At 48.5% G+C, this 252,976-nt stretch overlaps 78 protein-coding genes and 1 non-coding gene across 79 annotated transcripts in view; 26 read left to right on the plus strand and 53 right to left on the minus strand.

Annotated features, from left to right (window-relative positions):
• Positions 1 to 3,106: 3,106 nt before the first annotated feature.
• Positions 3,107 to 5,581, minus strand: EDB91DRAFT_1054154 (KRI1-like family C-terminal-domain-containing protein; the record flags this gene model as incomplete). The annotated part of the gene is made up of 8 exons (XM_041313808.1): positions 3,107 to 3,574; positions 3,628 to 4,016; positions 4,080 to 4,282; positions 4,337 to 4,594; positions 4,642 to 5,063; positions 5,117 to 5,178; positions 5,230 to 5,418; positions 5,479 to 5,581. The coding sequence occupies 8 exons, from the start codon at positions 5,579 to 5,581 to the stop codon at positions 3,107 to 3,109; spliced, it is 2,094 nt and encodes a 697-aa protein (XP_041176649.1).
• A 601-nt stretch (positions 5,582 to 6,182) lies between these two features.
• Positions 6,183 to 7,838, plus strand: EDB91DRAFT_1248851 (uncharacterized protein; the record flags this gene model as incomplete). The annotated part of the gene is made up of 6 exons (XM_041322985.1): positions 6,183 to 6,317; positions 6,574 to 6,844; positions 6,891 to 7,324; positions 7,372 to 7,437; positions 7,498 to 7,684; positions 7,735 to 7,838. 6 exons carry the CDS (start codon positions 6,183 to 6,185, stop codon positions 7,836 to 7,838), a joined length of 1,197 nt encoding a protein of 398 aa, XP_041176650.1.
• Positions 7,839 to 9,626: 1,788 nt separating this feature from the next.
• On the minus strand, positions 9,627 to 12,452 carry EDB91DRAFT_1135690 (MFS polyamine transporter). Its single transcript, XM_041318813.1, has 14 exons — positions 12,190 to 12,452; positions 11,964 to 12,136; positions 11,830 to 11,913; positions 11,683 to 11,774; positions 11,511 to 11,626; positions 11,434 to 11,464; positions 11,322 to 11,385; positions 11,159 to 11,270; positions 10,987 to 11,103; positions 10,743 to 10,903; positions 10,592 to 10,686; positions 10,481 to 10,541; positions 10,321 to 10,387; positions 9,627 to 10,192 (listed from the first exon to the last, which is right to left on the minus strand). The coding sequence occupies exons 1-14, from the start codon at positions 12,411 to 12,413 to the stop codon at positions 10,123 to 10,125; spliced, it is 1,467 nt and encodes a 488-aa protein (XP_041176651.1). The 5' UTR covers positions 12,414 to 12,452; the 3' UTR covers positions 9,627 to 10,122.
• Positions 12,453 to 14,424: 1,972 nt separating this feature from the next.
• EDB91DRAFT_1202864 (cytochrome P450) lies at positions 14,425 to 17,222 on the plus strand. The gene is made up of 13 exons (XM_041320678.1): positions 14,425 to 14,622; positions 14,675 to 14,769; positions 14,820 to 14,908; positions 14,960 to 15,003; positions 15,065 to 15,202; positions 15,259 to 15,403; positions 15,459 to 15,730; positions 15,778 to 15,844; positions 15,897 to 16,157; positions 16,220 to 16,474; positions 16,540 to 16,572; positions 16,631 to 16,659; positions 16,714 to 17,222. The coding sequence occupies exons 1-13, from the start codon at positions 14,496 to 14,498 to the stop codon at positions 16,890 to 16,892; spliced, it is 1,734 nt and encodes a 577-aa protein (XP_041176652.1). The 5' UTR covers positions 14,425 to 14,495; the 3' UTR covers positions 16,893 to 17,222.
• Positions 17,223 to 20,487: 3,265 nt separating this feature from the next.
• On the plus strand, positions 20,488 to 22,887 carry EDB91DRAFT_1248854 (cytochrome P450; the record flags this gene model as incomplete). The annotated part of the gene is made up of 14 exons (XM_041322986.1): positions 20,488 to 20,614; positions 20,670 to 20,764; positions 20,822 to 20,910; positions 20,961 to 21,004; positions 21,066 to 21,207; positions 21,260 to 21,372; positions 21,456 to 21,589; positions 21,641 to 21,728; positions 21,776 to 21,842; positions 21,891 to 22,151; positions 22,206 to 22,460; positions 22,528 to 22,566; positions 22,622 to 22,650; positions 22,709 to 22,887. The coding sequence occupies 14 exons, from the start codon at positions 20,488 to 20,490 to the stop codon at positions 22,885 to 22,887; spliced, it is 1,662 nt and encodes a 553-aa protein (XP_041176653.1).
• Positions 22,888 to 23,129: 242 nt separating this feature from the next.
• EDB91DRAFT_390506 (major facilitator superfamily domain-containing protein) lies at positions 23,130 to 25,504 on the minus strand. Its single transcript, XM_041327085.1, has 10 exons — positions 25,135 to 25,504; positions 24,969 to 24,988; positions 24,806 to 24,913; positions 24,665 to 24,750; positions 24,604 to 24,616; positions 24,332 to 24,553; positions 23,902 to 24,279; positions 23,739 to 23,855; positions 23,544 to 23,684; positions 23,130 to 23,485 (listed from the first exon to the last, which is right to left on the minus strand). Exons 1-10 carry the CDS (start codon positions 25,294 to 25,296, stop codon positions 23,293 to 23,295), a joined length of 1,440 nt encoding a protein of 479 aa, XP_041176654.1. The 5' UTR covers positions 25,297 to 25,504; the 3' UTR covers positions 23,130 to 23,292.
• Positions 25,505 to 30,147: 4,643 nt separating this feature from the next.
• EDB91DRAFT_390571 (uncharacterized protein) lies at positions 30,148 to 32,170 on the minus strand. Its single transcript, XM_041327086.1, has 13 exons — positions 31,992 to 32,170; positions 31,893 to 31,925; positions 31,823 to 31,842; positions 31,756 to 31,770; positions 31,669 to 31,707; positions 31,590 to 31,618; positions 31,517 to 31,530; positions 31,429 to 31,464; positions 31,203 to 31,262; positions 31,010 to 31,144; positions 30,725 to 30,956; positions 30,613 to 30,667; positions 30,148 to 30,557 (listed from the first exon to the last, which is right to left on the minus strand). The coding sequence occupies exons 1-13, from the start codon at positions 32,062 to 32,064 to the stop codon at positions 30,354 to 30,356; spliced, it is 945 nt and encodes a 314-aa protein (XP_041176655.1). The 5' UTR covers positions 32,065 to 32,170; the 3' UTR covers positions 30,148 to 30,353.
• A 249-nt stretch (positions 32,171 to 32,419) lies between these two features.
• On the minus strand, positions 32,420 to 33,712 carry EDB91DRAFT_1347384 (uncharacterized protein; the record flags this gene model as incomplete). Its single annotated transcript, XM_041325921.1, has 5 exons — positions 32,420 to 32,956; positions 33,012 to 33,137; positions 33,193 to 33,288; positions 33,346 to 33,474; positions 33,515 to 33,712. The coding sequence occupies 5 exons, from the start codon at positions 33,710 to 33,712 to the stop codon at positions 32,768 to 32,770; spliced, it is 738 nt and encodes a 245-aa protein (XP_041176656.1). The 3' UTR covers positions 32,420 to 32,767.
• Positions 33,713 to 35,022: 1,310 nt separating this feature from the next.
• On the minus strand, positions 35,023 to 36,390 carry EDB91DRAFT_1053968 (L domain-like protein; the record flags this gene model as incomplete). The annotated part of the gene is made up of 4 exons (XM_041313794.1): positions 35,023 to 35,377; positions 35,427 to 35,619; positions 35,667 to 35,767; positions 35,816 to 36,390. 4 exons carry the CDS (start codon positions 36,388 to 36,390, stop codon positions 35,023 to 35,025), a joined length of 1,224 nt encoding a protein of 407 aa, XP_041176657.1.
• Positions 36,391 to 38,678: 2,288 nt separating this feature from the next.
• Positions 38,679 to 41,103, minus strand: EDB91DRAFT_390670 (uncharacterized protein). Its single transcript, XM_041327087.1, has 7 exons — positions 40,977 to 41,103; positions 40,674 to 40,927; positions 40,246 to 40,619; positions 39,744 to 40,196; positions 39,118 to 39,693; positions 38,936 to 39,062; positions 38,679 to 38,880 (listed from the first exon to the last, which is right to left on the minus strand). Exons 2-6 carry the CDS (start codon positions 40,924 to 40,926, stop codon positions 38,946 to 38,948), a joined length of 1,773 nt encoding a protein of 590 aa, XP_041176658.1. The 5' UTR covers position 40,927; positions 40,977 to 41,103; the 3' UTR covers positions 38,679 to 38,880; positions 38,936 to 38,945.
• A 1,323-nt stretch (positions 41,104 to 42,426) lies between these two features.
• On the minus strand, positions 42,427 to 42,779 carry EDB91DRAFT_1028100 (eukaryotic translation initiation factor 4G1, eIF4E-binding domain-containing protein; the record flags this gene model as incomplete). The annotated part of the gene is made up of 2 exons (XM_041312666.1): positions 42,427 to 42,523; positions 42,580 to 42,779. Coding segments are annotated over 2 exons (297 nt in total), but the record flags the coding sequence as incomplete, so codon positions are not given.
• Positions 42,780 to 42,961: 182 nt separating this feature from the next.
• EDB91DRAFT_1135750 (uncharacterized protein) lies at positions 42,962 to 44,251 on the plus strand. Its single transcript, XM_041318814.1, has 3 exons — positions 42,962 to 43,610; positions 43,657 to 43,900; positions 43,966 to 44,251. The coding sequence occupies exons 1-3, from the start codon at positions 43,154 to 43,156 to the stop codon at positions 44,084 to 44,086; spliced, it is 822 nt and encodes a 273-aa protein (XP_041176660.1). The 5' UTR covers positions 42,962 to 43,153; the 3' UTR covers positions 44,087 to 44,251.
• A 1,190-nt stretch (positions 44,252 to 45,441) lies between these two features.
• On the plus strand, positions 45,442 to 48,962 carry EDB91DRAFT_1237555 (uncharacterized protein; the record flags this gene model as incomplete). The annotated part of the gene is made up of 20 exons (XM_041321598.1): positions 45,442 to 45,468; positions 45,519 to 45,736; positions 45,916 to 46,057; positions 46,121 to 46,205; positions 46,301 to 46,398; positions 46,446 to 46,483; positions 46,529 to 46,549; positions 46,596 to 46,637; positions 46,682 to 46,737; positions 46,784 to 46,876; positions 46,926 to 47,018; positions 47,068 to 47,167; positions 47,218 to 47,255; positions 47,315 to 47,493; positions 47,608 to 47,802; positions 47,873 to 48,111; positions 48,176 to 48,252; positions 48,325 to 48,472; positions 48,549 to 48,641; positions 48,701 to 48,962. The coding sequence occupies 20 exons, from the start codon at positions 45,442 to 45,444 to the stop codon at positions 48,960 to 48,962; spliced, it is 2,244 nt and encodes a 747-aa protein (XP_041176661.1).
• A 54-nt stretch (positions 48,963 to 49,016) lies between these two features.
• Positions 49,017 to 50,784, minus strand: EDB91DRAFT_1003880 (tRNA A64-2'-O-ribosylphosphate transferase; the record flags this gene model as incomplete). The annotated part of the gene is made up of 7 exons (XM_041312276.1): positions 49,017 to 49,153; positions 49,228 to 49,750; positions 49,819 to 50,037; positions 50,088 to 50,313; positions 50,388 to 50,500; positions 50,555 to 50,595; positions 50,643 to 50,784. Coding segments are annotated over 7 exons (1,401 nt in total), but the record flags the coding sequence as incomplete, so codon positions are not given.
• Positions 50,785 to 51,276: 492 nt separating this feature from the next.
• EDB91DRAFT_1284881 (uncharacterized protein) lies at positions 51,277 to 52,832 on the minus strand (the record flags this gene model as incomplete). Its single annotated transcript, XM_041324780.1, has 5 exons — positions 51,277 to 51,833; positions 52,179 to 52,195; positions 52,229 to 52,282; positions 52,386 to 52,704; positions 52,758 to 52,832. The coding sequence occupies 5 exons, from the start codon at positions 52,830 to 52,832 to the stop codon at positions 51,696 to 51,698; spliced, it is 603 nt and encodes a 200-aa protein (XP_041176663.1). The 3' UTR covers positions 51,277 to 51,695.
• Positions 52,833 to 58,771: 5,939 nt separating this feature from the next.
• On the minus strand, positions 58,772 to 60,223 carry EDB91DRAFT_1336823 (uncharacterized protein; the record flags this gene model as incomplete). The annotated part of the gene is made up of 7 exons (XM_041325553.1): positions 58,772 to 58,921; positions 58,955 to 59,171; positions 59,245 to 59,301; positions 59,368 to 59,435; positions 59,507 to 59,594; positions 59,623 to 59,704; positions 60,112 to 60,223. 7 exons carry the CDS (start codon positions 60,221 to 60,223, stop codon positions 58,772 to 58,774), a joined length of 774 nt encoding a protein of 257 aa, XP_041176664.1.
• Positions 60,224 to 63,729: 3,506 nt separating this feature from the next.
• On the minus strand, positions 63,730 to 65,260 carry EDB91DRAFT_390992 (serine hydrolase FSH). Its single transcript, XM_041327088.1, has 9 exons — positions 65,121 to 65,260; positions 65,023 to 65,056; positions 64,928 to 64,970; positions 64,649 to 64,872; positions 64,583 to 64,599; positions 64,493 to 64,529; positions 64,368 to 64,429; positions 64,133 to 64,317; positions 63,730 to 64,084 (listed from the first exon to the last, which is right to left on the minus strand). The coding sequence occupies exons 1-9, from the start codon at positions 65,153 to 65,155 to the stop codon at positions 63,963 to 63,965; spliced, it is 759 nt and encodes a 252-aa protein (XP_041176665.1). The 5' UTR covers positions 65,156 to 65,260; the 3' UTR covers positions 63,730 to 63,962.
• Positions 65,261 to 65,530: 270 nt separating this feature from the next.
• Positions 65,531 to 67,029, minus strand: EDB91DRAFT_1329223 (serine hydrolase-domain-containing protein; the record flags this gene model as incomplete). The annotated part of the gene is made up of 10 exons (XM_041325314.1): positions 65,531 to 65,678; positions 65,729 to 65,948; positions 65,997 to 66,181; positions 66,233 to 66,294; positions 66,362 to 66,398; positions 66,456 to 66,472; positions 66,524 to 66,741; positions 66,797 to 66,839; positions 66,900 to 66,933; positions 66,965 to 67,029. The coding sequence occupies 10 exons, from the start codon at positions 67,027 to 67,029 to the stop codon at positions 65,615 to 65,617; spliced, it is 945 nt and encodes a 314-aa protein (XP_041176666.1). The 3' UTR covers positions 65,531 to 65,614.
• Positions 67,030 to 67,922: 893 nt separating this feature from the next.
• EDB91DRAFT_1135834 (mitochondrial carrier domain-containing protein) lies at positions 67,923 to 69,443 on the minus strand. The gene is made up of 6 exons (XM_041318815.1): positions 69,159 to 69,443; positions 69,037 to 69,105; positions 68,789 to 68,987; positions 68,517 to 68,738; positions 68,306 to 68,461; positions 67,923 to 68,251 (listed from the first exon to the last, which is right to left on the minus strand). Exons 1-6 carry the CDS (start codon positions 69,363 to 69,365, stop codon positions 68,022 to 68,024), a joined length of 1,083 nt encoding a protein of 360 aa, XP_041176667.1. The 5' UTR covers positions 69,366 to 69,443; the 3' UTR covers positions 67,923 to 68,021.
• Positions 69,421 to 71,392, minus strand: EDB91DRAFT_1135839 (uncharacterized protein). The gene is made up of 7 exons (XM_041318816.1): positions 70,752 to 71,392; positions 70,619 to 70,699; positions 70,400 to 70,584; positions 70,219 to 70,344; positions 70,093 to 70,163; positions 69,528 to 70,028; positions 69,421 to 69,471 (listed from the first exon to the last, which is right to left on the minus strand). The coding sequence occupies exons 1-6, from the start codon at positions 71,134 to 71,136 to the stop codon at positions 69,749 to 69,751; spliced, it is 1,128 nt and encodes a 375-aa protein (XP_041176668.1). The 5' UTR covers positions 71,137 to 71,392; the 3' UTR covers positions 69,421 to 69,471; positions 69,528 to 69,748.
• Positions 71,393 to 72,094: 702 nt separating this feature from the next.
• On the minus strand, positions 72,095 to 72,910 carry EDB91DRAFT_391266 (uncharacterized protein). Its single transcript, XM_041327089.1, has 4 exons — positions 72,618 to 72,910; positions 72,510 to 72,557; positions 72,179 to 72,455; positions 72,095 to 72,117 (listed from the first exon to the last, which is right to left on the minus strand). The coding sequence occupies exons 1-2, from the start codon at positions 72,791 to 72,793 to the stop codon at positions 72,545 to 72,547; spliced, it is 189 nt and encodes a 62-aa protein (XP_041176669.1). The 5' UTR covers positions 72,794 to 72,910; the 3' UTR covers positions 72,095 to 72,117; positions 72,179 to 72,455; positions 72,510 to 72,544.
• A 126-nt stretch (positions 72,911 to 73,036) lies between these two features.
• EDB91DRAFT_1054177 (SNF2 family N-terminal domain-containing protein) lies at positions 73,037 to 77,305 on the minus strand (the record flags this gene model as incomplete). Its single annotated transcript, XM_041313812.1, has 7 exons — positions 73,037 to 73,517; positions 73,573 to 73,647; positions 73,698 to 74,961; positions 75,018 to 75,429; positions 75,478 to 75,550; positions 75,601 to 76,679; positions 76,733 to 77,305. The coding sequence occupies 7 exons, from the start codon at positions 77,303 to 77,305 to the stop codon at positions 73,037 to 73,039; spliced, it is 3,957 nt and encodes a 1,318-aa protein (XP_041176670.1).
• A 148-nt stretch (positions 77,306 to 77,453) lies between these two features.
• EDB91DRAFT_391375 (uncharacterized protein) lies at positions 77,454 to 78,652 on the minus strand. The gene is made up of 3 exons (XM_041327091.1): positions 78,168 to 78,652; positions 77,976 to 78,115; positions 77,454 to 77,911 (listed from the first exon to the last, which is right to left on the minus strand). Exons 1-3 carry the CDS (start codon positions 78,378 to 78,380, stop codon positions 77,554 to 77,556), a joined length of 711 nt encoding a protein of 236 aa, XP_041176671.1. The 5' UTR covers positions 78,381 to 78,652; the 3' UTR covers positions 77,454 to 77,553.
• On the minus strand, positions 78,651 to 80,469 carry EDB91DRAFT_391320 (kinase-like domain-containing protein). The gene is made up of 5 exons (XM_041327090.1): positions 80,016 to 80,469; positions 79,734 to 79,963; positions 79,465 to 79,680; positions 79,045 to 79,406; positions 78,651 to 78,993 (listed from the first exon to the last, which is right to left on the minus strand). The coding sequence occupies exons 1-5, from the start codon at positions 80,347 to 80,349 to the stop codon at positions 78,891 to 78,893; spliced, it is 1,245 nt and encodes a 414-aa protein (XP_041176672.1). The 5' UTR covers positions 80,350 to 80,469; the 3' UTR covers positions 78,651 to 78,890.
• A 562-nt stretch (positions 80,470 to 81,031) lies between these two features.
• EDB91DRAFT_1284911 (uncharacterized protein) lies at positions 81,032 to 82,758 on the plus strand (the record flags this gene model as incomplete). Its single annotated transcript, XM_041324781.1, has 6 exons — positions 81,032 to 81,512; positions 81,612 to 81,738; positions 81,787 to 81,809; positions 81,868 to 81,989; positions 82,046 to 82,154; positions 82,211 to 82,758. Exons 1-6 carry the CDS (start codon positions 81,401 to 81,403, stop codon positions 82,756 to 82,758), a joined length of 1,041 nt encoding a protein of 346 aa, XP_041176673.1. The 5' UTR covers positions 81,032 to 81,400.
• Positions 82,759 to 83,479: 721 nt separating this feature from the next.
• Positions 83,480 to 84,810, minus strand: EDB91DRAFT_1082448 (uncharacterized protein; the record flags this gene model as incomplete). Its single annotated transcript, XM_041315492.1, has 5 exons — positions 83,480 to 83,496; positions 83,643 to 83,850; positions 83,904 to 84,370; positions 84,433 to 84,609; positions 84,723 to 84,810. The coding sequence occupies 5 exons, from the start codon at positions 84,808 to 84,810 to the stop codon at positions 83,480 to 83,482; spliced, it is 957 nt and encodes a 318-aa protein (XP_041176674.1).
• A 448-nt stretch (positions 84,811 to 85,258) lies between these two features.
• Positions 85,259 to 87,027, minus strand: EDB91DRAFT_391482 (DnaJ-domain-containing protein). The gene is made up of 4 exons (XM_041327093.1): positions 86,403 to 87,027; positions 86,200 to 86,350; positions 85,815 to 86,139; positions 85,259 to 85,740 (listed from the first exon to the last, which is right to left on the minus strand). Exons 1-4 carry the CDS (start codon positions 86,810 to 86,812, stop codon positions 85,412 to 85,414), a joined length of 1,215 nt encoding a protein of 404 aa, XP_041176675.1. The 5' UTR covers positions 86,813 to 87,027; the 3' UTR covers positions 85,259 to 85,411.
• Positions 87,028 to 87,580: 553 nt separating this feature from the next.
• EDB91DRAFT_391477 (ER lumen protein retaining receptor-domain-containing protein) lies at positions 87,581 to 88,835 on the plus strand. The gene is made up of 6 exons (XM_041327092.1): positions 87,581 to 87,748; positions 87,805 to 87,873; positions 87,940 to 88,096; positions 88,152 to 88,409; positions 88,466 to 88,561; positions 88,621 to 88,835. Exons 1-6 carry the CDS (start codon positions 87,727 to 87,729, stop codon positions 88,655 to 88,657), a joined length of 639 nt encoding a protein of 212 aa, XP_041176676.1. The 5' UTR covers positions 87,581 to 87,726; the 3' UTR covers positions 88,658 to 88,835.
• Positions 88,836 to 89,903: 1,068 nt separating this feature from the next.
• Positions 89,904 to 91,660, plus strand: EDB91DRAFT_1135870 (legume-like lectin family-domain-containing protein). The gene is made up of 11 exons (XM_041318817.1): positions 89,904 to 90,096; positions 90,200 to 90,261; positions 90,319 to 90,349; positions 90,407 to 90,454; positions 90,510 to 90,572; positions 90,619 to 90,712; positions 90,766 to 90,799; positions 90,853 to 91,039; positions 91,093 to 91,114; positions 91,164 to 91,266; positions 91,316 to 91,660. Exons 1-11 carry the CDS (start codon positions 89,989 to 89,991, stop codon positions 91,587 to 91,589), a joined length of 1,026 nt encoding a protein of 341 aa, XP_041176677.1. The 5' UTR covers positions 89,904 to 89,988; the 3' UTR covers positions 91,590 to 91,660.
• EDB91DRAFT_1135872 (armadillo-type protein) lies at positions 91,661 to 95,519 on the minus strand. Its single transcript, XM_041318818.1, has 9 exons — positions 95,335 to 95,519; positions 94,953 to 95,282; positions 93,795 to 94,692; positions 93,673 to 93,746; positions 93,506 to 93,616; positions 93,141 to 93,452; positions 92,611 to 93,085; positions 92,281 to 92,555; positions 91,661 to 92,225 (listed from the first exon to the last, which is right to left on the minus strand). Exons 1-9 carry the CDS (start codon positions 95,434 to 95,436, stop codon positions 92,046 to 92,048), a joined length of 2,757 nt encoding a protein of 918 aa, XP_041176678.1. The 5' UTR covers positions 95,437 to 95,519; the 3' UTR covers positions 91,661 to 92,045.
• Positions 95,520 to 96,419: 900 nt separating this feature from the next.
• On the minus strand, positions 96,420 to 99,347 carry EDB91DRAFT_1135874 (peptidase S8/S53 domain-containing protein). The gene is made up of 11 exons (XM_041318819.1): positions 99,200 to 99,347; positions 98,395 to 99,129; positions 98,051 to 98,338; positions 97,894 to 98,001; positions 97,713 to 97,841; positions 97,547 to 97,663; positions 97,291 to 97,491; positions 96,977 to 97,242; positions 96,889 to 96,924; positions 96,690 to 96,833; positions 96,420 to 96,637 (listed from the first exon to the last, which is right to left on the minus strand). Exons 2-11 carry the CDS (start codon positions 98,858 to 98,860, stop codon positions 96,473 to 96,475), a joined length of 1,920 nt encoding a protein of 639 aa, XP_041176679.1. The 5' UTR covers positions 98,861 to 99,129; positions 99,200 to 99,347; the 3' UTR covers positions 96,420 to 96,472.
• A 61-nt stretch (positions 99,348 to 99,408) lies between these two features.
• EDB91DRAFT_1135875 (peroxiredoxin) lies at positions 99,409 to 100,337 on the plus strand. The gene is made up of 2 exons (XM_041318820.1): positions 99,409 to 99,677; positions 99,736 to 100,337. The coding sequence occupies exons 1-2, from the start codon at positions 99,423 to 99,425 to the stop codon at positions 100,051 to 100,053; spliced, it is 573 nt and encodes a 190-aa protein (XP_041176680.1). The 5' UTR covers positions 99,409 to 99,422; the 3' UTR covers positions 100,054 to 100,337.
• Positions 100,338 to 100,407: 70 nt separating this feature from the next.
• EDB91DRAFT_391786 (uncharacterized protein) lies at positions 100,408 to 102,150 on the plus strand. Its single transcript, XM_041327095.1, has 6 exons — positions 100,408 to 100,673; positions 100,730 to 100,903; positions 100,954 to 101,006; positions 101,068 to 101,149; positions 101,202 to 101,287; positions 101,338 to 102,150. Exons 1-6 carry the CDS (start codon positions 100,499 to 100,501, stop codon positions 101,977 to 101,979), a joined length of 1,212 nt encoding a protein of 403 aa, XP_041176681.1. The 5' UTR covers positions 100,408 to 100,498; the 3' UTR covers positions 101,980 to 102,150.
• A 666-nt stretch (positions 102,151 to 102,816) lies between these two features.
• EDB91DRAFT_391757 (uncharacterized protein) lies at positions 102,817 to 104,544 on the plus strand. Its single transcript, XM_041327094.1, has 6 exons — positions 102,817 to 103,171; positions 103,231 to 103,404; positions 103,455 to 103,507; positions 103,577 to 103,658; positions 103,711 to 103,796; positions 103,851 to 104,544. The coding sequence occupies exons 1-6, from the start codon at positions 103,015 to 103,017 to the stop codon at positions 104,490 to 104,492; spliced, it is 1,194 nt and encodes a 397-aa protein (XP_041176682.1). The 5' UTR covers positions 102,817 to 103,014; the 3' UTR covers positions 104,493 to 104,544.
• Positions 104,545 to 105,034: 490 nt separating this feature from the next.
• On the minus strand, positions 105,035 to 107,741 carry EDB91DRAFT_391883 (peptidase S8/S53 domain-containing protein). Its single transcript, XM_041327096.1, has 9 exons — positions 107,084 to 107,741; positions 106,740 to 107,033; positions 106,584 to 106,691; positions 106,404 to 106,532; positions 106,036 to 106,353; positions 105,728 to 105,987; positions 105,643 to 105,678; positions 105,449 to 105,592; positions 105,035 to 105,392 (listed from the first exon to the last, which is right to left on the minus strand). Exons 1-9 carry the CDS (start codon positions 107,544 to 107,546, stop codon positions 105,228 to 105,230), a joined length of 1,917 nt encoding a protein of 638 aa, XP_041176683.1. The 5' UTR covers positions 107,547 to 107,741; the 3' UTR covers positions 105,035 to 105,227.
• An 892-nt stretch (positions 107,742 to 108,633) lies between these two features.
• On the minus strand, positions 108,634 to 111,336 carry EDB91DRAFT_1054178 (uncharacterized protein; the record flags this gene model as incomplete). The annotated part of the gene is made up of 5 exons (XM_041313813.1): positions 108,634 to 109,002; positions 109,059 to 109,489; positions 109,542 to 109,889; positions 109,945 to 111,051; positions 111,111 to 111,336. 5 exons carry the CDS (start codon positions 111,334 to 111,336, stop codon positions 108,634 to 108,636), a joined length of 2,481 nt encoding a protein of 826 aa, XP_041176684.1.
• Positions 111,337 to 111,914: 578 nt separating this feature from the next.
• Positions 111,915 to 113,090, minus strand: EDB91DRAFT_1248879 (uncharacterized protein; the record flags this gene model as incomplete). Its single annotated transcript, XM_041322987.1, has 5 exons — positions 111,915 to 112,438; positions 112,507 to 112,645; positions 112,709 to 112,812; positions 112,863 to 113,006; positions 113,060 to 113,090. 5 exons carry the CDS (start codon positions 113,088 to 113,090, stop codon positions 111,915 to 111,917), a joined length of 942 nt encoding a protein of 313 aa, XP_041176685.1.
• A 1,911-nt stretch (positions 113,091 to 115,001) lies between these two features.
• EDB91DRAFT_1054175 (uncharacterized protein) lies at positions 115,002 to 116,228 on the minus strand (the record flags this gene model as incomplete). The annotated part of the gene is made up of 1 exon (XM_041313811.1): positions 115,002 to 116,228. The coding sequence occupies one exon, from the start codon at positions 116,226 to 116,228 to the stop codon at positions 115,002 to 115,004; it is 1,227 nt and encodes a 408-aa protein (XP_041176686.1).
• A 1,084-nt stretch (positions 116,229 to 117,312) lies between these two features.
• Positions 117,313 to 119,425, plus strand: EDB91DRAFT_1054061 (carbohydrate esterase family 9 protein; the record flags this gene model as incomplete). The annotated part of the gene is made up of 10 exons (XM_041313799.1): positions 117,313 to 117,438; positions 117,504 to 117,568; positions 117,673 to 117,804; positions 117,860 to 117,878; positions 117,934 to 118,283; positions 118,334 to 118,832; positions 118,886 to 118,931; positions 118,982 to 119,099; positions 119,150 to 119,245; positions 119,296 to 119,425. The coding sequence occupies 10 exons, from the start codon at positions 117,313 to 117,315 to the stop codon at positions 119,423 to 119,425; spliced, it is 1,581 nt and encodes a 526-aa protein (XP_041176687.1).
• A 469-nt stretch (positions 119,426 to 119,894) lies between these two features.
• On the plus strand, positions 119,895 to 121,295 carry EDB91DRAFT_1135950 (uncharacterized protein; the record flags this gene model as incomplete). Its single annotated transcript, XM_041318821.1, has 4 exons — positions 119,895 to 120,166; positions 120,501 to 120,744; positions 120,809 to 120,955; positions 121,005 to 121,295. 3 exons carry the CDS (start codon positions 119,898 to 119,900, stop codon positions 120,872 to 120,874), a joined length of 579 nt encoding a protein of 192 aa, XP_041176688.1. The 3' UTR covers positions 120,875 to 120,955; positions 121,005 to 121,295.
• Positions 121,296 to 121,785: 490 nt separating this feature from the next.
• Positions 121,786 to 123,490, minus strand: EDB91DRAFT_1248883 (uncharacterized protein; the record flags this gene model as incomplete). The annotated part of the gene is made up of 3 exons (XM_041322988.1): positions 121,786 to 122,520; positions 122,576 to 122,843; positions 122,910 to 123,490. 3 exons carry the CDS (start codon positions 123,488 to 123,490, stop codon positions 121,786 to 121,788), a joined length of 1,584 nt encoding a protein of 527 aa, XP_041176689.1.
• Positions 123,491 to 126,208: 2,718 nt separating this feature from the next.
• Positions 126,209 to 128,936, minus strand: EDB91DRAFT_1135971 (uncharacterized protein). Its single transcript, XM_041318822.1, has 13 exons — positions 128,509 to 128,936; positions 128,070 to 128,456; positions 128,006 to 128,015; positions 127,875 to 127,954; positions 127,782 to 127,821; positions 127,472 to 127,733; positions 127,294 to 127,386; positions 127,095 to 127,219; positions 127,025 to 127,045; positions 126,801 to 126,972; positions 126,698 to 126,751; positions 126,620 to 126,646; positions 126,209 to 126,555 (listed from the first exon to the last, which is right to left on the minus strand). Exons 1-13 carry the CDS (start codon positions 128,857 to 128,859, stop codon positions 126,447 to 126,449), a joined length of 1,731 nt encoding a protein of 576 aa, XP_041176690.1. The 5' UTR covers positions 128,860 to 128,936; the 3' UTR covers positions 126,209 to 126,446.
• Positions 128,937 to 130,061: 1,125 nt separating this feature from the next.
• Positions 130,062 to 130,574, minus strand: EDB91DRAFT_392580 (uncharacterized protein). The gene has a single exon (XM_041327098.1). It carries the CDS (start codon positions 130,357 to 130,359, stop codon positions 130,093 to 130,095), a length of 267 nt encoding a protein of 88 aa, XP_041176691.1. The 5' UTR covers positions 130,360 to 130,574; the 3' UTR covers positions 130,062 to 130,092.
• A 1,039-nt stretch (positions 130,575 to 131,613) lies between these two features.
• On the minus strand, positions 131,614 to 134,071 carry EDB91DRAFT_392416 (glutaryl-CoA dehydrogenase). The gene is made up of 13 exons (XM_041327097.1): positions 133,831 to 134,071; positions 133,748 to 133,776; positions 133,642 to 133,691; positions 133,569 to 133,593; positions 133,474 to 133,516; positions 133,301 to 133,424; positions 133,138 to 133,247; positions 133,066 to 133,091; positions 132,895 to 133,013; positions 132,775 to 132,841; positions 132,246 to 132,719; positions 131,919 to 132,006; positions 131,614 to 131,863 (listed from the first exon to the last, which is right to left on the minus strand). The coding sequence occupies exons 1-12, from the start codon at positions 133,922 to 133,924 to the stop codon at positions 131,947 to 131,949; spliced, it is 1,221 nt and encodes a 406-aa protein (XP_041176692.1). The 5' UTR covers positions 133,925 to 134,071; the 3' UTR covers positions 131,614 to 131,863; positions 131,919 to 131,946.
• Positions 134,072 to 134,228: 157 nt separating this feature from the next.
• EDB91DRAFT_1248886 (uncharacterized protein) lies at positions 134,229 to 135,693 on the minus strand (the record flags this gene model as incomplete). Its single annotated transcript, XM_041322989.1, has 3 exons — positions 134,229 to 135,034; positions 135,085 to 135,352; positions 135,403 to 135,693. 3 exons carry the CDS (start codon positions 135,691 to 135,693, stop codon positions 134,229 to 134,231), a joined length of 1,365 nt encoding a protein of 454 aa, XP_041176693.1.
• A 1,174-nt stretch (positions 135,694 to 136,867) lies between these two features.
• On the minus strand, positions 136,868 to 137,713 carry EDB91DRAFT_1248887 (ribosomal protein S5 domain 2-type protein; the record flags this gene model as incomplete). Its single annotated transcript, XM_041322990.1, has 2 exons — positions 136,868 to 137,267; positions 137,349 to 137,713. 2 exons carry the CDS (start codon positions 137,711 to 137,713, stop codon positions 136,868 to 136,870), a joined length of 765 nt encoding a protein of 254 aa, XP_041176694.1.
• A 26-nt stretch (positions 137,714 to 137,739) lies between these two features.
• On the minus strand, positions 137,740 to 142,048 carry EDB91DRAFT_1136016 (uncharacterized protein). The gene is made up of 16 exons (XM_041318823.1): positions 141,691 to 142,048; positions 141,600 to 141,644; positions 140,815 to 141,548; positions 140,581 to 140,767; positions 140,398 to 140,532; positions 140,176 to 140,342; positions 140,029 to 140,114; positions 139,902 to 139,973; positions 139,790 to 139,853; positions 139,659 to 139,730; positions 139,532 to 139,603; positions 139,472 to 139,481; positions 139,278 to 139,421; positions 139,158 to 139,227; positions 138,717 to 139,105; positions 137,740 to 138,659 (listed from the first exon to the last, which is right to left on the minus strand). Exons 1-16 carry the CDS (start codon positions 141,784 to 141,786, stop codon positions 138,081 to 138,083), a joined length of 2,922 nt encoding a protein of 973 aa, XP_041176695.1. The 5' UTR covers positions 141,787 to 142,048; the 3' UTR covers positions 137,740 to 138,080.
• Positions 142,049 to 142,707: 659 nt separating this feature from the next.
• On the minus strand, positions 142,708 to 143,981 carry EDB91DRAFT_392619 (uncharacterized protein). The gene is made up of 8 exons (XM_041327099.1): positions 143,872 to 143,981; positions 143,772 to 143,816; positions 143,670 to 143,723; positions 143,556 to 143,615; positions 143,344 to 143,504; positions 143,275 to 143,295; positions 143,005 to 143,209; positions 142,708 to 142,954 (listed from the first exon to the last, which is right to left on the minus strand). Exons 1-8 carry the CDS (start codon positions 143,896 to 143,898, stop codon positions 142,949 to 142,951), a joined length of 579 nt encoding a protein of 192 aa, XP_041176696.1. The 5' UTR covers positions 143,899 to 143,981; the 3' UTR covers positions 142,708 to 142,948.
• Positions 143,982 to 145,319: 1,338 nt separating this feature from the next.
• EDB91DRAFT_392752 (uncharacterized protein) lies at positions 145,320 to 146,635 on the minus strand. Its single transcript, XM_041327101.1, has 2 exons — positions 146,052 to 146,635; positions 145,320 to 145,994 (listed from the first exon to the last, which is right to left on the minus strand). The coding sequence occupies exons 1-2, from the start codon at positions 146,525 to 146,527 to the stop codon at positions 145,406 to 145,408; spliced, it is 1,065 nt and encodes a 354-aa protein (XP_041176697.1). The 5' UTR covers positions 146,528 to 146,635; the 3' UTR covers positions 145,320 to 145,405.
• Positions 146,636 to 146,686: 51 nt separating this feature from the next.
• On the plus strand, positions 146,687 to 148,022 carry EDB91DRAFT_1136024 (3-oxo-5-alpha-steroid 4-dehydrogenase-domain-containing protein). Its single transcript, XM_041318824.1, has 3 exons — positions 146,687 to 146,727; positions 146,785 to 147,912; positions 147,977 to 148,022. Exons 1-2 carry the CDS (start codon positions 146,703 to 146,705, stop codon positions 147,615 to 147,617), a joined length of 858 nt encoding a protein of 285 aa, XP_041176698.1. The 5' UTR covers positions 146,687 to 146,702; the 3' UTR covers positions 147,618 to 147,912; positions 147,977 to 148,022.
• Positions 148,023 to 148,385: 363 nt separating this feature from the next.
• EDB91DRAFT_1136025 (retrieval of early ER protein Rer1) lies at positions 148,386 to 149,554 on the plus strand. The gene is made up of 6 exons (XM_041318825.1): positions 148,386 to 148,666; positions 148,725 to 148,734; positions 148,808 to 148,813; positions 148,869 to 149,058; positions 149,119 to 149,253; positions 149,302 to 149,554. The coding sequence occupies exons 1-6, from the start codon at positions 148,487 to 148,489 to the stop codon at positions 149,369 to 149,371; spliced, it is 591 nt and encodes a 196-aa protein (XP_041176699.1). The 5' UTR covers positions 148,386 to 148,486; the 3' UTR covers positions 149,372 to 149,554.
• Positions 149,555 to 151,095, plus strand: EDB91DRAFT_1136034 (P-loop containing nucleoside triphosphate hydrolase protein). Its single transcript, XM_041318826.1, has 5 exons — positions 149,555 to 149,593; positions 149,643 to 149,805; positions 149,865 to 150,655; positions 150,707 to 150,822; positions 150,873 to 151,095. Exons 3-5 carry the CDS (start codon positions 149,891 to 149,893, stop codon positions 151,039 to 151,041), a joined length of 1,050 nt encoding a protein of 349 aa, XP_041176700.1. The 5' UTR covers positions 149,555 to 149,593; positions 149,643 to 149,805; positions 149,865 to 149,890; the 3' UTR covers positions 151,042 to 151,095.
• A 211-nt stretch (positions 151,096 to 151,306) lies between these two features.
• On the plus strand, positions 151,307 to 152,421 carry EDB91DRAFT_1284984 (uncharacterized protein; the record flags this gene model as incomplete). The annotated part of the gene is made up of 4 exons (XM_041324782.1): positions 151,307 to 151,714; positions 151,780 to 151,812; positions 151,916 to 152,067; positions 152,124 to 152,421. 4 exons carry the CDS (start codon positions 151,307 to 151,309, stop codon positions 152,251 to 152,253), a joined length of 723 nt encoding a protein of 240 aa, XP_041176701.1. The 3' UTR covers positions 152,254 to 152,421.
• A 3,113-nt stretch (positions 152,422 to 155,534) lies between these two features.
• Positions 155,535 to 156,576, minus strand: EDB91DRAFT_1237581 (uncharacterized protein; the record flags this gene model as incomplete). Its single annotated transcript, XM_041321599.1, has 3 exons — positions 155,535 to 155,718; positions 155,819 to 156,420; positions 156,475 to 156,576. 3 exons carry the CDS (start codon positions 156,574 to 156,576, stop codon positions 155,535 to 155,537), a joined length of 888 nt encoding a protein of 295 aa, XP_041176702.1.
• Positions 156,577 to 166,003: 9,427 nt separating this feature from the next.
• Positions 166,004 to 168,093, plus strand: EDB91DRAFT_1054107 (uncharacterized protein; the record flags this gene model as incomplete). Its single annotated transcript, XM_041313803.1, has 5 exons — positions 166,004 to 166,051; positions 166,110 to 166,266; positions 166,319 to 166,345; positions 166,395 to 166,412; positions 166,463 to 168,093. The coding sequence occupies 5 exons, from the start codon at positions 166,004 to 166,006 to the stop codon at positions 168,091 to 168,093; spliced, it is 1,881 nt and encodes a 626-aa protein (XP_041176703.1).
• A 933-nt stretch (positions 168,094 to 169,026) lies between these two features.
• Positions 169,027 to 170,651, minus strand: EDB91DRAFT_393993 (uncharacterized protein). The gene is made up of 4 exons (XM_041327103.1): positions 170,302 to 170,651; positions 170,170 to 170,249; positions 170,004 to 170,116; positions 169,027 to 169,954 (listed from the first exon to the last, which is right to left on the minus strand). The coding sequence occupies exons 1-4, from the start codon at positions 170,482 to 170,484 to the stop codon at positions 169,269 to 169,271; spliced, it is 1,062 nt and encodes a 353-aa protein (XP_041176704.1). The 5' UTR covers positions 170,485 to 170,651; the 3' UTR covers positions 169,027 to 169,268.
• Positions 170,652 to 170,851: 200 nt separating this feature from the next.
• On the minus strand, positions 170,852 to 170,959 carry EDB91DRAFT_t72. The gene has a single exon. It is a non-coding gene; the product is annotated as a tRNA-Leu (tRNA).
• A 60-nt stretch (positions 170,960 to 171,019) lies between these two features.
• EDB91DRAFT_1136170 (uncharacterized protein) lies at positions 171,020 to 171,990 on the plus strand. The gene is made up of 2 exons (XM_041318827.1): positions 171,020 to 171,630; positions 171,680 to 171,990. The coding sequence occupies exons 1-2, from the start codon at positions 171,206 to 171,208 to the stop codon at positions 171,798 to 171,800; spliced, it is 546 nt and encodes a 181-aa protein (XP_041176705.1). The 5' UTR covers positions 171,020 to 171,205; the 3' UTR covers positions 171,801 to 171,990.
• A 1,464-nt stretch (positions 171,991 to 173,454) lies between these two features.
• EDB91DRAFT_1202959 (uncharacterized protein) lies at positions 173,455 to 177,680 on the plus strand. Its single transcript, XM_041320679.1, has 9 exons — positions 173,455 to 173,534; positions 173,595 to 174,318; positions 174,373 to 174,632; positions 174,691 to 174,917; positions 174,968 to 175,424; positions 175,478 to 176,027; positions 176,084 to 176,279; positions 176,334 to 176,956; positions 177,016 to 177,680. Exons 2-9 carry the CDS (start codon positions 173,682 to 173,684, stop codon positions 177,561 to 177,563), a joined length of 3,498 nt encoding a protein of 1,165 aa, XP_041176706.1. The 5' UTR covers positions 173,455 to 173,534; positions 173,595 to 173,681; the 3' UTR covers positions 177,564 to 177,680.
• EDB91DRAFT_1136176 (FAD dependent oxidoreductase) lies at positions 177,681 to 180,118 on the minus strand. Its single transcript, XM_041318828.1, has 7 exons — positions 179,925 to 180,118; positions 179,772 to 179,868; positions 179,271 to 179,711; positions 179,056 to 179,155; positions 178,401 to 178,615; positions 178,032 to 178,128; positions 177,681 to 177,889 (listed from the first exon to the last, which is right to left on the minus strand). Exons 1-7 carry the CDS (start codon positions 180,094 to 180,096, stop codon positions 177,704 to 177,706), a joined length of 1,308 nt encoding a protein of 435 aa, XP_041176707.1. The 5' UTR covers positions 180,097 to 180,118; the 3' UTR covers positions 177,681 to 177,703.
• A 3,028-nt stretch (positions 180,119 to 183,146) lies between these two features.
• On the minus strand, positions 183,147 to 186,493 carry EDB91DRAFT_1347424 (phenylalanine ammonia-lyase; the record flags this gene model as incomplete). The annotated part of the gene is made up of 8 exons (XM_041325922.1): positions 183,147 to 184,295; positions 184,360 to 184,466; positions 184,527 to 184,768; positions 184,824 to 185,076; positions 185,207 to 185,296; positions 185,354 to 185,754; positions 185,810 to 186,378; positions 186,432 to 186,493. 8 exons carry the CDS (start codon positions 186,491 to 186,493, stop codon positions 183,548 to 183,550), a joined length of 2,472 nt encoding a protein of 823 aa, XP_041176708.1. The 3' UTR covers positions 183,147 to 183,547.
• Positions 186,494 to 190,835: 4,342 nt separating this feature from the next.
• On the minus strand, positions 190,836 to 192,035 carry EDB91DRAFT_1223545 (uncharacterized protein). Its single transcript, XM_041320938.1, has 3 exons — positions 191,741 to 192,035; positions 191,606 to 191,685; positions 190,836 to 191,546 (listed from the first exon to the last, which is right to left on the minus strand). Exons 1-3 carry the CDS (start codon positions 191,783 to 191,785, stop codon positions 191,057 to 191,059), a joined length of 615 nt encoding a protein of 204 aa, XP_041176709.1. The 5' UTR covers positions 191,786 to 192,035; the 3' UTR covers positions 190,836 to 191,056.
• Positions 192,036 to 193,740: 1,705 nt separating this feature from the next.
• Positions 193,741 to 195,245, minus strand: EDB91DRAFT_1136215 (uncharacterized protein). The gene is made up of 3 exons (XM_041318829.1): positions 194,759 to 195,245; positions 194,630 to 194,709; positions 193,741 to 194,571 (listed from the first exon to the last, which is right to left on the minus strand). Exons 1-3 carry the CDS (start codon positions 194,801 to 194,803, stop codon positions 194,088 to 194,090), a joined length of 609 nt encoding a protein of 202 aa, XP_041176710.1. The 5' UTR covers positions 194,804 to 195,245; the 3' UTR covers positions 193,741 to 194,087.
• Positions 195,246 to 195,331: 86 nt separating this feature from the next.
• Positions 195,332 to 196,803, plus strand: EDB91DRAFT_394391 (Fcf1-domain-containing protein). The gene is made up of 6 exons (XM_041327105.1): positions 195,332 to 195,815; positions 195,870 to 195,937; positions 195,989 to 196,054; positions 196,112 to 196,260; positions 196,313 to 196,385; positions 196,437 to 196,803. The coding sequence occupies exons 1-6, from the start codon at positions 195,714 to 195,716 to the stop codon at positions 196,663 to 196,665; spliced, it is 687 nt and encodes a 228-aa protein (XP_041176711.1). The 5' UTR covers positions 195,332 to 195,713; the 3' UTR covers positions 196,666 to 196,803.
• A 1,681-nt stretch (positions 196,804 to 198,484) lies between these two features.
• On the plus strand, positions 198,485 to 203,419 carry EDB91DRAFT_394546 (uncharacterized protein). Its single transcript, XM_041327106.1, has 6 exons — positions 198,485 to 199,145; positions 199,201 to 199,644; positions 199,701 to 200,291; positions 200,347 to 200,735; positions 200,789 to 201,789; positions 201,838 to 203,419. Exons 1-6 carry the CDS (start codon positions 198,599 to 198,601, stop codon positions 203,339 to 203,341), a joined length of 4,476 nt encoding a protein of 1,491 aa, XP_041176712.1. The 5' UTR covers positions 198,485 to 198,598; the 3' UTR covers positions 203,342 to 203,419.
• Positions 203,420 to 203,497: 78 nt separating this feature from the next.
• On the minus strand, positions 203,498 to 204,412 carry EDB91DRAFT_1054083 (uncharacterized protein; the record flags this gene model as incomplete). Its single annotated transcript, XM_041313802.1, has 2 exons — positions 203,498 to 203,710; positions 203,762 to 204,412. The coding sequence occupies 2 exons, from the start codon at positions 204,410 to 204,412 to the stop codon at positions 203,498 to 203,500; spliced, it is 864 nt and encodes a 287-aa protein (XP_041176713.1).
• Positions 204,413 to 205,095: 683 nt separating this feature from the next.
• On the minus strand, positions 205,096 to 206,709 carry EDB91DRAFT_1237589 (translation initiation factor eIF 4e-like domain-containing protein; the record flags this gene model as incomplete). The annotated part of the gene is made up of 12 exons (XM_041321600.1): positions 205,096 to 205,392; positions 205,450 to 205,491; positions 205,541 to 205,578; positions 205,631 to 205,703; positions 205,762 to 205,904; positions 205,953 to 206,005; positions 206,059 to 206,126; positions 206,175 to 206,246; positions 206,294 to 206,328; positions 206,379 to 206,457; positions 206,514 to 206,552; positions 206,617 to 206,709. 12 exons carry the CDS (start codon positions 206,707 to 206,709, stop codon positions 205,096 to 205,098), a joined length of 1,032 nt encoding a protein of 343 aa, XP_041176714.1.
• Positions 206,710 to 207,115: 406 nt separating this feature from the next.
• On the minus strand, positions 207,116 to 209,089 carry EDB91DRAFT_1082481 (uncharacterized protein; the record flags this gene model as incomplete). The annotated part of the gene is made up of 7 exons (XM_041315493.1): positions 207,116 to 207,291; positions 207,519 to 207,627; positions 207,751 to 207,822; positions 207,864 to 208,122; positions 208,214 to 208,717; positions 208,853 to 208,927; positions 208,986 to 209,089. 7 exons carry the CDS (start codon positions 209,087 to 209,089, stop codon positions 207,116 to 207,118), a joined length of 1,299 nt encoding a protein of 432 aa, XP_041176715.1.
• A 4,656-nt stretch (positions 209,090 to 213,745) lies between these two features.
• EDB91DRAFT_1136252 (kinase-like domain-containing protein) lies at positions 213,746 to 215,473 on the minus strand. The gene is made up of 6 exons (XM_041318830.1): positions 214,874 to 215,473; positions 214,746 to 214,811; positions 214,509 to 214,691; positions 214,387 to 214,455; positions 214,116 to 214,331; positions 213,746 to 214,057 (listed from the first exon to the last, which is right to left on the minus strand). Exons 1-6 carry the CDS (start codon positions 215,126 to 215,128, stop codon positions 213,815 to 213,817), a joined length of 1,032 nt encoding a protein of 343 aa, XP_041176716.1. The 5' UTR covers positions 215,129 to 215,473; the 3' UTR covers positions 213,746 to 213,814.
• Positions 215,474 to 215,640: 167 nt separating this feature from the next.
• On the plus strand, positions 215,641 to 216,663 carry EDB91DRAFT_1054047 (ribonuclease H-like domain-containing protein; the record flags this gene model as incomplete). The annotated part of the gene is made up of 8 exons (XM_041313798.1): positions 215,641 to 215,745; positions 215,806 to 215,891; positions 215,943 to 216,001; positions 216,053 to 216,224; positions 216,315 to 216,357; positions 216,404 to 216,468; positions 216,521 to 216,552; positions 216,602 to 216,663. 8 exons carry the CDS (start codon positions 215,641 to 215,643, stop codon positions 216,661 to 216,663), a joined length of 624 nt encoding a protein of 207 aa, XP_041176717.1.
• A 563-nt stretch (positions 216,664 to 217,226) lies between these two features.
• On the minus strand, positions 217,227 to 219,121 carry EDB91DRAFT_1285050 (aminotransferase). Its single transcript, XM_041324783.1, has 7 exons — positions 218,728 to 219,121; positions 218,593 to 218,673; positions 218,475 to 218,541; positions 218,097 to 218,417; positions 217,895 to 218,041; positions 217,678 to 217,845; positions 217,227 to 217,622 (listed from the first exon to the last, which is right to left on the minus strand). The coding sequence occupies exons 1-7, from the start codon at positions 218,890 to 218,892 to the stop codon at positions 217,240 to 217,242; spliced, it is 1,332 nt and encodes a 443-aa protein (XP_041176718.1). The 5' UTR covers positions 218,893 to 219,121; the 3' UTR covers positions 217,227 to 217,239.
• Positions 219,122 to 225,433: 6,312 nt separating this feature from the next.
• On the minus strand, positions 225,434 to 226,381 carry EDB91DRAFT_1237592 (uncharacterized protein; the record flags this gene model as incomplete). The annotated part of the gene is made up of 4 exons (XM_041321601.1): positions 225,434 to 225,547; positions 225,578 to 225,661; positions 225,778 to 226,233; positions 226,286 to 226,381. 4 exons carry the CDS (start codon positions 226,379 to 226,381, stop codon positions 225,434 to 225,436), a joined length of 750 nt encoding a protein of 249 aa, XP_041176719.1.
• Positions 226,382 to 229,797: 3,416 nt separating this feature from the next.
• Positions 229,798 to 230,666, plus strand: EDB91DRAFT_1082486 (uncharacterized protein; the record flags this gene model as incomplete). The annotated part of the gene is made up of 4 exons (XM_041315494.1): positions 229,798 to 229,900; positions 230,001 to 230,164; positions 230,214 to 230,370; positions 230,437 to 230,666. The coding sequence occupies 4 exons, from the start codon at positions 229,798 to 229,800 to the stop codon at positions 230,664 to 230,666; spliced, it is 654 nt and encodes a 217-aa protein (XP_041176720.1).
• Positions 230,667 to 231,205: 539 nt separating this feature from the next.
• EDB91DRAFT_1248911 (uncharacterized protein) lies at positions 231,206 to 231,725 on the plus strand (the record flags this gene model as incomplete). The annotated part of the gene is made up of 3 exons (XM_041322991.1): positions 231,206 to 231,298; positions 231,357 to 231,532; positions 231,587 to 231,725. The coding sequence occupies 3 exons, from the start codon at positions 231,206 to 231,208 to the stop codon at positions 231,723 to 231,725; spliced, it is 408 nt and encodes a 135-aa protein (XP_041176721.1).
• A 7,355-nt stretch (positions 231,726 to 239,080) lies between these two features.
• On the minus strand, positions 239,081 to 240,675 carry EDB91DRAFT_1136298 (WD40-repeat-containing domain protein). Its single transcript, XM_041318831.1, has 5 exons — positions 240,467 to 240,675; positions 239,930 to 240,410; positions 239,738 to 239,869; positions 239,375 to 239,687; positions 239,081 to 239,324 (listed from the first exon to the last, which is right to left on the minus strand). The coding sequence occupies exons 1-5, from the start codon at positions 240,576 to 240,578 to the stop codon at positions 239,313 to 239,315; spliced, it is 1,050 nt and encodes a 349-aa protein (XP_041176722.1). The 5' UTR covers positions 240,579 to 240,675; the 3' UTR covers positions 239,081 to 239,312.
• Positions 240,676 to 240,932: 257 nt separating this feature from the next.
• EDB91DRAFT_1054140 (uncharacterized protein) lies at positions 240,933 to 242,645 on the plus strand (the record flags this gene model as incomplete). The annotated part of the gene is made up of 3 exons (XM_041313804.1): positions 240,933 to 241,031; positions 241,088 to 241,775; positions 241,996 to 242,645. The coding sequence occupies 3 exons, from the start codon at positions 240,933 to 240,935 to the stop codon at positions 242,643 to 242,645; spliced, it is 1,437 nt and encodes a 478-aa protein (XP_041176723.1).
• Positions 242,646 to 242,916: 271 nt separating this feature from the next.
• EDB91DRAFT_395260 (laccase) lies at positions 242,917 to 245,533 on the minus strand. Its single transcript, XM_041327108.1, has 12 exons — positions 245,308 to 245,533; positions 245,202 to 245,253; positions 245,082 to 245,150; positions 244,864 to 245,024; positions 244,735 to 244,808; positions 244,657 to 244,684; positions 243,880 to 244,606; positions 243,802 to 243,822; positions 243,601 to 243,749; positions 243,520 to 243,543; positions 243,402 to 243,466; positions 242,917 to 243,349 (listed from the first exon to the last, which is right to left on the minus strand). The coding sequence occupies exons 1-12, from the start codon at positions 245,475 to 245,477 to the stop codon at positions 243,189 to 243,191; spliced, it is 1,701 nt and encodes a 566-aa protein (XP_041176724.1). The 5' UTR covers positions 245,478 to 245,533; the 3' UTR covers positions 242,917 to 243,188.
• A 2,326-nt stretch (positions 245,534 to 247,859) lies between these two features.
• Positions 247,860 to 250,325, minus strand: EDB91DRAFT_395113 (laccase). The gene is made up of 12 exons (XM_041327107.1): positions 250,062 to 250,325; positions 249,964 to 250,015; positions 249,844 to 249,912; positions 249,633 to 249,793; positions 249,504 to 249,577; positions 249,425 to 249,452; positions 248,647 to 249,373; positions 248,569 to 248,589; positions 248,368 to 248,516; positions 248,281 to 248,304; positions 248,163 to 248,227; positions 247,860 to 248,115 (listed from the first exon to the last, which is right to left on the minus strand). The coding sequence occupies exons 1-12, from the start codon at positions 250,226 to 250,228 to the stop codon at positions 247,973 to 247,975; spliced, it is 1,680 nt and encodes a 559-aa protein (XP_041176725.1). The 5' UTR covers positions 250,229 to 250,325; the 3' UTR covers positions 247,860 to 247,972.
• Positions 250,326 to 252,094: 1,769 nt separating this feature from the next.
• EDB91DRAFT_1347436 (Cupredoxin) overlaps positions 252,095 to 252,976 on the minus strand; it is a gene marked incomplete at its 5' end in the record, with an annotated part of 1,557 nt that continues 675 nt past the window's right edge. The window contains 4 exons of the mRNA XM_041325923.1: positions 252,095 to 252,655; positions 252,708 to 252,772; positions 252,826 to 252,849; positions 252,907 to 252,934. Coding sequence (XP_041176726.1) covers positions 252,516 to 252,655; positions 252,708 to 252,772; positions 252,826 to 252,849; positions 252,907 to 252,934 — 257 coding nt within the window. The 3' untranslated portion in view covers positions 252,095 to 252,515. The remainder of the gene's footprint in view (positions 252,656 to 252,707; positions 252,773 to 252,825; positions 252,850 to 252,906; positions 252,935 to 252,976) is intronic.

A 252,976-nucleotide genomic window follows, 5' to 3' on the forward strand; every position in this document is an offset into this window, starting at 1 on the left:
TCTTACAAGACATGTGGCCTGCAGATCAGGTATTTCCATGGCTGAAGCGACGTTATGCTGCGCGTGGGTAATGCCTGATAATGTGTGCAATTGATTTGCCCATAGGTTTCCCTATATATGCTGCTAAAGAGGGGCTTCACAATTAGCGACGTCATAGCGGTTGATTGCCTTTTAAATTTAAATTTTTAGCTTTTAGACATGACAATAGTTCTGTCCTGTAGGAGGTAAATCTGCGTCAATGCGAGGGAACACCTGGGAACACACACGTACGTGCACATACCGCCCTAGAGCAGAAGAAACCTGGGTGACAGGTCGGCAGCTCTAAGGTATGACGATCACGAGCGGAGGTGCATCGGAATCTCGGGAGTACTTAGTACTATCTGGATTCTGCAAAGGGTACCTAATATGCAAAATGGTCAGAGCACCTCAATATTGTACTCGACTGGCGTCGAAAAGATTCAGGCATATGCAGAGTACCGAGAAATGATGTCCTGTACCAGTAGAATCAAAGTTTCTTGGATGTTGTAGCTGCGAGTGATGAAATAGTTGTGTTTTTGCAACCTTGCTCGAACACAAATCACCCAGATCTTGAAGATCCTACAAAGTTATTCGCAAAGTTTTACCCGGAGTATAATGGGTATTCCGTAGTAGGGATACCAGAATCCAAATTCAATTTAATTTTCTTGGCACTTGCGTCGAGGTCCTACATATGGTGGTAGAACGACAGCGTGTACCAGACAGACCGCGGAAGATGTGTAAGAAATTCAGTCCCTCCTCGCTTGTATTTCGCACAAACCCAACAACCTCATCGCTACAGAGAGTAGAAGTAAAGTTGACTACCCCGGTACTGTGCTGAGGTGTGACAACCCGTGACTGTATTTTGCAGATTGGAGGGTAGACCCTGAATTTTCTCGGGTTTCCTCCGACACCACATTACATGGTCCTAAAAATCAGTAAAAATGAGATCTATGTAGAGGAGATATGAATCCACAATGCCACAAACTCGCCAAAGAACACGCAAAGTGGTTGAGGAGCTACAGAATTTTTGCTAATATTTTTGCAGATTGCTGAAGATGACATTAGTTCATTAACATTGTCCTTGTCACGATATCATTGATACTAAGTATCAGCGTTCTCGAAGTAGTGGTTTCAGGCCATTCAGACAATACCGGTTCAGTCTTTACTTTCGACTTTATCAAGATCTGTTGCAAACAACGCTTATTTCAATACAACACTAGAATTCAAACAATCGAGGTTAACATGTTTATATATGCGCAAAGGCAGAAAGAAAATGGTTATGCATGCGCTTGTGCGCAACGCTTAGTTCTTGCAGGTGCAGCTACCGACCACACAGTTGCAGCTTTTGACAGACATTTAGAACCCTGCCATTGAAACGTAGTGCAAGAAAAGACTTACGTGGAGGTGCAGTTGCATTGCTCAGTGTTGTAGGACAACATGGTGATGATGATATGTGCGATTGTGCTGCAAGGATGTGTCAGTCGCATAATGGTTCGTGGATGCTTCAGACAACCTACTAGTTGGGAATAGAAAGGTTTGTTGGAGGAAAAGCCTGGCAAAGGGGCTATTTTATATTGCTCACTATTGGAGCCGTGACCAGATAAGACAATGACTGCGGTCCATATTATCTCCTCCCAGGGTCATAGAAAAGATCAGCTGCTTCTCAAGCGTGATGCTGAACATGCGCCGGCTGCCGCATGAGAAAGGTCAGAACGCCACGCTAGAAATAAAACGATTGTCAATAAACCCCTGTTTAGGCTCCTTGGCCGGGGTGTTGGTATCCTGTGCAGAGGACGCAGCGCACGTGTGTGGGGTAAGGAGCGCCCGACGGATCAAGTGAGAAACTTGAAATCCGTGTTAACCAGAAGTTCCATGTTGATCTGTAACAAGAGTGAACTTCTGTACTCACATCTGCCATGGGGCCACTGAGCGATATTTGAACTTTGAGACGATGGACACACCAAGGACATCAACAGTGGTCTCGGATGCAAGGGCCAATAAATAAACTCCAAATGCCGTCTATTCATGGTGTCAGTATCAAGATATACAACCGCACGTGCCACATTGTTAGAAAGCATGCAGATCATAGCGGTCCTGAGATCACGAGGCTTAGCACGTTATCAAGACGAAAGAACTGAACGTAACCACCATTGCAATAAAGGCACATCTCAGGGTGGACAGAACATTGGTTGGATCACTCCTAGGCCTATGCTTTCCTGCATGCTTTGAAGCGCACTCAAGAATTGCCCGACCGCTTATCTTTACGCACTTATGTTGAAACCTGACTCCATGAGGCTAGCCTAAAATGTTTGGAGCGCAGACGAGAATAACAACAAGTTGTAGATAACACGAGCATCCAACCTTCCCCATGCGCACCGGGGCTTCCTCAAGCCTTTCTGTTGGAAAGGGAGTCCCCAGCCGAGAGTCTCTTGGATGAGTATCTCAGATTATACGACTTGTAAGAAGGTGTTGACCCCGTGGAAGTGAGGGGTACCGTTGTAATGTTGAGCGGAGGGCACGAGTCAGCGGAGGTCAGCGGACTTTTGATGAGGCTGAATTGTCACTGGCACGAGGGCTTGACCGAAAGCGTTGCGGGCGACAGTTTTTTCTTTTCTTTTTTTGATTCCATTTATGTCCATTGAGAGATGACTCTATGTAGGACAATACGTGCTAGTCTAGGGACATCCATGTCCCGTCGCACCTCTGTAGTCGCGAATGCCCCGATGTGAGACGTGCCCCATCGGTCCGCCGTTCTGCGGGCGACAGTTTGCAAGGGGAAGGCCAGCAGAGTGTCGATTTTCCGTCCAATGTTTGAATATACAGCTGGTACTTGGTTATTGAAATATCGACGAGCCATGTAGCAGTTGCTCGAGAGAGTGGACGCTGAGGCAGACGTGATGAACCCTTACTATTGCCTCCGAGGACCGATAGACAGAAGCTAGTAGCACAGGATTCCCTGGTGACTACTCTCTCCTAGGAGTCCTAGGCAGATTTTAGACGAATGAAGATAATCGTTCAATTTGGGATGTCATGCTATCCAAATTTCCATCCTTCTTGCAGATATCTGTCATTCTGCCTGAACGCCCGTTTAAAGCTTTCTTCTCCTCTTCTTTTTAGGTGGCTTATTTTCTGCCGGCTCTTCGACATCATCCTCCTGCTCCTCAAATATCATCTTCTGCATTTTAATGGAAGCCTCCCCCACTCCGTCGACCCCCACTCTCCCCTCATCACCATAACCGCCCGCTGCAGCACCAGCACCAGCGGCAGCTTTCATTTTCTGCCGCTCCTTCTTCCCCGCCCGTTTCTTTGGTATCGCATCCTCTGACCTGTGACTCGTCCCAGTGGCCCCTACACGTTCCTTCAATTTCTCCCTGAACTCTTTGAGGCGCTCTCCACGGTTATTATCCCACTTCTCCGCGCGGTAAGGTGCATAGCGCTTCACGCTCACGTATTGATTGAGTTCCTGATCCGTGGCCATGAGGACTTCCGCAGGGGTAAGCGCAAATGTTTGCGGCGTAGTCGTGGTGTATTTAAAGCGCGTAGGCATTCCTGCGACCTGCGACAATACGCGTGAATAAGAATTTCCAGAAAGCGGAAAAAAGGGCCTACCATGTCGTTAAACTCGAGCCCGTAGACTTCATCCATGTATTCATCAAGTTTGCGCTTCCTCATCTCCTCAGTGCCATCCCATTCCTCTTCATCATCGTGTGTACGCACGACGTCTGCATCCATGGCATCAATGTCCACTCCTTCGTCGTTGTCCTCGTCTTTCTTCTTTTTCTTTTTCTTCTTCTTCTTATTTGAAGACGAAGATGATTCGGCGGGCTGCGAAGGTGGGATGATATCATCGATATTGACATCATCATCCCACACGGGCTTTTCTTGATCCAGGTCAGAGTCGTCGCCATCACCGTAGAGCCCCGTCATTTGCTTGTCATGCGCTTCGGGGTCCCAGTCCGCATCGAGATCGAACTCCCTGAAGGCTACAACATTTGAGCCTGAGAGCCATAATAAGGTGACAAAAACAGCAAACCTTCAGCAGTTGGGATCAACCTCGACACCACCTTCACGCCCGATGCGCTCGAGTTTTCGGCGGACTTCCTTCATTTTAAGAGCTTTCAACCTTCGCACCTCCTCACGCTGCTTCTCGAGTTCTTCTTCCTGGCGCTGCTTCTTTCGCTCGCGGCCCTCCTTCCGAGTTGTGTCAGTTCGGCGTACTGTGGAGGCGATGTTTCGTGGGAAGGTCTTGATAGTAGCTGCGTCGCTGGTAGGCGAACAGCGTAAAATACAAGGAAATGGAAAGGGTAATGGTACTCACGGTTCTTCGAAACGGAAGTTATATGAAGTCTCGAAAGCGTCGGCGATCTCCACGAAGTCATCGTCATCGTCCATGATCTCCTCGTGTACATGTTGTTCTCCGTCCGTGGCATCCCCTCGTCCGTCATCTGAAGCCTCGAGGTCAGATTCAGCTACAGAGTCTTTAGCTTTGCCTTTTTTTGACGTGGGTTTAACGATCTCCTTGTATGTGGGTAACCTTCTTGCTGATTTGTCGATCCATCCGCGATTGAGGATATAGCTGAGAAGATTTAGAGGTGACTCGATTCATGAGGAGGCATGACTGACTTCATCAAGAACTCCTGATCAGCCTCTTGCTTGGACATCCCCTTCGCCTTGTCACCCTTTTTCTTCGTCTTGCTCTTCTCTTTGTCACCGGCGCGTTCTTCACTGTCCTCAGTCCCTGCATCTATCCCCGAATTCTCGACCACTACGAGACCTTCAAGATCCTCGCCAACAGCGTGCTTGAGGTATTCTCTGTATTCCTCTTCTTCATGCTCAAGTTCGTCCTTTGTCTTCTCTCGCGGGACAAGCAATCCGTCATCATCACTCTGATCAACGGCAGTGTGGAATGCAGCGCGGGTTTCGTCACGCAGTTGACGCTGCTCCTCGGTGTGTGTGGGTATGTGAGGTTCTGGAGTGGGCGAACGGGAGGTGTTGGCTTCGAGAGCGGACGCGAGAGCTGCTTGCCGGATAGTAAGAGGTTTTGACTATGAACGAAAGGCATGAAGTGTAGGATTGCATATATACATAGAATTCTCACTTTATCCTTGGTTTTCCGCTCTTGCACCTGGGGGGCACGAACGGCGGTGCGCTTCTGCTCCTCTAATAAGTATCAGAACTGGGGGGGTCAATACAGACGCAGTTTCGATGCACCTTCGAAGATACTTTTCTCCGCATTGTATATGGCCGGATCCTTCTTCCTGATCCTTGCTAGCGTCCTCAATATCGCAGCACCCACTGCAGGCGTGAGCTCTTCCCCATCCTCATCTTCAGATTCTGCGTCCTCAGAGTCTGTCTCCTCATCCTCATCCCCTTCAAAGTCGGACCCATATTTTTCTTTTACTGGCAGTCATGTTTTAGTCTAATTCTGTCACGTCAGACAGGAATGTGGTTTGGACGCACATTTTGCGAGCTCCTCGCGCTCTTTCTTGTATTCAAACGCCTTTGCATAGTGTTCATTGATGGTGAGGGTTTGAATGTCCTCGGTATCGGAATCGGAAAGCATGACTAGTCTGCATCTACTCGAAGTTGCTTGGAGCTGACTTGGACAAGAGTTACAATTCCATAATTCTAATATGACCAAACAATGCTCCTGTTTTCATTTACAACTTGGGATGAATGATGCGAAGCTTTCGCTCGTGCTTGAATTCATAGAGTACAGGCGACTTTGAGCCTGACGAATCTCCCATGCTGCCACGCCATGATTGTGTCTGGATGTCAAGGCGTTAAACCAAAGGCGACTTGACCCAACTCCAGACAATTGGATTGGTGCCAAACCTAAGATCCCCCAGCAATTCTCCATACCTCCATGGAACACGACAGGTTCGACGAACTAGTACATGCCAGGCGTTGATATGGAACGTTGAACATTGACTGTCGGCGCTCCCCGAATTTGCTTCATTCCAATAAGATTCGTGGAGTACGGGAACTCGAGTTCACTGGGATTCAGTTTCGAAGTACTGTTTATTGAGGCGATGTCAAAGGTGCGTTAGATCGTATTTAATCCGCCCCGGTGTGATCATAATGCGCTGGCCCTCCTCTACACCTTGACCTCTCTTATGGAAGCTTCTTCCGAACCAAAAGAACAACATCGGGAGACTGCGAGTATGTCCAGTCTTCTTGCAGATGACGCACTCCCTGACACCGACTCGATAATATCTAACGCTAAGTCCACTGCTGTGACTGGAACTGATTTCTATCAGCGTGACCTGACGAGTCGCGCATATGCCCTTGCTGGAGTGGTATGCTCGAGTATCGTCAGCTGCTTTTGTATCGTTGCAGGCACTGTCATTATTTCCACTGGCGGAATTACGGGTATGGTTCGAGTGACACCGAAGGAGCACAGGAATTTGCAGTTACAGATACTATGCCTGACAATGAACTTGATCGTCACATTATGCACGGAGTCCATAGGCTTCGTGCACAGCATCTCGTTGCGCTCTGCACTAGCCTCAGAATCCCGGCTTGTTTGCAGCACTAATCTGCGCATCACCGCAGCTCGTGGATGACGCAACCCTAACGGCCCACTCCTTAACTGGCCTCATGGCCGTCCTCATCATCATATCCTACAGCTCAGTGTCACTCTCCTGGCAAGAGTCTGGGATTATCATGGGGTTCCCTATCCTCATTTTGGGCATCGCACTTTCTCTGCAGGTAGCGATCGCATTGGCAGGGATGCAAGCTGTCAAAATATTCACATGGAGCTCCTCACCTTTCGACCTTATCGCTGCTCTAGTCCATCACACGCAATTGACTCCAGCTTCTCTCTGTTGCATGCGTAGTGTGTCCGACCGGGAACATAACTGAAGGTCCAGTGAAGCCGTCAGAGGTCCAGCCCTCAGCGTGGAGTGCTCACCGTAGCATCCGGAACGTTGTATTGTCTCTTTGGGTGCTCGTTGTAGCATGTGCTGTATGGGCCGCGTTCGTCAGGTGCGAACAGAACACCCTCACTACGTCCAAATCGTGGTCATTCTCTGATTGGAGGGTTGGCTATTCCTTCAAGTACACTATCAAGAGTGTCGGTGTTCTGATGTGGATTCTGGCGTTTGTCAACCTGGTGGTTGTCCAGGGACTGTTGACATTTGTACTGCATTCCGCCGAGCTCGTGAACATTATTCAAATTGAAAGGCAATGGAGATGTGCTACAACAGGGAAAGGACTTCACAGGACGAACCCGCTGCAGGCATTTTTCATTAATCCCCTCGGTATTTTCCTTTTCATCCTGAAGGTTGTGCTACGTGGGTCATTCGTTGATCGGTTGTCTTGAACAATCAACGCTATAGACTGAATGGTTAGGCTGTCGCTCTCTTCGACGTTTCCGCAAATGCCAGGATTGGGGAGCCCCCTATATTCATCACGTATGTAAACTAGGTTAGTATTTACTGTCCAACAGTCGGTACAACGTCCTCACACACTCACCAGATCTTGAACTTATTGATAGCGCTGTTGATATTTGCCTGTGTTTTCACTTTCGCCACACTGTGCCGACCACGCGTCCCCCAGCCGGTCGCATACGGGCACCTCCAGACACTCGCCAACCTCGTGGACGAGTGGTCGGAGGAGATGTGGTGGGGTCACAAGGAGGACGGGTCCCCGTATTGTCTTGCTGGTAGGGCATTTTCATGGTCACGAAGATGCTGTATTGACGCTCTTACACAGAGAGGAGCAATCATCCGTTGCCGGATGTGAAAATGGACTGTCTTTATGCTGGTTCTTGTGTCGTGTCTCATTCCACCCATCCCGGGAGAAGTACCCGCTGTTGAAAAGGTATTTCTTGATTTATGATTTATCTTTGTTGTCCGGCTGGACGATACATTTAGTGACAGTGCGCACGGTCAGCCACGCCATCGAATGAGACATCTTCGTGTTGTCTGCCGCGCAGGTAGCTCCGTTTGTCGACATATCATAGTGGGCAAGCACCACACTTTCCAGCTGTTATGATTTTCGCTTTGTCTGTACCGAGGACTGATCTACTCGGTCAATAGTCTAGATCTTCAACGTGTTCGGATACCATATACCTTCCTCGCATCTCCTTTACATGATACTTGCATTTCTCTTGCTGTACGAGTACATTAGTGCACGACTGTATGACTATTTTGATTCTGATTCTGAGACGTGCTGCTATCACTATCGCTGCTGTCTCGTACCTTGCCAACAACTTCATCAATATCTTCGTTCCATTTTTACTTCACCCTGATGCATCCGCTATGCTGCAGTACAACTTCCTCCTTTCCCTTCTCTCGTCTAAGCCTAACTTGACATGCTAGGCACTGTTATTGACTCTGGCAAAACTGACGCCTTCATCCAACCTTTATCCAACCTATGCACGTCGTTCGGGCACTCGCAATCGGTTCCATCGGACCCTGTGATACTGATAGTTTGTCATATGAAGACTCTCGAGCATGTCCGAGTCATGGTGAGTGCTAGGCTGCTCTTACTAAGATCTTGCCAAGCCTGAGCACGAAACAGTTTACTTAGTAGGAGCAGGAAATTATGCAAGCGGGCCCAAGGCTGTAGCGATCGACGTCAACATCGTTGAACGACCTCGAAAAACCAAGAACATATTCGGCACCAACAACCATAGAACTCTCATCTTCATGCCGCTTCCTCGGCGGTGTGAGTAGTTCAAAACCACTTACTATCAAACTCAATTCGACCGTGCTCGAAGTCGAACCTCGAAGCTATAAAATCTATTATTTTCACGCACCGCTATCAGTGTACATCTCAATAATATATCAACTTTTGCTTACAGCTATCTTCATATCGATAGACCGGAATTTGAAATAGTAGGGCGGTACAAATGTTCCGGCGCGCGCGCATATTTGCCACCATCTGCACATGGTGATGGTAGTACTATACTACTAGTACCAACTGTACGGTGACCTTCATTGTCAAGCAACGAAGCCCTTGCCGTGCAAGACGCTACAATGTTGTCAAAGCAAGTTGTGCTCATCATCAGATGAGGCTTCACTTAGTTTCTGATGTCAGGAGTGCGCTCGACAAATGAGAGAAGGTACTGTTCAAAATGTCTTCATGCTTTCACTTACTGCAACATCCTGTGCTGTAAGTAGACGTGGACGACCGCTTTCCAGAGGTCTTTGAACAGCAGAGCCTGTGAATTGCGAGAGCCGAAGCACTCGATTGACTGTTCGATGGCTGCATCCTGTCACTTGTGCTATGGCCTTCGACGCCACGCCGCGTGTGGACATAACAACCCACTGCTGTTCGGGTGCCTCTGATATATGTCGACGGTTTCCGTGTATGATGGCGACGGTCGGCAGTCGTTGTACTAGTATTCCCCAAGCGACTTACAAAAGTAGCTAGCATGAGCACCTCTGTTTGGTATCGCTCCAATAACAAATAAAAGCGGCGAAGTGAATATTTCAAATTCTGGCCTATCGATATATTGAAGATAGCTGTACATATGGGTGGAGTAAGAAACGGCATCATTTGATTTGATTTGATTTGCAATATTGCTTCCGCCCTAAGCCAAGATTAACAGTGACTTAGTCTACTAGCTTGACCCTGAACAACGCGGCATGTGTAAGAATGCTTCACGGTGCGTAAAATGAGAAAATATGAGAAAATAATTAGGAAAAATAGACGACGCGATCACGTTGACTTCAAGACCATGCACAAAACTGCCAAGACCCGTAAACACCATTCGCAGCTCAATTCCCGTGCTCTGCAAACGTGAGCGAGCTAGGGACGGTGGGAAAGACAGGAGACATATAATTCAGACGGTGAGAAGGCGGACGGGAGGGCTCAGAGACCAGCAGTCGTTCAAGTGCCGAGAAAGACGAGATCCTGGATGGGTGATGTCAAGAAATGCCGAGGGACTAGAAGATTCACAACTTCAGGCAATAGAGAACTGGCTAATTAATAATCTATTTGTATTGTTATGCGTGATGAAAGCCAGTGTAAATATCGAATGAAAGTGGCATAGACAGAGAAGGACAGTTATGAGAACGAATGCCAAAAACATGAATAACGTGAGCTGCAAAGGGTGTTGTTACATTGTCCCTCGTTCATCATTCCACACGAGGCTTAGAGTGTTCGGAACGCGTATCGACTGTTGTTCCTTATCCGCTCCCCGTAGCGCCAGAATATCCAGGGTCTGCAGGACATGATCAGCAAAGATGACGATGGGAGGAACAAAGCGGAACAGTACGCAGGAACGCCGATTACGATTGCCACGACCTGCAAGGACAGTATCGCCCTTGCCGAACCCGAGTGCAGTTGTACATCGATGGAGCAAACAAGGGGAATCCAAAGCCTGCGAGTGACCTCAGACAGTTGGCAGCAGCGAGCGCTGAATACGAAAGACGTGAGATAGGATGCAATGGAAGCGCCAGATAAACATGAATACGTACCAGAAGCGGCATAGAGCGTGAAAGGAGTCAACGATGTAAGTTTGGAATGCACTGGAAATTCAGAACAATGCCTGCTCCGACAAGCACGCTGCCCTATAGAAGCCGTCAGTATGGGGGGGCGGTACTTGCAGGATCAAACTCACAACATCGGGACCTATCCATAATGTACGCTTTTCAACACACCAACCTCCTATCAACATCCCCATTGGAAGTAGGAGAGATCCCGGGAACATAGCGGCTGATGACAGTGAATGAGCACTCAAGCAAGGAGACATTAGAAGAAATACGACGAACGCAATCTGAATTCTGGTTTTCCAACTCCACCATTCTTATTCTTGAAATAAACGTAAATCTTGTCCATCGACTTCGCATTGACTTGGGACGCCAACATCAACCCTACGCCAAGTGCAATGTAATGAAGGCCGGCGATTCCGACCGATTCTCCCGTAAATACCCTGGAAGATCGTTGGATATGTTGTCAAAAAGACTGAGAGGACTGTGAGATCATACTCGGGAGAGAAAACCAGGAACAAGCGACTTACGGTAAAGGATTCCGTATAGATACGCCATGTAAATACTGAGGAGCACTACGATCGGCTCATTGAAAAAGAGTTGGAAAGGGCGTTTGAGCGCATTGGACATGATGGTCTTCCAGCTATAGGAATCGCTGTCGTCAGATAACATCCTACCAAAATTATACAAGGACTTACTTGCGGGCATCACCATCGAAAACGGTGCGGACTTCTCTGTACGGCCCCTTCTCGGTATCCATCGTTTTGCGAAGCTCGACTGCCTTCCATTCCAATAGGACAGGGGCATAAGCTGAAACAAAATCAGTAAGGATGAGCGAACCGTGGCCAGTCAATTACTCACTCTCTTTAAGAAAAAACATTCCCAAAAGTTGAACAATTGCATCCGCAATGGAAGTAGCATAAAACTACCATAGAAATGAGAACAATCCTCAACTAGTGGAAAGATCACATACCACCCATTTCCAAGTTGAACGTTCAGCAATCCTGGGAAGAATTAGATAATGTCATTAATTTCGGAAAAATCACAAACCAGGCGCCAGTGACAGGTCCTACAACAGGTCCCAATAACGGAGCCAAGGAAAAAACAGCGATGGCTTTTCCTCTCTCCTCCGGTCGCCAGATATCACCGAGAACGCCACCACCGACCTGAAAAGGAAGACGTTCAGAATGAATACTTCCTATTAAAGACATTTAAACCTTACCGCCATGGGCGCGCTGCCTCCGAGGCCAGCGAGGAATCGGAAGGCAATGAACTGAGCTTCAGACTTTGCGAATCCACAGGCAAGATTCCATCCTACGATTTCAAGCATGAGGATGAAATGATATGTCAGCTTGAAAAGGTCACATACCAAGATACCACGCATTTGCCAATTGTAACACGCGCGATCGCCCGTATATTTCACTCAGTGGACCCAGAAGGAAAGGCCCGAACGCTGGTTGTAGTTCAGTTGATGAGCGGGGTAATTTTACCAAATTGCCTTACCATATCCCAGGACGAAGACGGATGTCATGATTGATATTAAGATGTCGCTTTTCACCCCAAATTCATCAGCCACCTGGAAAGCGGCGGGCGCGATGATAGAGGAAGAAACTGGACTGATAAATGTGAAGAGCGACACGATGACGCTAGCACCCCATTTTCCTCTGTGGCTCCAACTGTGCAATCACTGTAAGCCCAATTAAAACGCTGCTATGCTCACGCGACGCACTTTTTAGGATTGGTGGGGTCATTTGGGCCGTCCCAGTCAACAATTAAAATGTCTTTCTCGTTGCTCGTTGTCGTATGCAACTTGCCGTCACCGGTGTCATAGGGTTTCTGAGAAGCACCCTCTTCATCGTGGAGCGTTGGTGTGTGGGATGCATTGTCTGGTAGCACATTTGGTCCGTCAATGTCAACATCAGGTGTCATGGGTGAGGGGGGTTCTGCAGACATGACTCAATAACAAACAATCCTCATGGTTCTTTCATGCCTGTTTACTTATAAGTGGTGCAGGGCTGCGCATGGGAGCCGTGTTAAGCCCTTCACGGGCAATTAGTAACAGCCTCCGGTCATTGGCGAGGGTGGATCAACTTCTTGGTCTTTGCGCTAAACCTAGTTAAGCTGCTGGTGCCCTGGTTTTCGATACCGACATATATAGATCGGGTCTCATAAGGCCATAGCCGGACCAAATACAGAAGGACCTCGACCACCGCTCGGCGAATAGCTCGGCCAGAGTCGAAGTTCGCTACTCAGCACAGTTTGTCGTACTAGCACGCCGCCGCCACATGAATATTCCAGAGGACCTCAACTGCGTCCACCACCAACACCCGGTGATGACATTCACCCATAAATCGACCGGAAAAAGCCTGACACTGCTCTCAGGGCATTCTGCACTGTGTGCAAGCCTATCTGATTTCGGGTTAGGGCCAGTTGGACCTGACTAGACTGCCGACCTCCTTCCGATCGGGCGCGGTGACTTCTGAATCATGGCCTGCAGCTTCCTGTGTATCAGGATTCCGTCTCATCCTCTGCATGCATTGTCAACATCGACTTTGTTTAGGTGCTGACCACCTAGGGTCATGACTCATCGAAGAGGTTGGTCCGGCGCCCGGTTTTGAAGCATTGGCCGCAACACGAAGAGATCATGTGTCATTAAGGAATAATGAAATCATGTATGATTGAGGAATGGCCAAATGATTTTGAAAAGGCACAGCCAATGACGATGGTTACTAGACAGGAGTAGATTTAGGTGGCAAACAAATGGAGATGCGGCGGCGTCGTGCAACCTCGCTCAACCTGTTCGCGGCTGTATACAATCGGTTTCGATGACGAACACAACGACGACGACGACGAAGACATAATGATATTACACAATCGAGATTTGTAGAGTTTTCGGGGTCCAAGCCTTTATTAAAAGTTTACCGCAATCATTATCAAGTTGAAAGACTGAAGCCGTTCTATTCCAGAAGCGAAGCTAGTTATGGCAACTCAGTGGTTAAGCGAACCGAGCAACTTGCGAGCAGCCTCAGCATCGGAAGCGACGCCGAGGCCGAGCAGGTTCGATTGTCAATTGACAACATCAGTCTGGACTGTGGTCTACGTTCATCATGGGGCGATAAGGGTCATAGCTATAACGTAGTGAGACATGGATCTTGGAGCGGCGTAGTGAGACAAAGCAGAATTCGGGTGTAGACCCATGCCCGAGTCATGCCCGAGTCGTCATTTCTCAGGCCTGTACTTTAAGCTTATCAACGGATAACCTTCGGCAACAGCTTTACGAGTGACAATACAGTCATTAGGCCGTTGTCCCGGCGGCAAAGTTTCCCGGAGCTTTCGGCTTCAATTTGTGTCGCAAGAATTGAAATTTCTCAAAAGATAGTATGATACAATCGCGGCACAATGGGAGACTAAGCACGGCGTCCTAATAATAGTTTCAAGTCTTCAAAGACTCTAATCGCGTCAGTACTATGTTTCGTCGAAAAGGTGCTCATAGCAATTGACGTGTGAAAGTCCGAATGCCGCCGTGACACGTTGTCACGTCACGTACGCGATGTCTATGATATCAACAGGCACGTTGTCCGTCGTCTACCCCTACTTGGCGGAAGTCAAGTAGGCTCCCGCGATGTATGTAGAAAGTCGATGTACATATGGTCATAGCAATCGAGACGTGCGCGTTTAAGGGGGCGCTACGACGTTGTCCTCGGACCTCTTCAAGTCTTCTCCGACTGCTTGGATTCGACGATTGCAACGTGATTGACGGGCTAGAGAAAATAAGTGTATACTATTCACAGTAAAATGATAGGAGCAAAAAGGCGGGCGCTACCGAGCGCCCCTCCCAATTGAGTAATTCCTGGCATTGCCAGCAATATCGTACGTGAAAGATAACCTGCTATTCGCTATTCGTTCTGCTCCGAGTTTAATATTTCAAACGGTGCTGTGATGGCACGCCTATGGTTTAGCAGCTAAAACCGGCAATATATATATCATGACAGCAGCACCGCTCGTCCCTGACGCGATTTGTCCCCCCAGTTTTCTATGTCCCTCTTCCAAGTCTGCGTGGTCGGAACATGCTCTCTCGCTGTCTTCAAGGGCCTCCAATTACTACTGCGAAAATCTCATAGTTTTGATCTCGACGGGCCCGACAAGGGTCATTGGTTGCTAGGTTCTTTAATCTTGTCATCTCCCTCATTTTGCACCGTCTGACTTGCACACAGGCAACGTTACCAAACTATTCGAAGGTGGTATCGAATATTGCGTCGATATTGTAGACAGATATGGTGGGGCAGTGAGACTTCATGGGCCATACGGTGTAAGTCCCTTCATCAGGTTACTGGCCCTTGCGAACCCTCCCCTCTCCAGGAACTTGTCTATCTTGCCGACCCACGCGCACTATATCACATGGTCGTCAAGGACCAGCAGATGTTTGAAGAGACTGACGATTTCATCATGTCAGTATCTTTCTCCTTTTCTCTCATTCCGGTTGACTCGGTACTTTTAAGGTCAAACAAACTCATATTTGGCAATGGCCTGGTAGGCACTGTCGGTGCGGCACACCCCGTCGAAATTAACCGACTCCTATTCTGACGGTATGTGCTTATTCACAGGAGAGCAGCATCGCCGGCAACGCAAACTCCTCAGCCCCCTCTTTTCAACGACAAACATGCGACGCCTCCTACCCACACTGCACCCAATTGCTGAAAAACTGGCATCCACCCTCGTAGCCAAACTCCCCGCTGACGGCTGTACGTACTGCGCTCTCCCATCTAGAAACAACCATCCATTGACATAGATGGCACAGCACAAAAAGAAATCGACGTTCTTCCATGGCTCTCTCGCTGCGCGCTCGATGGCATTTGTCAATGCATCCTTGGGTATCCCTCTAACAGCCTCTCAGCAGGAGATGATGAGGGTGATGAATACGTCGAAGCGCTGCGGAACCTGGGGTGCGTCCGTTCATTGGTCGTCTTTCTTTCGAAACCATAACATAACATGCTGTAGGCCCCTGATCTCAAATCTCCAGATGCTACGACGGTTCGTGGTGCTCGTCAATCGCTACTGCTCGCCATACTGGGCAACAAAAGTTCTTGATTTGGTCACAGCACCCTGGCTCCCGACGCAGCTTATGAGGGACGTGCGGGAGTTGCGCCGCATCGTGGAGACAATGGATAGTGCCAGTCGAAGGGAATTTGCAGTGAAGAAAGCAGCTGCGGAGGCTGACGATGAATTATGCGAAGACAGTCGTATGCCACCGTCAATGATGGATATCATGCGTAAGTCCCATAAACAATCGAGAACATCATTGCTCACATGCAAACAGTAAAAGCCAACTCCGTGACATCCAACACAGACCAGCTAACGGATGCTGAATTATTCGGACAAATGAAGTAGGTCTTCGGACCATCCGCGCGTCCCAAACGTCGACTGATTTCGTTACAGCGTCATGGTATTTGCTGGCCTCGACACGACTACCGCCGCGCTAGCCCGCTGCATCTACTTGCTAGCCATGAACCCCCACATTCAAGCGAGACTCAGGAGCGAAATTCGGGATGCCATGAAGTCCTCAGAGCATCAGGACGAGGACGACGCCACCCCATTCGCTGGACTGTCCTACGAAATTCTCGACAACCTCCCGTTCCTCGATGGTGTCGTGAAGGAGACCCTCCGTCTTTACCCCTCCTTCCCATTCATGCTGAGGAAGTACGTCCTTTCTTCTCCTGTCACTCTTCATGCAGATATCTAATTTCACGCATGGTGCACAGAACGACCAAAGCAACCACCCTCCCTGTACACTTCCCCGTGCGCACACGGGCCGGTGTGGAAACGTCCACCATTACAATGCCGCAGGGGAGCCATGCAATCATCTCCATCCTCGCTGCGAACCGCCATAAAGAGATATGGGGTCCTGACGCGAATGAGTGGATCCCTGAGCGGTGGCTTGCAGAGGAGCAAGGACGATCTGCGCCTACCCTAGGTGTCAAGGACGGTGTTCGGTTCCCCGCCGTGTACTCCAACATGTGAGTATTGACAGTGTTGTCTTCCCCAACACTTCATTCAATATATGGTACTAACTCGTGCACAGGATGACGTTCCTCAGCGGCAACCGTTCCTGCGTGTTAGTCCTTTCCCTCTCATATGATCATGTCCATCTGACTAATCTCCACAATTCTTAGCGGGTTCAAATTCGCCGAGATGGAAATGAGTACGTCTGTACCACTCCACGTGCAGCTGACTATTAACACTACTTTTCCACCAGAAAAAGTCCTGGCAACTCTCCTCGTACGTCTGCACTTTGCGCTCCCGACGGATAAAGAAATCCAGTGGAAGCTCTGGGCGTTCCATGTCCCTGTTGTCAAGCCCCCCGCTGGCGATGGCGTGACGCAGCAGGTCCCGTTGAACGTGCGCCTGGCGAGGGAGGAAGATTTTAAGTGGTAGGTTATGATAGAGCATTGCGTGTGGACAGTGGCTTCTTTCACGACTTTCTATAACGTCCTCCTATCTTATGCGCACGCATTAGCGTGTATAGAGCTGTGTTTTGTTACCATTTCATGCAGTACATGGTGGTACTACTTACTGTCTTTTCGATGCGCTCATACTACTATATTCAGATATAGATGATGTTTGTTGGTACCACTCCATGCAACTACATAGTAGAGCTGTACGATTCACTGTAAGAGTTCTCAGGTCTTAAATGACGATAGCATGACGCGAGACAATGAAACAAAAGAACAGACGACACGATCACGTCGATGCAAAGAATTTCACAAACACGCAATAGTCTCCCTAGCCAGACCCAGTAGAATGACGATAGTCATCCCTTAATCACGCAAAGAACTGGCACGATCTGCATCTGCCACTCGCCGTGCTCTGTACTATCATTCCAGATAATATGCAAAATCTCCAGAGAGCTCGAACATTATATTACACTGAACTTACTCAGGCATATCCAGACTACCTAGAAACGATGCACTGTACAAGTAGAATGGTAATTTTGAATGTGATCTTCCTACAGGGATATTAATTGTATGACTTTCCGTAGTAATTAGACTTTCAAACTTTAAAAGTCGGAGTGTCGCCTCGCACTTCGTCACGATTGAGAAACACTATCTAAACCGCAGACCGATTGCATCTAGATTCTGATGTCAAGTTTCGAGTTTGTTGTGAGCTGTTAGAAATTCAGTAACTCAGCGTCAGTACCAACATCGTCGTGGAGTTTCAAAGGGATGTTTAACATGTTTTGAATAATAAGTAGAAGGAGGCCTACCCCCTCCCCTTTCAGATATCTGTCTAGAACTGGGTGTTTTTGACCCGCAGGACTTGCAAAATACTGACGTTTAACGGCGGCACGAAGGACGTTAGAACATAGATTTAGATGAGCATTCATAGTAGTAAAGTTACACCTGGAGCATAACAAATACATTGCAGGGAGGTCGGAACATACATTCGGTCGAAGTTATCCTCTTGAATCGAGATGATACAGAGGAAGGATCAACGTCTTGTACTGCATAGGACATATTAAATCTCCTCTTGCTGAAACTTGACTTTGCAGATTACTAGCAGGAAGACCCCTGAATTTTGAGCCATAATCAGACAGTCCAACATCCACATGGTCTCAAAATTCAGGAAAATCAAAATTAGATGTTTTGCATATTACATGGAATGATAGTCATGACTCCGACCCATGATGGTCGGAAGGAGGAAGGCATCGGCTTTTGGAGGTTGTAATTGGAAATCGAGAGCTGTGTGAGTGCTGAGAAAGACAACAACGTGCATTGGATGGCGCCACTGAGGGGTTCAATATATCAGAGAACCGCTGATCGGGAGATTACTAAGATGACGCAGGAAGAAGATGCTAGGAAAGCGGAAGGTGCGGAATGTAAGTGAGTGGTCTCACAGATTCTGCAATCTGGACAAGGTGGAGGGTAGAGAGGAACCTATCATGGCGTCGCGAACGAGGGTGAGGTTGGTGACAGCTTCAAGGGTTTAGGGAGAAGAATAAATTGTCTAGGAGGGTGCGGTGACTGTGACCCCAAGATGGAATTGGATATAGGGAGGTGATGTTGGTGAACGACCAAGGCAATGCTTTGGCTATGAAGAACCAATCGATCAGCTCGTGCAAATGATAAGAGTCATAAGACATACGGTACCTGGTATGTTTTTACCTCCGGTTTGCAAAGACCGAAGGCCATCAGAGGTCAGAGCTCATTTGAGCTCATCGGGTCCGTACTGGTACCCCAGGGAACATCGATTAGCTGCAAATATAGACAGATAGAGACTTGACGATAACCAGTCTGGACTACGAATTTGAGAGATAAGAATGTTGACGTGACTAGGCTACTCGACCTGTCTGTGGTAGTATACCTACGCCAGGCTGGTCACGAGCCTAAGACAGATACCGGTGGCTGGGTGGACTCATCACATGTGCGTTGTTCCAAGCATAGGCTAGTCCGAGTCGTGCACATTCCGTTTGACCGTGGGAGTGTAAGCCCGTTGGCTTACCTGAGTTCCCATAATCAGTATAAATACTGTCCGAGATAATGAAGCATGCTTCATTATCACTGCCTTTTGGCGTAACGTGGTTCAACGGGATGGTCTAAAGCAAGTGGAACAGGACGAGCAGAAAGGTGCATTTAAGGTATCTTGCTACAAGCACTGAGGATGCTTTCCTGGCGATGAAGCTGAACATAGGAGGCATGCAAGGAACTTGGTGGATGCCAATGTGATGCAAATCATGCGTCTTGGAAGCGAGAGATACGATATACAGATTCACGTTGTAATGTAGACTTCAATGGTGTGTTTTCGCATCACAATGCATATTGCATTAGTACTTAGTGAAATTGATTTCGAGGCATATGGCTCACCACGAGTGAGTCTGATACGAATAAATAGTGCCAACATATACATGCTCGGGCAAGGATATACAGTGCTTCCACTCAGCCTGCCAGCACCACTGGAATCAAATCATAGTGCTATGGTGTAAGGCTGTCACTGAGTTCGAAGGGGAAATGTCATGAAACGAAGCGGAAACGAAACGAGTGCGAAGGTAATCGAGACGTATAGCAAAACGTATAGGACGGAGAGTGTCTGTGAGGCTTTCGGTCGAGCTTGGAGCGGGGAATCAGCGTCTGGGATTCTGCTGCTCAATCTAAGTGTACATGAGCTGTATATATATATTTTCGAACGAGAAACTAAAGCAGAACGAGTGTAGGTATCATGCGGCGAGGTGAAAATACTCGGTGAAGGACGGGAATCTGCACAAGGTAAAATGACGAGATAGAATGGAGAGGGAATGTATCCACGTAATTCGGATTGCGAAGAGTGTTACTCTTCGCATCAGTGAATCACATGGACGACGTCGACGCGTAGGTACGTCGATCGTCTTCATTTTGGAGCTTGGTCGGAGCTTCAAGGAACAATCCTTACATTAATGGAGAAGTACTCAAGTTGCCATGTCTGCCAAGCGGTGCAGTCGTGAACAAAGTCAAAATCAAAACTCACTGACTGAAAGCAAAAGTGGCGCAAAATCCAAAACGCAAAACGTTACGATTTGTCCAGTACTCCAAACCGCAGCAGTCGTCGCAATATTGGCGCCTAAATGGTCATAAAGATAAAGGTGAAATCATATCTCGGTCTTCGCACAGAGTCCCAAAAACAACCGATGGTTTTCCTGATGCGCTCATCTTCCTATGCAGTGCCCCTTTTTTGACGATCAAAGTGGGGGAAGGGCAACATGCATCAGCATAACTATGCATTGCATCACGAATGCACCACCACCATGCTGCAGGGGAAGGGCGCTATAGTTGGTTGCATGTGTTATGCATTTTGGATATGACACGAATCTGTGTACAAAGTGTTCGTCCGTACGTACGTGGTCATATCCCTACCATCCGCCATGTCGTTCGACTTCAAGTCGAGATTAATATCATTGGAACAGTGCTGTGATACACGCAACCATGCGTACTTCCTAAGCCCAGGCTAACACTGGCCGTATATATATCAACAGCACGTCTTACCTCCCTGTCAATTTCCCATGTCGCTCTTCCAAGTCTGCGTGGTCGGAACCTTCTCTCTCGTTCTGTACAAGGCCATCCATGTGCTACTGCGGGAACAGCAGGGAATCGATCTCGATGGACCCGACAGGGGTCATTGGCTGCTAGGTTCTTCAATCATGTACTCCTCGTCATTTGGCCTCCGTGTCTGACTTCCACACAGGCAACGTCAACAGGCTGTTTGAAGATGGGATCGAATATTGCGTGGGCATTGTAGATAGATATGGTGGGGCCGTCAGGCTCCACGGACCATACGGCGTAAGTCCCTTCGACACGTACATCAGGTTATTCATTTACGAACGCTCCTCTCTTTAGGAACTTGTCTATCTTGCCGACCCACGCGCATTATATCACATGGTTGTCAAAGACCAGCACATGTTTGAAGAGACTGAGGATTTCATTATGTCAGTATCCTGCTACCTTTCTCATACTGCATTGACTGGGTGCTATCAAGGTCGAACAAACTCTTATTTGGCGATGGCCTGGTAGGCACTGTCGGTGCGGCACATCCTGGTAAACATCAACAATTCTTATTCTGACGGTTTTTCCATATCTACAGGAGAACAGCACCGCCGGCAACGCAAACTTCTCAACCCCCTCTTTTCAACGATAAACATGCGACGCCTCCTGCCCACACTGCACCCAATCGCTGAGAGACTGACATCCACCCTCGCAGCCAAACTCCCCGCTGACGGCTGTACGTACTGCGCTCTCGCACCTAGAAACAACCATCCATTGACACAGATCGCACAGCACAAAAAGAAATCGACTGTTCTCCCATGGCTCTCCCGCTGCGCGCTCGACGGCATTTGTCAATGCATCCTTGGGTATCCCTCCAACAGCCTCTCAGCAGCAGATGATGATGCGTACGTCGAAGCGCTGCGGATGATGGGGTGCGTCCGCTCATTTTTTCCCTCATTTTCCCAAACTATAACATAACGCGCTGCAGGCCTCTGTACTCAAAACTCCACCTTGTTACGACGGTTCGTGGTGCTCGTCAATCGCTACTGCTCGCCATACTGGGCAAGGAGAGTCCTTGATTTGGTCACAGCACCCTGGATCCCGACGCAGTTTATGAAGCACGTGCGGGAGTTGCGCCACATCGTGGAGACGATGGATACCGCCAGTTGAAAGGCGTTTGCGGAGAAGAAATCGGACGTGGAAGCTGAGGATATGTCATGTGAAGACAGTCGTTCGCCACCGTCGATGATGAATATCATGCGTAAGTTCCATGGACAATCGCGAACATCATTGCTCAAGCACACACAGTAAAGGCCAATTCCATGTCATCCAAAGCAAACCAGCTGACGGATGCTGAGATGTTTGGGCAAATGAAGTAGATCTTTGGTCAATCTTCTCAAACATTTGACTGAGTTCGTTACAGCTCCATGGTATTTGCTGGCCTCGACACGACCTACTGCCGCACTTCGTACGCTGCATCCACCTGCTTGCCTATGAACCCCCACATTCAAGCAAGGCTCAGAAGCGAAATACGCGATGCCATGAAATCTTCGATGCATCAGGACGACGACGACACCACATCCGCTAGACTGCCCTACGACGTCCTCAACAACCTCCCGTTCCTCGATGGCGTCATCAAGGAGACTCTCCGTCTCTACCCCTCCTTCCCAATTATGCTCCGAAAGTACGTCCTTACTTCGCCTGTCACTTATGCCTACTAATTTCGCGCACGGTACAGAACAACCGAAACAACATCGCTCCCTCTACGATTCCCCGTGCGCACACGGGCCGGTGTAGAAACGTCCACCGTGACGATGCCGCAGGGTAGCCATGCAATCATCTCCATCCTCGCTGCGAACCGCCATAAAGAGATATGGGGTCCCGACGCGAATGAGTGGATCCCTGAGCGGTGGCTTGCAGAGGAGCAAGGACAGTCTGCACCTACCCTAGGCGTCAAGGACGGCGTGCGGTTCCCTGCTGTGTACTCCAACATGTGAGTAGCTGACAGCGCTTTCCTTCCCCCCGAATTCATTCAGTATATGGTATGCGTGCTAACTCAGTGCACAGGATGACAGTTCCTCAGCGGCAACCGCTCCTGCGTGTCAGTCCTTTACCTCCCATGCCGTCCTTCTGACTAACCACCACAATTCTTAGCGGGTTCAAATTCGCCGAAATTGAAATTAGTACGTCCATACCACCCATGTGTAGTTGACAATCATAACTAACACTATTTTCCACCAGAAAAAGTCGTCGCGACACTCATTGTGCGTCTGCACTTCGCGCTCCCGACAGACAAGGAGATACAGTGGAAGCTCTGGGTGTTCCATGTCCCTGTTGTCAAGCCCCCCGCTGGGGATGGCGTGACGCCGCAGGTGCCGCTGACTGTGCGCCTGGCGAGGGAGGATGATTTCAGGTGGTAGGTTATGATAGAATGTTGTGTGTGGCGTCTTTCATAACTTTCTGCAATGTCCTGGCTTTCTGAGACTCCTTTCTTGTGCCCGCATACCAGTATATGTAGAGCCGTGTGCGGTCACTGTTTCATGCAGAAGTATACTCACTGTCTCTTGCGCTCATACTACTTAGGATGACCGTAAGGTCAAGTGCACAGCGACAATGACATTTTAGAATTGAGCATCCCTTAAGTCGGGCAAGGAAACTTTCCGAAAGAGTCGCCACAGTGAAGTGGAAGTGGTACGGCACAATATTATAATTCGGCTGCTCTGGGATTCGAGGACTTATCTCCTCAGTGGGATTGGGTAAGTATTTGGTCGCGGAATAGCTGATCAAAGTATTCTTCCACATGCGTCGCATCAATCCCATGTAGACTACACCAGATATCTAAAACCAACGGGGCCCTGAAGCTCCTTCGTATCCTGCTCGTCCCTCTCCATCCGCTCATTCAAACGCTTCAAATGCAAATACATTACACCAAACATGGCTGTTGACACTCCAAGCGCTGCGAAGCAGATGGCGTAGGAATACCGATATGAAGGGCCCCAGTTGATCGGCCATACGAACCTATTAGAGACGCGTGAATTTGTGGACGATCAGCGAGCGAGAGATCGATGTCACTAACGACCCGACGATGTTCCCTGCCTGCGCCAGTCCATTAATCATAGCGATAGCAGCAGCTCGCTTCGCAGGTTCTCTGGCAAAGGTGTTGGCCATCCACCCCCATAGCACCATTTGTCCGGCACTGATTTGAGCCATCAGGAACCTGTACGTCTCTGAGTACAAGAGCCACTGCTTCATGAACGATGATACTGCTCACATCGAAATATAGCGCGCAGTCGTGTTCATCGTACAGAGAGATATGATGAATCCAAGGGCAGCTGTTGAACTCGACGCCACAACGTATATGTAACGCTTTCGCTTCTTATCAGAGTACCTGATCGTCCATGAGACGCGATTTTCAATAGAAACAGATCACTGACCTTGAAAGAGCAAATGAGGTTATCGTGGAGAGCACCCACGGAGGAGCGACGAGCAGCAATGTTACACTCGTATCATATCCCAGAGTCGCAACGATCGTCGGGAAATAAATGACGAATGACAACGATACAAACTGAATGAACAATGCGAGTGAAAGCCACCACACCTTCCAGTCGGACACAGCATCCCACAGTCCTTGCATGGTTGTCCGTTTCGTAAGATCGCCAGGCCTTCCATAGCCATCTTCTGCGAGACGAGATATAGCTAGCGTTCTTTCCTCCGGGGTGAGCCATTTGGTGTTGTGAGGGAAATCAGGTAGTAAGAACATCGCACAAATCGCGACTAAGACGGTAGCGCTGCCCTCGATGTAAAACAACCATCTACAGATATATATTTCAGCTTCAAAGAGTAACAGAAACGTTTGTTTCTCACCTCCACGCAGCTTGACCAAGTGTTCCCTGCATGCCTGAAAGTATACCAGACGCAAAAACGGCTCCGAACCCAGCGCTGAGCACACTTCCACAAGAAACGAGAGTCGTTCTCACGGCGAGCTCGTCTCGCTTGTACCATCCAGATATAAGAAACAGAACGCCAGGGACAAAGGGTCCTTCAGCAAAACCAAGAAAGAAACGGGCGAGAAAAATCCCCGTATAACTTGGGTCGAATAATTACAGACTAGAATGATGCGAAATAGAAATGCGTACTTCTTTGTGATCCCTGGGCGCAATTAGCGTTCGTTTTTATGAATGACCAGCGTCGACGAACCTGTTAATGTTGATATTACGCCCCAAATCACCATAGTAGAAGGAATCAGAATAGCAGGTCTTTCTAGCCAGTGCAGAAACATGTTCCTGAAAGAAAGAGAATTCACGTTGACCTCACCCCTAGATGATGAATGTAACTCACGCTGGCAGTTGCATGAGAATGTATCCCACATATACGATGGACAAGATCGTAGCGTATTGTTGTCCTTGCAAGTGCAGGTCTTGCTCTAAACCTGCCAACCTAGCACTACTGTAGACATCATAAGATTACATACTATGAGGGAGTATGACGACGCGTAACATACCTAGCATTCGATCTGTCGACCTAACCAACAGCACGCAGTAAGTACCAGGTTCGAACGAAAGAAAAAATATGACGAAAAATGTCCAACATAGGGTCTATGACCCCAACGGACTCATTCTGATGCAAAAAAAAATACCGATAGAGTTCGCCAAAGAGGTGAAACTCACAAAGTTCAGGGCATTCAAAAGAACGATCACGGACATACGCAAATCGAGCTTCCTCACCAATCTCCTCTCGAGATCACGACGGGCACGGCTTGAGGGTATGCTAGAAGACTCATCGATCATGTCAATGGGATCAGCCGATTTCGCATCGCTGATAGTAGACATCGTTTAAAAACACAAACACAGCAGGAAGAGTCGATAATTCTCTTCTCGGTGACGCTACGTGAGAAGAACGAGGCGGAATTCGCTGCAGGGGAACCATGGTCGTCTCAAGGTCATCGATTAAATATTAACGGGCGTCCCACAGGAACCTTTGACAAAGAAGGTTCGCTTAGTGATTATCATGCGTGCGTGGCAGTGGAGTAGGGAGAGTTGATGATTGGCTTGACGCAGAATAGTGTTGCGTAAGCACGGACGGAATTGTTGGCAGAACCTGGCAGACCCGCATTGGGTAGTATGTATATCGTCGGCGGAGTAACAATCCGGATTATAATATATGAAATGGAAGCATTCAACATACTTACTTAGGGCCTCGGACACGCCTGAGATTATCCACTGACCCCATTCAGTGGTGGCCTGTGTGGGCGTAGTAAGTACCTGACGAGGATGGTGTATGGCATAAGACGTCGGTGATGTCTTTCACAAGGGGAGGTAAATCTCACCTTCGGCTTCTGTCAAAATTGGTTATCCCGTGAGATACTGAAACAGAAATTAATGAGTGGCGGCTTGCACGGTCACACTCTTCTGCCCCTCTTTCACAAACACAGGGACGTGGACGTCCCGTTCGGTGGGGGAGAGAATTTCGAGACCGTCTGCCACAGGGGAACACCATCGTGTGTGTTATCCTAGGGGATGAAAGATCATGCAATGATTATAAGGCAGGGCCGACTCTTTCAGAAGGAGAGGAAAATTCACTTTCGAAAGTTTCCAGCTTCTGCCTGAGGACTGGTAGCGATGGCGCGCAGGCTGGAGAACCGCTTCTCAGGCATGGGATGCCGACGCGAATATCAATGAGTCCCGGCCTGAGTTAAGATCGCCTCTGCTTGTTCTGTGTGTCAGGAATGATGCGATGATGGAGGAAGAAATGATGGAGGGGACTGACATGCAGGATATATCGATACACCTTTAGTTGAAGATCAGTGATTCATGATCATACGACCACAACAGTCGACATTCCTCACCAGAACAAGTCCTCGTGACGCTCATGCTGCGTCTGTACGTCTCGCTCCCGGCGGAGCGCGCCGCGCAATACAGAAAGGCGTGTGAAGGAAGTTAATTGGAAGCTGTCTGGTGAAGTAGGTTGATTTTATTTGGTCAGGCGCATCAGTAAGGTGGCGAAAGACGATAAATAGGAATGCAGGCCCTCTTTCACAACCACAGGGAGGTAGACATCCATTGGTGGGTAGACGGTTTCCGCAGTCTAGTGTCCAGACCATCTGCGCCAGTCTGTCTGGCGTGATGGGAGGAGTGCATTGTGGAGGGGACTGACATGTCTTTCAAAAGGAGAAGAAAAATAACTGTCGATAAAATGCCTGAGAACTGGTTGTTCTTCCAGTTCTAAGGACCAGTTATCAGGCATGGGAGACCGACGCGAATATTATTATAATGAGTGCCAGCCTGAGGCCTCAGCGATGACAGTTCCTCCTTCACATGCACTGGCACAGGGAGGGAGACGTCTGTTCGGTGCGGGAGACGCTTTCTGCATTGTAGCGTCCAAAATGTCTTCGTCTGTTTGTCTAGCGTGATGGGACGAATGAATCGTGCAGGGGACTGGAATGCATGAGATGTCATAATCCATACGTCTGTAGCGGACGATCAGTAATTCATGATCACAAGACCATAACTAACGCCACACCAGGGCAAGTTATCGGGCCAATGTGCGCGTAAGCCATGAACTCTAAGGCCGCCGTGCGTGAGATGACGAGGATGATGCAGACATTGATAATGTCTTTCGGAAAGAGAGGGGAAATCACTTTCAAAAGTTTTGAGTTTCTGCCTGAAGACTAGTTGTCCTGCTAACTCTCGCGATTCACGAGAGTGCTGGCCTAAGCGATGACGTTCTTCTCCAAGTCAGGTCCTCCTTTACACGCACAGGGAGGTGGGACGTCTGGTGAGCGGTGAAGACGCTTTCTGCGGTGTAGTGTTCAGACCGTCTCCGCCTGCTTTGCCCGTCAGGTATGGTGTGATGATAGAGGAGGGCATCGTGGAGGGGACTACATGGCACACAGGATAAATCGCTACGTCTGTACTCTGAGTCTATAGCCGACAATCAGTAACTCATGATTACACGACCACAACTAACTGCTCACCAGAACAAGTCATCATGTCAGCGTGCCTTTTCCCGCGAACCCTGAGGCCACCATGCATAACGTGACGAGGATGATGGATGAAATAATTCAAGGCATGGTTGACGTCTTTCAGAAAGAGAAGAAAATTCACTTTCGAAAGTTTTCAGCTTCTGCCTGAGAACTGTTTGTCCTGCTAACTCTCGCTCTGGTTCGAGAGTTTTGCAGGACAACCAATTCTCAAGCATGGGATGCAGAGGCAAATATTAGCGTTGAGCATGCCGGCTTGAGCGGTGGCGGTCTTCTGCTTGGAGTCCTCCTTCACAAACACCAAGAGGTGGACGTCCGTTCGGTGGGGGAGACGTTTCCTACAGTGTGGTGTCGAGACCGTCTCTGCTTGTTCCGTCCGTCGGGCCTTCAGGGAAGGGCGGGTGGAGGAGATTGAGTAGAAGCTGAACGTGTGACACGGTGTTGTGGGCAGGTGAAGAAGTTTGCTTTTATTTGGCCATGCGTGCTGCAGGGCAGAATCTGGCATGATCCACATCCATCAGTCGCGTTCAATCTCTACAATGAGCTCGGCAGCAGATCTTAAGCTGCGTGCTGGAGCAGGAAGAGGTAATTTGTCGACGAATCGCAAATAGGCTCAACTTATAGGCTTTTAAGTCGATCTACTATGGCCAAAATGCGTCTGTGGGATTTGTATATCCTCGAGCTGAATGCCTTGACTCGGTATTGAGCATCCTTCGCTCCAAGCCCCGATTCATAAGCCTCCATCCACCGCTTCATTCGATGTTCCCATTTTCAAATAATGTTAATCCCACCGGAGTCCAAAGCTTTCGGCATGTTTTCTTTCAGCGTCATGAAAGTGTAATCACAGTTCTCTCGAAGAAACCTCTTCACTCGTCCTTGTCCAGCAGTGTGCCCTGAGTCAATGTAGTGGTGGAGGTGCATATCATCCTCAAGGAGCGCTGTTGATTTCTTGCGAGCTTTGGCAGCACGAGCACTGGCACTTTGCAGGCAGCGTTTTGTCGCAATGCGCGAGGCATTCGTCGTTACTACAGAAACTGCACTAGAGCAAAACGATATATTTATTTTATTAACATTAAGCTCTGAGCTTATGTAATGAAAGTTTAAACATGGTGTCGCGGAGTTTTTCGTCAACCAATTTGGCCACTGTCCAAAGTAGCGGTGACTAGGTGATGCGCACCGTAGGGCTTTGGTTCCTTTCTATCTAACGGGTTTGTCGTTGTTCCCTTGGACTCACTCCACGCTTGACTAGGCACCACTCAACGTACACAAAGACTTCAGACGTACATTGTATAGGTAGACGGAGTTCCATAACATTGGTTCCACGGAGTTACTACGTTTCCGGACACGTTCAGTGACCTCTCTCCGTCGCCCGGACTTTCCTGCACCAGTATGCCACGAAGGCGCTAGGTCTCATATTCCACCTTTGCCTTCTGCACCTATGCACCTTCAACCGTGATTAACATGTGGACGGCATTCCCGGCATCGCCTACAAGGTGCATCTCCATCACTACATAGTTAACTTGTATTCAAGGTTCATACGTTTGCAGTCCACATACTCTAGATCGGTATAGTATTACCCGACCCGTGGTTCTGCCTGTACTACCCTTCAATCCGTCAGGTTCAACCACCCTGATAGAACTACCGAGTACTTCGCGTGAAAAAAAACAAATGTTCTAGGACATAAAAGCAAGCCGTTTTCCTACTGCCAGTATCAGAGCTATTATCCCCCTTGACGCATCCCATATTTCATAGCACAAACCATACGTTTCTCATTCATCATCGCTGTTGTTGCTACTTTGACAACATCCATGTCTGTTAGTGCCACATGCCTGGCTAAAAACTACCTTTGCGGGCCCAGCAGCGACAGCAGTGATCCATGCTGCTCAGGTCTTACTTGTTATGGAGGTATGAGTATGGGTCATTCGCTTCGCATCCAGGATTCATCCCCATGACTCACCCTTTGCGCTATGTACTAATAGAATGACGACTCAAGAGTCGTGTACTACTGCCATTAACCATCTCCCGATGAGCTTGGAAGACTGAACATGTTGCAATAGTGAGTCGTGTTTCCGCTTTCGCGTTGGTACAGTGGTTGATCTCACGATATGCAATTCGTTATGGAGTTGATCAATAGTATGCTTACTCTTGTACAAACCTTCCTGCTCCCTCGACCAGACTCTTGGATGTATCAGAAAACCACCCGCGTGGATTCTGCGGCATTGATAAAAGACATCCATCTTATTTGACTTGCGCGTATTTTTTTTGCATAAATCACAGGAAATTTGGTGTATTATTTAGCCGACATGAAAGTACCTGTATGTACGTACATGTCCTTGATACAAAAAATATTTAGCCTCACTTTCCTCCTACCCTCGACACTGATCTATTATCGAAGCGCGCTAACGAGTATTTTTTGACTGTCCCTTGGACCACAAACCATGATCACGATGCTTAAGAAGGACTGATCGCGGAGGATGGAGATTTTATTAGAGGATACGCTACTGCTTCTCCTCGAGTTTTATACCATACATCTACCATATTTGAATGTTCGTTGACTTGCATAGTATATACCGCCTCTAAACGCTGGACACTTGTGTGCTCAAGACAAATACCGAGTCTCGAAGTCTCGAAACTGGGTCCACGACGAGCTCGAACTACTTGAAGCAGCATCACAACATCCCTCCTCGACAGACCAAATAGTGGACATCGCTCTTGAGCCAGGCATCACAAGGCGCTGTTCTTAAATCGTTGAATGGGGTATACTACTGTATAGGTGAACGAAAATTCCCTGCATAGAATCATGGTATATAGCCTCTTTTATGGTCCCAATTCCATCCTCAAAATGCAAATACTCCCACTCCCTGCAGGGTACACGACGGATGTTAATTACACCAACCGTTTGTCGTGCTACACACTGCGACTAGTCGACACGTGTACGCGGCCCCGGAAAGCAATTGAAGTTATGACGGATCCTGTATCAGAGCCAGCCACGAGCTCAGCGTGATATTCTCGAACGCTAAGGATGAGGCGTGGTCCCAGCACAAACATCTGGAAAAGCGTAAAAAATTGAAGTATCCCAAGATAAATCTGAGTTTCCAGGGAATATTGGTTCTATATAAATGATGAGCCATGGTCGCATGTGATGGTCAGCGAGAGACTGGCATACCGCTTCGATCGGTGTAAGCAAATAACCAAGCTCGAAGCAAGAGTTCGCAAGAAAGCTAGAGAGCGGAGAAGTTCAACGGAAAAGGATAACCACATCAACATTGAGAGCTTACACCGCAAAGTAAGCCACGTGAGATTTAACTAATACCTTGAAACAGTCCCCGATAATCCCTCCTGCTGAGTGTCGTCGCAGTTCACGGAAGTGTTTCACAGCAATCCAGACTGAGAGACACAGTGCGAGGACCTCCCATACAGTGGCGAGTATCCAAGTCAGGGAATCCAGAAGTAGGGCATTTCCCTCGTAGCTAATATTGCACACATAGTTGCCGGAGAGAATGAGCGCCTCTGGTATTCGTCAATCAGCCTGACGCATGTCTTTCACCCATAATTAAGCTTACCCCCTGAAGTCTTCCTCACGAATAATACGGCGGTCACTCCGTCGAAGGTGTTGGCAGCCACGAAGACGAAAACGAGAAGTGTTAAAACCTTGCCGGATTTCTGAGACATGGCATGCAACCGAGTGATCATGATGACTTGCGTGATGTTTCAGTCAAGTCGACATCACTGAGGTATCGCAGCTGCATAGCTCACCGCCCAGTAGTGCATTTACGATTGCGCTCAGCCAATTTAAGGCTCCATATATTGCATAGCCTGACAAAACCAGTTAGCAATCAGCCTCGGAGGATCACGCACTCGACTCGAACTTACAGCTGCGGCAGTCATTATATGGCACCAACAAGCTGATTAAGAAGTTCACTTACCCCTACATGGGAATGCTGTTGATTGGACGGTAATGGCAGATATAACTACATAATACTCACTGCATCTGTTACCGGGATTGTTGGAAGACCGACTGTATGTCGCCAGTCAGAAGCAAAAAACGTGGTGAATGTTAGGAGACATACTCGGAATCTGAATGCTGATTGTGAGAGATGGTTGATTAGCGCAAACGCCAACTGCTTAGCCTTCCAAACATACACAATATATACTATTCCAAGATAGCGCACCTAGGATATTGTCAAGTCAGCTAGCCACGCTTGTCATGCAAGTTACATACACTGAGATAGAGAACAGTCATCATGGACCAGCGTTGCCTCTGGCGCGAATTAATTATATTGTAAAGTTGTCCTTCAAGCAGGCTCACCCAGATCAGTTCGACCTATAAAATCATTCTTAGCGAAATGACTGGTCCGGCAATGACATCAACCTACCTCTTGTCCGAATGTCAGCACTGGAAATGTCATCAGGATATCAGCAGTTCTGGAATACTATCTTACTCACCCCAATCGTACACTACCCCAGCGAAGGCAGCAACTGTGAAACCGCAGGCAGGGTTAGATCAACACGCTAGTGTCATCATCCGACTGGCTCTCCACGAACCTGCAAAATAGCTGGAAACATCATATGACTGGATGTACGGCCACCAGCTGGGATCATTTGAGACTACGGTCATACTATTCGAGGATGGATGTGAGGGAGCTGTGAACTTGGTGGTTGTGTGGAGATGGGGTACGGTCTTGATATACCCAGGCCACAATCCACACTTTTATGATAGAGACGAGCATTATGGGATAATATTTGCTCCCGTTTGTTCACGCGATTGCCAAGGATTGCCAACGCATAGGTGTTGGGGCAATTTACACTGATTGATGATATTGCATGCGCCTAGTCTCCCGTAGTCAGACCATAATAGAAGGAAGACAGCCGTACCTTGATTGTGGTACGTGCCTGTAATACGCTGTAATACCCGGTCTGCACGACCGACTAAGAAACTTACCTTACAACGACGCGTTTCTAGCTGTACGCACCCAAACGAATAATTGTTGAATATCGAGGGGCCTTGAGGACTCACCAACGGGAATATGAGCTCAAAGTCCTCGTCAATGGTGATTTCTGCCGCGTAAGTCTCTCTCCACTTCATCTTCATCTCCTTCTAAAGACCACCATAGATAGGTTCGTACTAACAACCATCAGGTGATTGCATAATGACTGTCAGCACCAACGACAAAACAGCCCCCAAGATCCACACGACTACGCAGTCACAGGTACTCCAAACTCACCTCACACATACACCACTGACTGGTTCCATAACGAGCTAACAAAGCAAAAGAAAGATAGAAAAACGGAAATAGTTCTCCACTCCATGCGCTATTTCTCTACGAATTGGTGGATCGAACGGACACACCGCCGAGAAACAACCATAAACGAGTCCACCGTGTGGGGTCGTCAATGATTAGAGCAGGACGTGACTGCGTACCCGCCGTGGGAGTAGCAGATGGCGTAGTGGCGGCTACCCGGACAGCCTTCCACCGTCCTCGTTTAGGCCGCCGAGTAACATGTAATGCCTGCGCAGAGACTATCGGACCCAAGCGATTGGAAAGATACGCAAGAAAGATTAACCCCTTTGTCCTGAACCCCAACAACTCCTACGAGACTGATGCCGTGATGAGAAATGGAAGTTGGCCTTGAGCGTGGCTGGAGGTGCGTCTCGTCAGTGTTGGGATGATGAAACTCTTCGGAGAAGAACTAAGGGCATAGAGGTCAGAATAAGAGCAAGTGAATTGATGTGATGGCGACACACATGAACACTGTCTTGGGTATCATCAATTAGGTGCCCTTGCCCTTGCAGCGGTGGACGACCATCCTCAAGCTGCAGTAGACCTCGTGTATCTTCCGCCTTCAACATCATCGTTACAATCATCGGAAAGGGCGGAAACACGCAAGAAAGACTTACCCATGCATTGTCCAGTATTCCAGCATCTTCTACAAGACTCAGGCTGTGATGAGAGATGGAACTTGGCCTTGGGTTTTGCTGGAGTGGTGTTGTGCCACCAGTGTTGGGATGATGAGGCGTTGCGGAAGACTGAGGGCATAAAAGTCAAAATAACAGCTGTTGAACCGACACCGTAATAGGCAACATACATGAACGTATCGCCAATTTCTTGCAGCGGTCGATGGGCGTCCTCAATGGGAGGGAGACTTTGGGCGCTAGCATTCGTGTTAAGACCGGGTGCGTTGGCAGTGGAGGATGTGGGCAGTGGAGAGGATACGGAGGGAGGGCGGGGGATGTGCTTCTTGAGCGCATCGAGCGTCACTTCCATGCCATCTTGACTAGACGACCATAACTAATACTCCTCACCAGAGCAAGGTGCCGTGCGTGAAACACGGAGATGACGAAGACAGGGCATAGAATAAGGCCTAGGCATCTTCGATAATGTCTTTCTGAAAGAGAAAAAACCACATTCGAAAGTTCTCAGCTTCTGCCTGCGAACTGGTCGTCCTGCTAACTCATGATCCATGACGAGAATCGCCAGGACAACCCGTTCTCAAGCATGGAATGCTGATGCGGATATTAAGTTTGGGAGTGCTGGCCTGCGCGCAGCCTGTCTGGGAGGAATGCATCGTGGAGGGGACTACATAACACGCAGGAGATATTAATACTGGACTCCATAGCTGACGATCAGAAATCTAACTCACGATCACAACCACAACCACAACCACAACTCACCAGAAAAAGTCATCACGCTAATATCATGATGTGTGCGGCCGTGCAAGCGCGTGGACCCGCGATGAAGAGAATGATAGATTTGATATTAATAATTTCAAGTTTTAAGGCATGATTGAATCTTGATGTCTTTCGAAAGTAGTTTTTCTCTCTCCTGGACCCAAAAACAAAAACTACTTTCGGAAGTTCAAGCCTTCTGCTTGAAAACTGGCGACCCATGTCAGTCCTTAACACACAGGACGGGCAGCGTCACCGGTTCTCAGGTATGGGATGCAGTCTGCAGACGTGGCTGTTGACTCTTCTACATGTCGACGTCCGTTGGTGGGGGAGACATTTTCCGCAGCGTAGTGTCGTGTCGTGTCGAGACCGTCTCTATTTGTTCTGTCGGCGCGATGGTGGAGGGGAGATATCAATACGTTTGGACTCTGTAGCTGACGATCAGTGATTCACAACACGACCGCACGACAACAATTGACATCAATCCTCACCAGAAAAGTCCTTGCCACGTTCATGCTGCGTCTGCGTCTGGCGCGATGCGGGAGAGCGCGTGGAGAGGACCAGCCGCACGTTCAACTTGAAGGTTCACAGATCTGAACATTGAAGCTTTGAACATTGAAGCTTGAACGTGCGGCTGGTTCAGGTTGCTTTTATTTGGTTGTGTGCCCCACGAGCATATCAAATGGCATTTGCAGTAATAGTTAGAGCTACACGATTAACAATCGAAAAAATGTACGATAGTGCTACACAAAAGTCTCGTGCGTATACGTAAACGAAATAACTGTTCATAAGAACCAACAAGCAATAAAACGAGTGGTGAGTAATAGGTATGTCCAGAAAGTAGTAATGCTACAACGTCATAAAAACAAGAACGAAAGCATAAAACCCCCCCATAAAAAAATAAAACGATCACAAGAACTGACAAGATCCACATCCACCAGTCGCGTTCAGTCCCGTGTTCTGCAACGAGCAGTTCTTGAGCTGCGTACTGGAGCAGAGCGAGCTAGGGACGGTCCCAGTGAGCGCGGTATTGTTCTGGAGGGAGAGGATCTGTAGCGAGGGTGGGAAAGTGTTTGGGAGGGGCGGTTGGAGGTTGTTATTGGAGAGCAGGAGTTGAGTGAGTGCTGAGAAAGATGAGATGGTGTTTGGGATGATGCCGGTGAGGGAGGTGCTTGATAAATCGAGGAGTTGGAGAGACGCTTGGAGTGTTGAGCTGGAAGAGAGTGATGAGAGGGGGTTGGTGATGTTCTGGGAGTTGACGACGCTGGGGAGAGGGTTAGAAAAGGTAAGGAATGCTAAGAGAGGGGACTTACAGATTCTGTAGTGGGAGTTTCGTCAAGGTGGATGGGAGAGAGGTGCCCATCATGGGGTTGCGAACGAGGGTGAAGGTGGTTACAGCTTTGAGGGAGGAGAATAAGTTGTCTGGGAGTGCTGTGATGGCTGTTGCCTCGATATGGAGGTTGGAGAGGGAGGTGAGGTTGGTGAAGGAGGAAGGCAGCGATCCAGCTAGAAAACGGTCAGATCATGTAAATGGGTAGGACGTGATGACGTACCTGGTATGCTGTTACCTCCGATGACTTGCAACGTCTGGAGTCCGGTGAGTGCTCCAAGTTCGTTGGGTAAAGTTGCTGGTACTCCAGGGAACGTCAACTGGCTGTAAATAGGTCAATACTGGTGCTTGGGATGTGTGAAGGGGACTCACAGATTTGAAACTCTACCAGAGCTATCGCAAGTGACACCGTTCCAAGCACAGAATTTGACGTTGTTGACCCAACTACCATTTCCGAGTGATGCTTGACCTTGGGAGTTGGCGGTGTCGAATATGCCGCGCAGACCACAGAACTGGATAGCGTTGAGGATCTGCTGTGCGTTCTGGGTATTTGAAGATAGATAGGTGGATGGGACCGTCTGGAGGGTGGACAAGCAAGTGGAGCATGGGTAGGATGATGGGCTGGAAGGTGCGTCTAGGGTGTACTGGGACAAGCACTGTTGGGCATTGGCGGAGAGAAAGTTGGGAGTTGTGGTATTTGTCATTAATGGGGAGTTGTTGATGGTCATGGTCATATTAAGGACGCGTATGTTGAGGAAGATGGTATCTCCGATCAAAAACAAGAGTATGATGATGAGAAGAATTAAGCAGCACGACCTGCGTCTGCGTTTCTTCTTCTTGTCTATCTGACAGTTGCATTGACGCTTGTGAACGTGAAGAGGAGGCCATTGGGAAAGCTGGGCTTCAGGATCAGGCCTAGATTCAGGAATGCGAAAGTCGAAGAACATTTTGGTGAAGCGATCGCAGAAGGGAGACATGCCGTCTTTAGTAGAAGCTGGAGAGAACTTTGACTTTTCAATGTCAGAGTGAGGATGAGGTGGATTAATAGACAAGTGTTCACGGAACTTTGAAGACATGGCGGTAGTGGTCAAATTCACTGGGCGAACAAGAATTCATGGCAATTGGCATTGATCTTCTAGTTACACGAGAACAATGACTATGAGAATTATTGTTTATTGTTTGTACATTCAATTATCATATACCAAATTAGGATGATCGCTCAGGGGCACGCGCTAACCAATGAATTATCCACTGGCTACTTCAAACCACTGAGAACGCGGTAGTGGACACACTTGGATGCAGAGAATGTGACTGAAATGGTGGGTCTAAGCTTGATATGGGTGGACAATCTCACCGTCTCCACACCGCGCTTGAAACTCATGTGGACGCGATAGCATTTCCATCGAAAACGTCGATTGGTAGGTAGCGAAGACTGGCCGCTCCTTGTTCACTTGAAGATTGAAGAGTATTCGAGATGCAAGAACGCTGCGCAAGAATCTACGGTCTAAAATTAATACGATTCATCTACATATATTCGACCATGTTTAACAAAGTTCTTCAGTCAATGGAGAAAAAGGACTCACAAGCAGGCAGCAACCACAGATCCTTTGCGCAACAATTCTCCACAAAGGAGTTCAACAAATGAAAAATTCGAAAAGAACCAGCTCGAGAGTAGTCTGAATCGAGTTTCATGATCCACGAAGGATACGCGAGCCACAAAGTAAACTCAAGGACAAACTAGCACCACCGCATAATGATAAAATCAGTCGCACCTCATACCCAAAGAGGTGGTTAGCCTCTCGCCACTCATACGCAAGGAGGTATTCGCCTCCGAGCCTTGGCGGCAGTTCATGATTACTCTCGCAAGTGGATAGAACTTATGCTCGCCAAAGTTTTTCAGTGACTCCCACTCAGGCAGCCAACCAACACAATGGCAGCACGATCTATGCCGCCAGAGTTTACCGGTGGCCCGCGCTCAGGCAGCCTACCAACACAATGGCGAACCTTGTTCATCACCACGTACCTATGGCAATCCTGAGCACCTTTTTCACAGGCGCGCGCGCGATAGTGACGATTGACTGTAAAATAACAGATTCGCCCGATCCAAACGACGCTTTCAAAGCCTTCATTCTCGCCCTCCTCTGCTATAGATAGAATCTTCGGGATAGGAGAAACGAAGCTGCTGTTCTGGAACGTCGTGCAGCTGATCACAGCTGGGCTGCTAGAGCCAATCGAAGGAGACTGGAATCCTCAGATTTTAGCCCACTCGGAAATTTAGCATCCCTGTGCGTGACGAGCATTCGTGGCGTTCGAGCTGGTTGAGGAGAAGAATGGTTTCCAAGTCCGCTTGATGCTTTACATGATCAAGTCACGACACTCGCTAAGTATGACTCAGATAGGAGCTGCTCAAGGGGCGCACAAGAATCCACGATTCAGTGGTTCGCTCAGTCGATGCTACGTGGAGCAGTTTTTAACACGGTCACCTCGTAGATCACCTTCCAAGAATTATGCAAATTTTACTTCCTCTCTCCCATGTGAAATTATAGGAGACATACATTCGGTACTGTATCCAGCTGCATCTCAAAGATTCGGCACGACCTTCGGTTGATGTCAAGAATAATGTTCTCTTCCCACCCAGATTCAACAGAGGAGCTTCATCTTAAGCTATCGCCTACGATCCTCGGTCTCAGATGCAAATAACCCGCATCACGTTCTCTACTCGCTGTGAGCAGTATCATGGTTGCTCCTCGAAGGGTCTTTCTATGCTAGTAGGGTGTCTTGTTCATCATGATCGTCGCACTGAGCAACTGGAGCACCGTGACAGGATGCATGCTGGTTAGCAGCAACCTTGCTTGTAATAATAGTCTGAGACTTGATGTAGACGGTCTATGTCAGCGCGAGTAACTCGGGAGTTTACAATTCTTTCTTCATTGGTATGTACTACGAAACAATGAAATACATTATGTAACTAATCATATCTTAAATATCCTCCATGCTGAGAGCGAGAGTAGCGTTGGTCGATGAACCACGTCCAAGAGCATCAAGATGTTGATGAGACCGCGACGGTAGCTGAAGCCTGCGTAGAACGTGATAATGAAGATACTGCCAGTGTCACACAGCGTCCAAAACAATGGACATTGTGTGGCACTAAACGCCGTTGGCGTTGAACGACATCCGAGTTGAACAGCGCATCAAAGCGCAGAGTTAGTGATGTAATGGCCGCGGCGCAGGCGTTGGCTGTTTCTCTACTACGAATCAGCAGACTGAACGGATACACCGCCGAGAAACAACTAGAAACGAGTCTAACATGTGGGGTTGTCAATGATCAGAGCAGAACGTGCCTGCGTGCCCGCCGTACCAGTAGCAGGTGGCATAGTGGCGGCTACCTGGACACCTTGCCGCCGTCCTTGTTTAGGCCGCCAGGCAACATACAATGCCTGCACAGAGATTATCGGACCCCAGCGATTGGAAAGACACGCAAGAAAGACTTACCCCTTTGTCCTTAACTGCAGCAACTCCTACGAGACTGATGCCGTGATGAGAGATTGAACTTGGCTTTACGTTGCTGGAGGTGCAGCACCTCGTCAATGTTGGTATGATGAGACTCTTCGGAGAAGGACTGAGGGTATAAAGGTCAGAATAAGAGCAAGTGAATTGATGTAAAGGCGACACACATCATGATGAACACTGTCTTGGGTACCATCAAAGAGGTACCCTTGCAGCGATGGACGGACATCCTCCCCACGTGCAGTCTCCTCACGCAATCGCTTCGAATCCTCGCTCTCAATCCGAACCGAAACCGACCGTATCCGTCGGCTGCTCACAACAGGAGACGCGGGGGCGATGGGGACTAAGGGCGGTTGGGGGCTGTGCTTCTTGAGCGCATCGAGCGTCACTTCCATGCCATCCTGACTCTTGATGGTGACTTTGGCTGAGGGACGCCCGAGAGGGACAAAGGCGCTGGCATTCGTGTTAAGACGGGGTGCGTTGGCGGTGGAGGGTGTGGGCGGTGGAGAAGATACAGAGGGAGGCGATTGGGGAGTATGAGGGGGGTGCGGGACAGCGTGTACCATGGTAGGTGTACCAGGAAGTTGGGGAATTGCGGAACGAGGTGACATGGGAAGAGGTGTGCCGGGTTGATGGGGAGGATCGGCATGAGGGACATGCTGCTGGTGAGATTGTTGGTGCATATGCTGGGAGGGCATAGCATAATACCCCCAAGGAGGTTGTTGTTGATACGGGTCCATATACTTGGATCACGTCAAGAGGATTGAAAATAAACGTAAGGTGGGGCACTCACATAGTATCCACCCCATTGCATGGGCTGAATAGGAGCTACACCTCCAGGAGGGGCTTGATGTGGGTGGGGAGCCATGCGAGGGCTGGCAGGGATATTAGGGCCACCGGGACCCCCCGGCCCAGGACCGGGTCTGGATTGGGCTTGCATATTTGGCACGGCACGGGGAAATGCAGGTGAACGTGGTGTGCCAGCAGGCTGCTGTGATTGACGCATACCAGGCACGAATGGAGTAAAAGAATGTGCGCCCAGTTGGGAAGGTTGCGGGGGCGGCTGTGACGAAGATGACGACTGGTGATGTGGAGGGAGGTTAGAGTGTCGCGTGGAAGGAGAAGCCATGTCGGAGGGAGGTTGGGAAGACGATGAGGGATTCCGGAAAAGCTTTGCGATATCTGCCTTAGTTGGTTTGGGGGTAGATGCAGTTGAGGGAGGTCGTTGTTGATACGGGTCCATATACTTGGGCCACGTTAAGAAGATTGAAATAAATAAAGAATGAAGGACTCACATAGTATCCGCCACATTGCATGCGCTGCATAGGAGCCACACCTCCGTGAGGGGCTTGATGTGGGTGGGGGGAGGACGACGAGGGATTCTGAAAAAGCTTTGCAATATCTGCTTTACTCGGTTTGGGGGTGGATGCGGTTGATGTTGAGGGAGGAGTAGTAGAGTTTGAGGGAGTGGATGATAAAGCGGGTCTTGCAGGCTTCGATGACCCTGTGGTCGATGTGAAAGCGGGAGTTTTGCCATTTACACACTTGGAAGAGGTAGCTGGCACGGATCCGAAATATTTTACGACTTCGGTTTTTACGGCGGGAATGGCGGCTGATGATGAAGATACTGGGGCCCAGGCATCATCTGTTGATGCAAAAACAACGGATCCTAAGAACAAGAGTTAGTATTTGAGATGGTAATGAATTGATAATAAAATCAGACCTGGTCGTACTGAACCCAGACTATTTCGAGGGACAGAGACGCCATCTTTTACGGATACACCCTGGCATAACGCACTTGGACGTCTGGAGTGAGAAGTAGTTATTAGGGAAGCGACATGGTTTGGAGCAGGAGACTGCGATCGCGGCGAGGGGACAGCTGAAGATGAACTTCTCTGCGGCGGGCCCTTTGCCCAAGCTGATTGCCTAGGGAGCGGCGTCGGAGTCCCTCCAGATACAGTGAAAACTTTGCTCATTCTGCAAACGGTACAGTCACAAAACAATGTATATATATAGTTGAACTCACGGATTTGCGTAACGGCGGTCGTCGGCGTTGGCCCTCGTTAAGACAGAAACAATCGATGATATTGTCGCGCGTGGTGGTCATCAAGTATAACCAGGCGAAAACAAAAGATCGGTTTATGAACCTCATGAGGCTGAGGCTGTATCACCAGGCTCACCCCCTACACGTTTCCCCTCAGCGTTGCCGACTTACCTTACGGAGCTAAGTAGTTGATTGGGTAGATTCAATTATGATATACCAAATTAGGATGATGTATTGGTCGCTCGTGAGTCGTGGCACAGGCACGACTTCAGCATTTCTCGTGGTCATCGATTGTGGGCATCCAACAAGACTGATCGCAATGCGCATCCTCACCAGTGGCAAATTATTGATCTGGGAAGTTGGTATCATATCAATCTTGTGATATGGTAAGTAAAGGATGGGAATGCTGTAACAGACGAGATGGAATATTGCGAACTGTACAGAGACAGGTAGAGGGTTATTCGAGATGTTATATAAAACTGGGTGGGGGAGGATCCAGACGAAGTTTACAACAAGATTTCTCCTGCTGATATAGTGCCTACTCCTCGAGAAGATGGAGCTGTGGTGTGCGGTTCGATTTTGGACGTGCGAAGAGAACTTTTCAACTTCATCACCCAAGGCTTCAATCGTGTCATTGAATTCAACAAAGACACGCGATGCCGTCCGAGTCAGTATATCGCGCTTCCGAGGACGTCGACATTGAGAACAGCGACTCGCCGAGGGAGGAATTGGAAAAAGTATCATCCGAGTCTTCAAGTCCTTCAATAGTAATCTTTGCAAGTTTGAGACTCTATGGCGAGCAAATTGCAGATCCTCCTGTTCGCTATGTAGACGTAGCGTTAACAGGATCTTTTGCAGAACCCTCAGATTGTCCTTGTTCAACTTGGGACACCGTCGACTTGTTAGGCTCGCCCCGTTTCTCACCACGTTTGGTGCGCACGCGTTTTTTGGGGGCACCCCTAGGCTGGCCGGGCGTGTGCACCATCGGGGAGCGGTTGAATTGAGGAGCAGTAGCACTGCTAGTTGGAGCAGAAGGGACGGTAGATGACAAACGCTCCTCGCCTGTGAGCTTTTTTCCTCCTGGGGATTGGAAGTTGCCCATCTGGAAGGGAGATGGCATGGAGGGTTTCTGGAAACCGCCGATGCCCAGACCTACAGAAGCTGGATGGGTGGCAGAAGCGGACAGAGCAGTAGCACTGCTAGTTGGAGCAGAAGGGACGGTAGATGACTTGGGAAAACGCTCCTCGCTTGTAAGCTTTTTTCCTCCTGGGGATTGGAAGTTGCCCATCTGGAATGGAGATGGAATGGAGGGTTTCTGGGAACCGCCGATGCCCAGACCTACAGAAGCTGGATGGGTGGCAGAAGCGGGCATCAGAGGCTTTTTTTTGCGAGGACGTCCAGAACCACTGCCGGCCATTGCAAACGAGAGCGGATCGACGGGTTCGATGCCAAGGACATCGAGAGCAGCAAGTGTAGGTGGCTTCTCTTTGCAAACGTGCATGAATTGCATGAGGAAATCACGATCGTATCTATGTATATGAAAACATGTTTGAGAGAGTGTAAGTGAAAAGGCAAAACCACGAACCTGAACCGACCGTCCCTGACGTTCGCATTGAGCTCAACCTTAGGACCCTTGATACCCTCAGGGTATACCACCTGACTGAGATTCTCGATGACGCGTGCGGTGAGGAGTGCGGAGGTGTGAGGCGCGGAAACATTTGTCTTTGCCGAAGCAAGGTCTTGGGGGCTAGTACGTCTTTGAGGAATCTCACTAGGAGGAGGCATCGCACCGGAACTACCGCGGGCTGATGACAGATCGACGGGTTCAATGCCAAGGACACCGAGAGCAGCAAGGGTTGGTGGCTTCTCCTTGCAAACGTGCATGAACTGCATGAGGAAATCACGATCGTATCTATGTACATGGAAACATGGATGAGAAACCGTAAGTGAGAGGCAAAACCACAAACCTGAACCGGCCATCCCTGACGTTTGCATTGAGCTCGATCTTAGGGCTCTTGATACCCTCAGGATACGTCACCTCGCTGAGATTCTCGATGACACGTGCAGTGAGGAGTGGAGAGGTGCGGGGACTGGCAGGGATAGTCGGGCCACTGGAATCCCCCGACCCAGCCTGAGGACTGGGTCGGGATTGGGCTTGCATGTTTGGCATAGCACGGGGAAACGCAGGGGAACGTGGGTTGATAACAGGTTGCTGTGATTGGCGCACACCGGGCACAAATGGAGTAAAAGAATGTGCGCCTAGTTTGGAATGCTGTGGGGGTGGCTGTGATGATGAATGTGGAGAGGGTCGGGTGGAAGGAGAAGACGTGTCGGAGGATGGCTGGGAAGATGATGAGTTTTGGAAAAGCTTTGCGATATCTGCTTTAGTCGGTTTGGGGGGAGATGCGATTGTTGATGAAGGAGCGCTTGAGTTTGAGGGTGCCGATGACAAAGCGAGTCTTGCAGGCTTCGATGACCCTGATACGGAAGCGGGTGTTTTGCCATTTACATGGTTGGCCCGGGAACGGGTAGGGGGTACGGATCCGACGACTTCGGTTTTGATGACAGCCGGTGATGAGGCTGAGGCATCATCTATTGATCCAAAAACAACGGATCCTAAGAGTAAGAGTTAGTATTGGAGGTGGTGGTGATAAAATCAGACCTGGTAGTGAACCCAGACTATTTAGAGGGACAGAGATGCCATCATTTACGGATCCACCCTGTCTTAATGCACTTGGACGTCTTGAACGAGAAGTAGTTTTTGTGGAAGCGACATGGGATGGAGCAGGAGACTGCGATGGCGACGGCGGGCCCTTTGCCCAAAATGATTGCGTTGAAGGGAGTGGCGTTGTAATCTTTACAGATGCAGAGGAAAGTTTGCTCATTCTGCAAAGTAAGACGCGCAACTTGAACAACAGGTAGTCGGATTGAGACGTCAGTAACGAAAAGAAAGGTGTATAGTTGAACTCACGAATTTTCGTTGGGACAGTTCGTCGTGCGTGGTGGTGATCGTCCAGGCGAAACAAAAGGAAGCTCATGAACCTGAGGCTGTGAGGCTCACCCCCTACACGTTTCTTCACTTATCTTTCTAGGGGTCAGCATTGCCGACTTATGACCTTGCGGTCCGTGCGGAGCTAGTTAATTGGGTTGCTTCACAAAAAATTGTATTGATGCAATTTTACTTGTCACTTGCAGGTTGCCTAGTGTTGTAGGGATTCTTGGGGTATTTACGAGCTACGAGCGTAATGTGCAAGAGGCGTGCCAACATGTTGAACCAAGGGGGGGTAGCACGTGCGTCGTGGATGCAGTTGATTTTGATTTTTAAACAACGTGATCATGAAATTCAGGACCCACGATACCGCCAATACACGAGACGTTAATCATAGCATGAACGAAAGCATCGGAGTGGCCTAAACCTGACAATGCCTGCGTATCGCGAGCAAGGCAAGAGGTGGTGAACTACACTACGACAAAGTCTGAGTCCCCCTCCTTCGAACTTCGTGGGGATGATGTGTGGAAGTAGATCAACATATGGAAGTAAGCAAATACGCAGCCCCCTGCGAATAGGGCTATGTCCAACATAGGGTCTACCACCCCAAAGGACAATAAATTTAATGATAAAAAAAGAAGCAAATACGCGGCTCGATGTCCTAGTCAAAGTCGCCTCACTGAACGCGATAATGAAGATACTGCCGGTGTCACACAGCGTCCAAAACCATGGACATTGACTCGGAGTGGCGCCAAACGCCGTTAGCATTGAACGACATCCGAGTCGAACAGCGCAGACTTAGTGATATAGTGGCGCAGGCGTTGGCTGTTTCTCTACGAACCAGCGGATCGAACAGATACACTGCTGAGAAACAACCAGAGACGAGCGCACCACGTGGGGTTGTCAAGGATTAGATCACAACCTGACTGCGTGCCCGCCGTGGCGGTAGCAGCCATCTGAGAGACGGCCTAGTTTACGTTCACATTTGAAACTTTCTTCAGCCATAAGCGTGCGCTCTCATTGGTGGAGGCGACGCTGGGCGCTCGGCTACATACAGGCTTCTGTTGAAAACAAGTTTTGACCGGTTCGACTTTTTTTAGATGAGGTAGCGTAGTGGCGGCTACCTGGGCATCCTGCTGCCGTCCTTGTTTAGGCCGCCAAGCAACATAGAACGCCTGTATCGGGCCCCAGCGATTGGAAAGACACGTAAGAAAGAATTACCCCGTGTCAGTCACACCTACGAGACTGATGTCATGATGAGAGATGGAATTTGGCTTTACATTGCTGGAGGTGGAGGATCTCGTCAGTGTTGGGATGATTTTCGGAGAAGGACTAAGGTCATAGAGGTCAGAATAAGCGAAATAGCCTCACCCCCTAGTACACGGTTATTGTTTATAATTATTTGTACATTCAATTATGATATACCGAATTAGGATGATTGTATTACTTGGCATCAACATGACCAAGACCATCGCAGACGCAGAGGTATGCATTTTTCAATAAATGATTAAGACCGATTCAAACAGCTACCGAAGAATATTTACACTAGAGCTGTGACATACGAAGTAGAGAACGAGTGGAATAACGCGTTCAAGTTATACCTTGAAGCAGCTGAAGCGTTTCTTCATATCAGCCGCAGTTCCGATTCAAGATACAGGAACAACGCTGCCAAGGCGCTCGAAAGAGCAGAGAAGATCAGACAATACAAGTCAGATCTCGCCCCCATTTCAATAGATCAATTCTCAAAACGCGAGTCTTCTATTCTCTCAAATTCTCTTATCTCACTTTAAAATCAGAACACCAACTTTCCATTCTCAAAAAATCATCTCTCATCAATGGTAATCATATCCCCCTGTGGACCTCCACTTTTGAATCAACCCCTAACGGCCAACCATCCCTTGGTTCCGTTTCTCCTTCATCCCAATGGAAGAGACCAATCGACGTCATTCCTACTGCATCACTAACTTCCCTCGTTCTCCTTCCAAGCGATATCATCCAGACAATCGTCAACGATTGCTCAGTATGCGCTTCAATTGCAGTTTGCATACAACATCACCTCCGCTTCAAATCAAACGTATGTCTCATCATCATCATCATCATCATCATCACCACTCTCACTCCCTAACACCACTTCTAGCTACTACTCTCCTCCTTGTACCCTTCCATTCACGACGGCAGATATGACCTCAAAGTCCTCGTCAATGGTGATTTCCGTCGCGTAAGTTTCTCTCCACTTCATCTCCATCTCCTTCTAAAGTCCGCCACAGATAGGTTCGTACTCACAACCACGTCAAAACTTGGAGCTAAATAGCCCTAGTCATCGACGACCGTCTCCCCTTTGACCACAACAACAATCTCCTCGGAGTATCCACCGGCCCAAAGAACCAACTCTGGCCCTCATTCGTAGAAAAGGCCGTTCGTACATTCTTGTCTATTATCATTCCCCGCTGACTTGCATCCAGTACATGAAACTCATGGGCGGATACGATTTCCTCGGCTCGTATGTCTCTCCTCCACTATTCGTTTCCTTACTAACACTCCAAAGAAACTCTGCCATAGACCTCCAGTAAGTCCCACACCTACCACCCGACCTTTCTTACACCCCACACCAGCGTCCTCACCGGCTGGATTCCAGAGCACATAGATCTACAAAGGTACTCACCACTTCACCTTCCATTGCTTCTCTAACAATACCCAGCGCATCCTTTGAACGCGAACGAACCTGGTCCCGCATCATCACCGGCTTTCCAAAAGGTACCCACCCCTTTCACCGCCCTCATCCAAATCTCACTTTTTTCAGGCGATTGCATCATGACCGTCGGCACAAACGACAAAACAGCGCTCAAGATCGACAACGTCAATCTCCTCCCCTCACACGACTACGCAGTTACAGGTACCCCAAACCCCACCTTACCCATCCAACACCTAACTGACTCGAACAGACATCAGAGAATCTCATGACGAGCGCTGGGTCACGCTTCTCGACTCGCGTATATGCACACCGTCGTGCGAGTGTGATAGTAGTGCATGTCCTAGTACGCTCTCTTTTTATTTATTCTTGCAATTACTAATGAATGAATGAAGGGGTTCTTGATATGCGCTGGGACGATATATGCGCGACTTTCGAAGGGTTATACATCAGCTGGACACCCAGCCTCTTCAACAACACCATCGCTTTCCACGGGTGTGTCCCACCACCCAATCCTCATAAAAAACGCGCTAATGGAAGCACAGATCATGGCAGCCCGAAAACTCGGAAGATATACCACGAGGTACGCCCCGCCCTCCTCACCATTAAACTCAAACTCAAACTCAAAACTCACGCCCACAGCTTCAACCCACCACCTCCGCCTCAACTACCAAAAAGACCCATCAGACGCTAACGAAATCGAAATCTGGGTCCTCCTCACGCGGCATCTCCGCGATACGCGCCGAACGAGCGAATACATCGCGCTTAGTGTGCAAGAGGATGATACGATTTTTGGGAATCCGGAAGACGTCGCACTCAAGGTGAGTAGTCCTGTCCGTTTCCTGTCCGTTTCCTTTCCCTGTTTTTTTCTCTCTTTTGTTTTTGGGAGCACCCTTTTTAATTATCGATTCTGATTTACTGACGCGCGGTAAAAGAGCAACTACACAAACAGCACACACGTCCTCTCGCGCATCAAACTCTCCCAAAACCAGACCTCAGGCTCCCTCTATTTATTAGCATGCTACGACGGCCAGTTTGAGGAGGTTGGGTTCACGATCACTGCTTATTCTTATTCTTCTATCGCTATTTCGTGGGATACTGTCGTCCCTCCACCTCGTTATACGCACAAGGTAAGGTTCCCTTCCTTGGAGTTGGAGTTGTGGTTGTAGCGCCCGAAACGATGTTGATGGATTGGAACAGATCGACGGGACGTTGACTAGTAAAACTGCCGGGGGGAACTGTACGCATCCGACGTATATGGTGAACCCGCAATATCACCTCCGACTGCATAACGCCAGCCCCAGCCCCAGTACCTGTAAACGCCACAGCGCGAACGCGAACACGAACAGTAAAACCCAAGTCATACTCACCGCACATAGTACCAGGGATATTTCCTTGAACGTTACTGCTGTATGGTCTCAAGGCGAACGCATATCAGAGTACGTTTCTTTTTTCTCGTATCTCCTAGGTAGCTGTCTGACGCGTTAAAATTCTCAATTCAAGATTGACTCAGAAAGAAGTAGTAGCTCATTCAGGACCTTACACATACGGGCATGCACGCGCCGCTGCTCATCTTGCTGGTACGCCTCCTTTCCTTTGTTTTTATTTTATCTTTTTACCTCGGGGAAAACGCGCTGATACTTCCTCGCAAGCTGGCGACTACACAATCATACTATCAGCCTTCGAACCAGACCAGACGGGGAAATTCACGCTCAAAGTGGAGAGTCCATCTCGGTTTGAGATCAAGCCGATACTGCAGGAGGGTGCGGGGATGTATGCCAAGACTGTTCGTGGGGAGTGGTACGTCTTGCTGTCGTTCTTTTTGTCTGAATTAAATCTTGTGTTTTGTCTGACGTAAATCTTGGTATTTGTATAGGAATTCGACGACAGCTGCAGGGGCTCCCAGTCAAAATCGGTATCACCGCAATCCAGTCTATGAGTTTAACATCCCATGCGCTTCTGAATTTGGGTATGTCCCCCCCTCCAAAAAAATCACAAAAGACCTAACGCTCATTACATTACCCACAGCGCCCGTCTCCAACTCCTCCACCGCGCCCCAGGCGTATCCACCAACCTCTCCCTATTCCCTAGCTCAAGCTCAAACCTCCAACGACCCATCACATCCTCCGGACCCTACTCCGACGCACTCTCAGGCGTAGATATTCCCAAGCGGCCTTTGGCGGCGGGAAAGTATTACCTCGTGCCTTCGACGTACCATCCTGGGGTGCAGGCTCAGTTTAGGGTTATCATTTATAGCACTGTTTCAGGGATCGAGGTTTCTTTGCGGTAAGGAGGGCGGGGGAACAGGAATGGGTGGTTTTTGAAGGAATTTGGGCGGATCGCGGGGGGCGGAGAGGAGGAATTCGTTGACGCGTTTGAGAGTTGTGCGTGAGGGGTTTGCTTGTGGACAGCTTGTGATTATCCAGTGTAGCCGGGTTTTGATGTCGTCTTTGGCTTTATTAAAATGCAACATCAGGGACACTTTTCTTTTTCTTCTTCTTGGGATAGTTGACACGACGTACTAAGAACATCTTCCCGTTCATACCCACATCCACCGCAAAATTCCCCCGACTCATTAAAAAACATCGTGAGAGCGACCAAGGCGACGCCGATACTCATGTCCGTGCCTTTTTCGCATGAGACGCAGACGCGGCGCAAGTTCTTGAGGTGGAGCGAGATGAAGGGGATGGCTTGGGGAAGGACGGAGTGGAGGAAATGGTGTTGGCCTTTTTTGCCTTGGGGGGTTTGGATGCATAGGACGCGGGGGTGATCTTGATCTCGATCTTTGAAAGCGGGCAGTGCATGATCGGCGCTGGTTAGACAGACCACTGCGACTGCGTCATCGTCCAGCGCCTTGGGGGAGGAGAGGAGGTCGTGGTTGGTGCATACCGAGAGTCGACCGCGGACGTGGTGTATGGGGGTAGGATGGAATGACACGTTTAAATGTGAATTTAAGTTTGTGCGTGCGTCGGAACCGTTTGTAGAGGATGTGAGAGTTCGGACTAGGTTTGGTAGTTCGTTTCGGTTGGCGTGGAGGATATCTGATTTGTGGTTCCAGAACTGAGTGGGGGTGAGTCCCTGTCAAGGCACCCGCATCAACATCAACATCACCATCACCATCAACAATAAGATCAAGCTCGACTCACCATACTCCACAACTCGTGATCATCCCCCGATCCCTGGATATACGCAAAACCCGTGACGCGTCTCTCTATGCCATCCAAGACTTGCTTCGACGCGGATATGCATATGATAGGGTAGAACCGCCGTTCAGCATCGGGGAATTGTGGGAATATAGTGGTGCTGGGCGTTATCCAGATCGGCCGGAGGGGGTATTGCAGCTTTGGGAGGACATAGAACGAAGCCTGATTTCAAATGCTTGAGACTCGGGAGAGGATGAGGGAAAAGGACTAACAACAAGATCATCCGCCCACCCATCCAACTTCTTCTCGATCTGATCATGCTCCTGTGCGCTGACCACACCAGGGGGAGTGTACAACTTCGTATTCCAAATACTCGCATCGATATCGGGCGTAGTTTTGAGCACGGCTCGATTGATGACTGCACACCAGATAGGAACGGTTTTAGAGAGCGCGTCTGGCATGCGTTTGCCTGCTCTTGTAGAATCCACCAAGAGCAGTCTGGATATTCAGATAGGTTAAACTTATGACGCTTAGGTATTTTTGATGACTAGGCATGTGGGAGGCGCACGAACCCTGCGTGTGCGCAAATCAGAGGCAATACGTGCAAATTCGGCCTTCGAAGGTTGAAGCTCCAATTTCCGGTGTGTCCATCGGTGGACTTGAAATATGCGCGTTCTTCCGATGCCTGGGTCGGCGATTCGTGAACGGTAGCATTGATGGAGAGAAGACCGGGACTTACGGTGTCTGGGTCTGTATACCATGCTCCGCATCGCATGTTAGCTAGTGGACGCATGAGGCGTGATCGTAATGATGATGGTGTCACTCACGTATGAGAGGTAGACTGGGGTAAGATCGGCGGACTTGGTCTACGAATGCAGCGTCTTCTGCTATAGAATGAATTCGGTTGTATAGATCTTGCGATTCTTTACGTAGTTCATTGAAGGCGAGCGCTGCGCCGTCCTTGTCCTTGTGGCCCATCATGGACTTTGGAGGCTTTGGGTGATTGATATTGAGCCGAGGGGGTGGAAGTTGTGTAAGCCTATCAGCAAAACACTTTGCTTTGTGGGTTAGCTAGGGCTGTACAGAACCCACAGAATTCAAAGTGCATGGACACTTACCAAACTGTGACAACACGTACTTCTTCGAGTTATGTTACCCGTCTCCAGTGCATCGGAAAGTTGACATTGACCTTCCGACGATCCCTATTTGGTATAGCCTCTGGTGAACCGAATTGATTTCTATTAGATCTACCCGAATTTTCAGCCGCTGTTGCTGATGCAAGACGCATTGGTCAGTTCGCGTCATTAATCTCGCTTTCCGTATGGGGCTCGAGAATGTTACACTGGTAAGGCTCCGAGTGACTTCACAATTGTATTGAATCCCTGCTTACACCACATCTGACTCCTGAGAGAGCCTCTCTTTACGTTGAAGCCTTTCCCTAGCTTTCGTCAACCTTAAGCGAGCGCTCGAGGACTACTATCATTCCCACCAATATGCAAAGGGTACCTGATATGCAAAATGTTCATAGCACTTCAACGCCATGGTCGGCCGGCGCTGAAAAGATTCTAGCATATACAGAATGCCTATAGATGATGTATTGTACAAGTAGAATAAAATTTTCTTGGATGTTGTAGCTACGAGAGATGAAATGGTGGTATTTTGCAACCTTGGTGGAATACAAATTACCCAGATCCCAAAGATCCTGCAAAGGTATTCGTAAAATTTCACCTGAAGCACAACAAATACCTTCTATAGATGTCAGAACACCAGTTCGATAGAGGTTATGCTCTTGCATTGAGGTGCTACAGTGGTAGTATCAACGACATGTACAGAAGCGTGACACCAGACAGGGGAGATGCATATGTAATTTAATCTCCTCCTCATCTGTGGCACGGCACACGCGGCATCGGGTCTACACTCCAGCTGAGTGCGCCGATACTCTGCCGAGGTGTGACAAGCTGTGACCAAATTTTGCAGATTAGAGCAAGACCCTGAATTTTCTCGGGTTTGCTCCGACACTACAACACAAAATCTTAAAAATCAGTAAAAATCAGAGCTATGTGGAGGGGATATGAATCTACAATGTTACAAAGTTTCGAAAGAAAATGTGGAGTGGTTGAGGAGCTACAAAAGTTTTGCAGAAACTGTGGGATTGATAGTACTAGTCCAAACGGGGAGTGTAGTTTGGATCAAACTGGCGCGCTTAGCTTTGTAGGTTGGCAGTGCCAGTGTGCAATACATTTTCTCCGTCGGAATCGATCGGATCCAACCAGGGAGTTCCCGAGTGGTGTACGTATCGCTTCAACGTCTTCTTCAATTCAGTCAATGTTTGACAGTTTTTGACTACACGGTAGGAGACTAACCATGTCAGGTAAATCACCTAGTCTCCCCTAGTCAGTTCTCAGATACTTACAAGGAAGATACCTTCTCCTTCCGAGCGCCATGAACGTCAGGTCGCTCGATATCACTGCATAAACTCATGCCCAATTACTTTTACAAGGAATGGGCTATCAATTGACGAAGGCGTGCAACGCATTAGCAAAAATTGTACCCATCGCAGGAGCTTTTACCGGACAAAGACAGGACGAAGACGCGCAGAACTGCAGAACGCGCAAATAACATCAAGGCAGCCTCATGAGGTGCCAGAGGTCCTGGCGCAGTGGCTGGAGTCCTGGCTGCATCCCGCCTCAGAGGTTTGGCCTGGGGTTTCCCTGGTTTCCCTCGCATCAGAGTCTGTGCCCGGTCCAACGTGCTACAACTACCATTGGGAAGAGCCTCCGCAAGATTGTCTTCCGTATGCTTCAGGTGCGCATTTGTCTCATTCTTGCAAATGAAGTCAAGGAATTCGAGGTAATTTTTAGATATTTGATCAACTCGGTAGCGGTATGACTGTAAGGGTCATAGTGGGTGTTACTGATGTGGGGGACCGTTCTTTGGCACACCCCCGATCTTGCCATGAAAAGGCGGTGGGCACCGACCCATTTCGTCGTCTTCGTGAGCAGGGCCCAGGCTGTCATACTACAACATCACCACGGGACGGCACCTCCAAATTGACCAATGCGGGCTTGACAACCACGGTAGCACAGCTGCTGCCTGCAGGCTGAGCCGCATCAACTAAATTCAAGGCTCTTGCTCGTGACCCTTCTTTGCCAAGGGTACAAGAGGAGGCGTTGATTATCTGCCCACTATATCATCATGGCAACGGAAGTCCCTCGCCAACCGTGACGCTGAGGCAGACGGCGCCACATTCACATCCGCTGTTCACTTCCTCTAACATAGTCAAGAGATTTCATGCGTTGCCTAGATTCACAGAAGCATGGCACTTCGACGTAAGATTATCTAGCGCTCAATATCTGATTGATTTATTACCTGCCAGTGCTCGAAGCTGTCGGAAGCATATTTGACATACTTCTATTTTTCCATTCATCCGTTTGGGCTCCTGACCTATCAGTACACGTGTATGCCGCAATGGCGATATGCTTCGATATGTCGTGAACGCATCCTCAAAAGGGGTTTCATCCTGTCAATTATTCAATCAAGACCCGAACACTTAGGACTCTGTGAGAACGTCAATTGGCGACAGCTGGGCAATCTCCCGAAATCTCCTCTCTATCAGCAAATTTGAGTTTCACTTGTGTTGCTATTGGCAAGCATTAGCGCTATTAATGTTGCATTGGGTGAGCTGCACGGGCCCGGATCATCGGACCCGCATGGACCCATGAACCGTTACGATATTTAATAGACAACCTGAAACAACAACCAGTGAGCGCTATGAACCAGGCAGAATCACGAACCGTCCCACGGCGTGTCTGGATAGTCGGAGCGCTCAAAGGTCTGATTATCGTTTTCAATTGGACTCTAAACGTTGCCTCTGATAATTTCGGTATATTTACAGCCATGACACCCTTCCTGGTGACACAGGATGCAACACGATGCAAGCTCGTCCCGGCCTCCGTTCATATTCCTGAACACGATATCAAATTATTATCACGACCCTGTGCAGGAAATAACTCATCATGAAGGAATTCGAAAAACCACAGGATGCTGGAAAGTTCCCCTGGCATAGTATACTGCACGGAGTTTCAGGTTATCGTACGATCGATGACACGGACTCAGCGGGCACCTTCTCACCGATCAGACGATCCAAAAAATGACGTGCAGAGGTGCTTGTTGAAGCTTGGAGTCGGCGGACCTGCTGCCAGTCATCTTCTCATGGTGATACTGATAGCACCTGCAAATGAACCTGCATCGGGTCATTACGGAACGACTCGACGCTCTTTTTCGAACAATTCCAAGGCATGTCGGTACAGGATTCCTGGTGCATGCATGTAATGCGACGCCACAGATCTCTGACTTGGCATGGCGAATTAATTTCTTAAGATCACCGCACTGGTCGCGCTATTCCGCTCATGCCACTTCGTCGCCGCCCGTAATAGTTGGATTCAGGCGGTCTCACGAGTGTTTAGTATTCTCATCGGCCTACATCATTTCATTGGCCATTAGGAAGTTCTCCGATTTATCGTTTGGGCTGCGTGGGATACAATCAACTATTCCCTGGCAATCAAACATCTGCGGCCCCACACAAGGGCATGATAGCGCTTAGTTTCGAGATGTTCCCTGCTTGCCCTTTCCAGCTACGAACCGTCGTCGTCGCCCGGGAAAAGGTTGCGAAGCCGAAATTCGCAGGCGACGTGATGGGCTTCCTATCAAGAATGCACAGTACGTGGTTCTTCACCTCAGTCTGACGTTTTTATCATTGGCGGCATGCTTATCCTTAATCAATATCACCAGGCCAACGTCTAACATCGGATACGACATTTGAATGAATCCGGTGACTTTCGTCAAGGAAGTTATTGGACCAATTCACTTTAATATGGTAGGCGGATCGGCGTTACAGCGAAGACATTTATCGTTCTCGTCAGATTAACTTTGCATGGCCTTGTTAGAAGGCTCTCTAGCGCTTGCCAGATGCCGCTCGGAGTTCTGGTATAAAATACATAGTCACAAGCCCCGGTTGTCACTGAAAAGGTCCTCTCATTGGCCACTAATCCATTATCTCTGCCACAGCAAGAGCACATGTCTGTCTTTACCGTCAGTCTTAGCTGATCATCATGCTTTGTCTGTCACTAATGGTAGTGTGGCATTTCATAGGGTACTCCCACCGCACCCGTAAACTCTGATCACACCGTCTGCTTGTGGGATATCGGGTGGGGACCCTGCGGCGCATATATCCATATGTCGGACCTTTCAACACATCTGCGGATGCACGGAGTGCAGGGGCCGGCAAATTTGATCATGCCTTGCGCCTGGGGTAACTGCGGACAAGCCCCCATGAAACGGGAGAGCATCCTCCGACACATCGAGGAGGTACACTTGCACGTAACATATCTGTGCAACCAGTGTGGTGCTACTTTCTCGCGCAGATATACGCGCAACGCTCATTTCTCTAAAGCACATTTACACGCATCCTAGGAGCAGATCATTACTTCTTTGTGCATAAATTTCGTCAGACTTCTCGGAATTGTCTGGGTGTTTTCTCATACCTTGGTATATCGCCCTCGTTCTGGATATACTATCAATACCCGACGACTTCCCACTAATATTGAATACTACACTCTTTAACTATAGCATATTTTCATAGTATCATACATTCGTGTCTTGTCCACATGATGATGTTGTATCTTGACTTTACAAAACGTCTCGAAAATGGCTGAATGTTGTCAGTGACAATCTTATGGGCTGGACATTGTCGGCAGTGCCAGCCTTGCTCAATTGCCCGGCGGAAAGTAAAACATTGTAGTGTAGAAGAGAAATAGCTTGCATAATCATACACACAATATACCTGGTAAGCTAACTAGACTCTAGCCAGCTCTGAGGTGAGCTCATACATTAGTGCCCCAAAATTCAAACTTTGAAGGTGCTCGCTGTGGGAAATGAAAACCCTGAAACTATGCTCCGTATCGCATGGCCGGTGAAATGTGCGATGGTGGTATCACTCACGGATGAGGGCAAACTGGGGCAAGATCAATGGATTTGGTCTGCAAACGCAGCGTCCTCCGTGATGGTGTTAATTCGGTTGTATAGATCTTCCTTACGCAGCTCACTTGCTGCGTCGCCCTTGTGGCCCATGGTGACCTGCGATTGGCGTCAGAAGTAACGGGTGATGACTGTAGCGATCAATAGAATGGAACGACCGACTGCCTTCGACTACCTAGCTAGTGGCTCGTGTGCTTGAACCAGAGAGCGATTGGAAGGTTGAACTTCAACATTTGATCACAGTCGGGCTCCAATGAGGTTCGATTCAGATACGTTATGATGCTTGAGGATTTTTGATGACTAGGCTTACGTATTGAAACGTACAAATCCTGCGTGCGCGCAAATCAAAGGTAAGACGTGCAAATTCGGCCTTTGAAGGTACATTGAAGCTCCAAGTCCCAGCGTGTCCATCAGTGGACTTGAAATACGCGTGTTCATCTGATGCCTGGGCCGCAGGATGGGCGATTCGTGAACGGTAGTAATGACGGAAAGTCGTCGACTTGGACCTACTGAGATGAAGAGGACCACTCACCCCAGCTGAAATCATGCTCAATCACCAAACCGTCCTTCACATTCACAACACTCGGGCTCATGTCTGCGTTCCATTCGCTATCACGGATGAAACTTGCTCAGCATGAGTACCTGAGGCTGCAAGTAGAATAAGCCAGCCGTCCAACACACTCGACTCGCCTCGATCCAGATCTGATCTCCGGGTCCCAGGACCAGCTACAACCCATACCTCCCCAATATTCCTTGAACCAGCATTCGACATCTACAGCTTCACTCGCTTACACTCTCCTTCAGTAAGCGCAAGCGGACCATCGTCCACAAACACCGCGAGCTCTGTCCTGTTTCCCGTTCGGACATCCTGAGAATATTCAAGGGGACGGTTTGTGTGGTCTTTGGGTGACTCATGACGCACGCTATCGACAAAACCATTGAGAATACTAGGTGGCGGTAATCAAGGAACAAGTGCTGAAATAGATACTACGTGGGGTGGCGGATGGGAAGCTCGGGAGAAAGAAGGTAAGTATGTAGACCATACCCATGATACTGTTTCTTAACGGCACTAAAACGGGCGCCTGCTGAGGACAGGTAGTGTGTTATGAGAAGTAAGAACGGAAACGAGGGGTTAATACTACACACTCTTCGTCAGAAAGTCCTAATGATCACTGCCCATTCTGCCCGGAAATAGTAGAAACCGTCCCCCATTTCCTGTTCGACTGCCGTCAATACGCAAGAGAACGCCACATTCTCTCGAACGCTCTACGCCGCAAAGCAACCTCACTCACTTATCTACTAACCGCCGACGACGCAGTCAGACCGCTCATGCGATACGTTAACGGTACAGGAAGGTTTAAAACCACGTTCGGTGAGATCCCGGAAACATAATACTGTACACAACTTAAGCACGTTTCATATATCAACAGGAAAACAAACGCACATAGTTAACACACCAAGCAAATAGATCTCCGAGACCAAAGGGAAATACTAGCGCCGGCCGCCCAGTCACTGTAGAAGAAGAGAGGTGAAAGGAGCACAACTCGGACAAGCAGACACCAGGATCGAAACCGCGACCAAGCCAAAGTCTCGCGCAACATCCGACCGACACCCTCCCCAAGCAACTCATTAACTACATCATTCCCTCTGTACGAAATCGGTGTCGGCCTTTGCCCGATAATATACCGACGGAGTACGCGTATATCCACTCAACAAACATAGATTACCACAATACGTACGATAGTGTAGCGGGAGTAAACCCCCCGTGTATAGGTTGTGTCCGACATAGGGTCTTCGACCCCAAAGGACAATAAACATGGATTTAAAATAAATAAATAAAGTCCTAATGATAAGGGTGTAGATGAGATGTGTGACGTTTACCCATGTCTGATGTGCGGGAATAATTGCCTGCAGGGGATTCGGGGCCGTACTACGTCACACTTAGTAGACTACTAATATAACTAGTAGCTACAGGCCGCCAGCAAGACGACAGGACCATGAGTCGCAATGAGAAAGGTCAAGTAGAATTACTGACTTGATATTGAATCCCCATCGATGAAGGCAAAATCCTGGCCATGAACGTTGCTCTCTAAGTTGGCTGACCCAATGATGTCCTGACTCCTCTCCGATCCTCCTCCGAGTCGGCGTTAGACTTAGTGCTGGACGGGCTGATATCACGCACTGCCATAGCACTTCTGAGTTCTGCCGGCAAAACTACCCGCCAATAGTTATGCCTACTGCAACACCCCAGCCCCGGTTCCTAGTGCTGCTACAGTAGACTTTCTCATAATGCATAGCGTCGGGACCACAAAATCTTTCATTAGAACCGATGTCACATTTTGTGACTTCGCGTGACTCCTTACAAAGGTGTAACACATCTTCAGTATCTGCTTGACGAAAATAAGAGTCCATTGTAAGTAGTCTGCGTTCCGTAAAGGAGCTCCTCGCGTCGTAAGTGAGCTCGAAAAAGATGGATTTGCTTCACGAAGTCCAGTGGAACTGTGGAGTCAGCATTTTTCCCCGTCTTGTCTGGTTCGAACGCTGATGATACGATTGTGTGGTCGCCAGCTTGCGAGACGAACCATCAATGCGGTTCCCCTCCAGGAAAAAAAAGGTGAAAAAATCATACACCAGCTAGATGACCAGCGACGCGCGCATGACCATACGTATAAGGCCCCGAATGAGCAACCACCTCTTTCTCATTTAATCTTCAATCAATTATGTAAATTCATGAGTCAGTCATCTCCAAAACAATGAGGTAAAGAAACGTATACTGATATGCATCCGCCCTGAGACCCTTCAGCAGCAACGTTCAGCGAGATATCTCTGGTATTGTTCGCATTAGCATTGCGTTTCAGGTGCTGCAACTGCAAGAACATCTTACCTTGTGCGTATAACGAGGTGGCGGGACTACGGTATCTCACAAAATCGCAAAGGAAGAGTAAGCAGTGATCGTAAACCCAACCTCCTCAAATCGGCCATCATAGCATACTAACAAGGAAAGCGAGCTTGAGGTTTGGTCGATTTTGATGCGAGAGGACTTGTGTGCTGTTTGTGTAGACAGTATTGTCTACATATCAATGGCATATCCAACTCGACGCACCATGCTCCACAGCTCATGATCATTCCCCAATCCCTGGATGTACGCAAAACCCGTGACGCATCTCTCTTCCAGGACCTGCTTTGATGCGAATATGCATAGGACAGGGTAGAACCGCCGTTCAGCATCGCCATCGTCATCCGACTCGCGGAATTTGGGGAATATGGTAGTATTGGGCGTTAGTATCCAGATCAGGCGGGGGGTAATTTCAGTCTTGGGACTCGACATAGAATGAAGCCTTATTTCAAAACACTCGAGACTCGGGAGAGGAGGGGGAGGTGAATAGGACTGACAATAAGATCGTCTGCCCACTATCCAACCTCTTCTCGATTTCATCATGCTCTTGTGCGCTGACTACACCAAGTGGCGCGATGTCGCGCGTGGTTTTGAGGACAGCTCAATTGATGACTACACACCAAACAGGAACGGTTTTAGAGATTGCATCTGGCATGCGCTCCCTCTCGTAGAATCCACAAAGAGCAGTCTGGAAATTCAGATACGTTATGATGCTTGAGAATTTTTGATGACTAGGCTGATTTATGAATACGCACGAACCTTGCGTGCGCGCAACTCGAAGGCAATACGTGCAAATTCGGCCCTCGAAGGTTGAAACTCCAATTTCCGGTATGTCCATCGGTGAGGCCTCGGTTATGCAATGATGTATCACTCACGGATAATCGACGAGGAGCAGACTGGGGTAAGATCGACGGGCTTGGTCTACAAATGTATTACGCGGTTTATTGAAGGCGACCGCTGCGCCCGTTGTGCATCATGGGCTATGGAAATAGGCGTTGGGTTAGCGTGTTACAGCAGAAACAACGACATGTGGACCCATGTGTACCCCATTTCGTCAACGCCGCTGAGCACTTACTTCGGACATGACAGACTTAAGCAGACTTATCATTTCGTATTTTCGTATGGGGCCTCACGGGATTCATTCGAAAGGCTCACACTAACCTTTTGTGCGCATCTGGAAGGGCGGATGACTTCACAATTGAATTCCTGGTACACCGCCAATCTCAAATATATCCTCTTTGTGCCTTAGTCAGTCTCGTTGATCTCTGAGTTCTGAGCTTTCCATATGAGCTGAGCTCAGCATTGAACTTTATCTGGAAAGGCCCCGAGTGACTTCGCAATTGAATCCCTCTGACAGAGCTCACACGGGGTGGGGTCCCTGCAGATCTTTCCAGATCTATTTCTTGGAGTTGGATTCTGTTCCGTGGAGCCAGGACCTTGGACTGATGAGATATCGGTTACTACAAGGTCGGACATGTACCACTATTCGGACAACCGATAGCGGGAGATAGTGGGTTCTAAAGCTTGAATGTACAGTAAGTAATATATAGATTCTCACGAAATCTGTTGACCCAACATTATTCTTACACTATAGACAGGATAAGGCTGCCCATAAACTTGAAGATATGCATTGAACCCCTATCTCGGTTCCGCGACATGCAAGAGAATTCGCGATTACAGAAAATACTGAAAAGAGGCTTATCAAAGTATATCTGGGCTCGATTAAGATAGGATATTCGAACCGAATTGAAGTCATGCCTGCATGAACAAGCGGCGGACATATGATTGCAGTCGACTACTACTGGATGATTGTTGTGCGGCATCCTTGTTTGCCAAAAGTACTGGGGGGACACCATCATTATCTGTCCACTATACTTATCATCATGGAAACGGGGAACCCCCTTAACGGAGTGAGTTATTTGAGTTCTTATAGGATACCAAGATCCATCTCCGTGATCATAGGCTCAGCCCAGTGACGCGTATTCAGAGAGAGAAGGAACGCAGAAAATGGAGGACCCGTGTTGCCCGGATGACTCGCGGAAACATGTGATGGAACGTCCACGTCGTAAGATCATTTACCACTTCGTTTTTACCTTCTTGATCTTGGAATTACTGCGGAAAGAAAGATTTTTTTGCTAATGACGGTACACCTTCATGGTTAGATTGGTGACGGTCCAGCCCGTCCACCAGTCTACTTCATGGTAAGTACACGCCCCCTTCCCTATTAGTAATATACGACACTCTCCCTGTCGATATCACGTGAATTCTGCATCCCTTCAGTATCATTTCATTATTTAATCAAGACCCGAGCACTACTACTGTTGTCATCCCCTATCATCGGAGACGGATATAACCGGATATAACTGCGATTGTGAGGTTGAGGTCATCATATACTACTTAGGGCCGTTGATGGGCCGTAAACTTTGTCTCTGAGACTTTTGGTCACTATTCACAGGTAACACAAGATGCAATTATTTGCAATACAACGCAAGACCCCCTGCCCCCTGGTCCATATTCCTGGGCTCGCGGAACCAAATTGCCACTGATGCATGTGCAGGAAATAGCTCCCCGAATATTTGAGCTCGAAACACCACATGATACCGTAAAAGAACGGCCGTCGGCGACTCCACCCTCTTTCTTGAAAAATGCCAAGACATGTCGATACAATGATTCATGGTGCCGAGAACCTGATTGGGACCGCCCACTGATAGTGTTATTCCGCTCGGCGTCCCGCTTCGTGACCACGAGTGTGGGCATTCCGATTGGCTGCATCGTGTCCTCTGCCATTGGCACGGTCTGAGCTGCATGGGGGTATAGGCGACTAGCCATCCTTGGAAAGATCTGCGGCTCCACGCCAGAGCACGCGGTGGTTTATTCCTTCATTCTAGCTGAAACCCGTCTTCACCCGTGCGGCGTGAAAAGATGTCTGAGGCCGAATTTTCTCAAAAGTGCAGTACGTGATCCCGCGAGCGTTTACGTCTGTCTGACGTTTCCATGTTACTAGTAGTAGTATCACTGGGCCACCTTCTATCGTCGAATCCGACATTTGAAAAGTGATCGGAGATGAATCCACTTACTTATGATCGGCCTTTAGAAAAAAGGGATGTTTACTGTTTTTAGCATTGCATTGTATTGCATGGCCGCTTTAGAAGGTGCTCTAGCCCCTGCCAGATACAGCTCGGACTTCTGGTAGAAAGTATATGTATAGTCACAAGCTCTGACAAAAATCCCCTCATGAGCCGCTAATCAATTCTCTCTGCTATCGCAAGAGCACATGTCTCACCGTCAGTCTTAGCCGGTCATCATGCTATTATTTGTCTTGTCATTAACAATGGTGTGGCATTCCATAGCCCCTTACAATAATCCCACTATCGATTTTTTCTGCTACCGCAAGAGCACATGTCTGTCTTCTCTGTTAGTCTGAGCCGATCCTCATGCTGGTTATATGTCTGTCACTAACGATGGCGTGCCATTCCATAGGCCCTCGATGATCCCACCGCACCCGGAAACTCTAACCACACGATCTGCTTGTGGGACACTGGCTTAGGAATACCCTGCGGTGCATATATCGACGTATCGACCCTTTCACAACACTTGCAGATGCATGGAGTGACGGGGCCGGCAAATGTGGTTATGCCTTGTGCATGGGGTCACTGCGGAAGAGCTCCCATGAAACGAGAGAGCATCCTTCGACACGTCGAGGAAGTACACTTGCAGGTGAAATATCTGTGCAACCAGTGTGGTGCTCCTTTCTCGCGCAAATCTACGCGCAACACTCATTTCTCCAAATCTCATTTACATGTATCCTAAAGGCAAATTTTGGGGGCATACATTTTTCACTGTCATACCTAGTCATCTCGACGAATAGTATTGGGTACTATATTCAATCTCTCTCATGGTTCTGGAATATCATAGAGATTCATCTAGAAATAATATGCCGACCTTCATTTTTATGATTTGATGTGTAGGATATCAGCCGCGTCTCAAAAATGGGTGAATGTTGCTGACAATCATATGGGTCAGACACTGCCGACTCAATTCGTCGTATACAGGAGAACATATTCACTGAGAAATTAGGCAAACCATATACTGCAGAGAGAGATAGCTTGTATAATCATACACACGCCTATAAGCCAGCTAGACTCTGTCAGAGGTGAGCTCATAATTTAGCACCCCAAAGTTCAACCTTTGCTTGTTGTGGGAAATAAAAACCCTGAAACTCCGGGTATCCAGAATCCTGAAAGCCAGAGTACGGTTGCCGAGGAGTATCAGGTTACTTTTGGAAGTTAGAAATTTTAGCGTGATACAGAGTCTAAAGTACTGACATCCAGGGTTTCATATCTTAAAACTACAGTCAACGTCGGAACTGGATGATGAGCTGCGCAAGATTTACACCACACCCCGGCATACTTATTCTATCGTAGAAGGGTGCGCGTGACGCATGTGTTTGTCAAAGTCGGCCAAGAGCATGCCTGGAGATAAATTACAACAGAATCTTATGGCCCTCGGAAGGTACACGAACTCTCCGTGCTCGCAAATCAAAGGCAATATGGCGTGAAAACTCAGTCTTCGAAGGTTGAAGCTCCAATTCTCGCCGGTGCGACTATCGGTGGACTTGAAATATGCGTGTTCATCTGATGCCTGGGCGGGCGTCCGATCGTTGAATAGCAGCACGGATCGAGTAGATCCGCAGTATCTGGGTCTGTATACCATGCACCGCATAACATGTTGGCTGGTATAGATGCACATACGAGGCGTCGGTTGTGCGATGGTGGTAATGGTATCACTCACGGATGATGAGAGGTAAGATCGACGGACTTGGTCTACGGAGCGTCTTCTGCTAATCCGGTTGTATAGACCTTGCAATTCCTGACTGAATACCAGTCCTGCGTCGCCCTTGTGGCCCACGGTGAGCTGTTGTTTGCGTCTGCTCTCTGCTACCTAGTAGCTGGTCTGCTTGAACCAGAGAGCAATTGGAAGGTTTCAAAGCATTTGAACCTCCAACGAAGCCTCAACCATCCCGAGGAAAACTTTGTTGCTTATTCTGCGATGGGAGGAAGGCTGAGTGGTTTGGTAGGAGACACTTCATTGACAGAGCTTGTCCGCTATCTCGCTTTACGATGACCAACATTATTTGGCCCTGTGAGAGGTAGCCCTTCTATCATATAACTCTATTGCAGTTTAATGCCAGGGGTATTAGTTTGAGATGCGGGGGTCAGTCGCCGGAGGCAGGCTGAGAAGCAGACCTCGGATCTGGGGAAGGAACCACTCCAAGAGGATCAGTCAGGTAATTACGGAAGAATTCCCTCCAGTTCGCCTTTGAGGGCACGAAATGGCCTATCTGGGTGTCAGAAACGAATCACAACGCAAAGGGAACCGGCTAACCGCCAACGTGCTCCTCCAATCTCTTGTTCTGTGAGAAATCAAGCAGGACCTTCGATCGCTCCTCGATGACGATGACATCGGTTCTCCCGAGAACGTGGAGGGTGGGAGTGGAATACGATGTCCCAAAAATTTCTGCACTCAGAGACCCAGGTGCCTTGAAGCCTGACACAGCAACACAGAATTTGCTACGTTAAGGATCAGCACTTGTATCCCTCAGTAAAGAATACTTGCGTACAACGGGGGGTGAGGAGGCTGTCCGTCGATGAGAAAAGGAGGGTATGAGTGAGGCCGCTCTAGCTGAAGAAGTATGAAGGCTCGACATGAGTCCTACTGGCCCAAAGACATCGCAGATGCACGTACAAGAGCGGAGAGTAGAGCAGCCATAGCTGCTCCTTGACTTTATTTTGCCCATAAGCCAAAAGACATCCCAGAGGGCCAGCGAAATATCACCTGAAGCCAAACACACCCTACAACCAGTCAACTTGGCCCAATGTGACGTGCGCAAGATATACTCACATCATACCGATCACGCTGAAGAATATCTCTAAAAATGAGTAGAGAGTCTTCCAACCCGTGGGCGACTGTTCTCTCCGGGTTGGATTTCCACCACCCTCGGGGTGTGGTTGAAGGATCAGAAGATGTCGTGTCCGCCTCGGAAGCTCCGAGAGCCGCCAACGAGGCTGTAGACGAGGCGCCATCAAGGTCAACGGGATGCAGGACGATTGGCCCGTCAACAAACACTATATCTGTCCGTTAAACCGTCCATCGGCATGGTTGCATGGATTCCAAGCGCACCCATTTCAATATCTTTTCCCATCGATTTCCTCAAGGCTCCAAGCTAAATCAACCTGTAAGAGGATGAGTGTATGCACATATACGAGGAAACTCACGCGTTTGCTGAATATACTTGCATTCTGCGAGTATCTGAGGAAGTGGATCAGCCATCCATCCATGCCGTTAGTAACTCTTCAAATTGGCTGGTACTTGCCCATGCAGCATTAGCACCTTTTTCGGGGCAGCCATGATCAGCTCGCCTCTAGTCTACTCTAGTCAAACCTGAAGGAAGACCGTCGTTCCTTCTGATGATATCCGCTTGCCTGTGTAATTCATGCGGTATGTTTGGCTCACGTAATAACGCAGACTATTTCGGGCCGTTCTCAGGGAGGGCTGTCGACTAGGCAACCCCTAAGTAGACCAACCCAACCATTGGCAGGTCAATCTAAGCCTCAGTCACTGGGTTGTAATGGCAAGTCGATGTCAACTTGAATCATGAATCGTGAACAGTACTTACTATCAGTTGTAGCTTTCCGTTGGATCCGATCCGACATATTAGATTTTGATCTCAAACTTGGACCTTACACTGGAGAATTTCTGACGAGACTCGTAGGCTAATCCTTGTGTGAGTCTGTTTTGTGGTAATCATGTCGTACATTCTTGTCCTTAGCTATTTTCAAGTCTCCAAAGACCAACAATTATATAGAATTATGCAAATTTAACTTGTTTTCCTGATGAAGAGGAAGAAAGACGAGTCATTATGGGGGGAGTTCTGCAGGGATATTTCATTGACGGACGCTGCCTTATTAGCTTTTCTATTACCTCATGCCCAGTCTCGGGAGCCGGTGTTTTGGGCCTGTAGGAGGTATAACACATAACTCTATTACAAGTCGAGGTATTGGTTTGAGACGTCGGAGTAACAAGTCACCGGAGGCCTCTTGAGAGGCAGATATCAATTCTGTGGAAGTAATCACTCCAAGAGGATCAACCAAGTAATTGCGGAAGAATTCCTTCCAGTTCGCCCCCGAGGGCACGAAATGGCCTGTGCGGGTGTGAGAATGAGTCACAGCGCAAAACGGAATCGGCTGACCGCCCTGGTGTTCCTCCACTCTCTTATTATGTGAAAGGTCAATCAGATCTTTTGTCCGCTCCTCGATGACAACGACATCGGTTCTCCCGAGAACGTGCAAGGTGGGAGTGGAATACGACGTCCCAAAAATTTCTGCACTGAGAGACCCGGGTGCCTTGAAGCCTGAGACGGCAACACAGAATTTGCTACATCGGGAGTTAGCAAATCTATCTCTGAGGTAGGACGTGGTTGCGCACAAAGGCGGGTGAGGAGCCTCTCCGTCGACAAGAAACGGAGGATACAAGTGAGGCCGCTCTAACTGAAGAAGTATCCATGAAGGCTCATCATGAGTCATACTAGCCCGAATACATGATAGATGTACGTACGAGGGCGGCAAGCAGCGCAGCCATAGCTGCCCCTTGACTTTTATTTTGCCCATAAGCCAAACAATATCCAGTAAGAGGGTCAGCAAATGATTACCTGAAACCGAACACACCCTACGAGCAGTCATCTCAGCTCGATGTGAAGTGTACATGAGACATACTCACATCATATCGATCACGCTGAAGAATATCTCTGAAAAGGAGTAGAGATTCTTCCATCCTGTATGTGACTGTTCTCTCTGGGTTTAATTTACACCAACCTCGGGGTGCAGTTGAAAGATCAGAGGATGTCGTGTCAGAAGCTCCGAGAGCTGCCAATGAAGCTGTAGACGAGGTGCCGTCGATATCAACAGGATGTAGGACGATTGGCCCGTTGACGAATACTATATCCGTCCGTTAACCCGTACATCGCTAGATATGCATGAATATCAAGCCTACCCATTTCAATATCTTCCCCCACCGATTTTCTCAAGGCCCCGAGCTGTGATAAATCACCCTGTAAGATGGTCGCGTTCCCACTGGCAGGTACCAGGATACTTACGCGTTTACTGAATATAGTTGCATTCTGCGCGTATCTGAGGAAGTAAATCAGTCATGCATGCATACCGCTGGTGAACTCTGGTTGGTACTTTCCCATGCAGCATTAACACCTTCCTTGGGGCACTGGCCATCCTCAGCTTTAATACGAGCAACGAGCAAAGACTGTGAGAGAGAAACAACAGACTCCGTCCCAGTGGGAAAAGACTCTAGTATTAGGGTAAGTACCTGCGAGATAGACGATAAACTACGTAGGAGTCAGTAAGGATGGAGTATAGCAACGACCGTATGAATCTCACCTTAGTCTTGATCGGAAAATACTGCCAGTACGGTAGAATGCCGCGAGACTATATACCAGCTCTGTAAGCGGTGAGGTAACAGTACGAGGGAGTACGAGTATGCTCAGATCAGGAAAATTTTCTCGTACCAACTTACTATAGACGATTACTAGAATGATTAGTGTTAGTTTGACCTAGGCTTACTAGTCTGGCACGAATTAGCTTCCGTTAAGCCTAGATTCACTAGTCTAGCACAAATGTACGGAGCTGATGCCGTGGCCAGTTGTGCTTATGCGAGTCTAATAAGTCATTGCGAAAAGAATTATTCAAGGTGGGACTTACAGCATCTCATGTCGAGCCATCATCCAACAAGCTCGCTTCTGGTCTCCCCTAGTCGCAATGAGTCGTCCCTTCCACCGCAATACTGGGCTGAGTGACAGGCTGTCCGGCGCCATTTGACGAACGTAGTAGAATAAGCATACCACCCAAAATACCAGGCTCATTCCCATCTGAGTCATTGGGTCAGAATGGCGAATCGATATCAATCATGAACAGCAATTTCACTGGAACATCTGTTGGATCTGAAATCCGGTTTCATTCCTGGGCCTTCTACTGTGGAGAAGTTCGGCTGCGAGCAAGCTGCGAGACTAGTGGTAGTAATACACCAACAACAAGATGTCCTCACCCGAATATGGGTCGGGCCGTTCAGGGCCGTTTCCAGCGTCTACTCACCACAAATCAAGTCACAACTCACACACCCTTCATTTAACCAGAAACCATGTACACATCCTTGAGACTTTCGGTATCTGCAAGTAAATTCTCTCCCGGATATATCAACTCTTCTTCCATCACTCTGAATACCGATCTTGCGACGGTGAAACCTTCATCGTCTCAATGATCCCTCTCACTTTCTCGTACACAGCGAACACGATCGCCTGTCCAGGAGCCACTCGCAAAACCCGCGGCGTAATACCTTTGTAGAACGACCGCACACCTTCCTGTTTCCACATCTCCTTTCCGATCGCTGAAATCCGCTGGAACGCCGAGGTTCCTGGTTCATACGTGGCCTTTTGCAATCCTATCGGCGTCGTGGATTATTTTGCTGTAAGCGATCGCTATAAGATGCACTTACGAGTTTTGATTGTGTCTATCGGGGCGTTCGAGAAGGGCCCCATGGCACCTGATATAAGTCCAATGACCATGTGTTGGTATGAAGGTAAGTCCTTCAAATCAGGCTGGTATTTATGTGCCAATTTCTTAAGTTCCTGATATGCAGTGAAGTTCGCGCCTACGACCACCTGGTGTGTAAGCCTCGTATCAATGATAGGACCCATCAAACCGACCTTGATTTGTGGCTTGTCGCAAAGCAGTGAGCGAGACTCCTCTATAAAGGGCCGAGAAACCCTCTTCGCGTACAATAGTGTAGACTGCATGGCCAGCATTACGATATCTCGGTGCCTCCAGCGGATCAGCAAGCGAGTGTTGTTGCGCCTGCAGACGGATCTTTACCACTTCCATTGGACAGACGACCGCGACCGCCTCGGTCGTACCAGCGGCGAGCCCAGCTAAGCCAAGAAGTCAACTTCCACCGCGAAGAAATGCCTAGATAATTCACCGATGAAGATATTCCCCACCCTGGTGTTTCCTGTCGATTTATCCGCTAGCCACTCCTTGTAAGTCTCAAAGCTGGCAAATCGAATGGCCATTTTTGGGACTATTCCAGAGAGGACAGCGCCAAGGCCCTTGTAAAGTGCTAGTGGTGTCTCGCGTCTGACAATCATAAGACCCGTCGCCAAAAATCCTCGTGGCTTTGTCTGGCGGGGGTTAGTTGACGAGCGCCGCACAACGTTGCTCGTGACATACCCCAGGGGCCATCCCGGATTTGGAGAGCTGCATCCGCACCTTTATGGTGTCCAGCGGTTGGCAGCAGAGCTGTGGCCCTTGGTTGTTATATGGAATGCACCACATTGAACATGCACACTTACCGCTTCCATCGCGCCAGCGATCCCTCCAGCCGTGATGTGTGTAGCAAAGCCTACCGGCTTCTTGTCCCCATTCCTTGACATAATTTGTGTGTCTAGTGGGTTAGGTAGGGAGGGTATTAGATGCCAGCGGATGAAAAGCTGGCTGAATAGAATGAGGGCCCCCCACATACGGCCGAAGAAATGTATGACTTGTAGCGGCTTTAACATGTGAATATTTGATTTTGATCTACCATTTCCGGACCTTCCCGCGTTAGCACCGACCAATACTACTTCATGTTGTTGGATCATTGATATGCCCATGAGAGTTACAAGGTGAACCCACTCGCTTGCCCCGCTCTTTATCCGCTCGACTCAAGCATTGCAACCAGGGATTTCCGAATGATACCTGCAAACGCAGTGACGGCTAAGTCGAGACACAGCCACACAATGAGCTACAGAATCAGATGAGTGACAAGTAAACGAGAGTCTATTGTGGATCTGATCCATAAAGCATGGAGCATGCTAAGGTTCCCGACGTATGAAATGCGACTACTACTAAGGTATTTAGGGAACCGTTGAAATATAAACGGAATACGCGTCTATCATGAACGTTAACTGTCGTTCGCGAACACATTGCTTTGGGTTTCTGATATGACAGAATGCGTCGGGCAAACATCTTTACTGAAAGGCATCAAAGGTAATGGAGTCGACACAGGGGTTGCAGGCGGAGGCGTATTTGGTGGAGTGGTTTGAGGGGTCTCCTCGCCAGATGCTTTAGGTTCTTGTTCAGCTGGAGACTCGTTTGATGCACGAAGGGACTCGAGATCATCATCGTGAACTTGGCAGAAAGGACCCCTAAACATCTTATGCTGGGCGTATGCGAAAGCAGGTCTGTTCATGACCCATGCCAATATGTCAGACTTACAGTGAAAGATATAGGAGACTGATGACATACGTCAATGCAATGGAGAGCGCAATGATAACCAATGTAGTCGTGGGCGGAAAGTACCCATTAGTCACAGTGTCCTGCAATCTGATTAAATTGCGATCTCTTTTGAACAAGTTCAAGGTGAGTACACACCAGGACGTGATATCTGTTTCTGTCAATCAAATATCTGAGGCCCCGACTCATGCCAGATTGCTGATTAATAGCCAAGTCAGTCCCCAGAGCGCAAAAGAAAGTCCCGACCGACGCCGATCCTAGAAGCTATTTGGCTCAGTCAGGATGCAGGAAGACCACAAGGCACGAAGTCGACTCTCACCAGTCCAGCTCGCTGTTTCCAAATGACAAGAACTGCAGTCGTGAGGCCGCAGAATCCAACGAGTAGCCAGTTGACGAAGAACGCAGTGGGGTCGGGTACCAATAGAAGGCTGCGTAATAAAACTATCCGTATCCCGATGGCGAAGCCACCCTGTATGCCTAACTGGAGGACCCCTGCCATGCGGCCTACTTCCAAAAGCCCAAAGAGAAAAGCCCAAACAAAAAAGTGCAAGAACTAGAACCGTCAAGGTAATGTCCGAAATACCAACGTTGTCTAATGTATTAACAAAAACAGACCACGCTATAGACGGGTTAGGAATGTCAATACGCATAAATTGCTGGTCACTACTCACATGCGACAGCAACAGATAGGCCTATGGCTGTACCGGTGGTGAGGCGCCAGCCCCGAAAGCCGGCTAGCACGAGCGGAACGCCAATGGTGAACGAGAACACAATCCACAAGACAGCAGGCAGTGAGAATCCACTACCGCTGCCATCGGTTGCGAGTCCTTGAGGGATTTCATTTCCAGTGAGTGGGCTGTAAACCACGGTGGTACCGTTCGTGCTGTCGATAATTACATTAGGATCTTGAAGACGTTGAAGTTGTTGAACAGCCATGGGGTACGTGGTCTGTGCCATAGCTCCCTGTAGCAGGGTGCTTGCGAGAGCAGCGAAGGTTAGGTACGGAATGAGTAGTTGTTGGCTATGGGGACATTTGCAGCGAGTTGAGACCACCATGGGTCTCCTGCTTCCGCCAACAGCGAAGGTTCAAATAAAGGCTAATTATAATATAGCAAGGAGCTAGAAGAGGCCAGAAGTCAGGCCAAGATAATTCAAATGAGTGACGATCACAAATGAGTGGGGATTAGCGTCTTGAGTGCGCTTTAGACGAAGACAACGGAACGAAGAAAAAGACTGTTGTGCCTTCGGAAGCCTTCCAGAATCTAACGTTGCCGCTGTTGCTTGGTATCATATTTTGATCCGTTGTTGCAACCCCGTTGACCGAAATCGAAGCGAAGTGAAAACCCTTAAATTCCAATAGACGGAGCTTACGTCAATATCAATTCCCTACACTATTATTAACACAGTAAGCAGTACTCTCGTCTCTTGCCCACGCTACATATACCCCAAGCCACAGGGAGCAGGGCTCTTAACCGCGTACTGTACTGTCCAGCGTAGAATGAACCCATCGAACAATACTTCTACATATTCCAGGTGTTAAGGACCTTGGTGCGAAGAACTTGGTGCCTTCCCATGAACAATCAAACCAAGTAACTTGCTGCCGAGATCTGAAGATGGGCCCAGCCTCGCGGGGCATCGTCTTACACCGGCCCATCAGAGAAAACAAGGGTGACGCCCATACCATGATCACAATCGAAGATCATCTAGTGCTGGCAGCATCGAGTTGCAATGAGTTACTGGTGCACATCGCCTGGATCAATTCCTGGCATATTTTTGTAGTTGCGGATGCTCTTCGCAGCGGCTTCCTGTCAAGAAGTTATCGGCACCTTTGCCTGCGTCATGCACCTAGAAGGGCTGAATGATCATGCTTTGAAAGTGCCTCTGGGATCATCGTTAGATGTCAACGACCTTTCTCATCCTTTCCTTCGACATGAAAATTCGTTTGGGATGGTTGGGGAAGCACATGTTTGCAGAAATCATTGAAGCAGAACATTCGCGCTCCTTTAGCCAGCACGTCTTCAGCTATTTTTCTGGCCGCTATACAAGTCGAGCTCAGTCTCAGTCTCTACTTGAGCAATTGATGCTGAAGGGACGCGACCTTATGAATCATACCACGAAGCAACGACAATTGATACAAAATAGGCGTAGAGAGCTTAGCGCATGAGCCAATCACAAGAACGCTATGCGAGGGCGAACTGAAGGTGGACTAATGGCACCCAGGCTGTGGGATGCTCATTGAGAAAACTGCATGGTCATCCTTCAGGCATGCACTGCACCCAAAGGTGCTGCAAAAGGTTGGCTGGAGGCTACAACCCTTTGCGGAAAACAGCCTGGGCAGCCTCTGCCAGCGCAAGTTCCTTTGCCTCCTCCTCAGCCTGAAAGAAGTGTCAGAAAATGGCAGAGACCGTATGTAGAATGTGGAAACTTGCATTTGTTTGCTCGCGTTGCTTTGCTTCAGCTTCTTTCAATGCCATGTACTATAGAAGTCCATGTAAGTTGCCATCTCATCTCATTGGAGAGGGCTAAGGTTTTCTCACCTCTGCATAGATTGCGTTAGAAATTTGGGGTGAGAATGGTGGTATATATGCATCATCTCACCTCTCCCTTTGGCTAGTGTTTCGCGGTGCACGGCATAGCCCATGAATAGTCCATACACGCTTAGTGCAGCCAGTCCACTGACGAAAGTGCGGTGCAGGACGTCTGCTATTATCATCTGTGCGCGACCTGTGGACTGCGAGGATGAAAGTTCGAGAGCGTAAAAGCTGGTGAAAATGCCAGTCGGTCTAATTTTAACGTTTTATGTAATGTAAGTGTTATGCCACAACTCAACAACAATTGCAAGTTGAACGAGTTCCGAGCCCAAGGCTGACCGAACGTTCAGTATTTTTTTGGTACGGACACATACAAATTGATAAATAGAAGTATCAGAGTAGATAGTTTAGAGAAAATGTTGCCATCATATCCGCCAATCTTTGAAAAAGTCGTAATCCATCCGGACAAAGCTGATCATGTAGTCCGACACAGCCCCTCCTTCATCCTCTTCCTCTGCAGCTTGGTCCATCGCGGAAACATCCAAAATTTCCGTACCAGTAGGATGACCGTCCTCCGCACTACTTGGTAACCTGCCTTCGCTCAGGGGAGCGTCTAGCTCTCCCTCAGCACCGAAGTCAGCTTGATCAGCGCCCTCCATGACGTCTTCTTCTCTCGCGGCCACAGCGGCAGCATGAACATCTTCCTTGTCCTCAAACTCAACTAGTGCTTTCGATAGAGCACCTTGATCATCAAACAGGGATCGCCAGTCAAATTCGCCTTTTTGAATGACAAGATCATCCAAAGAGCGTTTCTGATTAGCTTTCAACAACATGGCTTCTTCAACAGTGTGCGCAGAGATAAATCGGTAGATGTGGACATCTCTTATCTGACCGATGCGATGAGCACTGAGGAAATGTTTGATCACTTATGAACGAGGTATGCATTGAGGAAACATCTTACCGATCCTCGCATTGTTTGTCCATTTGGGGGTTGAAGTCGCTGTCGTAGAAGATGACGGTGTCTGCCCCAGTAAGACTAAAGAGGTGGTTAGCAATCACCAAACAAGTGAATTTACAAGCACTTACTTGATACCTACTCCACCCGAACGAGAGGAAGAAATGAAGCAAAATATCCTAGAATCTGCGTTGAACCGCTCAGTGATATATTGCCTGTCTTCGATCTTGGTGGCCCCATCAAGACGAAGATAGAGATAGCCATGGAAGTTGAGGAAAATTTCCAGGATGTCCAAAATCCTTGTCATCTGTGTGAAGATGAGAACACGATGTCCCTCCAACTTCCTCTGTCGGAGAAGGCGACTGAGTTCCTGCAACTTGCCACAATCATATTGGAGAAGCGATGGATCTGGGAATGCTATCTGCAGCTTGACGCTCGCGTGATGCAGGACACTATCAAAGTCAGAAGATTGTCGGGATAAAATGTGCTCGTATCCTGCCAGGGCGAAACGAGGTAGGTCCAAAGCAACCGCGGCTGGAGTGACGAAAGCGAACCTCTCGACCACAGGCTGTAGCTCTTTAGTCCGGTCTGTATAAGTCTTGACCGCCGAATAAAGAGGCAGAGCCGTATCCATGAAGCGATTCCCAACATCCATTGTGGAAAGGGGGAGGATTGGTCGATGACACTGCTTTGCAATGGTCAACAGCTCTTGGCTGTAGACGGGTAATCGGGTACAGCGCAGGCTATTGAGGTAACTGATTTGTGCCCAGCGAGCGATTCGGGCAACCCGCTGTTGGTATGCATGGTAAACACGATATCCTTGAATAGTACGAGTATCCTTTGGTGGCGGCTCCTCAGGCATTTCCGAGACGAGTGGGAGTCGATGCGTCGCATCAAGGCGTCGTGTCTCCAGAGCAGACATCAGAGGGACGTTTTGCTGATCGATAAATCGCAGGCCAAGAAGATCAAGATTAATCTCGTCTTCGTCACTCGCGCGGAGAAGCTGCCGCCGAACTAGTAGCTCCTTGATCTCGAAGTCTGCAGCGACGGAGCGCGTCATAGCGAAGGATGTTACAATCGGACGGACTTCAAAAAGGTCCGGATGATTACAGACTTTGCGGAGCTGCATGAGAATATTTGCGATCTTCTGGTACACACCAGATTGTAAGGCGTCTCTGGTATGCGCACGAGCCATGAACTCGTCGTAGAGAAACCGCTGCCGCTTGGATAAGGGGCACAGAACAAGATGCTCGTACTTGCTCGGGAGCTCTTTCTCCACGTCACGTTTGAGACGCCGGAGCAGATAGGGACGGAGAACTGTGTGAAGTTTGTTCACGCGTTGCATATTTTCGTCATCCAACAAGGTACCCATTTCAATCGCTTTCTCCAAGGGATCTACGTATCAAAAGTAAGCGATGATATGTTACACCCAAAAACGCGAGCATGCGCACTTGAAAACCATTCGCCAAATTCTTTTAGGTTGGCGAAGTTGGTACCAGACATTAGGAATTGCAACAGCGCCCACAACTCAGTTAGATTATTTTGCAGCGGGGTGCCAGTGAGGAGAAGACGCCGAAAGGAGCGGAACATTAAGAGAATGTTCCATCTTTGCGACTTGAAATTTTTGATCATATGCGCTTCATCCAATATCATGTAATACCAAGCTTTGCGCTTGAATATGTGAGCATCGCGACTGGCAAGCGTGTACGAGGTGATGCAGACATTGAAGTGATGCTTATTGTACCACCCTTGGCGGAGTTCCTTGCGGCGTTTCGTTGATCCATGGTAACTCAGAGTCTTGAATCCAGGCAGAAACTTCTTGAATTCCATTTCCCAGTTCAGTAGAACGCTTGTTGGGACAATCTATATGGCTGGTTGGTAAATGAAAAGGGCAAGACGTGAATCACATACAATAAGATGCGGACCCCATATTCCACGGTCACAAGCCAGATGAGCTAGAAGCGATATTGTCTGTATAGTTTTCCTAATGAACAGAGTGAGTTAACACGTTAAACAAGGAATCAAAAGACATACCCCAATCCCATTTCGTCAGCAAGTATGCCGTTTAGATTGTTGACATGAAGGCTTGCAAGCCACTCTAAACCGGACTGCTGGTACGGACGGAGAACACCCCGCAATAATACGGGAACTTTCACCTTGTTTTCAGGGTTCCAATGGACTGGTGCAACGGCGTACGGTTTGAGATACTCTGGTATGTTGTCCTCTTCTTGCTCTGCATCATCAAGTAATTCGGACTCGTCGACTATCATGCCAGGGGCAGGGGATGAGGGGTGAGAGGATGGTGTTTCGGCCACTGGGAAGCCCGTATGATCATCCTTGCTCTCGGGTAGAGTAACTGTACCCATATCAACGTCACCAGTATCTGAAGCCAACGTGTCCGGAGCAGATTCGGCGACTGTCATCCTCATCCCCTTGTCACCATCAATATTTGATTCGGAATCCTCTTCACGACCAGTGACAGTGCTGGCTGGTGAAGGCGCATCATTGAAACTCTCGAAATGGGGAGATCTGTACTCTTCGGTCGTCTGTTCATGCAAGACAGAATCGGTGTCGGTAGGAGTTGGTAGACTGAAAGGAACAAGTGAAGGGGATCCCACAGCCAATACAGACAAGGCGGCCTCTGACTCTTCTCCATCATTCATCTCGGCATCCAGTACATTGACACCTGCTTGGGAGGTGGCGCTTGAAGTATCCTCACCTCCAAGCTGAGTGAGTGGTGGCCCCAGCAATGCCGACGCACTGGTTGCGTCTTCATCTTCATCTTCCTCCTCTTCCTTGAGACTTTCTTCTTCCTCAGCGTTCTCTGTATCTCGGTCACTCGCTTGTAACGAAGATTGCCGGTCCACACCATCAGCATCTGCCTCCTCATCCATTTCAGACCCCGAACTTTCCGAGCCTTCAGAGTCGAATTCACGATCCAGGAAGTGAACAGAAACGCTACTCGATCTGCTGCGAGACATATCACCCCTGGCGAGTTCCGCCTGCTGAGTCTCTAGTATATGACCAGACCGGTCAAGGATAGCATCCAGATGCTCGTGACCACGGCGCCTTTCCTCAGCCTCTGCGCGCAGTCGATGCTGTTCCCGGATGTGCTATGTTGTGGAAAATTAGAGTGATATTCCCAAACAAGACGTAGTGTGCGTACAAAGACAGCCTTTTTCCATTCTTTAGTGACCATCTTGATGGTCGCCTTCGCCAAGGCACGAAGTCGTCTCTCTTCCTGTGTTTTTGCCTTGTCTTCCCGCTGTGCGCGTTGATCCCAATACGCTTTGACGCGAGTCGATATCTGCGCAGCGATGACTCGACCTTTCACTTGCTCCCGTGGTGAACGTTGAGTAATTGCTTCTAAGACCGCATCCCAAGTGTCACGATCTCGCTTTGATTCTTGAAAACTCATGCCTCTCTTTGTTTTGGACATCTCATGGAATGTCGCGCTGTCAACGATGAGCCGACCTTGCTTGCGGAAGCTCTCCATTTTGTCCAGTAGCGCAGCCTTCTTCTGAGCCATTGAATTTAGATCATCCTCGTGTAGATTATGCTCATTAATGGAGACGTATGAGTCCAGAAATTTGGAGAGCGAGGAATGAAACTGTGGTCCGGGAGGATGCTGGCGCGGATTAGAATACATTGGAGGTGGTGGTCGCACTATGAGCTTAATGCGTTTGACCTTAAATTGTGGAGGCGGTGGTTCAACTTCACTGGGAAGTCGGGGAACCATTGGTCTTCGTGTCACCACAGGAGGATGTCGCTGAAAGATGTTTGAGCAAGGAAACCACAAGAGGTAATCAACACTCACCAAAGACTTGCGGCGAGCAAAAATCTCCGATGACACATCATCTGGTCCAGTTGACTTGAGGTCCAAGACATGAGGAATATCTACCGCTTCCGACGCGAGCCCCCCCTGGTATTTCCGCTTCTTTTTTGCGGAAGCGGGGACGGTGGGAGAACCAGTAGGAGAAGCAACAGCTATATTTCTCTTCTTGCCACGTGTAGGCCCCACCGAGATAGAAGTTTCGCCATCCACAGGCAAAATCGGGCCCAGAGGTCTAAGCTTTGGGGGTTGAGATATAGATTTCGCTTTCCCAGACTTATTCGGCGCAACTGATTCAATGGGCACAGAACCATTGACGGGCTCGATCGCTTTCTGCTTTCCTTTTGATTTAGCGGAGAGGGGCAATTCGGGTTCAGGATGCACTCGAGAAGTCGTGGAAGGTAAAAGTGGTGTGGTGAGGTTTTGAACGCGCTCGATATGGGCCCTCCTTGTAGCACGCGATGGACCCGCCGATGTAGAGGCTCGTTCGAGCAGGTCATAGTTCGATTTATACTGTGAAGACAAGATAGGTCGGTCGGTAAGTGTGATGATCTTCGCGTCCTCCCTCTCCACGCACCTCTTGAAACACGATCGAATTGTCCTGCTTGGCCGTCTGGGAACCAATAAGTGCGAAAAAAGCGGAGAATAAGAAGAACTTACAGTCGGGTCATATTCGATGAGGGTCACGAACTTCTCCAAGTGAAAGACCTCCCGCACCTAGTCCGGATATCAAAAAATAAACCCCCAGTGACAACATGAAAGGACTGACCATGGTATCATGTTTATCCATAATCTGGTCCAACTCAGCCTGCTTTTGCAGCAGCATCGTTGTCCTTTCAACAGCAACATCTGCCTGCGACACCGCCTGCGCACCCATGGTAGCCCCGTTCTGCCCACCACGACCCTGCCTTTTCCCATGCCCCAAGCCACCCTTATAACCTTTCTCGCTTTTCTTCGACGACTTTGAGTGTTTTGTCGGCATGTTTTGCAGCCATAAACGTGTATACGCCTAACACCTAACCTGAGCGCCCACGCAAGTCGATCTCCGCAAATCCCGAACGGTTTAGCGAGCTTCTTGGACCTCTAGGTCAGTGGAAAAGAATGGGACCGCTCTGATGAAAAATTGTGGGACTAAATTCTGAACTAGCTGGTCGTTTGAGGTTTCGGGGAAGCGGCAGCCCATTTTTCGACATCATGTTGATGTTTGTTCCGAACAAATAGGAGTACGAGCGCGATGCAAGCTTACTGTTACTAGGCACGTACTTGCAGGACTAGAAATCACACCCGGGATAATGTAGTTAATGTTCGGATTGAATGGAGGAACGAACAAGAAGGTTACTACTGTGAACAACCTGCCATAGCTAGTATCCAATGTACATACAGAGTGCAGGGGTGTCGGCGTGTGGTATTATGTACAAACAGCAAATGCAGTGTGATAGATGGTGCCAAAACAGAATAATGTAGTGATAAATGAAAAGAAACAAAGTCCCATTTAATGACTGGTATACTCAAAATTAGGGAAATCCTGTCCCCATGGGTCTTGACCTGGAAGTCCATACAGTGAGGCAACGTTGTCCTCAGGATACTGTTCAAAGCTACACCAGATTGAGTCTCGAGCTTAAGATCAGAGAGTGGACAGGACTTACGCGCTCGCGTCGCCGTCTCCTGAAATCTTAGGCAGGTAAGGAGCAGTGATCTCTCTATTCCGTAACTTGTCCCAGTCGACCTCGCGGAACCACGGATGTGCGAAGACATCACCTGCGCCATGCCGCATGTTTCCGTACCTCTTGGAAGGCTCGCCCTCCATTAGTTTCAGGATGATGTCTGTAGCATTACCATGAAACGGTGGCCAGCGAATGAAAGCTGGACCACGAGTGATTTTTTCGTAGAGTACAACGGGGTTATGGTCGGGTTGGTGATAAGGAGGAAGTCCTGAAAGCATCTCAAATATTAGCACGCCTAGGGCGTACCAATCAACGCTCTTGTTATACCGTTGCTGCCCTATGATCTGTTGGCGCAAGGTGTAAGTCGGACTTGAAACTTGGAAGATTACCACAGGCGCTTACTTCGGGCGCAAGGTAATCAGGCGTGCCACATAGCGTCCATGTCACTGATGAGCAGTGCTTTGAGAATCCAAAGTCTGCTATTTTGATGTGACCGTCATGGTTGAGGAGGATATTCTCTGGTTTGAGGTCACGATATATAATGTCGAGGGAATGCAGGTGATTCAAAGCAAGTGCAACCTCGGCGGCGTAAAACTTGGCCACGGGATCTGGGAAGCGCTTCCAGGAAGGCGTCGGAACGTTTTTAAGGAAAGGATTGAAAAGGGACTCACATTCGACCGTCGTAGCAGGGTGAAAAGTTCACCACCAGGTACGAAGTCCATGACCATGTATAAGTTTGATGCATCTTGAAACGCGCCCCAAAGGTTAATGATGAAAGGGTGTTGAACTGCTTCAAGCATTATCTTCTCGTTGTTGGTATGCTCGACTTGTTTCGTCCGAAAAATCTTCTCTTTGTTCAACACCTTGATGGCGTAAAAGCGGAGATTGTGCTTGCTCCTGACTGAGAAAGCTAAATGAGACGGTGCCATAGTAAATAACTTCAAGATACATACCTAAATGTACTCTTCCAAAGGAACCCGTCCCAAGGGTTCGTTGTATTATGAAATCAGAGAGCCGGTAAGACGCTTTCGGCCTCGAAGACACACGTGGTAATAGGAGTGGAAGAGACTCGGTGTCAAGGTTGTCCCCCCGCTTGCTCCATTCGCTGGACGACGTTCGCTGTGTTGATATAGAGCCGCGATGGTAGTCTGCAGCAGTCGATATGGGAACAATTGATTGAGAGGTCGGTGTGTACAGCAAGCCTGCAAGTCCAGTCGGACTAGAGTCAGCGATAGACTGCTTCTGGTGGCCAAAATGCCCAATCTTATCAGCCATTCGCTTGATCATACGAACGAGATATGAGTTGTAGAAAGAGGATAATGAGAAGATACTATGGCACAGAAGACTGAAAGAAAAATATGAGGACAAGAAGTGGACAATCAAAGTCTCACAAACATTGAAAGCTTGACATCGGATATCCGTAATTACATTGTTCTTACTCGACCAAATAAGTCACAAACAAAAGTCATAATACAAACAAATTGATGTAATACAACAATTCTTTGTTCAACGATCTCCTGAACGACGATCAACGTACACACGTTCTGCCACCCTGTTCTCAACGTCAAAGTTATTTAACAAACCAGGGACTTGCGTCACTAACTGCCCTGTCTTCTATGATCAGGTGAATGAACTGACCGAGCTGTTGGGAGCGTACCAACTAACTCCAACCGCGTGAAACCAACATCAAAAGCGCTACTCCTCGACTGACCCTGAACTGAACTTCCATGGGTCTTTGTCAATTCACTCCCCACCGTGGTTCTCTCCTTGACCAGGCTGGAGTATACATGTATAACTTACATGCGTGTAGGGGGCCACAGTCGACTCGGGATCATCTCTTTGCTCCGCGCCTTGGACCCCATAACGGCCACTCCTATAGTGGAATGAAAAGCGACCTAAGTTGAATAGGACTACAGAAAGGTCTGCGCTTCAAATCGCGTCCCACTCTCTTTTTTTCACTGTGCCCCTTTGTGCGTCGATATTCCACTCGCACACCGTGTAGGAGATCCTGAAGTGTCTGACGTCTAATGATTGTCGATTTGTCTTAGCATCGTTCTCGTTCTTTCAGTTTCATATATTAGTTTGCATATCATTATTCCTACTCGAAGAACGCGCTAACATACGAAGATAGCAGATCTGGGGTATGAGCGCTTATGAGCACTAGCTACGTGCCGCATGCAGGCAGTACATACACGTACATAAAAGAAAGTGTGCGCGCTGCCGAATATGTCTTGTCAAAATTAATAGAGCCAGCGGACGCAAATGATGCCGTGCGGACTTCCAGAGTTCGTGCGTTGCTGGTCATCGACGGTCGTGCTTTGATCCCGACACGCTTGACATGTTTCGAAACTGCTGTGCTCCTGGACCTGGTCATTTTCTTGGACAGTTGAGTTCTGTTGGGTTTCGACGGTTGCCCAGTCCCACAAAGGTCGATCATCGGTTCGCAATCGGTAAATAATATTGTTAGTCATGGGCGTATAACATGTTCACCTAAACACGCGGGTCTTTTAATTTTCATTGGGGTTTTGCCTCTTGGGTTCTACCGTCAGTACGAGCTTCGTCTACCAGCACATCGCCGACACCTGGGGCTCACTCACTAGAAGGGTTCAGTGCGATTGGCACTGGGGTATATCTGCAAGATATCCGTGAAAAATGCCAGGATACTACATCACCGAAGTGAGTCTCTGTCCATTATTTAGCAATATTAGCTGATGGGGTATATAGCGTCATCTTGATATTTGGATGGAGTGAGGCCTCATAACCTTTGCGTTCTTGTAGTCCGTGTCTAATGAGCCACATCCACAGTGGGAGGACAACTTCGGCATTTGCAGCATTATACCCGTGCATATGCCAAATTATATCCGAACGCATCTCAGATCATTGTTCAGTGCAATTCCGACCTGTTCTGGACTACAAATCGTGCTAGGGTGAGCACCTCACAGTAGTTGCTCACCATTGACTTGTCATCTCACAAAATCAAAAGAAACGGAGTCTCAAGCCTGTCATTGATGCCTTAGAAGCACTGCATTGCTTGCCATCTTCCTCTTCTCCCCAACGGTCCCCCCGCATACTCACACATGCATTTTCCAATGGTAGGTTCGCCCAGGTTAAACTCGGAACAAGCTAAATCCTTGTATGGCAACGCCAGGAGGTTGCCTGCAAATGACTCTTCTTGGACACATGCTGCAGCAGAAATATGGTTCTACATCACTTCCAGAATCATTCACGAGCGCATTGATCCTTGACTCGTGCCCAGCAGTGGGCAATTTGGAATCAATCAAACGCGCAGTCTGCACTGTTGTCCAGAATCCAATTGTCAGACTCATCGTACTCGCCATCGTACACACGAAGCACTCCGTCTGCTTCGGCCTCTCTCTGCTATTCGATAAGCGAATGATCATGCTGGAAAACCTGCAGATAGAAATGTGGAATCCCCGCATCCTATCATGGATGGGCCTCCACACGCCCCGCCTCTACCTTTTCTCGCCCAAGGACAAATTGGTTTCGTGGCAAGAGGTCATGCGCCATGCTGAGACTGCGAAGGAGCGTGGAATGGTTGTATGCTGCGAGCTGTTTGAAAAGAGCGAACATGTAGCACACGCGCGGGTCGAGCCAAAAAGGTATTGGACTGCGGTACAGGAGGTGTGGGCTGTCGCAACCAAGGAGAAGGGGGAGGGTCAGAGGATATCTAACTGATTACATATTTATGTTGAATGATGCGAATTCCCTCCTGCAATGGCATTGCCGGTCACATTGCCACAAATAAACGATGGCAACTGATGGAAGTATTATCGATGAACCAGCATGAATCAGTCTTATCTTGAGAACCCCAAAACTCGCATCTCAGTTCCACTGTAGCACGTTTGGGTCTTGCCGCCGCGATTTGCTCCGAACACCCGTTCAATTGGCTCATGCATGCGTCCAGCGGAAGGGTTGTCCGATCAACCGAGGCTTCTGCCTCCCTATCCGCATTCGGGCCAACAATAACAGAACATCCATATCTGACAACATTCATGATCCTTCCCTCCTGATGGCCATATCTATAGTTATTGGCCATGAAAGATTCGTTCTGAATATCTGCCCGAGGCCAGCTCGCATCCATCTCCAAGCGATCTAGGTGTACCGATGGTGAAACGAGCGGGCATCGGGTGCTGGATCTGCGCCTACCTGTTGCCTTGCCTCCCTCCTGCCTCATCGTAGTCATTAGCGAGCGTTCGAGCCTCTTCTCGCAGACGCGACAACATGTAGTTACGTCTCAATTTCTGTAGGCCATGTGATCGCCAGTATCTGATAGGGGTCTTCAGTGAGACCCGGATCAGTGCGCTGCATTATTGCGTCATCACTACAATGTTGGTGTGCTGGGTTCATATGTACCGAACACACTTGTGCTACTACGTATGTCATACTGACACAATAATTAGGGCAGCGAAACGGCTGCACAAGAAATGTGGTTACTACAGAACTAATGATACAAAGGTTTCCAAGGTATTCAATCGAAGGTCGTACACTCATGTTGCTTTGCAGAAACCTAATTATATGTTAGTTTGACGGTTTCGACAGGTCAGTAATCGTCAACTCACTAGGCTCCCAACCCAAATGTTGCAACTTTCCGCTCTCAACATTGCGGATAAACTGCGTCATCATCTCTTCGTATGGTTTGAACATGGCATCGAACTCTGCATGTGTAGAGGGTGGCTTGCGTGATGGATGATGTGATGCCATAACGTGATTTATGTCTTTTGCCAATTGCATTGCTGAAGATGATGTCGTCGCAGGAACATCACACAACTGGGGACACAGTCAGTTACCGATATATCGTGGCTGCTGCACAGTGTGCTCACAGGTCTGGATCCTCGTGAAGGAATGCGCGTAAACGGCGGATGCAGTTCATCAAGCTCGTCTGTGTTAACTGCGTCGGCACTGACTGCGATATGTCGTGTCAAGCTCGTAGGAGATACATCTGCTGTGTGTGTTGGCCATGTGTCCAATAAAGGAGATCCTGTTGGGGAAGACTCCTCCTTTGTTGCAATCAATGGCAATGACACGCCACGAACACGGACAGGTGATAGTGACCTTGCGGGTGTGGGAAGATGAGGGTGCGGTGCAGTGGGTGATGCACTCATGGACTGTTCCGAGGCCTCTCTTGGCGCGACCTTTGCTTGATGGTATAAGACCCACTTTCTCACTTCCTCGAATTCTGCCTTGATACACATGGCCCAGATTCCAATCATCTCTTTCGTGGGTGACGAGTTGTTACGCAGCAATGGCCTTAGTACTTCGAGTTTCTCTGATGATAAACTTGGGAACACTGTTTGACAAGATAGCGTGAACAAAATATATGCGCGTGTTCAAGAGAGAAAGAACACGCACGTATGCTATCATCGTCTTGCGTTGATTTCTTCCTTTCAGCGGCGCGGTGGCGTTGGAACCAAGTGGTTATAGTGTTTATGATCGGCATGTCCCACATCCCCGGTAATCGTCGCACCTGGTCGAGCAAGTGTTGTCTTTGATATGTATCTGGGTCCAACGTACAATGCTCGGCAAAATCTGAATGAATGGGAAGGGTCAGCACGCCTCTAGCATTGCCCCTGATATGCACCATGCCTCAGCGGATGCATAGCTGGGCGGTCTCGCTGTGTGTCAATGGGTGGTGGACGAACCCTTCAGGAGCTTTGTAGCTTCGGTCGTCAATCTTTTGCGTTTAGCACCTGCTGCTGATGTCTCAGCGAGTTGACTATCTGTCTCCATGTTGTCGAGTGGAGGTTGGAGGGGAGAAAAAGAGATTGCTTGTAATTTCAATGGAGCGGCGGACCTTTGTATAAGTAGCAGTGTAAGCCACTTTGTAGATCCTTATGTAAATCCAACTGCACGGCACGAACACTAAAAATGACGCAATTTTTTCGACCCTGCTTTTCAAAATTCACCACAAGGACAACAATGCCGTGACCTCGTGCGGGGGACATGCGAAATCTTGAGCAAATCTGTCCTATTTTCTTCAATGTTGATCGATAGGGAGGGTCACTTGAACTTGGTAATCTCTTAATAACCAAGTTCGATTGACACAGTCAATTCAGGTCTCTTATATAGTTTGCTTTTGGACCTGTAGCCATGCCTTGTCATTTTGATGCTTTTGCATGCAGGTGAGTCATGTGTTGTCCTCATGGTAGGCTCAGATCACCCTCATTTTATAGGTCACTAACTGCATCCAGGCACTTCGGATCTACACGGGATCTCTATCTATGGTTCCCGCCAGTCATGAGTTAGTTCCCAAACAAGTCGTTTTTTTTTCAAGCAACCACTTTGTGACAGACAATGTCAGAATTTTTAAATGTAAAAACTTCTTGTAATATTACAGCGATAGGGATCGAGCACGGTTGTGCAGCTTCATTTGACACGTATCTGGGGGTGGCGACGCCAGTTTATCTGCTATACCTTGTAATCGCCAACCTTGCACTCTCTTCCTTCTCTCCTTGTCAACAGCGGCATCCCATGCAGTCTTTACAGGCCCGACTTCCGTTTTCAGTTTATTCTCCACAACAACATCCTCCATTTCCATTGTCAAAGCACGCATAATATCACTCTTGAGCACCTCGCGCGGCCGGGGTGGCATGCTTGTTTGAGAAGTGACCATAGGTGTCTCATGGATCGCGCGCAGTTCCATATCTAGCATAATCGATACTGGAGTCACAGAAAATTGTGGTGTATATCAGAATTTAAGGGTTAGATGCTTAGAAAGGTAATGGTTCACTCACACTCCCGTTCTGTTGTCTTTGCCAGGGCACCAAGCCTCTCGGCCAAAGCGCGTACGATCTGCTGATCCACTGCGGGATCTCCCCGCATCAGTGAGGGAAAAAGGACTGGTGCCACACGCGACAATGCAACAGACAGGAAGAAGAAGATCTGATGGAGGAGGAGAACATGTTGGTATACCACCCGTTTAGGAAACAGAACATCGAGGATCGTGGCATGCGAGGGTGCTGCATCGATAAACGGACTCGGTGATAATGCGGAAGGTGAGGGGGCAAGGAGGAGATAAAGTTCCGATGCAAACAGGCAAATAAAAAGCAGATAACGCCACTAAAAACAGGCACAAAGAAGCTGGTTAAAAGGGGAAGCGCAAGTATGCTTTGTACTGACTGCTGCTATAGGACTGGGTTTTCCAATAGCTGAAAAAAGAATGAGACCAGCGCCGGTCATGATGTGGTACAATGACGAGCTCAGTAGTCCGCGCCGGAGATACTCGCGCATCGTCGTACACTCTTTCCACTTCAGAACATCAGGTCCGAATCTGAAACAGAGACTTGAGATGACCAAGCCGTACCGCTCACAACAACACCCACCTATCGTATGCGAACCTAACGACAGGGTCCTTCAAGGCTTCAAATGCATCTCTAACCTCGATGAACAGTGCTTCTCCCGATGGACCCACTCGATCTGGATGATATTTCCTTGCGAAGCCACGGAACGCCATCTTTAGTGTGGCATCAGTGGAATTCGGATATATGCCGAGAAGCTCGTAAAAGTTGTTTGCGATGCTTCCGGAAGCGTCCAAGAAGTTGTAGATGAGATAACAGAGGACAACTGCTGCAAAAGTAAGTCGATAGTGTAATGCATAAGCGGGCGTTCGCGGGTCAGGTGGAGGCCAGTGAAAGATACTAAAAGATGTGTGGTGAATTACACGAAGGGCTTGTTTTGTTGCGAAATCTGGGAGGTACGACCAGCCAACAATACGGAAGAGCGCTGCTGACATGAATTGGGATCTAGAGAAACTGTAGTCGCATCAGTCAAGCTATAAAGATCAACATCGATGAAAACAAAAAAGCTCAGGGCTGCAAGCAGCCAGATAATCTCATGTCCTTGACTATACTGAGCACCACATGTCCGCTGGAACTCGTGCCTGCTATTTTTCCGCACATAACCACATACCCAAACATTTATCTCGAGTCTGGGTACTTTATAATGTGCGTACCCGTACAAGGACGGGCAGATCTCGCGTTTAAAAGAAATCCACGTCTAGAGACCACCCATAGCAGACAAATCTCTGCTGCCAGGGCTCGGCTAAAACGCCACAATTCACCTGCAACTTTGCAATCACCTAAGACTGCAAAGACTGCAAATAACTGCGAGGTGAGGGCTCTGCCTTTGCTGACGGGCTATAGGCCTTTCAGCCTCGCCAGCCAATGAGAGCCACGCAATGTCGGTCTGGCCTTACAATGCAATGCGGTGAGCTGGGGCAATGCAATGGGAAACAGACACTTTTGGGGCTCAAGAGCCAGGGACAGCTTGCATCACAGTATTATGTCAAAGTCGACCCTTTTACTTGGACATCATGGCGAACAAGAGAAGAATATGACCACTTGCCTATCTGTATGTGTTACGGAAATGCTCGCCGGAAGCTATTTTGTCGTCAACAGTACAAGGTTATATGCATGGAATCTGTCGTCCAGGATGAAACAAAGGTCGCGGGGAGTTTGCGGGGAGTTGCTGGGACTGAAGAAGGAGAGAAGGCGTGCGAATATTTTACCTCATACCAGCAACAATGTTTGGACACGTCGGTATACGTCGATCCCTTCTACACTCCACGACGCTCAAATTTTTGGACCATCAATTGGAGAACCGCAGTACGCTTGTTGGAAGATATAGGAGAAGTAGTCACGTCAAAACATGAATTTATTTCGGTTGCTCGGTTCGCGTTCGCGCTGCTTTAAAGTTGTCCAGGAAGTTGACAGGTCGTGGTTGCAGGGGATTTGGCCCACTTGGCCTCTATATTCATCCTTATCCATAAAGTTCACAAGACCAGGTCATGCAGGGGTGGGTTCTTTACTTTAGAGCCGCTATTTTGTTCTTACTCAGACGTGTTGCTTGTACGCACACCAGGTATTTCCTTCAAGACGCAGGCTCTCTACGCCCTCGTATTTTTGACGCGTTACATTGACCTGCTATTCCGCTGGATATCTCTGTACAACTTCGTGATGAAGCTATTCTTCATAGGCAGCAGTTGCTACATCCTCTACCTCATGAAGTACCGTTTCCGGTGCGTACTCACTGGTGTTCCCCCATTTCATGAATATTGACCTTGGTTTTGACAGACCAACGCACGACCCTTCCATTGACACGTTCAAGATTGAATATCTCCTTGGGCCATGCATCTTTCTGTCATTGATATTCAACTACAAGTTCGAGCCAACCGAGATTCTTTGGACGTTCTCCATATATCTCGAATCTGTCGCCATTTTCCCCCAGTTGTTCATGTTGCAACGTACCGGCGAGGCGGAGACAATCACGACACACTACCTTGCCGCTCTGGGTATTTATCGTGCTCTGTACCTTCCCAACTGGATATATAGGTACGCTCGCTTCCAGTGGGTTCTGTTGTTCATGACCGGACGGTTTTGCCTTACAGATACTTTACGGAGGACGTGGTGGATCCTATAGCTGTGACAGCTGGACTGGTGCAAACCGGGCTTTACCTCGACTTCTTCTACGTCTACTTTACAAAGTGGGCCTTTCACATGTTTCCCGCACCAACTGTATACTTACCAATGACGTCAATCCCAGAGTCCTCCACGGACAGAAGTTCGAGCTTCCGGCATGAGTTTACGTATCTTGGTCTGTCGGAGTCCGCCGACGTCATCGAGCAGAGCTTTACATATCACGAACCGCTCTTGGACATTCATGTATACTTGGGAGACCATAGAATCTTGCGTTACATGGAACCGAAATATCTCATTGAGCCAAGCAACAAGTCGGGCCTGTTAATTTTATGGGTCGAGGTATTATGAATCTACTCAAACAACCCTGTTCAGGCATCCATTAAGTGATGCGTTTCGAGCTTTCTATCAGTGATGCACCGGGGTAATGTGGGGGTATTTCTTTTATGATCTGTCAGGATGCCTTCTAATTAAACAGCTACCTCTCTCTGCACGTTTTGTAGCATTCACTGTGATTGAATGGTGAAACAACAGGGATGTGCCTCCGACAAGACCACGAACTTCTCGCGCCAATCAGTGTGGAATTACCCAGCGTGGTATTGGTACATACTGGGTAGTTTTGGCGACGCGCGACATGCAGGGCGCTGGTCAGGCTTGGGTGGGCTACCGTCTTTCTTTGCGGTAAGTCCAAACATCATCTTGAACCCTAACGGTCGCTTGTGTTTCTCCGCCCGTTTTTTATTGACCCAGTATCCGTCCAGGTTTCCTCCAGCATTTTCCGCTCTAGCCCTTTATAGCCTCTGGTGTCTGTCGCCTTCAGCTCAGAGTTTCCTGTTTGCCATATCAACTTCTGCATAACTTGCAGCTAGCGGCAATTAATTTGCCGATGAGAGAGATGGACATTGAATAAGGACTTCTGCCTTTACGAGACCGGTGTGGATTGGCCTATCTCCAACGACCTGGGCCTCTTTCCCAGCGGCACCCCTTGTCAAGGTATGCACGATGAGCAACAGATTTGAGAAAGCGCCCGAAATCCTGTATAAGTTCATTAACGTCCGGCGGACCCTCATAGTAAACAATATAACATTGTCCAATTGGGCCTACTACAATGGGCTGGTGGCGATTTCACTTGAGCGCAAGGGTGGCTACATACTCTTCTGTATGTGAAAGTTCTCGCAACTTCCGTTGCCGTCGGAACGACAGAGAGGTCATAACCGAGTAGATAGGCAACCGGGAGATCATGGATATAATGACCCAGACTCTCAATGTGTTTGATACTTGTTCTCTTCTTTCGTGAATCGAAATTCGTTCCAAGTATTTTGTTGGATAAATGTATTGCTTGCACATATTTACATTTCGGCATGCTCGGCAGACGTGGCACTGAGTATGCTGCACTTACTTACATTGTCTGTTACGGTCGCGGCAAAGACCCTTTCGCGCACAAGCAACGCGCGACTCCGAGCACCCACACTTATTTCTCTAGCTCTCAACCTCGATGACACGGTACTTTTCCGTGTGCTATCTTGCATATGTACTTTTTGCAAGCTTCTCATGTGTTCTCGGTAAAGCGGACACGACCGTGAACAACAAAACAATTGACCGAGTGAGTCGTAACATCTGAGAAGTGTACCCTTTCTTGGGGCTTGCTTTCGCTTCTCCATCAGTGGGCGAATTCGGAATGGCTCATTGTTTTTCATCTATCCAAGACTATACAGCTTCGCACACATTCAATATTTCCTCCATACATAGATCAAGACCTGCAAAATCGGTGAGACATGAATGTCATGCCCAGCAAATTGCAGCCTTACACCTGTGTAATTTTCAGTTGGTGGGATTTTGGCGCAGATGCATACATCGTGAGCCCAGTCACTTTTCAGCTACCACTCATATTCTAATACATGCATGTCATGTAGAATACCAACAAACATATTCGTCTTACGCGCGCGAGCCCATCTCAAATGGTGCGAATAGACAAGTTACGCGACGCTCTCATCGATGAACATTTTTTTCCACTAGGGATGGCTCTGGTCGCGCATGCCGCTGACTGCTTCCAATTTTATTATCGAGGTAGAATTCAAAGTAAGTGCCAATACCCTGATGTCAGCATGTCCAAACGGGATTTTAGGTCACTGGTGAATCGTCGCACCTGTACGGAGATGGAATGGCTATTTGGCTCACCAAGGAGCGAGCGGAACCTGGCCCTGTCTTCGGCAGCAAAGGTAAGTTCTAGTCTCACCTTGGTCATCTTTATCTGACATTTATGCCCTCCCAGACAACTTCGAAGGGCTCGGTATCTTTTTGGATACGTGAGTCGACGAATAAACATATTTCGCGTTGCCCTTCTCACCTGTGATACAAGTTACGCAAACTCGCGGCACCCTTATGGATTTCCCCGCGTTGTTGCGATGATGGGGGATGGACAGACACCTTATGATCAAGCACACGATGGTGAGGCCAACAGCCTAGGCTCGTGTGGAGCCAATTTCCGTCGTACGAACGTGATCACGAAGCTCAAGATCACCTACGTGAAGGATACCTATCTTGATGTGCGTCTTGATGCTTGCGCTCTCATAACACTTGTTTCTCACGCAAATGATAGGTCAAGGTCCACTATCGAGCCTGTGCGCATTTCTCCTTATGAACGGATAATTAAAACTGACAGACACGCAGGGGACGACTGGTCCGATTGTTTCCGTCTCACGGACGTTAGTCTTCCCCCCTCTCCATTCATCGGCATCTCCGCAATGACAGGCGAAGTATTCGATTCGCATGAGTGCGTATCACATTCGCCAGTAGTTACCTCCTACTAATACGTTTCTCAGTGTCATTTCCGTAACGACGTGGTCCGCTATTCTCTCCGCCTCCGATGCGCAGCGCAACAAGATTGGCGGCAGCGGTAAGGGTTCCTTTTCGCGCAGGCCTGGAACCGAATCGCAAGGCGGCTCCTGGTTCAGCTTCATTTTCAAATTGCTGCTCTTCGCCGGTGTCTGTGTAGGCGCTATGTATGGGTACAAGACTTACACGCTTAATAAGAGGAGGGGTTACGGTGACTCTGCATTTGGGGGCTTGGGTTATGAGAGTCGGAGGCGCTTCTGACAGTTTACGTCCGAGCTCCTGTACATCTTTACCTTTACTTCCATCAATGCAATCGCTAGGAAACGGATGAAATGGTTTGACAGGTCTTCGGGATGGATCCCATCAGAATTGTATCGTATTGATGTCAGTTGAACTCAGTGTTGTACGGGATGTGTATCTACTACATACTATCTACTAAGATGTAATGCCGATGTCAGAAAGAAGAGCTAAGTACTACTACGACTAATGCTACGTAAAAAGATATACAAGAGGCAGGCTGTGAGCGAGAGGACGTAGGTATGTATGTAACTACAGAGACGCAGACGCAAGTTGCTGGTTTGAAAGAAAATACTACTACTACTACTAGAAGTTCCCAGAAACAACAGAGATAAGACACAATGAACAAAGGATGCCGAAATACAATGAGATGTCGTGTCATTTTGATGATACATACGTCACAACACATGGCAAAACAGTCTATACACCGTATCGTGAAGCAAGGCGCTCCTGGATTACAGGAGGGAAGCTCGCAACCTGCGCAGCCCAGCCTGCCTCATCGTGGTGTCTGAAACCAGACAAAAGCTGTTGGAACATCGAATTCAGCTCCGCGGAGGGCTGATGCCACCTGATGATGGCATTGCAGAACCAGAGAAGGCTCTGAGTAAAGATTGGTCAGTTTATCGCACACTCAGGATCAGTCACTTCGACGGACCTTTGCAATGCCCGCCGGGTTGGTCTGCACGAGAGTGCATAGACCGCGGAACGCAGAGTCTTTCTCTTCATTATCACGAATCTCATACAAGGCCAAGCACCATGCTTGTGCAAACTCGGGCAAATGGGGAGCGACAATATTGGGGTGCATCAACCCAATCCGCCCGATGGACACGGCGGCGTTCTCGTGAAGACTACGTGGAGCCTTCGGGTGCAGCAAGATGGGGATGAGACGTGCAATGAGAGGATTTACCCATTGCTGGAACTCCGGGTCATCTAGAAAACGGTGAGTCATAATGACCCAATGTTGAAAACGGGGGAGTCCACTCACCACGCCCATAGCGCAGCGCTACTTCCCCGACAGACCAAGCTGCGTTATTGCATGCACTGATGAACTCGACCTTAGGCTCAGGGTCAAGCTGTTCAATAAGCTCTGCCATGATGGCAGGTAGATGAGGACGCAGGAGCTGGAAGCTGCCCATCGCAAGGTCTCCAACGAGTGCATACGCACTCTGGCGGACAGGCGCCTGAGGGTGCTTGAGACACACCGTCAGTAGCTGAAGAAGGTTTGGACTTGTCTGTCCAATGAGAGGCTCTAGATGCATGCCCATGCCCTGTGCAAGGCCCGATAGGAGATCCAGTGACACCACAAGGAAGGACTTATCAGGCTCATCGAGCTCCGGGTTCTGCTGGTATGCTTGGTACTGAAGTAGAGACTGGTGAATAATGTTCACGCAGCGCTGGAAGACAGGTAGTGCGTAGGGGGCAAATGCCGGTCCCATGGCAATGGTGACGGACGCAAGGCACTGGCATACCGAAGCATGAGGACTCTTAATATCAACAAATCGATCCGAGACATACCTCGAGAAGCGGAATCAAATCGTCATCATCGTCCGACAATTTGGACCATCGAGACGTCAGAGGAGGCATCAAGATTTCCACGTATGTGGGATTCTGCAATGCCCTGCCCACAGCATCTGCCAATGTGCCAACAGCATCATAAAGTATGAGCGTGTTCTTGTGCTGATATTTTTCGAATGCAAACACCAGATTCCGGAGGACAGGTTCCAGATACGGCACGAGCTCGGGCCCAGCATCTTCCTCTAACGTTGCGAATGCACTACATCCTGCTTCTTGTACACGCTTGTTGTCGTCCAGGACCATTCGCAGCAGCTGCAGTCTTATAAATTGACATAATCACACGTGAAATATATAAAAATACGCACGCCTTCCATTGTCGGGACAAAGAACGAATTCTTATGCTGCTCCGATATAGGTTGCGTACACCAGCTGGCATACCGACCCAAGGTCCAGCAAGCGATTGACCGAACAAGAGGCTAAACGGTTAATTATCGTCAATCTTGCCCCTCAAAGCGAGGTAGTAACGGCATACCTTAGGGTCGTTGAGTGTACTGATTAGATACGGGACGAGGGTTGTCAGGTGAGGCTCGATTGCGTCAATGCAGCCTTGAGAACAAAGTCAATAGGCGATCTTCAGATAAGCAGGAATCACACCTTCTGCCATTGCGCCCAATGCCAAGATGCCACTTTCCCTCTCCAACCACTCAGTACTCCAAAGCTTATTTTTCAAGGGACCAAGCAGCACGTTCAGTAACTCCGACCCAAACCTCACAGCCAGCACATCCAGCGCAGCAGCAGCGCATTTCCTCAAGTTCCACTCCGTAGACATCTCATCAGCGAAATCGTCGTCATCAAGATCGTAGTCATCCTCGTCCTCGTCGTCCAATGTCTCCTCCCCGTATGCCCCTCGCTTCCGCTCCTGTCCATTAGGTTCTGCCTGATCCCGGTCCAGACCGTGCGTTTTACCTCCATAATGCCGTGGCTTGATGTCGGTTTCTTTGTCAGGGACGTTGGTATCTTCTGTGTCCCCATCAAGCCATAGAAGGTCATCCTCTCCGTAGATCATGCAATCGAGCAATACAGGAGCAACACGTCCCAGGAGAGGGTGGAGGAATGCTGCGAGGTCAGGATCCTCCGCAAAAGTAAGCCAGAACTCGCAGGCTTCGAGGGCCACACTTTCATTCTTATCTTTGGTTGAGTATAACATGTACTCCGCGACATTCGACATTTCCGGCATCAGCTTCTCGGGACGGGCTGCAAGGAGCAAAACAAGAGCCTGACAGACGTGCCTTCGGACAGATGGATCCTCGTCAGATGCGCGCTTGAAGAGGCAGGCGATGAACGCATCGATGTGGGCGAAAAGGGACTGAGAATTGATCGGCACGAAATATGAAAGACAGGCAACGGCATGTGACCGCATTTTCGGCATCGGATGCTCTGATAGCATGAGGAACTTGGGGATCATGTAATCCAGAGGGCGCGTTCCATTAATCTCAACATCCATCTTGCGAGGGAAGTCCTCGCAAGCTTTCTCGAAAACGCTAAAAGCAGCCTGCGTAGTAATTTTGAGTATTCGCACTTGAATAGTGACATAGATAACCATGGAATATGAAACGTCGCGTGCTTGGGGACTGTTCGGGCTAAGCATAAAATCACGTTCAATCAAATGAGGCATTCGATGAAGGAGAGCTGCTGAAAAGCCAGAGCTGCACCCGCATGAACTTTGCCTGATTAGCAGGCGCCTCAAAACTCGTGGCAAAGCATTCGCGATCCCATGTTCCAGCCCCGAAATATCATGACATGAACACTCACCTCCTGAAGAGCTGGATCAGGCGAATCTAGCATATTCACCAACTGCTGCAGGCAATCCGGCCAGTTTCTGGGCTCAAGAACACCAAGGAAAGCAACAATATCATGTCCGGCAGCATTCCTTATCAAAGGAGGAGAGCTGACGAAGGCTTGAAGAACAGCCGACTTTGCATACTCGGCCACATCCGGAGATACGTTAAGGAGTAGACGCGCGTTGTTCTTCAACAGATACCCGGCTATCGTGCGGATTTGGTCGTCCTCTTGGGGGAGTGCGGTCAAGATGTATGCCAGATATGCAATATAATCCGGTACACGTGTAAAGGTGTTCAATTTCTGATTAAGCCACAGTTAACGCGCAGCGGATCATCGAAAGGAAAATTCATACATGGGTGATGGCTCGCTGTACATTGCCTTGTGTATCAGTTGAGTCGCGTATAGTCTGTAGGATCTCCTGTAGACCTGCAGGCTGCGGCGTCCAATTAGACATAATGTAAAGCCGTCAACGCGCGTGAAGTGCAGATTTAGGGGAACGCGCCGCAAGAAAGAAAGGGCTGGTCGGAAACTCTTAACCAAGTGGCAAGAACCCTTTCTGCCACAGCCAATTTACTTTGTGTACACTTATTTGTTCCTCGTGCGAACTGATTGCAATGTACACAAAGGACGTCAAACGGTCACAAGTACTCCTGAGAAGCCATCTAATACTACTCCTCTGGCAGTGGCAGGGCACTAGTGCGCAGCGATCTGCTAGATTCGAAGCTGATTTTCTGCCAGCCGGGCAAAGTTGGCCTGTATATTTCGTTGAATCTTCCTTGATCAGTGATGATGCTGAACCCTGTTTGACAGTGCCTCCCCGAATTTACGAACCAATCATCGATAGGCTGCCTATCTAGACACGTACGCACTAACGTGCAGATTGCCCTTCTCGCGCGATCAACTTAGGCTTATTGTAAGTTCTTAGCTCAGAGGTCACAACCCGCTTACACGCAAGTTTGTAGTACTCCAGAATTCGTGAGGTGGTGGCTAGCAATTAGTTACCGGCAATGAGATATTCCTGAGTGACTGGAAACCTTTATCATATATCCGCACGAATCCCACATTCAGATGCACCGCACGCCTGATTAAACTACTCCCCGGACCAGTGGACAAAGATTATCAAGATGAATTGTGTTCTTGTGGAGCTGCAACTTAGAAGGCGTACTTGAACGGTACGACGGGGGTCTTACGTAACTGCTCCATTGCGCTTCAGCATTTCCATTGTGCGCACTGACGCTAACTTAAAAGCGGGTAGTGTTTGGACATACTTAGTGTGAGTAGAGAATGCACATAGAAGTGTTATCAAATGGCGATCATTCCTTGATCATCGCGCGATTCATTTGACTCGCCGAATTCTCGGGATACTTACTAGTCTTCCAAGACCGTGTACGTAGTAATTTTGGTATACTTATTGCCCGCCTTGCGCATATTCAGGAATATTTTTTTTTAGCTCAGATTCATTTACACTATCAGTATAGCTACTCAGTATTCTATGGAAGAGACAGCCACTTCTCGAGCAATATAGGGAAGTTGGGAGTACCAAGACCAGTAACTGGGTCCCACCCAGCGGTTGCGTTGTAACCTTCGGTACCACAGCCCGGATTTGACCCTTCGGTGATATCATTGAATGCACCCGCGAAATCAGCAGAGTAGATCTAGCATCATAAATTATCAACTGATACAGGGACAAAGAGGACGGGAACATACCGTAGGGTTGATAAAACCAATCGGGGCCTTCCCTACGGCGAGACGGGCATCGTTGATCATTGTGAAGATAGCGCCACTGACTGGTGAAGAACAGGAGGTTCCGTACACAAGCTCGAATTGACCGTCGACAGCGACAACGTAGTTCTGACAAAAAAAGTTATACCCTGTTGCACCCATGCGATTTGGGACAGACACTCACAGCTCCATTGGCAGAAATGTCAGGGAAAGCACGCGACTGATAACTGGCTTGAGTCGATTGTACACATCACATTGACTCTGACACTCACCATGCCAGTTGAGTTCCAGATAGTTGCAGGGTAGTTGGGGGGATAGTTCTCCAGATAGTAATCGACGGCGGTCTTCTGGTATGAGGGCATCGCGAAGTAGTTACTGAAACCTCCACCAGAGTAAATAACTTCCATGCAAGCCATTTCAGGCTGAGCCTCCAGAACAGTTGCGTTTGGCTTGACCATAGTGGCGCCAACAGATGTAACGTAGGGGCAAGCACCAGGGAAACTGGGGTTGAAGATCATACCGTCTGCGCTTTGAGTGCCTGTTGTCGTGTGAGAAGCCACGAATGAAAATTCAACTCAAGGCATACCATCGGGGTTCAAGCAATAGCCGCCGTTACCAGCCACACCATAGTCTCCAGAGCTGTACAGGACAGTAACACCCATCAGGCCAAGCTTCGCATATTCTGCACACTGACGCTCAGTGTAGAACGGTGTGAGATCAGCCTCGTTGTACCCGTATGATGTTGAGATAACGTAGGCGGGTGTAACAGTACCACAGTCCTCGGGACCTGTCACATCATTCAAGTTTATTGCATTTGGGATCCAGCAAAGTCGCGCACTTACCCTCATACCCTCCCCCGTATGGGTCAGGATATTCTGCATCCTGAGTGTAATCATCGCCGCCCTCGAACGTGCAGTAGGACCCGTCGATGGCGTCGAGGAAGTTGTTGAAAGAAGCCCCTGTCAGTGATAAGGTTAGCTACATGCATGCAGTGTGTTTTCGTCCTACCTTCGACCATATCACCAGTCTGGTAAAGAGTGACTGGTTGTTTGCCAGTGACCAAAGTCATTCCATATTGGAGATCGAGGTCTGACTCGCCGTTGTATTCGAAACCTTGGTACTCGGTCTGTGCATACCCTACAACATGTCTTCATGATTTTGGCTAAGGAAGGATGCTCGAGATAATCACCTCCGTCAATGGATACCATGTATGGCTCCTTTCCGATGAGATCAGTAGAAAAGTTCATGGCGAACATTTGCAGGTCGGATTGCAAGTACGCCTGAGGAGTGTATTCCACTGGGGGATGAATTAGCTCACGAGGCGCCCAAAGGAATATAAACCATACCGATGCCGTAGCTGTTCTTGTCAGTGGCCACAGGCTCGTACGCAAGACCATACAGAGCCCTCAAGCAGATAGGAGTGATGTACTCGTCACACTGCTCGAGCTCAGTCACTAACTGTGAGATGGTGCCAGCGGTCTTCGGGGTAATTCCTACACCAGGCTGGCCAACCGCGCGGGCAGGTTCCAGTTCACCGCCAGATCGACGCTTAATTTTGGTGTCAAAGTGAACGGAGGGCAAGACAAAGTCGACATGAGTGCTGATGTGCTCAGGGAGATGGTATGCTTCGCAACCTAAAAAGAGGCACGTGAGTACCACAATATTTGGAATCCTTCACGAAGACACTGACCGACGTGTTCCTGTCCGGAAACATGGGTGTAAACATGATATTCGGTGTTCATAAGCCGTTCCGCTTCCTCAACCGAAACATCAACGTTAATCCAACCCTTGGTGGGGCTCACGCGGATGCGCTCGCTCGCCAACCCATTCTCAATAAGCCAGTCTCTGACGGTGGAAACACTTTCATCTGAGGGTGAGAACTTTCGGGAGATCTCCCCTGCAGTCCAGTGCTTGCCGTAGTTGGATGATTCTGGGTGAGAGATGTCGTAAAGATATTCACCGATGGACTCGATGTTACTCTGCTTCAAAGCAATGCGCAGAGGCAGGGTTGCCGCGTTCCCGTGCCTTCGGGTGAGAGACCACCCAGTAGGAATGGCGCTACGTTTCTCATGCGCATTGTATGGGCTGGGAGTAGGCACCGCTAGGGAGACTAGCGCGAGGCTGAGGGCGACGAGTGCAGTGAATGAGCAGCGCATGTCGGACGGGCTGAAGCTGACAACCAAAATTGATCACTGGCCATATCTTTTATAACTTCCTCGAGAACAGAGGCAGCATGGTTGTGTGCCAGGATTAGACTGTAAGCATGCGAGGCAGAGTATCTCGATGAGACTCTCTCTCGAGTACTCCCACACTGCGAGCTGTTTCCCCGAGACACGCATGGATGAAATGTTTCCGTTCACAGTCGAAGAGAGGCACCAGACATGTCCCTGTTTGCTTCGAGTTAGCTAGATCCCTATAGATCGACCTGTTTCATGGACGAAGACAAATTGCCATAATTGTTGACGAGTCAAGTAGTACCAGCTTTCAGCAAGTACCTTTCAACCGGATTATCTTCGAATCACTTATAAGTTGCCTGGGAAGGATGCATAAGGTAGCTTGCACAGATAGCAAAAGGAAAGGTTCCCAGAAGTAGATCCGGACACAAGCTGTGACAAAGATTTGGATTCTGGTTGCGGGAGATGCTGCATCGACACAGCCACACAAACACTCCCGGAGGCAACTGGATGACTCATCTCTAACTCATCTTCAAACATTGTCATGGACTGGAACACTCTTCCAGACAATTTACCGGTGCCTGTAGACGATGGAGCTGCAGATCATCTTACAGCACAATGTGATCCCGCAGAGATTGCTCATATAAATCTCCCAGCCACCTCCGGTTCCCCTGTCAATATCTACACGGAATCTTTAGAAAGACCAGTTCTCTTATTCATATACCCTCGCACAGGGCAACCGGGAGTGCCCAATCCGAATGGCTGGGACGATATTCCCGGTGCTAGGGGATGCACGCCAGTAAGGGGCCTCACCATGCGTTTCATCGGCAAGATCTCATATTCTTTGACGCTCGTAGGAATTGTGCAGTATCAAAGATTCAATCGAATCTTTACTGCAGCTGACACCTCGCCCTGCAATTTTTGCACTGAGCACTCAGGGTACTGCGTACCAACTAGAGGTTGCAACCCGTTTGAGTCTTCCATATCCGATCTTGAGTGACGAGGGGCTTGAGTTGACTCGCGCCTTGCGTTTACCTACTTTTGAAGTGCAAGGGGAGACGTTGTTGAAGCGCATAACTCTTCTTTTTGACAAGGGGAGGGTGGTGGGGTTGCAGTACCCAGTGTTTCCTTCGAATCAGGCTGCACAAGACGCACAGAAGCTCTTTAACCTTTGAGCCTGAAGTACTATCCGTTATACCACTTCCCCAGTCATAATTACGGAAGTTTTATGACTGATCTGCTGTCGGTTGATTTTGCGTGATTTCAAAGTTCACAGAAATGCTGTCCTACAAAGGTATTGTCAACTCACAGACCTCGCACTCCAGTTTTATCGCGCGCCGGTTCATGTACTTGCGCGGAAAAACCTTCTCCCCAACGCTGTGGTCGGGCATGCGGTTCGGGCCGCCGAAGCTGCCGAAACTTAAGAACACATTTTAGTTTTGCACTTTGCACGTGGTTTCTATTCACGCCCATCCGTCCTTAGTGAAAAGTATCATATGCAAGACGCAAGCCCGAAGTTGGGCCAATTCTTTCTAGTGTTCTAGTTATTCCCATCGGCAAGAAAACTTATCCAAATTCTATTTCAATACGTTTACCTTTCAACATTTAACTTGGGACACAATGTCCGACCAGTATTCTCGGGACAATTGGCGCCTTCTGGCCCGGATACCACAAATATTGGTCGTTGACTTACAGAAGTTATCGCGCAGACAATCGTTATTGTTGTCGGCCACCAAATATGTCTTCCTGGTCTTACTACTGGTCAATTTTCGGTCTCTACCGTTTGCCTGGCACAGTGAGTAAATATTCCTTGCAGCTGTGATATATACCAAACGTAATGACTGTATTCAGTTCGCGTATTCCTGCCAGTTTTGCGACTCCGTCTCCAGTACTACCTCCTACGCCTTCGCATCATTTTCAAGCCTAAAAAGGTACGGGCGAAGATCCTTGCGGACTGGGGCGAGACTTTATGTCCAATTGGTGCAAACCCCTTTAAACTCGTGACCGTTCAACATGGCTGGACGAGTACGTCTCAGTCTAACTGTCTCCTGAGGTATCAACTCACTTGGCTTTAGCTGTGGACGACGCCGATTACAATGGACATCTTAGCAACTCCAGTTATGCGAAGGTAAGGACTCGGTACGCTCAGCCATCCAAATAACGCAGTAATGAAAAGACTTTTTGCTCAGGCTCTTGATGCAGCCCGTTTGAAACTGGTTCTGAAAGCATTCCCTGCATTCGCAAGGAGTGGCGGGTGGATGGCTCTGGGTTGTGCGTGAACTTCACTCCACAATGTCTCAACAAATATTCATTCTACGTCTAGCTACTCACTTTCATTTCGTTCGAGAAATACCGTTCCTTGCAAAATACGAGATACGTCTCTCCATTGGGGCATGGGACCATAAATGGGTGAGCTCTCGGCGCTTATATATAGGAACCGTCTAACAATGATTGGCAAGATGTTCATTATTGCTCGCTACGTCTCCTTCCGGGGGAGCAAACAGGCGGACTCATCAAGCCAGCAACCAGAGACTAATAACCATGGTGTCACACCGTCAAAGACACCAACGACATCAACTGACTTTCCCCGGATTTTACTGAGTACACCTGCGGAGGACTTGGCCACTCCTGCAATCCCCGATGATGCCAATGAGGCGGACTCCAACCTTCAAGCAGAAAAGACGGCAGAGGCAATGGAAGCACTAGCTGCTGTGCAGTCGCGGATGACCGAGCCCGACGGTGCCGTACTTCACTGTGTGGCGATTTCATACATTTGCTTTAAGCATGGCCGCATCACAGTGCCTCCTGGTGTCATTCTTGCATGCGAAGGTTTCTCGAAGCCCCCCAGCATTGCCTCTGTGCCATTCTCGCCGCAGAACCCGCCCGCTCACTGGGAGAAGGCACAAGCATTACGTGTCGCTCCATCAGGCAGTATGCCTGCATTTGCTAAGTTCCTCAAAGGAGGCTGGCGCGATGTGCCTGAAGGTGAGAGGTGGTGGGAAGACGCGCTGGATGGGCCGATAGAGGAGCAACGAACGGCAAATCTCAAAGTCCTTGATAACATCAGGAAAGGGATGGAAGGAGCGAGATCCATCAGGTAATTACCTAGAGGATTTATCCTACCGTTGAAAGCTAGTTCGACATTCACTACAGCCGCGTATCTTATATCTCACCTCGACCCAGGTTGCGAATCCACCCTCTCCCACTTTATCACCAGTCCAAGACTACAAGTACGAGATGGCGTCGCAGAACATATGGGTGTCTGAGCACGAACTGTGCAAGAGTTCCCTCAGGCCTAGACGGCCGAGAGTGCCCTAACTATATTTGCTGCGGCTGACGCCTTGCCATGTACCTATTGCAACGGTTCGGCCATCTCGGGGCTTGAATTGACGAGCGCCGTTTCACTTTGAGGTGGATGACTTTGAAGTGAAGATCAGGCTACTTCAAAGCTGCGCATAACTCAACAGCCTGCCCGTCGTAATACTTTCTTTCGCAACAGCAAGCTCTTTGATCAGACAAGTTGCGTAGGCTCGTGTTGGGTCTTCGAGAATGCTCGTAAAGAAGTCTCCAACCCGCAAAACTTCTTCCCGCGGTACCGGTGCAGCAGATTTAGCGAGTGTGGCGAAACGCACTACGGGGCCCTTCCCAAGGGGTTCCTCTACAATCGCCAGTTCAAAGTTACTGCTCTCAGCTTGACAGTCACTTACAACTTGGGGAACGTCGGTGGTCGCTTTCACCATGACGGCAACACCTGGTGACTCGCACCGCTTACCGGGTAGTCCCTCACGCCCCAGATCTGGATCTATGATCAGCGCCAGTCAATACTCGTGCACGGCGCCAGCGTTGCCACTTGCAGCGTGTCAAAACCCACATTAATCTACAATGCTGGCTCGGTGACGTCATGCAGTCTTCTCTTTGTGTCCACATGCCTGTAGCTCTTCCCATGGCGTCCCAGCAATTCCAATGAAACTACTTATCAATGATTCATATGCAAATTCCGACTATCGTATCTGGTCTACCTATATGAGACTACGTATGCAAGATGCAAGCCCGCTATGTCTTTCTAGTACTACCACAAAAGCCCAACCCAAGCTGTTCAACATATATTCCTAGTTACTTACACAACTCGGGATACGATGTCTGGCCGGTACTCTTACGACAGTTTGCATCTGCTGGCCAAGATGCCGACACCAGTCGTGTTATTGCGCAGACAATTGGTGCTGTCAGTCACCAAGTATACGCTCTTGGTCTTGCTACTGGTCAATTTTCGGTCTCTACCGCTCGCCTGGCACAGTGAGTACGCATCCTTTTTTGGCCGTGACGCGCCTCAAAGGCAAGCCTGCGGTATTCAGTTCGTCTGTTCCTGCCAGTTCTGCGACTCAGTCTCCAGTACTACCTCCTTCGGCTCCGCATCATATTCAAGCCAAAAAAGGTGAAGGCAAAGATCCTTAACGATTGGAACGAGGCTTTATGTCCAATTGGCGCAAGCCCCTTCGAGCTCGTAGTCGTTCAACATGGCTGGGCGAGTACGTTTCATTCTAACTTTCTAATGAAGCATAGGCTCACTTGGCTTTAGCTTTGGACGACATCGATTTCAATGGACACCTCAGCAACTCCAGTTACGCGAAGGTAGGGACCCGATGTACTTGGTTATCCAAATAACGCTGTAATAAAACCCTCCTTTCACTCTTTGTTCAGGCCCAAGATGGAGCCGGCCTGAATTTGATTCTGAAAGCCTTCCCTGCATTCACAAGGAGTGGTGGGTTGGTAGCTGTAGGCTGTGCGTGAACCTCATTCCACGCAGTTTTCGATAAGAGTCATTCCTCATCTAGCTACTCACTTTCATTTCATTCAAGAAATACCATTCCTTGCGAGATATGAGATTAGACTCTCCATCCGGGCATGGGACCACAAATGGGTGAGCTCCAGAGGGTTCTAAATGAAAAGCGTCTAACGATGATTGATATTGAAGTTGTTCATTACCGCTCGCTTTGTCTCTTTCCCAAAGAACAGACGTGGACGTATGGACCGTTGTACTATGTCTGAATTAGGCCAGCATCTGGGATCATCGAAAACACCGACGACATCGAATAATTTTTCTCGAATGTTACGCACACCTGCAGAGGATTTGGTCACCCCTCCGACTCTCAGTGATGAGAGTGAGGAGGACTCTAACCTTCGGCCAGGAAAGGCAGCAGAGGCAATAAAAGACCTGGCTGCCGCACAGTCACAAACGACCAAACCTGACAATGCCGTACTCCATTGTGTAGCGGTTTCATACGTTTGCTTTAAGCATGGCCGCATCACAGTGCCTCCTAGCGTCATCCTTGCATGTGAAGGTTTCTCGAAGCCCCCTAGCAGTGCTTCTTCCGCGTTGTTTTCGCCGACGAATCCGCCCACTCACTGGAAGAAGGCACAAGCACTGCGCGTGGCTCCATCAGGCAGCATGCCTAAATTTATCGAGTTCCTGAAAGGAGGCTGGCGCGAAGTGCCTGAAGGCGAGAGGTGGTGGGAAGACGCGCTGGATGGGCCGATAGAGGAGCAACGAACGGCAAATCTCAAAGTCCTTGATAACATCAGGAAAGGAATGGAAGAAGCGAGATCTCTCCGGTAACTACTATGTAGATATTCGTGAGGTTTGAAACTAGTCTAACAGAGCCTGTTGCCTCGAAGCCGAGTCGGATATTGAGCATAGCCTAAGACTTTCCTCAATAGGACCTCGATCACACTCCTGTGGATTGCACTAAACAAGTTGCGAGCCCTTCGGGCCGCCCCTTCCCCATTGTATCGTTGCACAACATAGGGGGGGGATGTGCAGGACCGCCTGGAAGGCAGCGAACGTACGTCCTTAATATCGTTCAACTTGTCTCTAAGAATGTTGGAGATTGCAGTCAGCAGAGTCATATACGCAGACCGCGAGGATATACCGTCTCGACCTGCAGCTTTGGGAACTGGGGATCGAGTTTCTGCAAGTTTTATAACTGAATGGCTAGTACTAGCTCCTGGACTCATTCGATTTTTTAAATAAATAAAAAATACTTATCAGTAGCTTCGCTGCTGCCCCTGGCTTTGCAACAGCGTAATTGGGGCTTGGGTGTGCAGAGTACCTCGAATGTAGTAACTTTTGCGTCTTCGATAAGTGTGTAGTTCAAAACACTGTGATTGCGTTTGATTTCCCGCCAACCTCATCTATATGCGATGGTCACCTGTCCCTTTAGTACATTCAAATACTGTTTAAAATACACAAGTAGCGTTGGGGTAGTGGCTTTATTTCCAAAGGTCGAGCATCATGCCACCTCAGATCTTCTACTTCCATGTTTAAATCCGTTTGTAGTCACCTTTTCAAAGTCTAAGGGAGCAATAACCACTTCGCAAGAAGCTTCGGGAAATTGGGAGTCCCCAGTCCAGTCACTGGGTCCCAACCAGGAACAGCAGTGTATCCAGCGGTGCCACATCCTTGATTTCCGCCCATGGTGATGTCGTTGAAAACACCAGCAAAGTCAGCCGAGTAGATCTTCATTACAACAGCTAGTGAGAAAAAGGCAACAATGATCTAAGGCAGGCACTCACAGTTGGGTTGATAAATCCTATCGGACTCTTTCCAACTGCCAGGCGAGCATCGTTGACCATCGTCAAGATGGCTCCACTGACTGGGGAAGAGCAAGACGTTCCATAAACCAAATAGAATCCGCCATCAATAGCAACAACGTAGTTCTGTAAATATGGTGTGAGCACTTGCTGAATCCTCAACGACAAAGTCTTACAGCTCCATTGGCAGAAATGTCAGGGAAGCCACGGGACTGCGAAAGGAAATTAGATGGTATCATCTACTACTTGAGCGGCACATACTGTTCCTGAGGCGTTCCAGATATCAGGAGGATACTGAGGGTAGTAATTCGTCAAATAGTACTCGACCGCTGACTTCTGGTAATCAGGCATCGCGAAGTAGTTGCTGAAACCACCTCCAGAGTAGATGACTTGTTCACAGGCCCCTTCTGGCTCATAGACAGTCGAATTAGGGTTGACCTGAGTGGCACCAACAGATGTGATGTAGGGGCAAGTTCCCGGGAAACTGGGGTTGAAGATCGTGCCGTTCAAGGAATAAGTCCCTATGAATGATATTAGCATCTTGCTACAATGATGCTAGGAACACTTACCGTTAGCTGTCAGGCAGTATCCACCATTTCCAGCAACTCCATAGTCACCAGAGCTGTAGAGGACAGTAACGCCCATCAAGCCAAGTTTAGCATACTCCGAGCATTGGCGGGCAGTGTAGAAGGGTGTCAGATCAGCTTCGTTGTACGAATAGGAGGTCGAGATAACATTGGTAGGCTTTGCGGTGCCGCAATCTTCAGGGCCCTCATAGCCTCCGCCATATGGGTCAGGGTAAATGGAGTCTTGAGTTGGGTCGTCTCCGCCATCATAGGTGCAGTACGTGCCATCGATTGCGTCAAGGAAGTTGTTGAAAGAGGCACCTTCACACATTTTCAGTAAGGATGTCCCAGTGCTCCATGAAAGGACTTACCCTCTACCATATCTCCAGCCTGATATAAGGTGACTTGCTGCTTAGCGGTGACGAGGTTCATCCCGTACTCGAGATCGAGATCAGATTCACCGTTGTATTCAAAGCCAGTGTATTCGGTTTGTGCATAGCCTGGCGACGAAATAACTATCAGAAATCCAAAGAGCCATGATTTTAACATACCTCCGTCTATTGACACCATGTAAGGTGCCACTCCGACAAGGCCATCAGAGAAATTGCTGGCAAACATATCGAGGTCACTTTGCAGGTAGGCCTGCGGGGTATACTCCACTGTGGCGAGTCAACATCATGCGAAAAATGACATGTTGTATAACTTACCGATTCCATAACTATTCTTGCTGGCTGCCAGCGGCTCGTAAACCAACCCATACAAAGCCCTCAAGCAAATCGGGGTGATTTGTTGATCACACGTTTCCAGTTGATTCAGGAGACTCTGGATCTCTCCGGTGGTCTTTGGGGAGGAACCACTTCCTGGTTGACCGACAGAGCGCCCGATCCCTTCGGACGAACCGGAGCCGGAACGCTTGAAGATCTTGGCGTCAAAATGTACAGTAGGGGTCACAAAGTCGACATGAGACTGGACATGCTCAGGCAAGTGGTATGAATCACACGCTACATAATAGGTCATGTTCACGAACAATTAGATTGAAGGTACTACTCACCAACATGCTCGTGACCGGTTTCGTGACCGTACACATGGTACTCAGTCTGCAAGAGACGCTCAGCTTCCTCTACAGTGGCTTGGACTTCGATCCAACCTCTGTTACGAGTAAGCTTGGCACGGGAGGAGTCAAACCCGTTCTCTTCGAGCCAGGCACGGACGGCCCCGATGGTTTCAACGCTAGGCGAAAACTTTTTGAAAACTTCCCCGGCGGTCCAATGTTTGCCATATCCGGCAGACTCTGGATGAGAGACTTCCATGAGGTAGTCACCAATGTCGTCAATGTTACTCTGCTTCAGAGCGAACCGCAGAGGGATGACAGCGGCACTGTCGTGCTTTCGGCTGTATGACCATCCAGTGGGGATGTGCCCACGTCTCTCATGAACGCGGTAAGGCGAAAGGAACGAGTCGGCAGAAGCCAACAGCCCGAGGGCAAGAACCACAAAGGATGGAAGTAGGCGCATGCTGATGATCTCGAGCGCACTCACCGAGAAAATCTGTCACCGATTTATAGCATTGTCGGGGGAAAAGTCGCTCGAAACCCGCAGAATTCCAGATAGAGATAACAAGACGACCATGCGTGCAGGTCGCTACTCATCGAAGGATCTATATGTATCATTATGCCTAAGAATATATCTATCAGCCCTGTTCTCACAGATGCGTTGATTGATCACGATACCCCGACGACCTAATGCTGGATGAGTTCTAAGTGGATCATTTTACAGCCCTTTTCTGTGAAAATGTGTCTGCGAAATCAATTACCAGCCCATTGATGTACCTTCACATGATGATGAAGAACAAGGGGTAAAGCATGATACTTCCTATTCTGAGTGGTGAGTGGGACGTCGCCCGCCATCATGTGTTCGAATGTACCCAAGCGGCCGCCTGATAAGCTTGAGCAGGCCTACCAGAAGCTGATCCTGAACACAGTCGCGTCAGACATGTGAGTTTAACTAATAGCTGATGCTCATGGCAACCCGCGCATGCCCAAGGCAAGGACAATAATAATAATAGTGTTCGTCGGACCATGTCTGTAGCACGAGGAGAGGGTCATGTGAGCAAAATGGTAAGCGAACCTGAACCTCGACTTTACATGCATGCGGCCGAATAGGATGTCTGTTTCCCCCGGATCTGTAGTCCGTAGGATGAGAAAGAGCCTGAGTGCTGCATGATAGCCTGTGTTCCTGGACTCACGACTGTGACAGCGATTATCGCAGTGCCGTGGCAACTTGAATTCAGTCCTTTTCCGTTTGGGCGAGCGTTCGTGCGTGTCGCGTAGCCAATGCAACGACTTGAAACAACGGTGGCTCGGTTAGAGGCTTTCACTTGGGAAGGCAAGAGTTGGATGGCATCCACTAATGAAGCGAGAAGGTTCCAAGTACTTAAGTACTTACTTACGTAGATTTCTAGTAATGGCCTCCGCCAAGATTGCCAGCACCCCTCATAAACCCTTACACACTCTTTGAAGAGACCAACTATAACGATTGCACAACCCAATACCGTATCATAAATATCAATAATGTCATTAACAACCCTATCGACCCCTCAAGCTCAAGCATGATAAAAATGAGACCGAAAAACGGGTATCACACCACCAATACTCTCATACGCCGGCGGTGCCTCCCCGGCCTCGCTCTCCATTCCCGACACCAGCCGTTCATACTGTGCGCTTCGCCCCACAAGCGTCTGCGCGTGTGGTCCACTGTGCCTCGCCGGCGAAAGGTTCTCTGCAGATGACGCGGCGGAGTCGATCGAGACCACGCGGTTCAATGACGTGTACAGCTCACTGGCGTCGGGACCGCAGTGCGTGCTGCGCGCGGGTCTGAGGTCGCATGGGCAGGATACGCGTTTGCTGACGAAGTCGCGTTCTAGCGCCTCGTAGTACCTGGGTAGAGACGCCCACGCTGGGGCACAGTGGCACTGGAAGCACAACTTAGTCAAAGGGTGCGTTGGAATGGAATATACAAAAAACTTACAGATAAGATGTGTACAGGCGTTTGGATCAGGATGTCAAATAGCTTGTGTTTCTTCGTCTTCGGGTCAACCGACTCGTCGTCGCCACGTTCTACGCGAAGGACAATCTTGAGTGTGTGATTGATGGTGATGTTGCTCTTTTTGTTCCGATTGGAGAAATGAATGAGGGAGCAGTGTTCCGGAAGCTGCAGTTCGTGGTGGAATGACCATGGTCCTGGTCCCATGACAATCATGGCCATCTCGTTCTCGTCGTCGCCAGCGTTCAGGAGTCGGTGCAAAGGTGACTTCCTGAATGCCTCTGGGTCGTCGGATATGAGAGGTAGTAACGGCTGGCTCTCGTCGTCAACCTCGTTCTGGAGTGAAAGCAACTGTATTCGACGTGTAGGTTGTGAGCGTACGGCCCGCTTCATTTGTGTGTGGTACTCAATCCGTTCTGCACAATACTTCAGGTTTGATAACAGGTAAAAGCGTACACAGTTACTCACCATCGATGTAGACAGATATTCGATGCACCTTGGCTTTCGTGAAAGGCATGATCGTGAGATCAATGGGTATGGTGCCGCCAGTGTGGAATCTGCGTCCCGATATTGCTATCAGATACTGCAGCTGCGATTCCCACTGGCGCTCGATGATGATGTTTTCCGAGTCCTCGGTATCATCTTCTCCAGGTGCTGCGACCACAGGAACTTCGCGTTGGGCAGTCAGCTTTGATGTGAATGCACCAGGTCGGTGCGCTTCAGCTTTCAGCCTCCAAATCATGGATCCGTGGTCACATTCGATGGTGGGAGGGGAGTTGTTTGGTATGGTAAATGAGATGGGATAGGTATATGTTCCTGGGAGCGAGAATAAGCACCGTCAACACACAAAGCGGTATATGTCAAAATCCACCTTTCTTGAATTCCTTCCAACCCTCCCCCACATCTTTATGCTCTTCCTCCAGCCCTAAGAGTTCTCCCACTTTTCCTAACGCTGTGTAATGCTTGTGCTTCTCATTTTCATGCGACGACAGCTCCGGCAACTTCCCCTTTCCTCTGTCTAGCGTCCTACCTCGTTCGCCATCACGGTTTCCACTCTTGCTTCTCCTCTGGGATTCAGCACGTGGGGAACGCGACCTCACACGCTCCACCATCGTATCGATCGCATTCGCAACAGCAGAAAGCGAAAAACGGGCATGCTTTCTCCCACGATAGATATCCTCGGGTGTTGCTGCGACATTGGAAACGACGGTTGAACTTTGCGACTCTGCAGGAGACGTGCGTGTGCGGGAGCTGAACCGGGATGTCTGGCCAGGCAACTGCTCGTTTTCAGAGATGTCTTCAATACTCGGTCGGCGGGAGAGGGAAATCTCGCGGAACGAGTGTATGCTTGACGCAGAAGAACCAGCAGTGGGCGTGTAAAATGGGCCATGGGAACCTAGTGTAAGGCGTATAGACATAAGAAATAAAAAGCAGTAAGTAATTGACTTACTCGGTTGGCTTGCCTCTATGTTATTCCTGAGCGCTTGTCGAAGGTCTTCCAGCGTCTGGGCTGGACTGTCTTCTGGTTTGGGGTGACCAGAAGATTGAGAAATCGAGCCCGAGTGCGAGTGTGTAGGCGAGGGACGATGGTCTACAGTAAACGAGGAGGGGTCCAGGGGTGGGCTATAAGGAGGAGTAGGAGGGAGGTGAACAGTGTCTTGGTGGGGAGGAGCATAAGTCTCGCGCTGAAGAACATTGTTGTCACTGAAACAACGCCCACTGCTTGTGGAAGAAAATTGACGTGGATCCACGCTAGCGCTCCTGGTGTGGAATGCTGGAAAGTCATTGGGATGTGGTCCAGGTGGGACTAAACTGTGCTCTGCGGGGTAATGAACTTCATCATGGTCACGGCCTGGGAGTCCAGGGCCAACTGAAGCAGTACGTCGGGCAGATGGTGACGATGGTGCTTGAAATAAGACAGTAGATGCAGAAAACACCTTTTGTTGTTCTGTCACCTCTATGCGGCGCGCACCAACCCCTATTTGCATACAAATGAGTGAGTTACGCTTCTATTCTATGAAATCAAGGTACACGCACCTTCAAACGACGAAGTGGTGGCTTTCCCCTGCAGTTCAATCTCGATGCTGGAGATGCGAGTAGGCTTCACGATGTTCAGGGTGAGCAGCCCGCGAACCATTGCAGGTGCTGCATTGTCTTGGACGTGGTCCCGGCCAGTCGGATCGGAGGCGCGCAGGAACACGACAGATTCAGTTAACCTGATGCAGAGAGTGTTTTTCTCCTGCCAGGTCCGATTCTGAACCATTTTATCAAATGACCAACTCGTACTGCCTGATGGGCTGATTCCTGGGATGGCAAGGATATGTCCACGATGCAGATTCGATGAGTTGATGGGGATGTACGAGGCAACACGCAATCAGTGATCTGCAAGAACTGTGGAATCGCACAAGTAAACTTGTGGGAGTACTTGGTCTCGTCGGACTAGTCAATCGTGAGCGTGTACTACGGAAGCGGCTTTGAAAACTTTGACTGCGTCTGTATGATACATAAGTAGGGGATAGAAATAACTCTGAGACACACGATGTTCTGGGATTGGATGATCCGCGTCGGCCGAGTCACAGGTTATCAAGATGCGGCAATATTGATCAAAATGTCACTAGTCACTGGTTGCATATCTGGTTGCCGAACGATTTATAGAAAGCTTATTGCGAGATACTCGACAATTATGTAAGTATGCAAGGAGACTGATTATAAATGTGGATGTGGATTATTGTAAGTAGTAGAGAAGGAACGACTGTCTTCATTCGTCTACTAAGGGGAAACTACTTATAGTATGGAGGTGCAATGGAAGAATGTCATGAAATGGAGAGCAATGAGTTGCCATCAATAGGGATCAGGGAGCAAAAGCACCCCCATCGTAAGGACAGCGAACCCGAGGCACACAGTCGCAAAAATGCTGACCTCCTTCGGTTGCAATGCCCACGCGTACGTCATAATACCCATGATTGCAAGCAGGAACCCAATCCCAGCGAGGAGAATACATAGCGTGTGCACGCGGCTCAGCATATGCGATGAAATAGTGGGACTCCAAAACCCGACCTGCTCCAGATGTGGGTCCCTGGCAAAGATAGGAGGCTCTGCAGGCTCTGATCCCATCCGCCTCAGCATTGGGGAGTTGTATTGGGTGTCCTTGGTGTTCTTTGTCTGTGGTGAATCCTCTGGGTCAGATCTCTGGGTGTCAAGCTCTTGGGCATCTCTCTCGATGTCTTTGACATGGAATGTGCCGGTCAATGGAGATGCCGAAATTCTGAATCCCTTAGCTTTGCCTTCTGCGAATAATTCTTCACTTGAGGCTTCTTTCAGTTTATATCGGATCAAAAGGAAGGCTGCCAGGAATGATAGGATAGCTGTGTAATACACGTGTTGTGCACGAGTCATCGACTGGACCCAGGTGATGATACCCCATCCGACTTACCCGCGTAAACGTGCATGATCAAGGCACCCAAAAATCCTGCATTCGCAGCTTTGAGGAGACTCGGCAAAGCGTTCTCTCCGTTCGGATCAGTATTCACTGGTACTAACATCCCTGCTTCTATGGATGCAAAGAATGTCGTCTGTAACAAAGAGGTCGTCGTTCATCAGATGAATACAGCCCACAAGGTTAACCAGAACTTTACAATGACACTGATGAGCTGCAGTCGCTCCTGCCACGAGTTCACGAGGTTCTTCATTGCTCGCTTACGAGCCTTTTCATCTTCCTCGTCTTGCTCCTTCTGCGTTCCTGCACGGAAAGTCAGGGAGAGCTCTTCGATTCGAGGCACTGTAACATACGTTTTCTAGAAGGAAAGACGTCTGCAATTGCAACATCGCCATCGTCTTCCTCTGGGTGTCCGCTGAGCCCCAGTCGCCTGAGCACGCTGGGCGTCTCTGTGCGGGAACGAATCGGTGGCTGAATGCTACTCACTCGGACTGATTCTATTTGGGGACGTTTGAGTACCTCAATTCAGGTAAAGTTAATAAAACTTCACCTTCAGCCGTATGGGCTCGTCGTGAGGTCATAATAGTGCTCTGCGCAGTCGTGAGGACTCAAAGGATATTGGGTTGAGGATAGCCGCAGGAAGGATATGCAACTTGCTGTCCTGGATCATGCGTTTAAAACGTCAAAATGCCAACAACCCTTGGAGTAAGCTATACCATGTAGGTCGCGTTTGATCCGATTCCGAGGCGCCAAATGTCGGTTGCTCAGCGTTCCTGCTCGTGGTGACAAACGGTTACTTCATTTGAAGACGGCTCCGTTGTTGTTAGATTAATGGTGATGTAATTGAAGGGTCGCTGTCCTTCTCCGAACGGTTGGGCATTTTGATATTGACCCGTAGTTCGCTACATAGCACTAATTGTTTGTCATCTTGCGCAGTCAGAGGAAGAGGGAAACCCTTCAGTACATGTGTAGTCTGAAAGCGGAACTGGCATTGATCCAAACGCTTTACCCTTGGCAGGCAAAATTACGTGTCCGGGGAACCGGAAGTACCGCAATGTGTATTATGCCGCTGACGTCCAGGCTGTGTCAATTCTTGGAAATTACGATGGAGCTACATGGATATGATCCCGATGCCGCGATGTCTTGGAGAAGCTTGAAGATGGGCCTGCAGCCATATACTTATGTGACCAAAGATAGTAAGTAGCCCGCGATGGCATGTCCGAGTCAGTCACGGTGGATTAACGGGCCGCGGAATACGCTGATTCAGATCATCCTTCACGTACTGACAGTCTGACACGCAGCGCTCACCTACATTCTAACACTGCTTAGTACGCCGTCTGGCGCACTTGGCAGTCAGGCCGGCGCACGCTGATTGCAGGAAAGATCGAAAGGGCCAGGTGGAGAAAGACGATAGTGACAACTTGAAGGGATAGTTGGGCCGCCCCTGGTCACGGCATTACTAGTAGTAGTAGTGTTCTAGAGGAAAGAGTAGTCTGCCTTGAGGCTCCTAACTTCGTACTGCAGCGAGTCACAGCCGGTTTGTAAGGGACCTGAAGGAACGACGTTCAAATCCAGAAACTTACGCCAATCGGGATTCATAGAAGGATTTGATATATTAGTGACAATGGGTGGGGCGTTGTGGCGCACAGCCTACAGGGTCCAGGCGCCTACTGAACGGCTCTTGCAAGTTGCCGCGACTTGTACTTGTACATGTTGCTGGTTTGTCAACTCATGTACGGGCTGCGATGCAAGGGTATTAAAGTACCTAGTAACATCCATCTCGAGGTCGCTCAAATAATTCGATCAAGAAGACAAACACCGTCTTGTCATGGACGTCCCCGTCTCCTGCCGACACAGCGTCGATTCTGTGACGAGTCTGCTCTGCGTAGCATTTCCCACCTCGCTCAGTCGGTGGCTCTACGCATCTGATATATCGTTTATCGTTCTCGAGTGCTGCATTTTATTATCGGAATGCATGTCAACGTTGAACAACAATACTTCTGTCCGAGTTGAGTGTATTTTTGAAAATTTTCGCTATCGATGGCAGAGTTAAACGAACGATGTTACTGAGGATCTGTTTGGAATATACATTATAACAACTTTGATCACTGGCCGCACAGTGATGGCAGCCCCAACCCAGGCCACCAACCACGCCTCTCCCTACCCCCTTCACAAAGAAAGCGAGATGAGAGTCGCGGAAGGAGGCCATGAAGATCATCCTATCAGTGTCTTTGTGGGCTGCCTCTTGTCTTATCAGCTCGGGCGCAATATCGCGATTTTTTGACTCGCACGCTCGCGCCGTGTGTTGTCCTCGCGCGTGTCGGGTTCTTCAATGGGCCGCTTATCTCGGGGAGTGCTATGCTAGGTTTTCTATTGGCATCGCTGTTGAATTGTCGAGTTCCCAGACCTGTCTATGTATTACATGCTATACTCTATGTTTCGTACCAAACGAAGACTCTACACCCAGTCTCGCAAGCTGACACTGACAGCGTCTATGCACTCATAACTTTCCTCCACCAATTTCCAGGGCCTTGAGGATTCGCCACCACCGCTGGACCCTGCCAATCTTTTCTCCAACTACCCATGTGTCCATTAACAATGAACAGACGCCCATCCTCCTTTCTCAGCTCTTCCGCAGCGAGCCAAATGGTGCTGTCCTTGATATCCAACGACCGGCTTGCATCATGATCAGCAGCCTGTTCTTTGTCTGCCCCGACTAGTATCTGTGGGAAAATGGTGATGACGATCACCTCCATCCTTGGCTCCTGCAAAATCGCCTTTACGTCTTCTATGAAGAGTTCGTCATTTTCGATGTTTGCGTGTGCACGACGGGGGAGTGCGATATGCGTCAATGAAGGGAAGACTTTTAGAAGTGCAAGCGGCGAATACCATGCATAAGCTGGTTCCGCGATGCAAAGGTGGGTAATGCGGTGGAAAATCGTAGCCGAGGATGGATCATTCGAAGTACTGGTGGTCTCGTGTCGCATGATGGGATCTGCGGTTGAAGGACGCGTGGTGCTTGGTGTCGCGGAGAGAGAACGGATGGGTGTGGAAGGTGCCGAGGCTCGCCATTGAGCAATTGGAGGGATTGTGCAACACGTTTTGGCGAAATCGACATAGGAGCCGAGGAGAAGCTCAGTGGTATTATTCGGCGCCTCCCCTCCTTCTGATCCCCCTGGAGTTTTCCTAACGTCACGCAGGACGGGTGCCCACTGAGAAGGGATGGCTATTGTGCGTGCTCCAGAGCATGCAGTGATAATATCGGCAATGTCGCTGTTTAACACTTTTGTGTTTGAATTTCGCAACGTGAACACAGATGCGAGATCGATGCACACCGGGGCATATGTAATTGCAAAGCGCTTCACAGCATTTTGCAGGAAGGCCAAAGTGATGGCTACGTCTCCCGTTCTTCCGGACCTACTCGCTTCTCGAGCGTCCCTGACAGTTCTTCGAAACAAGAAGATATCCTTCTCTCTATTGAGAACTACAGTGCGATAAAGCACAGTGTTCGCGAGGTTATGGAGGTGACATGAGGTAAGAGCCACGGCGTGGATGCCGCTTGGTATCTCCTCTGCTCTCCTGAGTCTCCTCCGACTCGTGTTGGTGACGCCTGCGACAGGAGATTGCTCTAGTTTGCGGTCAGGCCTCGTGGAGGAGAGAACGACCTTGGAGATGATCTCTAAGAGCAGTTCGTCTGGGAGTGTTTCCAGAGTCGTCATTGAATAATTTTTTGTGCTGTCAAACAATGTCGACATCCCGGTGAGCTTATCGTGGAACTGCTCTCTATAAAATGGATCAAGTGTCGCGTCTCTACAGTGACGGAACTAAGGAAATCGCGGGTTCCTACCAGTCGAGGCGGCTGGTGGGCAAGGAGTAGAGAAACTGATTGAGTCACTTACTCTACAAGCCTCATGTCATTCCGAATTCGTATCCCGCTCGCCATGGAGGGGGCGCTCAAGATATTCCATACGGCAATTCACAGTAAAGCAGAATGACAACGCGCATCTGGATTTAGCAGGCCGAGTCGGATGCGGGCCATCCCGTTAGTGGCGCTTGAGTCATTGGAACGCATAGCTTCATGACAAATACACCGTGTTCCGTCGAGTTTCACTGGCGGGCGCAGGGCTGCGACGTCGTTCTGTGCCCTGCATTCCTGGGTGCCGTTGGCCGCCACTATAACGCTTCCAACTATTGGGAGTATGCAAGAGTGATAAGTAGCGCTTACACGCTGATATCCGGTATGATTTGGAACCTACTCCACGCACCCATTGGACTCGCCATCGATCTGGCGATCGATGCCCACGAAAGGGATTTATTCCCATGAGCACGGCAGATATGAAATCATACCTGTGTGAGGCGTGCGAAGTGCGATAGCTTTTCAAGTCACAGTTGGGCATTGTGTAGAGCATTCGAGCATATTGGTCGGTGCGCCGATATCTCCGCGGGTCATCTGCTGTCGATTCGATAAACTATCTTGTACTGGTTGCATAAGATAGTTTATTGAGCGTATCACTAACCGGGCCTGAGCGCTGCCAGATAATCCAAGGTTTCATTCCTTGTAAAAATAGTGACCTATCACAACATTCTCTTCAGTCTGAGGTTGCCACGCTTAGAACTAAAATAGAGCTTACGAGTTCAAAACGTGTTTCTACTTGCGCGCTAGACGGGGCAGTCCACATGGCATGGCGTAGACCGTCGGGGATCATATCCGTCCAGTAGCAGTAATGTAAGTAGCTCTCAGTACTTTAGTACCATGCGGACCCGGTACTGTGCCAGCCTCTTGCACAACTACAGTCATCTGCTATGGCGGCGACGACATCAAATGGCCTTGTCTGCTTCACAAATTGCCTGCTCCCGCAAGAAGATGGGGGTTTAATTGAAAAGGATTTGTGGATTGACGAACGGCGCGGCGTCATACTAGATGCGCAGGTGGGTCACCTTGCATAGACTACAGAAGTTTGTCTTGGTCAGGTTCAACGATATATTGTGTCTAGCGAACCTTTTTCCTACGCAGGGAGCGTCCAAATACAATCATTGATCTGGGGGGAAATATCTTGAGGTGGGTGTCCTGGTTAACATGACTTCCCGCTTTGTCAATGCAATTTGTTTAACCGATCCTTGTTACGTATTTTCTCCTGCTGACGACCAAATTATTTTGAACAGTCCAGGCTTCATTGACATTCAGATCAATGGAGGGTTTGGTTTCGACTTCTCTGTTTACGAAGGCGACGATCAAGCTTATCGAGATGGTTTAAAGTTGGTCGCAGAGAGAATTGTTGAGACGGGTGTAACTGCGTGCGTATTACATCTACCATCCACCCCTTCTTAGCCCCTTATTTTCTGTTCTCAGCTTGGTCCCCACGATCATCGTAAGCTTCCGGTCCTTGTGTGTTTCATCCGCATAATATATGTGCATTATAACAGACGCAAGACAAATCTTTTTACCCCAAGCTTCTCAACCTGCTTCGTCCATGGTCGCCCCCAAACGCTGCACACCTTCTCGGGTGGCATGCCGAGGGGCCATTCCTTCAGATGTCCAAGCGGGGTGCACATTCACCTGCGTTAATCATCCCTGCCTCAGAAGGGTTTGAAACTTTTGAGTCGATTTACAGTCCAGAGAACCTGGCGGAAGCGGAAGACTGGCTCATGTCAGGCGACAGCGATCACAACACTGTGGGTGTGCGCATGATCACAGCTGCGCCCGAGGTCGAGGGCGTTATGGAGGCCATCAATGAAGCCAGCAAGCGCGGAATCTGTTTCAACATTGGACACAGGTATGCTCTTGTTGAAAATGAAGATGCTAAGTTGTGCCTAACGAGGGTAGTATGGCTACGACGGATATTGCAACTGCAGCAGTACGGAATGGTGCGAGGTGCATCACGCATCTCTTCAACGCAATGCCACAACTTCACCATCGCGATCCATCTATCATTGGTTTACTTGGCGCTTCTCCTTATCTATCTCCTTCGTCTTCTTCAACTTTCTTGCCATTCCCTTCCGCCATTATCAATGCCCTCAAGGCCTCGATGCCGTCACTTCCCAGCACCCAAGAGCCTTTGATTGGTCACATATCAGAAGCATTTGATGAGATCAAGACACCCCCTCAGACACCCATGCTCCTTGCGGAACAGGCTCACAAGAAGTCTCGCCTTCCCACAGACAACTCCATCGCGAGCCCTGGCTCTGCCGCTATCACCGCCATACCCGAGAGTAAGCAATCGAGTAAAAATGAGCCGAAGAACAATGTGACGACTATACCATTCGATCGACCATTCTACGAGATTATCGTGGATGGGATTCATTCTCATCCCAACTCCGTGAGAGTGCGTTTTCACTGTCGATGTACAACTGTGATTGTGTTTGATATTTTCGGCAGCTGGCGTACAGTGCTCACCCTGACGGGTGTATCCTGATTACCGATGGTATATGCCCTTGTTTATGGAGTTACTTTACTCTACTGATTCCCCCACAGCGATGAAGATTCTCGATCCGCACCTCAAGGATGGTGTTCACGACTGGCGCGATGGCCGCCGATTTTACAAGGAAGGCGATAAGCTTTACGTGGAGGGTACCACCACCCTTGCTGGAAGGTTTGTTTACGTTACTTACCATCTTTGCATATCTAATGACTGAACGTCAGCGTGGTCACCCTCGACAAATGTGTACGGAACTTCGTGCGCTACACGGGTTGTTCCATCGGTGAAGCCATCAGATGTGCGACTTACAACCCTGCTAAGTACGCACAAAAATTGAACCTGTGGGCCTTTGCTTAATCCCGTTATCTAGGTGCCTGAACATTGAGAGCAAGAAGGGTACACTGCGCGAAGGAGCAGATGCAGACTTGGTGGTACTTGACCACCAAGGTAATGTATTAAGCACCTGGGTGAAGGGCAAGATTGTGTGGGCGAGGAAGTAGTCTCATTATCATTTCCGGTGGTTGTCTAAGGTGCTGCCATGGTTCCCGTCAAACCTTAGGCTCGGGGCACACTTGAGTTACCCTGCTAAGCCCGGATAATGGGTTATGCCATTGTATCATGCCTTATGATTATGCTGTACTTTTTTGCCAGATATTGGGACTCAAACTATGGCTCGGGTCAATAAGCGTCTAGGATACCTTGAACTCGCAAGCAAACTCACATGGCCATACTGCTGGAATGCACACGTTTCTCACACAGCTCTGCGACGGCGTGTTGCCACTGCAATCACGCTTCCGACAGGATCGTATCTCATCGCAGTCTTCATGGTATGTCCCATAGCAGAAATGTCCGCAGGGAATGTGTTTTTAGAAGTTGCCCGTGTTCAATAAGTATTGTGGAGATTGTGCCAGTCCGAATTCACTGGAAAGTTAAAGTACAACGTCCAAGAAAGGGACCTTTAAAGCAGCACCTATGGCCGCCCAAATATCTGTTCACAAGACGCCTACCTTCGCGCCTCCAAAATATACTTTTACCCCCTGTCGCCTCCGTAGAACTCTACATACCTCCACCAAGCAACCGATCACCCTGGTAGTATGTGGCTCCTTCAATCCTATAACATACCACCACCTTCGAATGTTCGAAATTGCGGACGATTTCATTCGGCAGAACACTGATTTTGAGATTATCGGTGGATATCTCAGTGACGAATACCAGCAACCGGGACTAGTTAGTGCACATCGGTTAGTGCGGCTCGGTTGTTTCGTCCCTGTGAATCGCGGCACCACCGTGACATATGTGGTCTATCCGAGAAGGATTGCATTTTTTCCTAGAGGGAGCGACCTCGATGGTCTCTAGATCAAGTCGTCGCACCGGGCCAATCATGTGCGTTTCTTTCATAAAGCTCGGGGCACTAAGTGTACGTGTCTTTAGTTCTTAGACGGAAGACACCTTGATATATGCATTATGATGTGTGTCCGCCGTCCGGTGTTCCGAGATCTTGGGAGGCAAAGCTACTTATCTTCAAGCCGCATCTATCTCCTACTAGATGCGATACTGATATCATCCATACAACAGGGTCAAAATGTGCACGCTCGCTACAGAGCAGGAGTCATCGTGGTTAATGGTCGATTCCTGGGAGGCATTCCAGAATTATCAACGTACGGCTGTTGTGCTTGACCATTTTGATTATGAGATCAATACGGTTCTTGGCGGTGTATCCACTCGGGATGGTGAACATCGCAACGTTCGGATCATACTTCTTGCTGGTTCAGACTTGATGAGCGCCATGTATGAGTCAGGCGTTTGGTCTCATGATGATGTGGGTATCTACTTGCGTTTCAAACATAGTAGCGTGTACTGCAGGCTAATGTACTGACTCCTAGCTCGATGATATACTTGGACGCCTGGGCTCGTTTGTCATTGAACGCATGGGGTCCGCCATCGATTAAGCGATTAACAGCCTAGTGCGCTGGCGGAACAACATATACCCTATCCCCCAGCTTGTCCAGAACGACGTTTCCTCGACGAAGGTTCGGCTATTCTTTCGTTGGGGTTCCTCAGTACATTATCTCCTCACAGCGGCTGTTATCAATTATATAGAGCAGAACAATTTATACCCGAACGACGGGCTCGGCCCGGAGAAAGATGAACATGGGAAGGACAGGGAGAGTGGAGAAGCTCAGGCTGATACTATTGGCTCGGAAAGCGCAGATGAACGCGCTACTCAGTCAACATTGGGAACGGAGAGAACAATCAAAATTGCACACCCACTACCTTTAGATAACGAGGCGGTGGGATCTTGTGGTAGAGGTCGTCTCACGGCGTTAAACATGGGAAGATAAACTAGTGAACTGAGTAAATGAAATCGATATTTGACATTTTGTGTCAGTACGTCAGCATTAATGAGCGTCGGAACCGCGAAGGTAATCGTCAAAGGTAGCTAACTTTCGTCCTGCTTGCCAGTGGGCGAACCCCCAGACATATAGCTTCCTCGCCATGTAGTGACCCTGGGCATATGCGCAAGGGTTTCACGTGTTCGTGCCGCGATGCAAGATGATCTGCGGAATGTCTGTAAAAGGAATGGAAGCCGGAGGTAGCGGGCTTTGCCACCTTGAGCAAACCTTCAATGAATCGACGAGTGACTTATTCCTCAATATTCAATATTTGCCAAGCCGACTCCAAAATTATCCAGTATACTTTTGAACGAATAATGTGAGCAACTGCTTCGAGGCCAGCCCAAGCGAGTACAAGTGGCTACTGATATAAATTCCAATGCGGTAATCCCTGTTTCAAGGCGTGCATAATGTAGTAAGTAATGATTATCGAACGTAACGCGATTGGCCAGCTGTACTGGTGACTTTCAGCAAGTTGGAACCTCCCACTCTCCTTCCATCCCGATAGCTGACATGTTTCTCATGGTCACTCGCCCACGGTGTTTAGAGAAATCGTTGCGAGTGCCACTCATAAACCCTGGTATGTGTTCAAATGTGGCATCCGATGGATGCTGGCCGAACGCCGGTCCGCAGCTGCCATACGGCATTCCCGAGTCGTGGACTCCACTCAGGAAAGGATCCAAGTCAAAATCACTTGTTAACGGTACGAAAGAAGATGCCGGTGCCGACGAGGAAGTGAATGATAAGGCAGCTGAGAAGCCAGAGCCATAGTTATTTGGGGCTGACTCGAACCACATGGGCACTGAAGATGGGCGTGCACGTTGTGCATCCTGGTTGGAGTTGATATTATGTGATTGGGAAGGGTGGATTCGAACCTGGATTTTTCCAGTGTTGACCGGACTGGCGTCGAAGGAAATTTCGAATCCCCCAAGAGCTCTGATCGCTTCGGAATGGATCTCGAGTTTGTGAGGGGATGAAGAACCAGTGCTCGAAGAAAGCTTTGCAAGATCGCCGAAACCAAGGTTCATCATCGCTCCCCCGTCAGGATGTGGTGCCCACTCAATTTCGCTTGGGATGATGGAGCTGTAGTCGAAGTTGCAAGAGGGCTGTAGAACCGAGGGATCCGACGGGGGAATGAAGTATGTGGTGGGAAGTGATCTAGGAGACAAGGAAAGCAGGGACGGAAGTGTGCACAGGAGAACCTGCTATAGGGTCATTGGTCTTATAATTCTGATTTCCAAAAGCTAGCTTGCCTACCATCAGGCCGAGACTTGCTCCAGACCTCTGGTGGGAGGGTGTCGGCAGCGAGGCAGACGGTGAGACCGGAGTCAAACAATGGTCGTAATTCTCTGTCTTCACATGAACATCACTCCTTCGTGAAAGCTCGGCCTTCAGTTCGCGCCCCCTTTTTTCAGATGCAGAAAGGCGAGCGCGCAACTGTTCTATTTCTGAGAGCAACCCATCGTGTCCCCTTTTGGAAGCAGCTTGGAGTCGCGCATTATCTTCTTCCAGCTCTTTGACGCGACTATATCGGCAAGCGGGTATCATTTAGCATCCTGTGACACATCTAAGAATTTATTTGAGCACTTACATCTCCATAGCCTCGAATTCCTCCCGCTTGCGCTGCCGACTGAGGAAAGCAGCAGCACGGTTCTTAACCAGACGTGCTTCGCGTTTGCTCAGCCCCGATACATCAGGCGGTACAAAGTCTTTCGTGGTGATACGTTCTCCACCAGTTCGCGGTCTCTTCGATGGGCCCGCGATAGGGAGGGAAGATAGCCCTTCTGCGGGTACTTCAGTGTCAATGGAAATGGATGGTTGAGAGGGCTTTGAGGGTGGTGGAGAGATAGATGGTGAAGGCTCAGGGAAGTCAAATACTTGGTGCGTCGGTAAACACAATTGTTGCTCCTTCTCACGCACAGAGTCAGGACTTGTGCGCGTACCAAATATCTTGGATGAGGGTCCCGGAGAATCGCTCGTATTTGAGCCGATAGATATAGGCGGAGAAGGTGGCAAAGGGTAGTAACTCCACCCTATATTGTTCATTGCACTTCCAGAGTATGATGGGGGGCACTGGTCCCAAGGTGCGTTTGATGGCGAGATGGGGGTGATCAAAGTTACGTCGCCATCAGTTATTTGGGACATATGCGAAGATGTTGAATGGCGGGGCATGAGATGGAGGGGGCTAGGTGAACCAAATGATGTAGTGCTATGGAGGACACGATGCAACGGAAACTGGGCCAACTTTTTGTACGCATGAAGTGCGCCCGGATTTATATGTATCGCCTTCATAGGCAAGTACGATCGTCAGGACATTTCAATTACCCGACCAATCAACTCCAATCAAGTACTCATCTGATTTGAAAATGTCGGTTCTCACATGCACTTGCGTTGATTTGAATTCAGGACTGAGATCTAGTAGCCAAGTCCATTTCTGCACCCACCCAAGCGACTATCGCCGCCGCTCTTGACTCTTGCAAGCGGCACAGGACAATCCTGAAGTCGGCAAGTCTCGGTTCGCGGATGAAGACGGGGGCTCAAGATTATAGACCACATACATTGCCTCCGTCCGACAGTCGGGCCTAAAATGTCTGAAATCGAGAGAAACAAAAGTTGACAGAAGAAGTACTCGTTTCCTCCACGACGCTCCCGATCAAAGGCTTGGGAACCGTCCTTTTATTAAATTACGAGAGCCGTTATGGGGGATCCCACGTGCGACTAACATGAGCAGTTAGATCTACTCTCTTCTTCTAAGTGTCTTGCCTACGTACCTGACCGTGGAACATGGCGGCGGCTTAACAGAAATGTCGCAGAAAATTAAACAGAGACAAATAGCGGGTCACGCGACCCTTACCGAGATACAGGGCTCGGTCGGCGCTGAGACTCGGTACTCAGCGCTCAGCGCACACGGGCAAATTTTACGTCTAGTGTTCACAAACACATTTCGGAGTTAGTAGTACACTTACTCTGCGCTCACCGCATCATGCGAAATTCCCCAAAAGGACGGTTGTATATCTCCCTCTGAACTTTCAAGTCTATCATAATGTCCCTGCAGAATACAGGTAAGTTGCATCGCACCCAAGTTTTCCATGGAAGCACATACCTTATTTGATATCTTGTCGACTGCAGCCGCTGATATGGCACAGGAAGTACTAGTAGAACCCTTATCGATGCGCCTCGATTGCTGCTTTTGGAAGTCAAGCCCGCCTTGTCGCCTTATCGATGCGCCTGCTCAAAAATAAGATTACGCTGCAATATTTCATACTTCCATCCCATCATTGGTTTTGACAACAAAACATGTGTTCATTCCCCAAAGCTGCCGCGACCGATCCCCCACAAAATTCCATAACAATCCGTGTTTGCATGAAATCGGAACTTCGTGTTCTGAAAGGGCAATGTGGATGCAGAGAGATTGGTTTCCAATAACAAATGTATGAAGTAGACATTAGATTTCCCCGCAGTTTCTTAGCAGACAACACAACGTTCTTGGGACCAAGAGCTCCAATCTCTGTGAGGTTTGGTCACAATCATGTCGATCATTCTTCGACGCAAGGAGTAATCACCGTATGTATGTGATTATAATTAGGTCAGCTACTGCAACCAGACCTGAGAATATGACATAGTAGTTAGCCCGCGGATTCGGGATCAACCGTGTCCCTAGCTATAGAACGTCAGGTCTCAAGACCAACGCCATACGTACAAGTCACCAGGCCATCAGCAAAACCTTTTGGCAAAAACCTTTGGCGAATTCACTCGCTTTTGAGCCTGACGACTTACGACTGCGTCGCGATCTATTGCGATTGGCGGAGAGCGTCTCGAAATATCTCACTCCTTGAGTGATTACCTGTTACTACATTATAGTACTACATATCAACGTCGAATGAAGCATATAGAACGACTCCACTTTAGTTGCACATCGATGTCCAGGCGACTGCTCGTAGCGATCGGTTGCGAAGGACTCAGCGATATGATCAAATTCTCTTCGAATCCACAAACTCGACCGCTTAGGGGAATTCAGCAGAAAATTCAGACGTTTTTACGACTGTTTTCAAAAAAAGCGGTGTCAACTCGCAAGCTTGGCTCGGAGAGCAGCTATTGTTGCCGGAGGAGGTGAAATGTGCGAGATATCGCCGTACTGAAAGGATGAAGGGGATTGGAGGGGGAAGCAACCAGCATAGACACTCCCCCTCTACTGTGCCGAGCGTGCTGGCAGTTCTCGCATATGGCATCAAAACTTTGTTTTACAATTGACAAGAAGAGACACCGAAAACTTTTTTGAAAACAGACTGGGGATTCATAGTAGAAGATCCCAGCCGTTTTCACATCACCCGGTAACCTCTGGTAACTCATTTTGAGCGCTCATTTAGGATAATTCGCAAGAACGTACCGTTTGGGGTGACAACTGAGTCCTCTGCCCCGCAGATCGAGCTGATCTGAGTGAGTAATGACCAAAAAAAATGACATCAATATCTTGGCCCTATATTCGCCAAGTCCAGAAGAGTCCAGAGTATTCAAGTAAGTCCTGCAGTGAATTCGAGGTCTCCCATTATGGTGTCCGGCTAGAATATCGAGCTTACTCAGATTAGAACTAACGAACCTCCGATGTGAAGCAAAGCCCAGTACCATACAGACCAAATATCGGGGAGCGCTAAGCGAGATACGCCAGTCGCGAGGCAAAGGCATGGAAGCTTTTCAAAGAAGACACTCACCGATCCGGAGCGCTTATGGTATTGGAAGGCTGGGAGAACTTGGGAAAACCTACGGGCCTCCCCGACTTCTGTGGAGCGAACCTGGGGTGGCGGCTTGAAAAAAGTTAGTCTGGAAGTGATCACGACTGAAAAAATAGCTTGATGTGTGCGAGCACCCGCAGGCCCGTAGGGCATCGGTTTTGTGTTACAAGAGGGCGATATGATGCGAGCGGTAATGATATTGGAAAGCGCAATTGAAAAATATCTTGCCAAGCTGAAGACCGGCGACTATCATTTGCAATATCATTCAGGCGAAAACTACATATATTGCATTTCCGCGGAAGTAACTACGAAGTTAGCAGAGAACGGCGTCGGGATATACCCCCACGCACAAGCATTGCAGAATATACAAGTGGGAATTTTGAAGATCGCCGGTTAGATCATGCGTCAGCGTTCCTCAGCGTCGGGTGGACGTAAAGCAGTCCGAGTACTTTGAATACATCACGTTCCGTTCTGGGATAATATAATCTGGAATCATGGCGTCGTGATCTACAAGGCAATGAGAATCAGCCCAAACGCTATGAAGTCTTTTATTTTGGGTCACTGGACTGACATTCCAGAGCTGTCGAATTTCATCCCCCTTGATGAGCCGTGTTAACCAGGACCAACATGGAGAAATGCGAATACTTGCTTTTGCTGCTTCGCCCACAAACGTAAGTCTCTTTGGAACATTGTCGACCCAGTCCTAGATTGGCGCTAGCATCACTTGCGAAGTGGTCAGGTTTGGTGCTTACCAACCGACCACTGCGGTCCAAAATACTTCGGGTGCAGCAAAGATCAGATCGACTCGTCGATAAATTCTCTGTCGCGATGGATTGTGAGGCCATACGAACACAGTTAGAGCCTTTTCCAAGGAGTCCCAGTGACGAGTTCGCAGCACGTTGTGCTCGTGAAATCCCGAAAGATCTATACGATTGTCAAATTAGACAACCCCACTGTGATAATGCTTGAGACATACGCATGACATGCGTAACGAAGCCTGTAATTGATTAGTATGCGGTCATAGTATCTCATCGCAGATAACTGACCTTGTTCGTGCAGTCGTTGCACAAGTTTTCTACACAGACCCTTCACTTTCTGGGACCCTATTTTCCAATCTGTATGGGTGATGACTATGTCAACATCGTTGCTTTGTGGCTTTCCTCGGCGGTAACTACAATGTGATGCCCACGAAAGACCAACTCGATCCATGACAGCTACTGGCTTGGACGAACAAGATAAACATACCCTCCAGCAATCACATTTTTGCATCCTTTCTGGACATGACTGAGTTCTCGCATGACGGTCCGATTGATTTCTTCCACTTCTTCGCACGGAATGCTATAAAGGCACAGTTGTCAATAAACTCCCGTCAGTAGGGCGGCACGATGTCTTCATCCTAAGGGATGTATAAATAAATGCTCACGTCTGACTCAAGTCATGTCGTAGAGCCAGCCCGATCTTAATCGACTTTTCCACTGCAGCCTCTGTGTTGGCGCTTGATTCAGCTTCAAGCAGCGACATAGTCTCTTCGTCAGACAGGCCTGGTATAACTTCATAGTATCGTTCAAGTTCTTCGAGTGTGCGGAGGCCAAGGTCGTAAAGGCGCCGAGCAGAGTGGGGTCCAATGCCATGTATTGTGATGAAAGCAGAGAGGGACTGAAACCGCGGATCTGCCAAAAATTTCTCTGCATCTGCATCAGCGCCAGGTAATGAAGCGAGATAATGGCACGAACGCGCTTCTGTTATTCGGCCTGTCTTTAGAAACTCCTCGATCTAAGATGGGTGATGATGAGAAGTGGACGTTGAAGAAGATGGCGTGACAGCACCATTGAGAGGACTTTCTCTCCCAAGAATGGTAGCTCATGGAGATCATGTAGATTGTGTTCCGTTATGACATGCGGGTAAGCTGCGTTTTTGATCCAGTTCGCTATGCATTGAATGGGTTGCAATTACGAACCCTTAATAACCTGGGCACGATGGGTTAAGAATATGACTAGACAATGGGAATAATTTGAACTGACAGAAATAGCCCTAGAGTAGCTGAGCATGCTTCGGTCTTCTCCTTCAATATGCCTGCTACGTCGAATGATATCAATTTCCTTGACCAGACCTTGATTGGGGCAAACGAGTGGCGACGGTCGTAGGCAACTGTATTTTGCATTGCACGACAATGACTCCGCTTCAGTAGCATCTATTGGTTCATCAGGTTCTGTCTGCCAAGAGCTTTCCTTCTCTGGTGAGGGAAGGTGGATCGAACTACTAGATGAAATGTCTTGGACAGTGTCTGGACAATGTTGCAAGGCTTCGTCTTCCAAGTTGTGGACTGCAACATAATTGCCGCATGAAAGGGGCTGACCGGACTTTACGGAATCTCGAAGCCATGATGGTGTTACGATGGCCTTCGTTTTCTGTGGATGACATTGTACAGTATTCTGTCCAATCGACAGTGTGAATGCATACCGCAATTCTCCAATCAATGTGCCTTTCCAGGCGTTGCCTCATTTTAATTGCGGTGACAATGATGTTCGCCTTTTTTACATCGCCAGTGAGTTCAAGGTTGAGCTTGCTAACGACACCTGGGCCTTGGTTCCTCTGGGAGTCAACACGCTCAATTGTATAGTTCTCGACTAGCGCGGCGAGCTCAGACATTGTTTCCGGATGTATTTTGGCTTGTAAGATGTACACCAGAAGGGGTTTCTCCTCCCCAATATTCCATGGCGAGCCGGAACAAACTCGTTTGGAATGTTGGTCGTGAGAAAACAAGGATTCATCATCACTGGTATGCGAGCTCAATGGCCGCTTGAAAGGCATCTGCAAGGATGACAGAGTTGCAACGAACACAATTAATGTTACAGCTTTGTGCGAATGAGAAGTATAGCGAAAATGACGCTCACAAGAAGTTTTCCTGCGTCCTACCGGAGATTTGAGTTTTCCGCTTAGCACCGTAAAAGGAAATCCTCCATTTGGGGAGTAGTGGGAACAAGGAAACCCCCTCGGGACCTGTCTGAGCTCACACATTCTCTTCAGCCTCGCGATCGAAAGTTTGCTGAAATGGAGACTTTCTGGCATCCCTAGATAATAATCTTATATCTCGGAGCTTTATTTTAAGGTTCGTCAAGCCTTGTAAGAGCCAAAGATTCAGTAGGTAGCAAATCTTAATAGTTAGACTCAGTTGACAACTACGGTACAGAACATGTACAAGCAGCCTCAGAGCGGGCTCCTCGAGCAGAATATTATAGTTGTTCTATCTCCTTATGATGGTTGCAATGCGGGGCCAAAAGCGGATCCGGGTGTCAACACGCTACATGACGGCCAACCTTGTCGGAGTGGAGTTACTTATCACTGATCTTTGAAATGAATAACCTGTTTGTTTCGCTTGCGAGGCAACGGCCCGTTGAAGATTTCTCTCACATGAAGTATGTAGAGGAGACTAGAGTTCAACTGAGTACAGTCAGTAAGAGCCAGGGAGTCAAAATAGAGACCCATCAATTTCCCGATTCCGAGTCGGATGCTGATCCAGGCTGATCCTCATACCTACGATGGTCGCGGGTCACGGTGCGCCACCCGGAGGAGCTGTTTCTCGTCAATATACGTCTGCTCATTTGCACTTAACAAATAATTGGCGCGATAAGCATGAGGTTGAAGTAGATACCACGTGTTTCATGAGCAGATCCATTGTGATCGTTTTCTCACTCACTCGAGCTTGTCGTGCGAGATTTACTTACTATCATTTAAGCAATCTACAAACATTTCAGCAAATATTTAATAGCTCCTCAAACACTCTTTCTTTTGCACATTTGCGCCTTTATAGATTCCTTACATGGACCCGAATTTTATCTATTATGAATGGGATGCGACGTTGTGCCAGAGGAAAGCTGAGAAATTTCATGGTCTGCCTGCCAGACCCGTCACACTTCTGACCGGCAGGGTGCACAATGGTGCGCAACGGTGTGGGGTGCGGGAGGTCCTGGGTGATCAGTAGCGGCAGGTGGCCGCAAGAAGGTACGGGAGGTCGAGAAGGTGCAACGAAGATGCGGGGAGGTATTAAAAGGCGTTGGTAGTGGGGAGTATGAAAGAACACTGAGACAGGGCGTAAAGATAGTCAGTTGCTATTCTGCAGCCTCTTGAGGGTAGAGAGGATGCGGGAGGACGTGGCTTGCTGCAGTAGAATACAGTATGGTCCGGGATGGTCCGGGCGGCATGTGTATATGAATCGCGGGGGCCTGCGGGGACGGCACTGGAGAAAAATGAAATTATACAAAATGAGGATGTGATACGAACATGGATATTCGAACCAAATGTTCGTGACATTCGAATAGGTCGTGATCAAATGAAGACGCAAAGAGCATCATCGCATTTCGCCGTGCCCTCATCATAGTATTTTAGTCATGTGCTCTAGAGGGCAGTCTTATTTGTTATCATTTCAAACAAATTTCGAAGGGCAAAGTTATCAAAACCATATTCACATGTGCCGAGCTCAGGGTAGAGCTAGCGTGTGCCTAGCGGAAAGTTAAATACTGCTAAGGAATAGTGGATGTTGAGGAATAAGCACACCTAGATGCTGAAATATGGACTCATCATGAATGTGAACATTGCGTATCCGGCGGGTAACGTATGATCTTCCGTTTATTCGGACTATATCACGCAGGGTTGTCGCAGCACAGCCCGCACATGTGTTAGGTCCTCGAGCTCCTAATACCGAAAGATCGTGCGCATTATACATAACGTCTTGTCGGCATTACGCTCGATTATGAGACGACGAGCGCAATTCACGGAGAACCAACCGCGTCACGCGTGAAGTTTGAGCGCAGGCGTTGGAGGGAGTTTTCCTTTCTTGTCTTGAAGCCTTCCCAGCACTTCCCAGCCTCAAGATCAGCTCGGGATTTGTTTACGTTTTCACACACACCTGTTAAACTTAACACCACGCGATTCACCGGAGTTCGAGAGAATTCAATGTCGCCGCCGGTATGGTTCCACGGACCGATGATTTGACCTTATTTGACCCCGAGGATTTAGACTCTTTTTCATAATCTTCGGGATATGTATGCGTACCTCCCATGTATATGTACTTAGATCCATCCTTTCCTTCCCCACCGCTTGGACTGAAGTTACCCCTTTCAGAGCCGTGTCTCCATGACAAAATTAAACTGTGTAATTACATACCTTTCTGTGCGCTCCGAGAAAGAAAATTTCAAATGCAGTCTGAACATTACTACTGCTGTGCTGACACGGCAACGCAGATAATGCAACCATGAGTAGCCATTAGTAGGTACAAAGCTAAACGCCAGGGCGATGTCATACCCAAGTTGGGCAAAGGTGGCCAGTGGGGGCCAATGACTGTCACGATCAGTCTGTCGTCACCTGTCGTCCCACCGAATCGGAACCGTTGGAAGACATGGCCAAGGGCGGTATGATCGTCGTTTCATAATTGCCGTTCGAATTCGGGACCCTGGGCTCTGCGGATAAACGGAACCGACGCGGCGTGAGATAGACTGAGACAGATGACTTCCCGCCTGATGTTATGTTGATCCTGCGGATAGCGACGGGTGCAATTAAGCGCACCAACGACTGCAAATGTCAAAATTCGAGTAACATTTAAGAGAAACCAAAGGTCAGGACTCGGCAGAGGTTAGCAGTCACGCAGGTAGGATCAAACCGCTCAAAGGCTAGCGGCGCGGCTGAATCCACCACAATACACAATGTCAAAGTTTGGCTTGTGCACTACCATCGGCACTTTGTGAATAATAAGCAGGCTCATGCATTTGACAATGCTTCCAAAGAGATAAGATGTGAAGTCCTTCATTGAATTCTGAGCCTGTAAATATCAACTTAGTTATGATCTTCGGATGGATAAGACAATAGCGACGTGCATATGTTGCAATAAATATATCGATGGGATTAATTAGCAAATGCTTGAATGCCAGTCATTGCCTTTCCAAGGATGAGCCCGTGTATATCCTGCATGAAAAGAGGGATTGGGTTGTCGGCTCAGGAGATCGTGAAGATATGGTGTTAAAAGGAAAGAAACTAACATATGTCCCTGGAAGGCGAACACGTCAGCATTCGCTCCCAGTGACAGCGGGCAAGGCACGGACCTTCGTAAGTATTCACAACCTGCAAATTTGCGACATGTCTACCGACATGGTACCTTAAACATGCAGCTTAGCTTGCGCATGACATTCACATGTACTGTAGACATACTCATCTGATGATGCATTTCCTCCGAGAATATCCAAAATGATTCGGCATTGTTGGAGAGCCTTTCCACAGTTATTACGCTTCACCATACTAACCATTTCGGCGGCCAGCTTATTTGCGTCCTTCAGTCTGCCAACCTGAAGGCTAGCCTGCAAGCCGAGAGCCACCTCAGTTTGCGCGTCTACGAGCTTCTTCTGGACGAGCTGGAAAGATGCCAACGGTCGCTTAAATTGCTTGCGCTCAAGTGCATACGCGAGGGTTTTTTCGATACAATCCTCGAGAGCCCCCATTACACCCCATGAAATGCCATACCGGGCACTATTGAGACAGGAGAAAGGGGCACTAAGACCTTGTCCATGCGGGAGCAATGCATCGTGCCCTAATCTAACAGAGTCCATGAAGATGGAGCCGGTCAACGACGCCCGAAGTGCAAGCTTATTCTTAATGGCTGGCGCTTCCAAACCTTTCAGACCCTGCCAGTTGTGTGGAAGTGAGATGTGATGATGGGACGAGAAACGTGGGTCTTGCCTTCTCGAGAACGAAGCCTCGGACCTTGCCATCCCATTTGCAGCGAGCCCAGACGACAAAAATGTCACTATCTCGCCAGCAGATCAGTGGAAACCATGGAGCTTAAACACCGGAACCTACGCCACAGGTGCATTTGATATCCAAGTCTTGCTTCCATTGAGAACGAAACCACCATCAGTTTCTTCAGCAGTTGTCTCCATGCCAGCTGGGTCTGAACCATGATTTGCTTCGGTCAGTCCCTGTTAAAATTGTTACCTTGAACTCAAAATTTTATGTGCTGTGATTTCATACAAAACAGCCAACAATTTCTCCCTTAGCTGTATAGTATGAGCGCCAGTTCTCAATCGCAATCAGATGTCCCACCTAACCGAGGAAGATACTTCTCCCTCTGTGCTTCAGTACCAAACTCATTGATGGGGTGCATAACAAGCGATGATTGGACAGATGCTGTCGACCGGTAGCCAGAGTCGACGCTAAACATGTGCAAGGGTGAGATGGCGAGGATGACTAAAGCCGCGGTACAAACCGCTCAATTTCTCTAGCAATGAGGCCATACGCCACGTTGCTCACTCCAGCACAGTCATAGCCCTTAATTGTCGGTCCAAGCAGCCCCAGTTTACCCATTTCAGGGAGAATGTCATGATTGAATTCTGCATGTCATGATGAAAGAAAGAATAAAGGACGAACGATGTGCCTTACTTTCTGTCCGCCAACCTTCCAGCACACGGGGAGCGAGATTCTCCTACTAGACGGATTATCACACATCGTTCTGAAAGTACACATGACAGACTTGCCTGGCAGTACTCGCGAGCAGTATTACTTTGTGGGTATAAGCGATCGAAGAAGACGCGCCAGCTTAATACGTACCGTATGGCAATCTCCTCTTCCGTTAGTAGAGATTCCAAGTTCAACGGATCCTATTGAACATGCAGTAGTCTTACCCGGGTCATCACTGAGTGCGAACTGGACTTACTTCATGGTTATATTTCACATACCCTGATGCTATTGGATCGATATGAGTTCCCACCTTAGCCCAAAAAATATTATTTCACTAACCTGCGCGACTCCCGTTGAGCGTAAACCGTGTCATATGGGAAAAATAGTATCCCAGTCGGTGAACGGAACTACGCGCATGAAACGAGGTAGTCATTCTTGGTATCCTTTCTATAACTCTCGATAGCTATGTTCGCTGGCAAATTGACGGTAGAGACACCTCGTTTGAACTCAAAAGTTTGAAGTTAGCTTGAAGCTTGCTTGCTCTTGAAAGACGTGGGGGATGCGTTGCGGGGTCAAATGCCAAACCGGAGCGGAGCTACAGACTTATAGCCGAATTGCCGAACTACCGGCTGACGCCGGTCAACTAAGTTTGCACAGACAATGGCATGGCACTGAAGGACATAGCAACTTGTAGCAAGAACAGACAATCTATGAAAGATCTATGTCGCCAGGATCGATCAGAACCACTTCCCCACCAAGTTCCACAACTTTTCCTTCGCGGGAGCGGTTCGGTTCTCGCCCACTGGTTTGTTTCCTGCCTTTGGCTTGACTTCAAACCCAGAACCACCTGTGGCATCGCTTTGGGACTCTGCATCGACTTGAGAATCCTTCAAAAGGGCCTCAACACTCTCTCTCAGTGTCTCTGGATTTGGATTCTCGAGTTCAGCGGATTCGGCCTCTCTGGCACGCAAGGCAACCTGCTGCAAGACTTGTTCGCGGGCCTGGGTGCGAGCCTGTTCAAGCAAACGTTCCTTGCGCGAAACCTTAGGCGTCGAAGGCTGCGAAGCCTTGGGCATTGTGCGCTTTTTAAGAGGGATGGTGTCAGGAGAAGGTGGAGCTATTTCCGTTGGTTGTGGCGTCGATAGTGGTACCCAGGCATCCACTTCGCGTCTAGTCCTCCTTCGACTCTTCTGAGACAGCTTCATTGATGTTAATGAATCACTTGACCGTTCCGAATCTGCTGTCATGGAATCCTCTTCTTGAGTCTCTACTCGTGCTTCCGCTTCCGCTGCAGCCTCCATTTGTGCAAACGAAGGGTCGGGTCGGTTCAGTATTTGGCTCCACTTGTTCAGCGCAATGCGCATTTGCTCATGGTCTGGAGTGGGCGGTGGTTCTTCGGATTGAGATGCGAAGGGCGATGACATATAAAGAGGCTTCAGAGGATGGAAGCCTCTCCACTCATAGAAGCCGTGTCCTATTGCAATCCTTTTACCCTTTGTGAGGTTCAATGGACTGCTTTCGCCTTTGAAACGCAAGTCACTTGCTGCCCACGTCGTGAGCATTCAGCAATGTCGGATGATGAAGTAGACACACCAGCTCGCTGAACATTGAGTTCGATCACTCTCTGCTTTGTTGAAGGGCCTTCAGCGAAGTCTATTGAGGGACTGGGAGAATCAACATCCTTCGCATCAAATAGACCTTGAAGATGTTCAAGCCCTGGGCCCCCTTCAGGAATAGTAGGGTCTTGCGTTACGGCCGGAACACTCATGATGATACCCTTGTCTGGAATGAGGCTCATTGAGTCCTCAGAATGAAATGCAGCCCAGCATAACATCTGGTACTCGGAGTCCACTTCTCCATCCTAATGGCGCGTCAGCAAACCGAGTTTTGAAAGCTCTCCATCGCACATACCCGCATGAACCGGTATTCACGTATACGTCCAAGTTTGCGCTCTACCCCACGAATAACAGCAAACGCGTCAACCATCCCACCTGCGAGCGGTCTGGACATGCGGATGCAAACTGTACGCCGGGCGGGGCCGACGTCTTCCTCATCCCCATCTTGCAATTGGAATCGCCTTGACCACGGAGGAGTCACTGTTGAAGCCGCGTAATTGCCCTCTTTGACAGTATCAACGGTCGCATACGCTCTCCACTGCAATGCATGATAGCCAGTCTGTCGCCCGACTCTCAGAGTAAACATCCGAGAAATTCTGAGTCGGGTTGCACAGCCACTCGCCGCAACAAGTAAAATAAAGAAAATTATCTAAGCTACTTACCTCCCAATTGAAAATCGTTCCTTCGTCCACCTTGTAGACATGCTCTTACCGCGATTCTGGGAGAACGGGAAGACCATATGTACCATCTTCAATATTCTCCTTCGTCGTCCTTCATGAAGTAATTGAGACTGTCCCCATCGTCTGAGGTATTTGGTGAAAGACTAGCAGTTTAGCTTATCGAACCCTCCGCGGCAATTGCCTGGGAGCTGGCAGGGGATGTCGCAATTGCCGTTTTGGCTTATGGTGCAGTGAAGGCGATTTTTCTCTGCGATGCCTAATGATTTTTGTTTAGGCATGATTACCCGTCCCCATTGGCATATCTTTCTCCGAAGTTCTCTCGGACAATGGTAAAGCCAATATGATTAAGTGGGCTTCGTCTGTTAGGACGTAGGCCGAATTTCGTTGCAAAGGTGGGTAACATACCAAAACTTCTTCATGGCGATTTCGCTTGCCGCCCCAGTCGTAGTTGCATGGGTTGACGAACGGCAGAGCATATAGCCAAACCTTGCGCTACCGATTTCCATTGTTGCCAAGTGACTTTCTTCACACCGACTTAACGCTTACGGCCTGTCTCACAGGGTTATATTTACCGCATTACAAATGAGTATGTTACACCGGCGGCGCTGGAGCTCTAGGTGTAGTGAGGAAAAGAAGTCGAGAAAATCAATTAGGTGTCTCCTGTGCCTCAGTTGTTAACTCCCGACATCTAGAGGTTCATATGCTTCTGTTCTTCATTCTCGTTATCTTTCTCATCATCATTGAACGTGTCTTCGTTTAGGTTTTCCACGATTCATCTTAGCGCCTTGATTCATTCCCAAAGCTCTTGCAGTCTCCATCCATTTTTCAACATGCCATCTCAGGTCCTCCCTCTCCCAGCTTCTCCCGAAGTTTTCAGGATTACCTCAATTTGCAATAACCTCTGGATACTACGAATACAAGTTTCACAAATGGCACCAGTCCCTCAGCCAGCTGAAAAGAGTCCCCTCTAGTACACCCTCTTCGATTTTCTGTATGCGTTTTCTGGTACACAGGTACCTCTTATTTTGTTCTGCATCCAGATCCATCAATACTCGTATTATTTGAACCTTTTGAATTGCGCTACCCTTCAGCTTCAGTACTTGCCGTTGTTCTCTTCTTCGACAACAGAGACTTCACACTTTTGATGGCACTTTCTCTCGCACCAATAAGTCTCTTCGCTTTTGCAATGTCGAGATCCCTCTGCATAGCTGTGTAGTTGGGTTGTCTGCTTCTCCTCCCTTCTGCAGAATCGATCTCGTCCGAGGCAGTTCGAGTTGAGATGCCTCCAGGTGTCGCCAGTTCAGCATTCTGAGTCAGGTTCCTTAACTCTTGCCGTAGGCTTCCTAGAATATTGTCGAGCCTCGTAAGCGTCGAAGTGCAGTCCTCCATTTCTTCGACTCGTTTGAATGTACGACATACTTCACTGGCGCAGGTCTCGATGTGAGCGAATCGAGCTGGCCCCAGAAGGGTTCCTCCGAACCTGCGAGTGAATGATGAGTAAATGTATAAATTTCCCCTAAGTCTCCTCCACCGTAAAATAGACGAAGTGACTGAAACTTACCATCGACTAACGATAACAACAGCATCAAGTACACCCTCGTGCTGCATGACCTTGGACACCTTGCTCCCGGCCCATTGCTCCCCATCGTCGTCATATCCCGTTATCACCTCGAAGTCATCGGGACCCCCAAGCCCCGTCTTGCCGTGTTTCAGCGTCATGCATCTCCAGGCAGATATCTCATACGCCTTCTTCCCAGCGTGAACGACATTTCGGTGATGGGAGATGGCAGCTTTAGCTTCTTCAGGTGTCCGAGCGCGATATACGCTGCCTACGAACGCTGACCCACGGTCACGAATCTCCTGTGAGGTACCCAGACATTCTGGAGCAGGGCGTTCAACCTTCACATAGGAATCCAGGTTAGACATACAGCGGGTTCAAGATGATAGTGACGTCAGCCAAATAAGTGCTTGATTATTAGTAGCAGTTAGGAAGTTCGCATACACAAGCTATAGGTAAGATAAATGCAACAAGTACAGCAAAGAAAATGCCAGTCACTATTCGGCAGGCCCTCCCGCATCGTAAAATATATGCAGTAAGCCTGTCCGTCCAAGTAACCATTGCACTTGCTTTATCCTAGTTCAAGTCCGAATTGTATGTGCGTGATCAAAATGAAAGTGGGATAACAGATAACGACGGCATGAAAGATTGAGGAAAGGCAGAGTAGGCCCAGTCGTAGCGCACATTAGAATGAATGGTGGTACTTGTGAGATAATTCATAAAAGTTTTGATTGTTCATCCTCGGTAGGCTCCTCGTCCAGACATATTTTGTGATGGAGATTCGCTGGAGTAACTCGGGGTTTGATGGTGGTGGGGATACGGGCGATGTAGAGGTGCTTCTCTGTAGCCTTCTGTGGGAACCCGGTGCATTCCAGGATGGGGAGGATATTGCATTTGCGGTGGCGTTGCCATTGGTGCGGGTGACCCGTATCTGACTGGCGGGGTCATCCGATCCGGAGAGTATCCAGCAAGTGGAGACGGCGGTGGTTGCTGCCGGGCATCGAAGTATCCATATGATTGATGATCTGTCAGAAGAGGCAACTGATCCACACTGTGGTTCATGCGTGCTAACTCTATATCACTTTGAGATTGCGATGGACCCTGGGCAAGGTAACGGTCGAATGCGGGAGGTGCCGGAGATGCACGACCTCCGCCCATTGAAGCCGCGTAATGATGGGCCTTCTGGTGGTAAAGTGAAGCGTTATCGCTGCTTCCAGCATTGCCCAAGATCGCAGTCGATGTAATGGACCGTTGATCCCAGTCCAGTTCGCCTCGGTCACGCTGGTAAAGGGCAGGATCATACTCCAGATCGCGCTAAATTGGCATATTTAGTATGATGTTCGTTTTGAGACGCAGACATAGGAGGTTCACCTGTTCAACAGCGGCAATCTTCAGGCCACCCTCGATAACCTGAGCGTCCAATTTTTGACCACCATATTCATCAAGCTTGGCCTTGTCACTGCCAATCTTTCCCTTGTAGACATCTGCCAGGAGCGGCATCATCCTTGCATGAAGCATCGGAGTAAATAGCTCTGCATGGAGCGCAGGGTGACCGAAGCGCTTCTCCAACCCTTTGCCAGAAGCATCTGACCTTGAGGAGTGGACTTGTGCTTCGCGAAGCTCGGTCTCCGAGGGCATGTAGTACAGGAACTTTTTGTAAAAAGTCTGGTCAAGCTGAACCTTGAATATGATTATGAACAGGATTGGGGGGACCGTGGTAAGCCACATGAAAGACTTGAAACCGTATTGGAGGCCGATGGCTACAATAGTGTAAGATGGCAGCCGCAGCCTCTGATGGTTGCAATGACTTACTCAGGGCCATCAGCAGTTGCATGAGAATTACAGAGGCGAGCAACCGGTTGATCATCATGTTCCAAAGCCGCTGCACTAAAGTTAGCAATCCGAATCACAAGCTGAGAACAGATAACCCACTCCTCCCGACTCGACCTTCGTGATGAAGACGAACATGAGTTGATACTTATACACCCATGAACCTATCCAGAACACAATAGCACCAGCAAGGACGACCAAGGGGGCTAGAGGCGCGAAGACCAGGGCAACAGTGGCCATGAAGAGCTGCAAGACGTGAATTGGGTGTCAGATCAGGTCGCCGAACTTGAACTTACGATATTCGCGCTATTGATAAAGACATCAGTATCACATAGGTGTCGAAGTAAGGCACATACTAGTAAATAGCATATTCGAACTCTGGCGGCTGTGTCCACTCTCTGATATCACGGGGTGTACGGCCAAAGACACTGGGAACGTGTATCAGCGTATGCGCCATGCAGACAATAACGAAAATTGACGAACTGGGTCTTGAACGACGTCCAAAGGAGATTCAGGATCTGCGCCAGATCAAAGATAACCAAGAAGCCACGAAGTCTGAAATCGTGGTGACATGCATAAGCATATCTGCATGTGAAGCACAGACGCAGACTTACGGGAAGTATGTTAACCAATACGACGACTGATTGATATACGTCTGGTTGATCGTACTCGGCAAGGCTATACAAAAGATGAATAGAGCCCATAATGTATAACTGGGTGACCCACTATGCAGGTTATCGATGATATCCTGGAAGCTGGTATGGGAGCCAATCTCCGTCACAATCTGTTCAGCAGCAACTATAAGATCGGCGTCAGTGTTAAAGAGCAATTGATGGCAAGAACAATTTCTGACTGAATCCGACGCCAATGAGAGTGAAGATGATCAACTGGGAGATAGCAAGGAAAGCAAAGTAGCGTGCAACGACGGCACGGTCAAGTCTGCCATAGAATCCATCAGAACCAGGTGAATGATAAACAAACAGCGACGAAAGGAGCTTACCGGCTGTGAGTAAGAGCACCTTGGAATTTGCTTAACCAACGCATGATTATGGGAAGGAAAAAACCGAAAAGTGCCGAGATGGCAGGAGGCGCGACACCAGAAACGAAAGCAAATGATCCTGGAGATGCAGTTGACCATTCCGCGAGGAAACCCACGTAGGCAGATATCTATAGAGACATCTTTCAATTGACCGAATACTAAACAAAACGCAAATAATCGTACTGAGCTCAAGTTTGCCAAGATAGAGATGATGAACAGGGGGATGGTGTTGAAGAAGCAAACGACCACCAAGAACAGAGCGCCGATGAGTTTGTTGCGGACAATCTCGGAAGTTGTCTTGTTGAAATTCGCCCATATCTAAGAATCATTCAGTATCATTCAGAGGTCAGTGTTAAAATAACGCACAATATCCTTAGGGTTCGGCGCGAGAGCGATATCAGTACCTTTGGGGTGCTTCTTTCGAAGTAAGTTAGCGACAATGTGTGCGTATGGGATCGCTGCCATGGATGCAAAACCGTAGTTCTCTGCTTTGCGACTATCAATCTGCTGACGATAATCCTCAATTGCTTGCTCCGTGCGTTTCAGTTTTGCGCTGGATATTGTTAGCAATGTCACGACAAATGGAGCACATGTACATACGTATAGAAGTCTATGGCGTCCCTTTTGACACCACCCATGCCCATGAATCCACCTATCCGAATTGTGGGCCGGTCTTTAGCTATTTTTCCACCCTTAAGGTATGTCACGAGAACCTGCTCGAGTTCGCGAACGGCGGTGTTATGGTATTCAATGAGCTCCGGTAGACGTCCGACTTTACGACCAATGTGCACCGAGGTAGTAGGGTATGGGACTTGAACGCTTTCGAAAATGGCGCGGATGCCTTCGTCAGTTTGGTATTTCCTGGGTACACGCATGACTGCCAGTGTCCGCGCATAAAAGGATTGCATATATTCAGGAGAGCGAAACCATTGTTGCCGGAGACGAAGCATCTCCTTCCAGTGCCGCCATACGAAGAACATGACGAGCGCTGAGATCGCGTACGAGACTACGACATGTGCAAAGAGGAAAGAACCCTTGACATCCCGGATAGTCAGCATGGAGAGAATATCTCGATCCGTAGAAGGGACGTTCTTGAGGTTGTAGGCCACATTGATAGGGATAAGAATGGCACAGCACGCGAAAGCAATGGATGTGTAAAGTGATCGGGTCATGCGAGTGAATCTGAGAAAGGTGACAGCATCCAAACCAAGCTTGTCAACAAGCTCGGGCTCCTTGGTGCGTATGAGGGGTGGCAGCCATCCCAAAAGGGAGTCAGATATCCGCGGTGGCTTCTTGTCACCAACGTGATACTTGACCTTGGGTTCGTAGATGACCTGCACAATATGTAGGATAGATACACCTGGTGATATGGTGAAAAGACACACCTTGTTCTTAGGTCGCAATACGTTGAATACGATAACTGTAACAACCTGAAAGGATTCAGTATCATCCTAGGAGAAGACCTAAACAAGTTACCGAGATTATTGACATCAGGGCTACCTGAGAGCCTACTGCAGCTGGTGTGATCGTTCTGGAGGCATTTGCGTTTATGATTTGGCCAATGTCGGCCATGGTGGAGAAAATGAAACGAGTCTAGCGACTCAGTGATGGAGAAAGAATGTCAAAAGGTCGGATTGTGGTGTAGTAGTGGAGAAACGTTGTTTGGCGGGAGATTGATACCGGTGTGGATGCTATTGTTCCGAATGTACCTTTTTTGAGACAAAAACCAGTTGTAGTCCACACAACAACTCTTTGTTTTCTACTGAACTTCTACGCCAGTTGTTGATGGTATCGTGTAACGAAGCAGACCACTGAAAAATTAACTTTTAAGAGCTGCCTTGTGGCCCTTGTACCTCCCAAACCACCGGTCAAACGGCACCACTACACCACATTCCCTTTTAGGCACCGTGTACTTGACCGCCACATGCCATCTTCGGGATCATCAATCTGTCTAGACTCTAAATCTATCGATGAACGCTGTCCGGCATGAGCGTTATGGACGCTCGGAAGACTACGAGCGTCAACTATGACGATCTACGAAGCGCCCAGGGAGAAATCCCTATGGGACCCAGTCTACGATCCAGACAAAAATCGATCCCAATTGACCATGTCTCCCTGGTTACGTCTGGTTTGGGGTTCAAACCTCCATCGGTGAGTGGAATCCAGACAGTATCTACCGCAACACTAGATTCGCACTCCTTTGGCCAACCTCTGGTAACCTCCTCCCCCATTCCAGCGCAGGAATTTTACTAATCCTGTCTTTGCAATTGCAGTGCGCAAGGGGAGTAAAAAATTTTGCTACTTCCGCTCTGTTCCCGATGCGACAGCTATCTATCATTCCTAGAGCTATTAATTTGCATTTTTCCCTCCACGGCCTTCTTTCGCTATCTCCTCTTTTCTGATCCATGGACGATGGGGACCCTTGCAGGGCCCGAAGTTTAGCTGATCTCCTGTATTCGTAACGCTACATTATGCATTGCCTCGAGTGACTGAAGCGGTGAAGCTTTCCCGCAGGCGGGTAAACCAAATCAGGTTGCACAGGGTTAGTACATGGTACGAGGAGGCCAAATTTCTTTGCGCTGTTACTCTAAATATCTTTCTAGCTACTCTACTCTATGCTTGCGGGAATATATTTTATGATACAGATGGCTTGAATAAATCGACTGTCATATACATATGGGCATTAGATCAACCACTGGAGACTACATATAGCTTATACCTCCAAGGAATGCTTTCAGTCCTACACCAAGAAAATGAGTCAGTCATTCTGTGGTGAGGAAGAGAACTCACAGGGTACGAATCCATCTCTATGATGGTCTCAATCCTAGTATGTATTTGTATCACACTGGCAGAATTTCTCGAAGGACCTGTGTGCGCTCCTCCTGAATGAGAATTTGAACGCCAGTCGTCGTAGACGGCAGCAGTCTTATGTCGATCAAGTGACTTGTTCAGCATTGTCCGCGAGTTCAGGGTTGCCAGCATACAATTAGCATACCTACACAGATAATCATGTCAGCACTGAATCCGACGGCAGACTGAAGGTCAGATGAAGTCACTTACAACTTTGAGATGATATAAAATCTGGGCTATTGATGAGGATGAGTTGGCTAGAAGGGGACCGCCACTTACAATGCAATGTGGTACGTCGTCACCCGGAATGCAATGGCAAGCACAAGCTCTGTGAGCGCGGCGGTCGTAGTTACCAGCCCGGTTTCGATGGTCAATTTGATGAGTTTCACGAACAATGATTTTGTGTACTTGAAACCCGATTTCTCATTGCATTGCAGGAGCTGCAACTTTCGAATGAGCATAATCAAATGCAAAGTGGTACCATATCTTACACTGAGTGTCATGTACACGGTAATGACTGAATCGCACACAAGGCTGCCAACTAGCCAGACCTAACATATTCTGCGTTCAAGCAATGTGTCCACTTCAATTACGGGCTAACTCACTGGAATGTAAAACGGCATGGGGTGTGAGGAATCTGTGTCAGGAATTAAGCCATACTGGGGTTGTTTCAGGAGGACGAACACATGGAACAGATGGATCGTTACCACTATGCCCCCGTAAGTTATCATCGCAAATTGCGTCAACGAAATCTAGGAGTGGACCTGTGTTCAGCATCAAGGAAGGGTTGGCTATCGGAGCGCTCACCATCATAACTAACACAGGAACAATCATTGATTGCCTGACAGCCCAAATTCTCCAGCAGAAGAAACCGTGTGTTAGTAAAGAAACTACCACAATTAATATTTTGCCTTTACTGAAACTTGTATCACTCACCAAGTCCAGTAAGCGGCGCCAAGGCCATATATGACCACAGAGGGTCAGGGATTAATTGTTGTCCGCCAACGCCGACCGCGGCAACCCAAGATAGATTAGACCCGTTCCGAGTGGCACTGATCCAAAAACCGTGGAATGCTAAGACTGTGATAAGAGTCTCTAGCAGCAAGATCACAGACACTTCTCTGTGTCAGCAAGACTTCATTGGACAGAGACATCGGTATGTTACCCAAAACTTTCGTCCATGCTCGGTCGTGAGGGAATCGACTGAAGTAGATGACTGGTATTGTTCTAGGTTCAGACTGGAACGCAGGCGTACTTGATCGGAGCGACGTACAACATTGCAACAAAAGGACACCCATGAGCCCAAAGCAACAGGTGTACCCAATGACCTTGGGATATAGTTCAGATGGTTGGTTCAAGATAGCCAAGAGCACCCCTCACAAATGGACCCTCACTGTCATTTCCGGTGTTTGGTGAATTACCATCGAGTAGATGCCAAGCGAGATGCTTACTCAAAGGTGTTAGAAGATCTACGCTTGTGAGGTCGAAGTATATCAAAACTTGAAAGTATATCACTGACTTACCGTGGTTGAATATTGCTGGCCATCCAAAAAAACTTCAAGCGGGGACCAAATCAACGAGTGCTTGACATGATACCTGTATAAGTACGGTCGTCAGGGTTGCCTTTTACAGCGGGACAAAAAATAGGACAGTCCCACCAACGCAGGGTAATAAAGAACCTAGGCCGTCCGAGAGCCGCGATTATGCGGATCCAAGAGAACCGCTGCAAGCAACAGAACCCACCAAGACAGTGGGAAAGGGGCTGCGTTCATTATGTACCTCCTGATGGCGGAGGCGAACTTAGCAAAGCCGCGTGCCATGAACTCCAAGCAGGATCAGCATCAAGCAAACAATGGGCAAAGGGTATGTAGACATGACATTGCTTCCAGACCTTTGTGTCGTAGGTCCTTGCCAAATTTGACTAGTACTTCTCGGTGTAGTTCAATAATTGTACCACGAAGGCAGGTGACAACGTACTTGGCATCAGTAATCCAACGGATTTTGCCAATTGATACGTCACACGATGACATGTTGGAGAGAAATTCAAGGCGCCCGTGTGCGAAACATAATGCGACTCGACATGTCTGATGCTCCTCTCCTGAAAAAAGTAACCGCGAGAGCCAGTTAGCCTGGGGTTGAATGCGCGGTTATACGCAGACCGGCAGTCATCCGGATATTCACTCTTACAAATGCTGACAGTACGACGAGGATCTACTGGCATCATAGTGTGCGAAGTTGCGGTCACCTAGTTTCTAAGCACAAACCTCTGTATAAGCTGAAGCACTAATGAGTTCCATATGCCACAAATACTTGTGATACCAACTGAATCACTACCTTCAATCTATTCCTCCATCAGAGTATTGAGAATTCGAGCCACTTGCCCCACAGCCTCCCTTACTCTATCTTTGTCCGCCTCGAGGACCTTCCGCATGACCCGTCCTTCAAACTTGTCCGGATGAAACCGCAACATTGTCTCCCGTAGTTTTTCTTTCTTCTCCTTCTTGTCACGATCGTTAGTTGGGAGCGAAACACCAGCGGCCTGAGCGAGCGCAAATTTTGTAGAAATTGGTATTAGGAATGCAGAGATTGCTGTCGCCGTGAAGTGTTCCAATGTAATCGAGGATGAGTCTGAATGAGTGGTATCTGAGTGCATCATGGGCACAAACAGTGGCCACGGTATATCGCCAAAGGAAAGCAGAGAGCCATCCCGAGTGTTGGGATCCAAGAGATCCTTCCACTTTTGGTCGTACTCTGCTCGAGCATTCTCCTCTCGCCGGCTCTCCTTTTCCCTTTTCTTCTGCTTTCTTCGCTCTTCCGCAACCTTCTCGAGTCTAGCCGCCTCTGCTTCCATCTCCTTCTTCCTAGTCCTACGAGCTGCCCTTTCCGCCTTCCTGCGAGTTTCCTCTCCGTGTTCTCGCACGTGCTTCCGCCTATGATTGGGACACTCAATACAACTGCAAGGAACCACTCGTAGCTGAGAGACGAACCTCCACATCCCTTCTCGAATCCACTCGGCGTACGTGTTATCGTCCATGAACCGCGGGTCTATATCCGTTTCGTCTGCATGACTTCCACTGCTGGCTGCATTCGTCCGCCATCTATCGGGAACATGGGCGTAATCGTTAAATCTAGCGTCTATACCATCCAACCGTTCATCATCACGTAGAGCGTCCCACATTTTCTCCCTGAAGCGAGCGTCCTCCAATTCAGAAAGAATGGTGTCATAGTCAGGTTTGTGCGCGGATGACGATGACGGAGGAGGCGGAGGGCCATAGATATCTTCGTCAAGATAAGAATCAGTTGCTTGTTCTCGGTGTCTCCGCTTGGAGCTAGGCTCTCCATGCTCGCTTGTTTCCTCCGACAGTTGTGACCACCTCCTTGACTTCTTTGCGGCTTTTCGAGCCTTGCGGAGAGCACGCTCGGCCTCCTCAGCGGGTGTGCGCTTGAGATTTAGCTTACCCATTGGTTGGCATTGCCTTGGCGAGACAATAGCCACTGAAATTATCAGTGATTTAGCAACCAGGAGGTCTGAGGACAAGCACAGGAGGAGGTTTGTGAACCAAGTCACGGTTCACCAATGCTTAGTCAGCACAGTATCATGACCCCTTATGTCCAACGGTCTGTTCCATTACGACGACATGCAGTTCGAATCTTTGTATGACGGTGAGCAGTTTCGCTGAGCGCTTGTATATTCAATTCAACCTACTAACTCGAATTCAGTGGCAAGAAAATGGTTCTTCCTTATCCCACCCATGATTTGTCCGCTTCAATTTGCCATTGATGCCCCGTTCGGAAGATTTGCTCCGTCCAATGATAGCGTCTTCGTCGTGGATGGAATCAAGTCATGGATTATTATGGAGCTAGTCTCTCCCATCACCTTCATCGTCGCACTATACAGCGCGCCCTTGGAAATATCGCCGTCTGCGATGTCCACCCCCCAGGTCGTCCTCGCCAGCTTATTCATTATCCATTATGTTAACCGTGCAATAATTTCCCCTCTGCGAACACCATCTCGTTCGAAGTCGCACATCATTGTCCCCCTCAACGCTGTCATATTCAATATTGTGAACGGTGCTCTCATGGGTGCCTACCTCTCATCTCCCGCTGCATCTGCGTTTCTGACAGGGGCCTTCTCTCGTCCATATTTCTGGGCTGGAATAATGCTCTGGGCTTGTGGCTTCGCGGGAAACATTTTGCATGATGAGGTGCTTCTCAATATCCGTCGTAATGCTAAAGCGAAAGGCAAACGCAACGAGAACCAAGCTGGAAAGGAGCACTATGCAATCCCGCATGGCTACCTCTACCGATATATCTCCTACCCAAACTACTTCTGCGAGTGGTTAGAATGGGCTGGCTATGCATTAGCCGCTGCGCCATTCCCCACTCTCATACCGCTCTCAGAAACAGCGAAAACCATTCAACCCCCTTGGTTGTTCCTCTGGTCGGAAGTTTTGCTTATGATCCCTCGGGCATATAAGGGTCACCGATGGTACCACAAGAACTTTCCCGAGTACCCCAAGGAGAGGAAAGCCGTTGTGCCGTTTATCATTTAGGCTGGCTGTAGTAACCAGTGACTCTTTCAATTCATCACCGCGTACTTCTACCCTTCGAGAAGGACAGCAGTCAATGTTCTTATTATCACGATCAGCTTGTTTCATTGCCAACTTTCTATGATGGCTTATGGGGGAAATTATCATTTATTTTCCAGATACTGTGGCTGAGTAAGCAACAGGTCAAGTAGTGGGTCACCCGGTGTTTTTCTCGCCAACCACAGCAGCTATTGACTTGTTATTTTCGCCATCGCATAGAGCATAGTCGAAAGGTCATTGTCTTAAAATTTTGAGCTGAGCTGTCAAGAACTTCTCAAGGTTGACATGAAATAAGTGCTCAGAGTTACACGATTCCCACGTATCCTAAGCACTGAGACTTTTGACCTCTACTATGCCCTCGCCTCCTCCACAAAAAACTGTATACCTGAATCAATTCGAACCCCATCTGACAAGTTTTCCCCCAAAAGTAATTGCATGAGCTTGTGTGGTGGGTTTGCCAGTACTGCCAACTGACCCACTATACTGGTTTTGACCGAAATTGAGACCCTCTGGCAAAATACTCATGGACATACACAACACTTCTCTAAAATTACCAAAACTCGATATTATGATAGCCAGGATCGTTTTCTATCGTTCCACGCAGTCCCTAAAATAAAATAATCTGAAGTAGTGCTGGAAATCAGAAATCAAGGGTAAGTGACCCGTTTCCTATTCAGGCACAGTGCGGATAATACGGGATAAATTGGATCGCCGCTTGAAACTGCCTTGGGCGGCAAATTCGACACTCCACGACTTGCACTAGAAAAACAACAAAATTCATACATACTCGTTCTCGGTCCTCGGTTTTTGTCCTCGTCACGATTCCTGTAAAGATGATGTCCTCGGATGAACCTGCTTCAACCCCCTTTCACTCTGCACAAGCATCGTTCTCGAAGTTCCAGCGCCAATACCAACAAACGCTAGACCGATGGACTCCTCACGTTCTTCAACGATGGTTAGCGACTTTGGGTCTGCTAGCGCTCTTCATGCTTAGGATTGTGTTGTCCCAGGGGGTAAATTACAAATTATTACATGCGCAGAGGACGAAACTGACTAGTGACGTGTAAACAGTGGTATATCGGTTTGTGTGTTTACTTTACAAATGTGATCTTTGGCTCACCAGTCATACATGCGGTGCTTGGATGCATTTGTAGTCTGCTGTGAGTCTTCTCGTGCTTTATTGCTTGGGTCATGCTTGACGTGGCTTTATGACAGACGGTTTGGCTATTTACCTCTTGAACTTGCTTCTTGCATTCCTGCAACCCAAGTTCGACCCTTCACTTCAAGATGATCTCCTTGCCGACGAGATAGAGGAGGGTGGCGACCAAAACGCACCTGTCCTTCCTTCGCAGCGGGATGACGAATTTAGGCCTTTTGTGAGGCGGCTCCCTGAATGGCAATTCTGGTGCGACCATCAGTTTCGCCGTTCCCTTTTTGTGTCACTGACCGCACATAATTTCCTTAGGCTAAGTGCAACAAGGGCGACTCTCGTGTCACTATTCTGCACCGTGTCCGAGGTCTTCGATGTACCAGTCTACTGGCCGATCCTCGTGGTCTACTTCTGTGTTCTCTTCGCATTGACAATGCGTCGGCAAATCCAGTGCGTACATACGTTCTTGAATCGTGCTCTTTTAATCGGTTTTGTTAGGCACATGATTAAGTACAAATACATTCCGTTCGACATAGGACGCAAGGCACGTTACGGCGGGAGCAAGTAGAAATTATTTACTGCTTATTGTGATGCGGAACTTTCTCTCTACCTATAGATTTTGGATCGTAATACAGGACTATATTATTGCTGTACCATTTCCATGATGTTTCGTGTCCGCGAAGTTCGCAGCATCGCTACGATACGGGATATGGATCACGGCGTTGATAATCTAACTCCTTTGACATCGCCGTCGTGTATTGTGGCTCTGCATTTGAAATAAGCATACTTGGTGAGCCCATCTAGTTGATGAGCTTCGACTGACATTCTTTTGACATTAGCTGGCTATCAAGTAACAAGAACTCCCAAGGGCGAGCGTGCTCCTCTGCCCTACCACTACTTGTCGTACTTGGTACGAGGTGGTCAGCACGCCAACAGTTCTCGTTCTCGTTCCCACGGTTGTGTGACAGTTGTTGCGAAGGTCTCTACAGCACGAGCAGTTTGGTACGCAGGTATTTCTGAATGAAACGAGTGGGATGCTATTTGATACTCATTTTTCTAAGCATAGCGTGTCCATGTGACCGGTCTCATGACCAGAACGCTCTTGCAGTCCACCGCATCCCGCAAGGCTGCAACTGTGACGTTTTCTCGCTGTATTACCCCACGAGCATTGCACGTAATGAGTGAAGAAACTCACCCGCCTGCCGTGCAGCACATGGCCCAACACGTCCTCGACCAGTTGCAAGAACATCGATCACGATGTTCGGCGAGTATACGACCAGCCCCATTATTTGTAGGCGTTCAAGGTCCACAGGGCAGCGGAAAGACTTTCCTGACTTCCCGCCTTAGTGCACACCTTTCCAGTCCACCACACGCCCTCTCCGTTGCCGTTCTTTCTATTGACGACCTCTATCTCCCACACTCTGGGCTCAAACGACTTGCGGAAAGCCATCCCCACAATATCCTCTTTCAGGGACGGGGACAGCCAGGAACACACGATGTGCCTCTCGGCACTTCGGTCCTGAAGAGCCTCAAAAGGATCAACAACCCAGATGCACAGACTGTCGACATCCCGTTCTTTGACAAGAGTCTTTTTAATGGAGAGGGGGACCGCGCATCTCATGGTGAGACGGTGAAAGGACCCGTGGACGTAGTAGTACTGGAGGGATGGTGTGTAGGGTTTTTCCCTACGAGTAAAGAGCTCGTCGAAGAAAGGTGGAAGGAGCGTGTCCCGACTCTCCAGCCTGATACCTTTGACATGAAAACTTTCGTGTCCGTGGATGACGTACTGGCCGTCAACGAGCAAATAAAGCGATATGTGGAATGGTGGGAGGCACTGGATACTTTCATTCAGGTAGACTCCTCGCTTTCGATGCACCGTTGGCATGTGTCTCACTTTTCGAAGATAAAGGGGCCTTCATCCGCACAGCTCTCTATCATATATAAGTGGAGATTACAGCAGGAGCATAATATGAAGGCCAAGAATGGCGGAAAGGGCATGACGAATGATCAAGTCAAGACGTGGGTGCTTCGTTACCTTTTCATGTAACCGTTGACGATATCATGAGCAGCTTCGTAGACCGCTATATTCCCGGATACGTCTTTTTCGGTGACGGAGTGACGAAAGGATTATCAGGCTGTGAAGGAACGGAGACAGAGCAACTTCCGCCGTGGATAGGGAGAGGGCTATCAGTAACGATTGGTGATGATAGAGAACTCCTGCAAACCAGTCATTTTTAGAAGGTTACGCTAGATCGCATTAACTTTACAGAGGACTGCGCTTGCACTGCACTGTGACTTGATCTCGTCCGGAAGGCTGAGTGGTATCTCCTTCGAGCATAGGGCTCTAGGACTTCCGGCTAGTGAGTATTTCTCCGGTCCGTAAGTAAGATCAGAAGGTGGCATTCTCGCTTTTCGAAGTCAAGTGATAGCCTAAGTCACTCAAATGAAGGCAAGTCCATGACTCACATCCCTATCCCGTACAAACACTCAGTCCCTTGACATCATGTCTGCTTACGGGGTCATCAGCAGAGCGCAGAGGACCTCTTATTTGCCCGCTACATTATGGGACAATCCTCGGGTAGACCCAGATCCCGGGGCCCAATTCTTCGTGACTGTACATCACATCGATCGGTCCGCGGTGGAGCGCGACCAAACCGGTCTATTTAACTACCTCCACTCCATCTTTGCAAATGAAGTCGATGGGGGCCAGACGTATCCGCAAGAAGATATCCGCGATCCCGCAGCGTTCGGACTATACTTCTTCGGCGGAGACGTGCTTGTTGCGATCGCTGGCAAAGGAGATCCGCCAGCGATTGAGAGCGAGCAGCGCGGCGTGCGGGAGATCCAGCTGAGTCTGGATGGTGCAAGGGATGGGCGGATGTGGGAGGCGTGCGTTGCAGGGTTTTACTATGTCAGTCGCGATCCTATTGATTCACCCCAATCTGACATTTGTCTTCCGTGAAATCTATAACGCAGGTAAAACCCAACTACCCTGGGCGATCTTCGCATGTGAGTGTGCTTCTGCTGGGCAAGGGATTGTATTGTATTCAACCGGGACCGCCGCTTTCATGCAATTTGATGACGAACTAGACCACTAACATACACACCGTAGATCTGTAATGCAGGATTTATTGTCCCCCCTTCCCAACGTGGCAGTGGTTATGGGCGTGTGCTTGCTAAATCATATCTGCACTATGCACCGGCGCTGGGGTACAAGGCCAGCGTGTTTAACCTAGTGTATAATAATAACGCCGCCAGCATTAGGTGAGCCTCGACGATCATTATTGGCATCTGAGCTTCGCTGATAACTTCGGTTCCAGGTTGTGGGAGACACTGAACTTTACCAAGGCTGGTCTCATACCTAAGGCTGGTCGCTTGAGGCGGAAGGACGGAGAGGGCGAGGAATATGTTGATGCAATCGTCTTCTATAAGAGCTTCGAAGAAACATAGGACCGAAAGACGCGATCAGTGATCAGATATCAATATCAGTCCAACTGCACATATGTGCACTGGTCGTCAAGTAAATGACACACAGAACACCGATGGAAATATGAAAAAGCTTCAACAGTCGAAGACACCTGATACGGTGTTCATAAGGCCTAGGCACCGCAACAACAAAATCCCAGTTCGAGCCGATTGTGGCATATGACGAGCATATGACCTGCGCCCTCTGAGTACCGTTACGGCCTCCAAGCCTTCAAGGACAGTCATCCTCGGCGCCTAACGCCACCATCTCGAAGCTTCTCCGCAGAACGTGGGACCGACAGCTAGGGCCAAAGTAAGACGTCAATGATTATCGATCCTAGCTATAGATAACGAGCTCCAAGAGCTGAAATGGCCTCTGACAGGTATTTGTGGGGAAGGGTAGCCCCAGAGGGATGACATCAAAGGGTCACCGGTCATCTGGTGTGTCAGAGTGACATCGAAGGGGGGGCCGCCGAGACTGCGTGACGGGTGCATCCCTGCCAATCATTTTGGAGATAATCTATCAGGCAGTTGGTGATTTAAGGGGGTGTTTCCTTGGGGTTCCCAGCACAAGATACAAACGTGTGATAATAAAGGGTGCAGGATTGAAGGGGTAGACGGATCTGATAAATTTAGGAAGAAGGACTTCGAGTCTAGGATTACCCGGCCGGTACTGGAGAACCAAACAAGTACCGCCTCGGAACGCCTCTGCATTCGAGGTTGGGTAGATAGGAGATAGATATGCTATCGAGTGGCGTACTAGACTGGAAGGATGAGGCAGCGTAGAACTCAGCTAAAACGCCTCTGTTCTCACAAGGAGTCTGTATGAAAACGAAAGGCAGTGACATAGCACAAACATCACACGAATATCGAATGGACCCTGCAAATGGAAAAAACATACTCGGGAAAGTCACATTGGGCGAAACCTGTACATACCCATACCAGTTCACAGAACTTCATGGCTAAGTTCCTCCAGCTCCAACAATGCAGCATTCCATCATGTGCCGGAAAACGATACTTGATAGTAAAAGTGGTGACCGTCGGCGCCTTCAAATCACGATCTGTGCGCACGCCGGTGTTAGGCACATGACTGCCGATTTACTGCCGCGACTCGGAGGCCGACACACAGCAATGCACAAACTCGTCAGTTCTCTGGCAGATGGGTTAGTACACCTTCCGCAGCGAGATTATAATATCTTTCGCGGGTGGATTATGCCGACGCACAGCATGCACGATATCTGGCAGATGGCTAGTATACTCTTTGCAGCGAGATTGCGACGTCTTTAACCAGTGCGTCGTGTTCCAGTGCTTTATGTTCCGCACAAAGTTCTGATTGGAATGCAAGCCACAGCGCGATGAGAATTTCATGTAGATGATACTTCGATCTAGCGCCAGCACTATTTGGCTGAGATGTGAAAATAAGCAAAGGCGATAGAAAGACCGCGGAGTAATGGTAAGATGCCTCACATTCCGCAAACCGCAGTTGAACTCTCCTAAAACCTGCAGTCAAGATCATCACAGCAACATTCCAGACAAACCAATGAACGCCGTGTCGTACACTGCGCACCGCGACCTCATGTCTGTTAGGCATGAAACAGAAGATCGCATAGGACGAACACTCGTGCACTATGCCCCTTCGACAGCATTATGATCTATATGGTCGAACTTAACTTTGGCATCTGAACAGTGACTAAAGTAAAGAATGAACTCACATTGTCGGCATGCACGCCACCCTGTGGAGAAGGCCGCACCAAGGGTTACCAAATCAGCAAGACATGAGGCTACAGCATGTTGGCCCCTGGACGCTGAGGACCAAGATTACAATAGATATAATTCTCTGTCGAGATTAGCCTTGCGATCTGCAAGATCCAGCCTGGTCGAAGTGCGGCTGCATCAAATGGACGGTATTAGGATGGGGTCTGTCTGCCATGATTGATATTCAGCTAATGGAGGCAAGCGCTCCTTACAAGCCACATGTACGACGTGACCCGTATACAGTCACGTCTGCTATCTCGGCTAACTGAGAAGCCTCAATGGATAAAAATGAACTTCTTGTGTGGGCCGATAGCAGACTACATGTGTCAGAGCCTATGTCAGTGTCTATCTCGCACGGATATTTTGATGGCACCCGCACGGTTCCCTGTTGACAATTGTGAGATAAGTAATGTCAGACAGTTGATAAATACTTGGTTCCTTGTCGCTGTGTAGCACTTGCTGCTAAGATATGCCTTCAGATATGTATTATACTTCTTGGGCGTAATGGAAAGAAGGAAGATCACTGACGCTAGCCTACGACCAGACCAGCCAATATCCGAGACCCAGGCCGTGTCGCAGCCTGAGGCCAGGGGCTAAACATTTTGCAGGCGCAAAGCCGGAGATAAACACACCAAGCCAACTACAATCATTGCGAGCGAGTTGCTTCCCATAAAAGGTGGCATGCGGGAGTACGAGAGGTTCCAATATCAGCCAATATCATCCCCAAAAAAACACGTGTACTGCCCCTGGGCATATGAAGTTTTCCATCGGAAACATCTGATAGAACTTTGTAGCTAGCGCTCGGATAAGGCAGTCAGCTTGTGTCGACTAAACGCGGATTTACGTCCCTAGAATGTGGCGCTTCAATACAAAGGCTCTTTATGCCATGTTAAAGTTGAACAAAGAACGGCATCATTGCAGATCGCAGAGAGCTTGTCAAGCTGTAGCGTCCTGAACTAGTATCGGTTCCGGCAGAGCTTTGCTCAGGTGATCGTATCGCAGTAACGAAAGTGTCCATATCATTGTAAGAAGCAGCCGGCGTTGTCGTACGACTCGGTATGTGTGTGAAGGAAAAATCTGCGTGGAAGCGATCAGTCGGGGACCTTCGGGGACATGTCAACATGTCGCTTGGTGAGACATACCTTGAGGCAGTGATCCGTCTGGATTCTCATCAGGCTCAAGATTCTTCCCAGAGATTGCAAAGCGACTTGTGGCATTTTTTGTTCTTCTGTATAGTTGTACATATGCCTATGAAATACTGTAATGCACTATTGACACAACATATGATGATAATGCGGTAAAATGAAGCACGGGTCCCAGAACAAAGTTGGGCCAAGTAATGATGCTGCAGGGTATATATAGTCCTGGTAAATAACGCACCGCGATCGATCGTGATGACTGCGATGAAAATGTATATGTTAGCGTCATCGAGACGGGTGAGAACGTCAAGGAATGTATGACTGTTGATAAAAAATTGCAACAACGGCAACGATCCACCCAATAAATTACCACTACCAAACAGCCGGCGATGCGAACGCGAACATCTTGTGTTTTGATGGCGGTGGTACAGGCACGGGTTCGTGTTTCGGAATGCCTGGCGACGAAGATGCGGAGACGATGCGAGCGGTACAATCCTCCATAGCGGGTGGCGTTGGTGGCGACGCAGTTGAGGCCGGAGATGTTGAAGTGGAATAACTAGGGTGATGGCGTATCCGGCGTCGTCGGGGGTGTGATGTATGTGGAATTATGCGGAGGGAAGGCGGGCTTAGGCGGAGAAGGATAGCGTTGCCCGTACGAGGGCGTAGGGGTTGAGCCTGTAGGAGGAGGCGGAAAAGGATTGGTGGTGGGGGGCGGCGTTGTCTTGGAGGTAGAGGGGAGAATATAAGTGGGGTAAGGACCGGGTCCTACAAAATCCTTCTTGACCATCTCCTCAAACTCCCTCAGCGTGACCGGATCCACATTAAGCTCCCATTCAAGATATTGACACATCTCTCGCTCCATCTGATTAATCTCCCGTAATTGAAACATACCCTGGGCGACAATACTCCAGGACTTGTTCGAGTAGGTATCGTCACAGATCACCTTGGAGGCGAGCATGAATGCGGATACGAATAACCGATGTCCGGAAGATCCCCGAGCAGTGGGAAAGCGCGCCTTCAAGCGCTGAAGGAGCACAAGAGCGGCGAAGGTGACGGAGGAGTGGAGTTTAGTGCGGTGCAAGGCGTAAGCGATGAAGTGGGGTAACTTGACTTGGGAGTTGGAAGAGGATGGGGGGTATTCGGGACAAGCGAATAGATGGGTGATAAACCGTGCGCACATACGAGAAGCCTGCTCGTGTCCATAAAACGGGTCAGAATGCCGAGTTGAGGGCTGAGTGGATTGAGGTTTGGGTGGCGCCTATGGTTTTTTAAAAGTTGAAAATACAACAAAGGGCGCTTATAATATACTTACAGAGGGAGCTGGATGGTATCCCATACGAGAATGGGGAACGCTCTGGGTATTCCGAAATGGGGAAGGATGAGCTGGTACGAGCGGACCGTGAACTGCAGCCATGGTAGTGATGAACGGCGGTGGTGTCGCGAAGGTAAACGGAGAGCAGTAGTACTAAAAGTGATCTGAAAAGACAACTGGGAGTTTGGTTAGAATGGGACGGTAAAACGAAGGGTATATAAGAATTGGGGCAGTGTGAAAGCAAAGAAGGAAAATGAATAGAACCAAAACCATGAGCCTGGGATACGAAGGTTTGCAACGGCAAGCTCACTTCGATAGACTCCGTTGCCGCGAGGCAAATACATATCAGAAAAAATTTAAAATAAAAATGAAAAAAATTACATAACATATTGTCACGCCCAGGAACGATGACTTACCGTGTTACCAACGTGTTCCACAATCTAATATTCAACAACCTCTCTTACAGCGGTTCGTGCAGCCGCTGCGTGCTAAAGGGCCCAATCTTTATGTCTCGCTAAATCACCTCGAGGGCAATAGAAGCTCTATTTGCGATCACTGTACAAAACTCGTTGCCGCTTTATGAAACTGCGGGAAGGCTCGGGGCTTGCTGTCGAGAGCAGAGGTGGAAAGGAATTTCAACGAAACATTTAATCACTCCCAAGCTTATATATGCCAACTTTTTCTTTGTAAACGATTTTGAGAACGAATGATGTGATGACATGTACATCCGCTTACTGTGGCTCTTGGGGTAACAGCCTTTCGGAGCAAGCTCCCACCCTCACTGGTTCACCCTTAGGTGCCACTTCCCGAACCGGTTTGGCAACCATTCTCGGCCATCCTGGTAAAGGTGGCAATGCCCTTCATGTCACCATTTGGTCCGATATCACAGCACAATGCAAAGTTCCAGTTCCTCCTAGACTGCCGCAGCCCTCTTAGCTCTGCGATATATCCGGGTCCACGCCGGTCAATCCAGGTACCATACCGGATAGCTTTGGCACATCCCACAAGCCTCAATTAAATGTTAGCTGTCGTTCCGGTTAGCTTTTGTCCCGACAATACTTCTTCTGGTCAAACAACGCTCGTATGCGTCTGCTTTCTCCTATTGTTTCGTGTATCATGATCCGGATGGAAGACAGAAGCAATCACCTGCACCAAATAGCCTTTTACTCTTCCTGCCCTTGTAGAGAGGCGACGGCTTTGCCCCCTAATGGGCTTGATCCGCGGCAGGCAGTGTTCACCAACAATACGTCCTCGATCCGTAGCAGCCTTTCCGATACATCCCTTCCGAACTTATCCACATATGTGACTACGTAATTTAGATAGCTTTGCAACTCATCTCGCTCACATACTAAACGGCTCATCGCTACCACAGATATAACGTCAATGAAGTTTTTATCTACCTTCGAAGACACACCCCACGGGTGTGGAGTTTTATTCAAAGTCAGATGCGCACTAGATAGACGACCGCGTGTCCCTGGCACTTATAACCTTCATCTTTATACTCTGCCTAAGCCTCATGGTGTTATACATAGCGCTCCGTGCGAGCATCACCCATGCCTTTGGTTCTTGCGGTGTTAAAACTCCTACTGCAGTGCAATTCGGGGGTTGCATAGCTCTCAGCTTGTTACCGTCCGCCGTCGGCGTCCTGTGATGCGCCATCAGCCAAGTTGGGCTCATCACCATCACCTCTATACTAGAGACCAAACCTCACACGTCATTTCCCGATATCACGGAGCGACCGTCCTGGAACAGGTTATGCCACCTGATTGCAGTGTCTGCCATTGCAATTCAATGATACGTGACACGGTTGTTCTGTTGCTTAGTTGAGCTCTATCTAGCCACAGCACCACCACTGGCCTTTGATGTGGCGCAGAAGTCAGTATGAATCATGAATGAAAGGCGTTTATGACTCTGCGCACATGGGAAATCCACCTTGTCTAGCATAAATGGATGATCATATACCGATCATGACGTAGCCTAATAGGCCTCTACCCACCATAAATTTAATATTCACACAAGAGTCATAGACGCGGTCCGGGATAAGATAAAAGAACTGTGACGCATTTGGGAGTTGGTACATCGATGGCGTCTCGGGCCCCCGTTCGATTACTAGAGTCCTGCTAACTTGGGGCGGTACGTAGCCCATCATTCATCTGACCACGCGAATTGCTTATCGAGTCGAAATTTGGCAAAGCGCTAAGAATACAATATAGAAATGCCTTTCTCAGCGTGTTCTTGCTAGGTCCTCCAGTTGTGATACGCTCATATGGTGTGCGCGAGCGCGGTGATCCACAGAATCGGCCTGGGTATGCTTCTATATCTCCGCTGCGTCTGATAGGAACTTTATTTATGATAACTGGGAAGCCGCTTGACCTGAGCCTCACATCGAGCAGGATGGTGCAGGTTTACTTGAGGTGGGGTATTTCTTATTCCGAAACTGCTGTCTCATCCTTACTCTTTCTCGACCCCATTTTCCGTGAATGTTGCAGGATCCTGACTTGCAACTCGGAGTGGAGATTCTTGCGGCTGCCTTGACGCGGCAACTTCGGGCAACTTCGGGCCCCTTCGGACCTGGGCATGATCCACGTGCATTTCATTACTATGTAGCGTTTTCCCCAGTCGCCCCACAAACGACGGCTGAAGAACAGTAATTGATCATTCGGGTAGTATTAGCTTCGAACATTACATCCTGACCTAAACGTTGGACCTGTGTTACTGCAGTTGGGAGTGCAGCGTCAGTACGCATCAGACTTCCAGTAGTAGTACAAGTTGACGCTCACGTCTCATGACTCGGATTATCTAACTATCTCCGTTCTGCTGTGCTCTCACAGGAACGTAAGTACGTGCTGTTGACGTAAGATATCATCAGATCGGCGCCGCGGTAGCTCAGGATCAGGGCGTCTGTGCCTCGTAACGCCCTGAACGAGGCCCTCGTTCAAAGTTCAGGACACTGGCACCCACGATGATGCGTGTTTTATGCCGCAATCAGTATTCCATCAAGCTTCAAGTGCGGTATCATCTAGCCTCGACCCTGCAACAAACCTGCAGTGTTGTGAACTACTCGGCGGACAAGTATGTATTGTATCATTATGCCAAGCTAGCCAGTCAGTGGACACGTTTTGTGGGCTCAACAGTCTTGGATCATATATGTTGCGAGGTCCACTGTATGTAAGTTTCAACTATATTACACGTGTTGTGATATTTACCCATATAGAATTGCGAACCAGCCCCGCCCTGGGATACCATCAATGACCGCTTGCGAAGAGTGGCGAACCGCCGATCGAGCTTATCGGTAGCGCCTAGAACTGAAGTCTAATGCACTAGTACGAGTACTCATCGTGAGCGATGATGAGCGCCCAGCCCCAATAGACTAGGCCCTTGACTCAGTTTCAACGTGAGTGCATCGTTCGAGGCTTCCTGTCGTAACATGATAAGTGCCCCCTAGATGGGTATAGGACGTGCTGGGCACAGGTTTTCGTGTTTTGAATATCAATACAGACATATTCGTCCCTTGCGCTTCCGATTGTGGCGCCCCTTCATGCCGTTTCAGCTGTTTGGTGGGCGCCGCCTGATCTACAGGTGACAGATCCTTATTTATCTCACTCAATTTTTCCTCTTGAGTCTTGATGCGCGCGTCTCAGGATGTCTCGTTCGCATGTCGTTCACGTGCTGCGAAATTATCCTTCCACAGCTACACTACTTAGTGTTTTGCCGTTCCTGTGGGTCGCCTCAGCGGGAGAGTTGCTGGGAGTGTTGGTGAGTTTGCATTTGTTGTCGTTTGTTCGTCGTTGCGAGAGGGTTTGTATATCAGGGAAGATGCTGCACTAGAGAGGAATAGAAACAAAATGATACGACTACTACGAAAACGTCAATACCAACGGAACGCCGCATACGTGCATTCCAGTGCATCATACAGTCGACAATCTTTCTGGTGTTCTTCGAGGACGGAGAGGGAAGTCTACGAGGCTATCAGTCGGCAGTCAATACATGATGGCACGATACAACAGGCATTGCCTTTTCTCCAAGAGCCGAGTAGAATTCCAACTAACTTGAAGTTCGTGTGTTTACATAACTTTATGAGCAAAATACAATGTGGCTACGGGTGGCTGCTGAAGCTATGAAAATTAAACGAGTTCATTGAATATGTACACCAATTCATCTTAGGAATGTAGGCGAGTTTAATGAGCGACTTGCGCTCGTCCACCACCACACACGAACCTCAACGATTCTAGAACAAAGAAATGGACAACGTCACGCCGCAATTCCAAAACTAGGACTAGCCTCTATTTGGACCCGTCTCACTAAGTGATACCCCCACTCTCAGTTTGCGTGCTGGACTTCTTGCAGCTCTTCTGCAACGTGCGGCAAAACGTGTGGCTTTCCCTATCTTGATGGCTGAGACTTGAAGGCGCCAAGGACACGTCAGACGAACACGGCACACTGAGTATCACGAGTCTGACATCCTGTTGACACTTCAGAAGTTGTTCAGCGAGTGCAGAATCCGGATTGCAATCCAAGAAACGATGTATGCTCAAGCGCTCAAGCCTTGTGTCACAACTCGAAACACGAGACTGTGGGAGTTTCGTAGTCTCGTGTTATTGGACTCGTTTCTTATACCATGGTGGGTGCATTAGCGCTCGAACTTGGCTCAAATCAACTTTCCCTTACGTCGTGAATAATGCAGTTTCAAACTATTCATTCTTCGGAAGCGCTGTTGTTTCGAAATGCCGCCCGACTTACTGTCACGCCGCTGCGCCACATACACATCCAAAACCAGCTTGCGATTCCCTCGGGCTAGCCCTAATCAGTGACACCCACAGCGCGCCCTCATTCTACATCAGGCAATCGAGCTGACCGCAGTGCGTATTGCCACTTATTGGACATCAAGTTTCTGATCGAACAATAAGGTCGGTGAATAGAGTATGGCCTCTGATGCTGGTCGTACTAGTATCTCAGCGCTGCACTGGCAGAAAGCACGCCATTGATACTTACCAAGGTCTCCCATGATTATCTATCAAATGGTTTATTTACCAGAAACCGGTGCATCAAGTACGAGTCACGAAGCATTGCATATCGCGACGCGGATCTCTCGGTCTTGTTTGCCAGAGGACTTCGCCTTGTTAACGAGTCACTTCGTTTGATAAGGTTTGCAAGCCGTGGGGAGTTCTGAAACGCTCATGGGCGTTCCGCGGGGCAGAAGAACGTATTCATCCCCGATCTCATCATTATTTGAAAACACTTTTTCTTGCTCGAAGTCCAACGAGTGCGCTTATCAGCTTCTCCACGATCTTCTACGAACCGGCTCGACGGTTCAAAACTTGTTGATTGCTAACCACTCTTTATACAAAGCGTGGCGGAGCAGATTCCTGCAGACTTAATGCCACAACTATCTACAAGATTCATCAAAGCTAGCAAGCATATATTTTCCACATTTCCATGCGGAGACTCTCACTGTCCATGCGTCTGGGATAGTGTTAGCTTCGAGATATGGTATGGCTTGTAGCATGGTCACAATCCTATCTGATATCATCCCTGCGGTCCCGATTGTAGCCTGACGTTTGATGTATATCTGAGTAGTAAGTACTACATTACTGGATTGCCTTTTTCCGTTACCGAATAGCTGGGAGTCACGAGGTTTCGCGCAAACGAGACAAATTGGCTGACGTTGGCCACGTTCAAGGGTACCAGGGCTCAGGTCGGCAGCTCCGACGATAACCGACAAACCTCAGAGCTTCTTCTGATCGGCCGAATGAAAAACAAGTGTCTGATCCGTCATGCTCTGAGTTAGCCGAAAGAAGGATGTTGATTATGACGTTTGCCCTCGTTTGCGCTTGAAGAACCAAATTTACTACATACGTACGTCGTTTTTCAGTCTATCGCGAGGCTTCGAGCCGAGGAAATTTTCATGATAAGGGAAGTTTCTGATTCACTGACGAGGCCTCGAAGGTGTATTTACTCAAGGGGTGCGCCTGTGGCAAGTTCATATGTAGCGCAACTCGCATGAGATTGAACGGGCTGCCTGTCAATCTTGCCCTCAAGCACTAATCGAAGTCTTGCCAGAGACTGCGTGATATCCGAGGATCGACAAGATCCAATGACAAGCCGGGGCACACCACGAAGGTGCAAAACCCTTGATCAGATCAGCAGAATCCAGATAGAACCTCTTTGCAGAGCTAAGACTGATCGGATTTGGTCATACAGGGCTTTTTTTTGACGAAATCGGCTCTCGGTATGAGGCTGGCGACAGGATACTGGCAGGGTGTGTCGTGAGTGGGATGCTTGCGCAATACGCGAAATAGTGCTCGCCAGTGTTAACCGTGTTTATCACGGTTACAACCTGGTTACAACACGAGCTTGAACGCTTCTTTCACGTTTATTCAAATTGGTGACGGTCACACCCACGGCGTGCCTCAGCGCTCTTCCCCCGGATATGATGACATCAGACCTGACAGGAGCCTCTAGATCTGTCTTATACAGGAGGAAAGTCGGAAAACCTGCCATTTGCTCCTTTGTTGCCGATTCACCTACGCTTAGACTTTTTACACATTGGATCACAGAAAAGTCGAGCCTTGTGAGCATCACAGATGACGATCTCCCCTTCTGCAACGCCGTGTTGTCTTCCTGAGGGTGCTTCTGTCAGGGAGGCGCAAGAGGCTGTGCCACACCATAAGTATGTTCTCCATTCTCGGCGTAGCAGCGTGTTGCGTCTAATGGTTTTTCAGGGCCTTCTGGGTATCTACGGCGCGGACCGAATTTCAATAGGTGGAAGATCCTGATGCTATGGACAAGACCTGTTTTTTGTAATCGGCACCTTGAATAATGATCGCGGTGTTACTTCGGGAATATGGTTCGAGAGCCGTTACAAACATGTGTGACATTGCAATGCTGCACTGTCATACTGGTCTGAGTCGGAATGCGGATGATAGATATGCTTTTTGGTCTATCATGCGCGCGGTTCGGTGTGCATTTCACGCCGGCTCGAAGGAGTATTTTAAATGGGTGAGTACTGCCACTCCTAATCGTGGTCTATCTATGTCCCTTTGAAATCCATTTATTCAATGTTTTACAGACGCGAGCACGAGGCAAGGCAGACACTATTTTCACCCTTGATAGCGATGGCGGTGGTGGACCCTAGACCGAAGCAGATGTCCGACCGTGACATCATTGATGGTCAAACAGATGATCGTTTCATTTTCACCCTGCTCAGAAGTAAGTGTACTCACATGAATATGCTGCGGGTACAGCTTTGCTGATTTTCTCATACTCGCTTTAATATATGATCGTAGTGAAGACGGTATTAAATTCTATGTGTTCATCTCTGCGGCAGGCGTAGTTTTCTCTGATGCGCCCACCGGACCTTGATCTTTTTTTGGCCTGCGCCTCGGAAAAGTATGGATTATGTATGAGTCCATCGAGGGTTCATGGACTCTGCGCGCGCCGCGTGTTCCAGACGGGATCTCCGTGAAGGTACTCTACACACTGCCTCTTCATGTTTGGGGATACATACGACATTTACTATGCATGTTTTATCAGGTGACCCTGCACGGCGAACCTCTCCGGAAACAGGCCGTTAAATTTACGTGGGTGACGCATGTTATTTTATAAGTAATCATGGGCCGCCACTTCGTTGTGCCTAGGCGTGAACCCTCGCTTGTTGGGTCGCCCGCAATATCGAGTGCTCTCATTACATCGGCGGCGGGAGGGACACTCCAACTTCCTAAATCATGGTTAGTCCCCGACCGCCGTTTCAATGGTTCTCACATTAAGCACAGGCATTACTACCATCGCCTTCTCAGTTGTCATTTCCCTACTCTGACCTTCCACCACCACTCACCGAGTCCCGTTGGACAGGTGGTCTGCGACCGCCAAATTCGACAAGGGCATCTCCAACGAGTCGCACGCGTGCTAATATCCTTCTAAATCAATTGCAAATGCGGTGCACACGAGTCAGTTCTACACTTACCATGAATTACTGGGGCTTCACTTGTTGGCGTCATATTATCTCCCTACGGACCCGCGACCAGCGGAAACACCAGCAATACGATATGATGGCCGTAGAGGAGGCCGACGTTGTTGGTAGCCGCAGAAGAAGACAATATAACAGTGGAGTGCGATCGCGATCGTGCTCATTTCTGGATGAACTGGATTGAGTCAGTTCGCGTGGCTTGCGCGCTAACGAAATGAGGCAGAAGGAGGCTTTGTTCCTCGTTGATGAAGGAGTCTCTGCTGGGTTTGTGCCTTTACGGTACGACCGGTAGTGACGGTGCCGGTGCACCGCGGCGAGGTCCGACGGTGAGCTCCTTCCGTTTGTCCTGCTTCCCCTGAATAGCATGCTTATTGCGAGATCCCGACCATGACGGAGATACATATTGACAGATGTCTAATACAGTACTAGGTAGATTTCAGTCCACCGGCCCTCAGCCGCGTTGTCGAACTGAAACCAGAGGCTCGTGATCAGCGCTGCACGGCATTTCAACGGAGGGAACACGCTCGACGAGCTTCTTGGCGTTCACGCTTGGATGTTTTGCTAAGGACCAGGGACAAAGCGATATGCTTTTTGATTTCCCTGGCGCCCATGTGCTCTACTCTCTGACGGCACTCTCCGGTCTTTAGTTCTAGAGTTGCGTCTGCCTTATCTAGGATAGCATACAGACAGCAAATCCATGATTTCTCTGTTCCATGAGTCGTAATGAGGCATTCGATGTGTGCCAAATGCCCAGCTTGCTGGTAGATGCCAATATCCATATGTATTAAATAATATAAATACATGAACTCACGGCTCAGAGATGTCAGGTCCTCCACTCATACCTGCACAAATCGATATCAAATTTGTGCCCCACCTTGCAGACTACACGACTGATATAAGATCGGCTGTCGACACCTCGACCTTGATCAGGAGTCTGTGCACGCGTACTTTGTCATTCCCGAGATTCCTGCTTGCAAAATGCGCAAGCTTGTATGATGGCATCTCTCGTTGAACTCACTTAGCACGAGTATCCTCCAATACCCCAGCAGTGAACAAAGTAGGCCTTGCACAGAGACTGTTACAGTCACCTGTGTGAGGATCCGCTTTGAGATTCGTGTCGTCGCAGTAGATCAGATGAGGATGTAAAAAGGTCTTTTCTGTCGCCCTTGATGCGAACGGAGATAGCTTTAAATATGTAGAGGTCACCATCTCCGAGAGTGGAGATTTGGGTGTGGTCTATACCCCCATAGACATGTCCGAAACGCATTATACCTGGATTGGAAACACTGAGACCGGCGAAAATTTGCTGAAGTTCAAGAGATTTCCCAGCGACAACAAAGTCTCTTTGCAAGCGTGCAGGGTGAACCACGTACGAAAAATTATCTACGAGTTCCGCGAGTCACGATACAGAGTAATTAATTTTGTTGACCCGCAAATTTGTTCAAGTTTTGAGATCGGCACCGAGGCAGCTGGCCTAATTAAGAAATCTGCTTAGTCATGTTTGAGACAGTAGCGGGAGTTTGCAAGAGTCGCTGGCTTCGTCGTTGTCACACTTATTCCACTATGCCGTTCGGCCTTATCATTGGAACTGACCGTGCATCCGCTCTACAAGTGTGTCTTTGTTCTTTACTATTGTCCTTCTTAGCATAATTCTTTTTTTTTCGTCTAGAAATCCATTCAGGATGAACTCACAGCTCGTAGTTTCAGTCCCGATGCTGGCGAGCGCTCAGTCTTCTTCGCTGCTAGGTCTTTCATACTTACTGCTGGAATAGATCCTGTCATGGCGGAATATATTACTATCATGATTATAAACAACAAAACTGCAGGTATGTGGCATTCAGAGCTTCCTTGCTGACATTGGCTTATCGCGTCGCACAGCACAAATAACTTCGGAACTCGAGGATTGTAAGTGGCGTTTTTACGTTCCAAATCTCAATACTGACCATGCTTTCAGTAATTGGCCCAGAATTCGGTGTGTTTTTCTGTGATTTGTGCGTTTTGACATGTTGACAACATTACCAGATCCCAGTTTTACAGACTGGCTCTTCGCTGAAGCTGCCAAAGGCGCGCCGGAATCTGAAGCGCCACCTGCTGCATCTTCAACACCTGTAGAAACACCCATTGAATCGAAACCTGTGCCCCATCCACCCTCCAGCGAGCCTACGCGCCGGCCGCCTAATGGTCCTCGCGCAGGTGCACCATTATACCAACAAGCCATTTCTTCAACTCTTGCTTCCACCTCTCAAAAGCGTCTCCGCTCGCCCTCACCATCTACTCATCCAACAAAGTCCCGACGCACGGACCTACCCACCGGCCCTCGAGCTATGCAGAATCCACCGCCCGCCCAACGTAGTCTACTTGATCGCGTCGGCGGCCCAGCTCCAGCTTCACGCTTCCAAGGTGGGAGAGATGAAGTTCAAGCACGCATTGACAACATCACAAACACCTCACCCGACCCGAGCATGATGATGGGCTTCCCGAATGGTATGGGGATGCCTGACATGAGCGTGGGGATGCAGGCAAACCCTATACTTCTACAAGAGATGATGCTAAATCAAATGGCTCTTATGGCGCAGATGGCGAACTCGATGGGCATGCTTAACCCCGCTATGGGTGTTCCTGGGTTCAACCCAATGCAGGTGGGTGGAGACGCAACGATGTTCAATGGTGGCGCGGGTGTGAATGGACATAGTTTCCAGCAGAATGGGGTGAATGGTAGAGGTCGGGTTGGAGCAAGAGGGGGCCGGGGGCGAGGGGGTTCACGGGGTGGTCACGTAGGCTCGTCACCTGCTCCACCATCCATCGAGGAAGTACCCGCATTTGTGTCGGTTCCCACTCCAGTAATCCCTGAACCAGTACAAGCCACACCAATAGCGGCGCCCATTCCCCTTCCTGCAAGCGCCATGCCATCTAATGCACTCCCAAAACCAGCGTACGCCCTCCCCGAACGCCCGCAGTCGCCCACGCTCTGTAAATTCGGAATAAAGTGCACAAACTCTCAGTGCCGGTATTCCCACCCGTCTCCTGTTGCTACTGCTGAGAGCGGCGTTGTACTCAGCACCGAAGCGTGCGAGAAGGGTAAGAGTTGCAAAGACAAGGACTGCATCAAGTCCCACGTCAGCCCCGCTGTCAATCACCCTGGTATGTCATCTCTTTGTCTTTCCATGAAAGTTGCACGAACTTATCCATCACCAGGTGCAGGCACGACTCACACCCCAACAGCACCTCCCGCCACCGCTAGTGGGCCCCCTCAGCACACCGTCACATGTCGTTTTGGTGGTGCTTGCACGCGCCCAAATTGTCCGTACCAGCATCCACCAAAGACAAATCACTTCGCGCAGCAATGTCGCTTCGGTACAGGTTGCACGCGCGCAACTTGCCCCTTCCAGCACCCAGAGGGCCGCGTCCTTCCGTCTACATTCCACCGTGGCCTGTCGACGACTGGGCCCCTTGTTAATGTGCAGACGCCAGAGACAGGGAGTATGGGTGCTCACAGCCATCACAGAAGCGTCACATTTAACAAGCCGCAGGATGTGAAGGATAAGCTTAAGGACATCGAGAAGCAGAAGGAGATTGCGAAGAAGGCGATTGACGAGGCCAAGGCTGCGGGAGGGAAGAAGGAAGAAACGAAGGCAGTTCCCATCGCCGTATGACTACGGTGATCTCGCTCGTCCTTCATTTAGAGGGGGCGGTGAACTAAACGGCTCCCGCAACTCCGCAAGTTTCAAGCCGCCTCTCTTTTCTTCTCCTCATTAAATCCCAAACTCGGACACAACCTGCGACTGCTTTTATTATTGTATCGTGCCCCATGTAGTATTTGTGCTGTTTTTATGTCTGCGTACTTGTGTCTGTTGCTCCCCCCCCTTTCATCCCCATCGCTAGGTACATACTTGGTCTCATAGTTACGTGGCGGATTGGGCAGGCGAATGTGATAGGCTTTGGTGCGGGCCTCCCCTTGAGGCCTGTGGGTTGACGTCTCTTTCGATGCGTGCATTTTGCTTATAATATCATGTCTCGTAGCAAAAGGAAGAGCTCTTAAGCACAGTTAACTATAGAGATCTTTGTACTTTCCTTTGTCGAGTCCTCCCTTTGTTTCTTTAATATCCCAGAAATCTATATATGAATCGAATCGGAAGTAGCTTTGAATAGTTTAGAGTCACTTCCTGAATTCTGCCAGTCGTTCCTAACTGGTTTATCTTCTTTCGACACTACTCAACCACCAGATATCATAAGCACTAGTACTAATGTATCAGTCATACGACGACGTATGAAAGATGAGCCTCGTCCTTGGTTTATCATTACCTGTGAGAATGATGACTTGCAGACTCCAGAGAAAGTACAGTAGGTCTTGGGGCTGAGTTGACCGGTGCGAGATTTATCGTCTTTTCTGATCGTCTAGCACTGGCTGAAATATTACACAGCCTGAATCAGACTGGGGCTCCGCTAGGCCCTGAGTTCAGAGATAACTGGACGAGTAGGCGTCATGCTAGCTAATTTGCAAAGCATCGCAATACAACTTGTGAGTGATATATGAATATAGCTTGTGGGTATAGTAATTTGTAGGGCAAACTCGAAGTACCACCATGAATCTTTCAAGCGCAAGTTTTTCGCTTTGCCATTCTTCTACTAGTGCTCGACTGTGGCGAAGGCAGGCGATTGGCACCTTCATTCAGCCGTTCGACTTCGGCAGGAGGGGCAGCTGCCCCACCCCCCTGCTCACAAGCTCCTTGTTGTAGCCGCGTATGATGACGTCTCAACTTGAACTCCATACGCCCGCCCCTAATATCCGCCGTCAGCTGGATTGGATAAACGAACCGCGAACGGGAACTCACGGCGCATCTCTTTTGTCGAAAGGCAACGTGGGTGGTCCTGATGGACCTATTGAGGGCAACCTATAAAAGAAATGATCAGAAATGCAAGTAAGTGAAGGACGACGGAGCGCATACGGTGGTGTCATAGTCCTCAGCATTTGCTCTGTCCGGATCTGTTCCTCCTCGCCTTCTTTGTATATCCAATCTTTCGGCCATTTGGGCGAAATCTCTCTCCAGTACGTGAAGTATGCCTCCAATCTCACACGCCGCCCCTGCTCTGCGCGAACGACGTCCCTCACCTTCTTTGCCTGCTCTTTTAGCATCGCTGCTCTTTCGCGTAGAGTGGCGATCTGGGCGATAATGCGTTGGTCGTCAGCAGTGATCTGGTCCATGATGTTCACCGCCCGCTTGAGCATCATCGGTTCTTCGAGCGGAGGCGTCCCTGCACGCGAGCTCACGGGGGATTTATAGTAGTTCTGCTGACCCGGATTTGCGTAGGACAAGTCGGAGCCCGAATCACTAGTGGCATCCTCCGCAGCTGGGTGCCCAGCATGACTTTCCAGTACTGGTGAAGGGCCTCGCGACTTTCCCGTTGGACCTTCAGCAGCGATGTCAGCAGCATTTCCGGCTGCTATGATTGGAGCAGTGTTTTCTGTGGTCAACGCAGATTTGAGAGAATCTTCCTGGGTGGGGAGCTGTTCAACTGGTCAAGTGTAGGTTTCTTGCACGACGCCATGAGGCATGACACTCACGACTTGTGTCCATCGGTACGTCTATGATTCGGGTCGAAGGGCCAGCAATTGGAGGATTCTCCTCACTTTTTCTCGACTTCTTTCTCGGAGGCTCTTCGCTCTCTTCATCTTGACTGAGTGATCGTCAGGAACATGTATAGTATCGAACATGAAGCAGGGGACCTACTGCAGCAGAACAACCTTGCAGAGCTTTACTAACTCCTTAATAATCACTTCGCTCTTCATGTTGGCTTTCACCTTGTTTTCCTGTTTTCAGGTCAGTGACTGCGACATTGAGGACAAGAAACGCGAAACACACTTTAGCTAGCTTTTGCAGCTGTGCACGGGAGAGCTTGCGGAGTGTAGCTTCGTCCATGTCGAGTTTCCCTAGATATGGAGCCGGGATTGGGTTCTTCGGTGTGTGCGCACCTTGAGGGAGGGGTACTGCATTCATTTTGGGCGATGTGACTCTTAACGCACGGTTGCTTCGATGGAAAGACATGGTACTGGATGTCGGAGATCTTATTTGTAGCTGTATAGAATACCCGCGAAACAGTGGAACTTTGGGTCGATACGTGATGTGGCATTGTGGCACTGTTCTGTCCACAACTTAAATACAGACTTGCTTGTATGCTTGTACCAGAGAACAATAGATTAGATTAACTCAGCCACACAAGTCCGCGGTCAAAGCAAGGGTCCGGGAGCAGTTTCGTATTGTGGCAAGTAGCCTAGCTACGTTATTGCGATCAGTAGTAGAATCTCGCCTATTTATCAAAATTGAGCTGCCCTCCTATCATCAGCCATAAAGATTCGGGTAAAAACTGGAGTGAAGGCATGTAAGTAAGAAAAATACGACAAGAGAAAAAGAATGACAAGAGTGGGATTTGAACCCACGCCCTCTTACGAGGATGAGAAACCTGCTTTGCAGGCAAGCTTGCGCTTGAGTCACACGCCATAGACCGCTCGGCCATCTTGCCATGTATTCGTAGAGTAAGCAAGACTACTACAGAATTATACACCATATCGAGTACCGTGACAACGAGCAAGCAGCCGGGGCATATACCTCATTTTGAATACGCCATAGGTCACAGCATGACACTTATCTGGAGAACAATAGGTATGGGCTGTTCTGTGGATTGTCTGACTGTGGCATCTTAAATACATCAAGAGCTTACAAAAGGTGATTATCTCATACTCCCCGCATCGCAAACTTATACCCTGACATGGACGGAAGTGCACAGAACCCCTGCCTTTCGAACGACAACTTCCACCCTCGAATCAGCCAATGGGAAACGCGCGATTCCTTGTGTACATTCACCAAGCTCGTTGACAGCGTGCCAGCCCTTGACGCTCGGGTCCTAGAGACACAGCGCCTCCTTGACCGTGCTGCTACCATTATGGCCGCGGTCATGCCTGACCTACGCGAAACGTGCATGATGCGCGAGAAACTAGAGATCTCTTACTTCCAGAAAATGAAGGTCAAGAAGGAACTGTATGATGGAACGGCGCGGCTGGAGAGAGAGCCGCGCAGGTTTAGGATCAGGTGGTTGAAAGTTGAGAGGAAGAAGGCGCGCCTGGCGAAATGGGAGCAGGTGAATGAATCCAATAGAGAGCTTGGTCTCTCGGACTCGGACTACTCGAATTACACGTAGGTTTTCTTGGCGAGGCTCTTCTCCCAGGTATTGACCGCTTCGCAGGACTAAATCTGATGCCGAGGGGACATTGTGGTCGACAGATGAAAGTGTTGCATCCTCTAGTCACAAGAGATCGCGAGATGAAGAGCCGGAGAGAAAAAGAGCGAAGAGAGTTGCTACTTGACGTGCATCATATTGTATCACAGAAATCTCTCATCTTACTACCCCAGTATAATATGCTAAATCATCCAATAGTACTCAAAATCAGCAACAAGTGCCAAAGCAACCGAGGCTGAGAGGGGTGTGGATGTTCATTATTTTCTAGTTTGTGTATAAGAGAGAAACTGATTATCGACTTTTTGATGTGGTTAAACCATTCAGGAAAGAGAGGGTACATGTTCAAGGGAGACTTCGGCAATAATGCATAAGCTTGTTGCGTGGCTCGAGGTCGCGAGTGACGCAGCGCCTCCGAGTTTCCCGCACCTATGGGATTCAACTGGGAATATTCTACGTGGTTTTTGCCCATCGACCTACGGATCTAGTGCGTTCTGCGAGAAGGCTGCCCCGGAGGTATTGCCGGAGGAAGACGCCCGGGACCAGTTGTCGTTGTCACCGACGGACATTGCGAGGATCGCGTTGGTTGAGTGTCTCCCAGATTGGGACGCCTAAAAGAACAAAACCTTGATGTCTTGTTGGTAAAACGCGCAGTCGTTACCATGCTATGACGCGCCAGAAGCTAGAAAAGGGGCGGGTCACCCAATTTGTCTGTGTTCGCGTTTTACCAATTTTAGCCCGCGATGCCGATGCTTTGGGCAGCGAGGATTCGGAAGTGGTGTGGTGTCTGGAGAGAAGGAGCATAGAAGCCCGCCTCTTTCTCCCTCGATCCCTGGACAGAAAGCACGAATTTGAGGTGAAGGGCATCATGATTCACAAATTACTTGCCTCCATTAACCCTCCGCTGACTCAGAACGTCCCTGCACTTCTAGGCATGGGTGCAGTGATTTCCAGGGTCTCCTCTAACGACCTACTCTTCCGTAGGCAGACCCAACAAGAGGAAGACAATTGTTCCTTCTGCATCGAACGAATAGCACATGGCAGCTTCTTGCCCATGTCAGTCAGAGACAAGTTACAGTTACCGTTATCGACATTGACTGAGCTCCCGTGCACTGTGTATTCCATATTGGAATAGACTGAACGAAAAGAACCTATGACGCGTCCCAGCGCCAACGCATCTACCAGATTCCAATGTTATGTATTTCGATAAACCTAATCACTACGGAGCCAACACTCGGACAATTTTACAATCCAATGAACGGACGACCGTGACAATGTTGCAGATCCGGTAGCATGATTCCGCGGGGACATCAAGTGTTTTTCGAATGTTTGAAGCTTGCTGACCTGGCAGCATGTTTTATTTTCAGTGACAGGATGCTCATTATTCACTAAAGCGCTGTTGAACTGGAAGAGTATGTGACCCAAGCACCTCGGAATTCTCCCGTCCAGTGTCTAGCATATTTCTTTGCTCCCCCTGCCCCTCTCGGACATAGTTTACACACGTTCTCAGCGTCTCCCTGGCTAGCTGGTTAGTTTTTCATACCGGAACACTGCGGCAGTTCTGTAGTCTGCCACATCAATTCCATTGAAGTTTTCCCGCAGGATTCACCACGTGAAAGTCCTGCCACGTCGAATTATAGGGTGAACTCTATCGTGATTCACTAGTGGTCTTGGAGTTCAACGGCACTTAGTAGTGCTTACTGATGAGTATACTTTCCCCTTTTGGAAGCTTCTCACGCAATTGGTGGCTTGGTCAAAAGTTGCGAAAAAAACGAAAAAATAACGTCTCCAGTTGTCATCATCGCAATTGGACCAAGATTTGAGCGAGTCAGTGAATGATTTTCACTCAGAACACACGCGACGAGTATGTTTCTCGTTTTTGATTCCTGAAGTTGAAATGATCTTGATATTTGTCTTCCATTAGCTACCTCAGTGACCTCGTCTTTTCCCTCCTTCAAGAAGCTTGAAACCTTGAAACCTTGGAGACCTTCTCAAGGCTGTATAGAAAAGGATGGCCCTTCAAATAAGGCCATCTATTCTTCGTCAATTTGCTCGATGTAAATACATTGGAGCTCGCGCTTTTCATTCCACTCCACAGCGCGCGCTTATTTCCCCAACAAAAACACTCCGAGCTGTAGCTGCACCAGCAGTCGGCTCGTACATACCCAAAGATGGCGAGCACGTACTTAACTCGCCATCAGAGCTCGCTCGCAGAATTTCTGCAAAGGTTCTTCCCAAGCTTCCTCGTCCAGACGTCAAAAAGGTGGTCATCGTCGGCAGCGGTGGCCTCAGCATTGGCCAAGCCGGCGAGTTTGACTATTCAGGCTCGCAGGCACTGAAGGCTTTGCGCGAAGAAGGTGTCGACGCCGTTCTCATCAACCCTAACATCGCAACCTGGCAGACGTCTCATGAATTGGCATCCGAGGTCTATTTCCTCCCTATCACTGCGGACTACGTGGCATACGTGTTAGAGAAGGAGCGTCCAGACGGGATCCTTCTGACCTTCGGAGGTCAAAGTGCCCTCAACGTTGGTATTGAGTTGGACAAAATGGGCGTCCTCGAGCGCCTTGGCATTAAAGTCCTTGGAACTCCGATTCGCACCCTTGAAGTTTCCGAGGACCGCGAACTCTTCGTACAAGCTCTCAAAGGTACCTATCGAGAAAATCATATTTGGTTCAGCATGTAATTTTTTTCCCCTCCAGAGATCGATATTCCAGTGGCACAATCCACAGCTGTATCTACTGTCAATGCGGCCTTGGACGCAGCGGAGGAAATTGGTTACCCGGTCATCCTTCGGTCTGCATTCACTCTTGGTGGTCTCGGTTCTGGTTTTGCCAACAACCCCGACGAACTTCGTGATCTTTCTGCAAAGAGTCTGAGTCTGTCACCTCAGGTTCTGATCGAGCGAAGTATGAAGGGCTGGAAGGAACTCGAATACGAGGTTGTTCGTGATGGCGCTGATGTAGGTTTTTTTCCGCTTGATTGTGCGTGCGGAAGTTGAGTGCTCATACTCCCATTAGAACACGATCATCTGTTGCAATATGGAGAATTTCGATCCTCTCGGTACACACACTGGCGATTCGATTGTTGTTGCTCCATCTCAGACTCTCCCGGACGACGAGTACCACATGCTTCGCAGCGCTGCTCTTAAGGTCATCAGGCATCTCGGTGTTGTCGGCGAGTGTAACATTCAGTATGCACTTAACCCGATGTCCAAGGAATATTGTGTCATTGAAGTTAATGCACGGTATGTTTATGGTTCTTTTCATACGTTTATATATCTGACTCGACTCTCAGCCTGAGCCGCTCCAGTGCCCTGGCGTCTAAAGCCACTGGTTATCCGCTTGCCTACACTGCTGCCAAAATCGCTCTCGGACATACCCTCCCAGAACTACCCAATGCGGTGACTAAGACAACTACGGCTTGCTTCGAACCTTCTCTGGATTACATCGTCACTAAGATACCCAAATGGGACCTCGCGAAGTTTTCATCACAGGTCAACCGCGAAGTTGGATCCTCGATGAAGAGCGTTGGGGAGGTCATGGCTATTGGTCGCACTTTCGAGGAGAGTCTCCAAAAGGCTATCCGCCAGGTCGACCCGCGGTGGAAAGGCTTCGAGGCGTACGTCCAGCCTGAGGACCTTGATGGTGCCCTGTCGAAACCCACAGATATGCGACTCTTTGCCATTGCTTACGCGATGTACAACAAGAACTACACTGTTGGCCAGCTGCATGACCTGACCAAGATTGACAAGGTGAGGAACTCGCTCACAAACGAGCTTGTCGTTGTATTCACACCCGTCCCCAGTGGTACCTCTACAAAATAGACAACATCGTTCAAACGAGCAGAGCTATCAAGACAGTTAGTTCCGTCGAACAAATTGACCGCGAACTCATGAAGCAAGCCAAATGCATGGGCTTCTCCGATGGGCAGATTGCTGACCTCATTGCCTCGACTGAAGACACCGTCCGTGCTTACCGCAAGTCCCTTGGCATCACCCCCTTCGTCAAACGTATCGATACGCTAGCTGCTGAATACCCTGCGCATACGAACTACCTCTACACGACGTACAATGCCTCTGAGCACGACGTTGAATTCAATGAGCATGGTACCATGGTTCTCGGAAGTGGCGTATATCGCATTGGCAGCTCTGTTGAATTCGACTGGTGTGCAGTGACGTGCGCACGGAAACTGAGGGGTATGGGCAAGCGCACGATCATGATCAACTACAACCCCGAAACGGTATCGACAGACTTCGATGAGGCCGATAGGCTTTATTTCGAAGAGCTTGGCTATGAGCGTGTCATGGACATTTACGAGCTTGAGCAATCTCAGGGTGTTGTCGTTAGTGTTGGTGGTGAGTTTAGCATCACTGACGACCGTTCCAACGAGGAGACTTACGTTATGAGCCAGGTCAACTTCCCCAGAACATCGCACTTCGTCTCAAACAGAATGGTGTCAAGGTGCTTGGTACAGACCCAGAGAAGATTGACACCGCCGAAGACCGCCACAAGTTCTCCTCTGTCTTGGACAGCATTGGCGTTGATCAACCCGAGTGGTGTGAGGTCACGAGCCTGGATGCCGCGAAAGCCTTTGCAAACGAAGTTGGGTAGGCACTGTTTAGGTTATGAACTGAACAAACATGTCTGATCACTCTGCCTAGCTACCCGGTTCTTATCCGCCCATCGTACGTCCTGTCTGGTGCTGCCATGAACGTTGTCTATGAAGAATCTACCCTGGAGTATAACCTCTCTGCCGCCGCTTCCGTTTCCCCCCTACACCCTGTTGTCATCACGAAGTTCATCGATAATGCTCAAGAGATCGATGTCGACGCCGTTGCGCACAAAGGCAAGCTCCTCGTTCATGCTGTCTCCGAGCACGTCGAAAACGCCGGTGTACACTCGGGCGATGCTACCCTTGTCCTCCCGCCCTTCTCGCTCACAGAGACGGACATGGCACGCTTGAAGACCATCGCGGAGAAGGTTGCTGCTGCATTCGAGATTTCTGGTCCCTACAACATGCAGATCATCAAGAAGCCTGCCGACGGACCGAACGACGAGCCTCAGCTCAAAGTCATTGAGTGCAACCTGCGGGCATCGCGATCATTCCCCTTCGTGTCGAAGGTCCTTGGCCATAATTTCATCGAGACCGCTGCAGCAGCAATTATGGACCACGACGTCCCAGAGCCTGTTGATCTCATGATGCAAAAACGTGACTATACTTCGATCAAGGTCGCTCAGTTCTCCTGGACTCGATTGGGAGGTGCAGATCCATTCCTTGGTGTGGGTGAGTATTGGTCGCGTCCGGTTGCTTTTCGGGGTTCACTTTGTTGATTATCACTTTAGAAATGGCTAGCACGGGTGAAGTCGCCAGTTTCGGGTCAGATATCCATGAGGCATATTGGGCATCGCTACTCAGCACGACAGGTTTCAAAGTCCCCCGCCTCAACTCCGGCGTCCTTATTGGTGGAGATGTCACCAAGCCTGAGATGGCCACTGTTGCCAAAAAGCTTCTCGATCTCGGCTTTAAGCTCTACTGCTCCTCATCCGAGGTCGAAGCATATCTCAACAACCTCCCCTACGTGACCGCGAAGCGCATCTTCTTCCCCAAGACTGACAAACGTAAGCTGCGGGAGGTGTTCGACGAGTATGAGATCCAGTGTGTTGTAAACCTCGCAAAGGCACGCGGCACCGGCTTCACTGACGAGGATTATGTTGCACGGAGGAATGCTGTAGACTTCGGACTCCCGTTGCTCAACAATGCCCGTTGTGCGCAGCTGTGGGTGGAAGCACTTGAAAAAAAGATAGCCCAGGGTGGACTGGCGAAGTATACAGAGGGTAAAATCCCCCCGGAGGTGCGGTCATGGCGGGAGTTCGTGGGTTGGCGGGCATGAACATATGGAATAAAAGATGGATCTCTTGTAATTTAGCAACGTGTAAACGTATATATTTGCATCATGTTATCCGCGTTCTCCATTGCTTTCTTGAATATATTGGACATGCATACTACTTTCCAGATAGCGCAACACGAAAGTCAAAACGTTGGTATCAGATCCTCGGGTCCACACAGTTCGTCAATGTTGAGCTCCTGAGAAACAACTGACACTCGCTCGCCGTTGGGAGGCTTCACCTGTCGATCGACAGCAAATCGTGCCGCAAGTTTCGGGTCTAGCTTATCTTCTATAACGTCGGCCACAAGGCTCCCTATGGTAGGGAGGAACTGTCGAGAATGACATCAGTTCTCGTTCTTGGATGTATGTTCAGGACACTGTTCCACAAAACGAAATTTGCTGACACATCCAGTCATTACCGTGTAGTGCAAGAGTTGAGGAGAAATAGAGGTGAATAGTCAAAAAATGCACCTTGAACGCATGCCCACTTCCGCTCGTTGCGAGGACCAGTCCTGGATCGCCGGGGTAACGTCCAATGACCCAATCGCCATCTGGCGAGTCGGTGTACCTGCTCGGATGATCAGCACACCATGGTTTGAGACAAATGATGTCAGTTGAGGCATGGCAACGGAATCGAAGAGAAGCATCTGTGCCTTCAACTTGCCACACACACAAGGCAAACAGTTAAGAGAAATCAAGTCCTCGTCTATCCTCGTCTTCTAACTCTCTGATGTGACAGACGTTCACACACCATCGCACCATGAACCCAATCACACGAGAAAGCCGAGGATGCCACGAAAATATGAAACTCTCACAAACAGAAGGAGAACACAAGCTCACCAACACATCCTTGTCCCACTAAAGGGCTTCTCAGCAAGCGCAGGGTACACATTTCGCAGCTGGACCTTCAGCTCCCTCAAAACCGACCGCGGTATCCACAGGCCGTTGTCTGGGTGAGAGACGATAGTGCGCGGGGTTGATATGGTGGATCCAGGAATTGTGTAGGTGTATCCTGCAGCATGGATCGCAAGTTTGACAACATTACGATGTGTCGGCTGGATAAAAAAAGTTCAATCGACGTCAGATATAAAATTGACAAGTCGAAGGAAGAGCAGCGTGATGAACAAATGAGAAAATACCAAACGAGGATGAATGAATTATAAAATTGGTATGCGTTATAGGTACACGGCGACGTCAGAGAGAGCAAAATATTATTCAAAATGTTCACGAGATGTCAGTGGTATGATGATCACTGGGCCTGATTGAGAATCATCGTTGGGTGTGCAGAACACGATCGGTCCGGCCATACCATTGAGAACACATGGAGCTAGGTGGTAAGTAAGGCGTTCCGTTCGTCCAACACAGTCACGCCTGTTCCCGAACTTCAACGCAACAGAGAAAATGTGTCAAAGACATGAGGAAAATCCCATGTGTGTAACAAATATAATGAAGTTTATTCCCTTGAAGGAAAATAAAAATATGGACGATAACTCACTGGGAACACATAGAAACCGGTCCTGAAATCGATTACGACAGGTGACTTGCGATATTCCTCTGCCTCCTCCGGGGTCAGTTGAATCGTTGCTATGCTCTGTCTTTTGAAATAGTTGAAATGCAAAAAAATATGCCGGGTGGTAGCATCAGTGGATATCATAAAAAAGGCAGTGTCACATCAGATTGAGCCTAGCACCAGAATTTTTGCTTGCTTACCCCGTAGCAAGACACTTTCCCGTCAGCTTTAACGATGGAAATGCACTCGCAGTCCACGAACCGAGAGCGAGTACTACTACATCGGCCTCGTACTCAGAGCCATCGGCACAGCGCACGCCTTTCGTTTGTCCGTGTTCGTCTTTGACCAATTCTTGAACTGGCTTCCCAGGCAAGACTTTGACACCACGTTTCTTCACATGCTCCATGAGGAGGCTGACTGCACGTTCAGCTTCTGCCCATCCGCCATCATGGTTGATATAACCCGTAGAAGCGATATCCAACGACGCGAATGTCCCTAGTTTACCAGAATCATGAAGATCCAAGGGAAACTGGGCTCTGATGGATGCAGTATTACTTAGGCGCTCGACGTTGGCACCGTGCTTGAGATCGTTGTTGATGGACTGCTCAGTATATGCATCGCCCAAGTTGAGAACACCGCACCTGTATGATTTAGTATGATACTATGGTCATCAGTCACTCTCAGCGCAAAATGAGACAGACTCATGATAACAGTTTTGCCACATATCCTTGCGCCATTCTTCGATCGCCTGGCGCGCAAGTCGCGTGTATTCCGGATCGCCGTAACAAGAACGGACCACTAACGGAAGGTAAGCTATTTGATGTCGTAGAGGGGCACCGGAAACAACACAACACCTTTATTCATGTCAGTGCTCGCCGCATCGACCGCGGGTAGATGTTCAGCACGATCGAGTACTGTCACCTGGGTGTAGCCACGTTCGAGCAGGTGATAAGCAGTGGACAGGCCAAATGTACCGGCGCCAATGATGACCACTGCGGGCTTCGGAAGGGAAGTGAAGCTTGACATTAGCCTGCGCCGTGACCGCGATGGCGACAACAAACTAGTAACAACAGTACTTGACAGCGCTTCTACATTCGGTTGTTACTATGATCTCGAGTCTCGACAACAAGAATTTCAGTTCAAACTCATGCTATAGCTTTAGCCATCATGCCATTAACGCACCGCGATGGCCAACTTGAAAAACTGTTGCTTGTGGTATAATCCCGAGCCACGGAGACTTACTTCAAAATAGCGATCGCACATCTCCACATTACATTCTTGATCTCACTTGACGCGGACAAGCCAACCTCCCACAGCGGGCTTTACGATTGCGCTCTAGTTCAGTTGAAAGGAAAATATCTTTGGCATGAATTTCAGCCGCCCGCAGTCGTGGGTTCTTGATGTTAGTTGAGAAACGTTCATGCACTGATTCGACGACTTCTTCAGCTGATTGCGGCACTTCGTGTGACATCAACAAATCTAAAAAATTCTGAAAAAGATGAGTTTCGAATGGCACCGAATGGTGGATAAGACACTGGGGCTGACAGTTTGCTCGCTTGCTGTGAGTATGATATGATAGTCGATCACGATCATCATTACTTGGACACCAAGAAAACATACATCCCACAGTGCGATGGATATTGCCATTGGCCACAGCCTGAAGTAGCAGTGTCTGAGCAGTCCATGCAGCAGCTCTCCCGACGAACTTCCCCTGGACGGATTTCTCACTGGCACGCGTCCTAGAGCTTCTTGATACTCACGAACAAGGAACGTTCATGTGATGCGATTCCCTGGATCTCTGTACCCTTGTGTACTAGTGCTCCTCGTTCACGTCAACTCGCACTTAAGAGACTATGCGGCCGCATTGTCGGATCATGCAACTTAAAATCGATGAACTGTTTCAGTCGATTACATACTTTGGTATACCCGCTTTCAAATGTCTGTAACACTGACAGGGCCTTTTGTTCCTAATACCGATTCCTCACACATACTAACCTCGGATCTCCATGGCTTTTGGTGACGTGAATTTCTCAAGGAAAGATCGTTGAAAGTGGATGCAGGACACGCTCTGGAGTGTTGTCAACCCAATCACAACCATGGTTAACATGATGCACATGATGACTACGACCAACGTCAGTAACAGTGAGTTCAAGTCTTGTACCATCCTGTAGCTGACAAGATACGCCTACATACACTCTTGGCTTGATAGTTCCGCCCGAAAATGATCTTTTCCAAGCGCCGCCAGTCGATTGACCCCGCAGTGTCATTCATTTTGATTGGGAGAAGAAAAGAAAGTTAAGAAGGTACGATTTGAAGACCAAATGTAATCATGCCAAGTATCCTCTGGGATCCGGAGGGCGTTCTCTTCATCTACCAAAGACAGACCTGAGAATCGATCGCGAGAATGGAGTGCGGTAACGGAACCTTGACGGAACATCGATGTCAGGTCGAAAGGCACGCCACGCTGATATGACGATGACACGCGATGTCAGATGCTACATGAATCAGAACAGAACGTAGAATGCACTCACATATATGGAGCAACAACATAAATACGATAACGACAGGGCGTCCCGAAGCGTTAAACGGAATGTGAGGGAGGAGATCCGTCCGGCAAGCTAACCTTGTGGATTAGGGTGCGCCGCAGTCTGCATATTATCATGGTGTCCGATAACTTTCTGGTATGGATGTAGGATATATGTGCCATAAGCGCCCTTGTCTACTTGAGGAAATTCGACCCTTTATTCGAGACCTCGACAACACAACATCCAAAAACGCACGCCTGTATCAAATGAAATGATGTTGCCGTATACGCAGAACCTCCGAACATTGGTAACCAAATTAATGTGCAGGTGTTGACAACAGGAGGCAGAGATCCGACCGACAGACTAACCGACCGGCGCGTGTGCACCGTGATCATGCACAACAATGCACATGGTTATCGTGATTGGGCGTGGTGAACCTTGTGTTGCATGAGGAAAGGCGAGGACTTTTGGTGGGATTGGTGAGGAATGAAAGTAATTCGGAGACCCCCCACAGCTAGACGTTTTAGCCTATTTTCCCGCGAAATTAGCCCTACAGAATTTTTTTGAGCATTCGACTGGTCCATGTGTGTCGAAGTCGAAGCTTGTTCGTTTACTCAGAGGCATAGTTAGAGCGTGTATGTCCTGGACGAACCGTCAATCAAACGTCGGCACGTTCGAAGTATAGACTGCAGAGTATGTTCTCACTCGTCGCACGTGAACGGTATTCAAAAACATACCAGAGGACGTTCAAAAAATCTCCAGGTTAAGTTCTCGGATGGCAGGGGTAATTCTGCGATTCTATTTCGTGGCGCTGGTCACCAGAACCCGAAATCCATAACCCGCACGATACCAATCGGAAATCTATCAGTAGGACTTGTCAATGAATCTCTGAAAACCCACGCGTAAAATAGACCTACCCCAGCCCGGAAGCATAAGGACCGGTGCACCAACTGAAGTCGCATCTAATGAGACTACTGCAAATGGGAACATGATCTCATGAAGCTCACCTTGATAGAGTTTTTGCTGTGGGACGTTCATTATCAGTGCCTCGTCCTGTTGCGCTTGCAGATGTTAAACACATGACTTCGGAAAGCGTTCCAGAAGGTACAGCAGAAGTGTGGAAGGTTATCTTAGTGCCAAGACGATGGTACCTATTGTAATTTTGGTCACCCTTGATGGAGAGTCTTTACTGTACAGCATAGGTGAGTCTAAGTCGGAGAAGAAATTCCACCTATGTGGAACTCCGAGGCTCTGGAGGACCTCCTCACAAGAGGCAGGTACATATTGTAGCCGTCCTGAAAGCCTGGGACGGACAGCGTCGCCTATTCCTCTAGAATAGTTTTGAAGTAGTACAACTGAGACTTAGGAGTCTCAGCACCAGTGCATCCAGAAAATAGGGAAGCCTTGCTATAGCAATATTCACTCACGATGGTGGTGGGGGTGGCGGCGGCCTGCATGGCGGTAGAACTCGCTGAAAGCTGTGCGGGTCATGATTGGTGTTTGACAGAACGTCGAAGACAAACAACGTATAACGTCATGATATGTTCATGTAGCACTTTCCGCTCAACAAGAATCAAAAGGCTTCAAAAACTCTATTAGAATATAGATCATAAATGCATACTGTATCCAAGCCCTGTTCCGCATGATATAGAGGGGAATCATTGAACTAGTATAGGAAAGAAATGCGTGGAGGCTGTATGTGGTAACTAAGTAATACAAACAAGGGAATGATGGATGTCGATGAACGAGAAAGTCCCGTTGATGTAAAATAGTTAGAAAAGTAGGAGGACGAGAATACTATATGCAAGGGCCACCTCACCCAATCTGCTCTGACTGGACGAATGCCGAGCTAAAGTGGGCGCAGCCCAGGGGGAGGGGGACGATGAGTGCGCGGATGCCTGGAAGCTAGCCTCCATGGAAAGACGCAGAAAGTCGGTCATTACAAAGGCCCCTCACAGGTCCTCTATGCCCTCCAGCATCTCCACCACAACACGCCCGACTCTCCCATCCCTGATCGCCTCACAGATAACTGAAACCCCGTTCCCGATCGTCCCCTCTTCTCCATCCAGGCCATCCCGCGTTCCAAACACATCCCCCTTGAGATTCCCAGCCCCGTGCATCCGCACGCCCAATATCACCCTCACAAACTCGTACAGCGCACGCGTCCGCGGCGCGAGGTACTTGCTTGCTGGGGCGGGCCCACGCCACGCCACCTCTGTCTCCTCAGCACTCGGGCTTGCACCGCGCACAGCGTTCGGTTGTACGCCTAGATACGCGCACCGCAGCTCCGTCAGCTTCTTAACTAGGCGCGTGGCAAGCGCTGCAATGAACACCGGGAGCGCGCCCAGATCTGCGCCCTGCACTGGAGAGGTTGACAGCGTCGTGATGAGCGGCACCACGCATGCGCCTGCAACTTTGTGCATCCGCGCGTTTGTCTCGAGCGTCGTTGTGTGGTCGAGTGTCTCTGTGAGTGTTGGGAGACAAGCAGCCACGAGCGAGGTAGCTGTAGTGTCATCAGTAAGCGAAGGGAAGGCATCGAGGAGGGATGAGCGGATGAGTCCTGGGAGCGCCTCACGCAGTTCCTCGCCGAGTGCGCGGAGATCGAGCGCCTGGCAGATCACGAGGAGGTGTGAGGCGGCGAGAAGAGTGGACACTTCGAGTGCAGTCAGGGTGTACCGCGCTGAGATGAGCGCGAGGGAACTGTAGAGGTACAAGTGGGGTAAGGTTAGTTCAGGAAGAAAAGAAAAGGAAATGAAAGACGTACTTGACACTCTGGTTGTGCATCTCAGCGCTCACGTTGCCGACGCCGACGTTCATTCCCCCAAGTGCATTCAACTCGCCCGTATATGACGCAGCAGCGATGTCAACACCCTGTCCGCATCATTACTATCAGCCGTCATGTACACCCGCAGTCAGACCAAAATCACGCACCTTGAACCCGAAATCCAATCCGACCTCTCCACCAGCCAAATTGGGGAGCAAGCCCCTGTTCATGGCTGGGTTCACAATTTCCGTGAGCTGCACGAACATCAGCTTGCCGATGTGAGCGAGGCTGAGACGGACGTGGTCCATCGCGTTCGTAATGGCGAGCGCTTGGAAGTTGCCTGCATGATGAATCTGTCCGGTCTGGTTGTTGGACGCAGAAGGGGGTTCGATGAGCGGGTTGTCGGTGGCTGTTGGGTAATGTGATAGGTTGGCATGTGGCTACGGGACTGGGGTAGGACTTACTGGAGTTAACCTCGGTTGTGATTACTTGTGCTGCATTTGCGAGGTCCTCGAATTGGGGACCGAGCCATTGGGGGGCTGTGCGGAGGGAGTAACTGCGTGCGGGGTTAACGTTCAGTGATGTGACCAAGCAAAGCGGAACTTGCCGATCCTGCCTCAACACGCCGGCATCTTCCTCAATCTTGACTTCTACCTCATGTGCACTTGCAAAGGAAGACCCGTCGAGCAGAGTGTACATAAGATGTGCGGAGTGGATCTGCGTTGAGTCACCAGGAGATTACGAGTGTTTGCGATGCAAAAATGCATTCGTTAATCATCAGAAGAAGAACAATGAGACAAAAAAAATCAGTCCTCTGGACCGCTCGAAAAATCCGAAAAAAACGCACTTGTCCAATGTGTGGCCTTGCCTCGCCGACGAATGGATCGAAGCTGCCCCTCGCACCGAGCATCGCTTCAACAGACATGGCTGTTAGGACCTATAAGCGCAAGCAGGTCAGTGTCATGCAGGGGGCGAGTGAAAAAAAACCACTCACGGCACCTAGCACACCCACCCCCCGCGCACCTCTCACAACTAACGCACTTACAGCCGCACTAAATGCCGTGCCATTCAGGATCCCTAGATGCTCCTTACTCGAGAGCGGGAGGGGGGTGATGCCGGCAACCTGCAAGGCCTGCGGGGCAGGAAGGAGGGCGTACGATTCGTAGTTGTCCAATTTGGGAGTTTTTATTGGTAGGGCATCGGCTGAGGGAAGCAGTGGGGTAGACGGAGAGAAGGGTGACAATTGGGGTGAGGAGTGTGGCGAAGATGTTACAGTTGAAAAGGGGGTTGAGGATGTACTGGGTACATCTGAAGAGGGGCGGGGCAAAGGAACCCAAGCCCTGATAGCGGGGTTTCCGATGAGTGTTGCGGCAATGTAAGAGAGGGAGGATAGGTCTGTGGGAGGCGTTAGTACCACAGAAAGGTACAAAACTAAAAATAGATTACTCCCCTCCACTGGCACTGACGCTGCCCCTCATAGGGACAACAGGGGTAACGCCTTTGTTTATAAGCTCTGCCATTTTCTGGACAAGTTCCCAGCGGACACCACTGTGTCCGCGCATGATACTGTTAGCGCGGATAAGGAGAGCGGCGCGCGTCCAAGTGGGTGGCATAGTAGTACTGGTGAATGGATCAGAGAGCGGGGCGGGGGAAGGGAAAATGTTGAGATGAGAATTGCTGAAAGAAGAGAGGGTCGGGATAGCGGTGGGTGCGTAAGTAGGGAGAATAACGCCGGCATGCTGGTGCTGCAGGAGGGCGGCACCGAGTGCAATAGGGTCATCTGTCCTTGTATCTGCGCTGCCACCAAAACCAGTGCTGACACCATAGACACTAATGCCTGCTGCGACCTTGCTCTCGATGACAGCACGGGAAGCAGATGCTTTTGCTTTGACATTCTGATCATCAGTAAGTTGGAGTTTAACGGGATTGATGCAAGGAGAAGAGGGCGGGTAGAGGGCGATAGCAGCAATCTGAGAAAGAGACAGGGTAGATCCTGTGAGGGCGATTGGAGATCCTGTACTGCAAGGCAATTGAGTATTAGGACTAGAAGTAAGTGAAAGGAGGTTACTCACAGGTAAGAGTCAAGCTCCTTGACATCCTGGACGTACTGGGAGACGAGAGCATGAGTAGCCATGATGAATGATATCTAGGATGAAGGAGGTAAGTCACAGTCTAAGTATTAAGTAGCTTATATAGCGGTGTCAGTCTGGATTAAAAGTCATACTCATATTAGCTGTAGCTTTTATATCTCGCCTCTAATGTTTGATCCGCCCGCGAATTAAGCTGAAGCCGTTGTATTTTGTGAACAGGAAAGTTTTACATGACACAGTTGGTGACACAGCACCATACTTAGGCGCTCAAATCGAGATCTAATAGTTGACCCCCCCTTACCGGGGGGTTGGCTCAGAGGGGTCGACTCAGTTTATGATCCGTGCCAGCCCCTTCCCGCGAAGACTATGTAGCCAAATACTGGGTATCAGATATAGTTTGACATGTCAACGTATCCGTACCAGTGCTAGAGTATTCCTCGGATTCCAGATATCAAGTTAGTTAGTACGTGTGTGCCCCCCACCCATTCAATACTTCCTCATTGCCTGCCTTTCCCTGTTTAATTTCCAGGTTGTGCGGCCTCGCTGAAACAAACGCTCTCCTATAGACCCGCATCCTCAATCCTCCGGAATTCAGCTTGACCGAATAAGAAAATGCCTTCGACTTCCACGCCAGAAGATTCACTTGACTCATGCATTTAATGATAATCATCAATGATTCGTTATCGCCACAATTGTTGTATGTATGTATTTGTATACAGCAGTGTACGTATAACCTCTCGTTTAATAATAACTTACCACTACGGCTCTTTCACGCCGCATTGGAGGACACTTTGTTCGGGGCTAATATTCATCCTCGTCCTGTGTAGGTTTTTTTTAAGTATGTGCAACGTTATTTTTATAGCCGCACCCTTCTTCCCCGATCATGCTGAGCGGCGCAAGTGGAACCTGAGGTCGGATTGCTCGTTATCTTGCAATGACCGTTATTTCTTATCAATTGGTCTACTTATCTTATTTTATTATATCGTCTAATCTCCCAATGCAACGGAAGCTTACTCGTGAGCAAATTTACGAACCTCACCTATGGATAGTACTAACTTGAAGTATCTCCAATGCCCACGAGGGACGAATTCAGGTTCCTAACGCCATTCACCCTATCGCCAACGGGAATGCCGTTCTTCGTTTCCCCGGATCATGATCTACTGGTAGCAGCCCATTGTCCTCCCAAATATTGACCCAATACAACATGTCAATGATGTTAGATAATCCAAGTTATCGACAGTTTACTCCCATTTACAGCATCTTCACGTCGCGCACCACCTCCAACCAAGCGTGGTTCATGCATTCCAGTTCCAAATTCTATGCGCTGTGACTACATATTACTTATTTCGACTCCATTGGCAGCGGCCGCAATGGCTGAACGACACATCGTCTTTTCAGAATTCTCAAAATATTCCAATTTCAGATTGCGAATTTCCTTCCTCTGACGCGGCGAAACTCCGCCTATTCGTATCCTCTAACAGGGGCTGCGCCTCCTTAGGCCCGGTCTACGTCTAGAATACGCCTAGCAGCACTGTTCAGAGAACGACATGTAAGTGCTTCTGACGAAGTTCTCCCCACGGAGATAGCTTGATGCTACGTGCAGGTTCTAGCATTACTACGTACATGACGTTCAAGATCATATACTGACTCCGACACCTCGGTTCAAACCATATAATGGCCGTTCGTCATTATCCCCAGAACACCGCATCCAACGGTCATCTCTGCCGTTCGTCGATCATGACCAACTGCAGCCATTTCAAAGTCTTGCCTTCAACTTTTAAACCTGCGCGGCACTTGCCTACGGTCTAGGGTCGCCACTTTCACGTCAGCGGGATCCAGTCTTGGATCGTTCTTGGTTCACTTTCGATCACGTCGCGAATGTCTGACATACTCACCACATGATCCAGGGGTCCTATCACCCAGCTGGACATCTTGCGCCCGCCCGGCTACACCACCAAGCGACACCGATGTTATTAAATTCATTTAGTAACGTTACTATTAAGTCAGACCTTCTGGCCGCAATATTGTGGGAAGTGACTCCGTGTGTGAAGTAGTCTGGCAAACTTATCTGCCAGATAGGTTATCATTGATGCATACTGCATAGCACTCTATCACGTTACGATCACACGCGCATCGTGTTTGAGTACTGCCGCATCTGCAAAAACACTGAAATGAACGCTTACGACTTCAGTAGCGCACCGATTGGCGGAGATGGCCTGAGCACACAACCAAAAATGTGTGCTTACGAATGCAAACCTGAACTAAACCAAAAGCGAACTGCTCAAAAGCACTTTGAGAGGAACTTCGGCTTTTTAGATGGCCTGGTGTCTGGTGATTGGGCCAAAGCTTAACGGTCAACCGTTTCAGGACAACCAGATTACAAGGACCACCAAACCTTATCTAATCGTCACCTCTACTTGTGTGTGGTGCACAGGAAAGTCAAAGTGTAGGTTGGCCAACAAGCTTGTTTTAACGACCGTTGTCGTCATCGTTGTGGCGGGTGGCACTGGCACGCCGTCACCTTCGAAATGACTGCCGTAGCCTAGGACTGGCTAATCCTTAATCAAGAGCTCGGCGCCTCCCGTAGATCAGGCCAGCATTGTTCCTTGTTCTTTGTCACCTCAGTGATCGATTGCGTTAATGAACACAGGAACATCATGTCTGCCACAGTGTACCGAGTCTATCAATACAGCAGGTTCATTTTACCTGGCCAACACCCTGGAGGCGCCTCACGTGGTCTTGTCAATACAGCAGGTCACCCAGTGACTCGCACCCTCGACGAGTCACCCTCATTACCCACCAGTACGTGATGGCAGCCTCGATCGAACCATCGCCTCATTCAAATTGAAGCCATCTTCACATCATTCACATGCTCAGTATCGCCGCGTCCTTGCCGTCCTTAGTTCCAGTATCATCAAGGAAGCATCCATGCGTCTTCTTACTAGCGCTGTCGATGTATACCGCAGGTGCCGTTAGCTACACGGAGAAACCTGTATGTGAAGATCCAGCATGACCATGATCATGATCACGACATAGCAGCACAGCATTTGCTCAACGGGGCGAGGGAATTCGGGCTTCATTTTTTAACTCATCTTCAACTTCGTGTTTCGGAGAACTTTGCCTGAATACCAAAACGTGTTCGTCCAGTTCTTTGGACTCAAGAACTTCGACTTGGTACGCTTCTTATCTGCCACAATTAATAGGGTTCCATCAGCCACAGGAACGCGACGAGGAATGTTCAAAGATCCAGTATGACCATGTGTACCACAACACCGCAGCAGCAACCGCAGCACTCAACGTGACGCGGGGTATGAGTCGGAATATGGTAGTTTTTATCTTTTCCTTCATCTTACCACGTTGAACTTTGTTGGGTCGCATGGATACCTGAATCACTGTCATTGTTCAATGATCCTGCGGCTTTGAAATTTGGACACCGAGAGCAGTGTTGGCTTATTTTCTATAGACGTCAGAACACCGGCGTCTTTATCATAAACGCCGGGCCGCATACGCCAGTTCGCCAGCTCGCGCAATCGTCATCACCCGCATCTCTCAATCTACGATCGTGTCTCTCTTATTCAGAACATGCATTCGAGCTAGAAGGAGCCCTACGTGATATCGAAACACCAATATCCGAGATCAAAGGGTCACAGCCTTTCACCCCTATTTTAGCAAAACCCTCGAAATTCCTCGCTCTCGGTGTCTGAAAGACCGGCGAGCGGAGACTTGCCCTATCAATGAGCTTTGAATGATATCGTTTTCACACAAGGCCTTAAGTATTCTCGTTACTGCAGGTACGCGTCTCTGCATTGCCTCGCACGCTCAAAGAACACAGAGCCGACCACCTCTGTTTTTCCTTGGCGTCTATCAATTAATCCCCTTCAACTCCGAAACGCCGTTCCGTCGACATCGCCACCTCGTTCCGCGCCTGCGTTCCTGGCCGCTTGGACATCGCTTCTTCCCAAAAATAGTGTGTTCTGTGATGAGGAATCGGTGCATGTACTCGCGTTGTGGGCTGTTATGGGCGGCAATCTCATTTCTGTGAGCGACCCCCCACATTCTTTCTAATATGCTTTCTTTTCACTAGGTGCACGATGCACGTGTCTGTGAATTTATGGAATCGGAATTTCGAAAGCAGTGAACGGTAGAGAGGTTCATAGCCAAGTTGGAGTTGCTTGTCACAACAGTGATCGTTCCTCTCGTAGTTCGGCACCCAATTATCGCACCCCTGCTAAGTACTAGTGTCGTCCTTTAACGATGACGTGTAGAAGGCCGTGTGCTATCTTATTCCCTCAGTCTGTATAATTCACACATAATGACACTTTGCAATTTGCCGACTATGATGGCGACGACCTTCGTGGAGCAATTGTTCGGTAGCGATCCAAATGCCTTTCGGGGAAGAATGAGTATTCAAAAATTGCAAGCGGGTGGCTACTATATACATCGAGTTGAGAAATGTGTAAATTTATCCAAGTTATGAAAATGTATGCTAGCAGTCGTAGGTATTTTATGAAGTATATATATGTACAGGAGGCGCAAGCACCTCGAAACAAGCCAAATATCGTAATAGTATGACAATAGTGAAGAAAGCCATGTGTCTAAGCAAGTCCCTAGTGGACAGTGTTACCCTTGCTGACAGGAAGCCACAAGGGCTTGATATCCTGACTCTTCACAGAACAACTGTTTTCAAGCTCGAGCTTGCTCTCAGAAAACCATGCCTCTCCGCGAACGAACATGTCCCTATCAGGGAACACTTCGAGGATCTCGCATAGGAAACCTTCCGTCTCAAGCGTATACACCCTGCTGAGTTCTCGCTTGCCACCGACGACCTGTGTCTGGACGTCAAGGAGGGAAAATTGTGGGTTGCGTTGCATCATGCGGAATGTTTGGCCAATGGGGTATTTGTCGTCCAGGAATAGACGTTCGAAATCGGGGTTTGTGATGGTAACGTTCGATGTAGCAGTGCAGACGATTTGAGAAGCACAGACGAGATGTACCTGCCGTGACTGGGTTATAGGATGCTCAGGCGATGCCGGTCTCGCCCGTGGCAAGCCATTGGCATATACGAGCTCAATAAATATGGGCCGAGCAAAAAATGAGCTGCGAATAGGCATTCATCGATGAGGACACATGATGGAGTCCCAAAAAATTTAACGTACCTCAGAAGTCGCTGCAGGTCACCTTGAGCAGCGAGCATAATGCGCTCAATGCCACTGGTATCCTTGGGGATGCATGACAACTGTTGAAGGTCACGGTTCAGAGGCGCCCAAATATGTGAAGGATAGGAGTACTACCTCCACGTTGGTGCAGGTACTATTAAATGAGTCCTTGCTGATCATTGGATGCGTGCTTTACAAAGGGTGGATGAAAAAAGGAGTGAACAACTTGATCAAGGACGCCTAGGCTTATAAGGCTCTCGGACTCCCACAGTGCGACACGTCGGAGGGCGATGAAATGAACTCCTTCTGCAATGCAACCTGAATTAATGTACCTGGAGTCGGGCAGAGCCATTGATCAGGCAGTGTGATAAGCGAAGTGTTGTCAACTTGAGAATCTGCCATGTCAACTTGGCGGTTTGTGGATAACCTTATCAACTCGACAAATCGCGCACGTGAGAACACGACCTTTACGTTGGGTGCGCGCCTTCACTGACGCCATATTTGTACTAGTATATACTCAATACGGTAGTAACTGCCTCGGCGCTAAGTCCAGGTCCAAGTTGTGATTGGCGGAAGCTGATTGAAATCAGCACCGATCCAGAAATATAGGCCCTCGCTTCAACCTCTTTAGTTGCGCAACCAACCCCTTTGTGAAACTAGCGCCACTCTTGAAGTTCAGCAATTTCTTACCTCCCGAGGACCAGGGAACTGTCATTTTGTTTTGTGAAAGTAATACACTTCTCATTTACGAGTGACAGCCAGTGAGAACCGAACAAGTACTGCGGCACCGCTAGAATCAGTATGACAGATTCAGACAGAAGTCATATTCACACCCACTTCTACTTCTACTGATCCGGCCTCAGAATCTGACCGGTCTTCGTCCGTCCCCTCGCAAACCGTGTCTCGAAGGCCTCCCAATCATTCCGTCGCGAAACATTGCACTGGCAATTGAAATTTCGAGTGCGTTGCAACCGCGCATCGTGACGGACAGTTGACCAGCCCAACATAGTACATATTTGTTCCATGCAACCTTTACATTTGAAATCGCTGACGCCCGTCGCTATACCCCGCTGTTACGTTCGATTCTATTTCACATGTAGTTTCTCGTCCCACATGTATACAGTATCCAGCTAGCTACGTTTGATGAACCAGATTTAACTTAGTGCTTGATACCGGGTCCAGCGTGATAATCAATGGACTTGGGGTCTCTCGGCATTTCCAATGTCTTAGTCAGCACGTAGACAGCCCGCAGTCAACAGCACCTCTGACGGTGTTCAGTGATAAATAGCTAGCCTTTGCCTCAACTTTGCCTTGCTCGCTGCGTCTTTGGGCGACGAGCCGGGGTCGAGCCACACGGCCCTGTCCAGCGCTGTGACTCTGTTTTTTTTTCATTCCATGTTAAAAACGAAAAATATCTACACAAGCAGGTCACCAGTCAACGAATCAAGTACACGAACTTATTTTACCGTATTGTTAAACCATCCTCAGCTATACGAACATGCGAACCTAATGTCGAATGCAAACAGTATCATTGAATGGGAGGTGAGCTATCAATTGTGGTGGGCCGATTCGCACAAATACGGACATCAAACAGAAATGTGCGGCCATGGCGTCAAGCTTCAAGGCTTGTGAATGAAGGTCTATGAAGGTGTAGCATACAGTTTGACACCGGACATGCCGCCACCCGCGTATCAAAATTACGGATCCAATCAGCCAAAGTGATGTACATTGCGTATTTCCTTAGTGATTTCGGTCTTCTTCGCTCAGACGTCGTCTTCGAGAGCAAGAGAGGAGTCACCAGGCGTTTTCTTCTTGAACGCAAGCACTCATTTGGTCTCGCTGAAGGACAGGAATTGTGGTTCTATATATGCCGACTCCTGAGCTCACTACGATCATCTTAAGATACCGACACGTTCGGGGCTACACATGAGTGAAAGTACGGGTAATGGTACTGGCGTCCTCGCAGAGGTCTATTCTACGGGTCCCTGAAATCAAGTGCGTCTTATCGAGGACAGGATGGACATCCGTCCTGTCTTAATGTCTTCGTGGCCTTTCTGTACGTAGGAAGATTTAGAAAAGTCGAGCCGTCAGGAAATTTAATTGCACACATATATGACAAACGTTATATTCTCAGCGCCAGCCTGACATCTATTCAATTAACCAATGTGTGCTGGGAACACTCAAATCTTACGCCTGATTGGGCAACTTGAACAAAGGTCTTAGGTGAGGGAGCGGTGTCTATCAATATTTAATATGGGTGCGGTGCCAGTCAATCGATTATGTGAATTGTGGAAGTGACCCAGTGACGAATATATAAAAATCGCAAACACAGCTCGCGAATGAAAGACAAAAATCCACGGGGGTCTAGTGAATCCTAATATACAAAATTTTCTTTCGTAGTCTGAACAGACGAGATAAAATTATACACGTACGGTATGACGGCGAAATGTTTTACAAGTAATGTATGGAGGTTTCTCGAGCCCTAATGAACAACATTTCCCTTGCGTACGGATAGCCACTCAGGCTTTTCTGTCGAGATGGTGCAAGTGGTGTCTAAGTCAGCCCTCCGCTCCATCAACCATGCCTCGCCACGGACGAACATGTCTCTGTCCGGAAATACTTCCAAGATTTCTGCAACAAAGCCCTCGGTTTCCAGCTTATACGTTCTCCGAAGTTCACGCTGTCCACCGATTGCTTGCGTCTCTACACTGAGGAGACTAAACTTCGGAGTACGGTTAAGGCGTCGGAAGGTCTGCCCGATTGGGAACTTTTCGTCAAGAAATAGGCGTTCGCACTCGGGAGACGTGATGGTAACAGTAGATGTCGCAACGCAGACGGTGCGTGACGCACATACGAGATGTACCTGTCGTGATTGTGTGATGGGTTTCTCTGGACATGCTGGCTCAAGACGAGAAGAGCAGTGCGCATAGATAAGTTCGATAAAGATAGGGCGAGCAAAATATGAGCTGAAGAGGAGAAATATTAATGCATGACTCAGTGCGGCGGAAGAAAATGGATCATTACCTCAGTAGTCTCTGTAAATCGCCTTGAGCCGCAAGCATTATGCGCTCCAAGCCAGTAGTATCGTCTGGAACACATCCCAGCTTTTTATGTTGTGAGCTTGCGATAATGGAAACCAAGTCCAACACACACCTCAACACTTGTGGATGCAGTGCTGTATGAATCGTTGGCCAACATGGTCGACTGGAGAAGTTAATACTAAGAAGAGGGTCTAGAGGAACTGTTGAAGTTCTGGTGGTCTCCACTCCGGTTTTTGGGAAAGAAAGTTGGAAGCCCGGATATTTAACATTAGGTCGTAGGACGATTGAGAAATTTAGATGCATGTTCCGTCCGATATCTACGCTCGCACGCGCAGTCGGTGTACTACCAACCAAGCGCAACCTGGTGTTTTCGAGCAGAAGTTCACATACACACAGATTGACGTCTGCGAATGGAAGGAGTGAGCAACTATCTTATCTGATGATAACAGGCACCGACGCAACCATTTGTGAAATGGGGTCGATATTTTAGGCGTTTAGGCAGTCAAGCCGCGGATGGAAGTCCCTGACCCTAGAAGTCCTCGCCACTGGGAATTTGGCAAGTTATCGCAGTCACAGTCGCACGCACTGTGCACATTGTGAGTCCAATGGAAACGCTAATTGGTTGATCGTCGTCACTAAAATGATCCAAGTGAGGCTTCCGATAGTCCCTATAGAACACAGATCAGCAGGGCTGGGACTCACCCAGGCAGACTTTGAACGGGTTGTGCAGATTCTGGTCCAGGGCGATGACTCCGGTGTTCATTGAATGCAACAAATCCGTATGTAGATCTGCAATGATCGATTTACAGCGATCATACTTTATAGCGAACTACATATGTCGGACAGTCACAGTGCCTCGACATCTCTCAATATCCTCGAACACGGAACCGCTTCTGGGGGAAAGTAGTCATCGGTGTGCACGAATATCGAGCGGACATGCGAACTAGATGGCCCTACATTGCATAAACTGCCAAAGTGCATCTATCTGTCTCTCAGAGACAGAAGGCTTTATTTCTCTGAGAATACGGCTGACTGCTTGAAACTTGAGCCTGGTTGAAGATTCAGAGATGTTGTTGCTGACTCAGCAAATACCGTTTACCGTCCGAGTCGAATCTCGACAGGTCGATCTAAAAAGTACTCGAGCTTCAAGTCGGTGCATTCAAAGCATGGCAAGCGCACTTTGTAACTTGCGAACGTCCTTCTTTAATGACTATTCTGATTAGGGAAAGGCAAAAAAGACCAGAAAGTTTGCTGCCGTCAAACGCCTCTTGAACCCCAATGATGCCAGATTGTGCGTTGCCTAACCGGCCACTCCGCTTTGTCGCTGAATTCTTCAATGCAGAAAAGAGAACCAATTGAAGCAGAAGAGGAAAGAAGAAGAAGAGAAAGCCAAGGCGGTTCGTCGAGTGTGAGTCTTCAGAGTAAGCTATAGGATGTCCAACCGCTAGTAACACATACATTTCAGACCACAGGTCGCATCGTCCATGTTCCTTGCGCACAACACAGAACTTGTGCCACCATATCGAGTCTTGATTGATACAAACTTCATAAATTTCAGCCTACAGAATAAACTTGAATTAGTCAGTGGGATGATGGACTGTTTATATGCAAAATGTTTGTGGTCCTGTTGCATTATCAGGTACATTGTTGACAATAATATCGACAGGCATACCCTGTGTTACGGACTGCGTTATGGCTGAATTGGAGAAGCTCGGTCACCGATATCGTGTGGCACTTCGGTAGGGTAATTTTTCTTATGGTGTCGGCGTATTCATTTGCTTTTTCATCAGTGTTGCTCGAGATCCACGATTCGAGCGATTGAACTGCAGCCACACTGGGACATACGCAGATGACTGCTTGGTGCAGCGTGTCACTGCTCACAAGTGCTATATAGTCGCTACTTGCGATCGAGAACTCCGGAGGCGTATACGACAGATTCCTGGTGTGCCGCTAATGTATATCGTCAGCAGACGCTATGCCATTGAACGGCTTCCTGATCAAGGGGCTCCTGGTTCATGATACTTTTAAGACCCAAAATACATCTACGGTCACTTTATTAGTGATGTACAGTGCTGCTACCGCACTTTGTTGATTCAGTGCGTACCCTTTGATTGGAACTGCGTATATCGATCATCTGTACATCCTGCACACAGGTACCTGTTTCACACAATCAATCTAGTCAGCTGTAATTGCATCCAGAATGTCGAATTAAGTACATCAGCCCCTCCAGCCCTTATCTGTGGGATTGAGTGAAAAGGCTACATAGGTACTTGCAAGAATCTTGCCTTGGTGCCATGATGTCTTGTTCGTTATTATATCCAATCGGCGTTGCTAACCTACTGGTGTCTGACCACTATCTGAGCCTAATGTTCCGTTTCTCTTTCAGATGCCAAGTCCATGGGGCTACGCTTGCAGTTGTCCTGGAGCACATGCAAGCATTTATACTCTTTTTTTATCAGTCTTGCATAGTGATATTTTACCTCAGATTCCTCGTTCCCCTCATGTCACCCTATGTTTACACATCGCTCTCGCGCAACCATAACCTCCTTTCTGAAGCTTATAATCCCACACCTTGCTGCCCCTCCTTGATCCCAGTTTCACGGGTGTGGGCATGCACAGTTTTTCGAGTGAATTCAAATCGTGTTTACCGTCGTAGGCTAGGCCCAAAACGCCTGAGCGCTATCCGGGGGTTAAGTATTTGCCTGTGCGCAGCGCGCGTGAGTTTGGACCCAGTTTACTCTCCGCGCCCAAGGACGGGTGTCTGATCACTGAGTCAGCACACTCACAACTCGCAACTCAAAGGTCTTCCCAGCTACTAAGTACTGCCAGCGAGGAGCAAATCGACCTTATCGGACGATTAATGATTAGCGCTCAGTTTTGATTCAAGATCGCATCCCGGGAGATTCAATCCAATCTAATCAGAACCTATTCTCGCGCTGCGTCGAGCATGCGAACCCTGAGGGTTTACTTTTTCGACAACTCAGGCCACAAATACTTACTTACTTGGTATCTATTTGCTCGGCCCCGGCTTTGTGAGGACACTTCGACTTATCCCATAGCCACTGGATCGTCGATGGATTGCTGTATTTGTTCTACTAACATAGTACGCACTGCTGTGCGCACCCAACTTTCGATTGAATAAGTTCTCATGCGGGATTCTTCCTCAGCTTCGGTAGCTCGGAACGGAGACTGAGTTACCGGTCTATAAAACATTGTCGGCCTCCGTTCAACAGATCTCCCGACCGCGGAGCTGATGTCATCCACATCCTCGGGTACCATGAGCACCTAATCATTTTTCATGCGGTGTGCGAGAATAATAGTCGCAATATTAATGTGTGCACCGTGCAAGTGCACGTGTTCGAACACTTTACACATGCTGCGAGCGAGCTGCTGCTCTATCCGATGTGCAATGTTGAAATATAACTGACCCGGCCCGTGAATCACATTACTGAGACTGTTATGACTCACATAAGAACTCTTCAACATCCCAATCGTTCATTATCATGCTCACCATTTCTTGTACGGCTCTCAGGTTGGTGGTCGATATTCAATGTTAGCTCAATGTAGAGTGAAAGTGTCGCTGAGTTCAAAATGCCACGCTCCATGTTGTTTCGTGTTGTTTCATCCTTTGCTCGTGACAAGACGCGTTCCTCTTCGTCTTTTCATTTCACAAATATTGAAGTAGTCAATTTCTGTCTCGCGAGTCGGTCGTTTTCACAGTGACCCACAATAATGTCGACTAGCTGGCGCTCGCCAGTTTCCTATCCTACACGCACCACACACTACGCCCGCCTCGACCAATCCCAAGTCGCTGAGACGGCCTATTCACAACCCGTACGATAAATTCACCAAACCAGAGTTTGACGAATGGATTGGTGGGATTACGAGCGCTCTGCGCAGAGCACTCGGTGAGGAGACTGAGGAGGATGCTGCCCTTGACGAATATCAGCCAATGGATGTTAATGCCGCTGCCGAGGAAACATTCCAAGATCAGTCCTTCGAGGATTCGTTTGCTGATATCCAGAGCAGACGCGCCAAAGGAAAGGCCAAAGACCCGCGAGAGGGCCCTGGTCTTGGTGCTCAGCAGAATCCGATTGAATTGCTTTCCGACTCAGAGTCAGGTTCTGAGAGTGAGGAAGAATATGAAGAGTACTTTGATAGGGAAGTAGAGGGCTTCGATGCTGATGAGGGAAGTGAGGTTTATGACGGTCATGACCAAGCTGGGCATTGGACCGTAAATGACCGCCCCTGCCCTATCGAATCCCCAGTCGAGAAAGATGAGGTGGAGGAAATGTTTTCTAGGGAGGAGAGTCCGGACATTATTGAGATTGGCTCGGATGAGGAAGAAGGTACTCGGGCTTCTGTACACGAAACACGATACGGTGTCGGACAGCATGCCCGACCTCCTCAATTACCTCCTGATGAGGTAGAAGATCAACTACGTCCTAATGGTGCCGTCGTGGATGAACAGGAAGACCAACTTGACGCAGCAGTCGAAGGTAGTCCATGCTATACCAAACATCCACCATGCGCTAATCGACCTTTTTAATCAAGATTTCCCTCCATCTAATACGCAGCGTCAACCATCTCTCCCTCTGGATCTTCCTGATCCATGGCAGGGCCCACAGACATACGCAGAGGACTTCTACGCTGGCGGCGATTTTAGTGCACAAGATCAGCTGAACGGCGTCTCCCCGTCTAGTCTCACCCCCGTGCATGACGCACACGTTGATACATATACGCTACAGGATGGCGAGTCTCCTTCTGGGGCGTTTAAGACAGAACCCGCTGTAGTCAATGTGGACGTGGCCGACGAGGCACTGCCTGATTCGAGCCCCCCTCCGTCCTCCCCTGTCGAGGTGCGCTCCAGTTGTAGTCGTGTGGATGATTACCAGCTCTCCAATGTGCGGGGAACTCACGAAGAGCATGAAGAGCCTGAAAATATTATTGACCATTTATATCGAGACGCGGACAACATGTCTCAAGATGAGCAGCAAAGTTTGTACATGCACCATATTTCATATCATATTTATACTAAAAACTTTCTCATTCAGTGATATTCGCATCTTCATTTAATGGATTCCATAGCGGTTCAATGTCTGCTCTCCAGGCCTACCCCAAACCAATTGAACACCTTGACTGGAATTGGCCTCCCGCGTTCCCTCATGGGAAGTTTGCTAACCGCGCTGGATGTCTCGAAACTTCTTCTCCAAGCGCGGGGTTCGACGACATTGAAGAGGTGCTCGATGACGTCATTGATGTCGACGCGGAGGAAGAAGATGGAAGTGAGGAAGCCCCGGAAGGTCCTATTCCACTAGGAACGAGCGATCTTGGGTATAATGACGAGGTTCATCAGCGGGGACAGGATGAACAGAGCAACGACCGGGACGGACTGGGCGAGGAAGTTGTCGAGGAAGATGATATCCAGGCCCCGGAAGCCGGTCAATACCCGCTTTCTTTGGAAACTCAGCTGAATGCTGATGAACGTGCCGCGGTGGATAATTTCTTTGATCTTCTCAATTGCGGGGAGGAATCCCCGGCAAACGTGACCGAACAAATCGAGATTACACTGGCTGACATTAGCGGCATGGTCGCTGCTGAGTTTATTGGTGGAGATGTGACGTCTCAAGGCGTTGAGGAAGTTGGTGGGTGACTTTACAGATCAACCGCAAATCTCCTCACTGAGTGCTGCTGCAACAGGCGACATTACAGCGCCAATGGTGGCATTGGAGCCTGGGGATACGGGACTACAGTCGCAGCACCCAGGTGCTACGACAGAATCATTTACCTCAATCGAACTGACCCCTGCCACGGAAACTCAAAATCAATATGAGAATATAGCCTCGGAGAGTGTCGAACAGTCTCCCCTTTCTTCTGCTGCGCCTACTTCCGCATTCGGTGACTCTCCTGAGGAACAATCTGATAAACCTGACGCCGAGCCCATTTGCATTGTTGTGGAGAGGGAAACTACTCCCCCTATTTCTCGTGGGGTGAGCGAAGGGATTGAAGTAGCATCTTTCGCTGGGGAAGTGCCTGATCTCGATGGTGAATATGTAGTTGAGGAACCTCTTACTGCAGAAGCCTCGATGGTGGGTCTAACCTCGAAATGCCTTTCGTCATCTAAACTTCGTATATTCTACAGGAGCCAGAGCTAGAGGTCGCTGTCCCAGTCGACGTACTGGTGGAGACTGTTCCTGTAACGCCAAAGTCTGCTTCTGCGGAATTATCCTCATCTGATAATCACAATGCCTCGACCTTCCCAATGCCCATATTTTGTGATCCTTCTGTATCTGACCCTATCGTTTCTTCTGGGACCAAGCATCCGCAACAGACTCCTCCACGTTTGATCAAACTCCCAAGCACCCCTCACATCATCATTAGCCCGCACTCTACACCAGGCCAACCCACGCCAGTCTCAGTTTCGGTCTCTACGTCAATGTTGCATGCCTTCTCTCGTCGGGTGTCGCCATCCGAAGGCAGCAGCGGTCCAAGTGGTCTTTTCACGCCTAGTGGCGAGTCGACTAGTGTGGATACAAGTGACGTCTTTGGCACACCGCTCCCATCCTTTGATGATGTTTTAGCCTCCGTCGCGAATGCCCTAGCCGAAGAGTCGCAAGCTGAAATTGACACAGCCATGATCTATGCCTCCGAAAACGTCGTAGTCACCGAACCAAGTTCAGCCGAAACATCCACTGGTGACCAAGAAGATGGTATTTCTGAGCTTGCGGAAGCTACGCAGCTTGATGTATCCCATCCTTTGTCTGCCGATGATGATGATGCGGTGACCAAAAGCGATCAACCACCAACAAACCATGACACTGGACACCATTCAGTAGTGGAGGACACCACAGTAGATTCGCTAGAATCTGAGGAAGTTGAGGAGACGGTCGGAAGCACCGCGCCGACAGCAGTAATTCAAGGGGCTCTATTAGATGATGCTCACCCCGAAGAAGCTCTAGTAGCATCAGCTGAAGCTCTTCCCACAGACGTCCTCAGACTCGTGGACTCCTCCCCCTTACTGAGTCCTCTGTCAGAACAAGATCCCTTCCAATCAGTGGCATTTAACGGTCAGGTACCACCGGTATCCGTTCCTGAAGAAGGCCAAGACGACAATCAGGAAGACGCTGTTTCCAAAAGTGGATTGTGCGCCATTATCTGCGAATATCCGATTTTTACTCATCGGATTCACAGGGAACACTTCACTAATGTCCCGGACACTGCGCACGAGTCTCTTGATGTTCATGAACCTGAAAGGTCTGGAGATGCTGAGGACCAAGAATCTCAAACAAAGCCTTCGAAGCGGAAAAGAACGTCATCAGTACAACCTTCGAATCGTCTCACTCGTTCGATGTCAAGCAGGGTCTCAGATGGACGTAAGAAATCTCGGGGGAATCACAAAGCAGAGCAGAGTGTGCCTGCTCGCGGCCGGAAGCGGAAGCTCCTCGACGTTAAAGATAGTGGTAGCGATCATGGATCAGTAAGCTCTGGCACTAGCACCGCTGCCAAGATCCTCCAATTAACCAGCGCTCACGGGTCACGGGCGTCATCTATCATCTCCACCGCTCCAAGTGATTCCTCTTCGATTCAACACTCTCCAATTCCACCGCCGCTCTTCCATGCACATGGTGCTATGCATCACACCCATCGACCGCCACCTCCACCTCCTGTGCCAGTTCGGACTCACGATGTCAAGACGGCATCCCCGGAGCCTTCCCATGACCACGTCGGCCAAATTGATCTTTCTTCAGTTTCAGCTGTGACCCGTGCTCCCTCTTCCAACGTTCAGCGTCTTGCAGCATCTACAAGTTCACCTGTCACTCGCTCTAACTGTCGATTCCATAAAGTCAGTTTACCTAAAGAGGAAGGCGGGCCAAGAGTATATTTTGTGGTGCCCGGTTGCTCTCTTAGTGACAAGGAGTTGATGGACGAAGAGGAGATACAGGATCATGGTCCCGCAACTTATGAGGATTACCCTCGCTTGGTGGGCAATATCGAAGCCTTGGACTTCAATCCGTATCTCGTCGGCATTTTGCGGCAACTAGTCGGAGTGGACCTGATTCGAGAAAATGAGGTGTTCTATCTGCTCCAACCCGGGGAGGAAGCACAATACAAGAAGAAGGGTCGAAAATCAACCGCAGGGTCGAAGCTTGGCACATCCATGTCGCAGAGTGCCGTCAACTCGCCACAAGTTTCAGTGGCGTCGCGCCGTTCACCGGTGACATCGATCTCGCGGCCACCCGTCTCCACCACAGGATCAATCGCGACGTCGTTTGGATCGTCCTGGTCTGAGGCGCAGCTGTACAAGTACACATCTTCTCTATTCTCAGCGTCAGGTGAAGAGCCGTCCGATGAAGAAGGCAGTCCTCCCGAACTAAAACGTCGACGGAAGGAATCCGTTTCCGATGAAGGAATACGTGCAGACATAGAAGGGGATACTAATTTTCCTCAAGATCCATCGAAAGGTTCGCAGCTATCGACCCACATCCTGAAACGGAAGCGGAGCAAACGTCAAGGTGCAGACTCAGCTACATACAAGCCTCATCCAGAGGATGTAGATGACTCTGATAGTGGGGCAGATGGATTAGGCAAGGGTCGTCGCAAGACGAAAAAGAGCAAAGGGAAAAAGCGGCCTCGTGTAGCAGATGAAGAACAAGACTCGCAAGCCAAGAGACAGAAGCAGGTTCCCACTGAATGAAAGCATTTCGGTATCTTTATGTTTGTGTCATTTTTTCCTCGCCACATATCCATCTTCATTTGTATCTGTAGTATCTCCGTTCAATCTGATGTCCAAAGCCGTTCAATGACCTTGAGGGGTGGAATGAATGCGGGATGAGTCATGACCACCATCTTCTCACTGCTTCTCGTCCACCTTGGAAACCTCGGCTTGGTCATCCGACTCACAGGCAGTTGTCTCCGAAGGAAGTGAATCACCAACATCTGTTGGCGCCGAATCGAGTTCTGATGAGACCTCCTGCTCGTCGTTACCAAGATTGTAAATCTCGTTTCTAAGCCCAGCCGAATCAAACACATCTACAGGCTCCTGGTGGAACAAGTCCACCACAGCCTTGAAAGAAAATATGAGCGAGCGAATCGACAGCATTATCCGACAACTCACCATCAGAAGGTACCGAGCTTTTGGCGTGATGATATCTTCCTCCAGCACTCTCTCAATGCTTCCCGAAGCACCTAATTGCTCCAGAATGTTCACTCCTTCTGATTCTCGAACAACTCTGCGGCAGAGCCTACTCAGTGCGATGGCACTGTCCTCCTGACCTTGTTCCGCCAGGGTGAAGAGCTGGTCCACCAGGTCTTGAATGTCGGCGATGGGCAAAACACCATCCAGTAATAAATCCCCTATGAATTCAATCAAGGGGAGCAGCTGTGCTGTCCGCTCATCAAGGGCTTGGGTGAATCTACATTCACAAATGCCAACGAGAATACTGGCGAATGACGGGTGCGATGATTGGCGTGTGCCATCGTTGAGCCATGTCCACCGCCTGTCCTCCATCTCAAGCTCTCTGTCAACTCTTCGGCATAGATAGGCATAGAGGGAGGAACGTTGGGGGTCCTCAACTGCACGTAGTGTAATTGAACCAGCAAAGGCTTCGATGGTCTCTATGCCGCCGCGCCGTCTACAATTTGCAAGACGCTCGATCAGCTTAGTAGCGACAGAGTCGAAGTTTGTCACGTTCAGTTTGTTGAGCAGGCCGCAAATTCTTCTCTGCTCAAGCCTGGAATCGTGCTGGGAGCTCCAAGAGTTCCACATGTAGTTGTAGGTTTAGGTGAAAGGTAAAGTGGAAGTGTGGCCCGGAGGGAAGATGTGCCAAAATAGGGCAGAATATATGCTCTTGACGTGTGCGGGGGCAGGGATGAAGAGACGTACAGATTGATCTCGAAGCGGATATGAAGGCTTCTGATGTCCATCGTGATTGATAGAGCATGGAAGATCTGAATGCCTCGAGATCATCGAGGACAATTCGTGGATCTGGCTTTAGAAATTCTCTCATTCAGGATCCGACAGCTACCCTAGGATGATGATAGAATTCTCAGCGATAAGCAGCACCGATGGCGTCCAAGGCGAGTCCGTCGGCTCCTGTTGGAATAAATTTGAAGGCTTGATCGCGATTCGCTGTGTTCGCTCTAGCATGCAGATGAGTCATGCCGTAACTGATGTTCATATAAAGCTCGCTGCATGGTGCATGAGCCGTATCTACTCCGTACACGTGGAGAGTTAACGCGGAACAAGTACAGCACAGTTTCGAGGGCGCACCCTGATTGTCGTCACGGGAGACCGCGACGGAAATACCCGTGGGCTGACACTTGATGCATGCAATGACAGTCTGCGGTTCGAACTGGTTCGAAGAAACATTGGGAGCGACAAATAGTATACACAAGTCGAGTCAACACGGGACCACAAAAAGGAAGAAATAACCACAATATTTGAAACAGTCACCGTGTACTCTTCTTCTTCTTCGTTTTCGGCTTGTCACTCTCGTCTGCGTCCGCATCCATAACGCTTGATTGGGATCTCTTTGCCGATTTCGTCTTTGCTTGAACATTTTGCTTCCGTTCCGCTTCTTGAGCATCAGCCTCATCCTCAGATGCGAAGGGATCGTCTTCTTGGACTTTCTTCTTGGGAATGGGTTTTTTCTTTGTATCGGCGAGAGACTTCCCTTTCTTTTCTTCCGATTTCGCTGCAGGAGTTGAAGCAACATTCAGCTCCGAGAAATAGGCATCTTTGAGGTCCTGCACGGGAGGCGAGTAAGCAACGGTTGCATAAGCTCGTCGTGGCTAAACACTTGCCTTGATCTCAGAATCTGCGAGCAGTGCAGTATTTTTCCAAACCTGATCCAATTCTCAGACATGTATCATCTTCAAGTTGTACGAGACATACTGTTGATGGAATTCCGCTTGAGTGTTTGCTATCGAGACCTGAACACGAAATCATTGTCAAGTGGTTTCAACAACTCATTTTGACGCTTGCCTAATCCTGTGTATAGATCCGATTTTACGCCACTGAGATTGACGCCGTGGTATCTCAAGAGAACTTTCATTACCTGCTCGGAGATTCAAGAGTCAACACTCGAAAATTAGCATAAAAGTAACGACACAAACATCCGTGACAGCAGCTTTGTCGCAAACATCTGGAACATAGAGACAGATGACGTGTTGATGATTTGGTGTCTCGTTCGCTGGTGATGTGGCTACTTTCGTCAGAAATGCGCAGGTCGACGCAAGAACGCCAGAGGCAAGAGATGCTTGGAGGACTTAGCGAGAGGTTGTTATCAAAAGAAAGTCTAGCTTACTAGCAATTTTGGACCATATTGCGTCCACTTTGTCTGCAGAAGCGAATATCAACCTGTTCACAAATCATTTCCGGTCGCTGACAAGGCATAAATTAGGGATACTGACCACTTTCCGCAAACATAGTTGTGCTTGATGGATATTTCCTTCAGTTTCTCGGTAGCATCTGCTTGTACCTATGAAACCTTTGAGCACACATGTCTTGACTACGAAAAATGAACTACCTTCTCACGAACTTCCTTCTTGCTCTTCGCTCCTGTCTTTTTGCTGGAGCGCATAGGGATTGAATCATCATTCTGCAATACAGTTATACAAGGAACATTAAATAAGACTGATTACCTGCCTTAATGTCTTCAACTCTCTGCGACACTTCCTTCACTAAAGTAGAGTTTGTCAGTGAGCCGGAGTACTCTATCGATGCAACGTACGCAGTGCTGCAGCTTCGCTGATGGCAGCTGCTGCACTAGGTGTATCCGGGCTTGGTTTGGTTCCCTCAACCCATATCCACTTCATGAACACCAGGTTACATAAAGTGAGTAAAAGATTACAGTAGGCAAGCTCACCGGTTTTGTGCCGTCGTTCTGGACCATGGATGGTTTATACTGGCAGAACACATGTACGCGTTATAAGACAACAAGAGCTTGACAGTCATTGCCGTGATCTTACCTTCGTCAAAAAGTCTGGTAAAGCTATGCTTGACTCCTTGGACCAAAGGTATGGATATTCTTGAGGGATTGCATCGTCTGATTCTCTACCCATAATGAAAGTACTTTATTTAAACCGACACACGCAAGCTCGTTGAAGGATCAAAGCAAGAGCGATTCGGAAGAGTAGCTAGTCATCAGGGTCTTTCCATCAAAAGTTTGACGTGTTGACGTAACACGATTACGTGCACGCGTACCAATATTAATGTAGTGCATATGCACAGTCTAGACGTACCACAAGACAAACATTTATGTACTAGCCCACACCCGTTGTGCCTTCGGCACATGTCTACATATTACATTTACAAAATACTATATACTTTTATTTTAGTTCTGAGGACAGAGGACACGGGAGAATTTTTTGGGAAGGGCAAGACTGAAGTTTACCTGGGACACTGGCTTGCAATCCCGTGGCCTCGTACCTCGGCCAGCGGGATGCAAGCCAGTGTCCCAGGTAAACTTCAGTCTTGCCCTTCCCAAAAAATTCTCCCGTGTCTCTGTCCTATTTTCTGCTTTCCTATCTCCCGTTCTCCCGTTCTCCTGTTCTCCCATTCTCCCATCCTCCTGTCCTCCTCCTCCCATTTCTCCATTCTCCACCTTCCCATTCCCATGTTTACCCATTGCCCATTTTTCCTATCTTTATATTTTCGCATTTTTCGCATTTTTCACATTTTTCTATTTGCTTGGTGTTCCTCCCCTTGTTGTGGCTTAACCAATTTTGGACAGTGAGGTCGTATAGTAAGGGAGAACGGTTTTTTGAAATTGAAACTCCGATTGACAGAACCACGCGAAATTTCTAAATCGAGGTTAAGCGAGCTAAGCATTCCCATGTGGCCTTTAGCGAGCTACGCGTCTCCCACACACAGCCACAAAACCGGTCTCCCATAATATTATGATGAGTCCAAGCCCGTTGTGCCTTCAGCACAGGAAGCAAGCAGAGTGCTTTGCACTCTGCTGGAGGCACCAAAGGTGCCTTGCCTCAATGTATCTACATATTATTTAATTATAACAAATCAAGAATTTCTTCCATCTTACATTATATAGTTTTGTTTTAGTTATTATGAGATGTTGCACAAACAGTTTGACTGAAGGTTACCTGGGACACTGGCTTGCATCCCGCTGGCCGAGGCACGAGGCCACGGGATCGCAAGCCTGTGTCCCAGGTAACCTTCAGTCAAACTGTTTGTGTCATGCTATTGACTCATACACTTCCTCCCAATTATCTTGTCCTGTGTCCCATGTCCTGTGTCCCATGTCCCGTGTCCCGTGTCCCGTGTCCCGTGTCCCGTGTCCCGTGTCCCGTGTCCCGTGTCCCATGTCCCGTGTCCCGTGTCCCGTGTCCCGTGTCCCGTGTCCCATCTCCCGTGTCCCGTCTCCTGTCTCCTGTCTCCCGTGTCCCATCTCCCATCTCCCGTCTCCCGTCTCCCATCTCCCATCTCTCATTTCCCATCCTCCCATCCTCCCACCGCTCCAATAATGTCACATCACCCATTTCATACATCACTCCCATCCAATCAGAAATCAAATCATATTATAGGAACAACTCTAACACAAAAAACTATTCAGAAGGCTCCCAGCCAGGTGGAGGGCCCTCCCTGCGTAGCTCATCCAAATGCCGACGCTCCTCCCGACTTTTTCCCTTCTTTTGCTCAAAGAGGTGCTTTCGCCAAGCATCCACCACCCTGCGATGCTTTCGATGCTTACGTGCCTCCTCCAACTGAGAGCAGAAGGTATCCACATCCCTATCATCATTCTTGAGGTCTTGCTCATGTTGCTCTTCCCACCACATGATGTTCTTTGCCAACTTCACGTTATATCGTCGGAGGTCATGGATTGTCTGATCCATAGCATTGCAATTCTCTTGCCAAGTGGTGACCTTAGCATACGGGTTGTTGAGTCGTCTCCGTTCAAGACGCGTGATGTGACTCTCGGACCAGCGGCGACAGAGTTCAGCAGACCAGTCAGTCACAGCAGGTGCCGACAACTCAGAAGGAGGGGGTACTGAAGGAGTTGTGGAGGTGGGAGGTGGGGCCAGCATGTTGACAGGCTGGCTGATGACGTTGCTGCAGGCGGGCAGCAAAACTTGCATCAAAGCCCTGCAGAAGCCTGGCATTCCAGTCGACAGTAGGTCTGGGCTCCTGCCTTGTAGCTACCATAAATACACAATCAGACAAAGAGAGAGAGAGAGAAAAACTCACCTCGTGACATGACCCAGCATGACCGGAGTGTCACGTGATAATGCGCCCGAGCCAGCATCAGGTGCTGAGGAAGCACTGGGAATAGCTGCTGTAAATTGTGTGATCAGACAAAAACAGACACCGAAAAACTCACATGGTGACGTGACCCGGTGTGACAGGGAGCTCCGCGTCACGTGACGCGGCCAAAAACGCGTCCGAGCCAGTATCAGGTGCTGGGGAAGTGCTGGAAATGGCCATGGTGAAGTGTTGAGGGCACTGAGAGGCAGCAGGATTTAATAGCTGATGGTGAGAGGTGATGGCAGGTGATCAGAAGCGACGGCAGGTGATTGGGAGCTGCTGGAATGGTAGAGCAGTGTTGTGTTGCGTTGCGTTGCGTCGCGTCTGGTGCAGTCGGTGCTGAAAAAAAAACCACGTGAGATTGCCAAATCGAGCGAAATGTACATATGACCCAATTCGGACGGTATAGTAACGGACGACGGTTTTCGGAAATTGAAACTCCGCTTGACAGAACCACATGGCATCGCTCTTTTCAGCGACCTTAGCGAAAAAACATGGCATCCATGCGACGAAACGTGGCATCCATGTGTGGGTGGCTGCGTTCCCACACCCTTCTCCCTTGCTTTTTAGAGACGTTCCCACACCCTTCTCCCTTACTTTATAGACGAGTCCAAGCCCGTTGTGCCTTCGGCACAGGAAGCAAGCAGAGCACTTCGTGCTCTGCTGGAGGCACCTTTGGTGCCTTGTCTCACTGTGTCTACATATTATTTACTTGTGTGAAATAAATAAATTCTTACATCTTACATTTTAAAAATATTATATAGTTTTGTTTTAGTTATGGGATGTTGCACAAACAGTTTGACTGAAGGTTACCTGGGACACTGGCTTGCAATCCCGTGGCCTCGTGCCTCGGCCAGCGGGATGCAAGCCAGTGTCCCAGGTAACCTTCAGTCAAACTGTTTGTATCATGCTATTGACTCATACACTTCCTCCCAATTATTTGATTTCCTATCTCCCATGTCCTGTGTCCCGTGTCCTGTGTCCCATGTCCCATGGTTCTGTGTCCCACTGTCCCACTGTCCTGTTGTCCTGTTGTCCTGTTGTTTGTCCCGTTGTCCTGTGTCCCATTGTCCTGTTGTCCTGTTGTCCTGTTGTCCCATGTCCCATTGTCCCATGTCCCACTGTCCCATTGTCCCATGTCCTATTGTCCCATGTCCTGTGTCCTGTGTCCCGTGTCCCGTGTCCCGTTGTTCCATGTTCCATTGTTCCATGTCCCATGTCCCATGTCCATTGTCCCATGTCCTGTTGTCCTGTCCTCCCATCTCCCATCCTCCCATTGTCCTCCTGTTGTCCTCCCATCCTGTTGTCCTCCTGTTGTCCTGTCCTCTCATCCTCCCATTCTCCCCACATTCTCCCATTGTTCTCCAGTCCTGCTGTTGCCTACCATTTCTCCATTCTCCATCTTTCCATTCTCCTGTTTACCCATTGCCAATTTTTGCCATTTTTATATTTTCGCATTTTTCACATTTTTCTACTGGCTTGGTATTCTCTTTTCTCTTTTCCCCAAAAAAATCCCAAAATCCCTTTGTCCTTCAATTTTTACTATTTATCATCATGTATCACAGTTACAGTACACATAAAATCATTGTTGTTGTGCAAAATGGAGGGCCAGTGAGCACCTGCCAATCCCATTTTTCATTTTCGCATTTTCGCATTTTTCTATTTGCTTGGTGTATCCCATTGTGGCTCAATTTTTACAAATTCCCAATTTTGGACAGCGAGCTCGTATAGTAGGGGACAATGGTTTTCGGAAATTCAAACTCCGGTTGACAGAACCACGTGGGATGCTTTTTTCAGCCACCTTAGCGAAATAACCGTATCTAACCTTCGCCAGCTGACGCTGGCGAGGCCTACCGACACCATGTGCGCTACGCGGAAATGCCCAAATCGTCCCACCCCTTCCCCCATACCGTTCTCCCTTACTTTATAGACGAGTCCAAGCCCGTTGTGCCTTCGGCACAGGAAGCAAGCAGAGCACTTCGTGCTCTGCTGGAGGGGCCGTTGGCCCCTCCAGTCTTTATCATTTCAACATAGTCCTCAATACAATTTCAATAAATAAATCTTTGTCATATACAAATACACATTTATACAATCTATTGTACATCAATCTTCAATCAGTCTTCTAACCACCTCTGTGTATACTATATTGCTTGTCTTTCTCTCTTCTTCATCTTCAGGGAAAACCACAAATACTCTTGATGGGTGAGTGCACCGAGACAAACCCACATACAGCTGTCCATGACTGAACACAGGTGTCCTCAAATTTAGACCAACCCACTTGACACTCTGACCTTGAGCCTTGTTGATAGTCATTGCAAATGCAAGTCGCACAGGGAATTGTCGATGCTTCAGAGGAATGGGGTTCTCATCATCACTGGCCTCCATATTCATCTGAGGAATCAGCACAGTGTCTTGATCTTGACCATCCACTTGATTGTTGCCCTCTTTGAGAATTTGACACTTGAGAATTCTTGTGTTCCAATCCACCAGGATCATCCGAGTCCCATTATACAGTCCCTGTGTGGGGTCCAAGTTGTGCAGGAGCATCAGAGGCACTCCTTTCTTCACCTCCAGTCTGTGCAGAGGGAACCCTGATGGGTTGAGAGTGTGAAGGAACTCTTGAGGGATGTATTCATATTCCCTGTCTGTCACTGAGTCTGCACTTTGTGTCTACATATTATTTAGTTGTGTGAAATCAATCATTTCTTACATCTTACATTTTAAAAATATTATATAGTTTTGTTTTAGTTATGGGATGTTGCACAAACAGTTTGACTGAAGGTTACCTGGGACACTGGCTTGCGATCCCGTGGCCTCGTGCCTCGGCCAGCGGGATGCAAGCTAGTGTCCCAGGTAACCTTCAGTCAAACTGTTTGTGTCATGCTATTGACTCATACACTTCCTCCCAATTATCTTGTCCCATGTCCCATTGTCCCATGTCTTGTTGTCCCGTGTCCTGTTGTCCCATTGTCCCATGTCCCGTGTCTCGTTGTCCCGTGTCCCATTGTCCTGTGTCCCATGTCCCGTTGTCCTGTTCTCCCGTGTCCCATTGTCCTGTGTCCCATGTCCCGTGTCCTGTTCTCCCGTTCTCCCGTGTCCCATGTCCCATGTCCTGTGTCCTGTTGTCCTGTTCTCCCGTGTCCCATTGTCCCATGTCCCATTGTCCTGTCCTCCTCTTGTCCTCCCATCCTCTTATCCTCCTGTAGCCCTCTCATCCTCCCATTGTGTCCCCTTGTCCTCCTCTTGTCCTCCCATCCTCCCATCTTCCTATTCACCCCATTTCTCCATTCTCCATCTTCCCATTCCTCTGTTTACCCATTGCCAAATTTTCCCATCTTTATATTTTCGCAATTTTGCATTTTCACATTTTTGCATTTTGCATTTTTCACATTTTTCTACTTGCTTGGTGTTCTCTTTTCTCTTTTCCCCACAAAAATCCCAAAATCCCTTGTTGTCCTTCAATTTTTACTATTTATTATGTATTCACAGTTGCAGTACATATAAAATTCATTGTTGTTGTGCAAAATGGAGGGCCAGTGAGCACTTGCCAATCCCATTGTGGCTCAATTTTTACAAATTCCCACGTTTGGACAGTGAGCTCGTATAGTAAGGGACAACGGTTTTTGCAAATTCAAACTCCGCTTGACAGAACCACATGGGATCCTCTTTTCAGCGACCTTACCGACGCAACCAAAACAACCGACACTGCCGGAATACGCGGAATACGCGTCTCTCACGGTTTCCCCCATACCATTCTCCCTTACTTTATAGACTAGCCCAAGCCCGTTGTGCCTTCGGCACAGGAAGCAAGCAGAGCACTTCGTGCTCTGCTGGAGGCACCTTCGGTGCCTTGTCTCACTGTGTCTACATATTATTTACTTGTGTGAAATAAGTAAATTCTTACATCTTACATTTAAAAAAATATTATATAGTTTTGTTTTAGTTATGAGATGTTGCACAAACAGTTTGACTGAAGGTTACCTGGGACACTGGCTTGCGATCCCGTGGCCTCGTGCCTCGGCCAGCGGGATGCAAGCCAGTGTCCCAGGTAACCTTCAGTCAAACTGTTTGTGTCATGCTATTGATTCATACACTTCCTCCCAATTATCTTGTCCCGTGTCCCATGTCCCGTGTCCCATGTCCCGTGTCCCGTGTCCCGTGTCCCGTGTCCCATGTCCCATGTCCCGTGTCCCGTGTCCCGTGTCCCATGTCCCATGTCCCGTGTCCCGTGTCCTGTGTCCCATGTCCCATTGTCCCATGTCCCATTGTCCCATTGTCCTGTGTCCCATTGTCATGTCCTCCCATCTCCCATCCTCCTATTGTCCTCCCATTATCCTCCCATCATCTTGTCCTCCTGTAGTCTTGTCCTCTTATCCTCTCATCCTCTCATTGTCCTCCCGTCCCCCTGTCATCCTCCCATCCTCCCATCTCCCTATTCACCCCATTTCTCCATTCTCTATCTTCCCATTCCCATGTTTACCCATTGCCCATTTTTCCCATCTTTATATTTTTGCATTTTTGCATTTTCACACTTTCACATTTTCGCATTTTCGCATTTTTCATATTTTTCTATTTGCTTGGTGTTCTTTTTCTATCCTATATCCTATTGTGGCTACATTTATATTTATACACAATTACAGTACATATACATCATTGTTGTTGGAGCCACCTGCCAAATCAGTCAACCCTTACATACTAACGGACGAAGGTTTGCGCAAAATTCAAACTCCGCTTGACAGAACCACATGGCATTCCCTTTTTCAGCGCTCCAAGGGAGAAGGGATTCAAACAACCGACGCAACCGACGCAACCGAAACTGCCGGAATACGCGGAATACGCGTCTCTCACGGTTTCCCCCATACCGTTCTCCCTTACTTTATAGAATTACTTTATAGATTTATAGATTCAACCGCGAATTCTAGTAGACCTCTTTGACTCATGTCCATATTGCTGATCTAAGTAATCATTCAATCGCTGCACATCCGGTCGTTCACTTGGGTCCTTTTTCCAACAATGCTCAAATGCTGACCATGCACCGTGGCGAACTAGAGGGTAGTGTGCCTTGTTGGGTAATTTGTTAGCCACCATAGCTGCGACTAGATGGCTGTCCGTTTTTAGTTCCACATATGGAATCTTACTGGAGAGAATCTAAGCATACAATCAAAATCCAGCGCCCGGGTCACAATATTTTGGTCTGCGAACGCACCTCCAGGCCCGTCATCCCTGCTGCCCAGACGTCTGATGCTAGTGTTGGTGTTGGTGTTATATCTGGGGTCGCAGGTACCATCAACTCGGGCGCCATGTAGCGGAACGTGCCAGCTATGGTCAATGTGCTCGTCGTGAATCCAGAAGCCTCAAGGACTCGCGAGTGTCCAAAGTCCGCTAATACGGCATTGCCTGTGTCGTCGATGAGAATATTTGTCTGCGAAGAGAGTCACGTCAGTTACGATTCCGCATGTAGAAAATGTGTGCCAGACAGGTTTGAGGTCCCCATGAACAATGGCTCGGCCATGCAAATAAGCCAATCCAGAAATAAATTGGCGAAGCTACCCTGCCAATCGTAAACGCGGTACGAAGTTCAGTGAAGTGAAAAGTGTACCAAGTCCATCCGCACAACGTTTGTATTTTTTTCCAGGTATTGCATGATGGTTTTGTTCTCATAGAATGGAGATATCAAACATGGGACGCGGTACCCTCGCACGATCTCATAATATATGCCTATAAACGGGGCCAAGTGAGGATGAATACATGTACTCCATACTCCTGTTTCTCGCAGGAGCCGCTGGAAATATTTGATTGAATGACAAAATTTGACTTGTGATGTAAGATGATTTACCCGTAATGTTTGCTCTGCAGTTTGATTGTCAAGAAACAATGTTGATCTCATAACCTTCACGGCTACCTGCAACGAGTGTGCGTAAGATACATTGTATGCATGAATCGATTACCATCACCACAGCGTACAATGACTTGTTGACCTCCGATTGTGTAGGTACCCTTCCATACCTCTGCGCAATGTCCGTTGGCGATTTGCTTCGTCTTGATAACTCTGCCTGTCAGGACATTCACAGTGATGTCTGCGAGATCGAGTGGCATCGGGAGAATGCAGTGGGCGGAAACGGCAAAGTGATGGAGACCATAGCAATCGCGGAGCCTATATATCAGCCTAGTTATGTACGCTTGTTGCACATGATGGGCACTTGGGAGACAACAATACATACGTCAAATCAGGAAGGCATCAGGATGGGCGCTGATACGATGCTATATCTGACCTTGTCTACCGGGAATAATGAATATTCCAAATCTGAAAGAACAACATTGCGAGGTCGCAGACGCAAGATATACTAGTCGCCTAAAGTCGGAATAAAGCATTGCCTTCGTTATCACAAGTGTGTGATGTACGTTGCAAGTCACTTGTTGCAGGATCCGAGGCTCAGGCTTGTATGCCGTTGTTCAATTTTTAACCAAGTTGTGCGCTAAGTGTACGATTCCAGTCACTTCTGACGTACAAAAAGAATCGAGTCGAGTCGGGCAGTAGTTGGGCGGTGGTGACCACAGTGAGGGACAAAAGCCAATATTGACATTATTTACATGAATTTACTTGTTCAACGTTCAACGCTCAACTTGCGTTCAACATTTGTATGCTTCGACGAATAACACAGCCACGTCTAGTACTTCGACGTCTCTCACCAAGTTCTCTTCAAAACCCCCAGTTCCGCTCGCTTAGAATAATGTCGCCCCAGACGCCACTCAATTTCGACTCAGGTCCCATGGTTTGGATTGACTGCGAAATGACTGGACTCGATCCTAGAAGGGATAAGATCTTGGAAATTGCAGTGAGCACTTCAGAATAATCAACGCTGCTAGCAGTTATTGAAATCCATGATTACGTCTAGGTATTGATCACAAATGGTAACCTGGAGCTCGTCGATGAACGAGGTATCCAGTTCGTTATCAGGACTGACGAGACTGTTCTGAATTCGTGAGCCTTCCATAGTAATACAGCACACCACTGAATACTGAGAACGGTCAGTATGGATGAGTGGTGCAGAATGCAACATGGAAAGGCTCGTCGTCATTGTATAACCGAGTGTACTTACTTAACATTTAGCGAAATAAACGTTTAGTCTGGTCTAACTCAAGCATGTAAGACTTCGCCTCACACGAGAGAGTACGTTGCAAAAGCCGTTTTGGAGTATATCAAGAAATGGGTACCACAACAACGGACTGCTGTTCTGGCCGGAAACTCAGTCCATGCAGACCGATCATTTTTGGTGGAGGAGATGCCAGAAGTCATTGACTGGCTTCATTACCGGTAAACAATCCGTCCTCTCACGCATGCAAAGAGTTCATTAGATGTTATGGCAGGATTATTGGTGAGTCCATCTCCTCTTTCATCATGAAGACAGCGGCCGATGCAAGTTTCCCAAGATGTGTCATCAATCAAAGTGCGATATCTTTCAATGACGATATTTGACAACTTATGCCATCCAGGAGTTATGCCGTAGATGGTACCCAGACAATCAAGCTCCGAAGGATCCATCAGCTGGAAAACACAGGTAAATATTATAAACTCGGTATCACTGGTACAGCAACTAAACAATCTACAAGAGCTTTGGATGACATCGTGGATTCTATTCAAGGTCTGTAGTGATGATTATCGATGGGCTTGGGGTAATCTCATTCCCGTAGAATTATCATGGTATCGCCGAAATATTTTCGTCCAACCCGTGTCTGGAAAGATATGTGGATAAGTAATGTGTACACTTCTTCCAAGTCAGAAGAGAATATTGTCCGTGACACTCACGCCAAAAGCACGTCCCTCAAACGTTCCAGATAGTAGGCTTTTCATAATGCAAGGCGTGTAACTTGGACAGAGCCCCATACTTTTTTTTTTTTTTTTTTTTTTTTTAAATTGTCGTTGTACACCTACGTCGGACATCCTTGTAAGTTCCCGATGATAGTATTAGGAAGAAGGAATGACTACATACTATTAGTGACCACCAGTCCGTGCATCCCCACATCTAGTGCACCCTCAAAACCACTTTTTCTATTACAAATCTCCAAACTATTACTTCTATTCGAAATAGTAAAGAATGCCCTACGAATTCCATGTGATTGCACGAGATGTGGTGTGCACGATTTAGTGGTAACTAATAGTATCTTCATTCGTCAATGGTCTGTCTATAAAGGGCCGATGACAATCATCATTTTACATGTGTGTCCTCACTGTAATGACTACGCATACTTCCGGGTTTTGTACAAAATGGGAAATATGTATAGGTTCCAGGAAGCACAAATATAAATACCAGGTATGATTTGTGTCCGCACTAATTCGCCACCACGTAGTTCCAGTCACTCTTAATAGCCCCCGTCTGGATACCCACCAGCTCTGTCCAAAGCGACCTCGAGACGGGACCCATGCCGTCATGACCGGTAGGGATCATGATATCACATCCATTGTACCCGATCCTCTCGACGGGAGTTATAACAGCCGCCGTGCCGGTGCCGAATAACTCGACAAGGCGACCCTCCTGTGAGGATTGAATGATCTCGCCCATGGCAACGGGACGCTCCGAGACCTTGATGGCATCAGGAAGACCTTGGAGGCGCTTAACGCCAGAAACGTGGTTACGCGCAAGCGCTAGCACAGAGTCGCGGGTGACACCTGGGAGAATCATTCCATCGAGAGGAGGCGTGATGAGCTCGCTGACTGCAAGGGTGATGGATTTAACATGCGATGGAATCACGGCTGGGTAAATGCTTACAGCCATCCCTGTCCTTGATAACGACAAACAAGTTCATGATGCCCGCCTCCGTGAGCCAATGCTCGGGACCATGTAACCACAAGTTCTGCGCGTACCCCTGCTTCGCTGCTTTGTTTTGTGCGACGACACTGGGGCCATAGTTCGCACCAAGCTTATATGCACCGATACCTGCAGGCGGATTACGATATCAGATAGTGGAGTGAGCAGCAATGCAAACCTCCGGGCGCTGCACGAATATATTCCGTAGTGCCATATAATGGCACAGGTTTGAACCCGTGAGGATAGTATGGTCCTACAGGGCTGGTGATCACGAAAAGTAGTGCCTCCTTTGGGGGCGCAATAACCAACGCGCTATTCGTGGCAACTGCAGCGTCGTCGCCCTCAGTATTTGTGTCCTCAGCAAGAGTCACAACACTCACTTAGCGTGGGTCGGATGTAAAGGCTGTGTCCGGGTTCCTGAGGTATCCATTTACGGTCAAGGGTGATCAACTCCTTTATGCATTCAATAAGCGCGTTGCCGTTGAATGTCTGCGAGAAGGTTTGAACACCTGTTCGGGAGAGAAGAATGGAGCGTACGGGAAGCAATAGCCGCTGTGCACTGGTGTTCATACGTTTCATGTTCATGTCGGGTCGGAACAACGTTACGGTACCATCCTCATGCATGTAGGCTTTCATACCCTCGAACAACGATTGGGCATAATGAATCATGGTAGTACTAGGGGACAAATTGAGATCGCCGACTAGAATACATGAGGGAGTATGTCTGTAAATGATATGGCGAAAGCGGAGGGACTCACAAGGTTGAATGCTGGGTGCCCCCCAGCCAGTAGCGTCATTCCAAGGGATTCTCAGCATATGATCTGACTGAGATCACGATGAGGCGCAACACGCAAGAAACATGAGAAGATGACCCACGAATGTCTGTCCGAAGGTAAGGTTTTTAGAGGGAGGAAGCTCCTTCGGGCTCGTTGTTCTGGTGACAGTGAGTCGGGAGGGCTTCATGGATAGTTACAATAAAAAAATGAAAACTTTCAAAATTGTTGTCCGTACCTCAATACCGAGCCCAGTCACAGCTTCGCTCGTCACGGAGTCCCGCGTGATACCTTGGGACATGTACCGATTACCAATGGCAGCAGGCCGCCATAACGAGCGAGTAGCAGACTGCGTAAGCCTAACAAAATGGTGTGGTCTCGGACGTAGCCAAGAAGACGACATGTCTAGGCCTGTGGGTATGTACAATGCAGCAGAAGGACATACGAAGATACCTTTTTATACGAACCCCAGCCTAGTCAAGCTCAAGTTGCACTCGACCCAATCATGAGGTGTCACGAGTTGGCGTTGAAAGCCTGGGGAATCACTGCTAACATGACCTGGGGTATTACCTGTCATCACTTTCTAATTGTGGTGCTGGAGGGTATGCAAGCAGTGACAATTTACGTACAGGATGACAGCAAAATTGAATTGCCAGTGGCTAGATCGCCACAATTGTCACCGAGCTGGTGCTTACTAGATATTTCGTTCGACTAAAATGATGAGAAAGTCGCACAAAACGACACAGACCCGGTGTTCGCGTGAACCGTCGTTTTGTGCGTGATGCACGCTTATTCATAGCAATCCATGCATAGAATGTGTTGACCGAATCTTACAGTGAGTCACGCGCGCGAAATGACACAAGCACGGGGATACTCTGTCTGAATCATATCGCGCGCGACGCGCTTGGTGAATCTATGCTCGGAGAAACTTAGTGCTAGGCCAGTGTTCACGTCAAGCGCCCGGACAAGCTTCATGCTGCTTTCGTCAGTTGGGGGAGGGGGTTCTGGTTGTGTCGGACGGCGTGAGCCGGATTTAGTGTCTGCAGATGTCATCGACGAGACGAAGGCATCGAAACTGATGGTACTCTGCGAGAAGAAAATTGAGTGAATTATTCCCAGTCACGTGATTCGCACCTGAAAAGCGATGCGACTGAACAGATTCACAGAGACTGAAAAGTTTCGAGCGAAATAAAAAGAACAATCAATCTGCGGGATACAAACAACCAGATCCCTAGGGCACCTCAGGCAGCACTTTTCGGTGCCTATAAAGGTCTAAGAGACCCGGTTTCTATGTGATGAGAAACTAGTCTCTGAGACCCACCCTCCCGCCATCTAATTATAGTTCATGCCCTCACATTTCCTCGCGGGCCTCCTGCACCTCCCTGCATGCCTCCTACAACCTCCCTGCGCGCCTCTATTAACCCTCCGAATAGCCTCTAGCACACTATCTAATTATAGTTCATGCTCTCACATTCCCTCGCAGACCTCCTGCACCTCCCTGCGTGCCTCTATTAACCCTACTCAATAACAGTTTATTTCGCCAGTTTATTTTTTTGAGCGAGCAGGACGAAATAAACTGGAATAAACTGTCAAGTAAGGTTTGATGTGCATTCGTGTTGCGGAGAGTGAAATAGGAGCCGCCGACCGACTTGCCGAGAGACTCTGCAAACGAACACTCATGGCGCGTGATAGCTCAGTGCATCGACAACAACGTCGACGTCAGCATCAACGGATCAGCGAGAGAGAATCTACTACGAAACTCTTGGAAACTCTCGCAGTTGTGCTTCTTGCTGAGGCGAAAGACTCCGGGGATCAGCTCATTGCTGTTTCACTTGCATTGGTGGCCTTGGACCGCCGTCGACAGGACAGACGAAATGGTAGGTGCGGTAGACGAGGACCGAAGAGAGATGTGGTCCCATGAAGCAAGCTCGAGTGCGAGCTTCTGTTGTCCGTCTTCGCTCCAGTAGTCACTCATACTCGATGCTGGTATACTTTTGCTCCTCATCAATCGTACTTCGGCTGCTCGGCATCACAATCACTCTCAGTTCACTCCGACAACTTCGCGTATGAAATAAACTGGCAAATAAACTGCCACTCAATAACGCTGTCAGTTTATTTCCCACCGCTTATCGTTTGAGCAGCAAATAAACTGGTGAAATAAACTGTTATTGAGTAGGGTTATTACCCTCCCGCCTCTAGCACACCATCTAATTATAGTTCGTGCTCTCGCATTAATTCCCTCGCGGGATTCCATGGTTACATATGTTTTCTATCATCCTGAAAACAGTAATTTTTAGTACTACCTTCGAAAACATGACCCAAATTGGCAGTTCCAAGATATGAATGTTTTCTGGCTATGCCAAACTTCACCCTGCTCTTCCCTGTGTAATAGGCTTGTATATATCATGTGGCTTAGCTAGTATACACCCAATAGAACATATCTGAGAAGGCTTGACCACTTTTACAGCCCATGAGCATCACCTGATGACAAATGTCATTAGAATAAAATAACAGTGAAAAATGCGACCATATGACAACCAAAAGATGTTCCCAGGCATAGAGATATTGTATTAATGTTCCTGAGATATATCTGAGCATATATCATCGCTGTATCAGGGTATTTATATGTTCTACAGTAGTCTCTCAGAAAAATACACAAAATCGCTTTTTGTTGTTTTTATGTATTACAACACAGTGTACATGAGGCTCTTTGCTTATTTATATGTTCTATATGATATATACCATGCATTGATACAGTACTTATGCCGCAATATGCTAGATATCTGTTGTACCAGGGATAGGGGTGATCTAAGGAGACATATGTTTTGGGAGAGGAATAAGACATATGCCGGAGGTCTGAGACTTGAAGCATGTATTAAATAGTACTAAAATGCTAGTACTATAAGCTGAAGCTTCCAGACGTTGATCTAAGTGCTGTGGAAGCAAAGTATATGTTGGAGATGCGTGGGAAAGTATGTAAAACATATGGTTGAAACATAAAAACATGTCATACTGCACTACACAAGACCTCCTATGGTATAATACACACATGGTATGATAGACTGACCTCAGAAATATCATTTACAACAGTCTTGAAGTGTTACAGTGTGGTATATATGCCTAGACACCAAAAACTCGAAATTTTGTGTGAACCACTGGTCCACTGTATAGCCTAATGTGCATCTATGCAAGAAATGTGAAATTTGCATGTATACCTGCAAACCCAACCTGCAACACTTCAAGACTGTTGTAGATAAAAGTGGTCAAGCCTTCTCAGATATGTTCTATTGGGTGTATACTAGCTAAGCCACATGATATATACAAGCCTATTACACAGGGAAGAGCAGGATGAAGTTTGGCATAGCCAGAAAACATTCATATCTTGGAACTGCCAATTTGGGTCATGTTTTCGAAGGTAGTACTAAAAATTACTGTTTTCAGATGATAGAAAACATATGTAACCATGGAATCCCGCGAGGGAATTAATGTGAGAGCACGAACTATAATTAGATGGTGTGCTAGAGGCAGCTGAGGTGCCACCGATACAGAATCAATGTCCTGTTAGTTCTAATAAGCCAGCATCCCTCCAGATGTGGTTACAACGTGCCAAGAACCAAGGTTTAGACATGGTGGCCCATCCACTGGAAGCAGTCTCATAAGCGAAAAAGGGCGCTGAAAGTGGTACAAGAGAGTTGGCAGAGAGATGATGATCAAGAGCAGCTACAGGGTTGGTGAAATTGTCTACTCTTGAAGTGATAATGTCAGTGCCTTCGCCGTGAGACATTTTAGTCCAAGGAATGTGAAAGACTGAATACCGCACCCTGTTCGGTAGGGTGTGACGACGAAAACTTGTGGAATGCAAAACATGTCTAGTGGGATCAAATGAAAGGTGTGAAATGGGGATGAGTTCACTGTCATATACCGGATCTGAGCACCTCCAATACCACCTGTGAACGTCCCTACCACTAGTCCGACCCCCTGTTTCCCTGTCTGCTCCATCCCTCCTTCCCCGACAATGCATGAAGTGCGTCTCAGCAGGACTAGCCCTGCTACCTCCACCCAACTCTATTCCACTCCTCCGACACTATTTCCCATACCTCCAGATCTGGAAGTCCGGATTCTCCCCTATGAAAGTCTGGGTTCCCATCCTATTGTCCGCCTGGCGCTCTGCTTTCATCTCCGGGCTTACACCTGTCTCCTTTTAGAATACTGCTCTCCGGCTACCGGTTGTACACCTTTCCACTTTGCTTACTGATCTGTCTGTTTGCACTTCATTTCCGACCTCATTTCCTTGATCTGTTGTACACTTACTAATAGACCCTCCATATGCTTTGGACATAGCTTTTACTGTGCTGACTGAATACTTACATGATACCTACAGTATATAAACTCCTGTAAAACTCTGGAACTCCTCAGTTTGAATATCATCTTAGCTCTGCTCATTCCTGCGTCTCCAGACTTGAGTCTAAACTCTTGTCTACCTCCAAGTCTTAGGGTTAAACCTTAGGACTAAATCTCCGGCTCTACCTTAGGGTAGTCTAAACTCTGTTCTGCTTCTACTCCGGACTTGTCTGCAGTAGCCTTACTCTGTTTGTTCTTAGCCTTCCGGAGTTCCGCCGAACTCCCCCTACGTCTCCTACATCTGACCTCTGGACTTCCCTGGACTTCCGTTGGACTTCCCCTCTGCCCCTTGGAAATTAAGGGCACGTACTCGGGTAAGGGGCACAGCACACGAGCTGAAGCCGAAGCCCTTTGAGTAACTTTCCCCTTGAGCACGACCTTAACATTCACCCAGCCTACAAGTGTTAGAACAAACAATCCACAACATCGCATGACTGTGGCATACCTGCAACAGGACCAAAAGGCAACAGAGGCAACAGCGAAAACAGCTGCATCAAAGGCGTTTGAGAGGTCCAAATGACAAAAGAGAGTGTGCATTTGGTCTAAAGTTACAGGGGGATGGCATGGATGTTTTGATGAATTGGGTACTAGTTTCCCCAGACCAGCTGTTGCAGAACACAGGAGTCCATACCTGAACCATGGAGCGCCATGAAGGTTGTGCCAGAAATGAAGACCTGCGAGCCAGTTCTGGGCTGTTGTAGATGCCACCTTGCCCACCCAAGATGCAACAAACGCTGCAAGTAGGTGATTGGATGCAGGCATGCGCATGTTCTCTGCAATACCATGTGAATCGCAGAACTGATGGAAATGTAAGAGTCCAGCTCCATAATTCTCGCGTGTCTTGATTTCAACAGACATGAGCATGACGTCAAAAAGTTGTAATACATCAGTGAGGGGAAGCTCATTGAGGACAGTACTGTGAAAGGAATCTGAATGAGGTGCAAACCAGTGACAAAGACGCTCGTGAGCTGGGACATGAGGACGGAAAGTAGAAACAGAAAGTTCATTCATCAGGAAAATAATAGCCCTGGTGACAGATATATAGCACTATGTAGGCACTGTAGCACACTGTAGCACTCCATAGGCACCCTTTAAACTACATAGACATTTATAGTACTATATAGCGTCAAGCTGTGTTACATGTGGCTACAGGAGTTCGCCAAGTCAAGATTCACTACAGATAGCTACAGGTTGCACTCGCGTGATATTAGCCTGTGTCTAAACTACTTATGACAGACACACCAAACATCTCACTGTCGATGAACTCGTTAAAATAAAAATCACTTGCCACCTCATGCGTTTCCACTTCTCAACCTCACATCCACTGACTGGCCCATCTTCGGTATCAGATGACATGGATGCACTATTTCGTCGATATGGATTACAGCCGCATTGCAGTGGAGTTGGCGCGTTGAGCGTGACACTTGTCGCATTTGAGAGGAGGGATCTGGAGGTCTGAATGGCATGAACCACTCGATATAAGCAAGGGCTCTGCTGTATGTTCCAAATTGACGAGGGAGAGAGAATATAGTGCAAACCTGAGCCACTCGCACACCTGCAGGAGATCACTGTCAGATATGATCCTTGAGCAACCAAAAAAAACTTACCATCAAGAGTCTGCAAGATGACCGAGGCCTGTCTGATATCAGCACCATGTCAAACCCAGCTGGGCAACTAGGCTTCCGGCCTGACACAACTACTTCTGGCGTGGCTCTAATGTGCCACTGCTTTGGTACATCGCTGACTCATCAGGTGGCGCTATGATGACCACTTGACAATAAACATCAAAACAGTTGTGAAGGCAGGGTACAATGGTGGTGTGTGGGAGGTTCTTGTGAAGGAAAGTTTGGAGAATGGCTGAGAAAATTGATAGCACCATGCACTGTCACAATTTTTGCAACCGTTTGGTGAGGATGTGCCAGAACCTTTGTAAGGATGTGGGTCACTTGAACTCGTTCAGCAGTGGCAAATTGTGAGCTTGGTGCGGTGATGGGAGAGTCTGTGTCTTCTGACTTGGAGTCTGAGTCTGAGTCAGGACCAAACAAATGATGCTCTGTGCCACCTGCAAAGAGAGGTTGTTGTGACACCCAATGCAGGTACGCACCACACAAAAACAAAACACTGCTTCTTGCCGCTGCAGCCACAAAGCCATTTGCTCTTCATAGTCCCGTTTGTTGCTTGCACAGTAAGCATCCTTTGTGAAGTCGATATGCAAGTGTTCAGGGAAGCTCGGTATTGAAGCCATCAGCTGCACCTAACAAGGTGATTGAATCAACATAGTGAGTCAGTTGGTGTAACTTAGGTATATTGAAGTGTTCTCGAACAGCAAGTTCCTTCAGCACATCTTTATTGGCGTGAAACACAGCCAGTACAGTCTGTAGGGCTTCAAGCGTGTCCATTGTGTGAATTTGCAGCTGTGCATAATAGGAAAAGTCAAGAATTGATCATACAACCACCAAGACACAGCTGGTACCTCACAACATCAACAAACATGACCTTTGACTCTTCAAACATGCACCTGTGAGTAAGCCAATAAATACTTACTACATCTCTTTGTGTTCACTTCCTGTCCATTGTTTAACAGCCGATATATCTTTCTTGAAGTGATGGAGCCCTGGATAGTCAGGCATCGCCTTGAAACACACATCCATTTCTTCCTCCCCAACAATATCAACACACCACTTCACAAGATGGTCCTTAAACACTCCTTTATGGAGTTGGTGCAAAAGGTCAGGGAGTGAATGCAAGGAAGATATTGTAATGAGGCATATCTGCCCAAAATGGTTTATAAACGGCACGTAGACCGTTTTCCTCAAATTCCTGGAGGATGCTGACCATTCTTGCGCCTTTCCAGAATCTCTTTTGTCGACTCTGGATCATGCATTACTGAGTTGAGTCTGTCACCTTGCTCATTCCCTGCCACCAGACACTTTGGACAATGGTTCTCCTTGCAACAGGAAACCAGGCACTGCTCAGGAAAGTTGGTGACATATGCTGCCAGTATTGGGTGGACACAACAAATCTGTGAGTCTGCGCACACCATTTCAAAACCATCTCGTCCAGCAGCTATGAGAGGATGGAGGAGTAGAGCCATGCAGTAATGAAAGAGTCTGTATCCGGCCAGCAAGTGTGCATCGGGAGTGAAGCAGTCAAGTTTGCCTGCAGGTAAGTAACCAATAAGAATCATTGCTCGTGCTGATGCCTGATGCCTTTTTGCTTTGGTGATGTTGCCAATAGACATATATACTGGCCATGCTGACTTGTCCCCTCGGAACTGTGATAAGCAGGTTTTGTCCAATGATAGAATAATTGGTGCCATCATGGCTCCTTTGGGCAAGGCTTTCTGCTCACAAGGTCAGTCCATTTCTTCATTGCTCCCTCTTGAACAGTCTTACTTGTGTCTCGCCCCACCAGTCTGCCGTCCACATCTCATCAATCACTCTATGTTGGCCTGCATGGTCCACATATGCTCTGGCAGGTGAGTACACCATATCCACCTTAAACAAAGAGTTGCTGATTAACTCCTTGACACACTCTACAGGATCACAGCTCCAAAGCTTGACATTTTCTTGCAGTGGTACTCCATTATCATCCTCAAGGTTACCGTGCACGGTAACCTTCCTGCAACTCCAACCTGGTCCATGTGGAAGATTGTCGACCCTCTGCAAGAAAGAGTGGTTGTTATGGAACGAGACTTTTATGTGGTTTTGTGTCTGGTCGTGGTATCAATATTGTGAGTTCAGTCAACACTTTTAACATACTATTGGTAACTTCAAATATTTGTCTGTCCATATCTGTCCAAGATTTTTGATGAGCCACTGAGCCAATTCCCACTCCTCCCTGGTGAGTTTAGTTTCCCTTCTCACCAATGCCACGTTCAAGCACTTACGCGTCTTCAAAGGGTGCCCATGCATGCTCACCCTCTTCCTCCTGATATCTTCTATCTCTTTCAAAAGCTGTCTCCCCCTCACACAGCGCCCAGCTGGCATCTCCTTGAGGTTCAAAATAATGCCCAGAGTGGGAGAATGTCTTCTCTTGTCCTTGACTTCCTCAATGGCAACACAACAACTTTTGCTGGGAGTGGGGTTGTTGTTGATATCGGCAGCGTCATCATGGGAGAAGTCAACAGGTGGTGCATCCCAATCCTCTGCCTTGACATCTTCGATCATTGATGCCCACTGCTTTTGACATTCAGGAGCAATGTGTCTGTTGAGACCTTTGTGTATGGTTGATACCTTGCCACAGAACATACAGGAAGGCATGGTTTGACTGCTGTTACCACAACCCGCCCATGCACTTACTAGCACCCTTCAAGTTTTTTCCAGGAACATTTAATTTCGACGCCACAACCCTAACCCTTCGACAACTACACAACCCTTAACCACTGGCACTGTCATATACTGGATCTGAGCACCTCCAATACCACCTTTGAACATCCCTACCACTAGTCCGACCCCCTGTTTCCCCATCCGCTCCATCCCTCCTTCTCCAACAATGCATGAAGTTTCAGCAGGACTAGCCCTGCTACCTCCACCCGACTCTGTTCCGCTCCTCCGACACTACCCCTATTTTCTCCGACACTATATCTCATATCTCCGGATCTGGAAGTCCAGATTCTCCCCTATGAAAGTCTGGGTTTCCATCCTGTTGTCTGCTTGGCACTCCGCTTTCATCTCTGGACTTACACCTGTCTCCTTTTAGAATAACTGCTCTCCAGCTACTGGTTGTACATCTTTCCGCTTTGCTTACTGATCTGTCCGTCTGTCATATACCTGATCTGACCGCTCTGATATCAATATCCGCTCTGCTTTCTGACCACCTCCGCTCCATCTGTCCTCCGCTCCGTCCAATCATCATCCACATCCACTCCTACGCTTCCGCTTGACCGCCCAACTGGTCCCCTTCTATAACGTCTCCATTCAACTGGAACCTCTTTCCCCATTTAGACATATACTTTCCCCTTCGGTACATAGACCCTTACTTCCGGATCACCAGTAATTCCTCTTACTGCTCGATCACTGATCTGACGCGTATATATTGATATCTACTCCGACTTATGTCTTCACCTGTGTAGGTACTTACAAATTATATCCTTGGTACATAGCTTTACAACATAGTTCTCCTGATCACTGCCTCACACTTAGAAGTATATAACATATCCTGTACTTAGATATTTTCCTCAGTCTTAATATTACTTGTCTTCTTGCAGTTTCTACTTGTGAGAATTCTCAGTAGGACCTTGCCTCCTCTGGACACAAGTTTCATCTTGTTGTCACCTCTGACTTAGAGCTGCGCTCTAAGTCTTCCCCCTTACTTCTCCACCTCTATCAATAATCCCCCTTTGCTCCTATCCACCCCCTGCTCTATCCTCCGCCTTCTCCGCTCTGCTCCTAGTTGGCCCGCTGCTAGTAGCACTTACCTCCTGACCCTCAAAGCGAACCAAAAGCGGTCTACTCATCCTACCGTTGGACAATGTCAGACCCGCTCCAAATTCGGGGCACATACTCGGCCAAGGGCACAGCGCAAGAGCTGAAGCCAAGCCCCGACCCCTCCACTTCCTGAGCCCGGCACGGTACCTAACACTGTCTGTAATTCATTTCCGACTTCATTTCTTTGATCCATTGTACACTTACTAATAGACTCTCCATATGCTTCGGGCATAGCTTTTACTTTGCTGACTGATTATTTATATGATATCTACAGTATATAAACTCCTGTAAAACTCTGGAACTCCGGAGTTCGAATATCATCTTAGTTCTGCTCATTCCTGCTTCTCCGGACTTGAGTCTAAAACTCTTGTCTACCTCTGAGTCTTAGGGTTAAACCTTAGGACTAAATCTCCGGCTCTACCTTAGGGTAGTCTAAACTCTGTTCTGCTTCTACTCTGGACTTGTCCACAGTAGCCTTAATCTGTTCATTCCTAGCCTTCTGGAGTTCTGCCGAACTCCCCCTATGTCTTCTATGTCTGACCTCCAGACTTCCCTGGACTTCCATCGGATTTCCCCTCTGCCCCTCGGAAATTAAGGGCACATACTCAGGTAAGGGGCACAGTGCACGAGCTGAAGCCAAAGCCCTTTGAGTAATCTTTCCCTTGAGCATGACCTTAACAGGCATGCAACCCTTCTACTTCTCCCTTCGCAAGACTAAACCAGGCTAGTGATACCATGAGCCACAAGTAGGAGTTCTAATATTTGAACCTTGCGTGCCTCTTCACACTGCTTCTTCTCCGCATCCCAACACTGTGTTATCATCTCCTGCATCAACAGTTGGTGAGTCACTAGGCCCTGGAAGTGTTCCAATAGTTGAGCTTTGCACGCTTCATCACAGCGCCTTATCTCTGCATCCCAATGTTCCAATACCAGAGTTTGAAGGTAAGTTTGTGATGCTTGAACGGGTCCTGGTGTTTGACAAAATGGTTGCAATGGAAACAGAACGTCAAGAGTGGGGGCTGGACCCCCCTTAGCCTTAGCCTGTCCTGGGGTGCAAACTACATTAAACGGTCAACTTGGAGGTGGTATGGGCCTGCTGGAGTGTCAGAATTTGTCATGGTGGAGTATATGGTTGAGCATCTCACATTGTGCTGACTTTGTTGCCCTCCAGCAGTGGTTTGTTTGATGGTGTTAAGGCTGAACTGCAATTTTGATTAGTGCGTGGTGAGTGTCGGACCTGCTGAAGTGACTTACTAGATGGTCATTTTGCATATGACTGGAGTATTGATCATAAGGTTGAAAGGAAAGTCGTTCAATCCCTCTTACTTATACTGTTGAATTGACACCGCATGGACAGATGAAAATTTAACATTCAAATCAACAAAACTCAAAATTTGTTCATTGATTGAATGCTGCCGCAGCATTTTTAAAGGTATGTTTGTCACTTATGTTGTCACCATTTCTACTTACCATTAATCATGGCCACAAAAGCAGGTTTGAATAAGCCTGCCAAAATGTTTGTTTTGAAGGCCTGGAAAGACCTATGCACTGAGATGGAGTCAACTGCAGGGCGCACCGCAAGTGGTTGCAAACACTGACCAACTGAAAGAGAGACCTACAGAAGTAAGTAGGTCTCAGTGAGTTAATGTTCTAATGTGACTGACACCCTTCTACTCAACAGTTTTAGAAGCTCGTCAAGGTGAAGTCCGCCACAAAGACTTCAAAGCAGCAATGGAAAAACACCAATTGAAGGTACTGCATGCTGCATACAAAAAAAAACCCGAGGAGTTCAACATTGAGCCTGCAGAACTCCTCAGTGATATCAATATGGAAGAAGAAAATATGGTTGGCGTCTTGTTCTTTCAGTGCCATGTTGCTCACAACGATGTGGTAGTTCTCAGATCACTGTGTACCTACAAAGGTATCTAAGTCACAGGTGCTCATGTTCAGTACGAGCAAAACCCCACCAGCTGTCTCTGCTCCAAAGTCTTTCAGTCAGGACCACCTGAGTATGGACTCGAGCCTGACCGTCTCAGCACCAAAGTCAATCAGTAAGTCCCACAAAGGTACTGTATCTTACGTTGTGTACATCTACAATACTAACACACTTTTGTCAGCTCCTGCAACCATTGTGTCCTCCAGTGACGATAGTGGCACTGAGGACGAACACAAATCAAGCGACATTGAGTCTGTGAATGATGCTGACTACACTAGTGACCATTGCAATCAAGCCGTGGTCAAAGATGCTTCACCACAGCTCATCGGGACAAAGCATCAACTGCAGGACAGTGATGAAGAAACCAAACCACCAAAGTTCAGCAAAACTTCAAATGGATCTCGCCAATGATTAAAGGCCTGTGACTTTGAGAAGGTCATAAAGGATTTGCTTGTCATTGTGACATCTATCTATCGCTGTCTAATTGTGACATGCGAACCCTTTCCTCAGACACTTATCGTCAAGACAAAGTTAGCTAAAGAGGCCTGGTGAGAGGCATCAAAAATAGCAGGGCTTACTATCCAACTAATGCCTTCTTTGGTCAAAATGGTAAGCAGTCGCTTGCTCATGTACACATTCCTGCCCTATTGATGTTATGTGTTATGTAGATGACGAGGCACACTTCACAAGTGCAAGGGGAGCTCAAAACTAAGATGTGAGCACTTACAGCATCATTCTTTGGCTTCCGCACAAGCCATTCTATAGCGGCCATTAAACAGAATTGTGACCTGGCTGAATGTCTGAAGGATGGGCCATGTTTCGTTTTCAAGGTGCGTTGCCAATCCTAACTTCACCTGTTGTTGCTCGATGTCTGACTCACAGAGTAACAGGACTGGGAGAAGAGATGCGGGATTTACAAAACTGGATTAATACAGTCTGCGGTGAATAACATGTGGTTTGCAAACTGCAATGATGAGGGTGTGATTCACAGTAAATATTTCAACCCTTTACCAGTTGAAATTCTTGTGCTTATACTCACAGCGGTGAGTGTCTTCCAGCAATCTGATGTCTATGCTGCAGCTGACTCCTGCAGTCTAACAGATTGAATGTTGCATCAACAAGTGGATAACCAGGGTGAAGGAAGACATAAAATTCTCATTGGCAACTTATTCTCCAATCTACCTTGTTCATCTCAGTTCCTTACAGCAGTTTGATGAGCGCACATCTGGTTATAAACTGCTAGGTAAATTTGGTGCTAATATCCTTGAGGTTGCTCGGTATGTGCCTGCCCACTTGCATTGATCGTCCTCCAAACTGATGTGGACGGCAAGGCTCCATGCTGGTGTGAACTCACTGGCTGCGCAGGCGACACCCATCGGCTTCACAGATGATGTATTTGATGATGCAATTCAAGAGTATGAAGCCGAGGCTAGAGATGCACGAGAGCCTGAGGGGGCTGCAGAGGTGTAGAAGTTGGTAATGTTTGACCTTTCAGGAGGCTGCTGCTGGATGTAGTACTGGATGTAGTACTGTCTGCTGTCCGCTATGCTCTAATTCTACTCAGTTTTGTTGATTTTGGCCAGTGGCGTGGATTGGTTGTTGTAGCTAGCTGTTGCACTGTGTAGCCACCTGTAGTTGGCTATGACGAGCTACAGGTGAGTGTCATAGTGTTATATTGTTGCCTGTCTTATCTATTGCACTGTGTAGCAGCCTGTAGCTGGCTATAACAAGCTACAAGTGACTCTCATAGCACTATATAGTGAACCGTATGACTACATAGCTGCATGTAGAAGGGATCTGACAAATGGGACTACAGGTACTACAGTGACTATACAGCAACCTGTAGTCAACCATATTTTTCCTGATGTTGCCTGGTTTGGGTTTTCATGGCTTTATTTGCCTGCAACTAGTGTTGGGCGGAACCCCTACCATGGGAGGTGATGCCAGAGCCTCTCTAAGTAGGGCCAAAGCTGTCACAGCGCCAGCGTGTGCTGACGCTGATGAGGAAGGGTTACTGGACATAATCAGCAAGATAAGGTGATAGCCCGTCAGGGAGCTGAACAGGTGCTAGACAAGAGGTGAGCAAGCCTATCTCACCACGAGAGATGGTGTCCACTTGATTCTGTGTGGATTCGACATAAGACAATATGTGGAAAATGTTGGAGGACATGGTGATGGCCACAACGTGTTTGATGCATGCATTGATCTGAAAGTTGTGACAACAGCCTCGTTGAAAGGTGCCAATAATGCCTTGATTATCTGAGTGTATCAGTACAGTGGTGTCTTTCCAACCTAAGGCAAAAAGTGTGAGAATGGCCAATTCTACCGCAACAGCTTCCAGCCAACTGATGTTGCATCCGTGAGTCTTCCACCCATCAATGAGGGTCCATGTGTTCCAGTTATTGCCGAAAACCAAGCCTACACCCCAATTGGTGGAGGCATCAACCCACAGGTCTAATTCCTGCGGTGATCCCCACGGCATAAGACTACATGGGGTGGTCTTGGCACTTAAGGTATTCTGCCACCATTTTAGATTGGACAGGACCGAAGGTGGTGGACGCAACCGAGCGTGTTTTGAAGGGAAATCGGAGATAAAAGTTGAGAGGTTGGATAAATAAGCGCGGCCATGTGGGATGACAAAGGCAACATGAGAAAGGGTGCCGTTGATGCTCATGGCATCCTTTCCCGACATGCGAGCACAGTTCTCAAGCGATGTGAGTAGCTCTATGATCTTGCGGAGGTACTTCTGACGCTTCTCTATGGGCAAATCCACAGTGTGGCTGATAAGGTCCCACAAGAAACCTAAGTAAGTAAAAATCTCCATGAAGTCATGCCACTTTGTTGGATGCCATGGAACGCCCAGTGGCTGTGAGTGTGTGTGAATGTCTTCCAAGTTGTGGGTGTAACGGTAAGGTGCTACGGAGCCATTGGGTAACGTCTCACTGCCACTGCATGCAAAGCGAAAAATGGTATGATCGTCAACCCATTTCTTGAAAAGTCCAAGGTTCAGATTGTGCAGAATGTCCACCATGGCGTCTGCAATGTGACCCTGGATGCCTCCAGCCATGGTCAAACCAAAAGGGAAGACGTGGTCTATGAAGAAGCTACCGTCCACCGATACAACGATGAACTGCTTGTGCGGGGGCCAAACCGGCACAGTTCTGTAAGCAGCCTCAATGTCCAAGGTCACAGCCTGGGTTCCCAATGGAGCCATAGCAACCTGAGAGTAACAGTGAGCTCCAATATCCTCGATGGACATGCAAGCGGAATGGAGATCCACACCCTTGTGTGCCCTTGAAAAAGCACCCTTGTGCACACACCCTAGTGTGTGAAAGACCCCATAAGGGAAAAACGCAGACGCGCACATGCCCTCGCATGGAGCACCTGCCCTTGCGGGTGCAAAAGGCAGACACACCCTTGTGTGTATGCGGGAGTGCAAAAGGACAGGGGGAAGTGTATTTGAGCAGAAATCAGCAACTCGCAATCTCAGCCACCTGGGCCACGGTTCCCCACTCAGTTGGGAAGTCGTCGGAGTCGAGATTGTCATTGATGGCATACCCATCCAAATTGTGGTACGATAGGTCCCACACAATTCAGAACTTTCCAGGCTCTCCCAATTTTTCCACTCGCCCTAGCGGCAATGACACGAAGTGTCCCCCAAGGATGTGTTGAACTTCTTCCATAGTGTATGGACCCGACATGCATCCAAGGTTAACTTTGTCGGTGCAGTATGTGCGCAGGACCTCAGGATGTTCTGTCGCTGAATTATGATTATTGGGTGTATATGTGTGCATGAGCGGCGCCATGTCGCCAATGGGAAAACCATGTTGAAGATTGAAGATGAGATTAGGGTACCGATCTGAAAGATTAAACCTCTTCAAGTAAGAGTCATAGACGTTAGCGTTATAAGGAGTGATGATACAACCGTGAATGTCCTCAACAGGACTTTGAAGCAGTGGAATGGGACTTGCTACCACAGCGGGAACAGATGTGGAGAACATTGGAGTTGTGTTGTGGGGAGGGACAACCGCTAAGGCTGAAGGATATACATATGGCTGCCATAGAAGACTTGAGGACGACCTTCCCATCGAGCCACATGCAGATGGGAGTATCTCCTTTGACAGTTTGCGTGTGTGTGCACCTGCTGGACTTGTGACCTTTCCGACTGCAGACAATGCAAAGGAGTTGGTCGGTGGGTCACTCTCTTTTGCCCCTACAAAAGGGCTTTCCATCCGAACCTACGTTCATGCTCGCAATTGAAGACGAAAGGGCTTCAGGCCTTCTGGAAGGGTAAGGAGCATACTGGTTAGATCCACCCTCCTGTTGTAAGTGTGACGAGCAGGCAAGCTTTGTGTCAATGCATATCTCGTTCCAATGTACTGCGTAAAATGCAGAGTCGGGGAAGCTAAGAGTGTTAAAAAACTTCCGACATATCTCAATATTGAAATTGAGGATGGCCTGGTATTGGTCGATGAAATTGTCGTGTTCAACACAGAAGTTTTGGTGCTGTGTGAAAATCTTCACGATGTTGTCATCCGCTACTTTGGCGAGTAGCTTCAGATAGTTGGCTGAGGCTTCATAAAAGCTCCTGAGCGGAAGAGTCATCTCAATGGGGAAACCGGAAGAGGTGTCCATTACACATAGTTTTGGATCGTCCAAAACAAGGCCTTTCTTCATCTTTATGCATGAGGGATCCATGTGGATCCTGTGGAGTGCGGCTGTGGTAAGCAGGGTAAGAGGAATGTGGATCTTAGCTTTCGCCAAGTTGATGAGAGGACAGGGAATTTCATGGGCGGAAGAAGTAGCTGTAGTACACGTAGTATTGGCTAAGGTAAAAATAGGAGCATCGGAAGTCGAACTCAACGCAGAAGGAATTTCTACTGCAGGATGAGCAACAGATTGTGCTCCAGAGAGGGAAAGAAGTATCTTTTTAGAAGTCAGGGTAAGAGCATTAAGTACATCTGCTGCTTTGAGTAATCTATCATTATCATAAGGAGGTGAGGAAGAAGAGTGATCTCTATGTGGGGTAGAAGGGGGTGAATCGTCTTCATCGAGAAGGTCCTTGTCATAGATAACGCACTTGATCCAGTTAGGGTCCACCCGACGTCTGGCACGTAAGCAATTCCTCTCCTTTCGGAGTAAGTTTTCTGCTACACATGCCTCACGTCCGACAAACCTCATACTGTTATGAGCCATAATACTAGTGAAACTGTCCATCTCACCATCCGACATGTGTCTGTCACCGTCGGGGTTGATGTTGCTTGTGTCTTTTCCTCCAGCACCTGCAGGGGCAGGATTTGTAGATTCAGTCATTGTAAGGTATAAGAATAAGTATAACATTAATTAAGTGGATGTATGCATATGAATCCTCATTCGAGAACAAAGAGCAAGTGAGCATAAGAAAAGAAAGAAGATAAGATGCGCATACAAGCACGCGTCTCTATTTGGGACACTCTCTCGCTTAGTAAGCACTTGTTTGAGCCATCTACTTGCAAGCTCGCATGCTGGCTCAAACAACACCATGCTTGTATCTGGCTTAGAGACTGAGTAATGATGACCTTGCTTGTCAAGGTTTCGTTACATGTGTGCATGTTCCTAACTTACCGGTAACTTTCGTATTACACGTGACCACGCACTAACCCATAATTCCGAATTTCCAACCATCGACTTAAGTACCGGCAACTTCCGTCTTACACGTGACCAGGCCCACGTCCGTCGACTTATCAGACGCGCGCACTGTACATCTCATCATACAACTGCCTTGGCTTTGCGCATGTTCTTAGTTTTGGATCTGGGGCACGTGTCTTGAAAATAGGGACAACTCATGCTGCCGGAGTCTCAGCGTGTATAACCTGTCTGAACTGCTCCGCTACTATCGATGGACCACTGTAATGCAAAGATTTGCAATCACGTTTTGCGACCTCAACACACCATGTCACGCTTCAAGAATTACATTAGTTTGTAGTCGCATCTACGCTACTACTGGCGAGTCAAGGAATGTTTTTTTTAGATGTTGTAGCTCTTAGATGAGCGCATGCAAAACATCTTGTACCTCCCTGCTAAATTTTACCGCTCGTCACAGAAAGTCACTTACTAATGATTTCGAACGCACGAAACTCGAAGACGCACGGATCAAATGGATACAAAGTGGTCAGTACACATATGTGTCTCGTGGCTGATCTATTCGTACGTAGTATGATAAGATACAACTGCTCGCGCTCGACTGAGTCTGTGATCAATATACCAATGACTTTAGGCAGACTAACACCATTACTCAGGACAAAAGCCTTCGCTGGCTCATTCTGGAAGAAAAACGACAGAACACAGTAGTGAGAATAGGACACAGGCTCGAAGTGCATACGAGCCCACGAGACAAGGGATTGAAGGCAATCGGCGCCATGAACATCGAAAGCCATCCATACCTAAGTACCATCCATAGTGACTAAGTAATAGAAATTCTCATCTGACAAACCTCTTAAGCATAAAACTGTAAGCATTTGTCATAAACTTTCCTGCGCAGCCGTACAGACAGTTGTTACGATCTCGTCCGACAAAACCCTCTCCCGCTAATCGTGGGAATCGGGGATGAACGGTGGGCTGGCGGCGACTAGCAATGAGCCTGCCTCTGGCAGACTGAGCTGGTGTGGCTCGAGCTAATGATTAATGATGAATGCTACCTACGACAATGCCCGAAGGCTCCACCCTGCTGACTAAGCTACGCAAACGCTGGCAAACCCCCGCCTGCACCACCCCCTCGCTAGGGGGTACCACTCCAATGGACAAGCGCACCTGCCGTAACCGTTTACCCTTTGGAACTATGAGGGGCTTTTCGACGATTTGTCATGTTGTCCATTTCCTGCTAATTAGTTGTCCTTCGATTTGGCTACACAGATAGGGCCCAATTTATACAGCCGAGCTGCCACTTCGTTATCACTGTAACAGCTTTTAACATGCTAAGGCTGACTGGCGCTTGTGACGAGTTTCGGGGTTAGAGTCCAACGTACGTCGAAACAGCCCGCGGGACGGTGAGGCAAGATTACTTGGTTTGTGGGTGAAGGTCCCCCACCTTGAAAAAGAAGGGACTAATGTCTTGCTGATGTCTTCCTTCTTTCAAGGTCTGCCTACGGGAGACTAGTCCCATGTCGTGAAGCCGCATAATTCAAGGGAGCACTGGCAACTGGCAATGTGCCGGGAGAAGCTGGTCGTGAGGTTGCTCTTGATTGTGCTGGTCTTCCAACGTGCTGACTTTCCTCTGATCGCCACCTGAGCTTCGGAAGAGAGTGGTCTCCAAAGCATGAATTTAGGAGTCGGCGTTGGAAAGATTCATGGCATGTTCCCTGAGTACCCTGAACATCTCATTACTTGCGAGAGCCTGAGAGCACAAGAAGATAACCAGGTCAACCACTATATGCCTCGAGTTTAGAAAGCTAATACTTAAGCTCTTCAGTGGGATCCTGAGTAGTCTTGAGTGCCGCCAGCCCATGGGCACGATCATCGCTGTTGATTCGTTCCTCAAGTTCGTGAACACTAGCGTTGTCGACGATGTTGAGATACAGACCTCGCCTTCCTCTAGGAACTAACTGGCTCGCTTGGTATCTCTCTCTCATACGGTGGTTTCTTGTGCCCGCATGTTGAGTTTGGAAGGGCCGGTCTCCAGATCTTGGATGAATTTGCCGAGCAATCTGCAGCAATTCACCCTTCTATCGTATCTTCAGATATAAATCATCAGTCGGACGACGACGTTATCGGAGTCGTCAACGTACCGATCTCGAGCTCCTCAAGACAAACAACTAAAACCAGAAATGATATCTTGAAATAAGGAGGGCAAGAACTTCTGAAGGTTTTTCCTGCTCGTCTGTAGACCCCGCCTCTGAAGTGAAGGCCTTCGCCAAGCTGAAGCTTCTGGAACCTTCTCTCTTACTCGCCATGCGGCGGTGATTATCGAGTGCATCGAATGTCGTTTGTTGGCTGTGTTATGATAATAGTCAATATGCTCAGGCTGTTCAGCGAGGAGTCGTCAGACTCGATAACTGCACATTCTCACCCTCAACCTTGCATGACCCCGGCGATGGTCATCGCACTGCGACTTCAATTGAAGAATCTCCGCCTAACTTGTTCTCCAACGACTGCTTCTCTTGGACAGCTACATCTACGTGAGTGTGCTGCTATTCCTGCACCACGCACCTTTCTCCCTAAGCTTCTTTAGCTGGGCCATGGCGCCTGTGGCAATCGGTGGGGCCGGCATAAAATGTATTAGTATGCCTCTTAGTAGGCGACTTGGCGAACTCCGTAGGCTGCTGTTGTCATCTTGAATATAAATAATCGTGCTTGTGGGGACGTATGAGACGGCAACTTCCTGCCAAGAAAGAGCCGTTGAAATAGACGCCTGAAAGAGAAGCGAAGCAGTTGACAGGACATCGGGAACTTCAGAAGGTTCAACAAGTACTCAGAGACTTGAACCATTTCGATGTCGGTGTGAAACAAAGAATGATAATATTAGCGCTGGCTCGACAGACGGGTTAGAGGTAGCAAACATACAGGTTTGCAACGTCATTCTCGGTGTTCTCCGTGGATGGTGCAGACTCCTGCCCTGGGAAGCAGGAGTATATGATCTTGGAGGTGAACTTGCCAGCAGTCTTCTTCTGCTGCCCCTTCTTGAGCTACAGAGACTGTGAGCCGGTGGAATAACTGAAGAGTCGAGGATGCAAACCATGGCGGTTGCTCGAGCGGCCTTCGCGGCGTGACCATTTTCACTGCTGAATGGCTGAGTCAATCATGTCAGTAGGCGTGAACCCGAAGTGCGAAACATCTAGCATCCTCGGAAACCAGTTTGAATGATGACTTGAATTCAGGACTATATACGGTTCGAGGAGAAAAGAACATCAAGGAATAATATCTGGATAGCAGCAGATGACCTGATAGGAGACAATATATGTATACCAGAGAGTATGAAACTAATGATGAGTAAGGACCGACTCGAAGGCGTACGTCGCAAGTGCCGCACGCAGGTGAGCATAGAGGATATAGCGAGATAACGAAAGACAGTCCACAGTTTTATCATGCCCAAACCTACATTAATTTGTCAGATCCTTATCACACATGAAGTTGAAGACACATACCCTGAGGGTGCTATCCCAACTACCAGTGCAAAGAGCCATTCCATCCACACTTACACCTAGACAGCTGACTCTGTTTTCATGCCCGGTCAAAACACCCACGCGCTCGCCTCGTAGAGTGTCCCAAACATTGCACGTCCAATCATCATAACCACCAAAGAGAATGCGGCCGGAGATGGAGAACGCGACAGATGTAATACCACAAAGAATGTTGTCGTGTGTGAAGCTGTTCAATTCACGATCCGCACGTATATCGAAAAGCCGGCATGAAGCATCATCCGATCCTGTGGCGAATGCATCGCCATTTGGGAAGAATCTAAACGATAATAAGTATCGTGCATAACCACATGGAAACAATCAACTTACTGAACAGCGTTGATGTCTGACTCATGACCGGTGAAAGTCTGTGTTGCACGACCACTCCGAATATCCCACAGCTTGGCGGTGGCATCGCAAGCACCAGAGACGAAAACGTTCTGGTTCGGACCTAGCGACAAGCTATGTGATATGGGTGAGCAACGCAGTGATTGTACAACAAAGCAATGCAATCATCCGTACCTCATGACATCCCCGGTGTGATCACTGAACTCGACCACTCGGACACCAGCTTCAATATCCCAAAGCATACAAGTCATGTCACCGGAGCTAGTAACGATTTGCCTGTCGTTGATGAAGCGACAGCAACTGAGATAACCAGAGTGAGCGCTCAACTCGCGCCCACCTCTGACGCCATTGGCTTCTCTGCTGTTGAGGTTATAGATAGAACAGATGTTATCAAGGCCACCACATGCAACGAAGTTTCCAGATGGCGAATAGGCACAGGTCATGACCCAACTTGAGCGAAGAGGAATGGCATGAACTTTGTTGGTCGTGTAGGCGTCCCATACAATAAGCTTTCCGTCCTGTGACGCGGAAACGAGATGTCGACGATCAGCAGCCCAATGCATAGCATAGATTTTTGCAAGATGACCCTTGAGTGAACGCCGAGGTCGCATGACAATTCGAGGTAGAGTATCAACCTCAGCGGCCATGGCGCGTACTGCAGAGCATGTTACCGACGAAGAAGGGATTGGTAAGAACGAGAAAAGGACATACAGCTCGTATCAGCTGAGGCCTCCCTACTGGCCCGAATTTTCTCCTTCAAAACTTCCGCCTCGCGACGTGCAGCGGCGATTCGCTCTTGTATATCACCCCCTGGTTGAGACATTGTTTGAGGAGGAGGAGGGGTGGGGTTTGGGTGAAAGGATAAAACCGTGGGAGGCAATGTGTTCAATGATATGTAAGTTTGTCTCTGTTTGTCGCACTTACACCTTGCCAAGGTTCACTTTAAAAAAGTTATTGTACCTTTCGAGTTTCTATTAAACTCGGCCGTTCGGTATAATAACCGCTAAATGGTGCTGCGCCCGTCTGGAACTAGTGAGTATACTAAAATACAAAAGGGTTCCAGACAGAAATACGTAGCTAGAGTCGAAAACCCGTGGGACTTGGGGGACTACTTATCTTTAAACAGGTCCATCATCCTTAGGCTTGGCTACCAGTGCACTTCCAACTGTCACAGGTAATGGATTTCACAAAATCAAGTCTACACACGCTCCCAGTAGAGATATTGTGTTACTTGTTCTCCTTCCTTCGTGCCCCGTCCATCTTGAGCTGTACATCGGTTTGTGATATCCGTCCAGATCAAGGATCGATCCACTGATCGTATTTGATACACAGACGTGTCGTTACCTTCGCAAAGTCCTTGATGACTCCTCTGCACTGCAATATGCGATTGAACTCGAAGCACAAAACATGGTGGCAGTCACTGCGCCAGACGCAATGTCATCTCCCGCAGAGCGCTTAGAGATACTGAGGAACAAAATGTGTTCCTGGCGGGCATTTAGACCGGCTGTAGTGCATCAATTTACGCAGCCAGGTGGCGAGATATCCATGTCCTTCGGGTGTTTGTCCACTTGGGATGATCATCCCCAGATCGCGCAAATTCGCGCCCTGGACTCAGGTCCTTCGGAGTCTCAGTTCTATAGGCGTTGGGATGCAGACGGCTACCCGATGCCAAAAGATACTCCTTTCCGAGTCCAAAGTGTCATCATGGACCCATCACAGGATCTGTTTGCTTTTGTCGTACTCGAGCCAAACCACATGGCGGAAATTCCAAGCCGGATTTACTTGGAGACCATTAGCACGAGCGAGCCGCACCCTTTAGCAGCCAGTGAGATCCTGACCTCCTTCAAGCCACACATCTCAGCAAATTGTCACCATGATCTGACAAAAATACAGCTCAAAATCTGGGGGAACCGCATAGCGCTCTTGACCCTCTGCGATGAACTTTCTCCTTGTCCTACAAGAATGCAAATTTGGAACTGGCAAGAGAAACAGGACTTCAAGGTACAGCAAATACATATCCGTCTGAGCAATTGCGCTCACCATTTCGTATTGTAGTGTGTCTATCGAGAAGAGGAACAATACGGCAAGATGGATGACTTCTGCATAGTGAACCAAGATCACTTGATCGTATCCTGCAGGAACTTCCGGGCGGCTACCATGCAGACTCAGCATTTTCTCATTTTCTGACCTTGCAAAACCCCCAGTCGTAGTTGCGGAGTGTGTCCTACCCTTCCAACCAGAGGGAACATTCCTCCGGCACTCTCAATTTGTAACCATCAACCCAGATGTACAAAGCTCCGTAGCTACTCAAGACACACGTTTCTGTCCAAATGCTGAAAATCAGCTCATCGCCCTCAACGTCGACGGTCCACCCAGCCTCGTCTTTGTCATTGACACCGATAAACTCCTCACTACCGGCCGAAGCGGCGTACATATTGAGGGTCAGGCCCGCGTATTATCCTGGGATGAATGGGGTCCAAATTGTTCGCGATGCATAATGGACCCCATCCCTAACAGCCTTTACGTCGTGCGATTAGAAGTCGCAGGTTATAGAGCAGTCCACGCCACCCCGGACGACATCAACTGCACATCCTATAGCCTGCATATGTACGACTTCAACAAGTATCGCATATCGCGTGCCGCAGCTTCCAAGGACTTTCGCGGCCGCATTGTCACAGGGCCATCGGCAGTCAAACACGATCGACTCAACAAAGACATTGTAACAAGCCTTCCTTACATGGTCGTTATAGACGAGAGACACATCGAGACGCCTTCGAACATGATAGATGTTACTTTCGATGACGAGCGCATCTTGATCATCAAGGCTTGTAAATCACCTCTATTTGAGTATGCGACGCTGAGATACTACACAGAGCTCGGATCGGGATGACAACGAATTTGTGATCAGCGTTGCTGAGCCCTCATTTATGAGCGCACGAGGAGAATAGGATGAAAAGAGGTATGAAATTGTACTATTCACGTCGTTAAAGAGGACTGCGAAGTCACGCAGATCAGATATTGTAGAAATACTCATCATGTCAAATCATTTGACGGATCACACATATCATGGCTCACTCTAGTAACTAGAGGGTGAGGCCGTCGGCGGAAACACCGTTCCTTTACATCATACCGCCACTCTGGTAGAATATATAGGTATCAGTGAATAGACGACGGAGATGCATGCAGACATGAAGAAAGCATACTCAGTACTTACAAACTGATGACATTCAGATTGGCAACGTCATATTCTAGTTTTACGTTCCTACGGAAGGAGTAAGGGTCGCGGTACCGCCGTTGCTTCGCACTCTACCACAGCGCACACTATGTAGTATTAGCTACTATCGTGACCACCCTGGCGTGTCGTACTACCACGGACATGACTACATCGAACATCTCAACTTGATCTCAGATTAACGCATACTAGTCAGACTGTTTACGAGTCTTCTAATGTACTATTAGTATTGGGAAACAGTGTTGTGGTGAGATTGTCCCCTGCAGCGATGGCGATATTTTCTGCTTCCTGATACGAATTCACTCCTCCAATCTGAGTTGGAGTTAACGAGTCGAAGATTGGACAGAGATTTATCCATGCGGCTGTGTCTATCATCAGTTCAATCAGAAGCTAATATCGAAAACCAATAGTTACTGGGTGGGCGGCCGATATGCTTCTGAGTCTCTGAGGGACTTTCGGCCATAACTACAGCGAAACCACTGGTAAAATACGTCAAATTACGGGAGAGTTTCAAAGCGCTTAAGTTACGCACTCCTTAAGATGCCAGTCGATGTGACTGGGTAAACAAGAAGATCAGTGCTAGCGCTAGATGAATAAAGGTCGCTGCGCTCACCAATGTAGGAACCATGGACCAGAGTTATCTGTAATCCATCTGATCACCATCTGTTGGTTTTCAACCCCGATGGATACTACATCCCTGCGCACGGGGTTGACGTAGTTGAAAGAGTCGTAGCCAGTGCTCTGTACAACATCAAAAGTGTGCTACAATGTACAATGAGTGATTTAGGATCATGTCGTATCTAGAAGTACTTACACCGTGAAGATGAATTGGATGCTAGAAAGATATCATGAGACGTACGTAACATGAAGATCAAATAAGCGTAAAACTTACGGGACCAAAGTTTGCACCATTTATCATTGTCAGTTCGACGACTTTGTTAGGCTCTAAAACATAAACACTTCCGTCTGGAAGGAGATCGGTTGCCTCTTGTGCGCCGCTGAGGATCTGGAGCAGCACGGGCACCGACGGAGGTTGGAACGCAACGTCATTGATATAAAAAAATCCATTGGTTTTGTTGACCACCATCATCAAGTTGATATCTGCCTTTCCATATTCCGGGATACCAGGTGCACCGGGATTAATGAGCGCATGTAAGTTAGGCTCGATGAGTGGTATGGTACTTTGAGTCTGGTTCGTGGTTGGCTCTGCGACGGGTGCGCCATGGTATCGCAAGATGGCCGAATTCTGGCCACCAGAGAAGGTCGCGTTCACGGTATTTGGGAGTGCTCGTATCCAATAATTGTCGGCTGGCTGATTCGCATTCAGCACGACAGAATATCGTTGTCCGGCAAGTATCGGGAGCGAGTCCACGAGGAGGGGCTCCGTCAGCACACCATCTGCTTCAATGACCGTCAGGTTGTGGTTATCGATGGAGAACACAAAATAGGGATCGCAAGACATTGCTATGATGCGTAGGCGGTATCTTTTACCGTACTCAACGTTGACTACCGCAAGTTCGGAGTTGGGCCCCCCTCGGTATCGACCTAGACCGTTGATGAGTGTTGAATCATCGGTGACAGTTCTGAAATGGTTTAAAACAGGGGCAGCCGTATGGTACCTATATTAAATAGTGAGGTGGATGCAGGCCGCAATAGATTTGAGATTTACCAGTCAGCAAGGGTAATGACGGTGGTCTCTGCGGAGGCTTTAAGTGAGTGCATTCATGACTATGAAATGATCACGTACCATCGTCAACGTCGTATAGGTAGGACAGAGGGTCTTCAGGATCGTAGATAATCAAAGCCCCACGCAGGCCGTCGCTAAACGGTCTCGGGTCACAAAATGCAGAAGTTGAAGGACCCCGGATCGACAAACCAATATTGCGTCGAGTAGTGGCTATGATACCAGTAGGTTCCAGCCTGGTTCTGAGCCTCGAAGGTGTACAGAAACGAGTCGTTTTGCGCAATGGGGCATTGAGTAACGAACGCGACTCCATCCGCATAGTTAGTCCCATTCTGAAATATTCCATGCCAGTGCTGCAGAGTGGGGTAAGCCTGACACAACATGACTGACTGCTGAATAGATGTACTCACCACACTGGTGCTTTGGAACATTGAATCATCGGTGAGTTGGTTCACAACATTGATCGCAAATTGGTCTCCCTTCAATTATTGTTACTTCCTGACGGGTCGATCAAATGGGCAGAAAAGCACTTTCTGAGCTGCAATAATTGGACCCGGAAACATTCCTCCAACGAGAGTTGAACTATAAGAGAATGATTAAAATGTAAAAAGACAGAACAAAAACGAGAAAACTTACGAGCGATTAAATCCGTCTGGAGCAATAAAATTATTAGCAATTACTAAGTCAGTTTGAGGGCCCAGCGTAATCGAACGAGAGTTGAGTGGATAGGAATGTGACTGGGAAATGATGGATGCTGCATGTGCTAGATGCAGCAATGGAAGAAGAACACCAAGGATGGGCATCATATCATATATGAAGTATAGAGCAAGGCAATATTGAACAGCTAGAAGATCATCTAAACACTCACTCTGTTGTGGTTTCTCTTATAGATGCATGTTTCGACGTGGCACAAGATATATGACATCCACATGGGACATCGAATCAGCCGTGCAATTTCCATGATGGAGAAAATCATTGGGTGTGTCCCGAGCCAGACGATCCCGAGATCATGATGGTCAGGTTCTTACGGTCCCTGGCTGTAGAGTCCGTGGAAGCTAATAATAACTGGGTGACTTCCCGTAAGAATTTACAGAAACAAGCTTGTCTGTAAAAGTTTGATCGCTCGACATCGGCTAATTTACGGACAGAATCTGTAAACCGTAAGAACTCAGCAAGATGATGGACTGGGAACAACATCAATGATCCGGACGACAATTCCGGGAGCGAGCCATCTAAACAGAGTAAGAAAATTGCCCGAATCAGACATTTAGTGCACTCCGACAATTTACAGAAATCTACAGAGGGGTAGCTACCTCTCCACAGATTGGCAGATTTACAGACGAGAGCGAGAGCAACCGTTTGACAGGCGTTGACAGCTACCTTCCAAATCCAGCGCGGCTATTCGGCTAAGGCATGAGGATTAACAGAAATTTGTCTGTAAAACCTTACGGGAAGTCACCCACTATGCATGGTGTGTCGGCCCGTGAAAGCGTCCCCTTTGATCGTTTGTGCCCGATTGGCAAACTACACTGAGTTCCAGAACAGTGGGCGATGGACTATGGAGTTCGATATCATATTGGACGCAATCATCCGTGATCCTTCGTGCGTTTTGAAACGCGCAGGTCGCTAACTTCCGCTGATCGCAAAGGTAAAAAGAAGTATGATGGTATAATTTGGTCTATGCTTATTATCTCACACTGGCTAAATTGTCATCATCATCACCAGAAGTGTTACTGTATAGCAGTGCGCCAGCTAAACGCCTTTGGCTATCATGCATGTGTGTTGTGTTAGGTCAGCCACTGAGGATTAATAACATGGTACTCACAGACCCAGGTGAAATCTCTGATATTGACCGAATGCCATTCCGTGTATCAACCGATAAACAGCGCGCGCTGAGCCCTACTCAGCTGCAGGACCTCTTAAAATGCCTATGGAACCCAGTCGGCGATCCGGACAGCAATTGACCCAAGTGATCGTTCCTCCTAGGTTACGATGTGGACATCAAATGTCTGGTTCGGGGTCAACCAGGGTAGACCATCTGGACATCAGCAAGGAGGTTGGAAAACCAGGTTGCTATATGGACATGGGTTTCATGATGGCAGAATGGTGTAGATCAACTGCGCGCGGTGAGCCTCGTGAGAGTGACTGGGAGCTATATTATTGAGAGTCACCAACAGCGTCGCATGTGAAGACAACACAACCTGATGTGAAGGTTATAAATTTCCAAAACAACCGTCGTTACGGTGTCTATTAGTTTTGAAGACGCCCCGCGATGGTGTTCATTGAGTGCGAAGACAACCTGTCGTGCTGGCGTGAATTAATTAATGATTGCATCATAACGCGTAGCGTACCGGTATACAATACAAGCATTTGTGTCACTTCGATCTCTGATTCCTTCACTCGGGGAGGTGGTGAGTGTGTTGCGCGCCACCAAAACATTCTCGAGACTCGTGACATAGGGATTTCGTGCCCCAGAGATGCACGTACGTGCGTGAGGGAAGCTGTGGTCCGAGATGTAAGACTCGACTCGATTCACTGCGTGACACTGAGAATCATTTTCGTGAGGATTTCAATAAACACATCTGATGGCACTCTTGATACAAATGATAGATTGTGTGGTGGATCCAGCCAAAATAGTTGGAGTTCACAAGCTCTTATGACAAGATTAAATTTCACAGAAGATGTCATTGGGGAAGGTAGAAATTTAGTGAATCGGAGGCTATGTTAGTAATGGACCCTTGAGGGGAGGTCGGGATTGGGTATATGCGCCGGAGAAGCCATCGTCTGGGGTGCCACAGCTCGAAGGTCATCGAGAAATGGACGACCCACACACCTAGTACGACAGGTGCGTTGGCAATCTGCCGGAGTCCAGACGGAGGGCGCCGGCGAGTGCTTGTAACGCGGTCACGTGATTGATCCTCCATCCCAGTGCTTCCTTCATAGCGAAGCATTAGGGCCCGTGCGCACTGCGTATCGTATAAGATCGCGCTTTTCTCTTTTTAGCGTTCATCTTCCTGTGCGACGCGCGTACGATATTTCGACCCACCCACCATCCCATCTCATATCTCAGTGTGTTTTTGTCTAGACTTGTGTCACCTTCAGGCCCGAGGTCTGCGCACAGTACAGATCAGAACACGCTCAGAAGGTCTGTTCTTTCTCTTCAAGCCCGTTCGCTTGATCATTTTCATCGCTATACATCCCCTTATCGGGATCATCATTGCTTCGAGTGATAGATGGAAAGACGATCAAATTGTGAAGATTTAGATTTTGACAAAGGTAAGGATTACGGTACCGCCGTTTCTTACATAGGAAACAGTGCTGTGGTAATATTTTCTCCTGAGGCAATGGCCACATTTTCTGCTTCCCGATACGAATTTTCTGCTCCAATCTGAGCTGGGGTTAACGAGTTGAATGTTGGGCAGAGATTTTGCCATGCATCTGTGTCTACCATCAGTTCAATCAGAAGCCAAGATCGAAAACCAAACATTTACTGGGTAAGTGGTGGAGATACTTCTGAGTCTCTGAGGGACTTTCGGCCATAACTACAGCAAGACCACTGGCAAAATGCGTCAAATTACGGAAAAGTTTCAAATGGCTCCAGGTACGCACGCCTCAAGATGCCAGTCGATGTGACTAAGTAAACAATGATATCGTTATCAGTGCTACTGCTAGATCGATAAAGGCCGCTGTGCTCACCAATGCAGGAACCATGGACCAGAGTTATCTGTGACCCATCTGATCACCATCTGTTGGTCTTGAAGTCCGATGGATACTACATCCCTGCGCACGGGATTGACATAGTTGAAAGAGCTGTTGCCAGCGCTCTGCACGACATCAAAACTATGCTACAATGCACAATGAGTAATTTAATGTCAAGTCGTATCCAGAAGTGCTTACGCCGTGAAGATGAATGGGATGCTAGGCAGAGATCATGAGATGTATGTAAGAGGGGGTTCGAATGAGCGTGAAACTCACGGGACCACGGGGTTCACCATTTATCATCGTCAATTCAACGACTTTGTTAGGCTCTAAAACATAAACACTTCCGTCTGGAAGGAGATCGGTTGCCTCTTGTGCGCCGCTGAGGATCTGGAGCAGCACGGGCACCGACGGAGGCTGGAAGGCAACGCCGTTGATATAGAATATTCCATTGGTTTTGTTGACCATCATCATCAAGTTGATATCCGCCTTTCCATACCCCGGGATACCAGGTGCGCCGGGATTAATGAGCGCATGCAAGTTGGTCTCGAGGAGTGGCATGGTACTTTGGGTCTGGCTCGTAGTTGGCTCTGCAACGGGTGCGCCATGGTATCGCAAGATGGCCGAGTTTTGACCACCGTCGTACGTCGAGTTCGCGATATTTGGGAGTGCTCGTATCCAGTAATTGTCGACTGGCTGATTCGCATTCAGCACGACAGAATATCGCTGTCCGGAAAGTACCTGGAGCGAGTCCACAAGGAGGGGCTCCGTCAGCTCGCCATCAGCTTCAATGACCGTCAGGTCGTGATTATCGATGGAGAACACAAAATTGAGGTCGCAAGACATTGCTATGATGCGTAAGCGATATCGTTTACCGTACTCGACATTGACCACCGCAAGTTCGGAGTTGGGCCCCCCTTGGTACCGACCGAGACCGTTAATCAGTGTTGAATTACCATCGACAGTGACAAAATGGTTTAAAACAGGGGCAATCACATGGTACCTATATTGAATAGTGAGGTGGGTGCAGGCTACAAATAGTTTTGAGATTTACCAGTCAGAAAGGGTAATGACAGTGGTCTCTGTAAATGCTTTAAGTGAGCGTATTGATGACCATGAAATGATCTCCGTACCATCATCAACGTCATATAGGTAGGACAGAGGGTCTTCGGGATCGTAGATAATCAAAGCCCCACGCAGGCCGTCGCTAAACGGTCTCGGGTCACAAAATGCAGAAGTTGAAGAATTTCGGATCAACAAACCAATATTGCGTCGAGTAGTGGCTATGATACCAGTAGGTTCCCGCCTGGTTCCGAGCCTCGAAGGAGTATCGAAACGAGCCGTTTTGCGCAATGGGGCATTGAGTAACGAATGCGGCTCCATCCACATAGTTGGTCCCGTTCTGAAAGATTCCATGCCAGTGCTGCAGAGTACGGTAAGCCCATAATCCGAATCCTGAACAGATGTACTCACCACACTGGTACTTTTGAACATTGAATCATCGGTGAGTTTGTTCACAACGTTGATCGCAAATTTATCACCCTTCAATGATTGTCAGTTCCTGATGGGCGGATCAAATTGGCAGAAAAGCACCTTCTTGGCTGCAATAATTGGACCCGGAAACGTTCCTCCGGCGAGAGTTGAACTGTAACAATGATTAAAACACCAACACGAAAAAAAGACAAACTCACGAGCGCTCGAACCCGTCTGGAGCTATAAGTTTATTAGCAATTACTAGGTCGGTTTCAGGGCCCAGGGTAATCGAACGAGAGTTGAGTGGAAAGGAATGGGACCGCGAGATTATGGATGCAGCATGTGCGAGATGCAGCAATAGGAGAAGAAAGCCAAGGAAGAGCATTCTAGTGCAAGGGCAATATTGAAGCTAGATGTTCAACCAAACCCTCACTCCGTTATGGTTGCTCTTATAGACTCGCATTTCGACGTGGCACAATATACATGATATGCAACGCAAAATCGATTCGGCCGTGGAGTTCCATGGAATTAATGTTAATCAGTGTGTCCCGTGCCAGACGATGATATCCGAGACCACCATCAGGTTGTTACGGTCCCCAGCTGTAGATTCCTCGGAACCATGTAGCATGCTCGAATGGCTGCGCATGGCATCTCGATCCCCTCTGGTTGTTTTGCCTGCCCGGCGAAGACGCTGAGCTCCCGGAAAGGGCGATAACTCGAAGATTCGAGGAAGTTGCGTTCGATGCCACATCGTAAGAATGCAACCGGCGGCGATCCTTCAGGCGTTCTAAAGCGCGCGGGTCTTCTAACTTCCGTTGATTGCATAGATGAAGAGAAGTACCATGATTTGATCTCCCCTTGCTACCTCATGCGGTTCAAATCGTCATAATGTTATTGCGCTCAAAACTATTGACTACCAGGTGTGTGTCAGGTCAGCTGTTGCGGACAATAACATGGCAATTACAGACCCGAGTGAAATATCCGTCATTGACCGAATGTCATTCCATGGCTCAACCGATCAACAGCGTGCTGAGTCCTGCTCATTTGCGTTCGGTGAGCCTCGTGAGAGCGATTGAGAGCTATTCTGACTGCTATCGAGAGTCAGCCTCTTGGGAGCCATGGAAGCTATTTTGACTGCTATTGCAATTTGAGAGTCGCTAACAATAGTGTCCCATAGTGTCGACGTCATATATGAAGGCGAAATTGCTGACTATTAATTTTGAAGACAACTGTTGTTATGGCGTCTATTCTCGTTTATTGCATCGATTTTAAAGAAAACAGATGGTGTAGGATGGTGTCTGGTCACGGTATTAATTCCTGCTAATTCCAGGCTATCGTAGTAGTGGAATCTTGTGGAGACTAGTCTAGAGTAGTGGGTTTTTAGATCTGTGATGAGTGAGGCATTGATCGTGCAGGCTGTGAAGTGGCGGTGAAATCGATCGTTCTATTTTAGTACTGCTCGCTAGAGTCGTAGCATGTTTGGCTGCTGTCCTAGAGAAAACAGATGGATTTCGGCTATCGCATGGAAGCACATTAGCACCCTGCTCTGGGAAAAAAGCCTACAAGTGCAAAGTAATACACAGTACATGTATGAATTTGAATGAAAACACGAGAATTGGAGTAAGCGTTGTCATTGAGACCTGCAATTATAATCCCGGGAGGGGTTTGTAAGATCGGAAAGTAGTCGAGATATGAAACACCATATGATCGCGTCATTGATGGTTCCCCAGTGGTTGCAGTGCGCGATGATCCTGCCTCTGGCTGTGACTGGCTGGCCATTGATGATTTCAATTCAATTTCTTGCTGCGCGAGATATTGGACCCTACAAAGTGAACTACATCAGGAAACCCATTGAATAAACGACGATACCTGTTTGTAGGTATGGGAACCCCGATAATGCATTCCTCTTATCCACCATTTATGAAGTCGACGTCGTAGGCTGGCAGTGGTGGATCTGACTTCTTCAAGTTCTCTGGAACCAGCTGAGGCAAAAGAATAGATATGTTCGTTTCCGTCAACTCTTGAGTGTTGACGGGATTGGAATTATTATCTCCGGGACTGATGTAGAATAACATATGTTGAGCCCTTGGGGAGATGAAACTGAAGCGTTAATGCAACATTTAAGTTATAGCACATCACAAAAATAGCTGAAGTCAGCTATTACCCGATATGGAGTGTGGCGCGCCACAACGCGTCATCGTGTGATGACGTGGACATACGAATTCGCAGCTTGGTTTGGCAAAGCCCTTAGATCCAAACAACCGCATCGGCATGTGTGGACTCAAAGTTGGATCATGTTATACATGCTCAGAGGAAGGTCAATACCACGCTGTTGCTCCACGTATATGCGCGTGAAGTTAATGGTATATTAATATAATCGATCCTTGCCCACATGTAAGTACAGCCATCGGGCAAGAGGCACGGTGTGCAAAAGAGGGGCTAAAGTAGTTTTTGGACATGCCGTGGTCATCGGAAAGAGAGACAGCGGAGGCTCAACAGGGGATCGGCACAAGGAAGGAATGAAAAGGTTCAAATGGAGTTCGCACATGTGATATGAATTGCTTTCGCGGTCGCAAACACTCTGTCCTTACACTAGCTATGTAGATAGATGGAAGACAATCAGATCATGAAGATTTTGGTTGTTAAAAAGGCAAGGGTTGCGGTGCCACATATTATACATTGGGAAACAGCGCTACGGTGATATTTTGCCCTGAGGCGATGGCGAGATTTTCTGCTTCCTGATACGAGTTCTCTGTTCCAATCTGGGCTGGAGTTAACGAGTTGAATATTGGGCAAAGTTTATGCCACGCATCTGTGTTTACCATCAGTTCAACCAGGAGGTAAAATGGAATATAAAAATTTACCGGGTAAGCGGTGGAGATACTTCCGAGTCTCCGAAGGACTTTCGGCCATAACTACAGCAAAACCACTGGAAAAATACATCAAATTACAGGAGAGTTTCAAAGCGCTCAAGGTACGCACTCCTTAAGATGCCAGTCTATGTGACTGGGTAAACAAGAAGATCAGTGCTATCGCTAGATTGACAAAGGTCGCTGTGCTCACCAATGCAGGAACCATGGACCAGAGTTATCTGTGACCCATCTGATCACCATCTGTTGGTCTTGAAGTCCGA

The sequence above is a fragment of the Suillus paluster genome (genome assembly GCF_016628075.1).
Source record: "Suillus paluster strain FC165 chromosome Unknown EDB91scaffold_29, whole genome shotgun sequence".
Classification (NCBI taxonomy): Eukaryota; Fungi; Basidiomycota; class Agaricomycetes; order Boletales; family Suillaceae; genus Suillus; species Suillus paluster.

What these genes read in the sequence shown, in the direction of transcription:
- EDB91DRAFT_1135690 (XM_041318813.1), bottom strand. Translation starts at nt 12,413, where the DNA reads ATGTCTGCAGAACCCCCCTCACCCATGACACCTGATGTTGACATTGAC. An exon ending in TTCGATGGTGATGCCCGCAA is followed by an intron (nt 11,104 to 11,158) that starts GTAAGTCCTTGT and finishes CGATTCCTATAG; the next exon opens with CTGGAAGACCATCATGTCCA. An exon ending in TACGGAATCCTTTACCGTAA is followed by an intron (nt 10,904 to 10,986) that starts GTCGCTTGTTCC and finishes ACGATCTTCCAG; the next exon opens with GGTATTTACGGGAGAATCGG.
- EDB91DRAFT_1202864 (XM_041320678.1), top strand. Translation starts at nt 14,496, where the DNA reads ATGTCCCTCTTCCAAGTCTGCGTGGTCGGAACATGCTCTCTCGCTGTC. An exon ending in GAAGCGCTGCGGAACCTGGG is followed by an intron (nt 15,404 to 15,458) that starts GTGCGTCCGTTC and finishes AACATGCTGTAG; the next exon opens with GCCCCTGATCTCAAATCTCC. An exon ending in AGCGGCAACCGTTCCTGCGT is followed by an intron (nt 16,573 to 16,630) that starts GTTAGTCCTTTC and finishes CACAATTCTTAG; the next exon opens with CGGGTTCAAATTCGCCGAGA.
- EDB91DRAFT_390506 (XM_041327085.1), bottom strand. Translation starts at nt 25,296, where the DNA reads ATGTCTACTATCAGCGATGCGAAATCGGCTGATCCCATTGACATGATC. An exon ending in TTTTGAATGCCCTGAACTTT is followed by an intron (nt 24,989 to 25,134) that starts GTGAGTTTCACC and finishes GCTGTTGGTTAG; the next exon opens with GTCGACAGATCGAATGCTAG. An exon ending in ACTGCGCGCTATATTTCGAT is followed by an intron (nt 23,685 to 23,738) that starts GTGAGCAGTATC and finishes AGAGACGTACAG; the next exon opens with GTTCCTGATGGCTCAAATCA.
- EDB91DRAFT_390571 (XM_041327086.1), bottom strand. Translation starts at nt 32,064, where the DNA reads ATGACCGTAGTCTCAAATGATCCCAGCTGGTGGCCGTACATCCAGTCA. An exon ending in TGACTGTTCTCTATCTCAGT is followed by an intron (nt 31,619 to 31,668) that starts GTATGTAACTTG and finishes ACAATATCCTAG; the next exon opens with GTGCGCTATCTTGGAATAGT. An exon ending in CGTGAGGAAGACTTCAGGGG is followed by an intron (nt 30,957 to 31,009) that starts GTAAGCTTAATT and finishes GACGAATACCAG; the next exon opens with AGGCGCTCATTCTCTCCGGC.
- EDB91DRAFT_390670 (XM_041327087.1), bottom strand. Translation starts at nt 40,926, where the DNA reads ATGAGCAAAGTTTTCACTGTATCTGGAGGGACTCCGACGCCGCTCCCT. An exon ending in TCTGGGTTCAGTACGACCAG is followed by an intron (nt 40,620 to 40,673) that starts GTCTGATTTTAT and finishes TCTTGTTCTTAG; the next exon opens with GATCCGTTGTTTTTGCATCA. An exon ending in AAGACAGTGTTCATCATGAT is followed by an intron (nt 39,063 to 39,117) that starts GTGTGTCGCCTT and finishes TTATACCCTCAG; the next exon opens with TCCTTCTCCGAAGAGTCTCA.
- EDB91DRAFT_1135750 (XM_041318814.1), top strand. Translation starts at nt 43,154, where the DNA reads ATGTTTGGCATAGCACGGGGAAACGCAGGGGAACGTGGGTTGATAACA. An exon ending in TGATCCAAAAACAACGGATC is followed by an intron (nt 43,611 to 43,656) that starts CTAAGAGTAAGA and finishes ATAAAATCAGAC; the next exon opens with CTGGTAGTGAACCCAGACTA. An exon ending in CTGCAAAGTAAGACGCGCAA is followed by an intron (nt 43,901 to 43,965) that starts CTTGAACAACAG and finishes AGTTGAACTCAC; the next exon opens with GAATTTTCGTTGGGACAGTT.
- EDB91DRAFT_390992 (XM_041327088.1), bottom strand. Translation starts at nt 65,155, where the DNA reads ATGGCTGCCCCGAAAAAGGTGCTAATGCTGCATGG. An exon ending in AAGGTGCTAATGCTGCATGG is followed by an intron (nt 65,057 to 65,120) that starts GCAAGTACCAGC and finishes CCACTTCCTCAG; the next exon opens with ATACTCGCAGAATGCAAGTA. An exon ending in CAAGTATATTCAGCAAACGC is followed by an intron (nt 64,971 to 65,022) that starts GTGAGTTTCCTC and finishes AGGTTGATTTAG; the next exon opens with CTTGGAGCCTTGAGGAAATC.
- EDB91DRAFT_1135834 (XM_041318815.1), bottom strand. Translation starts at nt 69,365, where the DNA reads ATGTTAAAGCCGCTACAAGTCATACATTTCTTCGGCCGTATGTGGGGG. An exon ending in TCGCTGGCGCGATGGAAGCG is followed by an intron (nt 69,106 to 69,158) that starts GTAAGTGTGCAT and finishes CAAGGGCCACAG; the next exon opens with CTCTGCTGCCAACCGCTGGA. An exon ending in GCGACAAGCCACAAATCAAG is followed by an intron (nt 68,462 to 68,516) that starts GTCGGTTTGATG and finishes AGGTGGTCGTAG; the next exon opens with GCGCGAACTTCACTGCATAT.
- EDB91DRAFT_1135839 (XM_041318816.1), bottom strand. Translation starts at nt 71,136, where the DNA reads ATGGTGGTCTCAACTCGCTGCAAATGTCCCCATAGCCAACAACTACTC. An exon ending in TCTAGTTCTTGCACTTTTTT is followed by an intron (nt 70,585 to 70,618) that starts GTTTGGGCTTTT and finishes TTTTGGAAGTAG; the next exon opens with GCCGCATGGCAGGGGTCCTC. An exon ending in GGAAACAGCGAGCTGGACTG is followed by an intron (nt 70,345 to 70,399) that starts GTGAGAGTCGAC and finishes TGAGCCAAATAG; the next exon opens with CTTCTAGGATCGGCGTCGGT.
- EDB91DRAFT_391266 (XM_041327089.1), bottom strand. Translation starts at nt 72,793, where the DNA reads ATGATAATAGCAGACGTCCTGCACCGCACTTTCGTCAGTGGACTGGCT.
- EDB91DRAFT_391375 (XM_041327091.1), bottom strand. Translation starts at nt 78,380, where the DNA reads ATGCCGACAAAACACTCAAAGTCGTCGAAGAAAAGCGAGAAAGGTTAT. An exon ending in TGGATAAACATGATACCATG is followed by an intron (nt 78,116 to 78,167) that starts GTCAGTCCTTTC and finishes TATCCGGACTAG; the next exon opens with GTGCGGGAGGTCTTTCACTT. An exon ending in ATTCGATCGTGTTTCAAGAG is followed by an intron (nt 77,912 to 77,975) that starts GTGCGTGGAGAG and finishes TTGTCTTCACAG; the next exon opens with TATAAATCGAACTATGACCT.
- EDB91DRAFT_391320 (XM_041327090.1), bottom strand. Translation starts at nt 80,349, where the DNA reads ATGATCAAGCGAATGGCTGATAAGATTGGGCATTTTGGCCACCAGAAG. An exon ending in CCCTGCTACGACGGTCGAAT is followed by an intron (nt 79,681 to 79,733) that starts GTGAGTCCCTTT and finishes CCTTCCTGGAAG; the next exon opens with CGCTTCCCAGATCCCGTGGC. An exon ending in CTGATTACCTTGCGCCCGAA is followed by an intron (nt 79,407 to 79,464) that starts GTAAGCGCCTGT and finishes TTGCGCCAACAG; the next exon opens with ATCATAGGGCAGCAACGGTA.
- EDB91DRAFT_391482 (XM_041327093.1), bottom strand. Translation starts at nt 86,812, where the DNA reads ATGTCAGCAGCGCTCTTCCGTATTGTTGGCTGGTCGTACCTCCCAGAT. An exon ending in AACCCAGTCCTATAGCAGCA is followed by an intron (nt 86,140 to 86,199) that starts GTCAGTACAAAG and finishes GCCTGTTTTTAG; the next exon opens with TGGCGTTATCTGCTTTTTAT. An exon ending in AAAGACAACAGAACGGGAGT is followed by an intron (nt 85,741 to 85,814) that starts GTGAGTGAACCA and finishes CTGTGACTCCAG; the next exon opens with TATCGATTATGCTAGATATG.
- EDB91DRAFT_391477 (XM_041327092.1), top strand. Translation starts at nt 87,727, where the DNA reads ATGAATTTATTTCGGTTGCTCG. An exon ending in CTTCCCAACTGGATATATAG is followed by an intron (nt 88,410 to 88,465) that starts GTACGCTCGCTT and finishes TTTGCCTTACAG; the next exon opens with ATACTTTACGGAGGACGTGG. An exon ending in TTCTACGTCTACTTTACAAA is followed by an intron (nt 88,562 to 88,620) that starts GTGGGCCTTTCA and finishes CGTCAATCCCAG; the next exon opens with AGTCCTCCACGGACAGAAGT.
- EDB91DRAFT_1135870 (XM_041318817.1), top strand. Translation starts at nt 89,989, where the DNA reads ATGACACGGTACTTTTCCGTGTGCTATCTTGCATATGTACTTTTTGCA. An exon ending in GATCAAGACCTGCAAAATCG is followed by an intron (nt 90,262 to 90,318) that starts GTGAGACATGAA and finishes TGTAATTTTCAG; the next exon opens with TTGGTGGGATTTTGGCGCAG. An exon ending in TTATCGAGGTAGAATTCAAA is followed by an intron (nt 90,573 to 90,618) that starts GTAAGTGCCAAT and finishes ACGGGATTTTAG; the next exon opens with GTCACTGGTGAATCGTCGCA.
- EDB91DRAFT_1135872 (XM_041318818.1), bottom strand. Translation starts at nt 95,436, where the DNA reads ATGTCTAATTGGACGCCGCAGCCTGCAGGTCTACAGGAGATCCTACAG. An exon ending in TTGTCCCGACAATGGAAGGC is followed by an intron (nt 93,453 to 93,505) that starts GTGCGTATTTTT and finishes ATAAGACTGCAG; the next exon opens with CTGCTGCGAATGGTCCTGGA. An exon ending in AGCGCTGCGCTATGGGCGTG is followed by an intron (nt 92,556 to 92,610) that starts GTGAGTGGACTC and finishes ACCGTTTTCTAG; the next exon opens with ATGACCCGGAGTTCCAGCAA.
- EDB91DRAFT_1135874 (XM_041318819.1), bottom strand. Translation starts at nt 98,860, where the DNA reads ATGCGCTGCTCATTCACTGCACTCGTCGCCCTCAGCCTCGCGCTAGTC. An exon ending in CTATTGCTTGAACCCCGATG is followed by an intron (nt 97,243 to 97,290) that starts GTATGCCTTGAG and finishes ACACGACAACAG; the next exon opens with GCACTCAAAGCGCAGACGGT. An exon ending in ACATTTCTGCCAATGGAGCT is followed by an intron (nt 96,834 to 96,888) that starts GTGAGTGTCTGT and finishes TTTTTTTGTCAG; the next exon opens with AACTACGTTGTCGCTGTCGA.
- EDB91DRAFT_1135875 (XM_041318820.1), top strand. Translation starts at nt 99,423, where the DNA reads ATGGACTGGAACACTCTTCCAGACAATTTACCGGTGCCTGTAGACGAT. An exon ending in GTGCTAGGGGATGCACGCCA is followed by an intron (nt 99,678 to 99,735) that starts GTAAGGGGCCTC and finishes TGACGCTCGTAG; the next exon opens with GAATTGTGCAGTATCAAAGA.
- EDB91DRAFT_391786 (XM_041327095.1), top strand. Translation starts at nt 100,499, where the DNA reads ATGTCCGACCAGTATTCTCGGGACAATTGGCGCCTTCTGGCCCGGATA. An exon ending in TCTACCGTTTGCCTGGCACA is followed by an intron (nt 100,674 to 100,729) that starts GTGAGTAAATAT and finishes GACTGTATTCAG; the next exon opens with TTCGCGTATTCCTGCCAGTT. An exon ending in CGGGTGGATGGCTCTGGGTT is followed by an intron (nt 101,150 to 101,201) that starts GTGCGTGAACTT and finishes TTCTACGTCTAG; the next exon opens with CTACTCACTTTCATTTCGTT.
- EDB91DRAFT_391757 (XM_041327094.1), top strand. Translation starts at nt 103,015, where the DNA reads ATGTCTGGCCGGTACTCTTACGACAGTTTGCATCTGCTGGCCAAGATG. An exon ending in TCTACCGCTCGCCTGGCACA is followed by an intron (nt 103,172 to 103,230) that starts GTGAGTACGCAT and finishes TGCGGTATTCAG; the next exon opens with TTCGTCTGTTCCTGCCAGTT. An exon ending in TGGGTTGGTAGCTGTAGGCT is followed by an intron (nt 103,659 to 103,710) that starts GTGCGTGAACCT and finishes TTCCTCATCTAG; the next exon opens with CTACTCACTTTCATTTCATT.
- EDB91DRAFT_391883 (XM_041327096.1), bottom strand. Translation starts at nt 107,546, where the DNA reads ATGCGCCTACTTCCATCCTTTGTGGTTCTTGCCCTCGGGCTGTTGGCT. An exon ending in CATGGTGTCAATAGACGGAG is followed by an intron (nt 106,533 to 106,583) that starts GTATGTTAAAAT and finishes TTTCGTCGCCAG; the next exon opens with GCTATGCACAAACCGAATAC. An exon ending in GGCTGGAGATATGGTAGAGG is followed by an intron (nt 106,354 to 106,403) that starts GTAAGTCCTTTC and finishes AAATGTGTGAAG; the next exon opens with GTGCCTCTTTCAACAACTTC.
- EDB91DRAFT_1135971 (XM_041318822.1), bottom strand. Translation starts at nt 128,859, where the DNA reads ATGCCTTTCAAGCGGCCATTGAGCTCGCATACCAGTGATGATGAATCC. An exon ending in AGGCCGAATAACAGAAGCGC is followed by an intron (nt 127,734 to 127,781) that starts GTTCGTGCCATT and finishes ATGCAGATGCAG; the next exon opens with AGAAATTTTTGGCAGATCCG. An exon ending in CTTCGTTACGCATGTCATGC is followed by an intron (nt 126,973 to 127,024) that starts GTATGTCTCAAG and finishes ACAATCGTATAG; the next exon opens with ATCTTTCGGGATTTCACGAG.
- EDB91DRAFT_392580 (XM_041327098.1), bottom strand. Translation starts at nt 130,359, where the DNA reads ATGTCACGAACATTTGGTTCGAATATCCATGTTCGTATCACATCCTCA.
- EDB91DRAFT_392416 (XM_041327097.1), bottom strand. Translation starts at nt 133,924, where the DNA reads ATGACTACCTCGTTTCATGCGCGTAGTTCCGTTCACCGACTGGGATAC. An exon ending in ATGTGAAATATAACCATGAA is followed by an intron (nt 133,692 to 133,747) that starts GTAAGTCCAGTT and finishes CATGTTCAATAG; the next exon opens with GATCCGTTGAACTTGGAATC. An exon ending in GAGGCTTCGTTCTCGAGAAG is followed by an intron (nt 132,720 to 132,774) that starts GCAAGACCCACG and finishes CACAACTGGCAG; the next exon opens with GGTCTGAAAGGTTTGGAAGC.
- EDB91DRAFT_1136016 (XM_041318823.1), bottom strand. Translation starts at nt 141,786, where the DNA reads ATGGCCGACATTGGCCAAATCATAAACGCAAATGCCTCCAGAACGATC. An exon ending in TCTTGGCAAACTTGAGCTCA is followed by an intron (nt 140,343 to 140,397) that starts GTACGATTATTT and finishes ATGTCTCTATAG; the next exon opens with ATATCTGCCTACGTGGGTTT. An exon ending in TGGACGTCGTTCAAGACCCA is followed by an intron (nt 139,604 to 139,658) that starts GTTCGTCAATTT and finishes ACACGTTCCCAG; the next exon opens with TGTCTTTGGCCGTACACCCC.
- EDB91DRAFT_392619 (XM_041327099.1), bottom strand. Translation starts at nt 143,898, where the DNA reads ATGATTGTTCCTGTGTTAGTTATGATG. An exon ending in TTCCTGTGTTAGTTATGATG is followed by an intron (nt 143,817 to 143,871) that starts GTGAGCGCTCCG and finishes GTCCACTCCTAG; the next exon opens with ATTTCGTTGACGCAATTTGC. An exon ending in CCATGCCGTTTTACATTCCA is followed by an intron (nt 143,616 to 143,669) that starts GTGAGTTAGCCC and finishes AGAATATGTTAG; the next exon opens with GTCTGGCTAGTTGGCAGCCT.
- EDB91DRAFT_392752 (XM_041327101.1), bottom strand. Translation starts at nt 146,527, where the DNA reads ATGGGTAAGCTAAATCTCAAGCGCACACCCGCTGAGGAGGCCGAGCGT. An exon ending in ATTCGAGAAGGGATGTGGAG is followed by an intron (nt 145,995 to 146,051) that starts GTTCGTCTCTCA and finishes TCCCAATCATAG; the next exon opens with GCGGAAGCACGTGCGAGAAC.
- EDB91DRAFT_1136024 (XM_041318824.1), top strand. Translation starts at nt 146,703, where the DNA reads ATGCAGTTCGAATCTTTGTATGACG. An exon ending in GTTCGAATCTTTGTATGACG is followed by an intron (nt 146,728 to 146,784) that starts GTGAGCAGTTTC and finishes ACTCGAATTCAG; the next exon opens with TGGCAAGAAAATGGTTCTTC.
- EDB91DRAFT_1136025 (XM_041318825.1), top strand. Translation starts at nt 148,487, where the DNA reads ATGATGTCCTCGGATGAACCTGCTTCAACCCCCTTTCACTCTGCACAA. An exon ending in CTCCCTGAATGGCAATTCTG is followed by an intron (nt 149,059 to 149,118) that starts GTGCGACCATCA and finishes TAATTTCCTTAG; the next exon opens with GCTAAGTGCAACAAGGGCGA. An exon ending in ACAATGCGTCGGCAAATCCA is followed by an intron (nt 149,254 to 149,301) that starts GTGCGTACATAC and finishes CGGTTTTGTTAG; the next exon opens with GCACATGATTAAGTACAAAT.
- EDB91DRAFT_1136034 (XM_041318826.1), top strand. Translation starts at nt 149,891, where the DNA reads ATGACCAGAACGCTCTTGCAGTCCACCGCATCCCGCAAGGCTGCAACT. An exon ending in CACTGGATACTTTCATTCAG is followed by an intron (nt 150,656 to 150,706) that starts GTAGACTCCTCG and finishes CACTTTTCGAAG; the next exon opens with ATAAAGGGGCCTTCATCCGC. An exon ending in ACGAATGATCAAGTCAAGAC is followed by an intron (nt 150,823 to 150,872) that starts GTGGGTGCTTCG and finishes TATCATGAGCAG; the next exon opens with CTTCGTAGACCGCTATATTC.
- EDB91DRAFT_393993 (XM_041327103.1), bottom strand. Translation starts at nt 170,484, where the DNA reads ATGTCTTTCCATCGAAGCAACCGTGCGTTAAGAGTCACATCGCCCAAA. An exon ending in AGCTGCAAAAGCTAGCTAAA is followed by an intron (nt 170,250 to 170,301) that starts GTGTGTTTCGCG and finishes ACCTGAAAACAG; the next exon opens with GAAAACAAGGTGAAAGCCAA. An exon ending in CGTACCGATGGACACAAGTC is followed by an intron (nt 169,955 to 170,003) that starts GTGAGTGTCATG and finishes ACACTTGACCAG; the next exon opens with TTGAACAGCTCCCCACCCAG.
- EDB91DRAFT_1136170 (XM_041318827.1), top strand. Translation starts at nt 171,206, where the DNA reads ATGGACGGAAGTGCACAGAACCCCTGCCTTTCGAACGACAACTTCCAC. An exon ending in TCGGACTACTCGAATTACAC is followed by an intron (nt 171,631 to 171,679) that starts GTAGGTTTTCTT and finishes ACCGCTTCGCAG; the next exon opens with GACTAAATCTGATGCCGAGG.
- EDB91DRAFT_1202959 (XM_041320679.1), top strand. Translation starts at nt 173,682, where the DNA reads ATGGCCCTTCAAATAAGGCCATCTATTCTTCGTCAATTTGCTCGATGT. An exon ending in ACCTGACCAAGATTGACAAG is followed by an intron (nt 175,425 to 175,477) that starts GTGAGGAACTCG and finishes ACCCGTCCCCAG; the next exon opens with TGGTACCTCTACAAAATAGA. An exon ending in GCCTTTGCAAACGAAGTTGG is followed by an intron (nt 176,280 to 176,333) that starts GTAGGCACTGTT and finishes CACTCTGCCTAG; the next exon opens with CTACCCGGTTCTTATCCGCC.
- EDB91DRAFT_1136176 (XM_041318828.1), bottom strand. Translation starts at nt 180,096, where the DNA reads ATGTCAAGCTTCACTTCCCTTCCGAAGCCCGCAGTGGTCATCATTGGC. An exon ending in AGTGGGACAAGGATGTGTTG is followed by an intron (nt 178,129 to 178,400) that starts GTGAGCTTGTGT and finishes TCATCCGAGCAG; the next exon opens with GTACACCGACTCGCCAGATG. An exon ending in GAAGTGGGCATGCGTTCAAG is followed by an intron (nt 177,890 to 178,031) that starts GTGCATTTTTTG and finishes CATTCTCGACAG; the next exon opens with TTCCTCCCTACCATAGGGAG.
- EDB91DRAFT_1223545 (XM_041320938.1), bottom strand. Translation starts at nt 191,785, where the DNA reads ATGATCAGCAAGGACTCATTTAATAGTACCTGCACCAACGTGGAG. An exon ending in GTACCTGCACCAACGTGGAG is followed by an intron (nt 191,686 to 191,740) that starts GTAGTACTCCTA and finishes GACCTTCAACAG; the next exon opens with TTGTCATGCATCCCCAAGGA. An exon ending in GACCTGCAGCGACTTCTGAG is followed by an intron (nt 191,547 to 191,605) that starts GTACGTTAAATT and finishes GCCTATTCGCAG; the next exon opens with CTCATTTTTTGCTCGGCCCA.
- EDB91DRAFT_1136215 (XM_041318829.1), bottom strand. Translation starts at nt 194,803, where the DNA reads ATGTTGGCCAACGATTCATACAGCACTGCATCCACAAGTGTTGAG. An exon ending in CTGCATCCACAAGTGTTGAG is followed by an intron (nt 194,710 to 194,758) that starts GTGTGTGTTGGA and finishes CAACATAAAAAG; the next exon opens with CTGGGATGTGTTCCAGACGA. An exon ending in GATTTACAGAGACTACTGAG is followed by an intron (nt 194,572 to 194,629) that starts GTAATGATCCAT and finishes TCTCCTCTTCAG; the next exon opens with CTCATATTTTGCTCGCCCTA.
- EDB91DRAFT_394391 (XM_041327105.1), top strand. Translation starts at nt 195,714, where the DNA reads ATGTTGTTGCTGACTCAGCAAATACCGTTTACCGTCCGAGTCGAATCT. An exon ending in GTCGGTGCATTCAAAGCATG is followed by an intron (nt 195,816 to 195,869) that starts GCAAGCGCACTT and finishes TATTCTGATTAG; the next exon opens with GGAAAGGCAAAAAAGACCAG. An exon ending in CGATATCGTGTGGCACTTCG is followed by an intron (nt 196,386 to 196,436) that starts GTAGGGTAATTT and finishes CTTTTTCATCAG; the next exon opens with TGTTGCTCGAGATCCACGAT.
- EDB91DRAFT_394546 (XM_041327106.1), top strand. Translation starts at nt 198,599, where the DNA reads ATGGATGTTAATGCCGCTGCCGAGGAAACATTCCAAGATCAGTCCTTC. An exon ending in TCAAGGCGTTGAGGAAGTTG is followed by an intron (nt 200,292 to 200,346) that starts GTGGGTGACTTT and finishes CTGCTGCAACAG; the next exon opens with GCGACATTACAGCGCCAATG. An exon ending in GCTGTTTCCAAAAGTGGATT is followed by an intron (nt 201,790 to 201,837) that starts GTGCGCCATTAT and finishes TCGGATTCACAG; the next exon opens with GGAACACTTCACTAATGTCC.
- EDB91DRAFT_1136252 (XM_041318830.1), bottom strand. Translation starts at nt 215,128, where the DNA reads ATGTATTGTTGTCTCCCAAGTGCCCATCATGTGCAACAAGCGTACATA. An exon ending in TCGGAGGTCAACAAGTCATT is followed by an intron (nt 214,812 to 214,873) that starts GTACGCTGTGGT and finishes CACTCGTTGCAG; the next exon opens with GTAGCCGTGAAGGTTATGAG. An exon ending in CAGGGATGACGGGCCTGGAG is followed by an intron (nt 214,058 to 214,115) that starts GTGCGTTCGCAG and finishes TTGTATGCTTAG; the next exon opens with ATTCTCTCCAGTAAGATTCC.
- EDB91DRAFT_1285050 (XM_041324783.1), bottom strand. Translation starts at nt 218,892, where the DNA reads ATGTCGTCTTCTTGGCTACGTCCGAGACCACACCATTTTGTTAGGCTT. An exon ending in TATTCGTGCAGCGCCCGGAG is followed by an intron (nt 217,846 to 217,894) that starts GTTTGCATTGCT and finishes ATCCGCCTGCAG; the next exon opens with GTATCGGTGCATATAAGCTT. An exon ending in TATCAAGGACAGGGATGGCT is followed by an intron (nt 217,623 to 217,677) that starts GTAAGCATTTAC and finishes TCACCCTTGCAG; the next exon opens with TCAGCGAGCTCATCACGCCT.
- EDB91DRAFT_1136298 (XM_041318831.1), bottom strand. Translation starts at nt 240,578, where the DNA reads ATGTCTCAACCAGGGGGTGATATACAAGAGCGAATCGCCGCTGCACGT. An exon ending in GGCCTCAGCTGATACGAGCT is followed by an intron (nt 240,411 to 240,466) that starts GTATGTCCTTTT and finishes CATGCTCTGCAG; the next exon opens with TACGCGCCATGGCCGCTGAG. An exon ending in TCAGACATCAACGCTGTTCA is followed by an intron (nt 239,688 to 239,737) that starts GTAAGTTGATTG and finishes ATTATCGTTTAG; the next exon opens with ATTCTTCCCAAATGGCGATG.
- EDB91DRAFT_395260 (XM_041327108.1), bottom strand. Translation starts at nt 245,477, where the DNA reads ATGATGCCCATCCTTGGTGTTCTTCTTCCATTGCTGCATCTAGCACAT. An exon ending in GTCATTACCCTTGCTGACTG is followed by an intron (nt 244,607 to 244,656) that starts GTAAATCTCAAA and finishes TATTTAATATAG; the next exon opens with GTACCATACGGCTGCCCCTG. An exon ending in GCATATCGGCCGCCCACCCA is followed by an intron (nt 243,350 to 243,401) that starts GTAACTATTGGT and finishes TGATAGACACAG; the next exon opens with CCGCATGGATAAATCTCTGT.
- EDB91DRAFT_395113 (XM_041327107.1), bottom strand. Translation starts at nt 250,228, where the DNA reads ATGCTCTTCCTTGGCTTTCTTCTCCTATTGCTGCATCTCGCACATGCT. An exon ending in CACTACTCGACGCAATATTG is followed by an intron (nt 249,578 to 249,632) that starts GTTTGTTGATCC and finishes GAGACCGTTTAG; the next exon opens with CGACGGCCTGCGTGGGGCTT. An exon ending in ATGGTGAACCCCGTGGTCCC is followed by an intron (nt 248,590 to 248,646) that starts GTGAGTTTCACG and finishes ATCTCTGCCTAG; the next exon opens with CATCCCATTCATCTTCACGG.